This window comes from Mus caroli, unplaced genomic scaffold, assembly GCF_978045245.1.
Source record: "Mus caroli unplaced genomic scaffold, Mus_caroli_1 scaffold_7, whole genome shotgun sequence".
Classification (NCBI taxonomy): Eukaryota; Metazoa; Chordata; class Mammalia; order Rodentia; family Muridae; genus Mus; species Mus caroli.
In genome coordinates, this window is record NW_028227262.1 from 35,240,463 (window position 1) to 35,516,593 (window position 276,131).

Below are 276,131 nucleotides of genomic sequence, written 5' to 3' on the forward strand. Positions count from 1 at the left end.
AAGAAGTAGACCTAGGGCTGGCAAGCTGCTTCTGCAGGTAAATAAGATCTGAGTTTGATCCCCAGGATACACACGGCAGAAGGAGAAAACTGACTCCACAGACATGATGTGGTATGCCACAGGCCACACAAATACACATACACACACACACAATAACAACAGCAACAATAATAATAATAGAAGAGAAGGAGGGGGAGGAGAAAGAAGAAAAAAGAAAGAAAGAAGTAGATCTTCGAAAATGTGTCAGAATATATTGTAAAATGATGAGGAGAAAGGCAAGTTACAAGAGCAATTAAGAAAGCGTGGGCTCATTTTTATTTAATATGCTCTGGGAAAAGCCTGGAAGATATGCCAGGCTGTAAGTATGATCTACCTATGCCTGTATGAATCCAGAGAAAGTGAGCTCCCAGACCCCGCAGGTATGCAAATAAGGCGAGCTATAGCTAGAAGGGACACTGCAGAACCCCACAGGGCTCTGACACCATCTGGGCTGTGCTGCTTGTGAGAAAGGGGCGGTGAGGAGCAGCGAACAGAGTCCGTTCCCAAAGGAAAGGGTTACGTATCCCGCGCTCCTGTGGGCGGGCTTGACGAGGAGATCGGCAGAGCCGGGCTCTGCTGGCCAAGCCTGAGCATCTCCGAGGATGCGCCTCCGGGAGCCGCTGCAGGGACGCGCGCAAGGTGAACGCATGGCTGCGGATGCAGCACGCAGGTGAGGAGCTGGCCGAAGGAAGGGGAGATGGCGGGACCCAAGAAGGCAAGGAGCAAGGCTTACAGCCCCCTTCGCGGGCATGGGCCTGCACGGTGCCAAACCCCACCCGGGACACTGCGGGAAGGCATGGAGCCAGGGAGAGAGAAGCTGGAGAAGGAGGAAGAGAGGTAACCCGAGATGGACCAGCTTATGCAGGCTGTCCTGTGGAGGCCCTCACCCTGCTTCCCCTCCCCCCTCCTCTCTCACCTAGTCTCTGCGGCTGATTAATCTCATCTCCCCTCAGAACTGTCCCAGCCATGGGAACCCTAATGCTAGGCAAACTCCTGCCTGGACTGCGGGTGCCCACATTTCTTGCATCGGGGGTGGTAGGCAGATGGCATGTTATTCACTGAAGGCCCAGCTCAGCCATCTCCTCCTCTGCAAAGCCTACAGAGCTGTACGGGCTTCAGTATCTCTAGTATGTGTTCTCAGCTGGCTGTGCGACCTTGGACAAGTTGCTCAACCTCTCTGACTCTTGGTTGCCCACTCTCCTTTCCTGTGTGATGGGTACTTGCACCTGCTGTATGGGAAGGTTTAGAACAGAGGCCTAACTAAGCAAAGAGCTCAATACAGGGTATTATTACAACCTATATCCATACCAGGGGCCCCAAGTCCTTCCTTCGCACACCTCATCCCCAGCCTCAGAACTGAGGACTTTATGGGTCCCCAGACCCCAGCCTGGCCTATGAGCAGAACCTGGGGCTTAGTAGATGTTAGAGAGAGGGCTTACCAAGACTTAAAGGCTGTCTGATTAACGCTGTGACTGGACCCAAGAGGTCTTTGAATCCCCTGAAACTTCCCACAACCTCTGATGAGCCTAGGGGTACTGGGGTTACCTCTTACTTCACCTAGTGTTTAAGCCACCAAAGGTGGCTGTGTCCAGGAGGAAAAGGACACAGCACCTGCCCCTAACACAGCTGGACACTGCTGACCCCTCCTACCTCCCTGGCCTACTTAAGGATGGACTTAGGAATAGGGACCTTGTGGGAATATCCACCTGGGCCCGGATTGTACAGGGGCTGGAGGTGTAAAGGAAAAAGACAGGAGCCCCCGGCCAGCGGCAGACAGGAGATGATGTACAAGGGGGCTTTGCTCCGGATAGGGAGAGCCGGGAACAGAAGGCGTCCCTGGAGAGGAGTGTCTAGGCTAATATGAACTACCCTCCAGTTGTCCCTGGACATGATGCCGACCTCTTCCCCTTTAAAAAAAATCACTGCTTCTCAGACCGCCTCCCCATTGGAGCTCTCCAATCCACGTGATGGTTCACAGGAGCCCTTGCTGACTAGCCCCTGCCTGCTGACCACCAGCCACCCCAAAAGATGTTCTGAACTCACTGAGTTCACGCCTGCTCCTGAGTCTTTGTATATGCTATTGCCTCTGCCAAAGGCTTTCCCCTCAGAGCGTCAAATGCTTGGCTCTCTTACCATTCTGCCTTTGCTTAAGTGTCTCCTCAGAGAGGCTCTCCTGGCATCCCTGTGGAGACTCTCCTCTGTTATCATCTAACCACATTGTATTTTCTTCAAAACTAAACTTTATAAGTTTAGGGAGTCTCACTTCATAGTTCTCAGGCTGGCCTGCAACTTGCTAGGTAGATCAGTCTGACTTTGAACTCACAGAGATCCTCCTGACTCTGCTAAGGATCTGAACTTTAACATTTTTTAAAAATTATATGTATCGTGTGTGTGTGTGTGTGTGTGTGTGTGTGTGTGTCTGTGTGTATACAGGCATGCCTATGTGGAGATCAGAAAACAACCCAAGGGAATCAGTTTTCTCTTTCCACCATGTGGGTCCTGATCAAGGATTGAACGCTGAGGTCAACAGGCTTGACAGCAAGCCCCTTTATCCACTGAGCCATCTCACTGGCCCTTAGGTTAAAATCATTTATTGTCCATCTTACTTAGAATGGTCTCTCCACAGTGGGGAGGGGGCAGTCTTCTCAATCTTGTTCACCGCTATATCCCAAGGTCTGTTCAATTTATGTGTTGAACTAGAGAAGGGGTTATGAGGGAAGAAAGCTTTCCAGACAAAGGCTAAGGAGATAGAGCCCTGCTATCAAGTTCCTCCTGTGGGTCTGACCTTCCTGTGTCTCATTAGTTATGCGTCATATGAATCCCCTTGAGGTAGACACTCTTGTTAGCTTCATTTTAGAGATAAAAGTTAAAACCACGATGCTGAGAAGCAAAGTAACTCACCCAGGAGACAAGATGCCAGGAATCTAACTCAGGGCCCTCCTCAAATGCAGCGGTGTGTTCCTCTTTCGCTTTTATGAGAGCTGGATGTTGATAAATCTAATTTGAGGGCAGGCAAGAAGGCTTAGCAGCTAAAGAGGTTTGCCACAAAGCCCGATGGCCTGAGTTTGATCCCTGGGAACCACGTGGAAGGAGAGAACTGACTCCCACAGGTTGTCCTGCCCTCCAAGCACTTGCTGTGGCAGATATCCCCCCTCCCCCTTAATTAAACACCTAAATGTGATTTTAAAAACGTAAAATCTGTTTTCAGGGACTGGAGAGATGGCTTAGCCAGAGCAAGATGGCTTAGAGATGGCTTAGCCAGCCAGAGCAAGTAGCACTTCCTGCTCTTGCAGAGCATCCAGCACTGGGGTTAGGTGTCTCCCAGATGCCTGTAACTCAGCCACTGGGCAATCCAACACTCTCCCCTGGCAATGGTAGGCACTGCACTTAACATATACAACTACTCCTGTCATATGTGTGTGCGCGTGTGTGTGTGTGCACACACACACACGCGCACACACACACACATATATATATATATATATATATATATACACACACACACATATGTGCATAGGTACATATATATGTATATCATATATAAAATATACTTAGTATATACAACTAAAAGGCTGGGTCTGGTAGCACACACACCTTTAATCACAGCACTCAGAAGGCAGAGACAAGTAGATCTCTGTTAGTTCTGGGCCATCTTGGTCTACATAGTTCAGGTCAGCCATGGCTATATAGACCCTGTCTCAAAAAATAAAATCTTGGGACTGGAGAGATAGCCTAGTGGTTACAAGCACTGGCTGCCCTTCCAGAGGACCCAGATTCAATTCCCAGCACCTACATGGCAACTGACAAATGTCTGTAACTCCAGTTCCAGGGGATCCTATACCCTCACACCAATCTGTACATATAAGATAAGCTAAATAAGTTATTTAATAAATAAAATTGTCAGGTATAGAAGGCATTCCATCCCGAGGGAACAGAACCTGCTGTCAGGACAGAGGCTGACTTCAGCTGGCCTGGCCGCAGTCTCGGAAAGCCAGGAATAGAATTTGCATTCTATCCCAAGAGCAGTGGGGAGTCAGAAAGTTTTGAAAGCAAAGGAAGTGATGTGAGCAGAGACCCAGTTTTTTAAAACTTTAAAAGACCGGGCTGACACTGTTGTTTGATGCTTCTCTTCTTTCCCACCAGCCCCTGGAGGAAGTCATGGGACCCTTCAACCCTCACGCCATCTCCCTCTGGTTTATCTTTCCTTTCTCCGCTTTTGTAGACGGATCCAGTGAAGCCTAGAAGTCAAGGGCTCTACACTCAGGCATTGAATTAGACCATGGCCCCCAGCCCACAGGCCTGCACATCTCCTCTTCTGCTGTTGCTGCTTCCATGCTTGGGGGCTGGCCCTGCCTTGGGCAGAGGCCTTCCCAGGCCCCTGGAGAACTCAGAACCTCACATGATCCCATCAGAGTCACAGACCTTTGACCTCTTCTGGGAGAAGCTGAGAAATGAGAGTTCCTGGCACAGTGGTGACCCCCAGGCCCGTGCTGAGGGGCCCAAGAGGCCCGCAGACCCTTACCTAGGACCAGCCCTGCATGGGCCCAAGGCAGCCCCTGGGGTCCAAGGTGAAAGACTACTAAGAGCTGATGACCTCCAGCTGGCCCGAGCACTCACCTCCCAAGGCTGGACAGGACCTCCTGACTCACAGGAGCTTCTGGAGCCTGAGGCACCTGAACCCCACCCTGTGCGAGCACCCCATCTCACTCGCATCACTACAACTCCCAGCTCTCTTCTCTCGGCAGCTACACTTGCCACTGCCTCCCAGAAGCCTGGAGGTCCAGCAGGCCAGCAGCCAGCTAGGAACGAGGAGCTAATGGTCAAAGCCGAGACCCATATCACACAGGCTTCCCCCTGGGACTTCCAGGGCTCTTCCCACACTCCGGTACCCGAGACAGATGCTGTGAGGACGCTGGTGTTGGGGAAGCAGGGGGGACATGAACAGGGCTTCCAGGAGGCTATCCAGGGTCCCTTACTCACCCAGCAGGATCCCGTAGTCCCTGGGGTCAGCTCAACACCCCCAGTTAAAGTGGAATCCACCCCAGAGCCTGGAGCCCAGCTTGACCTGGTATTGGTCAGAAGCCTTCCTCTTCCTGAGGGGCTGCCAGCTGAACCCCCCAAAAAAGCTGGAGCTGGGGATACCTGGGAAGTCAGCTCTCTGGGACCCCAACCTGAACAGACCGATCTCCTTGGAGGACAAGATTCCCCAGTACCCCAGCCTATACCACCTTCAGCCTCAGACACTTCTGATGGGCACCTAAGACCAGGTAGGTATCAGCATGAGGGGGCTGAGTGGGGTTGTAAGGACCACTGGTCCAAGGCAGATAGATATAATTCTGAATGTCATTTTCCCCCTTTGGACAAATTGGAGTGATGGTGCCTTCCTCCTGAGGGGCAGGATTTGGGGGAGTATGGGAAGGTCAGACAAGGTAGTGACTATTGCCATTTCAGCAGTATCCTCGCTCAATGGAGCCGACCCCATCTCCCCACAACGCGTGAGAGGAGCGATGGAGGCCCCAGGAACCCCCAAGTCCTTCATCCCTGACCTTCCAAATTCTGCTCAAGCTGCAAATGGAACAGAGAGCCCAGTGAGGGCCCTGCAGCCAGGTGAGGCCACGGCTAGGGGTGAGGGGAGAGAAACCTAGAACCTATGCTTAGTGATGGGGCAGGGGCCAGGGCTAAATAGAGAAAAGCGCCCGCTGAAAGGAATAGGCTAGGACCTCCGAGTCGCCGAACAAAGCAAACCAATGTTCCCTGGAAACTCCAGGACAAGACATCGGCTCTTTTGAGCTCGAATGTTCTTCTGTGCAACGTAGACCCGTCTTGTACAGTCATACCCCATCCCACCCGGAACCCCAGCACCCTGGATGCTGAGACAAGAGGATCACAAGTTTGAGGCCTCCCTGAACTACATACATACTGAGTTCAAGGCTGGGTGTGAGCAGCTCATTAAGACCCTGTTACAAAATCAAAAATACAAAGGGCTGGAGACGCAGCTTAGTGGTAGAGTTATTGCCTGGCATATGAAAGATATGGAAGACCCTGGGTTCAATCCCCGGTACCATCAGTACTACCACCAAAAAGAAAGAGGAAGGAAGGAAATTTACATCTGTCTTATCTTTGATGGGAACCAAGATAGACATGTGCCCTCACCATGACCCAGTGACTGTGGCAGGTGCTATTATCTCCATTTGATAGACAACCTTGGAAAATTAATTTACCAACTATACTTTTGAATATGGAAAATCAAAAGCACTTTTGTGTTTGTTTGGGGTTCTGTTGTGTTGTTTCTTGTTTGTTTGAGATGGGGGTCTTAGGTAGCCTAGACTGATGTTGAACTCATTATGGTTGCTGGAGATGGCTTTGAAGTCCTGATCCTCCTGCCCTGCCTCCTATTATAAGCATGTACCTCCACCCCTCCCCCACTCTCAACAGCACTTCCCGAGGGACCCTTTTAATGTTGTTATTATTTCAGATGAAGCCGAGGAATGGCCGGGTCGCCCACAAAGCCACCCTCCAGCACCCCCTGTCCAGGCCCCCTCGACATCTCGGCGTGGTCTCGTTAGAGTCACCACACAGAGAGCTCTGGGCCAACCACTCCCTCCGGAGCCCTCAGCCAGCTCCATGGTCCCCATCCCAGCTTCTAGCCCCCCAGCCAATGCCACCGCACCTCCCCTGCGTTGGGGACCCCTTCGGCGGGTGCTGAGTTTCTCCTGGGAGCTTCATGTGTATGGGGTGGGAGTGCTTTTCCTGCTTCCAGCATTATTGGCATTGGTCACACTGGCAGCCGCCCTAGCGGGACCCCGATTAGCACTAGTGGCTGCCGCGCTGGTATTGGTGGCTTCAGGGCTGCGATCTGCCTACATGCTCACGGATCCTTATGGCTCTCAGGCGCGACTGGGAGTACGTGCAGGTCTGGTGCTATACAACTTGCCCTTCCCCTTGCTACTCACTGCACTGGCAGCACTCACCCTGCTGGGCTTGGGTGCTGGTCTGCCACAGCCTCTGCAGAAGCCGCTGCTGCTGGGAATCGTGGCACCGGTGCATGGCACATGTTTGCTGGCTACAGACCTGTTCTCCACCAGCCCTGTGCTCAACCTTCTAACACAAGGCTTATCTTGCGCCTGGGGCGCGTCAGTGGCTCTGGGCACACTCTGCCTGTGCCGTCGCCGCTTGCTGGAAGGCCCTCGGGGCTGGGATGCCAGTCCAGGCCCCCGGCTGTTGGCTGTGGCAGGCTCACTGGGGCTGTTGGCCAGTGGTCTGCAGTTGGCGGCCTCTCTCTGGCTGTACCCAGGGCCTGGCCGGGAGGGTCGCTTCTCCTGGGCTTGGTGGGGCGTGCACTTCTGGCTGCGCCTGCTGGAATTGACCTGGGCACTGGCCCTGGCTCTAGCTGCCCTGGCTGCCACTCGTCCCAGGCCGCCCACGGAGCACGCTTGCTGGGCTAAGCTGCTGCGTCTGGCGTGCCCCGCGCCTACAGGGAAGAGCGAAGTTCCCGAGAGACCCAATAACTGCTATGCGGGGCCCAGTGGCCTGGGCACAGGCGGCCTGGACATCAGCAAAAGTCTCATCCGCAACGCTGCTGGGGAAGCTGGGCTTCCTGCCACGCCTGGTTCTGGACCCTGGGGTTCGGCTGCATCGCTGGGTCGCGGTCGTCCAGGTGGCCAGAGGATGTCCCGCGGCAGTGTAGGGCCCGCACCGTCGCTGAGCGAGCTGGATCTGCGGCCACCATCACCTATCAATTTGAGCCGCAGCATCGACGCTGCGCTCTTCCGGGAGCACTTGGTTCGAGACAGTGTGTTCCACCGCTGTGGTCTCCGTGGCTTGGCCTCCTCGCCGACAGGGGGCGCCCTGCGGCCTCGCCGCGGCAGCCAGCCCGACGCCGAGCTCGACGGCGCGGGCACATCATTGCTCCGAGGCCGCTGCCGCTCGCTCACCGAAGTGTGCTTGCGCACATCGCTCCCGCAGCACGTGATGGAGCCGCCCGTCGGCGCCGCGGCCGCGGGGACTTCGGGCAGCTCCCTGGACAGCTTCTCCAAAGGCTCGCTGAAGATCAGCTGGAACCCGTGGCGTCACGGACTGTCATCCGTGGACAGCCTGCCCCTAGATGAACTGCCCAGCACCGTGCAGCTGCTGCCACCACCTACCCCAGCCCCTGCTCCTGCCCGGGCGGGGGAGCCTCAGGGCGATGGCCAGTCGCGTTGCAAGTCCAGCGAGTCTCACAGCGCCTCCAGTGACACTATAGAGCTCTAAGCAGCTACGGAGAGAACCTGTACCCTCTCCTCAATGTCCACAAGAAGTGGCTGAGCCAAGACAGTTGAGCATTTGAAAAATTGGCCCTCCCGGGCCTCCACTAGACTGAAGCTCCCGGGTACAGCCGGGCTTGAATTTACCCAACTCGTTTTGATTTTTTTTTTAATATCTCTATTTTTTTCAGCAGATATTTTGCACAGAGGCCGTGAGTTACACGGAACACAGGGTGGACGTGCATGAATTTGATCATGGGGGCCAGGGGCCAGGTATCCCAGACCCTCTCAGTGTGGAGAGATGCACCTCACTTGTCCAGACTGACTGTCCTCTTTGTGCCAAAGAAATAAAAACCCTTCCGATTGGGCTCATGCCTCGCTCTGGTCAAGCCAGGGCTCTCCTCACAGCAGAGACCTCTGGCATTAGTAGGAACAGCCACCCCTATCTCACTAAAAACCCGTCTGTTGTGGAATCCCCACCTCCTGTAAACCCCATATTAGGCCTAATCGGAAAGCATACTGCCCACTTCCGGAAATGAGAACAGCTGGGGTTCAACCCAGGAAGACCCACTCCTAAGCTGGTTCCTCTGTCATCTTTCCCCTCCCTCCATTTCTTCCTGGTTTTTATTTAAAAACATTGTTTTTGTAGATTTATTTTATGTGTATGAATGATTTGCCTGCATGTCTATGTGCACCATGTGTGTGTTTGGTACCCAAGGTCAGAGTATGAATCCAGTCCCTTATGACTGGAGGCTGGATGGCTGTGAGGCACTGCATTGGTGCAGGGGAATTGAACCTGGAGTCTCTCTGCAAGGGCAGCAACTGCTCCTAACAGCCTCCCTGTCTCTCCAGCCCCTTCCCAGTACTTCTCTAACATGGCAGTCCATGATTCCCCAGGCCTGTAGAGAACTTTAGTGACAGTGGTGGGTTGTTAAGACTGAAACTTTTCCCATTTCCAAGACCGTCCTTTATTTCCTGAGATGAATAAATAAGTCGATGGCTAGGGTGTGGGCGGCGAATACACAGCAGGAGCTGGCAGCATGCACCTGGCAAGGGGCCTATGGGGGCCCACCCCTGAGGGGACGCCTCTCATCCTGGGCAGGGGCCAAAGCCCACCTGCAACCTCCCTGGGGAGAAACTGTCTTGGGATTCACACACGGTGAGGCCTGCCAGTGTCCTAGGCTAGGATCTCGTGGCATCTCTTTTTCAACCCCCTGGGGCCACTGTGGTCCTGGGCTGCTCAGTAAGGCAGGTAAAAGGGTGTTTACCCCAGTCTCAAAGAGAAACTATGCTGTCCCAGGTGTCCAGTGGGAGAGAGAAATAACCTCTAGGTGCAGCCTGGGTGGGAGGAAATCCTGTGAGTGGCGGCAGGGATTATCTACCCTTGATGAAGCCCTCCAGCACACGGTCACTCCGCTCTGACAACCAGTACCCAGTCATGGCTGCCACAGCTCCAATGAAGATGGCAGTGAACACCAAGTCACCCTTGGCAGCAAGCGTGGCCAGCGCACAGATGATTACGCCAAAGAACATCTGCTGCAGAACCACCATTTCATCTTCCGTCATTTCGGCAAAGAAGCCCGCCGACTCTGCAGAGGAGGTGCGCCTGTCACTGCCTCCTTCCTGGCAGTTCCGGGAGCTGCCCACACCTCCCAAACGCCTGATCACGTGGCCGGGCCCGCCTAGCTCACCAAGCACAAGCATCATTCGCTACTGAGAAAGCCTTGCAGGAGCTACCTCACTAAGCTCGAAGGAAGCTGGGAGGTGAAGGGACTGCTCAAAGCTTTGAAGGGTCCTAGGGAACATCAGAAAACTTGGATAGGTGGAGTTTGCTGCCAAATCTAATTCTCTTTCTACGAGGAGGTAAGACCACCAAAAGCCAACCTTGAGAATGCACAGGGACTGGGTCTTAGGGCAGCCTCTCCGCACCCCACCCCCACCCACGTAGCAGTGGGGTGGGGCCGGAGGAGGAGCTTGTCTGTGCTCCCTCTGGAGCAGTCCAGCCTCCCACTCTGCTTACCTGGGACCTGCTCCTTCACGCAGATGCCGTCCTCCTGTCTGTAGCCCTCAGCACAGACACAGCGGTACCCTCCCTCCGTGTTTTCACACTGCTCATTCTCTCCTGGACACACCACGGTCTCACACTCATCCACATCTGGGGGTGGGTGTGGGGGAGGGGAACAGGTCAGGGTGCTGACTGCCATGGCTCCCCGCACAGCTCCCCACGGTCTCAGTGTGCATCCTTCCTTCCCTTACCTCACCCATACTCCAGCCCCTTTTGGCAGAAGACTCACCTAGGCACTTGGAGCCCACCTGCTGGTAGCCACGGCTGCACTTTTTGCAGCGCCCTGGCCCTGCTCCCATACAGCCCAGGCAGGCCTTTGCACAGTCTGAAGAAGAGAGGGCAGAAGTGAGGGGTGCCCCCCCCGCCCCAATCTCAGGCTCTGGAGCCTGAATAGGCAGAAGTTCGGAGGGAAAGGCCCGAAGCACCACCTCCTGTCCCCCTCTTCCATTCCAGCCTCTCCCTTGGGCAGCCGACACTGACCTCGGCACTCGTAGGATCCTTCTGTGTTCACACAGAACTGGTCAGCTCCACAGGTGGCTTGCTCTGTACCACACTCATCGATGTCTGTGGAGAGGGCAAAGGTTGGGAGTGTCCCTTTGCAGGACTAGCAGAGGAATTACAGCAGGACTGAGTCAGACACTCAAGCCCTGCAGCTAGGTGCAGCCCTCTGCCGGGGATGGAGATGTTACTTAAAAACAGTCAGCCCTGCTGGACGGTGGTGGCGCACACCTTTAATCCCAGCACTCGGGAGGCAGAGGCAGGTGGATTTCTGAGTTCGAGGCCAGCCTGGTCTACAGAGTGAGTTCCAGGACAGCCAGGGCTATAGAGAGAAACCCTGTCTCAAGAAACCAACCAAACAAACAAACCAGTCAGCCCCTTCTCACTTCCTGAGTGCTGAGACCTGAAGCAGGAGGTGGCTGTGACTCAGCATCAGCCATCCAAGGGGACCACCATAGGCAGAGGGGACCTGGGTCCCTGAGGGACTGACAAGACAGCTTCACTGCTAAGCTGGACCACTCACATCAGAAGAAAAGGGGTGTGTGGTTTTTGTTTGTTTGTTTGTTTGTTTGAAACAGTGTTTCACTTTGCAACCTTGGCTATCCTAGAACTCACTCTGTAGCCCAGGCTAGCCTCAAACTCCCCTGAGATCCCCCTGCCTCAGCCTCCCAAGTGCTGGGATTAAATATATGTGCTACCACCTGCTAGGTGTGTGTATATTAAAAACAATTTTTTAAAAAATTTATGAGACAGGGTCTCATTCAGTCCAGGTTGTCCTGAAACTACTGTCCCCGAGGGTGACCTTGTTTCCTCATCTTCCTGTCGCCACCACCCCAGAGCTAAATCCTAGGCAGGCATTACCATGCCTGGCTTTAAATTCCTGTCATTCTTTTTATTTATTTATTTATTTATTTATTTTTTTTTTTTTGGTTTGGTTTTTCAAGACAAGGTTTCTCTGTATGTATAACCCTGGCTGGAACTCACTCTGTAGACCAGGCTGGCCTCGAGCTCAGAAATCTGCCTGCCTCTGCCTCCCGAGTGCTGGGATTAAAGGCTTGTGCCACCACGCCCGGCCCTGTCATTCTTTAAGAAAAAAAAAAAAGATTTACTTCTCATTTGCATGCATGTGTGTGTATGAGTGTGCGCACACTCATGCCACAGCACACACGTAGAAATCAGGGGACAACTTTGCTGCAGTTGGTTTTCTCCTTTCAGCATGTGTGTCTCAGGGACTGAACTACGGGCTTCAGCCTTGGCAGCAAGCGCCTTTAACTGCCGGGTCGTCTCACTATTAGACTTTAAATCCCACTCTAGATGTTTGTTGCTGTTGCTTTGTTTTTGTAAGATTTGTTTTTGCTCCACATGGTGGCGTTCCCCTTTAATCCCAGCACGTGGGTGGCAGAGGCAGCTTGATCCCTGACTTCAAGGCCAGCCAGGCCTACAGAGCAAGTTCCAGAACAGCTGGGGCTACATAGAGAAACCAAAACAAAAGATCTGCAAAGAAGCACCTCTTCTGAGGTCCTCGTGGTCCATCAGTGCCCTGCACCGAGCTGGCTGTGGACACGACTCTTCACAGCGTGCAGGTCTTTCTGCTTTATAAACACCTAGCTTGCTGCCTGCCAGGCTGAGGGTCCCATGTGAAGGAGCCTGTACTGGTGTAGGCAGGCATATGTGTACATAGGGAATAAAACCTGCCCTCCCGCCATGGTCCCCCCCTTACCTACACACTTGAGGTGATGCAGGGCCCAGCCTTTCTTGCACTGCAGACAGTGGGATTCCTCAGGTCCCGTGCAGCGGGCACAAGGACCAAAACACGCTGGGTAAAAAGCAGACAGGGTGAAGATGGGCAGGCAGGTATCCCGGCTCTTCCCGCCCCACACCACAGCTTCTGGCTACCTACCCGAACATACCAGATGGCTGCTGTTGCGCTCTGCCTCAAAGTAGCCAAGGCCACACTGGCCACAGGCCTCGCCCCCATAGCCGGCTTGGCAGTCACAGCGCCCGCTGCCCCCTCGAGTCCCTTCCCCTTCACACTGCCCGTAGCCACCGCAGGGCCTCTCTGTGCCCCCAGGACATGCTGTGGGCAGACATCAGTTGGGTGAGATCTTATACACAACTTTGTCATCCAAGAGACTATTTTCTATGTTGGTTCTAAATATTTCTAAAAAGAAAAAGTAACTTTATTATTCACACAGAAGCTATATGTAATAGCCTATTGTAAAACAATTGGGTAAACTTTATTCTTATTTGCCTCCTTTTTCTTTTTTTTTCTCTTTTGAGAGAGGGTCTCATACTCAGTTATATTTCATGCACGCACAAAGACATTTGTGCTTGAGACACAATCTTCAGGAAGTCCAGAGAATTTATCTGAATAGACTGAAAATCCTCTAGCCTCAGCCTCCTAAACACTAGCATTACAGGCCTGTACCTCCACATCTTTTCTAAAGACTAAATCCGTCATTCCAGCAACTAACCCTTTACCTTGTTCACAGGAGCAATAGCTCTAATGCAGGCTAGGAGCTTGGCATGGTGGCACGTGGCAATTCCAACACCCAGAATGCTGATTGAGAATGATTACAAGTTCAAAGCCTGAGCATAAATTAATTAGACTGGACTGTACCAAGTTCAGCTCTTGACTAGTTATTGTGGAAGTGGACAGACAGGGATAATGGGGGCTTTGGGGCATGTGCCTGCCCCTTCCCAGTCTGACCAGACATATGAATGAAGGAGGCAGAGGTGAGGGCATCATTTATTTAATAACAACTTCAGCCACACTGCACCTGGCTCAGGCTAGCCCTGTAGGGCAGGCCAGAGCAGGGGTCTGGAGATCTTTTTTTTTTTTTTTTTTTTTTTTTTGGTTTTTCGAGACAGGGTTTCTCTGTATAGCTCTGGCTGTCCTGGAACTCACTTTGTAGACCAGGCTGGCCTCGAACTCAGAAATCCACCTGCCTCTGCCTCCCGAGTGCTGGGATTAAAGGCGTGTGCCACCACGCCCGGCGGTCTGGAGATCTTAAGGGAGCAAGCTGAACTCACCCAGTGTGGCCTAGCTTCCCGGCCTCCGCCAGCCCCTCCCACTCCCAAAGAGGATCAAGAAAGACTCACGCAGGCAGGAGGGCCCAAAGGTGCCAGAGGGGCAGCAGAGCTTCAGGGAATCGGAACAGAGCCACTGGAAGAGGTCAGGGGCTTCCTGCTGCCTGTGAGAAAGAAGCAGAAAGGCTGAAAGGCGAGGGTGCAGTGGGAGTGGCTGCCTGCTCCTGCCCTCCCTGAAACTGGAATTCAGCTCAACTTGGGCATGTGTCCCAGGAACCCCTTGACCAAGGAAGGCCCTTTGGGCAGAGGAGTAAAGAGGCTCAGCGTGAGGGCCTGGTACCCAGGGGCAACTCCTCAGATCTGGATTGGGAAGGCTCCAAACCAAGCTGCCATGCAACTGCTTCTTGGCCAAGTCAAAGCCACATCACCGGGGCATATCTGTAACCCCCTCCCACACCTCACCTGTGAAACCACCAGTTTTCCACCAGCTCCTCGCTCAGCTCGAGCAGACGATGGCACTCAAAGTCTGACCTGCTGCACACGCCCTCCAGCACCTCCACCAGGCGGGTCTCACTGAGTACACAGGACAGGGTGATAAGAACGTGGTCTGCCCACCGGCTCCTCAGGTGGCTCTCCACCCCCTGACCTCCATACGGGACACTACCAAGGAAGGGCCATGGAGCATTAGTGACAGCCAGTCTACTGGCTCTGGGAATCAGACAGACCTAGGTCCGAGGTGAGGCTATCTGTGTGATTTGGGCACGTCATGAAGCCTTGTTTTTGTTTCTCACCTCTGGCCCCTCGGTTGTAATCAGGTTCTCACTACAAGGATGGCCTAGAACTCTCCTACTGCTATATCCCACTGTGCACCACCATGTCAGGCACACTTCTGTGCTTTCCTTCTGTCGAGTAGAAACAGTTAACACTTCTGCAGGTGAATCCTGAATTCTCAGTTCCTGCATCTGACCTGGGCTAGCAGGGATGGTCGCGCTGGGAAGACAGGACTGAAATCACACCACGGGGCTGGAAGGGGTAGCTCAGAGGTCGAAAGAGGACCCCCACACCCCCTGCAAATATATGATCTTTCAAGTGCTGGCAGGGATGTAGAAAAACCAGATTCCCGACTGCACTGCATGCGAGATGGTGCAATCAGCTCTAAGGAGCCACCATGACTCAGCAATTCCTCTCCTGGGCACAGATGCCAAACAAATGGGAAACAGGTGTTCAACCCTTGCACACAAATGCTCACAGTCGCAAAGTTCATATCAAGCAAAGGGCAGACAACAACTCAACTGTACATTAACCAACAAAAGAAAAAGTAGCAGGCCCATTCAAAGGTAAATTATTCAGTCATAAAAGGAATGAAGTACTGCCCGGCACATACCGCACAATGGGGATGAGCTGTGGGAAACATTACGCTAAGTGAAGGAAGCCAAACATAAAAGGCTGCGTGCCACAGAATGTCAAAGCAATCAGATAAGTAAGCCACACAGGTTTCTGCTTGATGAGAGCATATTAGAGTTGCCAGGAGCTTGTGGGAAGGAATGATGCAGAGGAGCTGCTTAATGCGAATAAGATTTCTTTCTGGGTGATGAGTATGTTTTAAAGCCAAAAGTGATGGCATATATCTGTAATCCCAGCATTCCAGAGGCTGAGGCAGGAGGATCACTGAGTTAGAAGCCAGTACTATGTAGCTATGTACAACTTTAACCTCCTGCTTCTGCCTCTGCCTCCCAAGTACTAGAATCGCAGGTGTGCACCATGGAGCCTGGTTGCATTAGGTGCTGGGGAAGGAGCCCAGGGTACTGTGCACGTGAGAGAAACCCTCTAGCAACTCAGCTACATTCCCAGCCTGTTACATTCTCTTATGTGTATTTTACAATTTAAGAAATTAATATATAAACAAGATGTGGTTGCTCACACCTGTGATCTCATCACTTGAGAAGTATTGGCAAGAAGATTAGGAGTTCAAGGTCAGTGCATATGAGATCATATCTCAAAACCAGAATTTTGCCGGGCATGGTGCCGCACGTCTTTAATCCCAGTACTTGGGAGGTAGAGGCAGGTGGATCTCTGAGCTCCAGGCCAGCCTGGTCTACAGAGTGAGTTCCAGGACAGCCAGGGATACACAGAGAAACCCTGTCTTGAAAATAAATAAATGGGAAGAGACTTGTGAGCATATATATGCACGTGCACCTGCACACACACACACACACACACATACACACACATGTATACACACACAAATATATAACATAAAAATTAGTTTAATTATACTACAATCTCAAAAAAATGAAAGAATTAAAAATATTAAAAATAAACATGTCGTAACATATCACATATTTAAAATGGTCTGACACAGTGGAATACTAGAGGAGCTAATTTAGCAAAATAAACCAAGAAAGAGGAGAAAGGAAAGAAGAAATTGGGGATCACTAAGATGGCTCAAGAGATCCAGGCATTCACACCAAGACTGAGCCTGAGAACCTGAGTTCGATCCCTAGGATTCAAGCAGGAGGAATCTAGAGGGCCTCTTCAGTCCCTGTCTCTAGGCCTAACTGTCCCTTGAGCTCTGGAATAAGATGGAAGCTATCTGGGTGTCCAGGGCACATCTCACCCCACCATGTTCAGAGGCCTGGCCTGACCCCACCCCTGCTCCTGGCCTCCTCTGCAGTCAGAAAACACCTGCAGCTGAGCAGTGGGGGCACACGCCTATAATCCCAGCACTTGGGAGGCAGAGGCAGGTAGATTTCTGAGTTCAAGGACAGTCTGGTCTATATAGTGAGTTCCAGGACAGCCAGGGCTACACAGAGAAACCCTGTCTCGAAAAAACAAAAACAAAAAAACAAAAAACAAAAAACAAAAAAACAAAAAAAAAAAAAAGAAAAGAAAAGAAAACACCTGCACACCTCACCCAATCAATAGTACTCTCTCTCGTGCTCCATAAGGAATCTATCATGTCAACTGATGATCTCCAAAGGATGCTCAGATTTCAACTAGCTCTGTGTGCACCACTGCATGTCTTACTAGTCCATGCTGCCTTTATACCCAGACTAAAGAAGCCCCTCTCCCCCACTCCCTAGCTGCTCTCCCCACTCCCTCCAAGCTCCCCTGGCTTCCTGTACTTTGTGAGTGTGAGTGATCTCTTCACTTAAGACCTGGAGAGATGGCTCAGCAATTATTCAGTTCCCACCACGGACATAGTGGCTCCCAATTCCTCTAACTCCAGTTCCAGGAAATCCAGTGTCCTCTCTGGCCTCCCATTCAGGACATCTAAACTCCTCTCTAGAACCTCTGCTCACTCTGCTCCAGCCACCTTTGGGAGAAACAGAAGGTCAGCCCCGCTACTGTTCAAACGGACCATCCTGAACACATCCCACCCACCTGTGGTTTACCCATATTCTTGTTTTTCACCTGACAGGCCGAGTGTACTGTTTGTGTCTACTCTACTAAAAAGCAAGTTTCACGAAGATGGGGCTTGGTTTCCTTATCTGCTGTACTGTAAATGTTCAGGATCTGGGGAGCGAAAAGCTTCCGCAGAGAATCTATTCAACATCATCAACAGAAACCCAGAGTTGGGGTATATACCCTGACCCCACCTTCTTACCTGTCTTTGTATTTGGACAACTTCTCTTCCTCCCAGGCCGTGTTTCCACCCCCAAAGTTGTCCCGGATGGTTCTCTCCAGGCCCTGCATGTGGAAGAAATTAGGAATATCTAAGTACAGAGCTGGACACATTCATTTGGATTTTTTATTAGTTTGGTTTTTGTTTTGTTGTTGTTTCTGAAACAAGGTTTCTCTGCATAGTCCTGGCTGTCCTGGAACTTGGTCTGTAGACCAGGATGGCCTGGAACTCAGAGATCCACCTGCCTCTGCCTCCCCAGTGCTGGGACTAAAGGAATGTGCCGGCACACCCGGCCTAACATTCTAACATTTCATTATTTTATGTTATTGACCAGGAAACTGAGGCACTGTGACACACCTTACCCAAATGCCATAGTTAAAGCCAGCAACCCACACTGGGACTAGACACCATGCAGATTTGCAGAGAGAGCTCCCTGCTCTCCAATAATGGGCCCCTCCCTCGTGGCTATTAGTGCACCCACCTTGTTGAAGTTGTCCACCAGTGCCCGGCAGGTATGACACGGATGGGGCTCAGCTCGGGGAGAAGGATGGGGAGGAGGAGAGGGTTGGAGCCAGACAGGTCCTGGGAGGCTCAGAAACAGGCTCAAGCACCAGAGCAGAGATGGGACCAGGCCCCTTGGGGGCAGTGGAGCCATCTTTTCCCAGGCTGGGGACGTGCAGATAGAGGGCAGGGGGAGGGTCCACTGGAGAAGCCAGGCTGTAGGGAGGAAAGCCAGGCGCTTTGGGGCTCAGAGCCCCAGACCTACGTAATTACAAAACGAGGATAAATTGGGGTACTGGAAGCAGAGGCGCTGGAAGGGGTAAAAGAGCCTAATCTACAATTCCAGCAGAGAAATTATTTCTCCGTTACCGTAGGGGGAGGTGGCCGGGATCGCGGGCAAAAGAATAAGCGTCAGCCCATTGTTTTAGGGTCTCAGTGAGTTATTAGGGGCCAGAATTAGAGAGAGGGTTGGATCCCAAAATATTCCGAGAGAAAGGCGGATGGGCGGTCCTGGAGGAGGAGCCCGGATCCGGATATGAAGAGAAGGGGTCAAGTTCAGAGCCTCTTTGGGAGATGGAGGCACAGCCTGAAACAGGACTGGGAGGATCCAAACCCTGCTAGACCTTAGAGGAGGGAGAAAAAAAAAGTCCCCGCCCCCGCCCCGGGCGCTGTAGGCAGAGTCGCCTCAATGCCGCTGCCTCCGTAAAAAGTACACCCTTCTTCAACGCCGCAGTCCGGAGGGCGGGGCCTTCTCCCAGCCAATGATGGAAAGCCATGTGCCATGGCGTCAACCTACACTAGCCAACCAGAAGCGGCTCCGGGCTGCACCTGTCCGGGCTTTAAAGGGCAGCAGGGTTAAAGGCTCTGTTAGCGGATCCTCGGAACAGATACACGAATGCTACTTGGTTAGGAATACTGCATCGGCTTTTATTCTAGTGTAGGGCAGGGTCCCAGGTGCCATTCCTCGCAGCAGCCTGGGGCTTCCGAGCTAGAAGTACAGCTGTCCAGGGCGGACCGCAGCGCCTGGGCCACTCGTTCCACCCGGTCCGCGGGTTGCCCCGGGGACGTGGAGCAGCCTCCCTGCAGTGCATCCAGGAAGGCCGGCAGCTGCGAGGGCAGGGAGAAGAGCGGGGCGACGCGGAACGGGGAGGGCACAGAGTCTGGGTGCAGCAGGCCGTCGAAGTAGACACCGACGTAGCGGCCGGTCGCCCGGCCTTGCAGGAAATCGGGTAGCACGCAGCTGAGCCAGGCGGCGAGGGCGTCATGCGGCCCCGGCTCCACTGTCTGGAGCTGCAGCCACTGCTGACACTGCGCCACGGCCGCGGGCGAGAAGAGAAGGATTACCACGCCATCCTCCTGCAGGATCCGGCGCCGCTGCTGGTGGAACCAGGCTAGGGCTCCGTGCGCGCTCAGCTCGCGGCGGCTCCACAGGTCCACGGCCACGCGCAGTGGCATCTGGCTCAACGCGGACGCCAGTGCTCCCACCAGACGCTCGTAGCCCGCTCCGTCGGCGGAGTGGAGGAGCAAGGCCGTGCGGGCGCCACGGGCCGCTACAGGGATAGTGGAGCCTGTGAGGGTGAGCCCAGACCTGCCTTCCCTCCACCCAATTGAGCCCAGCGCCACTGTTTGAGGCTGTCCTTGGGAAACCGGGACAGGAAAGCACTCACCTTTCCTGCGGTTCTTTTTTAGAAGGAGGAAGAAGAAAAGCGCCGCAGCCAAGAGTAGGCAGGCCAGCCATACTAGGACCCAGCGCCTGTGGATGTCTGGAATAGACAGGGGAAAATAATGGGCTAGTTAGAAACCTTTATCTTTCACTCCACCTTATCGGAGGAGAAAAAAAATAGTCTATATACATGAAGTGATCTGCCTGAGTCAAAGTCACATGTGTCAGAGCCCACGCACTGAAAAAGCTCCATGTGTCTTTGTGACCTCCCTCCGTTTCCATGCCTGTAAATATGGATAACAGCATCAAGTGCATTCAGATGGCAGCTGATATTGCCCCTGAAGCCTAGGGTTACAGGCCCTTAATTTTGCTGCCTTGCATGATTGCAATAGCCCCTATCTTTCCGCTTACAGTCCATTCACTCTATGGGGAACCACCAAGATCTGTTTAAAAATAGGTTTATTCTAGCCCTTGAGGGAGCTGGTGTTGCTGGGGACATAAAATCCTACACCCTATTGGGCCTCCCATCTTCTTCCCAAGACCCTCTAACCACACTGACAGCTTTGGAAACTCTCAAAAATGTACTTCACCGTCTTAAAACTGCAGCTTGACTCCTTTCAACTAGCACAGGCTTCCCGGTGTGTCTAGGACCTTTCCCCTGAAGTCTTCATCCCACCTAAACCAGGTCCTGGCTGCGCTCGTTCACTGCACTGAACCCGTAACTATTACTGTAAGATTGCACTTGCAAACATTCAACAGCTCATACTGGCTCTGTCCTTTTAGATTTCTGTTGCTGTGGGCAGGCTATGTCTTTTTAGTGACTCTGGGATCCCTAAAAGTGTGTGTTTATCCCTGTCCCTCCTCCATCCCCACCCTTGAGGGGCACACATGCCATAGAGCTTGTGTGAAGGTCAGAGGACAACTCAAGAGAGTCCATTCATGTCGGTCCCAGGGAACTCAGGGTTTTTTTTTTTTTTTTTCAGATTTGGTGGCAAATGTCTTTACCAGCTGAGCCATCTTTCTCCCTCTCTGTCGTTTTTGACTGGTTAAAAGGAATGCTGCTGTGACTTATTTGAGCCTGGCAGAGCATCACATGTCGCCTCAGCACTGTGGTCCCTGTCAGAGTCAGCTGCTGGCACACAGGAAGAACAGTTCCCCTCGTACTCACACTTGTCCATGGGGCAGGCCCATAGCGATCCCAGGTTGTCATCGGTCCACAGCTGTAAGACACAACCACAGTCCCCGGCTTGGTGTTCAACAGCTAATCATTTCTGGCCAGCTTATTCACATTCCTAGCCTCAGCGACGCATACTTCCTTGCCCAGAGCAGGCTCCAGCGGATACCTCTGCTTTTGCTCATACTGTGCCCAAGCTGACCTCTGTGCCAAATGGGGCCTTGCCAGATTCTTCCTCAAAGCTCTTTCTAGAACCTAGCACTGACTGGGGGTGTGTATCTTTTAACTGGGCTCTAGTCAGAGTGAGCACCTGTGGGACAGGCATGATATCGCCTACCCTTTACCTACCCGGGCTAGACAGAGAGCAAGCAGACACACGCAGGCACCAGGGCAAGTTCTGTCACCAACTCACCTGTATACACTGGTGTGACTGGAAGTCTTGCAGCAACTGCTCTCCCAGGTGAGCAGCTCTCTGCCAAGGCAAAGGAGGGGGAGGGGCTGTCACCCGGGGCAGCATGTAAGGTGCTGCAGTAGAGCAGGGCTGTTTGTCAAGAGGAGCTATGAGACTTACAAAGCCACTGAGAAGGAATGTGTGTGCATACACACAAGCAAGGGCACGCGCATATGTCGCCCCCCCCCCCCTGCCCCCCCGCACTGTATTCCCAGAGAGCAGTACTGGCCCTGGCAGAGAATGACAGAGTAAAGTAAGGTGGGATACAGTGACTGAGAAGAGAAGTAAGAATATGAGGCCGTGCATGAGATGTGGCTGGAAGCATCTAGCGACGGTTCCTTCGTCCTCACCGTGGAGGCCATGCTGGGCAGTGGTGTACAGCCACTGGGTTCCAAGGCACAGACTGATGTGTTGTTGAGGCCGGTTTTCATCTCCACTAACAGCATATCATCCTTGAAGGGCCCCAAGGAGTCTGGGAGGAGGGAGAGGCCACTCTAGTAAGACCCACTTGGGCTTTGCCTTCCTCCCATCCCCTGACCTTTACCCCCAGAAGGCAGCTCCTCCACGGTGTCCCCCATGGCAGTGGCCCTGCCCCACTCACCAGCCCACAAGCAGGCTTGCAGCTGAACCTTCTCCCAGGTGCTCACCTGCTTAGAAGGAGCCAGAGTTAGGAGCGCTAGGAAAAGCAAGAGCCAGGGTCAGGAAGTCCAAGAGGGAGGGTGCAGGCGAGAGGAAGAGCATCAGGCCGGCTCTGCACTCTGGACCTGAGGTTAGGCAGAGCTGAGTTCAGGCTGCAGGATTAGGAGTCACCCATTTCTCAGACCAGGCTTTGGGGGGATGCTTGTGCTGACTGAATTTACAACCTTAAGCTCTGTCTGCACTTAAAACATCTCCACATCTGACACCTCAAACAGGAGACTCTCTCCCTCACCTGGTCACCCACTGAGGATCACAGCCTCCATTCCTTCGCCTCTTCCCATAGCATGTGATTGCACGTTAACATGCGTCCTTAAAGCACACTGTTTGCTTTCCTTGATGAGAAATAGGTTCTGTGAGGACAGGGACATTTGCCAGCTTTGTTCACGGACAGCTCAATCTCAAAGTGACTGGCACATAGTCGATACTCAATATTTGTCTCGAAACAGTATCATGCTGTAGCCTAGGCTGGCCTGGTACTCACTGAATAGCTCAGACCAGGTGGCCTCAAACCCAGGGGAGCCCACATAGCCTCCTGCCTCAGTCTGCCAAGTGCTAGGAATGTAGGCATGAACCTCTATGCCCAGTTAAATCTTGAATGAATGCTTTTGTTTTTGAATTTTAAAATGTTCTAATTTTCATTATTCATGTGTCCATGTATGGTGAGTGTGTTTGGGTGCACAGTGCCCAGGAACATGTGTGGGGGCTGTAGCTTGGGGAGGAGAACCAGTGCAGAACCACCCACAGCCCAATGCTGTCATTACTGTTCTGACCTGGACACAGAGGTTGGGGTGGCCTGTCACCAACTGGAAATTTTGTGGCTTCTGTGGAAAGCAGGGAATGAGTGAGGTGAAGGGAGACGCTGGTGTCCCACACACTCTCTGCAACCTTTGACCTCACTTACATTCACAGTAGCGTTCTTCTGGGGCACTGGTGGCACAAGTGGTTGGCAGAGACTCTGGTCTGGTGCCTGCCAGCACAGTGTTACCTTGCCCGGCAGACAGCAAGGCGCATCTAACTGCCATACCCCTGGGGACAGTATCCGCAGCCTGGCTATGTGCCAGAGGTTCCTGTGTGCACCGGGATCTGCAGCAGAAGGCCAGGGTCACTAGTCATCCACCTTCCCATACCCCCTGCCTTAGGAGACTAGCTCACCTTCCCGGAAGGGGCAGAATTCGACCCTCTCAGAGTCTGGCTCCATTGACCACACCTGGGAAAAGAAAAGAGAGGGCCTATTAAGTGACTTTGACAGGGCCAACCATCCATGATTGCACATCAGACCCTCTGCTGGGTACTAGGAGGTGTTCACTGAGGCAGGTTTCATAACCGCTCACCAGGCTTCTTACTCTTACAGAGTTCTGGAGAAGGGAATATAGATTTTCTCTGTAAACACTGAAATGTACATCTTCTCTCAACTTCTTGGGGGGTTGTTTTTTGTTGTTGTTTTTGTTTTGTTTGTTTGTTTTTTGAGACAGAGGCTCACTATATAGCCCTGTCGGGTTGGAACTCCCAGAGATTCACCTCCTGAATGCTGGGATTAAAAGCATGCACCGGGCAGTGGTGGTGCATGCCTTTAATCCCAGGCAGAGGCAGGCGGATTTCTGAGTTCGAGGCAGAAACCCTGTTTTGAAAAAAAAAAGAAAAAAAGAAAGAAAGAAAAAGCATGCACCATGACACCTGGATTTTCACTCAACTGTCAATGAGTGCCTACTATGTGTATTATGAGTGCCTACAATGTGTGTTAGCAGTATGGGATACACAAGGAGCCTTAGATTATTAATTTTGTTTCATTTCACAAACATTTTGTAAATATCTACTATGTATCAAATACTGTGCTGGATTTTTTTTTTAGAGTACCTACTATGTGCTTAGACCTATGCCATGAGAAAATATATTAATTTGTTCATCAAATGTTTGAGAGTAGTGGGACATGGGACATGGTGATACAGAGAGTTGAATCTCAGCAAACAGTTCCTGAACATGTGCCATGCGTCTCACCACTGTTTGGCACTGGGGATTTGTTCATTCATCTGTGCAGTCAACAATTCACACCCACTGTATGCCAGGCTCTGTCCAGGGCTCTGGCTGAGCACCACTGTATGCCAGGCTCTGTCCAGGGCTCTGGCTGAGCACCACTGTATACCAAGCTCTGTCCAGGGCTCTGGCTGAGCACCACTATATACCAGGCTCTGTCCAGGGCTCTGGCTGAGCACCACTGTATACCAGGCTCTGTCCAGGGCTCTGGCTGAGCACCAGTGTATGCCAGGCTCTGTCAACGTTTGCTTTCCTTCAAAGAAGTCACAGGCTCAGTAAGGATGAAGTATGTAAATGTTAGTCAGTTACTCACTTCCAAGTGTTCATGGAGCATCTTATATACACAAAAAGAAATTAAACAGAAGCCAAAGGTTAGAGGTAGTGGCACATGGAGAAGAAAAGCCAGAAAGACGGGGGATTCATAACAAGGAAAGGCCAGGGTACTGGAGAAGCTTTGGTCACTAGGAAGATTGATTACATGGAAGAGGTGGTGGGAACCAGCTGAGCACAGGCGGGGTGGGCGGGGCCTGGAGAGCAGCTGGGCTGGGTATCACAATCCTCTCATAGAGGGGGGCTTAGGAGAAAGTCCACTGGGAAAGACTCAGTGCGGGGAAGACAGGAAGGCACTGGGAAGGGAGGGAGGAGGTGGAGGTTACCGACAGCCCAAAGGAGGGATTAGACAGGCCCAAAAGGAACTGAAAATGGAGAGAAGAGACAGGAAGAGACAGGATGAGGGGTTCAAATGCCAGAGGTCAAGTGATCGGGACTCGATGACTAATTTAATGTGCAATCAGAGGGAGTGGCTGCTGTCAACATATTAAATCTAGATGTGGCACCCTTCTTTACAATAGCCCTATAATGGTACAGTTTATCCAGACTACAGATAAGGAGCAGGCTCAGAGGGCAGTGTCTTGTCCAAGGTCATCCAGCTAGAACATGGCAAGAAGGATGAAGCTCCTCTAAGTATATAGCATGTGCCCTACCCTCCCCAGGAACACAACGAGGGAATAGAGGAGCAGGGAAAAGCTGCACGGAAGAAAGGACATCTGGGTGGGCCACAAGCCACTGGGAACAGTCCAGTGGATGGAGCACCAGGAACAGGGTTCCGGACATATAACAAGCAGAAGGCATAGGACAGCAAGAGCAATGAGACAGCCACCCGAAGGGGCTGTGCGCTCTATCTCAGAGTATGGAGGACAGTGGCCCCAGAGGATTGGAGGCCATCCCTCCGTGCCTCCCTAGCCCATCTCCCATGTACAGTTGAATTCTGCTCTTACCTGAATGCAGAGGCAGGGAACCAGGTCTGTGTGGTTTAAAGTAATGTTCTGAGGTCCAGTCTGTGGGATGAGTAGACAGAAGTGGGTTAAGAGAAGCTAAGAAAGAGGAAGTGGGGAGGCCCAAAGTCCAAGGACAGACAGACCCTCCCCACTGCTAAGGTCCTCTGCTCTGGGTGTGTCCCCTTTGACAGTTTGCCTACATCCTTAGCATGGGCATCAGCACAGGGATAACATGGACCTAGAGGAGAAGCCTCACCAGGTTTTTGTACCACAAGGATTTGAGAGCATCCGGGACTGGACGCAGGTACAGTAAGAAGCTAAACTCCTGCTCCTCAGAGACGTCCAGTGTCAGAAGGACATTGTCACCATCTGTAGACACATTGAGCCAGGGCAGGACTAGTGGGAAAAGCAGAGAGAGATGGAGAAGTTCAGACTTCCTTCACCCCCTCTGCACAGCTAAGTCTGGGCCATACTCACCAACTGCCCCGTTAGAGATTCCATCAAACCCCTGGAAGGGTTTGGACTAGGAAGCCCTTGGAGGACAGACTGTATCTCCATCTCAGACTGGACCCATAGAGGCTCCAGCTTGCTTCTTGGGGACAGCTCCTCTTTTGCAGCCAGTAGAATCCTGCTACCTCCTTAATGCAATCTCTGTCCCTAGACTCTGCTTATGCCCCCACATAGTAATCCCAGTATAAGCTAGTCTTTACAACAGCTTCCACGACCTTAACCAGGCTAGCTTCTGAGATCTCTCAAACCTAATATGTTAGTACCTCTATCTTGAATACTTTGCTGCAAACACATGAGATGCCTTCACATTCCTTAAGCACACTTTGCCTTGCTCCTGCCCTATGGCCTTTGCACAGGCTATTCTCTTCCTATGTGACTCTGTCTCTCAAATACAGGGTTCTTTCTTCATATCCTTCATCACAGTGAGGCTGTCTCACTACTGGAGCTCCCATCCTTCCCATCCCTCTCTCTTGAATTTTCTCCATAACTCGTCACCATCTAATATACTGTATATTCTACAGGAATATACTGTATATATCCCAGGAGTTTACTGGATCTTCCCTCAACCCTTTTCTAATCCCAATTCCCATTTCCTTAAAGACGGGAAGTTTTATCAGGTTTGCTTATCAATTTACTTCTAGTCTATAACTATGTCTGGTACGAGTAATCACTCAGTCAATCGTTGTTGAATAAGGAAGGCAATCACCACTGAGTGACAAGAGGAGATAGATGCCTGGTGTGTGTTTTCAAAGCTCTGGTGTCTAGTGATTTGTATGGAGTGCCAAAGAGGAATGCCAAAAAAAGAAAATGGAGTTGAAGAGAAGAAAGGGGACTATTTAATAGTTTAAAACCTGTCGCACACCTTCACCTTGTGCTAGCTGTAGAAGTCATTAAACACTAACCCAACGGAGCCAGATGTGGCGAAGCCCACCTGCAACCCTGGCTGCTTGGGAGGCTGAGGCAGGAAGATTGCAAGTTCAAGCCCAGCATGGACAACATAGCAAGAGCCTGTCAAAACCAAAACAGCAAAACAAGGCAAAAACAACCTAACTACACAATCACTCCACTGAACTAGACATTAAAACCAGAGCACTTTGCCCGACACGACGGTGCACATTCAATCCCAGCCCTTGGAAGGCGGAGAGAGGGAGGTGGGTCTGTGTGAGTATGAGACCAGCCTGGTCTTTATAGTGCCAGAGCTGCGCAGTGAGACCCTGTCTCAAAAAAAAAATCATTGTACTTATAACTTTTTAAGATATATGCTATATATGCATGAGAAATTTTCTTTAAAAGAAAATACAAAACAAAAGTAACATCAGATCTCTTCTTTTTTTGGCCCCTGTTTCAGGTTTAATAGTTTATCTGGCCTATCAGGAAAGGCACCAGAATCTTAACAGTGCTTTGGGCCACTAGATGTTCCTGGCATTGATGAGCGTTTGTAATCTTTCTAGTGCCTGGCATACACAGATGAAGCAATACTGCAGTTCATGTGGAATGAGCAAATGAATGAATGAATGAATGAATGAATGAATGAATGATAGAACATGTCCTGTGACTTTTGGAACCTGGCGTCTCTGAGGCTGATGTCAACCCCAAGCATCCAATTGTGTAAACTCCAGATCCTGCTCCTCCCCCCACCCAGCCCACTGTCCCTGGCCCCTACCCCAGCAGCTCTGGATGCTGTCCCGGACTTCAAGACCCCTGCAGTCTGGGGAGAGATCACAGAAAAACCTCCAGTGGGGATGGGGTCCAAGGCAAAAAGGGAAGCAGTGCAAACCATGGGGAGATCCTGAGAGGGGCTGCCTGTCCCCTGAAGACCACCCACGCTTACACAGGGCACAGAGCACCTATCCCAAGGGCTAGAAGCACACGAAATTGACTGAGGAGGGTGTCAGCTCAGAACCCTGCTTGAAAATGATGGGACCAGAAAGAGGGGGAGTGAACAAAGGGACTACAGACTGGGGAACCAGGACTTTGGGGTGACTCACCAGGCAGCTGCTGTGTGAGATCGAGCTCTTTCTGGTACCTGGGCTTCGTGTAGGACCAGATTTGTACCTCAGCCCCGAGACTAGCTTCGAAACAGTCAAATACCGCAGAACCCTATGAGGAGAGGGTGGTGGGTGGCTGGAGGTGAAGGGCTCAGAATGCAGGCCAAGATCTTGGGCTCATGTGAGTAGGCCACTCTGCCTACCTGCTGGCCCCATTTCCAGCCAACGACTGCACCTATACTATCTAGCTTGAAATCTATCACTATAGTTTCTTTCTTTTGAATAGGTTCCCAGTTCTAAAGCACGTATCTCCTACAGCTGTATTGGCAGGCCTGGGATTAACCAGGCTATCTGAGTTGCTGCCTACACCTGCTGTCATAGACCACTTGATCAGAGGGAAGCTGATTAGATACTCCAACGCAAGCGTGGAGCAGCCCCCGCAGGCACACATCAGTGGTGCTCATGGCTGCTCTGTGACATAAACTAGGCAGGTGACATAAACTAGACATGCCTGTGTGTGTGTGTGTGTGTGTGTGTGTGTGTGTTTTCTGGGTGTCAAACCTAAGGCCTGAAGCATGTTAGCCAAGAACTCTACCACTGTGCTACATTCCCAGGTCTTTGTTCTTATTTTATAGTCATTAAAAGTTTCAAAGGACATTTCATGAAGGAAGTTATAAATAGCAAGTAAGCACGTGTGGTGGTTTGTATATGCTCGGCCCATGGAGTGGCACTACTAGGTGTGGCCCTGTTGGAGGAGGTGTGGCCTCATTGGAGTGGCTGTCACCAAGCCTGGCAGCCTGAGTTCAATCACAAGGACCCTCATGATAAAAAGGGCAAAACTGACTCTGTAACTTGTCCTCTGCCCTCTATATGAACCCCCAGTACACACACACACACACACAATAAATAAATAAATAAATAAATAAATGTGATTTAGAAGTATAAATACTGCTGCCACACACATGCACACACAAATTTCCAGGTATAATCCATGACATATATGGCAGAATGGCTAAAATTTTAAATTTTAAATGCCAAGTGTTGGCAGTACCCGGAAGCCTCATGTGCCGCCTGTGCGAAGATGAAATAAGATTGTCCCAGAGGACTGCTTAGTCCCAGTCACACATGAGCCAGGAGTGTCCTTACCCTCATTTTATAGACAGAAAAACCACCACAAAAAAAAAAAAAAAAAAAAAAAAAAAAAAAAAAAAAGCCAAGAGGCCTCACTGCTCAGATCAGACCCAAGACTTAAGGAAACAGTGCACGCGATGGTGAAGGGAATCTGGGATTCTGGAGGTGGCTCTTCTCCTCAGGAGGAGCCCTTCACATACCACGGACTGACCAGGCTGCACCAGGTCAGCGGGCACCTGGACCTCCAGCAGGGCACAGCGGGCGATGGGGTAGGCCTGGAAGGAGAGCACCAGCTGGGCCTGGAGAGAGGCTGAGAGCAACAAGCAGGGGTCAGCCAGGCCACGGGCCACGGGAAAGACCCTGACTAGAAGCAGTAGTTGGGCCAGCTGGCTCCTCACCGTTCCTAGACTCCTGGAGTTCGGAATCAGAGTTTCCTGCTTCTTCAGGCTCTGCCCAGCGCCCTGCAAGAAGCAGAGGAGAGAGCAAAGCCCAAGTCGGCCATCTGCTCTGGGCTGGTTCGGGCTTAGATTCCCTTGCAGAGATGCCATGGCACATAAGCAGAGGCCTGGGGGGAGAGCAGGCTGGCCTGGAGGTACCTGGACCAGTATCTTAGACATTGCAGATGTCCCCGGAGTCTGCAATCCTCATGCCTTCCCCAGGCATGTGTGCACTCAGTCACGGGTGGGCTTCCTCACTTACCATGCACGGCCAAGTGGACAACCACACGGACACAGAGGGCGCAATCTGTCTTCTGTGGACACCTCAGTACCAGCTCCGTCTGCAGGTGGGTAGGCACTAGCACAGGGCCTGGGGCAGACTGGAGGCTTCCAGGCAGGCAGAGCACGTCACCATCTGGGTGTGAAGGGGTGGGGTGGGAGCTGGAGCTGGTTTGGTTTGTGATACCTGCAGAGGGCAGGGGAGCTTCCAGGCTGAGCGCCAGCAGTTGCTTTCCCTTCAGCTCTCCTGGAAGTCATTCTTTTCAAGTAGCAGTACTTACCCCAGAGGTGGCAGGAGAGGCCCTGGGAAGGAAGAAAAAGTCAATTCAATTCAAGCATCTTTCCTTGCTTGACAGCCCCCTAGCCCTTGCCTATCGCCTTCCTAAGCGCTCCCTGTTCTAAGCCCTTCCCTGAAGACAAGACTAATTCTTGTCCCCTTTCCATCTTCTCTTCCCCCATCAGCACCAGACAGACCAGACAGGGCAGTTCTGATAGAGGCAGTGACAGGAGCCAGACTCGGGCTGTGATGAGGCAGAGACTGAATTCTAACTCTGAGCCTTTCCCAGCCTCCCATAGTCCCAGACTCACTAGAGAGCAGCGTGCAGTGTCCTGAGGCTCCATCAGTCTCTCCAGAGAGACGACCACAGGGTTTCGGCCCAGTGCCAAGGACAGCAGGAACCAGGACACAGGCATCTTCCAGGTGCCGGACAGCACCCAGGCCTGAGGCCCCGTCCTGCCCCCCCAAGGGGGGGCAGACCCCTCGCCCCTGCTGACAATCAGCCCCGTGTCCCTGGGAGAGAGCAAGGGCTAGAATTCCTCTCCAGCCATGCTTTCCCACTCCAGTGAGCCTGGACTCCAGGCCCAGTTTCAGCTGGAGTGCTTTCGATTTGCCTCCCAGCAGGCAGTGGCTGTTCCCGCCCCGCCCTGTCCCGTCCCTCCCACCAACTCCAGGCTTAGGAGCCAGCAGCTTTGGACCTGGGTGGTGGCCTCTCCTCCTCCTTCTTGGCTGGTACCTGGCTGGGAGGAGCCCTGGGAAGGCAGCACAGCTGGACTCACTACTGTGTAAAGGAACTCTTACCCCGGATCTCACCAAAAAACAAAGATTCTGATCGATCTGGTCAGAAAGACCCCAGGCTTGTGGCATGCAGGGTGTTTCCACTTCCTGTATGACCCTCGGAGCCTAAGGTCCACTGGGTCCCCTCTTACTATGCTCAGGTTCTTCCCTGGGTCTCAGTGACAGTGACCCTCGTGAAACAGGAGCTCTGAAGACAACGGGCTGCTGTCAAAGGGCACCAGAAAGTGAGCTCCCCACTGCCTGGCCCAGGTTCAGGGGAGACAGAGGGGCAGTGAGGCCCGGGAGACCCCGCACTGGGCAGAGTTCTGTCGAGCTGTGGCTGGCACTGGAGGAGTGCGATGGCCATGCTGCCTAGCTGAGAGCTGCCGGCCTTTGCTCTTGGAAGAATCGTAGTGAGGAGAGGAGCCAGGAGGCACTGGCTCCCCCTTGCCTTTCGCAGGTAATGCTTGTGGGAATGGGACCACAGTAGGAATGAAAGGACTTGGGCTGGTGAGCTGTTCTAGAACAAGCTTAGGGCAGGCTTCCTGACAGGCCCAGGCACACAAGAGCAGCACACTGTTCCTTAATGTGTCTACTACGTTTGCTTTTATTCATCTCTCTTACCAATTGGGTGATGTAGGCTTCTAATCCTAGCACTCCAGAGACAGAGGCAGGTAGATAACCCTCTTCGTTCCAGGCCATCAAGGGCTACACAGTGGGGGTCAGTCTCAAACAAACAAACAAACAAACAAACAAACAAATCAAACTACCTCTGGATGAGGCCTCCCTCTGGGGAAGGTGAGGGACTCCTGGCTGACCAGGGTTTCTCTCAACTCTGCCGAGCAGAGCCCCCCTTCAAGAGCTTGACACATAGGCCCTGCTTTCCAATCCTGGCCTAGCCCTCCAGCCTGAACTGGAGTGCTCGATGCAGATGGTTGTCTTTTTTTTTTTTTTTTTTTTGCAGTTTTGAAAAGAAATGGAAAAATCGTCCCTCCTTCTCAGAAAGGGCTGAGGACCTATTAGGAAAGCCCAAGTTCCTCTCAGGGACTCTAAGAGGGAGCAAATGTGAGGGAGGTTGGTCAAGTGTGGGACTTAGGGTGAGTCTTACGGTTTGGGGAACAAGAAGCACCCCCAAAGAGTACATGTGTGAGGCCTCATTCTGGAGTTCCTGCTGTTGCTACACAGGCTGAGGCTACAGACAACTGAAACCACAGGGACTATTGATTGAGCCTTGGTAGTCATCTTTGGCGGCCTCGAGTTCCAGCAGGTGACACAGTTCCAGACGGTTTTTCAAGCACTGCTTAGCCCCAAGGTGACTCCAGCTGGAGGCTAGGGTGGCAGGCTGAGCATCCAGCGCTCTCAGCAGGCGCGGCAGGTCACGAAGCAGGCGGTAGCGTGGCAGAGCGCGCAGCGGCCGGGGGATGTCACCTTTGGCGCAGAGGCGACTGAAGTAGGCGAGCAGCAGAGGACGTGGAGCAGCGCACAACAGGGTTCGAAGGGACGCAGCCTGCGGGTCACCGCTGCAGGCGGTGCTGGGACCCGCACAGTTCCACAGGAGCAGCACCGTGCCCTGCTCCCGCGCCACGCGCTCCCGCGCTGCCCAAAGCCACGGCAGTGGTCCAATGCGTGCTACGTGCGTCCCTTCCCAGAGATCCACGATCACGTCGCGTCCACCTCCCAGCGCCGTCCGCAGCAGTTCGGCCAAAGCTCCCACCAGGCGTCGCTGTGCCTCTGAGTCTGCTGCATGTAGGAGTAAAACTGGCCTTGTTCGACCGGAGCCTAGGGACCGGAGCAACAGCTGAGTAAGGTAAGGGGCGTCTTGGGGGAGGAGGGGGAGTAGCGAGGACAGCCAGCGTAGCCCTCCCCTTGGGGACTCTGGCCTACACTCTAGGGTGCCCTGCATGCACAATGTGTCCTTTATGAGGATTTATTGCAATGAGTCAGTTCCCCAAACTGCTGAGGAAACTGTGAAGGTTTTAACGCACAGCAGGCTGGAGAGTAAACAGCCCTGTCGTCCCCAACACCGCCTTTTGCAGCAGGGTGGGTGGTGGTACACAGACAAACTGCACCCACAGCCCTTTGCCCTGCCTTAACCATTCCTTCCCACTAGGGGGCCTAAGAGTAGCATAGCAGCCTGTGCTTTGGCCCTCTCTCAGTCAAAAAGTGCTGGGACCATCTGAATCTCCCACGACCAAAGGTGATTTTACCTGGCAGTAGGCGCCGGCCGAGGAGGACCAGAACTACACCCAGTAGAGCGGTGAGAGCCAGCAGTGCCAGGATCAAGAGCCCGAGGTGTCTATGGGAGACTGAATCAAGCAGGTAAAGGCGAGCCATCTCTCGAGTGCCCGTGCTCACCCCCCTCCTCTCACTCAAGAACTCACCATCAGGACACAAGACGTGCTTCCAGGCAAACTGGACATCTGACCTCCACACCTGAGGACACAGGGCCCCCACTCATGTGAGCTAGCGTACCCCCTCCTCCCAGGGAAGGGGTCCCCGCTGGCTTGGGAATTCCTGCAGCTCAGTTTTGTGTCTAGTACAAATGCCAGTGAGACCACAGGTGCTCCCACAGCTGGAGAGCTCAGAGCAGCTGAAATAGCCAGCCACCAATGAGCGCTGGGCCTTGTCACCACACCTCACTGTGGACATGCAATACCCAGTTTCCTCTTTTTTTTTTTTTTTTTTAAATGGGAAGGCAAACTATAAGTGTTTTGTTTGTTTGTTTTGTTTTTAAGATAGCATATAACTAGTGATGCCTAATTCCAGTTTAAAATACTTGGGCAAACCAAACACTTTAATGGACTCTGTGCTAGGGGGTCTGTGAGGAGTAAGGGTAGGATTTCTTACCAGGATGCAATTCTCCTGCCTCAGGAAGGGGATGATGAGGTCTAGCGTCACTGGGACTGAGCCCTGGGTCTGTGGGGACAAAGAATAGAATGATTGTCCCCATACATGCAAATCTGATAGCGTCTCACCTACTCACCTAGCCTATCTATTAGAGGGCCCAGTGACACTTCCAGACAACTTCCCCAGCCACCCCAACTACCGCTGACTTTCCTCAGATAGTAGCTGCTTCGGCTGAGTTCACACACACACACACACACACACAGAATGCCATCATGAGGATGGAGGGAGACACAGCCATTGTCTGTGTCCTGTGTGCATCTTCACCCACTACACAGCTGAAGAGGCGCCTTGTTCACTGCGAAGGATAAGCTGCGGAGGCTGCAGGCTGGGCGGAGGCTTGACTATAGCTTTTCTAGTTCTGGGTGTGTGTGTGGACTTGGATGCAGACTCTTTATTTGCAGATGGGAGGCGGGGGCCAATAATCTTTAGTGGGTTACTGGGAGCATCAGATGGCAATATGTATATGGATACTTTAATAAACTGATATATAATTGTTGTGTATATAATTATAACCTACATAGATAGATACACACACACACACACACACGCATATATATTAAGCTGAGATATATGTATGTACTTATATACATGGGTAAATGGAGGCCAAAGCCTGTTCTGTATGTTTTTCTTATACCTCCTAGTGCATAATGCAGGGTGAGCAGAGTAGGTGCCTGGGAAATGTGTATTGAACTGGAGAGAACCGATTGCTGTTTGTTCACAGATGAGATGTGGCTCCACTCTGTTTTCCATAAGTTAGTTACAAGACTGACCAGCCAACCCCACCCTTCAGGAGCACCACCTGCCTCTACTCTGCACCCCTTACATGCTTGACTCCAGTCTCAAGTTGGTAGATACTCAGATCACACGTGTTTGCTACTCTCTGTCTGTTTGGGAGTCCACAGAGCTCAAAGCAATAGCCTAGCTGCAAGGGAGCCTTTGAGAGAGAACTGTATGTAGAGAGCACTGCGTGCTTGGTCAGCTTATCACTGTGGGTTTGTGAGTGAATTTGATTGTGGTTTTTAAATCAGATACACAGAACAAAGTCATCTAGTTAACCTATTCTTTTTTTTTTTTTTTTTAAGTTTTTCGAGTCAACCTATTCTTAGCCCACACAATGGAACGGCACCAGTGCAGTACTGTACAGTGAGTCCTTCAGCTTCTAGAGGTCTCTAGAGAGTTGGTGAACTTCTATACTAGTGCGTGGGAGAGGCATGAGACCTGGGGAGGAGAGCTGGGGTGAGGGGTAGCATCAATATACAAATGTGGGGCTGAGGAAATGACTTGGTAGGTGCATTGTCTATGCAAACATGAACACTTGAATTTAAACCCTAAGTATCCAGAGTTTTTTTGTTTGTTTGTTTTGTTTTTGTTTTTGTTTTCTTAAAAAGAGCTCGGTGGTGGTGGTGGTGGTGGTGGTGGTGGTGGTGGTGGTGGTGGTGGTGATTGTGCACACCTTTAATCCCAGCACTTGGGAGGCAGAGGCAGGCAGATCTCTGAGTCTACAGACTGATTTCCAGGACACCCAGGGCTACATAGAGAAACCCTGCCCGGAGGTGCAGGGAAGCCAAGCACGGCCATATATCCATGCAACCTCAGCACTGGGGGGTCAGAGACAGGTGAATCCCAGGACTTCACTGGACTGCCAACGTAGCTGAAAACAGCAAGCTCCAAGTTCAGTGAGAGATCTGGTCTCAAAGGAATAAGGTAGAGAGATGAATAGAAGACCTCTGGTCTCTGTGTTTACACCCACAGGTTTGCACACCTACACATGCGTATGCGTACACCACACACACAATGCAGCAGTGGCGTCAGTGGGCTGGAGAGTAGGTGAAGAAGGGACACTGCTCTCTCTGTAAACTGAGGCACTGAAAGGCTTGGGAACTCCCTCCTGAAGGGTCCCACAGATTGACAGAGGGCATCCAAGGTTGATCAAGAAAATAATCTATGACAGACGCCGGAATGGGGGCTTTGTGGCTCCACCCACACAGGCAGGGTCTGCCTCACTGAAGTAACAGGGAGGCTAGGGATATGCATTGGTCAAGAGGACCTGGTGGGAAGCAAAGTGGGAAGCAAAGCTAGGCCCTACCTGGCTGATGCTGTACACAGGAGGCATGGGGGTATCCAGCCCCAAACCTGGGTTACTCCAGGCAGCACTGAAGGTGGCGTATGTCCTTGAAGAAAAGTGAAGCGTCAGCTGCTGGGCCTGGGTATCCATGCTCACAGTCCAGGATGGGAGAGAGCCTGTTTGTGAGAGGTGATCAGAGCTGGGTAGTTCTGGACCTGGAGGTCACAGGTGAGTGGGGATGAGATGTGGGAGGGGGGATTTCCTACTGACTCACCACTCTGGTGGGGACATTCAACGTGGCTGCTGTTTTCAAATGAGAACTGAGAAAACACAGGCATAGCAGGTCAGCAGGGTTCATCCCACCCCTTCTCCCATGGCCAGCCCCCTGCCCATGGTTGTACCTTAAAGCAGAGCTCGGGGTGCAAGTCCACATTCTCCAGGATATACCACTGTTGGGGAGAGGGGCGTTAGTCAGGGAGAAGGTCCCTGGGCCCTGCCCCTGCCCATCTCAGTCCTGGAGGGAGGTGGCTGCCCTTACTCCTTCTGACTCCTGTGCTGTGGCGTTGGGAAGGGTTTCGCAGGATGTGAGTGGGTCCTGCCTCCGGCAGAGGGAGGCCTCCAGTTTCAGTGGGCAGCGGAGTGTCAGAGCCATGACCATCTGATTGTGCTGGCTGTAGTCAGTGAAGCGTATTGACTTCCAGAAGTCCGAGCCATCTGGGAGGTGGCAGGTCCAAGGATGAGGCCATAGCCCAGCTGTAGCTCCATCTCCCCACCCCCACTCCAGGGCATCAGGAGAAAATACCAAAGTTCCAGCACAAGTCCTGCGCACAGGTGCTCAGCAGGTAAGCATGCCTCCACTCTCCCTACCCACCTTTATACCCAGCCTTCTTGCCTTTCCCTTTCCATTCTAGGTCTCCACACTGTACTCAAAACATCCCATACTCAAAATCTGTGCGGGCTCCTCCCAGAAGCTAAATGCCTTCTTCCCTGACTCTTCTTTCTGAATCCTGTCCATTTCCTGAGCTCAGCTCAGGTGAGGGCACCTCTGAGACCCTCTCTGCTCACAACAGTGTCTCAAGCTCCTCCTTCCCCAAGCCGATGTCCTGCAGACAGCCCTTTGAAGATAACCCTGCCTGAGGACTAGGCTTTGTTACCTGTATCTGAGTGTTTTTCTCTTAAGGTCGGTGCTGTGCACACAGCACTCTAGAAAATACCAGCCACTTTGCTGAGAAATAGTTCCTTCAAGCCTCATCAACAGTTTGGGATTTTACTGATGAAGGAAAGGGGGGAATCTGGGGATAATCTATGGCAGAGCTGGGAAGTGAGCCTAGGTCTCTAGGTGGTCCTCTCACTCACCACTCCCTGGGTGACTCTCCTCCATTCACAATGCTCAGCACATAGGGAGCTCATGTGCAGGTTGATGGCTAGACACTGCTCCCCCCAGAGAGATGTGCTCATGCCATCTGCGCTCTCTCTGAGAGAGGGGGGGGGCGAGGGAGGGAGGGAGGAAGGAGAACCCTCATCCTGCATCAGGATTAATACAACACTCACAAGCTTCAGGCCAGCTCTGGAAGGGACACTTTTTGCGCCTCACAGTGTCCTCTTGCAGGTAGGAGGCCTGGGAAGACAAAGCATAGAGAGCATCAAGGAAATGGCTTTCCCAACATCATTAGTTCTGGCTCTAGCTCACTATGGGGAAGTACCCTGAGCCTTAGGACACTAATCAACCAGGGAGCTCTGTGGAGCAGAGGAAACAGCAGCGAATACGGCAGTCTCCTCTGGACTCCCAAGAGAACTATTCCCAGCAACAGAGAACTCCTGTGGGTCACATCTCTCAATTTTAGGCTTTGCTGACACCCATTCTGGGTTTTCTCACTGTACCCAGTGCCCTGTGTCATTCCTCATTCTGGACTCCCTGAGAGTCCATGTGCTGTCGTCTCTGGCAGTTTCTTGCCTCCCTGGGTCTCTATCCTTCTTTCAGGACTCCTCTTCCCCCAGTGATGTCCAAAACATCTTTATCTTAAGACTTATAAGGAAAGATAGAGGACTACAATGGAGGGCTAGAGGGGGCATGGCTTTGAGAGGAACATCCAGGCAGGTCTGAGGTGGAACTGCCTAGGACCCTCCCACCTCTGAGCGTCTGTGGCTCACAGCCAAGCCTGCACCAGTTCCTAAGCAGCCATGGTCCCGTTGGAGTTTCTCTTTGGTGCCGTAGGGCTTACTGTCTTTCCATCCATCCCTGGTCCTTTATAAATTAATTTACTGGAGATGTGACTATGCAAAGAGCCATGGTTAGCCCAAATTCCCTTATTCTCACCTCTATGCACATGCAGGGCAGAAGGAATTCATAAGGCAGGTCTACAGTGTGGCCTCCAGACACAATTTTCTGTTGATAAAACCACAAGAGAAGAGAAAAAGAGACACCTAAGACAAAGCATGGATATTGTAGACCAAGTAGGAGGAAGCTAAGACCTCAGACAATATACCTTATTTTCCCACTATATAAAACTTACTTCTTTTTCTCATAGGATCTTGGTTCTATACTCTGGCCATTTGCTTGGGATATTTTATGAGGAGTGGGGCTAGGGATGGGAATATACTATTCTTGAGTTCCAGTTATATGGCATGTAGGGCGTTAGAAGCATCAACTCTACTAAAGGCTAGCATCACCATGGAGTTAGAAGGTATAGCCAATGTAGACAAGAAGAGACGGAAGGACTCTAGGATATGGAGACAGGAAGAGACCAAAGGACTCTAGGATATGGCTTCAGTCTTTGCACATGAGGCCCAGCTATGCACAGCAGCATCTGTGATGATTGGAGGTTGTAGTGGGCTGCTAGGACCTGGCCTGAGGGATTGGGGGGGTCAGGGGATATAATTTTCTGAGGGCTACACAAAAGGTACGAGAGAAGAGTACCAAGATGCATGTGACCATTTTGTCAAATTACCAGGGGAACAACCTCTTGAGGAAGTAACAAAGCTTTTGTTGTTGTTTTTCTTAAGGCAGGGGCTCATGTGCCCCAAAGCTGACCTCAGACTCATTGTATCTCCAAGAATAGCCTTGAACTCCTGATTCTCCTACTTCTACCTCCCACCCCATCTGTACAATGCCAGAGGCCATGCACGGAAGGCAAGCACTCTACCAACTGGGCAGCCCTAGCAGAGGTCTCTAAGGATTCTCTCCCTGGGAATATATACCATACTTACTTCTTTCTGGTCTCCCCTCTCAAGTAACATAGCCTACAACTTTTCTGTCTAGTCAAATTAAAGTCTTAATACTATATACCTCATGTTATAAGATTTGAGCAATTACTCTCTCTGTCTGGGCCTTAGTTCCCGCCCCCCTCCCCCCATTTGCTCAGGAATTGTAAGATATGTCTCTTTGCTGAGGAATTGTGCCATCTGTCAAGGCACTACATACCTGGGTATCAAAAGGACTACTCATGTCTTCACATTCCAGTGCCCACTGATAACAAAGGCGCACACTGGCCTTGGGGCCTGGAGGAATAGTCACCCGAACAGCCTGTACCTCAGGCAGCAAATCAAAGGAGAATTCAGGTCCTAGGGAGAAGGAAGACTCGGTGACCCTGGCTCAGGTAAGGATGAAACCATCTCCGGTCACCCATCATGCCTACCTCCACACTTTTGTGACCCTGCTTCAGGGAGATGTTCTGTTCCTTCTGCAGCTGAAGGCTGGGCCCTTTTGGGGCCTCTGTGGGAGATGGCTGGGGAGGGGATGGAAATGCGATGGCTTTCCTCAGACAGGGAAGGGCTGCCTAGCAGCTTCCTCTGCAAGCAGAGAACAAACTGGTGTTAAGCCAGGAGCCAGGAACTTGAACTTGAGAGGCCACAGGCCAATTGCTCAAGTTCTTTTGGCCTCAGTTTCCCTTGCTGTGTAATGTTTACATTTTCAAACTCCCTTTTGTCGCTGGAGAAAAAGTAAAGGGCAAAAAAGAAAGGGTTTGGAACCATAGGGTAGAGCCATACATTGCAGGGTACCTGGAAGGATGCTGGTGTCCTGTGCCTCCAATAGTCTTCAAATTTAGGAGGACTTTTCGATTTCCTTACCAAGAGAGGGAACCAGCCCCACTGAAGGCCTGTAGGAGGGAAACAAACTTCTTATCTGGGTATTCATGGCCTCTGTCTTTCCTGAGACTTGATCCAATATTGGGTAGAAATTTATTATAAATCAAGGAAAGAAATGATATTGAGCTTCTTGGTGGCAAAAATTATGATTCGGTGAAAAAGTATTGAGGCTCAGAGAACACAGAAGAAAAAGTAGAAAGACTGTAAGAGGCAGAAGAAGAGGAGGAGTCCTCTCGAGTCTTCTAGACACACTATGAAGGTTGTGTTCTCTCGCTGCAGGGCGATCACCTGCACAAGACCTGTGCAAGGTCAAGCCAGCAAGATCAGCCAATACCCAGTAGGCAGCCCCGCTGATTGGACTCAGTGAATTATGAAACAACAGAGCAAGGTGTGGTTTTATACTTGTATCGGGAGGCAGAGACAGGCAGAGCCCTTGACTTTGAGGCCAGCCTGGTGTACTTGGCAAGTTCCAAGGGAGTCAGGACTACACAGTGAGGCTCTGTCTCAAAACATGGAGGGATACATGTGATACTTGCTGTTCTTAGAAGATCCAGAATTGGTTCCTAGCACCCACGTGGTGGCTCACAACCATCTATAACTCCAATGCTCCCATGGGCACTACATGGATGTAATATATACATACACACACACACACACACATACAGGGAAACATTACTACACAAACATAAATGTTTTTTTAAAGATATGAATATGGGACAGGGATGTTTTGGGAGTTATTCAGGGGAAGTGGGAGAGGGGAACTGTAGGTGGGTTTGATCAAGATAGAGTGTATGCATTATGAGATTTTAAAATAATAAATAAAAGATATTTTTTTCTTTATACAATTTTAGGTTTATTTTATTTTACACATATGGATGTTTTGCCTGCACACATGTATGTGCACCATGTGCATGCCTAGTGTCTACTGAAATCAGAAGACACTGGACTCTCTGGAACCGTAGAGTTAGAGGTAAGCCACCATGTGGGTGCTGGGAATCAAGTCTAGACCCTCTGGGAGAGCACAAGTGTTTATAACAATTGAGCCATCTCTCCAGCCTCAATGAGACACTTTAAATAAAACAATTTAAAAATTCTTAAGTAGAAAAAAAAAAGACACACACACTTCCCACAAAGGTAGGTATTCACTGTAGCATGACTTTGTTTTGTTTTTGTTTTTGTTTTTGTTTTTGTTTTCAAGACAGGGTTTCTCTATGTAGCTTTAGCTGTCCTAGAACTTACTCTATAGACCAGGTTAACTTTGAACTTAGAGATCCTCCTGCCTCTCTGCCTCCTGAGTGCTGGCCTGTGCCACCAGTGTCTGGCTGTAGCTGTAGCATGATTTCTGTCTTTTTTTTTTTTTTTTTTTTTGAGACAGGGTTTCTCAGTGTAACCAGCCTTGGCTGTCCTGGACTCACTTTGTAGACCAGGCTAGCCTCAAACTAATGCAGTTTCGCTTACCTCTTTCTCCTGAGTGCTGGGATTAAGGGCATGGAAGCATCATCTCTAATGATAAAAATTTTCAACTAACGTTTTGTGACTTTATGTTTAGTTATGTGCATGTGTGTGCGCCTGTGTATAGGTGTGTGCGAATGAGCGAATGAGCGCAGGTGCTGGAAGGTCAGAAACATCAGGTTCCCTGGGGGCGGAGTTTCGAGCTGCCTGATGTGGATGCTGGGAATTGAACTCTTTTCTGCAAGAGCACTGAGTGCTCTTAATCACTGAGCCATCTCCCTACCCCCTTATAACTGCTGTTTGTTCAGTGTGTACCAAGTGAGGCAATGAAACAGCAGGGTAAACTGATCCCACTTTACAGATGCCAAGTAACAACAGCAGGTCCATAGAACACACACTTTTAGAGATAGATGCCCTTTGTGGAGATGGCACCTCCACAATGATACAGTTGTCTCACAAGTATTTGTTGTGATGTGCTATTTTAGGATGCTCTAAGTCCCTGTTGAGGTTAACAAGACAAAAACCTGTTCCAATATGACAACAGACACTGTGTCAGCCCAGGTACTTACCCTTCAACTGTCCCTAATCCATACCTCCACTGGGAATGGCTCAAAGCTGCTTTTCCTACCTGAAGATCGAGACACCAGACACAAACCAGAAACCAGACACAAACAGCAAGACCAGTGCCAAGGCTTTGTGGCTAGGACAGTAGGGCAGGGGGTTTGAGCAGAACTTCCTGTGTCAGAGAAAGGAAAGTCAGCACAGAGACACATGGCTGTAAGCCCATTGCTTAGGAGGCTGAGACAGGAGGATTAAAGGATGGAAGCTTTGGTTTTACATAGTGAGACCCTGTCTCAAAACAAAAACAAAAAGAGAAACAGTCGGGTCTAAGGAGGTCCCTCTTACCTCCTTCCAACTGAATTTAGGGCTGAGCTTTGATAAATCTTTTGAGTATGATCTTGAGAAAGTTATGACCCAGGTGCCAGACAGCTCATCCATCAAGAGTCTTAAGTAACGCAATACATCTGGGAAAGCTTGGTAGAGTTGAATGTATCATAAAGTATAAAAGAGTATTGTTCCTGATAGAGTGAGAGGCCAGTGATAGGAAGAGCCACTTGGGTGGATGCCTGGAGATTTGCCATGTTTCTCATTTTATCCTCCCCATTGGCAGGAAGCAACACGGCCCTCATCTTCTAGTCATTTCTCCTCCACTCCGGTGCTCAGAAGCCAAGGTCAGATGGAGGAGTGAAGAACTCTGCCTAAGGATTTATAGAATCTGAGGAATCTAGACTAGTCCTGCACTTTCTTATTGATAGCAGACTCCCTGGGCTGGGAACCAAAACTGCCAAGGATGGCTCACTGGGTCCTGGACCACCGGGGAGCCCAGGGAAGAGGAGCAGGACAGGAAATAAGACTTACCAGCAAAACGCTTATCCTGAAGATACAGGGCCCAGAAGGGGAAAGAAAGGAGAGAGGCGTCATTAGAAGGGAGTCGCGTAAGGTGCATTCTCCCTGCACTCTGCATCCAGTCATCTGGGTCTGAGGCCCTCAGCTCAGTCCATCCATCCAGCTGTTCTTCTCTCAGTCCCACCCTGCCAAGGACCTCTGCTCACCAGAACCTTAGCCATCCCTTCAAGACCACATAGAGGACACACTGAGGCTGCCACTAAGAACCCAGGATTTCAGAGGTAGGAAAGGGCAGGCAGGAGAAAGAGGGGTTCTAGTCTGTGCCAAGCAAGTGCCCCTTCACTTGGCAGCAGGACCTTACCACACGGTAGGCCAGGAGACAGTGGCTGGTCCAACTCCGCAGGCAGGGGCAGGCAACCCGAGCAGACACAGCGAGGCTGATGAGCAGTAGCGGGAGAGACAGGAGCACGGCTGCCAGTCTGGGGCTCCCCATGAGCTTCTGTAGGAACCGGGCGCAGAGAGCATGTCTTTCCTGTCTGCAAGAGGGCAGCAGGGCCTGGCCCTGGAGCTGTGAGAAGCACACAGTACCAGCAGGCGCTCTCACCTAACCCTGCCCTAGATCCACCCTGCCCCGAAGCTCCTCCTTGATCCTAACCAGCAGGCTTGGTCACATTCCTTCTCCTGAGCCAGGGCAAGGAGGAACACTTGCTTGCTCTGTAGAAAACCTTACTGCCCTGGAGTAAGCCTTACAGGAGGCTCTTGGTGTGGCAGAGAGTTAACAGGAAAGGGACCTACACCTTGTTGTGGAGGTGCACCCATTTCTTAACCCCTCCTGCACCTCAAATACTGCAGATCTGACACACACACATTACATTAGTATACTCTGCCACAGACAGTTCCACATCCTTCTCTTTGAGTAATGAACAGCTACTCTCCATTTGTCTACGCTGAATGCTGAATGCTGACGATAAAGAAGTGGTTGGGCATCATTTGCTGAAGTAAAAAATGAGTAAACATTATAAAACACAAATAAGCCTCCTGCGTCCCCGACACGCACTTGGGCTCCCCACCCGGCTGACTTCCCACTGGGTCCAGCCTTCTCTCTGTGCCCACTAGCCCTTTCCAGCTGTCAAAGTGCTCTCCATCTTTGAGGACCAACTAAATGATATGGCTTGCTCAGGAAGCCCCAGAACTGACAGCTGAGCTCTGGAGCAGAGGGAGCAGCCCCACGCACTGACCTGGTTTCCTGTGGTTTCCGGTGCAGGAAAAAGGCTGACAGGGCTCCAGGCTTTGTGGGGACCCTCCCCATCCCCATCATCTTACAGCTTCCTCTTACCATGGAGCACTTGAGCTGCAGCAGCCCTCTCCTTCCTTGGCAACGCCCGAGGGAAGGAAAGTTCAGGGCATGTCCATGGGGGTCTCTCTCTCTCTCTCTCTTTCTCTACCCCCCGCCCCAAACACACTCAGGACAGGATTTCTCTGTGTAGCCCTGGCTGTTCTGGAACTCACTCTATAGACCAGGCTGGCCTTGAACTCAGAAATCCACCTTTGCCTCCCAAGTGCGGTGTTGGGTCTAAAGGCACACACCACCATTGCCCTCCTTGTCTCTGTTTTAAAATTAAAATTAAAAAAAAAAAACTAGGTGTGTGTGTGTGTGTGTGTGTGTGTGTGTGTGTTATGGTGGGCATTTAGGTGGGCAGGTGTGCTTGTCCATGCAGGCTCATGCAGAGGCCAGAGGCTGACACCAGAGGCAGTCCTAAATCTACTGGCTCATATCTGCAGCCTCCAATTTACCTATTACCCTGAAAGTCTCCTCTTGCTTTTGCATTCATGAAATGAATTGGTCCCTGCTTGGTGTCTGACTTGTTTTGAGACAGGACCTGTCACTGAACCTGGCTCTTTGCTTGCAGTTGCAACGAGGCTGGTGGACTAGCAAGCTCCTGGGACCCACTTGTCTTCTCTACTCAGTGCTGGAGCTACAGCTATATTCTGCCATGGCCCGGCATTGTGGGTGCTGCGAATCAGAACTCAGGTCTTCATGCTTATGCAGCAAACACTTTACACACTGAACCTTCTCACCAGTCCTATGATTATTATTATCATGACAGTGTTTCATATGCCCTAGGTTGGCCTCAAATTCTCTATGTAGCCCAAAGATACCCTTGCCTGCCAGATCCTTCTACCTCACTCCCCAAATGCTGAGATTCCTGGCATGAACCCCTGTGTCCAGTTTCTTCAGTGCTGCAGACTGAATCCAGGATTTCATGCTGGACTCTCCCAGCGAAGCTTCCTCCCAGCTCCAACATCGTGTCTCTGAGACACAGACTGGGCTACTCTTCAGGAGCATATCCAAGGCCTTCTTTTGGCAATCCTAAATCTATTGGCTCTTATCTGCAGTCTCCAATCTACCTGCTACCCTAAAAGTCTCCTCTAGCTTTGCATGCATTAAAATGTAAAGCTGGTGGGAGGGTAGCAAAATGAGAAGGCACAGAAAGATAAGATGGCAGCGTCTTAACCTGAGCTGGGTCCCTGGGAATCACACGGTAGAAGAGAACCAACTCCTGTGAGCTGTCCTCTGACCGCCTCACACATGCCACGACATGCAGACAGATAAATATAATTTTTAAAATTGCATTTACTAGGGGCTGCAGCACGTGCTTCAGCTGGTAGAATGCGTGGCTAGCATGCACTGGAGTCCTTGGTTTGTTCTTTAGGGAGGTGAAGTTCAAGGTCATTCTCAGCTACAGAGAGCAAAATAGACCAAAAAGGTGGAGGGGCGGGGGTAATGACTAGCAGAGGTTTTAATTAAAATTTTTAATTTAAAAGATTACATATATGTGTGTGTGTATATGAACATTTTATCTGAGTGTACTTATGGGCTGTGTGTGTGTGTGTGTGTGTGTGTGTGTGTGTTGCCTGTGCCTGTAGAGGTCAGAAGAGGGTGTCAGATCCATTGGAATTGGACTTATGGATTGTTGTGAGTCATCATGTAGATGCTGGAACAGAACCTGAGTTGCCTGCAAGAGCAAGTGAGCAAGTGCCCTTATCCACAGGTCCAGCTCTCCAGAGAGTGGCTCTGGCCTGTAATCCCAGGTACTTGAGAAGCTGAGGCAAAGGGATCACATAGTGAATGCTTGCCTGATCCAGAGTGAGTCCAAGACCAGTCTGTGCAACTTAATGTCTTATCTCAAAGTGTGTATGTGTGTGTATGTGTGTGTGTGTATGTGTGTGTATGTGTGTGTGTGTATGTGTGTGTGTGTATGTGTGAGTGTGAGACAATTAAATAAAAAGAGGCTATGGGGGGCCGGGGGGGCACATGCTTTTAGTCCCAGCACTTGAGAGGCAAAAGCAGACAGATCTCTAAGTTTAAGGCCAGCCTGGTCTACAGAGTGAGTTTCAGGACAGACAGGGGTACACAAAGAAATCCCATCTCAACAAACAAACAAACAAATAAAGAGGCCAGGAGTTTAAGAGCAGAGGGGGGGTGTAGTGGAGGAGTTGGAGAATGGAAAGCAGGGGAGGATACTACAATGACAATTTCAAAAAATTATTTTGTACTTGTTTTTGTTTTTCAAGACAGGGTCTTCCTATGCCGGCTGGCTTTACTGGAACTCACTATAGATCAGGCTGGCTTTAGACTCACAGAAGAAATCTACCTGCTTCTGCCTCCTGCGTGCTGGGATTAAAAGTATGAGCCATTACTCCCAACTATAAAATAGTATTTTTAAGAGGAAGTAAAAAGAGGGCTGGGTATAACTGCAGTGGCAAAGCACTTGCGCAGTGTATGCAAGGCCCTGGGTTTAATGCTTGCGCTTAAATAAGAGGAGAGATTCTCACATGTTCTTCCCCAGTGCCTAGCAACGACTGTCAGGAAGCAGGTGCACTACAGCTAAGTGAACATCAATTATGTTACATTTCATCTAAGTAGCTTATCTGCTTCCAGTTCACCAAGAAACAGCAGTCTCTGGTCCCTCTAAACACCTGTGAGGCTGGTAAGTGAGAATAATTTGTTTAATTTCATAAGGAGAGAAATAAGGAAGCAGAAGGGAAAGTGATTTGGTCAAGGTCAAAGTCTGTAGCCCAGGAAGCTGCACTTGTGCGGGGCCCTCCCAACCGGCTGTCAGCCTGCAGTCTCTTAGCCTCACCGTACAGGGTCTGCTGACAGAGAGGCCTTATGCAGAGTCAACCTCTGCAGCCAAGCCGGCTAGACAGCAGAAAAGGTGATCTTGCAAACTAAGTGTAGTGCCCAAAGCTTTCCTCCAATTCTACCTCTCGTAAGTTCCTGTACACTTTTTTTTTTTTTAACTTTTAAGGTTCTTTATTTAAAAAAAAAATTATTTTATTTCATGTGCATTGGTGTTTTGTTTGCATGTGTGGCTCTTAACCGCTGAGCCATCTCTCCAGCCACGCCATGAGGGTCCTTTTTTTTTTTTTTTTCTTTTTTGGTTTTTCGAGACAGGGTTTCTCTGTGTAGCTCCGGCTGTCCTGGAATTCACTCTGTAGACCAGAGCTGGCCTCGAACTCAGACATTCACCTGCCTCTTCCTTCCAAGTGCTGGGATTAAAGGCGTGTGCCACCACCGCCCGGCCACCTTCCTATGTCTTGCCTAAGCTGATAGGCCAACAGCATTTTTATTGCCAGGTGAAACATCCATACAGTGCACAGAAGATTCCCTCTACAGCATAACCAGCTATGGTGAGACTAGGTGCAACCCTCACATCGAGCCTGGGTGAGGCAGCCCAGCAGGAAGAAAAGGGTCCCAAGAGCAGGTAAGAGTCAGAGACATCCTCTACTCCCATGTTAGGAGTCATGTAAGAACACCAAGCTACACACCCATAAGGTATATGCAGAGGACCTAGCTAAGACCCACACAGAGCCCAAGGTTGTCACTTCAGTTTCCATGAACCCCTATGAGCCCTGCATAGTTGATTATGTGGGCCATATTCTTATGATGTCCTTGACCCCTCTGGCTCCCACGATCCTTCCTCCCGCTCTTCTGTGGGGTTCCCCTGGCTCCACCTGGTGTTTGGCTATGGGTCTCTACATCTGCACCCATCAGTTGCTGGGTGACACTTCTCTGATGACACTTGGGCTGAACATGGATTGATGAGTGTAGCAGAATATCATTAGGAATTGTGTCACTGACTTTTTTTTCCAGTCATGTTTGGTTCTATCCTGGATCTCTGGGCTGTCCAGCCTCTGGTTCATAGCCTTCCAGACAGTGTCAGGTGTGGACTTCCTCTCATGGCATAGGTCTCAAGTCAGACCAGTTATTGGACCAACTTGTTCTGTGCCACTATTACCCCAGCAGACCTGGCAGGCAGGACAGATTGTAGTTCGAAGGTTTTGTGGCTGGGTTGATGTCCCAGTCCCACTACTGAAAAAGCCTTGCCTGGTTATAGAATATGGTCAGTTCAAGATGATATTGCCAAGCTTCCATTACAGGAGTCCATGCTAGGGTCACTCTTGTAGATTTCAGAGAGTTTCCACTGTGCCAGGCTCCACATCACCCCCAAATTGTCCCCCAGTTCCAGTCATCTTTCCCAGTATTCTCTCCCTCCATCCCTACCCGCTGCCTGATTCCTCTTTTCCCATCCCCACTCACCTCTAGTACACTGGCAAAATATATTCTATTTCCCCTCCTCAGGGAGATCCATGTACCAACCCCCTTGAGCCTTCCTTGTTACTTAGCCCTCTTGTCTGTGGACTGTAGGTGTATATAGGTTAGCCTATACTTTACAGCTAATACCCATTTATAAGTAAGTCCATACAATGTTTGTCTTCCTGGCCTGGGTTACCTCACTCAGGACAGTCTTTTGTAGTTCCATCTATTTCTTTGAAAATTCCATGAAGTCATTGTTTTTAACAGCTCAGTAACACTCCATTGTGCAAATTTACCATATTTTCTTTATCCATTCTTTGGTTGAAGGACATCTAGGTTGTTTCCAGTTTCTGGTTATTATTAATAAAGCTTTAAGAACATAGTTCAGCAACTGTCCTTGTAGAAGAATAGAGCGTCCTTTGGGTTTACGTCCAGGAGTCTAACCTGACTTTCAAGATAAAAATATTTGGTTAGTTGATTCCTGATAGTGTCTAAAGTGTGCTAGGAGAAGCAGAAAGAGGTGGAGACAATAAAGAAATATAGACGAAAGAGAAGGGAAGAGAGAGGGAGGGAGTAAGAAGTAAAGGTCAAGAAGAGAAGTCCATAAAGAAGGAATTAGGGAGGCCAGGAGTGGTGACATATGCCTTTCATCCCAGCACTCCAGAGGCAGAAGCAGGTAGATCTCTGTGAGTGTGAGATTAAGGCCAGTCTGGTCTACATAGTCACAGGGCAGCTAGGGCTACATAGTGAGACACCATCAAATCAATCAATTAGTAAATAAGTAGCAAAAAGTGGCAAAAGGAAGTCTGAAGTTATTGTTTTGCTGGTTTACATATTTGGTGTGGCCGGAGCCTAGTCCAAAGTGGGAAGGGATGAGATCAATTCCTACTGAGCTATCTGGGTTTGGATCACGCCCCTTGCTCCTTTACCTTGTGTTACTAGCATCACAACCCTTGCAGTCAGGCCAACGACCAGTTTTAGAAAGGGAACACTCAGGAAGAGTACTCAGTCAAAAACATACACAGCAAAGAAATGGAGAGGCAAAACACACCATGTCTCCTGTTTCTCCTGGCAGAACACATTACAGGAATCCAGAGGGCTTCTGATCTCATCTTGCACAAAGTTCCAGATGTAGCAATGTGGTAAAGTTGGTGGAATAAATATGTAAGGAGAGAGATTAGAAAGTGGAGTGTGGTGGCATAAGCTTGCAATCCCAGGATTTGGGAGATGGAGGCAGGAGGATCAAGAGCTTGAGTTGTCCTTGGCTACACAGTGAGTTTGAGACCATCCTGGGTTTTCACAAGACCATGGGAAGGGAGGAGAGGAGGGCAAGCAGCCAGACCAGGAAAGAACAAAGAAACTGAAAGGAATCTTATCACGGTGAGTGATGGGTGGGCATAGTTCTAGGAGAGGAGATTGGCAACTGTCAACAGGGAGAGTTAGAATTGAGGTAGCTGGAATAGGAGGCAACAGGGTGAAGGCGGCAGAGATGTCAGCATAAAAGCCCTGTGTTCTTAGGAGTCTAAAGCAGCTGGCCAAGACTTCATGCTCAAATGGTCTTTATTTGGGAACCAAGCCAGGGGTTCAGGAAGTTTTGGCAAGCCCTGAAGCATGCATGCTTGGTGAGAGTATACTATTGGGGGTGGAGGACATCTGGCGGCCATTTTTCTTGTTAGTCTTTCCTATGCATAGACTTGGATAGGACATGAGTAGCAGCAACAGGATCTTCCTGAAATGGCCATTTCCTAAGGTCTGCTGGCTCTGGCCCCGCTGTCGGGGCACCAGCCAGGATAATGTGAACCAAGAATGTGAAGTATCCCTTATGTTCTTTTAGAAGGGATCAACTTCCAGCATTCTGAGAAATCATTCTTAGCTGGACATGGTGATAAACACCTACACGGTATTTCAAAGACAGAGGCAGGAGGACTCTATACAGAGATCCTGTCAGAAAGAAGGAGGGGAAGGGAGAGGAGAGAAGTGAAGAAGGAAAGAGAAATCACTCCTAAAACAGGTGGACACTCCCAATTTGAGAGGCAGGCGCAGCACTGTTGATCCAGGAAAGGCATCTTGATATGTAAATCTCTGTGTTCTGGGTAATTCATTCACATTTCTTTCAGCCTCACAGCTGCGGGAAAGTCCACAATGCCCATGCATCTCATCAAAAACAGGTTCAGCTAGGGGTGGGAACACCTATAATCCCAGCACCACAGAAGCCAGAGATTGCTTCGTTTAAGGACAATCTGGGCTACGGTGTGTCAAACGAAGGGTAGACTGTAAGAATGTGGCTCAGTTGATAGAGCACCTACCTAATAAGTATGAAGCCCTACTTGATTCCTAGGATGGCAATAAAATGTAATAAAACCAACAAAGATAGTAAAATCTCTGGCTAGGATCTCAGCCTACTAATCATTCCTGGCAGCACACAAGCCTTTCTTGGTTCTGGACCATCATCGCTCAAGAGTCTCTCCAACTCCTTCACTCTCCTGTCTTGCTTGTACAGATCAGGCGACCACCACTTTTGACACGCATATGGTGTTACTGAGTCCAGAAAAAGCCTTCACAAGGTCTGCAGGGAAGCTGCAGTGGTTAAGAGCCCTGGCTGCTCTTCTACAAGATTTGGGTTTAGTTCCCAGCACCTGCATGGTGGTTCTCTAATGCCAGCCTCGGGAGATCTGATGCCTTCTTCTGGCTTTTTCAGGGACCAAGTACCCAAGTGGTAAACAAACATACATGCTGGCAAAACACCTATGTATAGAAAAATAAATTTTAAAAATTTAAAAACTTTTTAGAATACCTTCAAACTTCGCCTATTAGAACTTTAGAGCAACCTGTGTGACAGGTGGCTGGTCCTAGCCCTGTGGTTGATACTTTAACTCACACTTTAACCAATCTTGTTTTTTAAGATAGGTTTCGATTATGTAGCTCAGGCAAACTAAACTCACAGTATTTCTCCTGTCTCAGCCTTCCAAAGGTTAGAATAACAGACATGTGTCACTACACCCAGATGAATTTTCTAATCGAAACAGCTCCTTTTGACTACATCAACAGGAGGCCTCATTTGTGAACACCATAACCATGAAGCAGGAAAAAAACTGATAGAAAAAGGCTAGAAAAACATAATTCCAGGCACCAAACTAACATAAACTGAGGTTTCCATGACAGCTACTTTTACATTTTGACAAGTTTCATAATGAATTTTCAAGATACTCAAAGGCTGTGTATAAAACACCATTTTAATGACCAAATATAGTTTTTAGCTCCTTGACTAGGAATTTGCACCCCAGTTTTAGCAAATGTTTGCATCTCAGTCATTTGAGAATTAGCAGTGTGTACCTCGGCTGAACTCATGGCAAACTCCCTTGTCCATGGCCTTCCAAGTGCTTCTTCCTGCTTCCGTCCAGCTGTGTTCTCTGGGACATACACACTTTGGTCCATAAAAGGACAAGTTAATTTGTTCAGTAAGCTCAGAGTGGACACTAATGTGCAGAGTACTGAGCAAGGGAATGGAAGACATTCAAACAAGTAATATAAGCCAGTTGTGATACCTATGCCTGTAATCCTAGCACTTAGGAATAGTTCAAGGCCATTCTGGGCTATGTTAGTCCTTGTCTAATAGAGGAGGGAAGAGAAAACAGCCAGACAAACGAAGTTGTTATTTGAACTGAGGAATGGGAAGACTGCAGAATTTCCATCTAAATGGTATCTTAAAGACGAATAAAGGAGCCGGGCGTGGTGGCGCACGCCTTTAATCCCAGCACTCGGGAGGCAGAGGCAGGCGGATTTCTGAGTTCGAGGCCAGCCTGGTCTACAAAGTGAGTGCCAGGACAGCCAGGGCTACACAGAGAAACCTTGTCTCGAAAAAAACAAAAAAAAAAAAACAAAAAAAAAGATGAATAAAGGAGTATAAGAGTAGAGGAGGTTCTTTTTTTTACTTCTTGGTGCTTGGGAATCAAACTTAGGGCCCGAGTGCATGCTAGACAAGCACTGTACTGCTGAGAAGCCTCACCTCCAGAAACCTTGGGAAAACGTGAAGGCAACAAGGACTTAAAGCTTGAGGGGTGGATAATGATCCAGAGCCGTGCGCCTGTCAACACTGGACTTAGGAACAGCAGTAGGCTTGAGGCAGAAGTTATCTTTGAAATTATCTGTACGACCCAAGCATGGTGGCACATGCCTATAGTCACAACACCTGAGAGGCAGAGGCAGGCGGACCTCTGAGTTCCAGGTCAGCCAGGGCTACGAAGAAACCTTCTTGAGGGCTGGAGAGATGGCTCAGTGGTTAAGAGCACTGACTGCTTTTTCAGAGGTCCTGAGTTCAATTCCCAGCAACCACATGGTGGCTCACAACCATCTGTAATGGGATCTGATGCCCTCTTCTGGTGTGTCTGAAGACAGCTACAGTGTGTTCATATAAATAAAATAAAGAAAAAAAACGAAACCACCTTGAACCACCGCCCCCTCCCCCACATACAAAAGATCCATCTAGAGAAGGCTCTGCAGACTATACACCCAACACATTTCCAGAACAAAAGAATTACAACTGTAGAGGTCAGATCTCTGCAGACACAGATGTATCATCCAGGCCTAACAAAGTCCAAGTGCAAAGGGACAGCCCTACTTACTGTTATACTTCTAGGTGTGGCTGTTAACTTTATCTCAGTTGTGAATCTCTCACACAATTAGGTGTTGTGTTCAATGCACAATCCCCCCAAGACTGGAATCTCCTTGCCAGCCTGAGGCATTTGTGGAAGTGGAGGAAGCTTCAAGTGGGGCTGATGGAAGCTCTATCGCTGGTGGTCTGCAGTGGGACCTCGTCTTTTTTTCATTTTCTGGCTTCCACAGGGTGAGCAGTTTCTTTCGCACATGCCCCTAACAAGCAGGCCTACGAACCATGGCCAGAAAGCCGACAAAGAACCCAAATTCCTTTCTTCTTACTCATGTTATCTGTCAGTTAGTGGGAACTAATATAGTCCCTACAAGCAGATTCTTTTTTTTTTTGGTTTTTCAAGACAGGGCTTCTCTGTGTAGTCCTGGCTGTCCTGGAACTCACTTTGTAGACCAGGCTGGCCTCGAACTCAGAAATCCACCTGCCTCTGCCTCCCGAGTGCTGGGATTAAAGGAGTGTGCCACCACCACCACCACCCAGCTACAAGCAGATTCTTAAAAATCATTTTGGATACTACTATACAGCTTTAGACACAGAAAGGATTAACCTTTTAATCGCTGTAATAGGCAGGCAAAGGCAGGAGTTTGTGAGTTTGAGTTCAATCTCTTCTACATAGTGGTTCCAGGACAGCCAGAGCTAAATTGCCTTATTTTCTGTGTATGAGTGTTCTGCCTGCAAGTTTGTTTTCATACTTCATGCCCATTAAGTATCTCCAGAGGCAGGAAGAGAGCATCAAATACCCTGGGACAGTAGTTAAGAAATGATTTTGAGCCACCATGTGGGTGCCGAGAACCGAACCTGGGTCCTCTGTAAGAGCAGCCAGTGTTCTTAACTCCTGAAGCACACCTCTGGTGCCCCTCACCCCAGGGTAGTTCTTACCTAAAAGCTAGAGGGCTGCAGCTGACTTAGATCCTCAACCTGGCTCTTCTCCACAGGCAGTTCCATAAACTCTGAAAAACAATCAAATCTCCAACACGAGGCACAGGACAGTCTTAATTTTATTTATTGAGGTTCTTTTTATTTAAAATGGTTTGCAGGAAACAGAACAGCCCATAGGGGAGCAACTTCCCAAATGTTGCTTGCCCATGACCCACAGACTGAAGTATGCTTTCATGTACTGAGTCATTCCAGATTTCTTCTAGTACTGGTGGTGAAGAGGTGATGAATGGGAGGAGGGAGTACGACCAAGAGAAGGCAAGGATAAGGCTCAGTCTGGAAAATCCAAACTCTAAAGGGCCTCAAGTTCAACCAGGTAAAGTGTTTCACAGCCATTGGTCACCCAGCTGCAGTTAGTCAAGCATAAATTAAATACAACAGCTTTGCCACCTCAGCAGATGGTAACAGAACTCTAGGCCAAAATCTGAGCCTAGTGTGCACTAGGTGCCATCATTCCAGATGTCACAGTCTATGGAGAGTCTGGACAGCTCCCTTCATGCTGCTCAATGGGAGACCTAGGTTTTCCCCCTCAGAGCAGTTCATCAAGCAGGCTTCATTTCCGCTTCTTCTCCTGTGTGCTGGTGAACCAAGAGTCTAAGAGTTTCTTACTGTAGTACAGTTGCCAAGCATGTACTTGGACTGCCAGTACCAACACCAGGTACATGACGGAGACAGCAGAAAAACCAAACAGGAAGCGATAGGCCTTGCCATGGCGGTAGAGTTGCTGTGCCGCAGGGAACATCTCCATGCTGCCATAAATGAGGGGAGCGATGGAGAAGAGCCCCATGCTGATCATGGAGAGCACCAGGTAGCTAATGTTGTTCCGAGGGAATGAGAGCAGGCCCAAGACAGAGGGCACAATGCTCAACAAATACGGATATTCCCACTGATAGGGCATGGCCACCTGATCATGTGACAAGAGCCTCAGGTGTCCTACGCTCATCTTGGCCACCAACAGCAGCCATATGACGAGATGCACGTAGATCAGCTTCTTGATTTCGTACTTGAGGGTCACACTGTAAGACAGAGCAAAGGGAGAAGCAACTTTCATTCCAAGTGCTCTGACCACCAACCGTATTTCAGGCATGTGTACAGGACACATGGATACAGTGTGAGTGGTACAGCCTCTTACAGAGGCTGGGTACAAGGGATAGAGAAGAAAGTAATTAGAAAATGAAGTGTAAAGCTCAAGTAAATACACAGAAGCCTAAGCTATCCTAGGGAGTAATCAATGTAGCATAAGGTGGAATGCCAGGGAAGGCTGTCTGTGTAGAAGAGACAGCATTCAGCCTGGGTTCATGATGAGTGGAGGGAGCATTCTATGCATAGGCAAAACCATGCAGGCACCAAACACAGGGGTTTATGTATTTGTGTTTCAAGAAATCAAGTGGCAAGACACAGGAGAGGCAGTGACAGATAACCGCAAAGACAAGGCGAGGACACTTCAGACTGAAGAGCAGCAGCGGCACCTGGGAGGCTGAGGCAGAAGATTCCAAATTGGAGGTTGGCCTGGACCACATAGCAAGACATCATCTCACAAAGCCATGACAAGAATTCTGGGCTGTGGTTAAAATGATAGCTCTGCGTCACAGAAACAAAGGCCAGGAGGCCTTGTAGCAACAAGGAACACGGCTCATATTTCCCCAGCTACAGCAGTCACGTGGAGGAAGCATGTCTTAGTCTAAATTCCCTAGGTCTCAATCGTATCCTTTTCATCAAGAGCAAGGTTTCACCTCTAGGTGTGCAAGAAAACAAGACCCTGGGTTACAAGGTCTCCAGTAAGGAGGGGCCAAGGGTCCTAAGAGCTTGTCATCCTCCTGCACAGAGGTAAAGCACCAGCTGAAAAACGCAGTGGACTTAAGGAGGCAATAATTCACCTTAGGAAATGTGGGAGGCAAGGAGAAAAGAAATCACTCTGGCACTTAAGCTCCTTCAAGGCAGGATCCAGTTTCTCTCTCTCTCTCTCTCTCTCTCTCTCTCTCTCTCTCTCTCTCTCTTTCTTTCTTTCTTTTTTTCGAGACAGGGTTTCTCTGTGTAGCCCTGGCTGTCCTGGAACTCACTCTGTAGACCAGGCTGGCCTCAAACTCAGAAATTCGCCCGCCTCTGCCTCCCAAGTGCTGGGATTAAATGCAAGCGCCACCATGCCCGGCTTGGCTTTTTCTTTTAAAAAAGGTATCTTATGTGTATGTGTGCACCACATCCACACCTCTGCTGGGAGGCCAGAAGGAGGCATCAGAAGCCTTGGACCTGGAGTTACAGATGGTTGTGAGCCTTCTGATGGGAGTGCTAGGAACTGAATTTAGGTCCTCTGACAGAACAGCAAGTACTCTTACAGCTGAGCCATTGCAGGGAGGGGGGGGTCTCTTCGCCCCCCCCACACACCCTCCCCCCCCAGTAGAGTTAATAATCTTCATGAGGTAACAACTCAGTATCTGGTGATTCAGGAGTCTGACCCCAAGTAGTTTTTTTAGACATATTTAGGCACAGCATGATTTGGAGAAAATTTTCCTGGCGATGACTATCGAGGCCTGTGTAAAGATGAACAACAAACGGCTTTAGAACTAATAGAATATGGCCCACTGGTCAGCACAACCAGGATGCGTGTGCCTGCGAGAGGCGGAGGGCTGAGGAAGGTGTGCCCTGGGGACTTCATGCTGTTACGCAGCATCTCTCTGCGAGTCCTCAGTCATCATGTCACCCCTAATCTATGGGTTGTATGAAAACTCTAAGGGGGTTTCCAGCCCCTCACGGGGCAGTGTCCTTAGCAGGGCACAAATAGCGAATGATCTTTTTCAAGCAGGCACTTTAATTTGCTGCTGGAGCGAATTAATGATCCATCCATCACTCTCAGAAAGGACTTAGAGATGGAGACTGTGAGTAACGTCCACCACCCTTAGAAAGAATGTGGATTGTTAGTAAAGTTAGGTTAAAATGTTTTAGTTAGTGGCTTTGATCTAGAAAATCTTGGGTTACAATTTAGAAAGGTACACTTTTAAATATTGAGCAAGGGTTGTTTTTTAAGGTCAGAGAACAAGAACAATGACAGCCCAGCCAGCTCTGGCTGACCTGCCTCTCTTGCTAATGCTGGTTGGTGATCAAGATGATTAATTTCTTGTACCCATTTTTGCCCTCAGCTTCCTGATAGGATTTAATAAGAAAATTTGTTAATGAGTAGATCTGCACCCTGAGGATTTAAAGTAGAAATGACTGATTGTTTCTTATATAAAACTGTAGATTTATGATTCTTTTAAGATTTTTATAAGACTATTTTTTTAAGATAAATAATAAAATAATTGACTCTTTCTTTGTAATTACAAACTGCAGCCTGCCAGGAAGAGAAACTGGCTGAGACAATTGCTTGCTCACACTTGGTTAATCTATAACAGGTTGCTTAGTTACGAATGCATGTGGGTTCTTGGGAATAATTTGGTTTTTTTTTTTTTCACCCATAATATGTAAAACACTTGATCGTGCGAGGGTATTGGGAAACTTCATTGTAATCATTCACTTAAGGAAAAATAGAATGTAACCACATCCTGATTCTTGTACGGCTTCAAAGATTTGACTGGGATACATACGCTGTGGATGGAAGGGCTGTTCGAGCTTTGCTTCGTCTACCAAATGTATGTGTGTGTATGTATATATGTGAAGTTGTTGGAGCTTGTTGGAGATTGCGTCATCTACCAAGTATGTGTGCCTGCATTACATCACTGCCAACCCCACATCCCCACCTTGGATCACTGAACACAACTGTCAGAGCTGGCCTTCAACAGATAAACATCCAGACAGCCCCAAGTTTAGCAGCCACCACATTTCTATGCTGTGCCTTTACACAAACGACTTGCTAATTCCTCACCAAAACCTAAAAATTTTTCTCCCTCTGAAAATGTGAAAACTGAGACTCCAATTGGAAATAACCCGAGTTGGGGCTGGAGAGTAGGCTCAGTGATTAAGAGCACTCGCTGCTGTGGAGGCGGGTCTGGATCATGTTCCAGGACTCTGGCTTTCCAAAATCACTCTGACCTACGGTTAGAGACAAGGCTTGCCATCCTTCTGGGCTTGGTTCTCAGCAACAACCACGGGTGGACTCAAAACGCCATGTGTAACTCCAGCTCCAACGCCCTCTACTGGATTCTGTGAGCAGTTGCTCTCACGTGCACACACACACACACACACACACACACACACACGAAATTAAAAATGAAAATCTTTTAAAATGTTAAGGAGTTTTCAGGCCAAGTGCATCCCTGAAAACCCAGAAGCACTCAAGAGGTTAAAGAGAAGGCTCTGAGTTCGAGGTCAGCCTGGACTCTACAGTGGGATCTAGATTTGACAAAGAAAAGTGGCAGTGGCGTTCCCAAGGTCACCCAGGGGGGGCCAGCACCAAACCACGAGCCTGTGCAGGCTGGATCCCCCTCAAAGCATAAGGCGGACCGAGGCGGGCCACGGGGTTTCCCCGGCCTGGAAACAGAGCAGAGGTCGCTAGAGCAGGGGACCTGGCGGGTGCACGACAACTGGCTGGGGGGCGACAGCGTGAAGACCACTGGCGTCGCTTCTTCCCAGGACCTGCAGACTCCGCCGGGAAAGGCCTCGGTACGCCTGGCTCACCTCGTACCTCATCTGGTAGTGCATGGCGACGCGCTCCCGGTGCTGAAAGTCGCTGCCGTCGGTGCCGGCCGCTCGCGGGCCTGCCCGAGACGCCATCGTGCAGAACCAAGGCCCCTAACGCCGACCCTCTGCTCACCCACCCAGCCAAGCACCCTGCGAACCCCTTCCCTGCCGCTTTGGCCCGGCTTTCACTACACGGCGTGGAGCTCCGGGAGAACTTCCGGCCTCTCTATCCCGGGAGGACTGACTCTGTGGTTCCTTCTTCGCGCATGCGTTCCTGGCCTTTCTGAGGTTCCTTGCCTATCCCAGAGTAGAGCGATTGCGGAATTAACAGTCCCTAGAAACGGCTCACTGGCCTGCCCAGAGATGCCATCGTGCAGAACCGAACCCCAGGCCGCGGATGCCGACCAGCCAAGCCTCCAGCAAACCCCTTTTAACTTCATTTAAAGCATTTTAAATAATTACTTGTGTATGGGTGTTTTGTCTGTCTGTGAACCACGTGTGGTTTTTGTGCCTGCAGAGGCTGGAAGAGGATAGATTTGCTAGCTATACTGTGAGCGCTGGGATTTGAACCTAGCTCTATTGTGCTCTTAACGGCTGACCCAGACCTTAAATTGTAATTCTTGAGACAGGGCTTCATGTGCCTCATGCTGGTCTCGAACTCTTGACGATCTTTTTTGCTTCAATCTCCCAAGGCGTGATTATAGTCTTAAGCCATACCTAACTAGACTTGACATCTTTGCCCAGTGGCTTGTTGCACATTTATATTTCCTTGGGGCTGGGTCCAGAGCAAAGACGTTATACAACGAAAAGTATAGGGTGGTCAATGCTGAGAGGCGTCACTCAGAGGCTGAGGCAGTAAAGAGGCATCTCTCCCTCCCTGCGATGCTCTCCACAGTCTGAGACCCTGCGTCCTGAGGGCTAACTGGAACAAAGATGGCGGTGAACATTTGTAATCTCCTCAACGTGAAAGGTGGAGGCAGGAACAGGAGGAGTTCATGGAGGCCAGCTTGGACTGTGTTGAACGTTTGTTAATAAATTAATTAAATAATTAATAAATAACTGGAGAGTTATTAACAATGGTTAAGAGTACCTACTGTTTTTGCAAAGGACCCAGAATGTTTGTTTTATTGAGACAAAGTCTCACTATGTCCTGGAATTTGCTATGTGGGTAGCCTTGAACTCACAGAGTGTTCTCCTTGCCCGATTTGTGTTATACAGCAAATGCATGCCGGGTGCCAGGGGAAGTCAGGAGAGGCCGTCAAACCCCCAAATGCCTTGGAACTGGAACGCTTGTTGTGAGCTACCATGCAGGCTCTGGAAATCCAACTCAGTTCCTTTTCAAGAACAATCCCTCTTAGCCACTGATCCATCTCACCACCCCTTTGGGGTTTGGCTCCCAACACCCACAGCTCACAACTGACTGAAACCCCAGTTCCAGAGTCTCTAGCACCCTCTTCTGGCCTAGGTGGGCACTGCATACATACTGTATACAGACTGTATACAGACCTACACGCAGGTCAAATACCCATACACACACAAAATCACACAAGATTTTTTTTTTTTTTTTTTGGTTTTTCGAGACAGGGTTTCTCTGTGTAGCCCTGGCTGTCCTGGAACTCACTTTGTAGACCAGGCTAGCCTCGAACTCAGAAATCCGCCTGCCTCTGCCTCCCGAGTGCTGGGATTAAAGGCGTGCGCCACCACGCCCGGCTCAAGATTTTTTTTTTTTTAAATTGATTTTTTTTTTAAGGCAAACAAATGGCTGTACTGGGCATAGGAGTGTATGCCTGTGAGCACGGCACTTGGGAAGTTGAAGCATGAGTTTGAGGTCAGCCTAGGCAATACAGTAAGATCTCTTCTACCTACCTACCTACCATCTGAACATATCTAGTTGTTGTATGGAGACTGGGCTGGAGAGGAGAAAGGTGAAGTCTACTTCAGTAGCAGAAGCAAGAAATAACCCAGTGGCTTTAGAGCTGAACTTGGAAGATCTTAGAGTTGGAATATGGCTGAGGGACCCTGCCAGAGCCGAGGCTGCCAGCAATGTCCTCAGGGTAATTCAGAGAGCTGTGGGGCCTGCCAGCCTGAGCCTGCTCACCTTCAGAGTCTGTGTAGCACCCCAGAAGGACTCACCTCACAAAAATTACATGAAGCTCTATGATCTTTCAGCTTGCTCAGCTCCTGGGGTGGTCTCAATGTAAGGAGGAGCCAAGGATGCAACGTAAAGGAACTATCTCACAGCTCTAACATCATTTGTTTTTTTTGTTTTTTGTTTTTTTTTTTGGTTTTTCGAGACAGGGTTTCTCTGTATAGCTCTGGCTGTCCTGGAACTCACTTTGTAGACCAGGCTGGCCTCGAACTCAGAAATCCGCCTGCCTCTGCCTCCCGAGTGCTGGGATTAAAGGCGTGCGCCACCACGCCCGGCTTAACATCATTTGTGAGCCGTATACAAGTTGATGTCAGGAAACATACTCCCAAACTGAACCCCAGTGGGGATTAGACAACTACGACTATCTCCAAAATGCCTCCTGGATTCCCCCCAGGACTCAGTGTTACTGGTTTGGTTGTTTGATGCATAGTTGTAGAACACTTGTGGAAGGAAGGATTTCAGGAGCCAGGAAATGTGAAGAATTTGTCTGGAAATAGATAGAAAACTCCATGTTCTGCCCATTTTAATCAGTTACAGATAAACATTGGAAACTCCAGATGGCAAATCAATATTTCTATAGACAAAGGGCAGAGTCAGAATTGGATATGGTAAGTTAGCTTTCTTCTTCAGAAAAAAACGACACTAAGCCTTTTTGGACCATGACATAGTACAAGCCAAATACTCTGCAATCCTTCCATGAAAATAATATACAGGCCTTAGAACTCCTCTTTCTTATATCATTATTTAGGTACATAATTCAAATCTGGATTCAAACAAAAATAAAATAAGATAATAAAATAAAATATTGCTGAAAAGCTACAAGAAGAAATACAACATGGAGTTTCTTACTACTTTTCCCATTTTTCCAACATTTATTAATTCAAAACTAAAAGAAAATTTCTTAAAAACAATTATCAGGGGCTAGGCAAGCTGTCTCAGCCGTTAAGAGCCTTAGCTGTTCTTGCAGCCAAACCAAACACCATTCCCATCCTGGTGGTCATTACCATCGATAACTCTGGTTCCAGTGGAGTCGATGCCCTCTTCTGGCCTCCTTCTCTGACATCAGGCATGCATCTCATGCACAGACATACATCCAGGGCTAGCCTGGTCTACATAGAGAATTCTAGTATAGCCAGAGCTACATAGTGAGACCCCCGTCTCAACAAAATAAAGCAACCTGGACCCTCTGCAAGAACAGCAGGTGCTCTAAAACACTGAGACATCTCTCCAGCCCTGTGTTTTGAGGGGGGAAGGTCCCATACGTGGTTTAAACATGCAGTTCTATTTCTGTGATATTATCATTTCATATGTTCAGTGACAATTTGTACTTCTTCAGTCTGTGTTTCTATTCATTCTTCATATTTCTATTGTGTTGTTTGTTTTCTGAACATACATAGCTTGGGGAAGAGGGAGAGAGAAGAAAGGAAGGTTGGGGAGAGTTAGGGTCACTTGATGCTCTCCAAGTTGGCCTCACGTTCTGGTTTGATTCTCTTTAGCCTCTTAAATATTGGAACTAAGGCATGCTCCACTGGACCTGGCTTCTTGGATTTTTTATTTTGCTCATAGTATCACAAAGCTGGCATAAAGAGCATACATGTGGGGGGTGTGGGAGGGGTGTGGGGGTGTACATGTGTGTGGGTGTCTGTGGAAGCCCAAGAAGAGGTTGGAGCTGGACTTATAGATGGTCATAAGTTGCCTTAAGTTGGTGATGAGAACCCTACTCCAGTTCTCTGGAAGAGCAGCAATTGCTGACCCATCTCTCTGCCCCAATAAAGAATAGTTGAATGTATCAAGCTTTTAAAATATGATTTATTATTTTATGAATGTTTTGCTTGTATATATCCACATGTGCACCCTGTGGATGCCTGGCGCCCTAAGAGGACAGAAGAGGGTGTCAGATCCAGTAGAACTGGAATTACAGACAGTTGTGAACCACTATATGGGTGCTGGAGCCAAACCTCCTAGGTCCTCTGTAAAGCTCTACTCTATCTGTGAGCTATCTCCCAGCCCCTGTCAAGTCTTCTTCTTCTTCTTCTTCTTCTTCTTCTTCTTCTTCTTCTTCTTCTTCTTCTTCTTCTTCTTCTTCTTCTTCTTCTTCTTCTTCTTCTTCTTCTTCTTCTTCTTCTTCTTCCTCCTCCTCCTCCTTCTTCCTTCCTTCCTTCCCTTCTTCTTCTTCTTCTTCTTCTTCTTCTTCTTCTTCTTCTTCTTCTTCTTCTTCTTCTTCTTCTTCTTCTTCTTCTTCTTCTTCTTCTCTCTCTCTCTCTCTCTCTCTCTCTCTCTCTCTCTCTCTTTCCTTTTTGTAGAGCTACAGGGTCTCTATATATAACCCTGGAACTCACTCTGTAGATGAGGCTAGGCCTGAGCTCCTGGAGACCTGCCTACCTCTGCCTTCCAGGCGCTGGGATTAACGGTCCTTTTCAAGCTTATATTGCATGTCTGCACCTTCAGCTGAGTCACAGCCCCGGTGCGTCTCTACTGGGAAGTGTCTTGAGAGATCTTCCCATGGTGCGCCTGGTGCTTTCCCTCCCCTCTGTAAGTTCCAAAGGCAGGGACCAGAGCTGAGACCCGTGTCCCTGTGTCTCAGCGTGCCTGATGGTGTGTAAACTTTCAAGAAGTATTTACGAAGAGCTTAATGTCAGTGAGACCCAAAGGGTCTTTACCCAAAAGCACTTGGATGAATCCCCTCAGGCTGGTGGTCCATCGTAGGAAGTTTGGTTTTCTGCTTTTTTTCTTTAAACCCCTGTGCCTCCTGTGATAAACAGTGCGCCAGTTCCTTGAGTCAGCCTCTGGCCTATCTGTCAAGAGACACCGAGTACACATGGAATGTTTAATAAATGTTTGGGGCGTGAATGTGGAAGGGAGGGGCCTGACCCTTTGCCTAGAACTTCCTTGCGGAACTGTTTCACTTGGACTTTCTCCTGGCTCTGCTGTCTGTCTGAGGGTTGAGCTATTCGTGTTCCAATCTCAAATCTATTGCACCACATCTTTTCCTTTTTCCTTTTTTTTTTTTTTTTTTTTTTTTTGTGAGACAAGGTCTCATGTAACCCAGGCTAGCTCAGAGCTCACTTTCTGTATAGATGAGATGATCCTCCTGCCTCTACCATCTCCCAAGTGAGAGAATAACAGGCCTACATGGCTTTCTTTGGGCTCTGATGGTATCATTTCCCCCACCCCACCCCACCCCAGGACAGTCGATGTCTGCTCACCTGTTGGAGTACAGCTCCTCTTACCTCTCTGGGTCCATAAGCCATTCTGTCCTCCCAACATTTGTTGTCCTACCATGTTGGATTTGTTGTTGTTTGTTTGTGGGGTTTCTTAATTTTTATCTTTTATACTAATTTATTTAATATGTGTGACATATACACACGGGGCTTGTGGGAGAGTCAGAAGGTGACTCAAGGGAGTAAGTTCTTTCCATTATGTAGGTCCCAATGATTGAATTCATCGAATTTTTAAGTACCCACAGAGCCATTTTGATGGCCCTCATGCTGTTTTGAAAGTCAAGGTCTGTGATGGTTTGAATATGTTTGGTCCAGGGAGTGGCACTATTGACAGAAGTGTGTGGCCTTATTGACAGAAGTGTGTCACTGTGGGTATAGCCTTTAAGATACTCATCTTAGCTGCCTGGAAGCCAGTCTTCTTCTATAAGCCTTCAGATGAAGATGTAGAACTCTCAGCTCCTCCTGCACCATGCCTACCTGGACACTGCCATGTTTTTGCTTTGTTGATAATGAACTGAACCTCTGAATCTGTAAGCGAGTCCCAATTAAATGTTGTCCTTATAAGAGTTGTCTAGGTCATGGTGTCTGTTCATAGTCTTGTGTATAGTGTGAAACTGGGTCCTCTACAGAGGTGTCCAGTGCTCTTGACCACTGAGACAGCTCTTCAACCCCTGTAATAATGTGAACATTTTTGTAGAGGTTTTGAGGTAGACATGTGTGTGTGTGTGTGTGTGTTGACTAAAAAAAAAAAAAAAGTAAAACCCTAACTAAGACAAGGTTTTATTCTATAATCCATGCTGCCCTGAAACTCATCTGTAGCTCGGGAGGATCTTTAAAGCAGTCAGCTTGCCTTTGCCTCCCAAGTGCTGGGATCCCAGGTCTGAGCCACCACACCAACTATATTGTTTTGATTTTTTGTTTTCTTCCCAGGACTTGCTTATTAGGAAACAAAGAAAGAAACAACATGAAACAACAAATAAATAAACAAAACTTTTTTTTTTTTCTTTGAGGTAAGACCTTTCACTGTGTGGCCCAGGCTGGCCTTAGACTGATGATGTTTATGCGTCAGCCTCTGGAGGCTCAGGGTGAGAGAGAGGGGTGTACATCACCACTCCCGGCTCCCATTGCTCCTTCCTGCATTTGCTTCTGTTTCCAGCCCAGCTCCTCCAGGCATGGGCTAAGGCCGTCTTGCTTTCTGATGTATTGTTAGTCCCTAGCGTGGCACACACTGAAAGTGCTCGATGAAGGAATGTCGCCTCTTCCACAAATTGGCTTAGCTCTAAATAATGCATCTCGTGAGAGCCAGTGAGTCCCCACCGGACAGGTGACTACAGGACAGAGAAAGGCTGTGCAGCTGTCTTTGTGTTGCCGCCTTAAGGTTTGAAACAGCTTCCCGATCAGCTGTGCCTACGGATGTGTTAGGCATTTATAAAGTACTCGTCTTAGCCAGTTTGGTGGCACACACCTTTAGTCCCAGCTCTCTGATGTATATAGTGTTTTACACCATATGCATGCGGTGTCCACGGAGGCCTGACGAGGTGACAGGTCCCTGGAACTAGAGTTACAAACAATTGTGAGTCACCATATGGGTGTTGGTAATAGAAACTGGGTCCTTTATGGAGGTATCCAGTGCTCTTAACCACTGAGACAGCTCTCCAACCCCTGGAATTACGTTTTTGTAGAAGTTTTGATGTAGACATGTGTGTGTGTGTGTTGACTCAATGGGTCATCTTGCTGGCCTAAATTTTATTTTTCTTATTGGTAGTATCTGTAACGAATGATTATAGATTTTATACTCTTTTTTTTTTTTGAGACTTTATAGCTCAGACTTCTCTTGAATTAGAGATTATCTTTCTGTCTCTGTCTCTTGAGTCCTATATTTCACTATACCCAACTTTTGTGATTTCCCACGCCCTTTTTCATGCCAGGTTGCCATTCTGTATCCCAGGCTGGTCTACAAACTTCTATAGCCCAGGCTAGCTTCATCTATAGCAGTCTTCCTGTCTTGGCTTCCCAAGTGCCGGGATTGTGGACATTACAGGCATGAGCTACCTCTCTTAACAAGATATTTTTATTTTGATATTACACATTTCACCTTGTCATAATCTCTGACTTTATTTATTACATATAGCATATTATCAACAACAATCACTTTTATCCACTGAGCACCTAAGTTACAAATGTTTTTTTTTTCTTTTTTTTTTTTCTTTTTTTTTTTTTTTGAGACAGGGTTTCTCTGTATAGCCCTGGCTGTTCTGGAACTCACTCTGTAGACCGGGCTGGCTTCAAACTCAGAAATCCGCCTGCCTCTGCCTCCCAAGTGCTGGGATTAAAGGCGTGCGCCACCACGCCCGGCACCAATGTTTTTTATTATGTGTGTTTTGGGTTGTGAGACAGGGCCAACTCTATAGCATGAGAGAGTTTTCAATGCATGGCCCTTCTCAAGCCTCAGCCTACCAAGTATCATGATGACAGTTCTGAGCCGCCATACCTGACTTCAACATGAACGTTACTCCTGACACAGAGGAGAGAACCCAGGGCTCACAGAAGGCAGCTCGTGTGAGCACAGACAGCCTGTGTGGGGGTGGAACTCAGACCATAAGCCACATCCATTGCTTCTGTGCCCTCTTGCCTAGTGCCATGGGCAGTACCTCTTCTAAAGCTTTCGAAAGATGCCTTCTTCCCCGTTTCAGGGCCTTCTGGAAGTCAGTCTGACTTGAAATCCCTAGGGGAGAGTTTCGAACTCATTCCCCATGCTCTTTTCCCCAGCTGGGGCTGGGGGCTAGGGGAGTGGCTTCACAGGAGACAGAAATAAAATGGAGGGAAGCCTGGGCTGTGCCTGGCCACGCGGTATTGCCAGGAGGCTGGGAGGTGAGGGGGAGATGAGGAGCTGGGGTATGTGGCTACTAGAGAGCAGGTGGTGGGGGATTGCCATGGCGGGTATATAAGGGACATGGTTGGAACAAGTATGCTTGGGTAGTGTTGGGTTGGGGTGAGGTGACTCTATAGGGGTGACCCAAGGAGAACCCACGTTATCAGAAGCGAAGAGTACTTTGACTGCTTTGGCGTGGCTGAGGTTGCCGTTCTGTCCCCTGCCCACTCCTGGGTTCATCTTTGCTCCTTGTGCTAAGGGCTGAAAACAGAAACAGCAAGGACACAGGAGCTTCAGAGACATGGACAGGGGGTGGGCAGGACGGAGGGTCCTTCTGACAGTCATCGGGGAAGGTTTTCCTGAGGCGGCAGTCGGGAACCTGGGACTTCTAGGTGGCCTATGTGGAGCCCTGAGTGTGACACAAGCTGTACCACAGGTAAAGAGACTGGCTGTTCAGGGGCTTGCAGCCCCAGCAGGCAAGAACCAGAGAAGAGCGCTACAGGGAGGAAAACAGGCATGCGAGCCCAGTACCACCCAACCAGAGCTGGGATGCCCAGACCTGTACCTTGAGTTACAAACCATAGTAGTTACCTACATTAGTTAAGGCTCGATAGAAGTGCAGAGTCAGCTCTTTGTCACATCAGTCATGGTGCCAAGGGCTCAGTGTGGGTAGCAGCTTTGGTACTGGAGAGCACAAACCTAGATGGTGTTCAGTAGAAAAGTTCTCGTGGCCAGCGCTAAACCTCAGAAGGGCTCTATTGCTCAAGGGCCCCTGGGGCCAAGCAGGCTCCACCGTCTGGCTGCCTGTGAAGTTTCTGGACTATAGGTGACTTTCAGGTCCCTCACAGCACCAGGAGGTGTGACTCACCTCCTGCCAACATGAAGTGGACTCTGTCCCCTGAGACAGGGACAAATCAGTGAGGGCCTCTTCAGCCCTGACTTCAGCTTCTCCACACAGTGTGACCAGAGCTTGGGTCGGAGAAACAATGGAGTGAGTGAGGCTGAGGCTGGGGAGCAGCTGGGGAGTGGGTGGGGGTGGTGGACGTTGGCTCAGTCGTAGTTACTGTGGACTCGGGGGAAATGGGTGGTCAGATGAGAGACTAGGGCAGAGGGTTGCTGCGTGGGGGCTGGGACGCATTGGGTCAAAGAAAGAAAGAGAAGGACCCCTCCCTTCCCGCTAACCAGATAAGCTTCTGCCTCTGTTCCAGGCCCAACACAATCCAACTGACAAGGATGGACTACGCCATGAAGTCTCTCAGCCTCCTGTACCCCAAGTCGCTGTCCAGGTGAGGAGAGCCAGGAATAGAAAGGAAGGGAGAACCTGAGGAGCCATCAGTTAGAACTTCTCAAACTTTTAATGGGTATAAAAGCCGTTTAGGGGCTGGCTGTGGCTGGGGAGGGGTACAGGGGGAGGGGTGCGGTTATGCTTTTAAACCCCAGCACTCAGGAGGCAGAGGCAGGAAGATCTTTGTGAGTTCAAGGTCAGCTTGATCTCCAGTTCCAGGTTAGCCAGGGCTACCCTGTCTCAGAGAAACAAAGTCATGTGGGTGTGTAGTGGAAACACAGATACGGGCAGGCATGGTGGCTGGCATATAATTTGAATCCTGGCACTTGGGGAGCAAAGGCAAGTGGGTCTTGGTGAATCTGAGGACAGTGTAGTATGCATAGAAAGTTCCAGGTCAACTAGAGCTACATAGTGAGATTCTATCTCAAAAACAGACAAGCAAGCAGAGAATCCATTAAAACAAAACAAGCCAAGAAAAAAAAAAAATCTTACCATAAGCCCTGACAGATCTGATTCAGATCTGAGCTGCCTACAGTGGTGTCCAAGCCTGCAGTCTGGACAAGTGCCAGGTTACACTCTTCTCGAGTGCCACCATTGTGGTTCCTGTCACATCTGGAGTAGAGAGGGTCAGGCTCTGCACTGGGTGCCTTCATTGCTGATCTCCCAGGAGCCTCATGCCTACACTGGGGAGTGGGGTCTAATATCTCAAGTCAATCGATGGGGAAACTGGCAGGCTGAGCATTCTGTCACCTGTCGCCTAGCAATTCTGTAGCAAAGACAAACTTTGAACTTGAACCCAGAAAATCCCAGACTCACATCCTCTCTGCTCCTTTCTTTCTACCCCATGGATCCAAGCGTCTAAAAACACTCTATAGGCTGCCTCCCCCATTTCACCCAACTTTACAGCGAGGTGAACAAGGCCACAGAGCAGAGTAGCCCAGAGGGGAATGTGGCTAGTCCAAGAACCAGATAACCCTGACAGTTTGGGGACTTGTTGGACATAGAAACCCTTGGGCTCTACTCACAGCCACAGAAGTGAGTCTGATTTAAGTAAGATTTCTGCTGATTTTCCTGCCCATCCAAATTGGAGGCACACCCTCAGATGGGCTTTGAGAAAGCCACCCAGTGGGGCCATGATTGGCTGGAGGGAAGGGTCAGATGTGAGCTCAGTAGGCAGGGGTGGGCAGCAGGCAGGTCATCTGAAGTTCAAACTGATGTCCCCAGGCATGTGGCAGTGAGCACGGCAGTGGTGACCCAACAGCTGGTGTCTAAGCCCAGCCGGGAGACCCCGAGGGCAAGGCCCTGTCGTGTTAGCACCGCAGATCGGAAGGTTCGCAAAGGCATCATGGCTCATAGCTTGGAGGACCTCCTGAACAAGGTAAGGAGTCTGCCTGTACTCTGCATCGGCTCTCCTCAGGCCTTGGCTGAGAGTTGACGCTGCCAACTGCTTCAGTCTTCCAGGCTTGTGTGTGCGTGCATGAGCATGCGCGTGTGTTGTTTTCTTAAGAAAGCTTCCTTTCACTGGGCAGTGGTGACGCACAGCCTTTAATCCTAGCACTTGGGAGGCAGAGGCAGGCGAATTTCTGAATTCAAGGCCAGCCTGGTCTACAGAGTGAGTTGCAGGACAGCCGGGGCTACACAGAGAAACCCTGTCTCGGAAAAAAAAAAAAAAAGGTTCCTTTCTGGTGTCAGTGCTGGAGGGTTGGCATTATGTGCCTGGAGACCAGTGTGTGTGACAGAGAGGTGACATGGTCAAGTGACAGAGGGAGGGCAGTACTTTGCTGTCTTACACACTAACTGGCTGGGTGGTATTTTCTTCATGAAAAGGCTCTCAGTTCTTTTTCCTATTACACTTGGAAAATGAGCCAGGTATGGTGTGCCATGCCTGAGAGCCCAGGACTTGACACACACACACACACACACACACACACACCATCCCTTTCAACTCACACACAGTAAAACTACACAAACATAAAAACAACCTTCCAGACGTGTCAGGAGTTGAGGAAACAGGATTTCAGGATTTCAGGATTTCAGTGCTTCCGGTCTGCATCGCCTACCCACCCCCACACTACTTTCCCTGCATCTGTCTGTCTCTCCCAAGCTGGAACTTCCAGGAAAGCCTTTCTTTGGAAAATTAGTACTCCCTGATTACTGGAAGCCCAGGGCTGCCAGCTGCGGTACTAGGAGAAGCATGCAGTCCGGAGAGCAGGGCCCTGTTCCCATCACGCCTCTCCCTGCCCCTTCCCCCTTCTAATTTTGCTTCTATCTGTTGTGTCGACCCATTAGTATCAGCTGCATGGGGCTGGAACCCTTACATCTGCAGGTCCAGGTGCCCCACACAAGCCAAACGTTTGAAGTAGGTTTTCAGTTAGAATCAATTTAGCATGCAGAGAGCTGGGAGGTTTCTAAAGCATTCATGCAAATTAACTCTGCTCTTCCTAGGAACTGATTTTTTTTTTTTTTTTTGTCCCCTATGAGACATGTAGCTGAACCTGCCTTGAATCAAAAGGACTGGCTTACTCTTGGCTCCAGGGACCACTTCCATCATTAGGGTCTTCTTATCATATCCCCTTCCAACACCTTACATCCATACCCCCCACCCCAGACACTGGGTCATGGCTAAGGCTGGGGGTTTTCCTTGTCAGTGGGTACTTTAAGAAAGGCTTAGAGTTGTACAATTTGAGACCTCCTAGTTAGGGTTCCATTGCCAGGGGACACAGGGAGCTGTGGAGGACTCTGTAACATAGACAGGTCATAAGGGACTCTTACTGCCGGGGCTTGGAGGATGTCAGCCCCCTGGACTTTGATTCCGTGTTTGGCAGCACAAAGGTGTGGACAGAGTGGAGGGGAGAGCATTGGAGATGTGGTTACCAAGTAACCATGTCATTCCAAAGGTCTCACAAGTCTGCTCCTGGGAGGAGCAGAGTTAGTTAGCATGGATGAGATAGGAACCTCACCTGGCCTGTTGAGTCAGCAATGCTCTCTGCATGCTACTGGAGGAGGAGTTTAAATTTTACTTTTTAATGATTAGCCATTTGTTTTGTGTGTGTGTGTGCGTGTGTGTGTATGTGTGTGCATGTGCGTGCACACACATGCATGTCACAGGACACAGATAGACATCGGAGCATGAGAGTTGGTTTTCTCTTTCCATCATGTGGGGCTGGGATTGAATTCAGGCCAGCAAGCTTGGCTCTAAGCACCTTTACCTGCTGAGCCATCTCACTGGCACTTACATTCCTTTTGCTTACTTAAGTTAGTTTCTTGGTTTGCCTCTAGGCAGTTAGGCAGGGCTTCAGTCTTTAGCTTAGACTTCCTTGGAACTCACTATGTAGCCCAGGCTAGCCTGGAACTTCCACTACTCTACCTTGCATCAGGTTCCCAAGATTACAAAGGCCTGAGTCACCAGTCCCATCTAGAGGACGTTTTTATTGTTGTTTGTTTGTTTGAGATAGGATTCCATGAAGTTGAACTCAACCTCACTATGTAGTTGACATGTGACTTTTATTTATTTATTTATTTATTTATTTATTTATTTATTTATATTTTATTATATGTAAGTACACTGTAGTGTGTCTTTAGACACTCCAGAAGAGAGCATCAGATTTTGTTATGGATGGTTGTGAGCCACCATGTGATGGCTGGGATTTGAACTCAGGACCTTTGGAAGAGCAGTCGGCGCTCTTAATCACTGAGCTAGCTCACCAGCACCGACATGTGACTTTTCATCCTGCTGCCTTCTACCTCCTGAGTGCTGGGGTGATCGCCTGTGCTACTGCCTAGTTGCCTGGTTTGTGGGATGCTGGGATGCTGGGGTGCTGGGGTGTTGGGGTGCTAGGGTGCTGGGTGAAGTCACCCAGGGCTTTGTTCATGTTGAGCAGGCACTCCACACAGAGAGAGAGAGAGAGAGAGAGAGAGAGAGGCAGAGAGAACGAGCTGTGGAGGATTTTTAAAAAAACGAATATGAAGCAAAGCAAACTAATAAAATCTGTAAGAAGCATACAAAACATTTGCTGGATCATTAGAAAACAAATAGCCAACCTGCTGCCATGACATCTGGATCCTTCCCTTGTCTATACAAGAGGGTATTCCCCTGCATGCTCATCGGCCCTCAAAATGAGGAAGCACTGTGACACCAGGAAAGCTCATCCCGAGACCCTGCTGCAGCATCACCGATAGTTCCCCAAATATAAAGTCTGGACAGGGTTATCTTTACAATCACTAGTGTATGTATGTCTATGGTTAAGCCTGAGTACGGCATGCCAGTACCTCGGGACACATGTGGCGGTCAGAGGGCAACTTTTGGGAGTCAGTTCTTTCCTTCCACTGTGGGCTTCAGGTATTGAACCCAAATGTTAACATTTGCGTTGCCAGCATCCTTCCCCGCTGAGCCATCTCGCTAGCTTTTACAGATGGCAGGACAGTTATTTTACTTCCTGTCTCTCGGTTTTGAACGGCCTGTTTCCCCAGCTCAGGATCTATAGCTTTGGCAGGAACAAGATTACAAGTAAGTTGTTGGGGTAGAACAATAGCTTAGTGGTTAAAAGCCAGGGGCTGCTCTTTCAGAGGACACAGGTTCAATTCCCACCCCGGCCATGGTCTGGTTTCAGGGGACCTGACGCCCTCATCTGGCCTCCAAGGTCACCCCATGCATGTGAAACACAGACACACATGCGGGCAAACCACTAATGCAGATAAAATAAATCTTTAAGAAATACTTTTTAAGTTGATGCCTGAGGATGTAGCTTAGTAGGGAGAATACTTTTCCTAAAGAAAACCTCAGCCCAAGTCCTCATCCCACAAATAAACACAGAACGAAAGAAGACAAAAAAGAGAATTATGCTCACAGGCATATATACCAGGTTTTGTATTTGTCCTGTTTCATTTCACTGGATTGTTGGAATAGGGTGGTACAGTTGGGCCTCTCTGTGTAAGGTTATTTTCCTCAGTCTGTTAACTGTTTTTTAACTTTAATTTTTTTTTGCTACTTTTTTAGAATGAACTGTTTTTTAAAATGTACTCAATATCAAGCAAATACAGAAGTCGATCGCATACTTTAAATTTACTACTTTATTTATACCAAAGAGATCTAGACGTTCCTATTTTAATGGGATATAATGACAGGAACAGATTGTTTATTAGTATTCAGATTCTCCCAAACCCAGTCAGAGTTCAACTCAACACTGAATTGGAAACTTTTTCTCTCTTTATTTCTCTTTCTTCCTTTCTTCCTTCCTCTCTTTCTTTCTTTCTTTCTTTCTTTCTTTCTTTCTTTCTTTCTTTCTTTCTTTCTCTCTTTCTCTTTCTTCTCTCTCTCTCTCCCTCCCTCCCTCCCTTCCTTCCTTCCTTCCTTCCTTCCTTTCTTCCTTCCTTCCTTTCTTCCCCACTCCCATGCCCCTTGTTTTCTAGAGACAGGGTGGTCTTGCTATGCAGTAGTGGCTGGCATTCATACTTATGTACAGACCAGCTAGCCTTGAGCTAGCTGAAATTCCCCTGTCTCTGCCTTTTGAGTATTAAGATTATGGGTGTATACCATCCTTCATACTTTGCCAAACTGAATTCTTTTAAATAGTGCAGTTTGGGGCCAGCCATGTCAGTATTCAGTGGTTAAGAGCATGCACTGCCCATGTAAGGGAGCCCGGTTCAGTTCCCAGCACCCACATTGGGTAGCTCACAGTCACCTGTAACTCTAGCTTCAGGCCATGTGACATGGATGCGCAAACCCACCCGCATACATACGTATACACATAATTAAAAATAAAAATTTTAAATGCTGGCCAGGTATGGTGGCTCACAGCCTTTAATCCCAAACACTCGGGAGATAGAGGCAGGTGGATCTCTGTGAGTTCCAGGTCAGCCTGGTCCACAGAGCAAGTTTCAGGCCAGCCATGGCTACGTGGTCTTAAAAACAAAACAAAGGAAATGAACAACAACATTAAAGTACTGTTTAACTGGCCTGGTGGTATAGGCCTGCAATCCAAGTTACCTGAGAGGCTGAGGCAGGAAGAGAGAAGCAGACAGCAGCCCCTGCCTGTGCTACATGGTGAGGTCCAGGCCAACCTAAGGGCCTTAGTAAGACCCAGCTCCCTTGGTCTTTCTCTGGCAGCTGGGTGCATTGGCGGAAGTCTTTGCCTCTCAGCACTGCTGCTCCATAGGCACGGCAGACCGTCACTAACCTTTTTCCAGGTCCAGGACATCTTGAAGCTTAAAGACAAGCCCTTCTCCCTGGTGCTAGAGGAAGATGGCACAATCGTGGAGACAGAAGAATACTTCCAAGCCCTGGCAAAAGATACCGTGTTCATGGTCCTGCTGAAGGGGCAGAAGTGGAAGCCCCCATCAGAACAGGTGACGGCCTCCCGGGGCAGGGGTGAATGCGGAGAGCTCGGGAGGGGTTCCGGAGGCGAGCTTACACAGGCTTGTCTTGCAGCGCAAGAAGAGAGCCCAGCTAGCCCTTTCCCAGAAGCCAACTAAGAAGATCGATGTGGCCCGGGTAACCTTCGACCTGTACAAGATGAACCCTCAGGACTTTATTGGCTGCCTGAACGTGAAGGCAACCCTCTATGACACATACTCGCTTTCCTATGATCTGCACTGCTACAAGGCCAAACGCATCGTGAAGTGAGTGGGTTTGGACAGACAGGGTCCGGTTGGGAGAAACACTAAGACAAGAGGCCTGACCTGTCTGCCCAAAGCAAAACTCTCTCAGGGGCTGGGTGGACACTAGGGCTAACAAAGAATGACAGCCTGTCTGTGCAGGGATCTAAGTGGCTTGATGTGCATTAGGGTATGGGGGAGTGAGGAGGGGGAGTAGTCTTAAGGCTTCTTTCTAGTTTAGCAAAGTACATTTTTTCACCCCCAAAAGTAAACTTTGCATAGTAGCTGACTGAGGAACTCTCCTGAGTGTGCTGAGGGTAGAGCCCAGGGCCTCGAGAGTACTCAGCACACACTGATATCCTGATCTGTTTCCACAACTAATCATTGTTAAAAGTGAAAACCTAACTACAATCCCAGTACTTTGGAGGTAGAGGATCAGGAGTTCAAGGGACGCCTGGATCAGATAGGACCTTGTCTCAAAGCCAAACCAAACCAAACCAAGCCAAAACAAACCAAAACACCACAAAACAACACCAGTGGAGAGATGGCTCAGCCATTAAGAGTTTCCAGCACTCATGTCAGCCCTGCTCAAAACTGCTCATAACCACGTTTCTGCAGCTCCAAGGGATCTGTCGCCCTCTTCTGGCACCTATGGGTACTGCACACAGATGCACACAAAATAAAAGGCACTGTCAAACTGTGGTCAGCTGAGTGACTTAGTGGTATTAATGTGATTGTTTAAAAAAAAAGTGCTAAGGACCAAGTGGTGTAATGCACGACTTTAATCCTTGCATTCAGGAGGCAGAGTCAGGTGAATATCTGTGAGTTCTAGAGTAGCCTGGTCTACATATCAAATTCCAGATCAGCTAAGGATACACAATGAGACCTCATCTCAAAAAGAAAAGAAAAGAAGAGAAAAGAAAGAAGGAAGGAGATAGAGAGAGAGAGGAAAGAAAAAGAGAAAAGAAAGAAAAGGAAAAAGAAAAAGGGAAAGAAAAAGAAAAAATGTGCTAAAATATGCACATCCTACACTTTTCTGTTGTGGCCACTTTAAGTGTCTCACCCAGCAGCGTGATGTAACTGAGCATTTGTGCAAGCCTTGTCTTCCTCTCCAGAACCTTGGTGCCAGGCAGCAGAAGCTGTACACAGTAAACAGTTGTTCTCAGTCCTCTCCAGAGACCTTGCTAACCTTTATTCGACTTTCTGTTCCTCTGTTGATCTAGCCTAGATACCTCATAGATACAGGGCCAAACAGTGTTGGTCTTTTCATGACTGACTTTTCCCACAACAATTCTGTTTTCAAGGTTCACTGGTTTGTAGAATATGCCAGATTTTCATTCCTTTCTTTTTTTTTTTTTTCCTTTTTTTTTTTTAATATTTTTATTACATATTTTCCTCAATTACATTTCCAATACTATCCCAAGAGTCCCCCATAGCGCCCCCCACTTCCCTACCCACCCATTCCCATTCTTTTGGCCCTGGCATTCCCCTATATTGGGGCATATAAAGTTTGCAAGTCCAATGGGCCTCTCTTTCCATTGATGGCCGACTAGGCCATCTTTCGATACATATGCAGCTAGAGACAAGAGCTCTGGGGTTCTGGTTAGTACATCATGTTGTTCCAACAATAGGGTTGCAGATCCCTTTAGCTCCTTGGGTACTTTCTCTAGCTTCTCCATTGGGAGCCCTGTGATACATCCAATAGCTGACTGTGAACATCCACTCCTGTGTTTGCTAGGCCCCGGCATCGTCTCACAAGAGACAGCTATATTTGGGTCCTTTCAGCAAGATCTTGCTAGTGTATGCAATGGTGTCAGCGTTTAGAAGCTGATTATGGGACGGATCCCTGGATACCGCAGTCTCTAAATGGTCCATCCTTTCATCACAGCTATGAACTTTGTCTCTGTAACTCCTTCCCTGGGTGTTTTGTTCCCAATTCTAAGAAGGTGCACAGTGTCCACACTTTGGTCTTCATTCTTCTTGAGTTTCATGCGTTTATCAAATTGTATCTTATATCTTGGGTATCCAAAGTTTTGGGCTAATATCCACTTATCAATGAATACATATTGTGTGAGTTCTTTTGTGATTGTGTTACTTCACTCAAGATGATGCCCTCCAGGTCCATCCATTTGGCTAGGAATTTCATAAATTCATTCTTTTTAATAGCTGAGTAGTACTCCATTGTGTAAATGTACCATAATTTCTGTATCCATTCCTCTGTTGAGGGACATATGGGTTCTTTCCAGCTTCTGGCTATTATAAATGGGGCTGCTATGAACATAGTGGAGCATGTGTCCTTTTTACCGGTTGGGACATCTTCTGGATATATGCCCAGGAGAGGTATTGCTGGATCCTCCGGTAGTACTATGTCCAATTTTCTGAGGAACCGCCAGACTGATTTCCAGAGTGGTTGTACAAGCTTGCAATCCCACCAACAATGGAGGAGTGTTCCTCTTTCTCCACATCCTCGCCAGCATCTGCTGTCACCTGAATTTTTGATCTTAGCCATTCTGACTGGTGTGAGGTGGAATCTCAGGGTTGTTTTGATTTGCATTTCCCTGATGATTAAGGATGTTGAACATTTTTTCAGGTGCTTCTCTGCCATTCGGTATTCCTCAGGTGAGAATTCTTTGTTCAGTTCTGAGCCCCATTTTTTAATGGGGTTATTTGACTTTCTGGAGTCCACCTTCTTGAGTTCTTTATATATATTGGATATTAGTCCCTTATCTGATTTAGGATAGGTGAAGATCCTTTCCCAATCTGTTGGTGGTTTTTTTTGTCTTATTGATGGTGTCTTTAGCCTTGCAGAAGCTTTGTAGTTTCATGAGGTCCCACTTGTCAATTCTCGATCTTACAGCACAAGCCATTACTGTTCTATTCAGGAATTTTTCCCCTGTGCCCATATCTTCAAGGCTTTTCCCCACTTTCTCCTCTATAAGTTTCAGTGTCTCTGGTTTTATGTGAAGTTCCTTGATCCACTTAGACTTGACCTTAGTACAAGGAGATAGGAATGGATCGATTCGCATTCTTCTACATGTTAACAACCAGTTGTGCCAGCACCATTTGTTGAAAATGCTGTCTTTCTTCCACTGGATGTTTTTAGCTCCCTTGTCGAAGATCAAGTGACCATAGGTGTGTGGGTTCATTTCTGGGTCTTCAATTCTATTCCATTGGTCTATTTGTCTGTCACTATACCAGTACCATGCAGTTTTTATCACAATTGCTCTGTAGTAGAGCTTTAGGTCCGGCATGGTGATTCCACCAGAGGTTCTTTTATCCTTGAGAAGAGTTTTTGCTATCCTAGGTTTTTTGTTATTCCAGATGAATTTGCAGATTGCACTTTCTAATTCGTTGAAGAATTGATTTGGAATTTTGATGGGGATTGCATTGAATCTGTAGATTGCTTTTGGCAAGATAGCCATTTTTACAATGTTGATCCTGCCAATCCATGAGCATGGGAGATCTTTCCATCTTCTGAGATCTTCTATAATATCTTTCTTCAGAGACTTGAAGTTTTTATTATACAGATCTTTCACTTCCTTAGTTAGAGTCACGCCAAGATATTTTATATTATTTGTGACTATTGAGAAGGGTGTTGTTTCCCTAATTTCTTTCTCAGCCTGTTTATTCTTTGTGTAGAGAAAGGCCATTGATTTGTTTGAGTTAATTTTATATCCAGCTACTTCACCGAAGCTGTTTATCAGGCTTAGGAGTTCTCTGGTGGAATTTTTAGGGTCACTTATATATACTATCATATCATCTGCAAAAAGTGATATTTTGACTTCATCTTTTCCAATTTGTATCCCTTTGATCTCCTTTTGTTGTCGAATTGCTCTGGCTAGGACTTCAAGTACAATGTTGAATAGGTATGGAGAAAGTGGACAGCCTTGTCTAGTCCCTGATTTTAGAGGGATTGCTTCAAGCTTCTCACCATTTACTTTGATGTTGGCTACTGGTTTGCTGTAGATTGCTTTTATCATGTTTAGGTATGGGCCTTGAATTCCTGATCTTTCCAAGACTTTTATCATGAATGGGTGTTGGATCTTGTCAAATGCTTTTTCCGCATCTAAGGAGATGACCATGTGGTTTTTGTCTTTGAGTTTGTTTATATACTGGATTACGTTGATGGATTTCCGTATATTGAACCATCCCTGCATCCCTGGGATGAAACCTACTTGGTCAGGATGGATGATTGTTTTGATGTGTTCTTGGATTCGGTTAGCAAGAACTTTATTGAGGATTTTTGCATCAATATTCATAAGGGATATTGGTCTGAAGTTTTCTCTCTTTGTTGGGTCTTTTTGTGGTTTAGGTATCAGAGTAATTGTGGCTTCATAGAATGAGTTGGGTAGTGTACCTTCTGTTTCTATTTTGTGGAATAGTTTGTGAAGAACTGGGATTAGATCTTCTTTGAAGGTCTGATAGAACTCTGCACTAAACCCATCTGGTCCTGGGCTTTTTTTAGTTGGGAGACTATTAATGACTGCTTCTATTTCTTTGGGGGATATAGGGCTGTTTAGATCATTAACCTGATCTTGATTCAACTTTGGTACCTGGTAACTGTCTAGGAACTTCTCCATTTCATCCAGGTTCTCCAGTTTTGTTGAGTATAGCCTTTGGTAGAAGGATCTGATGGTGTTTTGGATGTCTTCAGGATCTGTTGTTATGTCTCCTTTTTCATTTCTGATTTTGTTAATTAGGATGCTTTCCCTGTGCCCTCTGGTGAGTCTGGCTAAGGGTTTATCTATCTTGTTGATTTTCTCAAAGAACCAGCTCCTTGATTGGTTGATTCTTTGAATAGTTTTTCTTGTTTCCACTTGGTTGATTTCACCCCTGAGTTTGATTATTTCCTGCCGTCTACTCCTCTTGGGTGAATTTGCTTCCTTTTGTTCTAGTGCTTTTAGGTGTGTTGTCAAGCTGCTAATGTGTGCTCTCTCTAGTTTCCTTTTGGAGGCACTCAGAGCTATGAGTTTTCCTCTTAAAAATGCTTTCATTGCGTCCCATAAGTTTGGGTATGTTGTGGCTTCATTTTCATTGAACTCTAAAAAGTCCTTAATTTCTTTCTTTATTCCTTCCTTGACCAAGGTATCATTGAGAAGAGTGTTGTTCAGTTTCCACGTGAAGGTTGGCTTTCTATTATTTATTTTTTTATTGAAGATCAGCCTTAGTCCATGGTGATCTGATAGGATGCATGGGACAATTTCAATATTTTTATATCTGTTGAGGCCTGTTTTGTGACCAATTATGTGGTCAATTTTGGAGAAGGTACCATGAGGTGCTGAGAAGAAGGTATATCCTTTTGTTTTAGGATAGAATGTTCTGTAGATATCTGCCAGATCCATTTGATTCATAATTTCTCTTAGTTTCACTGTGTCCCTGTTTAGTTTCTGTTTCCATGATCTGTCCATTGGTGAAAGTGGTGTGTTGAAGTCTCCCACTATTATTGTATGAGGTGCAATGTGTGCTTTGAGCTTTACTAAAGTTTCTTTAATGAATGTGGCTGCCTTTGTATTTGGAGCATAGATATTCAGGATTGATAGTTCCTCTTGGAGGATTTTACCTTTGATGAGTATGAAGTGTCCCTCCCTGTCTTTTTTAATGACTTTGGGTTGGAAGTCAATCTTATCAGATATTAGAATGGCTACTCCAGCTTGTTTCTTCATGCCATTTGCTTGGAAAATTGTTTTCCAGCCTTTCATTCTGAGGTAGTGTCTATCCTTTTCTCTGAGATGAGTTTCCTGTAAGCAGCAAAATGTTGGGTCTTGTTTGTGTAGCCAGTTTGTTAGTCTATGTCTTTTTATCGGGGAGTTGAGTCCATTGATATTAAGAGATATTAAGGAAAAGTAATTGTTGTTTCCTGTTATTTTTGATGTTAAAGTTGGCATTTTGTTCTTGTGGCTGTCTTCTTTTAGGTTTGTTGAGGGATTACCTTCCTGTTGTTTCTAGGGCGTGGTTCCTGTCCTTGTATTGGTTTTTTTCTGTTATTATCCTTTGAAGGGCTGGATTCGTGGAGAGATAATGTGTAAATTTGGTTTTGTCGTGGAATACTTTGGTTTCTCCATCTATGTTAATTGAGAGTTTGGCTGGGTATAGTAGCCTGGGCTGGAATTTGTGTTCTTTTAGTGTCTGTATAACATCCGTCCAGGATCTTCTGGCTTTCATAGTCTCTGGTGAAAAGTCTGGTGTAATTCTGATAGGCTTGCCTTTATATGTTACTTGGCCTTTTTCTCTTACTGCTTTTAGTATTCTATCTTTATTTAGAGCATTTGTTGCTCTGATTATTATGTGTCGGGAGGTATTTCTTTTCTGGTCCAGTCTATTTGGAGTTCTGTAGGCTTCTTGTATGTTCATGGGCATCTCTTTCTTTAGATTTGGGAAGTTTTCTTCTATAATTTTGTTGAAGATGTTTGCTGGTCCTTTGAGTTGAAAATCTTCATTCTCATCCACTCCTATTATCCGTAGGTTTGGTCTTCTCATTGTGTCCTGTATTTCTTGGATGTTTTGAGTTAGGATCTTTTTGCATTTTACATTTTCCTTGATTGTTGTGCCGATGTTCTCTATGGAATCTTCTGCACCTGAGATTCTCTCTTCCATCTCTTGTATTCTGTTGCTGATGCTCGTATCTATGGTTCCAGATTTCTTTCCTAGGGTTTCTATCTCCAGTGTTGCCTCGTTTTGGGTTTTCTTTATTGTGTCTACTTCCCTTTTTAGGTCTAGTATGGTTTTGTTCATTTCCATCATCTGTTTGGATGTGTTTTCCTGTTTTTCTGTAAGGACTTCTACCTGTTTGATTATGTTATCCTGTTTTTCTTTAAGGATTTGTAACTCTTTAGCAGTGTTCTCCTGCAATTCTTTAAGGGATTTTTGTGCTTCTTTAAGGGATTTTTGTGCTTCCTCTTTATTGTCTTCTGCCTTTTTAGCAGTGTTCTCCTGCATTTCTTTAATTGTGTTATTAAAGTCCTTCTTGAAGTCCTCTATCATCATCAGGAGATATGCTTTTAAATCCGTGTCTAGCTTTTCCGGTGTGTTGGGGTGCCCTGGACTGGGTGAAGTGGGGGTGCTGGGTTCTGATGATGGTGAGTGGTCTTGGTTTCTGTTAGTAAGATTATTACGTTTACCTTTCGCCATCTGGTAATCTCTGGGGTTAGTTGTTATCGTTGTCACTATTTAAAGATTGGAGCAGAAGCTGTGTTCCACTCACCAGCAGTCTCTAAATCCTGCGGCGGGGGTCGTGGGTAGCTGACGGTACCCCGGTGCTGGTCCAGCCGGAAGAGGCCTGTGGTCCTACTCAGGCCGTTTTTCTGCTTCCCTAACTAATGCAGTCTCTGGTCCCGCGTGCAATTGGATTGGAGCAGAAGCTGTGTTCCACTCTCCAGAAGTCTTAAGATCCTGTGGTGGGTGTTGTGGGTAGCTGGTGAGTGTCAGCCGACCCTGCGCCCCAGCTGCCCCGGTGCTTTTCTGACCAGAAGAGGGTTGTGGCCCTATGTAGGCTGGATTTCTCTCTCCCCAACCAGAGCAGTCTCAGGTCCCGCGTGATTGGACTGGAGCAGAAGCTGTGTTCCACTCACCAGTAGTCCCAAAATCCTGCGCTGGGGGTCGTGGGTAGCTGGCGGGTGTCAGGCAACCCTGCGCTCCCGCTACCCTGGCGCTGATCCGGCCGGATGAGGCCTGTGGCCCTACTCAGGCCGGTTTCTGCTTCCCTAACTAATGCAGTCTCAGGTCCCGCGCAATTGGATTGGAGCAGAAGCTGTGTTCCACTCACCAGCAGTCCCAAAATCCTGCGGCGGGGGTCGTGGGTAGCTGGCGGGTGTCAGGCAACCCTGCTCTCCCGCTACCCCGGCGCTGATCCAGCCGGATGAGGCCTGTGGTCCTAGGCAGGCCGGTTTCTGCTTCCCTAACTAATGCAGTCTCAGGTCCCGCGCAATTGGATTGGAGCAGAAGCTGTGCTCCACTCACCAGAAGTCTTAAGATCCTGTGGAGGGTGTTGTGGGTAGCTGGCGAGGGTCAGCAGACCCTGCGCCCCAGCTGCCCCGGTGCCTTTCTGACCGGAAGAGGGTTGTGGCCCTATGTAGGCCGGATTTCTCTCTCCCCAACCAGAGCAGTCTCAGGTCCCGCGTGATTGGACTGGAGCAGAAGCTGTGTTCCACTCACCAGTAGTCCCAAAATCCTGCGGTGGGGGTCGTGGGTAGCTGGCGGGTGTCAGGCAACCCTGCGCTCCGCTACCCCGGCGCTGATCCAGCCGGATGAGGCCTGAGGCCCTACTCAGGCCGGTTTCTGCTTCCCTAACTAATGCAGTCTCAGGTCCCGCGCAATTGGATTGGAGCAGAAGCTGTGTTCCACTCACCAGCACTCCCAAAATCCTGCGGCGGGGGTCGTGGGTAGCTGGCGGGTGTCAGGCAACCCTGCGCTCCCGCTACCCCGGTGCTGATCCTGCTGGATGAGGCCTGTGGCCCTACTCAGGCCGGTTTCTGCTTCCCTAACTAATGCAGTCTCAGGTCCCGCGCAATTGGATTGGAGCAGAAGCTGTGTTCCACTCACCAGCAGTCCCAAAATCCTGCGGCGGGGGTCGTGGGTAGCTGGCGGGTGTCAGGCAACCCTGCTCTCCGCTACCCCGGCGCTGATCCAGCCGGATGAGGCCTGTGGTCCTAGGCAGGCCGGTTTCTGCTTCATTTTCATTCCTTTCAAAGCCTGGTTGGCTATATGCAAAGCCTCGGTTCTCTAGGTTGAGAAATAACCTTGGAGACGCCGAATTAAAGCACATGTAAAGTCAGACCTTGGGGCACAGGCCTATAACACCAGCAACTCAGTGAGACAAGAGGATTGCAAGCTAGAGGCTTGCCCAGGCTATAGAGTCAGTTCAAGGCTAACCTAGGCAACTTAGTAAGATGTTGTCTCAGAATAAGATAGTAAGAAGAAAGCAGAGGCTACAGTTCAATGGTAGATTAGCTGGTTTTGCTTGAGTAAAGCCTTGAGTTCCATCTCCAGCACGAGAGAGAAAGAGAGAGAGAGAGAGAGAGAGAGAGAGAGAGACAGAGAGAGAGAGAGAAGAGAGAGAGAGAGAGAGAGAGACAAAAACAAATTATCACAAGAAAATAAAAAGCCTGGTGTGGTGGTACTCGCCTTGGGTTCAAGGCCAGGCTAGTCTACAGAGGGATAGCCTGGGCTACACTGATAAACCCTGTCTCAAAAAAGAAGAGAAAAGATAAAGAAAAGGCTTTGGTTTTAGAACTTGCATTAAGCACAGAGAAAAGCAGGGGTCCTGAAAAGCTGGCCCCTGAGAAGGAGCAGGGCTGTGTGTGGGAGGACTGCTGTAGCCTGGCCCCGGTTTCTGTCTGTACTAGGAAGTGTTTCTGTCATCCCACTGCCATGATGCTTAGATCTTCCTAAAGGGGAAAGCAAACTTAAGCCCTGTATGGTAGGGAATGTCTGTAAACCTAGCACTTGGGAGGCCCGAGGCAGAAAGATGATTGACTCTAAGGCTAACTATATTTCCAAATTTTATCTTTAAAAAAAAATTGCCAAATCAAAAAACAAACCCAAACCAAAAAAATTAGGCTTATGTGACGGTGCATAGTTGTAACAGCATTCAGGAGACTGGGGCAGGAGGATTACTGTGAGTTCAAAGCCAGTCTGGGCTACATAATGAGTTTGTAGCTAGCCTGTGCTACAGTGTGAGACTGTATCTCAAAAAGGAAAAAGATAAAGAAAGAGGAAAGAAGGAAGGAAGGAAGGAAGCTAACTCGAAGCCACTTGCTTCAAGCCAGCATCAAAAGACAGAGAAAACCTTTGGGGAGAGAGTGGGAGTGTTCTCTCTGCCTGGTCTGAACTCCTTGCTGTCTCCTAGGGAGATGCTCCGCTGGACCCTCTTCAGCATGCAGGCCACGGGTCACATGCTGCTTGGCACCTCCAGCTACATGCAGCAGTTCCTGGATGCCACCGAGGAAGAACAGCCTGCCAAGGCCAAGCCCTCCTCCCTCCTCCCAGCCTGTCTGAAGATGCTGCAATGAAGACCTGAGTCCTCAGAGGCCTTCCTCAGGCCATGGATGTGACTGGGGACCCTGCCCTCGGCTAGCAGCACCTACGAGCCTGGCAACTGGACAGCTTCTCACCCGCCTGCGCCTCCCTCACAGCACAGCACCAAGGAAATTGCAGGAAGGGCTGGAGCTCTGGGGTGGGCTGGTCACAGGAGGACTTCCTAGCCTGGCCCAGTTCCTTCCTTTCTGTCTCAGGTAGCTTAGAGGACCAACACTTAGCCTTGGCAGGCACAAAGTCTGCCCCTGTGTCCCCTTGTTCCATCTTCCGTGCCACTCCCTCTCTGGTGCTCCCCCCCACCCCCCGCCCAGTCCTGGCTGCCCACACTCATCATGCAGTTGACACTGGTATGGTGGCCCCCATCATACCTTGGCCCCAATCAAGACAACGAAGCGAGCAGCATGCCACAGCACCAGCTATGTCTATGGCCATGGTGCCAGAGTGGTTAGCACTCTGTAGTAGAAGAAAAGGAGGCGGGGGGCCTCCGGGCTCTCTCACCTGGGACTCTGATCACTCCCTCCTAGTCCCCAGCTGCACATGATCATGAGGTATTCGAGAGAGTGTTAGAGGTGGAGGTTAACTAAAGCCGCATGCCAGGGATGCAGATTTGGGAGGGGGGTCTCACCTGTGCCAGGGAGGGACCTTTAGGGAATGCAGATGATTCTGAGTCACCCAGGCCCCTCCTGTAAGTTACCTAAAAGCTCATAGATTCACCAAGCTGGACTTGGGTGGAACCGCAGCTTAGCTCTCATTGCCTGAATGGACACAGTTCCTGTCTCCTGGGAAAGGCATGCAACTGCCTCTCTTGTTCTCATCTTTCCACTAATGAGTGAATGGTATTAGAGTCTGCAGTAAACTATTTATGCTGATACCTCATCGCTGCCTGTGTTCTTTGGAACATTTGCCAAGATGTATAGGAGACAGCGTTTACAGGAGATAGCATTTATCATTATTGGTGTGTGTGCATGCGGGTATGTGCATGCCTCCGTGTGTGTGTGTGTGTGTGTGTGTGTGTGTGTGTGTGTGTGTGTTTGTGCACGCATGCACAGTGGCATGCCAGTACCACGGTGTAGGTATGGAGGTCAGAGGACAACTTTGTTCCACTGTGCATTCCAGGAATTGAACTCAGGTTGGCAGACTTGCACAGCTTTTACGTGCCGAGCTGTACCAGTGGCCTGTTTGTTCTTTTAGATGCAGTCTCACATAGCTCAGACTGGCTTCACATTTGTTCTGCAGTGAAGGACCTTGAACTTCTGATCCTCTTGCTTCCATCTCCTAAGTGCTAGCGTTACAGGTGTGAACTATCACAGCCAACTCGTATGGCACTGTGGGTTGCAGGCAGGGCCGTCAGCATGCCAGGATGTAGCTCCACTAGCTGGGCTACATCCTCACTCCCAGTCCTTTTTAATATAGAAGGTCTGACATTGTGAGACAAGATTCAATCAATCAATCAATCAATCAATCAATCAATGGCTAAGAATAAGAATCTGTAGTTGGAGCCGGGTGTGGTGGCGCACGCCTTTAATCCCAGTACTTGGGAGGCAGAGGCAGGCAGATTTCTGAGTTCGAGGCCAGCCTGGTCTACAGAGTGAGTTCCAGGACAGCCAGGGCTATACAGAGAAACCCTGTCTCGAAAAACCAAAAAAAAAAAAAAAAAAAAAAAGAATCTGTAGTTGGTTTTTGAAGGCTGCCACTGCCACATTTGCCATTTGGGCAGACCATGGAATCCATGTGTGTGTCCCTTTCTAAATGAAATTTGCCTGTCGGGTGGATCAAACCACTTCTTTGATTCCTGTTGTATCTTGGGACATTTCACACATTCCGTCTGGAAGGTCCTGCTCCATCTACAGGGTGATTTGTCACTGCCTCTGCCCGATGGTACAGAGCTCCTGTTCATGCTCAGCAAACTTCAGGGAAAGTCTCTAACCTAGCACGGTGACCCCAGCACTGCAGAAACCAATGAGTAAGGGGGATCTGGGGTGGGGCGGTCAGGTCCCCTCAGTGCAAATCTTTATTATTTAGTGACAGATAACTCATTTAAGCAGCAGAAACTAGGCCTGTAGGAAGCCCTGCTTCAGCCTGCTCTCAGATCCAAAGCTTCCGTAATCTCACAGTCTTCCCTGTAAAGCTCATTTGGATTTGGAAAACACTAAGACAAAGGCCAAGTTACTCAGGCTTGTCTGGAAAACCACTACTGGCAACTGTCCCAGGCCTGGAGCCGCATGAAAAGAGAAAAACACACACGGCCAGGCCAGGTCAACTTTCTCTGGCCCCTCCCACAGTGTAGCAGTGGCCAGAGGCTGGCTCAGCAGCAGTCTGACTCTAGGGATGGGCCTTCTGGAGGCCCAGTTGGCACTGGTTTCCCATTGCTGGGGCAGCTGCCTGTCCTCACCTGCTGCAAAGTTGTAACTGAGCCAGAGAGAGCTGATGGGAGCTGGTGTTTGTCCCAGGCCCAAGGTCAGCAGTTAATTGTGTCTGCCTCCTGGCTCTGAGCCCTCTCAGCCTCTCAGTTTGAATTCTCCTTCTCTCCCAGGAGCTGCAGAAAGGGAACAAGAGAGGGCAGTCTGCCATGGGACAGGGAGAGAGACCTCCAAAGAGCAAAGGAGCTATAGCCTCCAGACCAGCCACTGGTCCAAGTGGGGACACTTTCCTGGGGCTAGACACCATTGACAGGAAGGTCTGCTTAGCTGAGTGGGCCATGAACCATCCTCTCTCCTGCTCCTTCTATTCATACACACACACACATACATACACACACACACAAATAAATATAATACAAATGTTAAAAACACACAAGGCAACCCAAATATTTTTTTGTATTTTATATGTATTGGTGTACCCATGCCATGCACATGTGCAAAGGTCAAAGGGCAGCTTTTGGGAGTTGCTTCTCTCCTCCGACCAGGTGAATTCTGGGGATCAAAGTCAGGTTGTCAGATTTGGAAGCAATCATCTTTACTGGCTGAGCCATCTCACTGGATTATATGTATGTATACACTTATGCCAGTGAGTGTGTATATATATATATATATATATATATATACACACACACACACACACACACACACACACACACACACACACCACATAGCCCAGGCTAGCCTCAGATTTTTTTTTTTAAAGATTTATTTATTATATGTAAGTACACTGTAGCTGTCTTCAGACACTCCAGAAGAGGGCGCCAGATCTCGTTACGGATGGTTGTTAGCCACCATGTGGTTGCTGGGATTTGAACTCTGGACCTTTGGAAGAGCAGTCGGGTGCTCTTACCCACTGAGCCATCTCACCAGCCCTAGCCTCAGATTTTATGTAGCTAAAGATGACTGTGAACTCCTGATCCTCTACATTCACCTCCACCACCCCCGTGCTGGGATTTTTTGCCTAGTCTGACCTTAGTCCTTGCTCAGGCTGCTTCTGAGATGCACAGGAGACCTCCCAGAAGTCCTCTGGAACACCAATGAGCCTATGACAGAGCAGTTACACACTCCACATAACGCCAGACAGGAGAGCCACTGTATTTCTGTGGTGTAATCCCAGTGTGTAATCTACAGGAACAGGCAGGAGGATTGATGCGCGGTTGAGGGCAGCCTGGTCTACATAGCATGTTCCAGGTCAGTTGGGGCTATGTAAAATGACTCTGTCTCAAAAAACAAAAACAAAAAGAAAGAACCAAAACTTTTAAGATTTCATACAGGGGACTGGAGAGATGGCTCAGTGGTTCAACTCACTGGTTGTTCTGCCAGAGAACTGGGTTCCATTCTCAGCATGCTCTCAGAGGCTCACAACTACCTGTAACTCCAGTTCCAGGCGATCTCACACCCTCATCGGGCTCACACATGGAGTGCCTGCATCCAGGCATACAAAACATTCATCAACAGAAAATGAAAAATTAAAAAAAAAAGATTAATATTACATGGTCTGGCTACAGAGATTATCAGGTAAAGGTGCTTGCTGCCAAGCCTCATGACCTAGGTTTGGTTCCCAGAACCATGTAATAAGGAGGTCACTGACTATTGAGAGAACCCTCTGGGCTGGCAAGATGGCTCAGCGGTTAAGAGCACTGACTGTTCTTCTAGAGGTCCTGAGTTCAAATCCCAGCAATCACGTGGTGGATCACAACCACCCGTAATGAGATCTGACTCCCTCTTCTGGTGTGTTTGAAGACAGCTACGGCTTATTTACATATAATAATAAATAAATCTTTGGGCCGGAGTGAGTGGAATTGACTGGAGGAAGTGGGGCCGACAGGAGTTATAAAAATAAATAAATCTAAGAAATAAAGGAAGGAAGGAGGAAAGAAAGAAACAAAGAGAGAAAGAAGGTTGTTCTTTAACTCATGGGGTGGTGGTGGTGGTGTATATGCCTTTGATCCTAGCAGTTGTAAGATGGAGGCAAGCAGGGATCTCTGAGTTCAAGGTCAGCCTGGTCTACAGCGCAAGTTCCAGGACTGCCAGAGCTAAACAGAGAAACCCTGTCTTGAGAAAAAAAATGTCTGGTGACTGCCACAAGTGTGTGTGTGTGTGTGTACATATTGTATATATACACACACACACACTCACCATAAATAAAATATTAAACAGTTCCAAAGAAAAATAATTGCTCATCTTCTCTTCTTTGTCTTCAGTTACCTTTTCCATTGTGGTAACAAGACGTCTGATAGAGAAAGGTGCGGAGCAATGGCTCCATGGTTAAGAGCATTAGCTGCTTTTGCAGGGCACTGAGCTTCCAAGCAACCATGGCGAGTTCACAACTTCCTGTATCTCCAGTTCCAGGAGATGCACTTTATGCCGGAGGCACCCTTAGACCTACATAAATAAAGATGCTGGGTGTGGTGGCTCACACCTTTAATCCTAGCTCTCTCTGGGGAGGCAGGGGCAGGCAGCTCTCTGTGAGTTCCAGGCCAGCCAGGGCTACACAGTAAGATCCTGTTGCAATGAATAGAGACTTTGATCTAGTTGGTGAGGAGGTTGTAGCAGAGTAACTCAAGAGGATTGCAGACAGGAAGTTGACGGAGGCAAAACAGGAAAGAGCCAACAAAAGACATACTCTCCAGGCAGAACCACTTACAACAAACTACCTACTTCACCTTCCACAATTCCATGGCCTCCCAAGAGCCCACCCAAATTCTGAATAGCTCACCCATTCCTTAGGTCAGAGTTCTTAGAATGCAATTGTCCTGGGAGCCTCCTCAAACACACCCAGACATGCACTGTGCTAGTACCATAGCTATTCTTATCCCAATCGAGATATGCTCGTGGTATGGCATCCGACTCCACCAGCAGAAGCCAGAGGCTTAGACTCAATTCTAAGTTAGATGAAATGAACTTATTCTTCCTGCTAGCAGAAGGATGGTAGCCCTAGAGCCCAACAGCATGCGAGGGGAGGGGGGTTAGGGTGGGTTTTTTGGGTTTTTTTGGTTTTTGGTTTGTTTTTTGTTTTTGTTTTCTTTCGAGACAGGGTTTCTCTGTATCATCCTGGCTGTCCTGGAACTCACTTTGTAGACCAGGCTGGCCTGGATCTCAGAAATCCGCCTGCCTCTGCCTCCGGAGTGCTGGGATTAAAGGCGTGCACTACCACGCCTGGCTAGGGGTTTTAAGGTAGACGTCAGAAAGGTGTGCAAAACAACTGCCCATGGAATCCACAGCTGGGCAGGAGAAGGTTTCACTTTCCGCAGCTGTTCCTTACTTTCCTGCTACATAGTAATAAAAACCACGGCATCCCTTTCCCATAGTGAGAAGCAGGCTTTACAGACACAAAGACACCTCCCCCGCAGGCCACCAGGATCTCCCAGGCATTCCAGAGCAACAGGTCCGAGGCCCTTAGCAGATGCCTGGCTCCATATTATGTTTCTTCAGTCATCACAGGGGATGCGTGTGAATGGCCGCTCAGGTCTGAGAGCTTGGAAGACTGGGATAGTGAGCTCAGTTCATTTCTGGAACACCACAGTGCCACCAGTCAGGGCTGGCTGCACGTCCTCTCAGTCATTCTGCCTTCCACCTACGTCTGTTTTCCATTGCTATAACAAAACACTTGAACCCAGTCTGCAGCTCGGTCATAGCGTGCTTGCCTAGCAAGTGTGGGGAGATCCGTCAGCCGCACTGAAGGAAGGATAACGGAAAGTTGTCAATATGCTTATCTCTGTGGGGTGGGGGACGTGACCTGGTTGTTGAGGACACTTGCTGCTGAGTTCCATTCTCAATGCCCATGGCAAGCTCACAACTGCCCATAGCACCAGCTCCGGAGGATCCAATGTCCTTTTTCAGCCTTTTGGGGCACCTGTATACATGTGGCTTACACTTATACAGACAGACACTTACATGTCAATAAAAAGAAAACACACACATGCAGAGTTTGTCTGGGTCACAGCTCAAGAGGCTGCAGAGTCCAAGAACATGAAGCCAGCATGTACTTAGCATGTGTAGGGCCCTTTCTGGTGCACCCTAACATGGAGGAAGCAGACCCACGTTGAGGGAGAGGGTCTCTTTTCTCTCCTCTCCTCCCTAGAAAGCTAAGCCATCATGGGGAGCAACCCCTTCACATTCTTGTCTAACACTAATCATGTTGGTCTCCAAATGCCATTAATATGAATTTGGAGGTTAACTTTCTCACAGCTGAACTTGGGAGGTCACACCTGGGGTGAGAGCTGTGCAGGAGGCAGCCTCCCCCTCTAAATGAGGGGAGGGAAGGAACATAGCACCCCTCTGATTCCCCCACCAGAATCAACAGGCTAGTACTGGAGTCCTTTCAGCAAGGCTTTCAGGCCTGGAAGCTTGGTGACAGATCCTCTTGCTCTTGCCTCAGTGGTGGGATTAAAGGTGTGTGCCACTATACCCCACTGCTTTTTTAAAAAGTGACACTTTTGCCAGGCATGGTGGCTTACGCCTTTGATCCCAGCACTTGGGAGGCAGAGGCAGGCGGATTTCTGAGTTCAAGGCCAGCCTGGTCTACAGAGTGAGTTCCAGGACAGCCAGGGCTACACAGAGAAACCCTGTCTCGAAAAACAAAACAAACAAACAAAAAGAGACTTTCTTTTTATTTTCAGTCATTATTTCTATTTCAGTTTTTATTATGTGCATAAAATTGTTACTATTTTTTTTTTTTTTGAGACAGGGTTATGTAGACTGATACTGGAATTAAAGGTCTGGTCTGTATTTTATTGCTAATTATGTACATAAGTCTGTGTGTTTGGACAGGTGTTATAGGAGGTTGTGAGTCCAAGGCTGTGGGGTGATGAAAACAACAGGCAATCTTGTTGTTTGTTTTTGTTTTGTTTTTCAAGACAGGGCTTCTCTGTATAGCTCTGGCTGTCCTGGAACTCATTTTGTAGACCAGGCTGGCCTCGAACTCAGAAATCCGCCTGCCTCTGCATCCCGAGTGCTGGAATTAAAGGTGTGCACCACCAGGCCGGGCAACAACAGGCAATCTTAACCAATCTCCAGTTTGTTTCATTTTACGCCCATGTATTTTGCTTTTGAGACATACTGGCCAGGATGGTACAGCTTCTGTTTCTTTTTCTTTTCTTTCCTTTTTAGACTGGGTTTTCTTTGTGTAGTCCAGGCTTGTCTCAAACTCAGCTAACTACTTGCCTCGAACTCAGCTAACTACTTGCCTCTGTTCCAGGCATGTGCCATCACACCCAGCCTACCTTGATTTTCTTTTCATAGAGGGGCCTTGCGCATCTCCCAGGCTGGTCTCCAACCCAGTATCTGTGATCTTGGTCTATGTGACCTACATACACGGTGCTGGGAATTGAACCCAGGACCTTGTGCATCCTCTCTACCACCTGAGCCACAGCTTTGGGACCTTTTATGTCACAGGCTGTTACTATTTCAGGCAGGTCTACTAACAGAAAGGCTGCATACCGTTCTTCACCTTTCTTCTCCCTCGCTTTTACAAGGGAGGTTTTCAGATTAAGGTTCCCCAAAATTGAAACGACAGTCTTCTCAACCCTTTTTATTCTAAGGCACGTCCTCTACTTCGAGTAAATAACCCGCCTTATGCCTCAGTTTTTCCAAAAGCCAGAACCCTAAATGGCACTTTTTCTTCTACAGGGGAGGCAAAGCCCGGATCCTCGCTCGTTTGAGCGCCCTCTGCCTTGATTGACAGCCTGCCTGACCAATCTACGCACGGAGGATGTACGGGAGGTGGGGTTGAACTGTCCGTGGACACGCGTGCGTACTGTGTTTGGTCCCCGGCAATGGGATCCCTGAGAGTTTTGCGTTATGTCTCTGTGATCTGGCGGCCGGAGCTGGGGTCTTGCGCACGGCAGAGGGATGCCGGCTTCGGCACCGAGGCCCGGTGATTATAACACTCCACTTCCGTGTATGGGGAGACACTAGATCAAGGGGAGGGCAGGCACGAAATTCAGATCAGGACTTGGTTCTAAGCCCGACTGTGTTGTGAGACCCGGCACTAGATCCTTGGAGCTTTGAGCCTTGGTGCCTCTTTGGTAAAGTCTGGGGGGTAAGTGGACTCCCAACTGTCTGCTGAGCCCGGGAGTTCTAAGAATAGGCTGGACTAGGCAGGGTGAGCAAGGGAGGGAGGTACAGGCTTCTACCATGTTTCTCAGGCGTCCGTCTCAACCTCACCGCTCCAGCAAGCGCAAGGACCTAGTTGAGGACCAGCCCTTCCCAGGGCTGCTGAGGACGGAGAACCTCGGCCTGGAGGAACTGGCTCATGTCCTGAGGGCAGCTGTGGTGGATCAGAAAGGTGAGGGGAGCCTGCTGCTCCTGTGCCTCCCCTGTTGCTGCAGGAGCCGGGCCAGCAGTCACATTCCTCCTAGCCTCACCATCACGAGGAGAGGTGTATACCTCACTCCTCCCTGTGTTCCGAGAGCAGCTGTAACAGAAGTTAACTATCAGAAAAAGCTTTGGGGTTAGCTATAGCTGGCCTCTGTAAGCGGCATGCCTCTTGGTTTCGTAAAAGAGGGCTAGATGTCTGCTCTTGCAAAGAGGACCAGCAGTCAGCACCCACATGATGCTTTACGACTATATGTTCATGTAGCAGTGAGGGGGCTTCATAGTTCTGGGATAAATATGACCTCTGCCTTGCGAGATCCAGCGTCCTAATGTGAGAATTACTGAGCAATCACTGCTGGCGTGGTAACCACACTTGTAATTCCAGAACTTGGGAGGCAGAGGCAAGGAGAATCAGGAGTTCAGGACCAGACTTAGCTGTGTAGTGAATTTGAGGCTGACTTGGTGTTTGAGCCCCCCCTCCACCTGCAACAGTCAAGGACTGTAGGAGGGGCACACATTATACTGAGGTATGTTGGAGCCAATGGGAATGGAAGCCTGGAACTGCAGGTATGAAGGCTCCGAGGTACAGGGATTAGGAAGTGAGATTTAAAGTGGGGTTGGGATTGTATAACCCCCACCCCCACCCCGGAGGCTGCATGCATACATGCTTCCCTGCTTTTGCTGACATCCATGAACTGTTTCAGGACCTCTGGTGACACTGAACAAGCCACAGGGTCTGCCTGTGACAGGTATGGGCATGGGCAGGGAGGAGGGAAAGACTGGGATAGAGATGGTTGGATGGCACGCTGGCAGCTTGTCCTCTTCCCTCCCAGGGAGACCAGGAGAGCTGACGCTGCTGTCTGTGCTGCCACAGCTAAGCCAGGCCCTGGGGCTCAAACACCAGGAGCTCCAGGTTGTGCGAGCACCTGGGAAGTAAGTGATAGTGTGGGGTGTATGTTACACCCACTGTAAGTAAAAGTCTATTTTATTCAAATGCCTGATACATGGTAGGCCCTTGGACATTGGTGCTAACTCTTAGGGCATTCGGCTCTCTCTTGAGGGCCAGAGAAAAGGCCTTATGACTTGTTTCTCAGGTCTGGATTCTAGTCCTGGTGTTACTGTCCAGCCTTTAGCTGGTGTTCCTTTAGTTAGGGGGTGGGGTTACCCTTATTGTGTATAGAGTGTTTAGCCTGCATGTATGTCTATGCACCACAGTGTGTATCTGGTGCCCTCAGAGGCCAGAAGGTGGCATCTGATCAAGAATTGGAATCGCAGATAGTTGTGAGCCACCATTCGGGTGCTCAATGCTGGTCCATCTAGAGCTCGTTTTCAAGACCAAGAGGCTTTATGTGATTTGTCCCCTTCTTCCAGGGAGGCCTCCGGACTTGTGCTTCTCTCCAGCTGTCCCCAGACAGCAAGCCACCTGCAGACGTTCTTTATCCACTCAAGGAGAGCCCAGAGACCCACAGCCACCTACTGGTGAGAGGTGCAGGGTCACTCCCAGGACAGAGGGAAGGTCCCACCAGGCTGCTCTGAGACCTCCTTTCCCTTTCTTAGTGCTGTCACTGATGGCATCCCTGAGCCTTCAGAGGGGACAGTCCGCATGCCTCTGAAGATGGAACAGATGGATGGCGTTGATCTTGTAAGTCAGAGGCCACCAGGGAAGTGGTGTCCCTTCGGTTTTTGCCTTACAGGAGTCCAGGTTGTGCACCTGGGGTGGCTAGGTCCGCTGTCTCCTAACAGGCAAATGGCTGATGCCATTGTGGAGGCCCTCTCCTAAGTCAACTGGCAGCAGGGGGGGGGGGGGGGCTCAACAGAGTCCTAGGGATGTGTTAAGTCATTCTTGACTGGTACCCTAGGCAGTCCCAGTGATGTCCCCATCTCGAAAGGACATCCAGGAAGGTGTCAAAAGGACCCTCAGCCGTTTCCATGTGATGGCCACAGGCCGTGGCTGTGCCCTGGTCCAGCTGCAGCCACTGACAGGTGGGTCTGGACAGTGCTCTGCTGGGGGTATGAGGAAGACAGTGCTTGACAACAGTCAGGGAGCATGTGGTGGACCCCAGGGGTGTGTGAGTGGGCTCAGCGGGAGGCAGCAGTTTTAGGTGCACACCCACAGTCTGGCACTCGGCACACATCCTTATTGCTTCAGTTGCGTAGGGTTGGACCCTCAGGCTGGGCAGGTTGCCATCTGCCATTGCTCTTACCTTCTCATGATCCTCTCTGGAGACCGAGGTCATCTCACAGATCCTTACTTCTAGGGATGGGGGCAGTACTGCACAGCCAGGACGAGCAACTGCCTCCTACCCACCCCCACCCCCCACCCTTTCAGTCTTTCCCAATCAGCTGCAGGTACACATGGCTCTACAGCTCTGCCCAATTCTTGGAGACCACACCTATGCTGCTCGTGTGGGCACCATTCTGGGCCAGCGCTTTCTGTGGCCAGCAGAGACCACCAAGCCCCAGAGACAGGTAGGTCCCCTGGCCCATATGCCTGCTCTCTGTGGGTTTGGGGGAAACTGTGTCTCCCAGATATCATGCACATTCAGACTAGGAGGCAGCTGGCTTGGTCTCTGGGGCCACCTGTGTCCCTGCGGTTGCTGCGTGGCTCAGGCCTCTTGTCCATGAGCTGGAAGTGGTGGAAGCTGACATCACAGGTCCTCACGTTCCACCATCCTTTCGAGCGTTTGTGCATCATTTCTTCCTCGTGTTGAGTCCAGTGAATGGGAGTGCAGCAGAAGCAGGCCTGGCTCTAGGCAGCCACTTGGGACCAAGACTATTGCTTTCTGGCCAGAAGGGGAGACTGGAGGTTTGTATGAGTTGGGGCTTTGAGGACCAGGTCTGTGTACCACTTCTCACATCCCATTGGCCAGAGGCTTAATCACATGGCTTCACTAAACACAAAAGAAGCTGAAGGAAACTCTGTCTGTAGAAAAAAACATTACTGCAGTTACAGACCAGGGAGGTCCTGCCGGAATGCTCCCTCTGGCTAGAACTTAGATGGCTGCTGTCTTTCCCATCCCAGGTCCTGGATGAAGCTCTGCTCAGACACCTCCACTTGAGTCCTTCCCAAGTAGCCCAGATGCCTTTGCACCTGCACCTTTACCGCCTCCTCCTCCCAGGCACCGGATCCAGGGACCCCCCTAGTGAACTTCTGGCACCCCTGCCCCCTTACTTCTCTCGGACCCTGCAGCGCCTTCGGCTCTCTCAACAGTAGACTGTGCCTGACCCCAGATGGAAAATAGGAAGAATAAGGAGAGTGGAGTTGGTGCTGACCACAGACAAGGCCCCTGGGCTCCTTGGTCTGACACACTAAGATCAAATCGCAGAGAGGCCACGTGATTGCTGTGTGGCTCTGGGCAGGTGACTTCTCTCTGGACTTAATAAAAGTTCTACCTCCTGGTCTGGTTTACCAGAAATGAGAAAGCAGATGTTTACCAAGGACTGTGTTCTCTGCTCAAGATAACGGTGGCCAGGTCAGGAGGTGGCATCTGCTGTTCTCCTGGCCAGGAGGAGGTTTGCTTGGTTTTGAGACCAGGTCTGACCAGGTATCCCTGGCTGGGCTCGAGCTCAGAGATTTGCCTGCCTCTGCCTCCCGAGTCCTGGGATGACAGGCACACACCACTGTACAGGCGTGAGCTCTTCTTACTTTGAAGGACATAGCTCACTGAACTTCAACACCCTTCTCCACTCACCACGTTCACAGGCTACAGGTAGACACTGCTGTGGAGGACCAGCCAACCCTCCACAGGTAGGAAATGCCATGGTTCACTTGGGTTTGTTTCTTGGTCTTCCAGTTTTAGGTGGCTTGACTACCCCCCTCACGGAGGGACGAAACAGACCACCCTCTAGAGAAGGGTTAAGGTTTAGGGAAAGTCCATTTCTTGTCCTAATGGTCTAAGCCATTCTACCAGCCCAACTTGTCCTTGGGAGGAAGGTATCCTTGATGACTGGCCTTCCCCACACTACTATTTGCAAACCATGTCTCCTTGCTCAGACTCGGTCTCCTCTACTGTATAGTGCAGGCTCTCTCCCCTCAAATCCCCCACACACACCCTAAGACTTCCTGAAGAGAAGGCTAATACCCATCACTAGGGGATTGTGGGCCTTTGATAGAGGCTCTACCGATCAGCTCTTGTCTGAGCCTTGCCTCAATTATCCAAGCCAAGCCCAGAGAACTTTACTTGCTTTTTTTTTTAATTTGATGCTGGATCCAGAATAGGCCAGTGAAGATCAGAACAGTGGTTTCTCTAGCCTCGCAGCCCCTATGCGCCTCAGGTTTTGGGACGCCAAAGTAAGAGTGAAGGGATTGGGGAGACTCAGCCTCTTCTTGGGGTATGCCTCAGCCCTGGGTGTGCTGCCGAGTCTGGCCTTGAACTTGCCTTTGCCCTTGACTTTCCTGTGGGTGCTAGGAAGAAGTCCAGCTTCAAAGGGCAGAGGCCACGAGGCACTTCCAAAGTGGGGGCCTCGAAGGTGCTGGGGAATAGCAGCCTCGGCGTAAAGGAGGGGAGGAAGAGAGAGATGATCAGGTCTCTGTCTTGGAACAGGATTCTGTGGAAGATAAGCCCTTCCCTGGTGCGCTGCTTGGTCTGGGTGCTGCCCTCTGCCTGTGCCCTTCTTCCCCGATCCCACCACTCAGCACTACCCGCCAGGTTGTGCAGCACAGCTCGAAGCCCACCTTTCCTGGCTTCAGCATGCTGGGTGCCAGCTTGAGATCAGGGTGAGGTGGGAAAGACATCAGAACCTTGGCGGTAGGAAGAGTCATCAAGGCCTTGCCTGTGGTTGACAGAGCCTTAGAGCCCACCAGCTGGTCATGTTGGAGTCTGAGGACCCGGCCCTGGGGTCGGTGCACACGGGGAGAAGGCAGCCAGGCCTTGGCATGGAGGCTAGGGAAGTGGAAAGGGGCTGTGGGAGAAGAGAAGCGTTGAGGGCCAGGTTGGGCCCCAGCCTGACCAGCTGTCCCACGGGGTATGTGCAGAGGTGGGGGAGTGGGAGGTGTGGGCAGACAGAGCCCCTCCCAGCTCCTCCAGAGGCAGTGGGAAGAACACAGGGTTGGGGGTCCAACAGACCTGGGTCTGCATCCCAGCTCTGCCCCTTCTGAGCTGTGCAACCTCGGGCAACGTCCTTAAACTTCCTGCTACCTCGGCTGGAAAATGGGGACAATAGCACTAGGGTGTTGTGAGGGCTAAGGGGGCGCAGGAAGGGCATGGTGGCAGTGCCTTTCTCCAGAGAAGAGTGAGGGTAAAGCTGGCTAAGGCAGCAGCAGAGGTCTGGACTCCCGGGACGCGCACTCCAGGACCAAGCCCTGGCATCTTGTGGTCTAACTGCCTGGCAGGGTGACTACTTTGGAATACTCATTTGGTTGTATATTTAAAAACACTTGGTGAGCAGACTGATGCTTGCTATCACTCACGGTCTTCTGACAAGAGGGTAAGTCCAGACACTTGGGAGGAGCTTGGAGAGCAGGTAGCAAAGGCCTTGTGGGAGGGGCTTGGAGAGCAGGTAGCAATGGCCTTGTGGGAGGGGCTTGGAGAGCAGGTAGCAATGGCCTTGTGGGAGGGGCTTGGAGAGCAGGTAGCAATGGCCTTGGGAGGACGCGGGTATTCGGGGAATGTGGTATTAGGTCAGGCCTCAGGCTGTGACCTATTGAAACTGTGGCCCACCCTGATGTTTGGGGGCTCCCACTTCTGGAGGGTGAGGCAGACAGGGGCCGTGGCACTTTTTGCCTTGCCTTTCTTCCCCTTTCCGGAGACAGAGGCGACGGCCGCAGGTTCCGGCTTCTCGGTGTGCTCCAGGCTCTCGGCCCTAGCATTTTTCCTAGAAGCTGACCTGTGGGTAGGGGAGCCTGAGTCCTTGCTTTCCCCAGAGCCTTGCTGGGTCAGCAGATGAGGGAGTGATGAGCGGACCCCTGTCCGCCGATGACCCACGGGCACGGGCTTCTTGATGGTAGAGCCCTCCACTAGGAGCCGGATACCCACGTACTGGGGCACCTCCACAGCAGGCTGTGGACAGGAGAGAACAAGGCTGGAAATCAGGGCCCAAGGCACAGATAGATGGAACCAGTTTCTGGGGTGTCTGGCTAAGGGGCGCATCAGAGAAGCAGGAATCTCCTCCTATCTTGCAGAGATTTAGAGGACCTACGGTCACAGAGCCCTAGGGAGCCAGCACAGCCATGCAGACAAGCAAGGCAGCCTCTGCCCTGTGTTAGACTGCGAGTGGTTTCATGCTGTGGGCAGCCAGAGATGGACAGAGCTGAGCCATGACTTCCTATGTGGAGATGAAATTTCCATTGTGAATACCAAGAAGAGGGAGGCATAGAACCTCGCTGTCCTTAGTGAGGCCTCTAAGGTCAGAGTAGCTTTCTAAGGATAGGGAAAGTTATAGGCCATACATAGTGAACCGCCAGGCATGGGTGCTGAGACCTGAACTTGGGTCCTCTTTAAGAGCAGTTAAAACTGCTGAGCCATCTCTCTAACCCAACTTACTTTCTTTATAACTTACCCTGTCTATGGCAGTGTTTCTCAACCTTCCTAATACTGTGACCCTTTAACACAGTTCCTGGTGGCGTGGTGACACCCAACCATCAATTTATGTCATTGCTATTTTATAATGGTAATTTTGCTAGTTATGAACCATAACTATCTGACATTCAGGTTGGTCTTAGGAGACCCCTGTAAAAGGATCATTTGACTCCCAAAGGGGTTGCAACCACTGGTCCCTGGCATATGTTGTTAGCATCAGAAAATGGACCGATAGACAAAGTAATTAGTAATTTGGGGGCAGGGGACAGTGTTGAGGTAGATAAAGGTACTTGCTGGATTCAATCCCCAAGACCCATGAAGTAGAAGGAGAGGGAGAACCGACTCTCACAGGTTGTCCTCTGACCTCCAGACCTCCACTTGTGTGTTGTGGCATGTGCAAACACACACATATACAAACTCAAGCACACTAAGTAATACAATAATAATAATAATAATAAAAGGATGACAGCCACCTTAGCCCAAGGTCAAATTTGACATCAGGAATTAGGAGAAAGTCTGCCAGTTGTGCCTTGTGACAGTCCAATGAGGTGTCTAGCATCACCATCACTTAAGTGGGAGAAGGGGGTCTTGGGGGTTTGCCAAAAATGTCTACCCTGAACCTCATCAAGTTGTTAACCTATTTTCTACTTTATAGGAGAGTCAGAAAACAGACTGAGCTGAACAGCACAAGGAGACAATCAGATAAGACAGAATGTGGGACAGAGCTACTGGCTGGCCAGCCTGGCCTCCAAAGGTAGGATGCCAAGGAGGAAACAGTGTAGCTGTCCTAGATCAAAGGCGATCAGAGAGACAAAGCTACTAGTGTGCCCACCCTAGGTGCATACTGGCCTCAGAAAACGATCAGTAATAAAAGATGTCTGTGGATAAAGGACATCGGAAAAAGGCTGGGCTCAATCTTCCCAGGCATCCAGCCATGCAGGTTTTTGTTTATTCTGAAACAAGGGTTCATGTAGCTCAGGTTGGCCTCAAGCTCACTATATAGCCAAGGATGACCTTAAACTCCTGATCCTCCTGCTGCAGACTCCTAAGTGCTGGGGTTTCAGGTATGTGTTTGATGCCTTGTGAGAATTCCGATCAATTTTGAATGGCAAGGACTGCATCTTTCCCTTTCCTCTGCCCTCTTCCACAATGGCGCTGTTTGTTTGTTACGGGGTCTCACTATAAAGTCCCAGCTGAACTGACATTGGCTATGTAAGCCAGCCTGGCTGTGAACTTGTGTATTACAGGTGTATATGTACACCTGCTTATATTTTCTCCTTTATGGTTTTTAAAAGTGGAGCTATTACCCAAAAACTACAACATGCCTAGCATACAGGACCCTGAATTCCATCCCTAACACCTAGAGATAATGTCCTTAACAGAAACTACACCCTCTTGTCAGCACGTTATTCTAAGACTGTGGTTCTCAGCCTTTCTAACGCTTGAATACAGATCCTCATATTGTGATGACCCCTCCCCCAACCACAAAATTATTTTCATTGCTACTCCATAATTGTAATTTTTCTCCAGTTTGAATTGTAATGTGTACTGGCTAGTTTTATGTCAACTTGACACAGCTGGAGTTATCACAGAGAAAGGAGCTTCAGTCGAGGAAATGCCTCCATGAGATCCAACTGTAAGGCATTTTCTCAATTAGTGGTCAAGGGGGAAAGGCCCCTTGTGGGTGGGACCATCCCTGGGCTGGTAGTCTTGATTTTATAAGAGAGCAGGCTGAGCAAGCCAGGGCAGGCAAGCCAGTAAAGAACATCCCTCCATGGCCTCTGCATCAGCTCCTGCTTCCTGACCTGCTTGAGTTCCAGTCCTGACGTCCTTTGGTGATGAACAGCAATGTGGAAGTGTAAGCTGAATAAACCCTTTCCTCCCCAACTTGCTTCTTGGTCATCATGTTTGTGCAGGAATAGAAACCCAGACTAAGACATAATGTAAATATCTGATATACAGGATGGTCTTAGGTGGCACTTGTAAAAAGGTCATTTGACTCTCCAAGGGGTCCGCAGAGCAGTCCACGGGTTTGGACTCAGTCATGTGGTCAGGACCCTGCTTTCCTGTAGCAGACCTAGGCCTTCATGCATCCTAGCTGGAAGACTCCTACTTAAAAATTGCTCTCAGAGTTCAGAAACTCTTAAAAAGGTTCTTTTAAAGTTGCATTTGTATGATTGTTGTTTTGAAATAGGGTCTCACTCGAAAGCCCAGGCTAGCCTGGAATTCACTGTGTAACCCAAACTTCCCTTGAACTCAAAATGACCCCTTTTGCTGCCTCCTGAATACTAGGAGGGAGAAGGCGGAGTCCTACAAGTCTAGCTGTGATGGCTAATCTGCATCATCGTCTAGGACGGGAAAGCCTGGGGTATTTACAAAGCATGCCCAGGAGGTGTCTCTAGAGCCCCCAGAGGGCTTTGGCCTATTGACTGACTCCTCATTGGTGGATTTAGAACTCTGATAAACTGCTGGGAGACTGCAGCACTGGGGAGGATGGGGCTTGGTTAGATAGTTTATTTCCAAGCTGGGTGTCATGACTCTTACCTATAATCTTAGTACTTGGGAAGCTTGAAGCAGGAGAAAATGCCATGAGTTTTAGGTTAGCCTGGGCAACAGTGTAAGTTCCTGGCCAGCCTAGGCTATCCAGAGTAAGTCCCTGTCTCAAAAAACAAACAAACAAACAAACAACCCAAAAACCAACAAAACAATGTTTTTGGCTGATTAAAAAAAAAATCGGGGGCTGGTGAGATGGCTCAGGGGTTGAGAGCACCGACTGCTCTTCCGAAGGTCCTGAGTTCAAATCCCAGCAACCACATGGTAGCTCACAACCATCCGTAACAAGATCTGACTCCTTCTTCTGGAGTGTCTGAAGACAGCTACAGTGTACTCACATATAATAAAATAAAATAAATAAATCTAAAAAAAAAAAAATCCTGAGCCGGGCGTGGTGGCGCACGCCTTTAATCCCAGCACTTGGGAGGCAGAGGCAGGCAGATTTCTGAGTTCGAGGCCAGCCTGGTCTACAGCGTGAGTTCCAGGACAGCCAGGGCTACACAGAGAAACCCTGTCTTGAAAAACCAAAAAAAAAAAAAAAAAAAAAAAAATCCTATACTTATTATAAATAAGCAAGATCAAATCTGTTTTTGGAAAAAGAGGACTACTATAATAATTATTCTAACAATAACAACAGACACGAGTAACGGACTCTTGACAGGCCTTGCAGTTGATGGGGTTCCCTTCAGCCTTACTGGGCAGGCACAGTAGGAGTTAAAGCTGTCCTTCGTGTCTTCTGTCTAGGTTCCCTAGCAAAGCCCCAAGGCAGATCAAACCACTCTGTTCTCACAGCACACTAAGGAGGAGCCAGTTGCAGTCTTACTATACAGGAAATGAGGCTACCTAGAGGCTTGGAATTGCAATCAGAGGCTGAGGAGGTCCCAGAGCCTCTGAAAATATCTATGAATATGAACTCAGCACTAATGACCCTCAGCCGACTGTAACCTCCAGTTCACAGATGAGTCAGACCAGAGGGAAGTGTCTGTTTTAAGACGCCTGTGGGGGTCAGGACAGGAACCCGGGTCTTGAGCTATGTCTCACACCAGATCCCAGGACCATGAGGCTGCTTGTGGGAAGTGCTGGAGCATCTTACCTGCTTATAGATGAGCTCAAAGGCTCCCGTATCACAGCTGCGGTCCAGGCGCCGGTCGATGACCACACGCAGGGTATCTGCCTGCACACCGGCACAGAGGCGGGCGGTGACAGCCGTGGAAGGTGCCATGGTGGGGCTGGCATTGATTTCAATCAACCAGGGCTGGAAGTCTTCCCCAAACACAAAGTCTGCCCCATAGAGCTCAAAGCTGGCCTTCCGGCACTGCACGTTGTCTTGGGAGGTCTGCAGGGCGTGGATCACAGCAGCCTTCATGCCTGGCACGATGACGCTGGACCAGGCCTTTGGGGCATCTACCTCCTGCAAGTGGGCCTGAAACCTCTGGCTGGACCACATGTTATCTGGGGGCAGCATCGGGTGCCGGTGACAGGAAGCCTCCAAGTGTCGCTGGATGGAGTTGTTACACAGGTGCACAGAGCTAGAACAGGACAGAGAGTCTGACTCAGGCCTGGAGCCCTGCACCAACTTCAGGGCTTCAGACAAAGTCCTGGGTTGGCCATTTTAGTGAGCTTAACTGATCGGGACCTCTGCTGTAAGATCAATAGTGTGTCCTGCCCAACTCCCACCGCATTTGCCTAAGGCCAGGACTAGTCATCTCAGAACACTCAGGTGTTGCAGACGGGCCTTGTGCTTTGAGCCTGCTCCCAGTTCTCTCTCTGTGTGTGGCAGGCAATAAGATCAGGAGAGAATGACCCTGAATCATGAAAGGGTGGTCAAACCCCAGCTTCACCAGTGACTAGCTGGGAGATCCCAGGCAAACCATTTAACCTGTTCTACCTCACGTCTCTAAAATGACCATAATCCAGCACTTCATTGTGTTTTAGAGATGACTGTGATACGACCAAGCAAAAACACTAATGGCATGTGAAGCGCTTAATTATAAACAGCTACGTTGTACTGCTGTTCTGGTCTCCAGATGTGGAAACAGGCTGGCCCTCTTCTTTGAGATGGTTTCACATAGCCCAGGCCAGATTCGAATTCACCAGGTAGCTGAGGATGACAGTCTACCCTGCCTCCACCTCCAAGTGCTAGCATCACAGGTAGCCACTAATGTACCTGGCTTGATTTTGGCTGTCTTGGTCTCCCAAGTTCTGGGATTACAGTGTATGTACCTGGCTTGTTTCATCTTGAGAGTGGGTTCTCACTATATAGCCCAGTCTGTCCTTAAACTCAAGATCCTCCTGACTCAGCTTCCCAAGGGCTGGGATCACAGACCTGGACCACTGTGCCCTGCTAGAAACAGAGGCTTAAGTAGTTTTTCACTTCTCCAGAGGCACTCAGCCTGATGCTGCAAGGATGAAATTTGAACCCAGATTTCTTCTTATCCCACAAACAAACCACAAGCTGCCTTTCCTCTCTCAAGTCCATCTTAGTCTGCCTTTAACCTAGAGCTCTATTTTCTTTGTAACATGGATCACCTTCTACCCCAGTGGTTCTCAACCTCTGGGTTGTGACACCTTTTCACAGGGGTCACCTAAGACCATCAGAAAACACAGATATTTATATTATAATTCGTAACAGTAGCAAAATTAGTAGCAACAAAAAAGAAATTATAGCCGGTGTGGTGGTGCACGCCTTTAATCCCAGCACTCGGGAGGCAGAGGCAGGCCGATTTCTGAGTTCGAGGCCAGCCTGGTCTACAAAGTGAGTGCCAGGACAGCCAAGGCTATACAGAGAAACCCTGTCTCAAAAAAAAAACAAAAAAACAAAACAACAACAACAACAAAAAAAAAAAAAAACAAAAAAAGAAAAAAAAAAAAGAAATTATAGTTAGGGGTCACCACAACGTGAGGAACTATATTAAACAGTGGAAGCATGAGGAAGGTCGGGAACGACCCCTCTAGCCTGTTAGTTACTCAGACGCATTGCTAAGATGTAAGCCCTTGAGATCTGGGATCTTGTTTTGTTTATTCCTATATCCCAAGGGCACCCTACAAGCTCCTACAGGGTGGAAGGATGGTGTGATGGTGTGATGTGTGTGTGTGTGTGTGTGTGTGTGTGTGTGTGTGTAAAGCCTGTTCATTGCCTGCAGAGTCTGTGGTCTGAAATCTAGCCTGGATCTAAGAGTTCACTGTTCTGTTCATCTGCTGACCTCCACACTCAACTGGATCGTCAGGGGAGGTGGAGGGTGGACTCACTTGTCCAGGTTCTTCAGGGAGAAGGGCTGTGTGGAGAAGCGAATGTAGCTGTCTCGGTAGAACCACACGGTGAGTGGGTTCCAGTCAGTCACCAGGAACCACTGTCTCAGGTCAAACTTGGTGCCGAAGATAAGCAGGGGCCGCTCAATGTACTTCTGCACGATCCACTTGCCATCCTTCATGAGCATGGGATTGCAGTCCACCAGCTTCAGCATCTCATCCAGGCGGTTCATGCACATAATCCCTGGGGGGAACCAGGCAGTCAGGGACCAAGAGCTCAGGCTGTGGTCAGAAGTGCCAAAGGACCACGGGTGTCCCTCATCCACACAGAATCCAGCTGAACCTTAAGGCTTCCCCTGCCCCAAGTCAGAACCATCTTCCCTCTAGCAAAGCAAAGAATTTAAATAATTTTCTAATTAATCGTTTAATAAACTCTGTTTTGCTATCTACAGGTAAAAATGTAACTGGGGGTTGGGGGCTGGAGAGATGGCATTAAGAGCGCGTGCTGTTCTTGCATAGGAACCCAGCATTCATGTGGCATAACTCCAATTCTGGGGGCTCTGGTGCCCTCTCCTGGTCTCCACGGGCAGCGAGCACACACACCGTGCACATAAATACAAGCAGGCAAAGCACATACACATAGAATTAAAAAATAAAGAGCAAGATGGCTCAGTGAGTGAAGGCACTTGTCACCAAGACTGATCACCTGACTTCAGTTCCTAGAACCCGCACAGTATAAGTTGTCCTCTGACATTCTTGCGCACACACAATGTAGAAACATCTAGATAGTGCTGACTGGGTCGTCCATTCCTTTCCTGTGGTAATTAGGAGACCAGGGAACAGGAAGGCACCCAGGGTGGAGCTGGCTGCCGTGGCAGACCCTCTGGAGCTTTCTGGGTTCCACACCTGTCTGTGTTTGCTCTCGTGGGCTCCTACCGAGCTCGGCAGGTGTCACCTCACCTGTTACTGGTTACCTGTGCAATCAACTCTGGATACAGCTTTCACACAGCCAAGGGCACATGTGTCCTCTTTCCTTCTTTATGCTTTCCTCATTTCCCTTCTCTCTACTTCTTCCTGAGACAAGGTCTCACTATGTAGCTCTGGCTATCTTAGAACTCAGTATATAAATCAGGCTGGCCCTGCCTCCCTCCCTCTCTCCTCCTCTCCCTCCTTGCCTCTCTGCCTCTGCCTCCCCAGTGCTGGGATTAAAGGCTTGTGCCACCACACCCAGCTTGCTTCCCCACTCCTTTTACTTATTTTGTGGCAGGGTCTTATGTAGTCCAGGCTGGCCTTATGCTTATTGTGTAGCCAAGGCTAGCCTTGAATGATGCTTTTGCCTCCTCTTGGGATTATAATCAAGTGCCGGGGCACAGATCCACTTTCCCTTTTCCTTAGGTTTCTGTCTCATGTGTAGGAGTGTTTTCCATATGTCTGTTTTGTGGATCTCCTGGAAGTGGAGCTACACCGTGTTTGCTCGCTTTAAGACAGTTCACTCACATGCAGAGTTTTCAATGGAGAATATCATTACAAGTTTCCTGTCTATTTCTCGGGAGGCCCTCTTCAGTCTTTAAAAAGGTGGGGCTGATGCTGGCCTCCCCTGTGCATGCAGTGGATGCACTGATGTGATTGAATAAAGGCAAGGACCAGAGAACATCGGAACATCACCGGAAGTGAGAGGCAGAGCAGTCATGTTGGTGGGGTGGCCACCTGATCCAGCACTGTGCTGAACAGTAGGCCTGAGCCGCTTTTAGACTTTAGCTGACAGGAACGCCCGGGTGCCATCCCCATTTCACAACTGAGATAACTGAGATTCAGAGAGGCAAACTGACTGTTCAAGGTCACACAAGCATACTATTAATAGAGCTGAGATTCAAACCCGTAGTGGGACAGATTAGCCTCCTTGGCTTCTAGTGGTAGATAAAGGTACTGAGACTGGAAGAAGAGGTTGTTCCCCCACCTCGGCCTCGGGACTTGGCTCCGGGCTTCACAATCCAGATGTTCCGATCCCCCTCCATGTCTAACTGGGGTACCACGTTCTGAAGCTGCTGTAGGATGTCTTCACAGCGCTGGACTTGGACCTCCAGGTATCTGAGCTCTGCCCCTTCACTGTGTGGAGACAGTGGAACTTGGGGAGGGTGGGGCCTGGGGCCAGATGAGAGGATAGGAAACTAGGAGACACAGTCCCACCCGACTCCAGTTGTGCTCTAACCTGCCTTGCTCATGCCTGCCCCTGAGACACCTAACCTATCCAGACCACACCCAGCCCCAATTCTCCATGCCTCCTTCATTCCTAAAGAGGACGGGCAGCACTCACTGAGCCCAGCACCCAGGGGAAGACTTCTCACTGTTCTGGTTCATCCTCTCAGTAGCCTTCTAGGGAATTATTAACTAGCCTTTCTTGGGGAAATGCCAACTGAAGCTGTGGGCATTAAGGGACCTTCCCAAGGCTACACATCAGGTGGAATGACTCAGCCAGGGTGCAAATGCCTGACTGCTTCACCCTAAGGTGCTTTCAGAGGCCAGCCCTCCTAATCTGGACTTAAGGCTGGCCGAAGGTCAGTCCCTTCTTAGCCTAAGTCTGCTCAGGCCTCACCAGGATTTCTCTCCCACCACACACCCTCCCACACCACACATCCATTTGTCCAGTTACTGCCTGCCCTTGCCTACTGGCCTTTCTACTGTGTGGAGCCAGGGCTTGAGACCAAGGCCAGCTAGGCTGAGCACACATGTCCTCTGGACTGCAAACTGAGCCAGCAGGGCCAGCTTCTGTGGGGTTTGCCCTCTGCTGTATCTCCCTCTCCCACACCACCTTGCCACTCAGCAGGTGCTCACCAAGTCTGTCGACTGAATGGTTTGGCTGTGTAAGCTGGGAAGAATTTGACATACAGGGGTTCACAGGAAAGGGGGGGCCCTGTTCCCTACAGGATGGAGAGTGTCCTCAGCTATAATCCATACACTGTCCCAGATGGCTGCCTCCCCTGGGTGCTAACCTCACTTTCCCACCTTGACCTCCACCCTAGCTTTCTTTTTATAAGAAACATCAAGAACAAAGTGACCAGATAAAGGGGCTCAGAGGGCTCTGGGGGGCATCCCTACAGACAAAGGGGTGCAGAGGGCTCCAGGGGACACTCCCTACAGACAAAGAGGCTCAGAGAGCCCTGGGGGACAGTCCCTAGCTCCTGATGAGCCTTCCTACAGTAAACCTGCACAGAGGCTCTGGGAAAGTGTCACTTAGGAGTGACAAGAGTCCAGGGAATTTGAAAATCTCCATTCAGTGTGATTTTATATTTAGGGGGAACAAAACCATTTTTGATGAAAGTTACCTTCATAAAAGGTTGGTAAGGAATGGTCTTGTTTTTTATTTTTATTACTTTAAATTGTGTGTGTTTGTGTGTGTGTGTGCACGCCTGCAGACTCCAGAGGCAGTAGGCCTCTTGGAACTGGAGTTACACATGACTGTGAGCTGCCTGCGTGGGGGCTGGGAAACAAATGCAGGTCTCTGAAAAAACAGTTCGTGCTCCCAAGTGCCAGAAAAAAACAGTTCCTCCCTCCAGTTCAGTGGGGTTTGTACTTTTGGTTGGTTTTAGTTTTTCCAGACAGGGTTTCTCTGTGTAGCTCTGGTTGTCCCCAAACACACTCTGTAGACCAGGGTGGCCTCAAATTCAGAGATCCGCCTGCCTCTGCCTTCTGAGTGCTGGGACTAAACTGCCAAGCTTCACATGGGCTTGTTTCAAAACAGCAGAGAGAGCTGGAGAGATGACTCAGTGGTTAAGAGCACTGATTGTTCTTCCAGAGGTCCTGAGTTCAAATCCTAGCAACCACATGGTGGCTCACAACCAACTGTGATGGGATCTGATGCCCTCCTCTCTGGTGTCTCTGAAGAGAGCAATGGTGCACTCATATACATAAGATAAATAAATAAACCTTTTTAAAAAATGGATGAGAAAGTCCTAATGTGTTGCTAAAGGAGTCACTTGCCTGAGTACACCTGTGGGAACTTTTGGGGGAAGGGTTTGTGTGAGATAAGAGCTTGCTATTAGCCCAAGCTGGTCTTGAACTTGCAGTGATCTCCCTGCCTCAGTCGCCTGAATGCCAGCCACCCTGTTTGCTCTGATTTGCTTTCTGAGGGTTTTATGTGATTCTGACTTTTGGGAGATTCTCAAGAGCCTCTACACTGGAAATAAAAATGATCCTTGATAACTCTTAGTTTAAGAAAGCCGAGCCCAGCCAAGCAGTAGTAGCACATGCCTTTAATCCCAGCACTTGGGAAGCAGAGTTCATAGCCAGCGTGGTCTACAGAGCGAGTTCCAGAACAGGCAGAGCTACAGGGTGAGACCTGTTCTCAAAAAATAGCTCTTGTTCTCTTACTTCCCTCTTGCTTCTCTCTTGCCCTCTTGGACTCTTCCCTTCCCCCCTCCCTTCCCATTCCCTTCCCCTCTCCCTCCTCGTGTTCATAGCCGGCTTCTACTTCTCTACTCTCTTCCTCTCTCTGCCTTTCTCTGCCTCTTCTACCCTCTTAACTCCCCTCCCCATGCCCTGAATAAACTCTCTTCTATACGAGAGAGAGAGAGAGAGAGAGAGAGAGAGAGAGAGAGAGGCCCGACAACCTGAGTTCACTCGTGTTAACACAGGAGAGAAACAACCTCACAAGGTCGGCCTCTGATCCCCATAGCACACCTTCACTCTCATGCACACCAATTAAAAGAAAAGAAAGCTTACCTTGGGACTGGGGTAGAGCTCACTTAGTAAAGCACTTGCCTAAACCTGGGGCCCTGACTTCTACCCCATCACTGTGAAAATGATAAGTGGCTTTATGCCTCCTGGCACTAAGGGGAAAGTTTAAGGTAACCTAGGTAACCTAAGGTAACCTAGGTAACCCTGTCATCTTCTGCTATTTAAAAAGATCCTAGTTGTTTGCTGCAGCTGTGGGTCTCCTGAGTCCATCATTTATCCAAAGACCCTTCAACGTGTTTCACTCCGTTAACACCGCCCGACTTGAGACCCTTAGTGCTTCCACCTGGCTGGCTGCAGGCCTCCCACCCGAGGGCCGTGACCCTCCTAGAGCATTGGTTCTGGAGCCTGGCACACTGATAGGCACACCAAGTGCTTGCCACATTCTCTGGCTGCCAGATCCTGCCCCCGCCTCCTGCCTTCTGCTACTCAAAGCGCCTTTGCCCAAAGCGAGCTCCAAAACGTCACCCTTGTTCTCCCCAGCCCTCTCATTCACACTGAAAGATTCTGAATCCTGCATCAAGGAAACTTGTTAAATTCGAGTTTAATCCAATGTCTTCCAAATGTGATTGAGCACAATCCTCCCCCCCCCCCCCGCCCCCACGTCTTGTGATGTGTACTTCCTTCCTATGGGAATTAGCATCCTGTGTCAGGCAGTGGTAAATGGTCTCAGGATCAAATCTAAATGTCTAAATGTCTACGGTTCCTATTCTGAGTGGACAGCACAAGCCTCAGATGACCTCACAATACAAGCTATTGAAAAAGTCTGTCTGGGGGGTTGGTGAGATGGCTCAGTGGTTAAGAGTGCCGACTGCTCTTCCAAAGGTCCCGAGTTCAAATCCCAGTAACCACATGGTGGTTCACAACCATTCGTAACGAAATCTGATGCCCTCTTCTGGAGTGTCTGAAGACAGCTACAGTGTACTTACATAAATAAATAAATGAATCTTTAAAAAAAAAAAAGAAAAGAAAAGAAAAAGTCTGTCTGGGAAGTTCAGGGATGTTTCTGGAGTCATGGAGCTCGGGGGATGTAAAGAAAAGAACTGGAATTTAGATCTACTGACAACCCAAGCTTGCGCCTACGCTGAGGTGGAAGTGGACTGTTCTCTCTGATAGAGTCAGTGAGAGCCTCTGAGGGTCTTGAGTAGAATCATCCAGGATAGAAAAGGGGGCGGGGTGGGAGGGCTTGGGCTACATTAGATCTTCCTCCAAAGGTCTGACTGTAACCCTGGCCCATGCTGCAGAGCCCTGCCCTGTAGGAAACTTACTGAACTATTTGGTAGTAGCGCTGAAGGAACTGGGACCAATCATCGGGGCTGAGGTAGAGCGGGGAGTTGGGGTCCTTGTCAATGTCTTTGTGGGCTATGCTGCTAAGGTGCTCCTGGCATGCACTCAGAGCCTCATCGACAAAGTCTGAGGACACGGTCACTGGCTTCTTTTCCTGTTTCTTGGGCTGTGTATCTTCTGTAGGGATAGAAGGACCAGTAAGCAACCCATTTCAAAGCAGGAAATGTGACACACGCCATTCATTGCCCTTTGCTGACCTGAAGCCTATCACTTACCTGAGGCCCAGAGGGAACTCGATCCCCAGCCACCCTGGGACATGCCCCACAGTCACCTGAACCTGATCTAAATTCCCCTGCAACCCTACCATCTCATCCTCGCCCTCCACTGTGCCTGTACCTCGCACACCGCTGAGGCGTCGGTGCAAACGGCGCCATCTCACACTCTGCGGAGGCGATGGTGCGAACGGCGCCAAGGGTTTGAGAGTCACCTACCCTGGCGCCCACTGTGGCTCTATATCCCTGGGCTCCCTGACACATCTTGGCCCTACAGTGTGCGTGTAAGCCTTGACCTAGGTGAATCCAGGTACACGTGAAGCCAGATCTGACATAGCGACCTACACCCCGCTGGGTACCTGAAATCCATCCCCTCTCTCAGAATCCTAGCGGATATCTACAGCCCACAAGCCCCAAAGTGCTCATGTACATGTGCAACGGATCATGCAGCTGGAAAAGATGCACCAACCCTAGCTCAGAGGACCCAGTGCCAGCTCATGACCTTGGCTCTGCCTTTTTGCCTATTTAAAAACTGACATGTGACCAAGCCCTCAACTGCCCAACTATAGCCTGACCCATACTGTGAGCTCAGCACACAGAAGTTCAAGTGCATGGTCTCTGGCCCCAGAGGGTCCCCTGTGGCCCAGGTGCTGGCACATATCAGTCTTTGGTACCTAATCTACCTGGGTCAAATGACAGCAATCAAGTGCATGTGGGTCAAGGACTTTTTTCCTTCCAGTAAAGCTGCCCATTCCTTCCCAGAGTCCCTTGGCCATGGAGCCCCACTACTCCAGAGGGGGAGGGGAAACATACAGGTTGGACCAGCATGTAGAGGATTCCTATGCCCCCTCCCCTCCCAGGTGTCCCCTCTGTACAGGCACAGGGGTTCTTGGGGGACATCTGTACATTGCTGTGTTCCTGTGCGTCCTCCCCAGAGATCATGAAATGATTCTCACAGGCAGGGATGGGGCCGTGAGGTCTCAGCCTGCCTCTCTAAAGTGCTCAATCAGACCTATTAAAGGGCTGAGCCATTAACAAATGACAGCTGTGGGGTAAGTTCAAGGGTAGTTTCAGGATGATAGGTGGTAGACAGAGGATGGACAAGCAGACAGGAAGACGGGTTAGATGGACCTGAGTGAGGGCAGGAAGAAGGTGGGAGTGGACAGACAGATATAATATGGTAGGCAACTGAAGGGCAGGCAGGGGTTAGCCTGACCCATACTAAGAGAATGAACTGACGGTGGCTGAGTACACAGGGGGCTGGGTGAACAGGGTGAATGATGTTCACAGATGAGAAGAGGGGCAGAAAGGCTGAAGGCAAAGGCTGCAGTCTGGCCATAAACATGTAGATGAGGGATTGAGAGGATGGCTGGGCACATACCTGTGGGAATGGAGGGAACCAGATCACTCACCTGGGGCCTCTTCCTCTCTTGCCTGGATGGAGATGGACTGTGACTTCTCTTCCAACTTCACCACCAGCTTGAGGACGTTGCGGGCAGCTGTCAGCCAGAAGTCCTCTGCTCCCAGGCAGGGATACCCTGCTCAGCCCCCAGGCTCCAGGCCTCTCCTGGTTCTGGAACCTCACCATGGCTTGCCCCATTTGGATCCAGAACCTCATCTACCCGTCTCACTCTAGCATCTGACTCCTATCCTGTCTATTAACCATCAGACCCACAATGTGACCAGCCTGTCTTTAGCAGTGGCCTGGACCAGTTTCATTTCTTTTTTTCTTTTTAAATTTGATTTAATTTGACAGGGTCTTGCAGTTTCAAGCTGCTTTGGAACTCACTAAGCTGATCTCAAAGCTGATTTGTGGCCTCTGCTTTTCCCCCCTGTGGGGATTACAGGTGTCACTACCACACATGGCCCTCTTTGTCCATTTCTGATACTTATTATAACCTGAGAATCAGACCATGGCCTAAATTCCATCTCAGGTTTGGGACATAATTTAAAAGCTGTCATCTGATCTGGATCCAAATTCTGAACTCAGAACCCATGTTGAAGCAGGAACTTACTTTGCCTTAGAGACCCATTGCCTTTTGTAGAACCTGGTCCAGCCAGCAACTTATCTAGACTCCAGACAGAACCAACCCACCCACCTCTAGAACCTGCTACAGGGTACAAGCCTGGCTCCCTAGGCTTCTCTGAATGCCAAGGTTGGCTTATGAATGGAAGACCCATTGGTAGGAGGAAAGGGCTGGGGTTGCAGAGGGCACAAGGGGAGGCTTGCTCTTTTCCCCTGTGGAACATGAGGGAGCCAGGCCTGGGATTGGAGTCCCCTTACCTATGAAGGCTTTCTTGTCATCCTCTGCCCCCAATCGGTAGCATCGCGGGAAGAAAGAGTCAGCATCGGCCTCATCAAACCACGGCAGATTCCGGAGGTTGAGACAAAGGCCCACCTATGGAGACAGCTGCTGAAGCACCAGGGGAGACCCACAGAGTGTCCAGACACTCAGGAAAATGGAAGAACCCACTTGCTAGGCCTGACTTGGTTTCCATTGCCAGGTTTGCCCAGCTGGGATGGCCCCTGGTCCCTCTACCCACCCTTTCCCATCCAGGCTACCCAGGAAGCCTTTATAGTTCAGTGGCTCTCAACCTTCCTAACACGTCAACCTTTTATATACAGTTGATGTCGTGGTGGACCCCTAACATAAAAATCATTTTCATTGCCACTTCATAACTGTAATTTTGCTACTGTTATGAGTCGGAATGTGAAGACCTAAGGCACAGGATGCTACTCCAAGGTTGAGAACTGTTGACACAGGAGATGCTGATGATTGCTTTCCTCCTTAGCACAACCTTAGACATCAGGCTGTGCTGGAACTCTCACATGAGGAAGTGGAGGCTTGGAGAGGTGGAACTGCTAACTAAGAAACCCCGGGAAGACTCAATAAAGCCAGCAGACAGACGTGCTCTGTCCAGAAAGCCAGGGCCCCTTTGTTCCTGACAGATTCCATGGGAAATGGGCACACAGTCATGGCAACATGTGTCAGATGGAGTTTGAGAACTAGACATGAACCTAAGAACATCTGCGTTCTCTCTCAAGAGTCTTCTCTGACTGACAAGTCCAGCAGGAGCTGGGGCTTCCCCTGGACTCCCTGGGATGCCTACCTTTGTTGTGAAGGAGCCTGCACGGGCATAATGGTTTATCATCTGATCCTTGGAAAGGAAGCGACAATCCAGCACGTCCCGCCGAGTGGTCCAGATGAGGTAGGGGGTCTCATTTCGAACCATGCGGGACTGGAGAGAAGGGGAGGAGATGGAGACAGGGAGGCTAGGGGAGGGGGAAGCTTCTCCCTGCCCTGCTGCACAGAAAGGAGAGGAGGTGTCCACGGTGTCCTCTGGACAATGCCATCCCTGAATACGTCATGAGAAGTCATGTGCTCCAGAGCATATGTGGGGTGAGCAGATGAACGCTGGGACCTTGCGATGGCTGGCTGTAACCTGGAACTAGGAGTTAAACTTTCTATGCCAAGTTTCTTTGGTCAGGGTATTTTATTACAGAAACAGAAAGGAAATGATTGCAGCCCATCTTTCCAGCCTCCACTTGGCTTGGGATCCCAAGGCAGTGAGTAAGCTGCACACCACAATGCCTTGTTCTGAGACCATCAGTGATTTTTCCCAATGGAAGGACAGTGACTCTGACCAATGAGCACACAGTATGGACAAAGGTTCTCCACAGACCCAACCTTTCCATCCTTCCTACAATTCTCAGACACAGTTTGATTATTAGCCAGGATCTGTTCTTTATTTTTAGAGACAGGCTCTTGCTATGTAGTCCATGGAAGCCTCTAACTCATGATTTTCCCGCTTTAGCCTTCCAAGTGCTAGACTACAGTATACCACTCTGCGCCATCATCTCTTTGTGTCAAGAAAGGCTGTGTCATATGGGGTGTGATGGCACACACCTATGATCCTGCCACTTGGGAGGCAGAGGAAGATGTGGCTCTGAGTTCCAGGCTGGCCTGGTTGACAGAGTGAGTTCTAGGACAACCAGGGCTACACAGAGAAACCCTGTCTTTAAATAATAAATAAATAAATAGATCAATAGATAAATTGACAGGGAAAGGCTGTGTGCTGGCAATTTGTGTTGTGTCTTGGTGAGCTGAGGTCTGTGGGTATTTGTGGGGTCTGTCACTCCTGGGTTTCACTGCTGTCACCTGTGGGATGTATTAACCCCACCTTAGAGGAATGAAGGATCTGACTCAGAAGACACTTAGAACAAGATTCAAAATGGGTGTGGTGGTGCTTGCCTGTAACTAGAGCAGTCGGGAGGCTGAAGAAGGACGACCTCGAGTTCAAGGTCAGCCTGAACTCCGAAGTACAGAGGGACCCTGCACTTTTCTGTTTGTTTGTTTGTTTGTTTGTTTGTTTGTTTTTGTTTGTTTTTCCAGACAGGGTTTCTCTGTGTAGCCCTGGCTGTCCTGGAACTCACTCTGTAGACCAGGCTGGCCTCGAACTCAGAAATCCGCCTGCCTCTGCCTCCCAAGTGCTGGGATTAAAGGCGTGCCCCACCACCGCCCTGATGCCTTTTTTTTTTTTTTTAACAAAGATTATTTATTCATTTGTTTTTTAGACAAGCTTTCTCTGTGTAGGTAGTCCTGATCATCCTGGAACTCACTCTGTGAACCAGGCTGGACTTTGCCTCTCAAGTGCTGTGATTAAAGATGTACACCACCAACACCTGCCTGGGACCTTGCGATGGCTGCCTGTAACCTGGAACTAGGAGTTAAACTTTCTATGCCAAGTTTCTTTGGTCAAGGTATTTTATTACAGAAACAGAGAGGAAATAACTGCAGCCAGCTCGCTAGCTCAGCACATAATGGTGCTTGTGACCACGACCTAATGCCTAGACTCATGCCCGGCAGCCATGATGGAAGGCGAGAATCAATCCTCTGCCCTCCACATGTGGCTGCGGCATGGGCAGGCCCATACTCACATATACACATATCACACAGAGAGAAATGGGGGCGGGGGTGGCTAAGAGAAAAAAAAAAAAGAAATAGCAAGAAAGAGGCCAGCCTGGCCTCAAACTTAGAAATCTAACTGCCTCTGCCTCCCAAGTGCTGGGATTAAAGGTGTGCACCACCACCACCACCACCACCACCACCACCTCAGCCCAGCTTAGAAATAGCAATTTCCTTTAGTTCACTTAGTCTGGGTGGGGTCAAGCTTAGAGCTCAAGTGACCTCTCTTCACCATCCATACCTTCTAGCTCACCAGCATCTCTTAAGTGGTTATGTGGTTATTTCCATGTATAGGAATAGGAATGAGTGTGTGTGTGTGTGTGTGTGTGTGTGTGTGTGTGTGTGTGTGTGTGTATGCATGTGCAGGCCTGAATACAACCTTGGATTCCCCATCCATCTTGGCTTTTTTCTTTGGTTTGGATTGGTTTTTAAGAGGGTATTTGTTTTTATTTCAGGCATGCGTCTTGCCTGCAAGTATGTCTGTGTATCAAATTCACGCAGTACCAGGGAAGGCCAGGAGAGGGTGTCGGATTCCTTGGAGCTGGAGTTATAGACAGTTGTGAGCCATCATGTGGGTGCTGAGAACCGAATCTCTGGAAGAACAGCCAGTACTCTTGACCCATCTTGTTTTTGCAAAGGGTCTCTCACTGGGCTGGAGCTTATGCAGGGGACTCTGTGGGCTGGCCAGCGAGCTGTAGGGGTCTGCCAGTGTCTGCCTCCCCAGCACTGAAACTGCAAGCTCTACACCACCACACCGGGCATGTTACATGGGTTCTGGAGCTTGAACTCAGGCCTGCCCTTTATTGAAGGATGTATGTCACCTCTGCTTGTCTGTGGCTTTTAAAGCCACTTCTCACAGCCTTCATTTGCCAAGGGCAAAGGATAGAGATAAGCAGAGTAGTCTGTGCTTGGTGGGGAACACCGTCAGTGCCGCCTTAAGGATGAGTTCATCCTATCTGAGCCCCAGAGCTAGCCAACCATTAGAGAAGCAGTCTGTTTTCTCAAGACTGGAAGCTGGGGTCCAGAGACGGAAGGGCACCCAACTAGATGTTCTTTCTCTGAATAGAAGCTTCCCGCCAGCCCCCCACCCCCGTCTTCTACTTACTGACCCCCAGAGTCCTCACCATCAAAGCATGTATCCCATCTAGGTCATCAAATTCCAGGAAACCATCCAAGTCCAACAGCTGCGACTCCCGAAACATCTCATTCTCTTCCTCATCCTCTGTGGATGTGAAGGATGACTGGTGGAGGAACTGTGTCTATGCCCCACAGCCCTTTAAGGTCTCAACCCTGGACCAGTGGGAAGCAAAGGAGAGGGACTAAGAAAGGACAGCTCGTGGACAAGAAGGGACCTACTCACCATCCTCCGTGGCATCGCTATCACCCAGCATGGAGCTATCGAGATCTTTCTGGGGTGCTGGCAGGGCTGTGCCTGGGGGATGCACCATCTTCTTCTCTACCCAGCCCCTCTGGCGCAAGAGACACCGGATCACTGGGTATCGGCCATGAATCATAAAGATCTTCTTCTGCTGTAAGGTGAGAGGCAGTAACTTGCTTCAGCATCAGACATATTGGGAGGCAATGGTGAACCAGACAGGATGTCTGCCTTCAGGGAATTTTGGTATCCCAGTAGGAGGCAGCTTATAAACAAAGAGAAAAAGAAACACACATAGCTTATAGTTCCTGAGCACCTGTTACGTGGGAAGCAGTTACATGCACCACTAGGAACAGTTTGCATTTTAATTACATGCTGGGGGCACACAGAGGCTAAACATTTTCTCCAAGATCACACCCTAGTCAAGGGACAGAGCAGAGATGTCTTCCTTTCTGTTTTGGTGCTGGGGACTGAGTCCAGGGCTTTGTACATGTTAAGCATACATTCTAATACTGCTACTCCAAGCCTCCAGAGGAATACATGGTCAAGGCAAACTGGGAGCGAGCCATGAACGCAGAGCCGAGCAAACGGCAGTTCAGGCAGAGTGAGGTGGCATGTGCCAAGGTCCCAAGGCTAGCAGAAAGTCAAAAGGAACTGAGAGGCCAAGGAGAATAAGTCTGGAAAATAAGAGCTCCCAAGATTACAGGGAGTGTGACTGGACTGTGGAGGGCCCCAGGGAACCGAACATTTGGCCTTACATCTTATGTAAGAGGAAAGAGACAGCAGGATAAGGGAGGAAGTAAGTAGAGACTTGGGAAGTTTGCACGCAACTGCACAGAGAATCCATGCAGGAGGCGGGCAGCCACAGGGGCTCAGAAGGCTGCCATGGTCTGAAGGACTGCAGGAGTCAGAATGAAGGGGGAACCATGAACAGTGGGGAGGAGGTGCTAGGCCTGAGACTAATTTTGGAGATGTGGATGTTGGATAAGTCTGCTGATGGATGGAAGAGACTGGAAGAATGGATTTCTGGTTGCATGCTGTCTGGGTGGAGACATCCAACAGACGGCTGGCTGGATCTCCAGGGTTGGAGAACAGAGGGGGTTGGAGGCAAGAAAAGGGTGGTACAGGGCATGGTGTGACCTTGGACTTCCAAGCTCAAGGAGAGAGGCCTGTAGAGAGGGACCCAGGGAATCATGAACATCTGGGAAATCTTCAGAGACAGAGACCAAGGAGCAAGCAAGGGAAACCAGTGTGGAGCCAGCCAGCCAGCTAGCCATTCAGCCAGGGGTGGGATGTGGGGCCCATTTGTAACACAAGGTAATAAATGCTCCGATAGGAGAAAGCAGTTTAATGGTTTCAAGGACTTCTTGGCTGGACACCAGGGTAGAAGATGATAGTAATTTCCCAGTGGGAATGGGATAGAAGGCAGGGACCGGGGCTGAGGGAGATAGGGAGAAGGAGGTTGGGGTCACTTACAGAACCATACAAATGCAGAGGGGTGTGTGGGTGTGGGAGTTTGTCTTTTATGGATTTATTTTTTAAGGATATGACAAACTAGTAAGTGTAGCCGCCGCCGCCACCACCACCACCACCACCACCACCACTCCATCCCCTCCAACCTTGATGGCTCTCTCTACGTGAATTTTGGCGTTTCTGAGTCGGCCCATGTGGTTAGGTCCCTTGGCGAGTCCTCGCCAGAGGAGTAGGGAATCTGCAGAGAGATGCAGAGCAGGAACACAAAGCTAGAGGCTTGGCCCAGGGACTTCTTTGACTTCAGGTGCCCGCCCTTCCTTATCCCCACCCTATATCCAGACGCCCAACCTCCAATGCATTGCAGATTCCCCATCCCTTCCACCCTCGCGGCCTCTGCCTGCAGCTGATAGGGTGTCAGGGGTTGTGGGCCGCTCTGCGCCTCACCATCAGGCGGCGGTAGGGCATCAGGAAGGGGCTCATCCGGGGTCGGGGGGACCAGGGTGCGGACGGTTTCGGGGTTCACAGTGCCCAGAGCACCGGGCATGGACGACTCGCGAGCGCTGCTTAGGTGGCGCGCAGGCAATGAGCTGTAATCCCGACGGCTGTCGCCACAGCTCGACCCCTCGGGTTTGGCGGAGGCGGGACCAGGCCATTGTAGCCTCTCAGACCGCCGAGACTCGGAGTTGCGCGGCCAGGGCCAGCGGGACGAGAAATTGGTGCGGAGCTCAGGTGGCTGCGACCTCCGGAGCCAGCTACACTCGGAGCTGCCCTCCTGGCGGTACCAGGCGGCCCCGGGCCCCAGCTGCCCCGCGCTCAGGAGAAGCGCCGAGCTGAGACCCTGCATGCGCTTTTAGCCAGCTCGCAGTGCCCCACAGTGCGCCTCAGCCCTGGCGCCCTCTCGGGCCCCGCCCTCTTGTTTCCCGTCTCCTAGGAGACCGTTGCCCAGGTACAATCAGACTCTGTGGAGGCCTAGATAGCTGCGCGGTGGCCTTAGGGAAGTCGAATAAGGTTTTTTTCCGTAGTGATCTTGGCTCTGGACCTTACTTGCTACATACTCTTGGTGTGCCAGGCACTGAGGATGGAAGAACCAAGCACTCGGGCAAACCATCAGAGCTCCTTATCTGTGCTTTGGCTCACACACTGAGGCTCCGGGGTAAGGGCTGTCAAGTGGACCCCGATCTCACAGAGCTTACAGAGTGTGGAGAAAGCCAGCAAAAGAAATAAAAAGCCGGGCGGTGGTGGCGCACGCCTTTACCCAGCACTTGGGAGGTAGAGGCAGGTGGATTTCTGAGTTTGAGGCCAGCCTGGTCTACAAAGTGAGTTCCAGGACAGCCAAGGCTATATACAGGGAAACCCTGTCTCGGGGGGGTGGGGGGGGGAAGCAAGCAAAAAAAAAAAAAAAAAAAGCAAGCAAGCAAAGCAAAGAAAAGCGCAGGGGAAAAGCAGTGAGCTGAAACTGGGAAAGGTCTTCCTGAAGGTAAGGTAGTTAGGCCTTCAGTTAAGCTGAAGGCAGAAATGCAAAGGCGATAGGAACCACCAAGGAAAGAGATGGAAGCACATTCTAGCAGTGAATGTCTATAGAGTCTCAGCAACTGCCCCGTAGTGGTGAAGGCTCTTTTTCTTTTTAGTTTTTCAAAACAAGATCTCTCTGTAGTCTCTTCTGTCCAGGAACTCAGTCTGTAGACTAGGCTGTCCTAGAACTCAGAGATTTGCCTGCCTCTACTGGGATTAAAGGTGTGTGCCACCATGCCAAGTAGAGGCTGGGAACCTTTCTTGGAGAAATTAAAGGCAGCTGGTGAGGCTTGGACCTGGTAAGGGTGGCGGAGCAGCCTTGCAGGCCTGGCTGCAGATGGCAGTAAGGTCTTTGGGGATAAATAATAAAGCCAAGGTTGTGTATAGGAATGACAAAGATAAGGGTCAGAGCACATTCCGCCTCTTCCACTAACTGGAAAAAAGTAAAAATAAATCACTTTTACCAACTGAAGAAATGGAAAGACGCAGAAGTTATGCTTCACTCTGGCCAAGTCTGTAAGTGACCAAGGCACCGTGACCAAGGCACTCACAGAAAATGTAAACGTCAGGACTCCAAGTCAGTACAAAACTTGTCTCAACACAGCCAAGCCCAGTACAGAGTTCTGATTCCAACACCTTTGAGACAGGGTCTCATTTACCCGAGGCAGACTTTCAACTAGCCTGCGCCCATGCCTGTGTTGGGATAGAATTCATGGCAGTCTAGCAACTGAGCTACATGTCCAGCCACTTGGGCTTGCTGTGTGTTTTGGGGGTTAGGGGGCTCAGAAGCATCAAATGGAGTTTTTTTTTTTTTTTTTCTTTTTGGTTTTTCGAGACAGGGTTTTCTCTGTGTAGCCCTGGCTGTCCTGGAACTCACTTTGTAGACCAGGCTGGCCTCGAACTCAGAAATCCACCTGCCTCTGCCTCCCGAGTGCTGGGATTAAAGGCGTGCGCCACCACGCCCGGCTCAAATGGAGTTTTAGAGGTCAATTCTACCAGTGTCTATTCAAGCAGTCCAAGAAGCCAGCTGTCAGCAAAAAAAAAAAAAAAAAAAAAAACCAGAAGGTAGATCAACTACTTCACCTAGCCCCTGTGTGACAGGGATAATGGCAGAGTTCACAGGTATCAGGACACAGCGAGAGAAAGGACTGCTTACTTGAGGACAGAGAAAGGACACTGCTTACTTGTCAGTGTCTTTGGGGTGAAGGTGGTCCCCCTACCCTGACCTGTCCAGCCAAACCCAACCACAGATATTGGCTAGTTAATGGAATTTCCCAGAATTGGTTGGTTGGCAGCAATCTGGTCTGTTCTCAGCGTGCAAACCTGGTTTTAGGGACTTTGGACCTTGGGAGATAATCCATGACAAAGGAGGATTTTAGCTGGCTCACCAGAATAAGGATGTCTTTTGAGGGTTGAGTGACCAGCTGCCATTTCCTCCTGATCTCCCACCTTCACCAGGAGTGCCTCTAACTGTAACTACAAAACTAGAATAAAGAAAGCCAGGTACCGCAAAGGACCAAACTAATTCAATAAGGCAGGTCACAGAGGTAGTGTCATAAAGGCATGGTAACCAGTCAAGCAGTCCCCACCCCTCCTTCCTTTACTTGATCTTTTCAAAAGACCCTTCTGGGGGCCGGTGATATAGCCTGGTGGTAGGTTTGCACAGTATGCTCAAGAGCCTGGGTTCAATCCCAACACAGGGAAACCTCCCCAAACCCCAGCAAATATTCTGTTGCCTATCCAAAAAGCACCCTTCCTCTCTCACATACACCCCTCTTTGAGACAGTGTACTTCCAGCACGGCCTAGAACTCCTCCTGTCTCCAATTTCCAAGAGCTAGAATTACAAGTGTGAGCCACCATACCTGGTTCAAGGCCAAATATTTTCTAAGCTTTCCCTGACAACCTCTCCTGTAAGCCCCACCCCCCTCTTCCAACCAGGATCACCACTCTCGTTGGCCTGTCTGCAGAAAGACCTCATTTTTCCTGGAACTGAGTTTTGTCAAGGTAGGACTGGATGTCAGTACAGATGGCCAGCACACACAAGTTAAACAGAAGGTAGAGAGATCAACTACTTCACCTAGCCCCTGTGTGACAGGGATAATGGCAGAGTTCACAGGTATCAGGACACAGCGAGAGAAAGGACTGCTTACTTGAGGAGTGAGCACCATCTGACAGAAGTTCCCAGCATGTTCAATACCGAGTTACCCCCCAACACCAGCTGAGGCACCAGTCAGACTAACAAGGTTAGGTAGCGTGGGAAATGACTGCTGTTCCAGCACAGGCAGAAGCCTTCTTGCTCACAGAATGGGAAATCTGGAGCAAGTGATTTGGGGGCTGTGGAACCAGTTTTCTTATCCACAAAGTAGGATCATGGTTCCTGGGGTCCCCCGCAAGCTAGAATGGAAGCAGGCTGTGGAAGGCCCGCATCTCTGTCCGGGCAGAAACCGCCTTCAGAATGATGGTGCTTGGCTGCAGGGAAGTGCTCCGAGTTGGGGCCCTTGGCCGGGATTGATGACAAAATTGTCTGGTGAGCTGCTCCAGACCCAAATGCCAGCCACAAGGCTCCAAGGCATCAAAACACGCACCCTTTCACACATCCACACAGAGCACAGACCTCATGCAGCCCCGAAGGGGCAGAAAGAGACTTTAATTAGGGGGGAGGGGAGTTCATCAGAATCCGAGACAGTGAGCATGGGAGCAGAGGAGCCCAAGCAGGCAGGACTCACCTCTGCACCTGCAGCACAGGCACTGCACCCAGACGGGCAAACCTTGGGCCTCTCAGCTGGAAGGGTGTCGGATGGACACCAGGTGGCCCCTACGGCCAGAAGTTTGCCTGGCTTCTGGGCCCCCGCTCCTAGGCCTGCCTGGCAATCATAGATTCAGCCCTTGTTCCCAACCAGTGCAGTGGGCATCTTCAGGCAGGATTCAGGAGGCTAGTAGAGGGTCCATACCAGCCTCTCTACTAGGCCCAAGGAGGCTTGTAAGACAGCAAGGAAAAAAAAAAATTCCCTCTCTCCCCACCGGGGGTGGCTCGGGAAAAATAGTCGCCTTCTGGCTCCAGGCCCGCCCAGACCACAGCGACCAATAAGGTACAATCACTGGGGCCAGTCACAGCCACTGGAGCTGGAGGTTGGTTTTTTGTTTGTTTAAAAAAAAAAAAAAAAAAAAAAAAGACAAAAAGGTTACAGTCTTCTACAAGCACAGAGTTTAGGTTTCAAGACGTTTAAAAAAAAAGTCTGTCCCGGTCCAGGGGACTGAGCATCAGAAACTAGCCAGAGCAGACACATGTGGCTATGGGGCAGGCTCACTGCTGCCTTTCTGCACAGCTAGCAAGCACACCACACCCACCTCCCACATCCAATGCCCACCCAACCCAGCTTCTGGCTGCTGCTGTTGCACCGCTACTCCGGGGAGTGACTCCAGGACACCTTCGCAGACGCAGAGACACAGGGGAGGCCGAGGGGAAGGCTGCGAGATCCAGCTAGATGTTTTAAAACTGTCAAAGAGAATGACAGGCAATGAGTGTGGGGTTATTACATCCTGGCGAGCTGCTGCTGTTCAAGTCTCGGAGAGCCTGATCAGCCTTCTGGCACTTTATGAACACACCCTTTCTTTGTGAACCAAACCCAGGTCCTCCAAAAGAGCAACAGTGCCCTTAACCACCAAATCATTTCCTACCACCCCATGAGCTCTTAACCGGGCCAGACTTTAGCAGTGATCTGAAGACACTAGCCTGAAACACAAAATTAGACAGAGCAGAAAAAAGTAAGTGCTGAGGGCTTCCCTGTAGCTTGCCTAGCAACTGAAGCTGCTTTAGATAAGGCCCATATGTGAGAGGCTACAGGGCTCAGGGAGTCAAGGAGAGAGGGGCAAGGCTTTAGGTTACCTTTAGGTTAAACTTTGGGTAACGGTCAAACCAGAACAGGCCTTAGAAGAGCTTTCCGATCCCCGTGGCAGTACACACAATCTTAGCACTCAGGAAAGTGGAGGCACACATATCAGGAGCTCAAGGCCATCCTCAGCCAAAGTGAATTCAGGGGCAGCCTAGGCTACCTGTTTCCCCTGCCATCCTCCCAGGAAAAGATGGGGAAGGAAAGAGACAGGAAGAAAATGCCTTTTGCCTTCAGGTAGCCCCATGGTGCCAAGAACAATCCTGGACACTATAAACCAGGGACTGCTCAATGACTGAGCATAGCCCAAGACTGGGCCACATGATGTTCAAAGCTATGAATTAGTTGCTAACTTTGAAGACAACAGATGCCACTATGAAATCCAAATGTGGGGGTTCATGTGAACAATTTGTTTTGACCTGGCTATATAAGCCTGCAATCCCAGCTACAGAGGTTCAGGCGAGATGACTGCAAATTCGAGGACTCCTGGGACTACACAGTGAGATTTTAACGCAAAATATAAATAAAAAGCAAGCTGGGGACAGAGACCAGCTGTAGGGCTTGGGCAGAACAAGCAAAGCCCTCAGCTCAATTCAACTCCAAAAGCAGAAGAAAAAGCAGGACAATGATGCAGTAACAGGCTGCAGCTGTCTGATGGCAGCCCTTTTCAGAGGAAGTGCACTCATGAGGTGCTGAGCCTCCTCGGCCACACGCACCACCTGCTGAGAGACTGCAGTGCCACCAGATGCTATGACCACATTGTAGATGCTTAAACCAGAAATCCTGCTTTGCATTCCCCTTCTTCCAGTTACTAGTTGGACATTGGCAACTTCACTTCCAGAGCCTAAGACAATAAATACTAAGTTCTAGGGGCTGGAGAAACGGCTTAGTAAGCAGTGCTCCCTCTGGAGGACCAGAGGGTCAGTTCCCAGCATGAATATCAGCTCCTATAGCTCCAGCTTCAGGGGGCTGGATATCCTGTTCTGTATCTGTGGTCGGTCAGTCTGTCTCTCTGTCTGTCTGTCTCTCCTCACACACACGAATTTTAAGTGATTGAGTAATTTAAGCCAAATACTAAACTGGGACAAGCACTATCTCCCCTTGGTCATATGAACCTTGAGGCCTTTATGAACTGTGCTGAAACTGGCATTTCCATACCTGGAAGTTTATGTAGCAATCACTCTGTGATATTTATTCATTCATTCATTTATTTATTTAAAAACCAAAGGTAACAAGAGCCTTTATTCCCTTAGCCAATCTTGCTTTTTAACAATCAGAAAGCCAGTTATAGTGGCTCAGACATGTAGTCCTAGCACTTCAGAGGCCGAGGCAAGAAGGGTGCAGTGAGCTTGAGGCCAGCCTGTGCTGTAGAATGGAATGCTATCTCAAAGAAAAATAAATGCAGAAATAAACAATCAGAACTAGCTGATAAACATTCAAAAACAACATTCTTATTAAAAGTAAAAAAATTAAAATTAAAATTAAAGCCCATTAAAACTAAAGGGTGCACACTCCTTTAGTCCAGCACTCGGGAGACAGAGGCAGGCAGATCTTTGAGTTCAAGGCCAACCTTGCCTACAGAGTGAGTTCCAGGAAAGCCAGGGCTGCAGAGAAACCCTGGGTCGAAAAAAACAAAACCAAACAAAGGAAAAACCAACCCCTTCCAAAACAAAAACAAAACAAAAACTCTGTATTTTCTAGAGCTTGCATTTAAATTAAAGATGACAATTTTATTCTTTTAAAAAAAAATCTATTGCTACTGCATCTTTGAATGTTAGAAAGCCCTCAACATAGACAGGCTCTATGTTTTCTAAAAATATTTTAGAATGTTTATTCATGCAGTTGAGAAAGTATTTATTTTCCTATCAGTGTATTTAGCACTCTGTGGTCGTAATGCTTAGCTTCCTGAAAGGCCTGTATTAGCAGCACTCTTGTGCCACAGCAGAGCAACCAGGCTTCGCTGAGCGGTTCAGTGAGGGCCCTGGAGCCAGGGAGCCAGGCCCACACTTGGTCTGATTTATGAGTATAAACAACACTGCCTTGTGTGCTGGCCACCCACAGGATAATTAGACCCCAGGGGAAGTGGGGGTCATTCCCACTTCTAGGCTTCTGCGCTCCCCTGGGCTGGGTCTGTATGCACAAGTAGGAATAAACACTAACTCTACCATGGAGGATCAGCCAGCCCTGAGCGGGATACATCAACAAACCGGAGATTGTTAGGAAGGCAGCGGCATGTCCTGAATCTCTAGACAAAACGATGCTACCAGCTCCACAGTATAAACAATCTGTCCTCTTCTGAGCACTGCAGGTCTTTCAGTCAGTTAGATGGCCACAAGCCACAAGGAATGGGAAACACACTGAGAAACCACAGGAGTGAGCCTGGAAACAGACACTGAAGAAAAATATCTAAGACTGTTTGAGAAGTGGGCTGTCCTTTGGTCTCAGAAGATTCACAAGGCACTTTATCTTCCTCACTTGGGGGTTTGAACTAGGACAGATAGAGACTATATAGAACTAGAATTTCCACCAGTGACTTGCCTCCCAGACTTGGAGAAATAGAAAGAAAATGCCTTCTGGTTCTCAAGGGTGAAGTCTCTGGCCTTGTGCTTCAAAGTGCCTGGCTGTGCTCGGGGTCTGAGGAGACTCAGGACTATCTTGGCAGTGCCACCACATTCCAGAACCCATAGCTTCTTCCACGATGGCGTCACGAGGGGAGGGGGGCTCTACTCACATTCTTGAGGAACTCCTCAGCTACGATACGAGCCCGGGCATTGACCGAGAGCTTCATCTCACTGATCTCCTTGTCGATCTCCTCCATGAAGTGGATTACAAAGTCCACCAGCTTGTGTTTGTACATCTGCTCCGTGTGGAAGTTGGTGATGAGAAAGCTGATGTCATATCCCTAGGGAGGGAAGCCATCAGGGAAGAGAAAGATAAGACAAAATTAGCCCCGCAGGGACACCTGCTTGTCACATCTTTTCCCCACTCACAGGCTTCCAACTGGCTTCTACCATTTTCTCCTAAGCTACATATTAACCCCGAGTCAGCAATCCACTGAGTGTGGTGTTGGAGTTGGGGGAGGAGGTAGGGCATGGGTAAGTGTGCACCTGCTGGACACAAGCAACTGAACCCAGTTCAAAATCGTGTGTCAGAGGGCTGGCGAGATGGCTCAGCGGGTAGGAGCACTGACTACTCTTCCAAAGGTCCTGAGTTCAATTCCCAGCAACCACATGGTGGCTCACAACCACCCGTACTGAGATCTAACACCCTCTTCTGGTGCGTCTGAAGACAGTAATAGTATACTTATTTATAATAAATAAACCTTTAAAAAAAAGAAAGGAAGAAAAACAAAATTGTGTGTCAGGCTAGATGTCCCCGCGACACAAACAGCCCTGCATTTGGAATGAGCCAAGGGACTAAAGGGAGCATAAATCTTAAAGACTCCAATTCAATAGTAAAAACCACAGGAGAGCTGGCCTGGAGAAGGATGGGACTGGGATGTCTGCTTCAGGAGGATGTGTGAGGAAGAGTGAGGACAGGGAGCAGGGTGAAGAGCACCTAAGGCTAACACTCTGGGTGTGCTGGGTGATGGTCTCTGTTGCTCTAACATGGTGGCTGCCAGGTCACCAGGGAGACTTGGCAGGAAGCTTATGTAGCTGTCACTACCTTTACTTACAAAGGCAGACAACAAGCAAGTCACTGTTTACTGTGGCACTGAGCGGCTGGACTTCAGTTGGTAGGAAAGCTTTTGTCTTGCTTTTTTGGTTGTCTCCCCCACCCACACCACCCCATGTCAATGTGCCCAGACTGGCCTCTAACTCCCGAGTCTTCTGCCTTAGCTTGCACTGAGAGTGCAAGCATGCCCACCACACCACGTCAGGAAGGATTCTGAAATCACTGTTTTGTCTGTGACTGGGCCCAAGGTTTGAGGAGGTGGGTCTACAGCGCCACCTTCTCCTGGGAGACATCCCTGCTACCCGGTCCAGGCTGACTCAGCCCAGGCAGTGAAACCCTAAGCTAGAGAAGCAGCAGCCCACGGGCTGCAATCCTACAGACTCAGGGTGTAGCACAGTAACTTGCCCAGCAGTGCGAGGCCTGGGGTTCCACCCCCAGTACTACAAAAATCGAACACTCTGGGTTCACCCACAAACAGAACCCTGGGAATTACAAAGAACCAGAAGCACGGGTCTCACCTCCACAGGTTTCCTTCGAAGGATAAAGAAGTTCTCTGCTCGCATCATCATGAAGCGCATGAATTTATGGCATAAAATCTTCTCAATTTCATCAGCCTGGTGACAGCAAAAAGAGAAAGACAGTTCTGAAAGTCAACACGAGCGTCCAAACCACCCTGAGCCTGGGTGTTCTGGCTCCATTGCCTCCCCAAGTTAGCAGTAGTTGCTGAAAAGTTTGGTAGGAACAAAGGCTACTGATCTTTGAATTACAATATCTGCTGATGTCGAAAGGAAGACCTCCCCAGTCTACCTTAGCCAGTATTACTGAGATCTCACAAGGCCTTTCAACAGCTCCAATGGAGTCCACACCTGTTTTCCACATTTCCTGAACACCCTCAGGTCACTAGTGGCCTTTCTTAGCACTAGTGGTACACAGGATCAAGAGTATCTGCTTCAACATTACTAAAATCCAACAACCCCCAAAATCAACTCTTCCAATTACGTCTGCATCTGGGTTCAGACACCGCCCTGCTTACTCGCCTTCCTTTTTTAACCCTGAGCTCTCTTAGGCAAGAAGTCACTAACTTGAGTTTTGTAACATTGTTTTGTTTTGACTGCAATTTTGAGAGTTGTTAGCAGGGAAGGGGGAAAATGATACTCTTTTCCCATTTAGGATAGTTTCTTTCCAAAGTGGAAAAAGGATAAAGCTCTAATTTAAAACAAACTTTAAATAACCATTCAAGTGCTACAGAGACAAAAAGGCCCTGGACCTATATGGTAGACCTGTGGGGAACACTGCTTGAGGAAACTCGAAGAAACGGAAATTTTTTCTTTCTTCTTTCTTTCTTTCTTTCTTTCTTTCTTTCTTTCTTTCTTTTTTTTTGTTTTTGTTTTTTTGAGACAGGGTTTCTCTGTGTAGCCCTGGCTGTCCTGGAACTCACTCTGTAGACCAGGCTGGCCTCGAACTCAGAGATCCGCCTGCCTCTGCCTCCCAAGTGCTAGGAAATGGAAATTCTATCTTATACATTTATGAGTTATAACTGAACAGAAAGCTCAGAATGAAACTCAAATATTTATAGTCGCCTGATTTCCAACAAAAGCACCAAGGTCACACAATGGCAACAATTTCTCCAACAAATTGTTCTGACAACGGAACATTCCAATGTGAAAGAATGATGATAGACCCTAAGTTAACACCATATAGAAAAACTAACTCAAGATGGACAGAAGACCTATAAGTAGGTCCTCCAACTAGAAAACTACTAGAGAAAATACACAAAGCATGCCGGGTGTGGTGGTGCACACCTTTAATCCCAGCACGTGGGAGGCAGAGGCAGGCGGATTTCTGAGTTCGAGGCCAGCCTGGTCTACAGAGTGAGCTCCAGGACAGCCAGGGCTACACATAGAAACCCTGTCTCAAAAAAAAAAAAAAAAAAAAAAAAAAAAAAAGAAAATACACAAAGCAAATGCAATGACATTTGTCTGGGCGATTATTATTAGGCAGATCTTTAAGTCTGACAGTTGTTAGCATTTTCTTTCCTGACTCTGGGTGTATCATCCCACACACTGCTGGCTTACACAGCTGTTTCTGAAAGAAAAGCTAGAATTGGATGGTCTGGTTTCTTTCTTTCTTTCTTTCTTTCTTTCTTTCTTTCTTTCTTTCTTTCTTTTTTTTTTTTTTTTGAGAATTTTGTATGTGCATATATGTTGTACCTTCTATTTTTAAATGAAGTGGCAACTTCAGAAACTGACTATCAAACCAGTGCTGGAACTACCTTAAGAGCACACAGCCATCACCTGTTAGAAACCTTCTCTGCTCCAACAACACCTAACTGACCCCCATGGCTTTGCCAGGCCTATGATAAAGGCTGTTGGCATTTTTTCTACTGACCCACTTTTTTGTTTTGTTTTTTAGATAGGGACTCACCAAGTAACCCAGGCTGGTCTTGGGCTATCCCTCCTCAGTCTCAGCCTTCCAAGGGCTAGGATTATAGGTATGTGCCACCTTGCTTGGCTCTGTTTGCTAGGGCCCATAATCCCAAGGGAATTCCTGGAAGCGGGCTCTGAATCTAGCTCTCTGACCATTCATTCCAATGGGATCCCTGGTGACTCACCTGCTTCACAGCAATGCTGACCCGGACAGAGTTGATGGAGCCTTCAATGAGAACCTTTTCCTTCTCATTCCTGCTGATGGTGACAGGCTGTAATAGCAGTTCTTTGCTACTCCTAAAACCAGAGGCAGAGAATCAAGCTGGTGCCACTGACTCTGTGTAGTTCTAAAGGTACCTGTGCTCTATGAACTGTCACTGTTTGAGAATGCCCATCGGGGCTGGAGAGATGGCTCAGCGGTTAGAGCACCGACTGCTCTGCCAAAGGTCCTGAGTTCAAATCCCAGCAACCACATGGTGGCTCACAACCATCTGTAATGAGATTTGACTCCCTCTTCTGGTGTGTCTGAAGACAGCTACAGTGTACTTAGATATAATAATAAATCTTTAAAAAATAAAATGTCCAGTGAAAACCATGTATATCAAGTACTAGCATGCAGCATGCCACGTCTCTCAAATGGCAGCAGTCCATCCTAACGTTACAATTGTTTGAGTCATATAAATTACCTTGGAGTTGGAGATACGGTTCAGTTGTGAAGTGTGTGCCTAGCCTGCCCCAAGGGCCTGGGTTTACTACCTCTATCATCTAATGTGGGAGCGCGGCTTATCGCAACTATGTATGTCCCAGATTTACCCCCGCTACTTGGTTTCTTGAGAGAGGATCCACTGTGTAGCTGAGGCTAGCCCTGTCCCTGTGATTCTTTTGCCTCAGCCTCCCATGTGCTGGGATTAGCAGTGTTCTATCATCTCCTTGCCAGGTGAAATTTCAAAGAGGAAGAATACTTATTTATGAAATAAAAACCAGTCAAGAGAAGACTGCTTTCAAAATATGGAGTGTAAAAAGGTCTAAGTTGTCAGACAGTATTAAAGATCAAAAGTAAAAAAAAAAAAAAGTCTCAATCCTTACATTAATAAAGTTTAGTGGCATCATCTCTGGGACCTAAATCCTGTGACCTCTTCTGGAGCTGCCAGTGGCTCAGTCACGCTATTGGAGACACGTCCCCAGAGCTCTGCTCTAAAGGTCACACTCTGGGGTAGGTCTCCCATAGGTTCTGAATGGGAGCCCTATGCCCCTGCTTTGGAATTAACCAAATCAGGAGGAACTATTCATCTGGCAACAAGACCAATGTCACTCAAGGTAGCCTGACAGTGCAAAAGCATAGATCCCTGGCCCCCTTGGGCAGGGTTTATTCTTGGGGGCTGTTCTTCTCGGCCCCACTCTGACCTCGTTCCCTACCTGACTTCGACCTCTGGCTTGTTGTGTCGTTCCACGACCTGGGAGGAGAAGTTCTCCAGGCAGAGAGCAGCCTGCAGCGTGGCCCGCACGGCACTAAGGTAAGGGCGGAGAGTGGCAGTCTGCAGGAATAAACCCAAGATACAGGAAGGGTCAGAATCTGCCTCACCCAAGCAAAGCCAGTCCCCTCACTGCAGCTCCTACACAACAGGCAGTACTGAAGGCTTCCTGCAGGGCTGTCACACAGAACAGACTACATCCAGTCTTCAAGATGCAGTCCACTCAAAATCTTGAGTGGTTCCCAGCAGCAGATAATCCAGTTTGGCATCTCACAAAGTTTGAAGAAAAAGTTGACTGTCATAACCTGAGAACAGGAATACTACAGATATAAGTGGACACAGGCAAGACATGCTGCAATATCCTGGCATGCACAACAGAATTACACAGCATCACTAGTGCCAGAGCTAGGTAAGGCTGATGATCTAGAAGGATCACTGACAAGTGTATCAATCCATGTTCTGAACTTGCTGGGAATTCAGAAGTGATCTCACTTCTACCCTCAAACAGCTTAACTGGGTGAGGATCACAAGGGCTAACAGAGGGCAACATATAAAACTAGCTAGTCTTAAAAATAATCTAGACTGTCTAACGAAACTGGTTTTGACCAGATACAGGATCAGGACAGTTCTACAATGAGAAAAAGTAAAACCTGTCCATTCTCAGCCGAGTGGACAAGGTCAGCTACAATGACCAGCTACATTATCTGGGTCAAGGCTTCTCTCCCCCCAGGGCTTATCACATGCTGAAGCATCCATCACCTGCAGCCTTTCCTCCCCCTTACTTAGGTCAGCCTCTCAGAGCTGAGCTCAGCTCAGTGGAGAAGGGCCCTTCCTTCCTCAAAGTGGCCTTTTTGACTTCCCCCTCAATGCATTTCTTACAGTTTATGGTATGTTCACTTTACATATAATTCCCAACAGAATGTTAGGAATACATTTTTCCTTCACCAGTTTGTAATTCTCGTGGTCTACAGACATCAACTTTTATTCAGTTGTGCAGGTTGTATCTAGCCCAGCACCTCCTATACATCATGTCAAACCAATTTTCTGTAGAGTAAATGAACAAATGAACTAACTTAAGCAGGGCCAGATTTACACAAGAGCATTAAGACTTTCCAAACTGGTAACAAGTGCAAGGTTTCTGTGTGTGCAAACTGCTTTAAATTGCACAGATCAGGCTGCAATGGCAGGCTGGGATAAAACCCTAGACAGTCTAGAATGCTTTCCACTGAGTTTTTCTCTCAATGTAGCAGGAAGCATTGGGACTTTCTGAGAAGGAAGTTACAGGGGCTACCGCTGCACAGAGGCTCTCTGGAGGACGGGATGGAGAAGGAAGTGAGACTTGTGGCAGAGAAGAGGCACAGGCTGCGTGGGGCAGTGGAGACAAGCACAGGATCACAGGGACAGACAAACATCAGACAGAGGGGATAAAGGCTAAAAAACTGTGGTCATGTAGTTCAGCAGTGGGTTCTAGCTCCATACCACAGCATTCTACTTATGTCAACCAAGAAGAGGCAAAACCCGGAAAGGCAAAATTAGTTGTGTGCGGTGGCAAGTACCGTTGGGAAAGTGATAGAATGTTCTTTTCTCTACCTCGATTGCGGCTACCTGATTATTTTGTCAAGGTTCATTGAAAGAAAACCAAATTTTAGATGACCAGCCCTGTGACAGTTACCCTTTAGTGGCTTGAAGAAATTGTACAATAAACTTGAATGCTTAAAAACGCAAAGTCAAAACTCAGTCAGCAGGAAATGGCTTTCACGCTAAGGAATGAAACCAGTTAGGACTAACACTGGAGCAAGCTTTAAAAAGTGACTTTTGAAAAAGAGGGTCTAATTTCAAAGTCTCTTCCCTGAGAGCATTCACGGGCGTGCAACAAGCAGTCCAGCCTTTAGAACTCAGGTCGTCAAGGGCTGACCAGAGAAAGTAGTGGGAAGCCTGGGACCTTTCAGAGAACAACTGCACGGAGCACCCACAGATTCCAAACCGGAGCATGGAAGGGGAGGACCAGCGGCCATCAGCATTTACACACGTTAAGGTCAACACGGTTCTGCACATCCAGGAAGGAGTCTGAACGCAGGCAAGCAACACAGAACCTTCATTGGGAGCTGGAAGGCAAGGCTTCCAGGAAGCGCCAAGAAGTAAGAAGGTGAAGTGGACACTTGCCTCGAGGTCCCGTGAGACCGCGAAGGCAGGCAGGGACAGGGGGGTGTACTTAGCCAACCTCTACCGTGGACTGAGAGGAGGCCCCGCTCAGCGGTCCTACCTCAGCTGCAAGCCACCACCACGGGCTTCGCAGCCCCGTCTCCTGCCTCCCCCGAACGTCGGGGAGAGGTCATTCTAGCCCGGGATTCCCAACCTGGAAGCTTCCGGGCCTGCTTTTGCTCAGAGAGCCTCTCGGCTCGCCCCTTCCTCCTCGCCTCGGCCCTCGCCCCACCCTTTGCCTCTCCATCCTCCCCGTGCCCCCTCATCCCAGGGCAACCTCCGGCCGCAAGCCCTAGCGGCAAGCAGCATCTCCCCTAGACCCACAGCCTCTGCAGGCAAAACACAGGGAGGCCCCCAACCCCTGGTCTCTCACCATCGCGGGCGCTGTCTGGGCCGGAAAGCGGAAGTACGGAAGTGCCCGGCCCCGCGACGCCTGCCCTTTCGAGAGAGGCGCAGCCGCAGTCTCCGACAGCACTTCCGGGCTGGACCATCTCGGGCAGGACCGGGGAGGGAGAGCCGAGAGATGTTCAGATCTCCGGGGCGATTTCACACTGGCACCTCTGAGACTTGTAGAAGATCTGCTGTGAGAACGTAGCGGTCGAGTCCCCTTGGATCTCTACACATATTCCGCCAGCGCCTTTAGTGCTTGTCGCTTTGGTTGTAGCCTCCCCCCGTGTGACAATAGTACAGCCCGACCTCAGGTTGGGCACCAAATTAGGACAGCCCGAACCGGAGAAGCCCGACGTTTCTTCCGGTGGTGCTCCCCTATCCTCTCCGGGCTCCTCCCATTTGCAACCGTAGGGTTCGACCGGGTAGCCAGTCCCTTGAGATTTGGGCTCTGAGCCCCACCCCAGCCCCGGGCTGCTTCCTAGCCCGGGACTCCTCAGGCCTAGCATTCCACCTCCCGGAGATTCGTAGGTGGCCTTAGACCCCCACCCCCAAGCCCGACAGGCCACCTTGGGCTGGTCGTCCCCGCCCTCGCGTCAACTGCAGGGGGCCCGCCCATAGCCAGTTCCGGAGCAGTTGCTCCGATCGCCCTGAACTCCCCGCCCCCTCCTGCGGCCCAGGGCCTGTAGGAGGCCGCAGAGAGGAGGTAGGAAAGGCGGGGGTTGTGTTAGGGGCTCCCTAGAGGACGAGGACCCTGGAGGCGGGATCTTGGGGCGACACACAGGTGGAGCCAGCCATTAAGCAGTCCCACTTCTGTGCCAGGCACTGAACTGGGCACTTGACGAGCATCACCTCTTAATCCTCAGAACATTCCAGGGAGGTAGGTAATTCTCGATGCCCCCATTTTACAGATTTATACTTTTTAATGGGGAAATAGACTGAGGCATCATCTTTTGTCCTGGAAAAAAAGAAAAAAAAAAAAACAACAACAACAAAAAACAAAAACGGAGATTCAGGTTAAATAACATGTTTAGAAACGCACATAAGAAAATGGGCTGGAACTTAGTTCTGTTCACCTGACCAGCCTGTGTTCCAAACTAGCCAGGGACACAGAGAAGGTGCAGAGGTGGAATGGAGTGAGACAAGAGAAGGCAGGGAGAACCCTGTCAAATAGAATGCTAGAAACGACCCAACGTAGGGAAACAGGACATAGGAAGACAGGGCACACTAGTATCTCCTCTTCCTTAATGCTGCAGATTCCAGACTTCTGCGGTTCAAATTGCAACTAGGAGGCCGGCCTAATCATGCAGGTTTGTACACCTAGTGACTTGGGAGGCTAAAGCAGGTGGATCATAAGTTCAAGGCCTGGAATTCATGAAAAGGGGGGGGGGGTGCTGGATGTAACTAACATAATTCAGTTTGGAGAATTTGTGCCTAGAATGAACAAGCGCTGTATAAATCAGGTGTGGTACATGCCTAAAATTCCATCTTTTGGGAGGTGGAAACAAAACCTTGGCTACATAGCTAGTTTGAGACCAACCTGGGTGCATATCTTTATCCCAGCACTCTGTCGAGTAGAGGCAGGTGCTTTCTGGGGTGGGGGTTGGGAGGGGAAGCTATGAGTCCATCCTGATCTATGTAGCAAATGAGTATCAGGCCACTCAAGGCTACATAATGAGATTTTTTGTCTCCCCCACCCCAAAATGGGGGTGAGGTGGGGTCTGGAGATGTGTGAGACCCTTCAGTGCTACCAAAACAAAAAAGGACAATAAATTGCAGTTAGGAGTCTAGGCATGTGTGTATACTCTTGTGGAGTCTTTTTCCTTTCTTTATCAAAAGAAAGAAACCAGGTGGTGGTGGCACACGCCTTTAATCCCAGTAAAGACAGGTGGAGCTCTGAGTTGAAGACCAGCCTGGTCTATAGAGTGAGTTCCAGACCAGCCAGAGTTGTTACACAGAGAACTTCTGTCTCATGAATGAATGAATGTATGAATGAGTGAAAAGCATGGCAAAAGGCAGCCGCCCTTTTAAGGTTATGTGCATAATTCAGTAAAGTCAACCTAGCTTGGGGTACAGTCAGGGCTCTGTTGGGTCTCTCTCCCCATGCTACTTTGTCTCCTATCCAATGGCCTTCTCCCCTCTAATTTTACAGGGTCCCACCTCCTGGGCCATGAGCGAGCTGAAGGACTGTCCGCTGCAGTTTCATGACTTCAAGTCTGTGGACCACCTGAAGGTCTGTCCCCGCTACACGGCAGTGCTGGCCCGCTCCGAGGACGATGGCATTGGCATTGAGGAGCTGGACACCCTGCAGCTGGAGCTTGAGACTCTGCTGTCCTCTGCAAGCCGGAGACTGCGTGTGCTGGAAGCCGAAACCCAGGTGATTATCCATGGGGGGCTTCTACTAGAGACACTGTGTCAAATTACTGGATGGATCGTTAGGTTCCCTCTCTGCTGAGGCCCAGGGATGGATGGGAAGAGAGGCCCACATGGGAATCATGACAGAATAGTTAGCTCTCAGTGCAGGTTACCATTAGCCAAGGATGCTATCTGACTGTACCTCAGAAGGTGGACACCGCCCACGTGTGGCCCCTGAAGTTGCCTGGGAAGTTTCTGAGATGCACTGTGATACAGTCAGTTGCATAGACAGGACTCCCGGGTGCCTTGGAGTTTGACATATAGGTTAGCTGGGAGACTTGTTCACAACCACCAAAAAACCCAGCAACAGCAGATTTCCCCAGGACTACCATGCCAAACCGTTTGTGACTAGCTTGGGTGGCAGCAGAAGTGAATCAGAATGTAGACCTCCGGTTAAATTCATGTGAGAAAATCACAGAGAAGAACAGGCATTTTGAAATATGAGTAGTTTGCTTAATAACCTCAAATTATAGATCTCAGTTATCCATGGCGGGGAAAGAAGTACCCTGTCTCTTCTCTCCGTCTCAGGGGTTGTCTTTGTGTGTTTCAGATCCTTACTGACTGGCAGGATAAGAAAGGGGACCGACGATTCCTGAAGCTAGGTCGAGACCACGAGCTCGGTGCTCCCCCCAAACATGGAAAGCCCAAGAAGCAGAAACTGGAAGGGAAGACAGGACATGGGCCAGGCCCTGGCCCAGGACGACCCAAATCCAAAAACGTCCAGCCCAAGATCCAGGAATATGAATTTACTGATGACCCAATCGACGTGCCTCGGATCCCCAAGAACGATGCTCCCAACAGGTTCTGGGCCTGAGCACGTAGCAGGGAGCTAGAGGGGCCCAGAGACTTGTGGTGGAGGCTTGGAAGGCCTGGGGCTAAGGCTGAAGGAGCATCTCACCCACTCCGGGTCTGCTTCTGCCTGTAGGTTCTGGGCCTCTGTGGAGCCCTATTGTGCCGACATCACCAGTGAGGAGGTACGGACACTAGAGGAGCTCCTGAAGCCCCCAGAAGATGAAGCTGAGCATTATAAGGTAGAGACCTGAGCCGCAGTCAGTACGACAGGGCTCAGAGGCGCCTGAGGGTCCTAGGCAGCAAAGCCTGCATCACCTACTTTCTTCCCAGCCTTCTGCCTGCTCCATGCCCCCTGCAGACAGTGAGGCTCAGCTTTCTCTGTCCTCGAGCCTCTGAACACTCTCCTTGCTTTTACACTTGGGCGATACTTACTTTCTTTCTTTCTTTTTTTTTTTTTGGGTTTTTTTTTTTTGAGACAGGGTTTCTCTGTGTAGCCCTGGCTGTCCTGGAACTCACTCTGTAGACCAGGCTGGCCTCGAACTCAGAAATTCGCCTGCCTCTGCCTCCCAAGTGCTAGGATTAAAGGTGTGCGCCACCACCAGCCGGCTTAATACTTACTTTTTTTAACTATAAAAGTTAAATTCTGCTGGGCGGTGGTGGCGCACGCCTTTAATCCCAGCAAGCACTCAGGAAGCAGAGGCAGGCGAATTTCTGAGTTCAAGGACAGCCAGGGCTACACAGAGAAACCCTGTCTCGAAAAACCAAAAAAAAAAAAAGTTAAGTTCCTGTTTTCTAAGACGCTGGAACTTGCTATGGTACCCAGGCTGACCTTGAACCCCTGGACTCAACCATTGTCCTCTCTCAGCCCTTCAGGTCCCCAGGTGTCTGGGACCACAAACATACCTGGCTTAAAAGTTTTTTTTTTGGTTTTGGTTTTGGGGGATTTTTTTTTTCCTGCCTCTGCCTTCCGAGTGCTGGGATTAAAGGCGTGCGCCACCACGCCCTGCCGGTTTGGGGGATTTTGTTTGTGGTTGTTTTTTGGGGTTTTTTTTTTTTGTTTTGGTTTTTGAGACTAGATTTCATTTATCCCAGGCTAGCCTTGAACTTTGTTAGCTAACAAATTACCCTGAATTTATGATCTTTTTCTTCTGACTCCCTAGTGCTGGGATTACAGGTAGGTACCACCATGCCCAGTTGATGCAGTCCTGGTACAGAAGCCAGGGCTCTCTGCATTCCCAGCAAGCTCTCTACTGGCTGAGATCTGACCCCAGCAAGTTAGCTTTATTGACCTTAAAAATAAAATATGCTCCATAAAAGAAAGTAGACAAACTTGTGAGGCGGGGACTCTACCACAGGACACCTGCTATGGCAGGTGCACGTATGACACCTGCTATGGCAGGTGCACGTATGACACAGACCTACTTCTGGGGCTCCCCTGACTCCTGTTTGCCACAGGATGGAGTCCAAGTGTTTCAGTGCTGGGTGACACCCCAGTTCTCTCCAGTTGTCCTTGGCCACATCTCTCTTTCCTGCTGCATTTATCAGCTACACCAGACATGTCCCCTCCTCCTGGCCTCACACCAGGGTTTACACACAAGCTCTTCTCAGCCTGGCAGACTCCCTCACTCCTCAAGGCCCCACAGATGCCTCTGCAGACTCTCCAGCAGAAAGGGGCAGCTGGGCCCAGGGGCTCACTCACCCCCCCGTTGCACTCGGGAGGCTGAGGCAAGTTTGAGGCCAGCATGGGTTTACAAGTTCGAGGTCCTTTCTCCAAGGAGAGTAAAGGACATGGTCTCACTTGGTGCTTTCATGGTCCCCGGGCTGCTTTAAATGCACTAGCCTGAATCTGAAAATCATTTATCTGCAGCCAGAGATGTAGTTAGTCATATTGCTCAGTGGTAGAGCAACTTCTTAGCATGGACAAGGCCCCAGGTTCGGTCCTGACCAAAAGTACTGCTACCACCTATAATCTCACAGAGTCGGCTTGTCCTATATAAAAGAAGTGAATAAAAGGCAGTCCATTCTGACAGCAGTAAGTTTATAGAACACAAGAAAATAATTTCTTCTTATCCCTGCTTTGGGCCCAAAGCCTCTTTAGAGGAATTACCACAGACACAGTATTTTATACCTTGTATCTTTTTGTTGTCAGTAGTGGTGGTTGTGGGGTTTTGGTTGGTTGGTTTGTCTGCCTCCCGAGTACTGGCACTAAAGGTGTGCCATCCTGCCTGGCTTATATTTTATATCTTGCTAATGCATATCAGCTTCTAGGTGTATTTTGATTTTTGGTTCTTGTTTGTTTATTTGAGAAAAGATAGGGTCTCAGCCCAGGCTCAGACTCCTGATCAGCCTATGTCAGCCTCCAGAATGCTGACGTGTGTGTGCCACGCCCAGCTGTGTTGAGTCTTTCTATACCTGTTTCCCTTACTGGAGTGTGAGTGGAGAGATTGGATCTTGTTGGCCTTTTGTGGCACCAGCCTTGGCCTTCGGCAACAAATCCGTGAGGAAAGAAAGAGAATGAATGGATGTTTCCTGACCGAGTCCCACACCAGGAGATCCTCTAACACTCCAGTCTCAGATGGGCAGTGTTTACCTCTCAGAGCTGAGTGACCTCTTTGCTGCAGATTCCCCCTCTAGGGAAACACTACTCCCAGCGGTGGGCCCAGGAGGATTTGCTAGAGGAACAGAAGGACGGTGCTCGGGCAGCAGCTGTGGCTGACAAGAAGAAAGGCCTCATAGGACCACTGACGGAACTGGACACAAAAGGTAAGCCTCAGCCTCCTCACAGCCCAGGCCTGGATCTGAGGCCCCAGAGCTTCAGGCCTCTAGCTCTTGTTCTCCCTGTCCAGATGTGGATGCCCTGCTGAAGAAGTCTGAGGCCCAGCATGAACAGCCAGAAGACGGGTGTCCCTTTGGTGCCCTGACACAGCGCCTGCTGCAGGCCCTAGTAGAGGTGAGCAGGCCATCTGACTGGGAACCACAAGCTAGGCATGGTGGCATCTGCTTGTAACCCCAGTGGCACTTGGGAGACAGAGGCAGAAGGCTCTTAGCTCAGGTTCAACCTGGTTACATGTGACTGTCTAAGAAAACCAAAAAACATTTACACACGGGCTCAAGCGAGCATGCGCACGCCTGCATACACACACACACACACACATGAGCACTCGTGTGCTGGCATTTTATTGCTATTTTGCTTTTTGAGATAGAGTCACGCTATGGACTAGAACTTTTAGTCCTCATGCCTCAATGCCCCCGTGCCGGGTTAACAGATGTAAGTCTCCACACCAGGCTTCCACAGACGCCTGTGCTGAGCAGTGGGTAAGGGGACTCCATGCCTCCTCTGACTGGACGGACGCCTGGGCTGGTGAGGAACTTGAGGTTCAGAAAAGTTAACTTTTTCTTAAGACCACAGCGAATCAGTGAGGGTAGGATTCAAGCCTCGCTTGGGGTTTCCATCTTAACGCCCAGGCCTGAGCTTAGAAACATCATTTACATCCTCTAGCCTCGGTTTCCTCTTTCGGCTCTAACACTATAATAGTTCTTCTCTCAGAGAACAGCCTGGGGTAGACTGAGGCCAGGGGAAGTCTGGCTTAGCCCCGCAGAGACTCCATCTTATGTGGCTTTTCCTCCTGACCAAGGTCACTCTGGGTGTTGTGACTGCACCAGGCCCGCAGAAGCTGAGTAAGGAGCATGGGAAGGAAGCCCATGGATGTGACTGTGGCTCTTCCCTGTGGACAGCACTCCCCCTTGGAGAATTTGTCCCACAAGTGCCTCTGACTGCAGAGGTGCCTGGGAAATGTAGTGTAGCTCAGCTGTTGCGGGGAAGGCACAGTGTTGGGATATCTCCCAGGCCGCACCGTGCTCCCATAGTGCCAGGTGCTCCCACAGTGTCGGGTGCCTGTGGAGGCTTCCCAGCCTGAGCTAGTCTATCACTGTTTCTGTGTCTCCCTCTTTTTATATAGATATGCCTATCCCCCCAAAAATGGAATTCCTAGAACCCAAAAAGCAATGATCAAAGCTTTGGAGAAATCTTTTTGACATGGGTGGGATGAAAGAGATGGCAGACGCTGCTCTCTAGCCTGTGAAGACTATCTGTGCCTGTCAGAGAGGAGCAGAGAAGTAGGACTAACTTCCTCCTAACTTCTCTCTGCTCTTCAGGAAAATATTATTTCCCCTATGGAGGACTCTCCTATTCCTGACATGTCTGGGAAAGAGTCAGGAGCAGATGGAGCGAGCACCTCCCCGCGCAATCAGAACAAGCCTTTCAGGTGAGTGCTATCCCAGCTGGGCTCTAGGCTTGTCTGTCGGCTTCACGTTGTCTCTTCGTGGGGAGACATGTCTTTGTTAGCAGAAACGCTGAGGACCCTTTGGCCAAGCACAGAGATCTCCTGTGGGAGTGCTGGCCTCATTTCTGGACACAAGCTTTGTCCAGACCTGATCACCCTAGCTCTGCTCCTACTGGAGCTGAGCTGAGTGCCCACCTAAAGGGATCGCTGGCTAAGAGCCAAGACTACATGTACAATAATTTGGAACTGTTAATCATTACAAAAAATATGTGCCATGAAACAGTGAAAACAGCAGAGTGCCAAATGGAAAAGGAGTAATCCTATGTGTATTCAAAATATACTTATGAGTTACATAAAATTGGGGAGTAGATAAGATTACAACTCACAGTTTGCAACATATCACAAGGCCTGGAGCACATGTGGCTATAGTGGTTTCACTAGGTGAAAGGAAGTGCCTGGGTCCTCTGAGGGGGGCCAGCTGGCCCTCCGAGCTCAGGTCCGGCTTTATCTACAGTGTGCCACATACCAAGTCCCTGGAGAGCCGCATCAAGGAGGAGCTGATTGCCCAGGGCCTCCTGGAGTCTGAGGACCGACCCGCAGAGGACTCAGAGGACGAGGTCCTTGCTGAGCTGCGCAAACGGCAAGCTGAGCTGAAGGCACTCAGTGCACACAACCGTACCAAGAAGCACGACCTGCTGAGGTGAGTGAGCGCCACTCCACGCCACCGAGCAGTCCTGTACCCTAGGTTGTGTCTCAGATGGATCCTAAAGTTCAGGGGTGAGGCTCTAGCACCCACAATGGACAGATGGATGAATTTGATTCCAGTTTTAGATTTATTTCATTTTAATCATGTGTGTGCTTTTGTGTGTGCGAGTACAGGTATCTATAGTGGCAGGATACCCTGGAGCTGGAGTTACGTGTTTGCTGCTGGCCAGCGTGGGGGCTGGGAACTGAACACCAGTCCTCTGCGAGAGTAATACACTAACCACTGAGCCATCTCCAACCCTGACTAAGCCCATTAAGTATAGTTTGGTAACATTCACAGTGTTGGGTCACATGGCACATTTTGTCTGATTTTGTCTCTTTGTGTGTGCTTTGTTTTTCTTTATGGTATTATTTCATCGAAGAGAGCTCACTGGGGGAATGCTTGCCACCAAAGCTGACCTCTTGAGGTCAGTTTTCCACTCCCACCTAAGAGTGGGCCACCGCACAGCACATCTCTAACCCCAGCTTGGATGGGCACGAGCAAGTGGATCCCCAGAGCTTGCTGGCTGGACAGCCTAGCTGACTAGGCCTGCCTAAGATTCCAGTGAGAGATCTGTCTCAAAAAAGAAGGCAGGGGCCAGCAAGATTGCTCAGTGGGTGAAGGTCCTCACCACCAAGCCTGAGCACCTGAGTATGGTCCTTAGAATCCAGATGTTAGAGAAAGGGGACCAGCTCCTGCATGTTGTCTCTGGCCTCCACATGCACACCATAGCATGTCTGACTCCCAATAGACAGACTGACAGACAGATTATAGTAGAAATAAATAAGGTGAAGCATGATAGAGACATCTAGTGTCAACCTCTACCCTTCATATGCATCTACACACATGTACAGGTACACATAAAACATACACAAAACACATCACAGAGAAAATTGGAAATGATAAATACCAGGATGCTTGCCGCTCCGACAGATGAATTGCTAATGTTGTTGGCCACCTGTGCGTTTGATTGGCTAAGTCACCCACACTTACTTGTGTTTTAGAGAACAGTCACACTTTATTTTATATCACCTCGCATTCAGCTCTCCCTGTACTGATGACAAGGTATAGGTGACGTGTGAAGGACGGTGGCAGGAGCTGCCCTTCTGTTAGAGCTCAAGCAGGGCTTCTCGCCCCTCACAGGCAGACGCCCCCACAGAGCCTCCACTGCAGAGTTCAGTCACTTGAGCAGCGCTTACGGTCTCTGTGATGTGCCAGTAGGGCTAGGAAGGGGGAGGAGAAACAGACTTTGTGCTCTCGTAGGTGGCTAAAGGAGGCACACCATTTAAAGGAGAGGCAGCTGGTGGGCTTTGAGGGCATCTGAGAATAAAGAAAGCAGTGTGTGTTTAGTGCCCTCTGTGTGCCAGAGTCTCCCGCACCTTCTTTCATTTGAAAGACAAGTCAGACAGTGGTTGGTGGTCTCTCTATTTACCAGATGAGGGATGAAAGGCAGTGAAGTGGAGCCTTGTTGAAAGTCACATCCAATAGAGAGCTGAGCTGAGATTTGAGGCAAGGCTAGTCCAAGGGAATTCATATTCCTTTTCAAGGGCAAGCAGAAAGCCACAGATGTGAAGGGCAGGAAAGTTAGGGACAAACTGAAAGAGCAATGTGGTGCAGCTATAGAAATGAGGAGTGAGGCGAGGAATGGCTTGGGGCTCTCCAAAGGCTGCAGCTCAGCCATGGGCCCTGCTGCAGTGCTGGGAGCGGGTCACTCTAGGCCCAAGCAGCCAGGAGAACTCGATTTCCTGGATACCTTGAGCTCCACCGCCAGTGAAACTAAGTCAGATCCATGCCCAGCAGGCAGATCACCTTTGAAGATAGACCTTTTCAAAGCCATTTGAAGTTCACTGTGCACATCTGTAATTCTAAGAGCTAATGCAGGGCGCGGGGGCTGGAGGTCCAATTGAAGCTGGTTTTTCCAGATCTTTTGTTCACCCATGCTCAACTTGAGCCTCAGTCTCATGGAAATACTATATCTTCCTTTGCAAGATTGTTGTGAGAATTAGCTATATGTACATGTGTATGCGTTGTTTAAGGGGTTTTTGTTGTTGTTGCTGTTGTTTTATGTGTGTAGATGTTTTGCCTGCAAGTGTGTCTGTACTCCATGTGAGTGCCTGGTACCTCCAGAGGACATTGAATCCTCTGGAACCAGAACTAGAGAGAGAGTTGTTAGCCAGCATGTGAGTACTGGGAACCAAGCCTGGGTCTTACAGATGAGCTTAACTGACAGCTGAGTTCTCTCCCAGCTCCTGGGTTTTCTGTTTGGTTGTTGGGCTTGGGGTTTTTTTTTGTTTGTTTGTTTTGTTTGTTTGTTATTGTTGTTTTGGTTTTGTTTTTTGTTTTCTGGGTTTTTTTGTTTTTTTTTTTTTTGTCTTTTGAGACAGTATTTCTCTGTGTAGCCCTGACTGTCCTGGTCTGTAGACCAGGCTGGCCTGAAAATCAGAGATCTGCTTCCCTTAGCCTCCAGAGTGATGGGATTAAAGGTGTATGTCACCACATGCCTGGCTTCTAGGTTTTATTTTTTAAGCTAGGGTCAGGTTCACACCTACAATCTTAGCAATTGAGAGGTAGAGGCAAGAGAAGCCTCTTGCCTCTAGGGGCAAGGTTTGGGTCCAGAGGAGGCTTTGGAGTAATTTCCAGGTCAGCCTGGGCTACAGTTTGAAACTTTCTCAAAAAAAAAAAAAAACATTTTTTTAGAGTAGTTTTAGTGAACTACTAAAATTGAAAGGAACAAATTGATAGGAAGGTAGAGCTATCCCTGTGCTCCCACGCGCTGCCCCTGCTATAAGCAGCATTAACATTTCAGAGCACTTAAATAATGCCTTGCAGTCAGTGTGGCTCTGCATCTATATGCACATTGGTCATTATTCAAACAGGCCAAGAAGTGCCAGCCCCCACTGGGATTATTAGGAGGCTCAGTTTGGAAAAAAGGAAGGGACAAACCCTGGAGATGGCTTTAACCATGACATACGGTCCCCATAGGCTGGCAAAGGAGGAGGTGAGCCGGCAGGAGCTAAGGCAGCGGGTCCGCATGGCCGACAACGAGGTCATGGATGCCTTCCGGAAGATCATGGCTGCCCGGCAGAAGAAGCGTACCCCTACAAAGAAGGAAAAGGACCAGGCCTGGAAGACCCTGAAGGAGCGGGAAAGCATCCTGAAGCTCCTAGACGGGTAGCCTGACCTGCTGCTGGCCATCCCCCTGGCCTGGCAGAAGTCCACGATGTCCTTTGAAGCCTTGGCCAGAGGCTGCCTATCAAATGACAACAGTCTCAGGGCTGAAACACTCTCAGGCCACTCAGTTGAGCTTTGTGCAGCCAGTATGCAAGGCCCTACTGCGCTTGCCTGGACCTAGCATCCGCCTGATGCCCCAGATGAGCGGGCTTGTTCCTCATCCCCTTCCCCCCTTACCGTCTCCACACCTCTCCCTCAGGGACTTCTTCCTTGAGGTTTTGTAAAGTACAAACTTAAGAATAAAGTGACTGCTGTGTTTCATTTTTTAAAAAAAAAGTTATAAAAAACCACCTGCAAGTTTAGTATCTATTATTTGTGGGGTAGAAAGAACAGGCAGGTGGAAGGGTTTAGTGGGGCATGCTTGGGGTCTCTGCTGTGACAAAACAAAAAAAAATTGCTCTTTGGGGTCTGGAATGGTTGTATGAATTGACATTCTTAGCCCTTAGGAAGTAGACACAAGGTCAGGAGTTCAAGGATAGCCTCAGCTACTTCACATGTTCAAAGACAGTCTGAGTGAGTTGCTTGAGACCTTGTCTCAAAAACTGGACAACAATTGGAGTTGAGCATGATGGTGCAGCCTGTAATGCCAGCACTGTGGGGGTGGACATAGCAAAATTGAGTCCAAGGTCATCCTGGGCTGGACATCAAGCCTGAGTGTTAGCATGGGCCACATTAGGCCCTGTCTCTGATACAACAAGGGAAGGGGAGGAGAAGCAGAAGGGAAGGACAAAGAGCAAATAGAGGAGGCATTCCCAGAGACCTGCTTTCCCGCCACGCAGAGAATCACTGCGAAGGACCCCAACTCAGACGCAGTGCGGGAGCTGGAGAAGCAGGCACCCCCAAAGCCTTCTGACCTCCCTGACACAGACTGCTTAGTTACATCAGCCTGGAGAGGCTTCAGTTAGCCTAAGCAAGGTTGTTTTGGAGTTTTGTCATTTGTAAATAAAAAAGGTCTGACTAATCTGTATATTTGGACAAATAGAAAAATGGAGGAAGGGCCTGAGGGAGTGACATCAGGCTCTCTGCCTGCTTCTAGATGCAGGGACAAGTAATGACTCATTGTCCCCAGACTGTTCATATCTTCTCAGGAAAAAAAAAAGAAAGAAAGAAACACCCACACATGAAGTAAAGACAGCAATTCTAACAATAATGATGAAATTAAGTACTGCTGGGATTACAGGCCTGAGCCATGGTGATACCTGACATACTCCAACCATGCAGCCCCCAAAGTTCTACCCACAGTGATGGCAGAACCCAGCAGGATCTGGGCAGATAACAAGTGTAGCATGGACTACCACCATTGTATCATAGCCAGGATGGATTAAGGCATTAGCTAGGCTCCAGCTGCTGTCCTAACCTTGTCTGTGCATACAGTAGGGGACCAGCATCCCATCCTTCCCAGACGAGGAAGCAGAGGCTTAGTTTATACACCTTGCTTGGTTTCAGTGGTTGAGCCAGGACACAAACCCAGCCATGTGACTTGGAGGCAGCCCTTTGTTCTATAATTAAGTATGGGACTCCCTGTCCCAGTAACAGCCTGTGTGAATAGCACCTCTTTCCCTCAGGCAGAGCCCAGTTTGTGCAGCCAAACATGGCAGCCTCGCTTACAACCCTCTTACTCTGACCACTCGCCTCCAGAGCCATTAGGTCTATCCAGAAGTTCGGAAGGTGGCATGGGTGGAGAGTTCCAGGAACAGAGTCTTGTGAAGGAGGTGAGATCCAAGGCCCCCAAACTGGGTAGAAGCGTGAGAGGAGGAAGGCAGACACTGTGCAAGCAGCATGCTTCAGAACCAACAGGACCTGGATCCTTCACTTTCAAGGAGCAGTTGTGAGAGTTTATTATGTCTCGTCAAAGACGCCCAGGAGGGGGCTGGGCCCTCCACCACAGACCCTGATCCTTGTAAGTACTTCTGTGCAGGATTACAGAGGACAGCAAGGCTCACGGAGATGTGATACCTTGCTGAGGGTCTGCAGCCTTGGTACAGGCAGCTACTACAGTTCCCAATACCACTACCCAGACAGTTCTTTTCTTGTTGCTTCATTTTTCTTATTATTTTGTACTTAGAATTTTAAATCACATGTAAATATGTGTCGGTGCACATGAGTTTAGTTCCCTCAGAGGCCAGAGGAGGGCATCAGAGCCTCTAGAGATAAAGTTATAAGGGGTTGTGAGTGGTCTGACATGGATGCTGGAAACTGAACTCTGTGCTCCCTGGAAGAACAGCGAGTGCTCTTGACTGCTGAGACATCTCTCCAGCCCAGTTTGGTTTTCTTTTAAGGCAGAGTTTCATGGATCCCACTCATGGGATGAACCCACTCATGGGATGAACATGAGAGCATCTGATCCTCTGGCCTCTTACAAATGTTGGGATGTCAGGCATGTGCCACCAGCCCGAGTTTATGCTCTGTGGGGGTGGGGGAGTCCAGGTTTTTGTGCATTGTAGGCAAGCACTCTACTGAGCTACATCTCCGGCCTTACCTCTGACCAGTCCTGACAGCTATGTCCCGTGTCACTGGGGTCAAATCAGGCCTCCTTTGTGGGATCTGGAGGAAAATGGGTTTCCTAGGAAGAGGAGGGATAAGTTCTAGCCATTGACCAATTTTGACTTAAAGCTATTCAACAGGGGCTGGAGAGATGGCTCAGTAGTTAAGAGCACTGGCTGCTCTTCCAGAGGTCCTCAGTTCAATTCCCAGCAACCACATGGTGACTCACAATTATCTGTAATGGGATCCGATGCCCTCTTCTGGTGTGACTCATATTCATATAGTAAATAAGTAAATAAATATTTAATATATATATATGTATATGTATATATATAGTTTAAAAATATATAAACAACAACAAAAAGGCTATTCAACACTTAGATTAATTGGGCAAAAGTATATTGCATCTTGCTTGGCCCTAGAAGGGGTACACCTGCCACCAAAGTGTGTTTTCCCATTGTCCCAGATGCCTCTGTGAGAGCAGAGGGACAAGGCTGTGCAACAGTGGGTCCCAGGCAGCCAGCTCCTGAAAGAATGCCTGCAGAGGCTGCAGTGGGACTTCCATCAGCTCCATGGAGACAGAGGCAGGCACAAATGGCCTGTGGTATGATGCACTGTCCGTCCAGGTACCACTGAGGCCATCTCCTGGCTCTGCTTCCTCAGTCACACTTCTGCATCCTTCCTCCACAGCTGCTTCCAGAAGTACAAGTGACTAAGGCTCCTGTGACAGGAAGATGATGGACACACAGTGGAAAGGCAGGTGGGAAAAGGAGATGCAGGGGAGTGTGAGCAAGCTGCCTGAGCCCTGGGGCAGAGTGTGACTCAACTGCAGCTCAGAGGGCCAACAGGGGCTTCGGGGACAAGGCAGGGAGTTGCTGGGAAGAAGATGACATTCCAGACAAAGGAACAACAGGATGCAGAGGTGTGAGCAGCTGGCCTGTTTAGAGAGAAGTGAGAACTTCAGCTTAACTGGAGCCCTGGGTGTGTGGAGGGCAGGGGAAGGTAGACGAAAGCTGCAAAGTAGGTTAGCAGCAGTCTGGGAGAGACTGGAACCAGTGCAGCCTATAGTCTCCAGGCTGACGGTTTTCTTTTTTTTTCTTGTTTGTTTGTTTGTTTGTTTTTGAGGCAGGGTTTCTCTGTGTAGCCCTGGCTGTCCTGGAACTCACTCTGTAGACCAGGCTGGCCTCGAACTCAGAAATTCACCTGCCTCTGCCTCCCTAGTGCTAGGATTAAAGGCGTGCGCCACCACTGCCCGGCCAGGCTGATGGTTTTTAAAGAAATCCTTAGGGACTGGTAAGATGGCTCAGTGGTTAAGAGCACTGGAGGGGGGCGCTGGAGAGATGGCTCAGCGGTTGAGAGTTGAGATTCCCTGTTCTGGTGTGTCTGAAGATAGCTACAGTGTACTCACATATAACAATAAATAAATCTTAAAAAAAAAAAAAAAAAAGAGCACAGGAAGCTCTTCCAGAGGACCTGGGTTCAATTTGTAGCAAGGACACTCACAATGGGCTGTAACTCCAGTTCTTGGGATTCCAAGCCCTCTTCTGGTCTGTGTGGGTTCTTGCATGCATGTGGTGCATAGACATATATACAAGTCAAACAGCCATATGGAACAGCCATATACAGAAAATAAAAATAAAAGGGAAAACCCGTGGGGAAGGCCCCTGAGGTGGCCGTCATGGCCATGGTAGGAGACACAGACAGAGATGCTGGCCCAAATGGGCTACTGCTTGTGTGGGATGGATGGCTCCAGCAGAGACAAGTTGCTTCCTGCAGGGTCCCTGTGTATTGTTCAAAACACAATCAGAAAAGTGTCTGCAGCCGGATGGCCCACATCTTCATGCCACAAAGTCATGCTGAACCATTCATAGGGCTCTGCCCACCTTCTGAGACATGGGATGTACAGTTGAATCCTTCTCACTGATGATCAAGGGCAACACAGCACACCCCATGGCTGCAACACCTGCCAGGCAAGGGGCCCTGCTACAAGGTGGTGGTTAAGCAGCTATGGAGTAAGGTTGCACTTCTTGGAGGACTTCAAAGGTTACCCCACAATGTACCAAACACATAGCCCTGCAGGTGAGCGTGGCTCTGGGGACAACATTCAGTGCTTTGTGTACCACCTACACAACCAAGTGGCTGCATCTTCCCTACCATGAAAGCTATGATCCTGAGGGCCCACACAACCCCCGGAAAAACAGGTGAGGGGCACTATAGTACCCCAGATGACAACAAAATGGAGGGAGCCAAGGGGCAGCCTAGCACAAGCCGAGCTTTCCCAACTCAACATCGGTCTATAAAACATGTTGACAAAAGGTCGCTCTCTGTGACACAAATTTTACAGATAGTCTAATCTGATGCTGCTTAATGGTGCTTGCTAGCTAAGGAGCTCCTGGGTTGAGGTCCCCTAAATAGGAGTCACAGAGATTTGCTTTCCTCTAACCTGAAGAACGCATCTTCTGGGACTGAAGAACGGGCTGCACTCTTGTCTCAGAAGCTGCACGGATACCTCCCACACATGGAACCTAAAAAGCAGTGATCAGGAAAGCTGGTCTGGGATGGCTCAGTGTACAAACATCTTCAGGGAAAGAATGCTGCACCTAGACTGCATACTCCATCATCTTTGCCATTTCCAAACCACACACACACACACACACACACACACACACTTGTGTGTGGGCCCTGGATGTGTGTGCCTCAGCATCACCTGGGAACCTGAGAAAAAAACTCTCCAGCAAAGACCCACAGACCCACAGAACCATAACAGACCCACAGACCCACAGACCCACAGACCTGGAAACTCTGAGGCTGGGGCACAATTATCTCAGTTTTTATTCTGTTTAGTTTTGAGATAATGACTCTGCCTCTGTTTTTAAATGCCCTACAAGGCAGGTGAAGTGGTGAAGGTCTGTAGTCCCAGCCACTAAGAAGGCTGAGACATGAGAATCACTTGAACTAGGAAGTTTGGAACAGCTTGTGCAATATAAGGTAGACTTATCTATAAAATCAGACAGACAGACAGACAGAAAAACAAACAGATAGATAGGGATGGATAGATGAATGGATGGATGGACAGACACATAGAATGGGCATGGTAGTTCACATCTGTAAACCCATTTCTGGGGAAGCTGAGGCAGGAGGACAGCTACAAGTTCAAGGCCAGCCTTGGGTAGATAGTGGGTTCCATGTCAGTTTGAGCTACAGAGTGAAATCCTCTCTCAAAAACTGGTAAGGGGATGGGGGGGCTGGAGAGATGGCTCAGTGGTTAAGAGCACTGACTGCTCTTCCAGAGGTCCTGAGTTCAATTCCCAGCAACCACATGGTGGCTCACAACCATCTGTAATGGGGATCCGATGCCTTCTTCTGGTGTGTCTGAAGACAGCGACAGTGTACTCACATATATAAAATAAATAAATCTTTAAAAAAAAGCCCTGGTAAAAGGCCTAACACACAAGCACAAGAACCTGAGTTCAGAGTTCTGTGAACCCATAGAGAAAGCCCGTGTTGCTGCCACTGCAGCCTAGGTGGAGGGGTGGAAAGGCAGGCAGATCCCTGAGGTTTTTTGGTCAGCCAGGCTAGCTGCGCCGAGGCTTCAGGCTCAGTGGACACAGGTCTCAGGAGTTAAGAACTCGCTTAATGATGAGAATCAAAGTTCAGTTTTCAGCACTTAAGCCAGGCGACTCACAAAGGCCTGCAACTCCAGCCCCAAGACACTCCATGACCTCTTCTGGTTCCTATGGACACCTGCATACTCACAGAGACGCAGACAGACAGACAGACACGAACACACGAATAAAACGTGATGGCAGAGGAATTCTAATTTTTAATTAAAAAAAAAAAAAGCCAGGTGTGGTGGCACATACCTTTAATCCCAGCACTTAGGAGGCAGAGGCAGGCAGATTTCTGAGTTCGAGGCCAGCCTGGTCTACAAAGTGAGTTCCAGGAAAGCCAGGGATACACAGAGAAACCCTGTCTCGAAAAACCAAAAAAAAAAAAAAAAAAAAAAAAAGTCACTTATTTGTGTTTTCCAATACAGGGCTTCTCTCTGTAGCCCTGGCTGTCCTGGAACTAGCTTTGTAGATCAGGCTACCCTCAAACTCAAATCTGCCTGCCTCTGCCTCTGGAATCAAAGGTATGGTATGGTGCACCACAACTGCCTGGCAGCAGAGGGATACTAGCACAAGAGGACCTGGGATGTAAGTGAGTGGTAGACACTTACAGTAGGTTCAACTCTTATTTTTTTTTAAGATTTATTTATTTATTTATTAAATGTAAGTGCACTGTAGCTGTCTTTAGACACACCAGAAGAGGGTGTCAGATCTCATTATGGATGGTTGTGAACCACACCATGTGGTTGCTGGAATTTGAACTCAGGACCTTTGGAAGAGCAGTCAGTGCTCTTAACCGCTGAGCCATCTCTCCAGCCCCTAGGTTCAACTCTTGGCACCCCACTTCACTCCCCCCAAAAAGGGAAAAGAAAAGTAAAGTGATAGAGACCTTCTAAAATCTGTCCTCTAATCTCTTCCCCCTCTGTGCCTTTCCCACCCCCACCCCCACCATGCAAGGAAGCCCTGATACTCAGCTGGCCTAAAGAGTGCAACTTCCCTTGCAGATCGGTGTGATCACGTGAGTAAGTTTTAGCCATCGAGCTGTGGGTTAAAGGTGGGAGAGATGTGTAATGAGACAGTGACTCCTAAGCTCTGTGCTCTCTGTGAGGTGATGAGATGTAGTGGAAGCTGCCTTGAAACAGTCACAGTGGAGCCACACGATGACCTGGTAGGCTGCATACCTGCCTGGGGATGCTTTTGGCTAGATGTCACACACTCTGTTTTATTTAACTCACAATTACTCTGAATGTCTTTTAAAGAAAGCAAACCTAGCCAGGCGTGGTGGCACACGCCTTTAATCCCAGCACCTGGGAGGCAGAGGCAGGCGGATTTCTGAGTTCGAGGCCAGCCTGGTCTACAGAGTGAGTTCCAGGACAGCCAGGGCTGCAGAGAGAAACCCTGTCTCGAAAAACAAACAAAACAAAACAACAACAACAACAAAAAAAGCTAAGAGTTTCAGGGCTACACAGAGAGACCCTGTCTCGAAAAACCAAAAAAAAAACCAAAAAAAAAAAACCATAAAATGCAAACCTAAAGGTGATCCCATTAGGTTTAATGGGGCTGCTCTAATCATCTTAGAAGTCAACACAAGCATGAAAATGAAATTGACTCAGAATATTTGGCAGAAGAGGAAAAGACAGCTTCCAGTTGGTTATAAAACTCAAAACCTAGGATCATTTATTGTATAGATACTGGAAACAAGGTTTGAAATGTTCTCTGCACCTCTGACAGATCATGAGTGAGAGATTCATTCATTCATTCATTCTCTCTCTCTCTCTCTCTCTCTCTCTCTCTCTCCACACACACACACACACACACACACAGAGAGAGAGAGAGAGAGAGAGAGAGAGAGAGAGAGAGAGAGAGAGAGAGAGAGACTCATTATGTAGCTGTGTCTGGCCTGAGATTCTCTATGTAGACCAGGCTAGCCTCAAACTCACAGAAATATGCCCACCTCTGCTTCTCAGTGCTGGGATTAAAGAATCTTTTTAAAAGGCAGGGGAGGTGGGGAGGCTGTGGATGTGGCTCCATTTCTACAGTGCTTGCCTATCATCAGCCTTGGGTTCAGTTCCCATCACCAACAAATGGGATGTAGTGCAGTCTGTAGTCCCAGCATTGGATTTGGTATGTAGAGTCAGCAGGGAAAACCCTCGGCTACATATTGAATTTGAGGGAACCTTTGGTTCTCAGCAGGAGCAGTAAGTTCTCTTAATCACTGGTCCATCTCTCCAGCTCCTCTCATTGTATTCTTTGCTAAAGCTCAGGGCATATCATTAAAATATAACTCTGGGAAGATTTTTCAATGAATAGCCCATTAGGAGCGACATACTTTGCACAAACAAGTTCATTTGCCTGCTGTCACAAACCTAGGTAGGGGGCAGTAAAATGGCTCAGTGAGTAAAGAAGCCACCAAATCTGACAGCCTGAGTTTAATCCCTGGACCCATATGGTAGCAGAGAAGAACTGAATCTTTCAGTTGATCTCCGTACAAGTGTGTTGTAAATGTGCACACAAGTAAAAGAATTATGAGGCTGGTGAGATGGCTCAGTGGGTAAGAGCACCCGACTGCTCTTCCGAAGGTCCAGAGTTCAAATCCCAGCAACCACATGGTGGCTCACAACCATCCGAAACGAGATCTGGCGCCCTCTTCTGGAGTGTCTGAAGACAGCTACAGTGTACTTACGTATAATAAATAAATAAATCTTAAAAAAAAAAAAAGAATTACGTTAAAATTTATTTTGCTGCTTCATCTTTGCCATATTCCAGCTTCCTCTGCTACAAGTGTTGTGTTTATAAAAAGCTAAAGAGAGGAAGGAATATATTCCATGGAGGTGTGGTGAGGTGTGTGAAAAGGGGTGCCTCTGGAGGCTCTTGCTGAGGCACCCCTTTCCCCCAAGGGACCAGCCACATGACAGTATAGTATATAATAGAGTTTATTATGGGAGGGGAGTTAAGAAGGTAGTAGAGGCAGAGAAAGGCAGAGAGAGAGAGAGAGAGAGAGAGAGAGAGAGAGAAGAAGAAGAAGGAGGAGGAGGAGGAGGAGGAGGAGGAGGAGGAGGAGGAGGAGGAGGAGGAGGAGGAGGAGAAGGAGAAGGAGAAGGAGAAGGAGAAGGAGAAGGAGAAGGAGAAGGAGAAGGAGAAGGAGAAGGAGAAGAAGAAGAAGAAGAAGAAGAAGAAGAAGAAGAAGAAGAAGAAGAAGAAGAAGAGGAGAAGGAGGAATAGAGAGGCTGGCCATGAGCACTGTGGAGAGAGAGGGGGGAAGGGAAAAGCAAGGGAGTAAGAGAGAAACAAGAGAGCAAGAGAGAGAGGAGGGGGCCAGCAGGTCTTTTATAGTGAGTGGTTCAGGCATACTTGGCTGTTGCCAGGTAGCTGTAGGGCAGAGCTTAGACTGAATGCAAACAAGTGTCTGGCATTATTAAAGGATCCAACTTGAAATCTGTAAAATATCATAATAAGGAAGAAATAATCTAGTGGCCACAGTTGGTCCTGGAAAAGACAACTGTGGTGGTTTGTATAGGAATGGCTCCCATAGACTCATGTGTTTGAGTGTTTGGCCTATGGGGAGTGGCACTATTAGAAGGTACGGCCTTAGCTGGGCGTTGGTGGTGCATGCCTTTAATCCCAGCAGAGGCAGGCAGATTTCTGAGTTCGAGGCCAGAACTGAGGTCTACAGAGTGAGTTCCAGGACAGCCAGGGCTACACAGAGAAACCCTGTCTTGAAAAAACAAAAAACAAACAAACAAAAAGAAGATGTGGCCTTGCCGGAGGAAATGAGTCACTGTGGTGGGGGACTTTGAGGTCTCCCAAGTTCAAGCTCTGCCCAATGTGGAACAGTCTCCTCTTGCTGCCAGTGGATTAAGCTGTAGAACTCTTGCTCCTCCAGCACCATGTCTGCCTGTAAGCTGCTGTGCTTCCCACCATGATGATAATGGACTAAAACTACAAGCCAGCCTCAAGTCAATGTGTTCCTTTGTAAGAATTGCCTCAGTCACAGTGTCTCTTCACAACAATAAGACTTTAACTGAGATAACAACGGACACATAATTCTCTTTAGAAACAAAGCTTATTGAGAGAAAGAACCTTGAGGTGGTGTGAATAAGAATGGTCCCCATAGGCTCATATATCTAAATCACAGAGAGCAACATGGCACTATTTGAGGGTTAGAGAATTTGGAGGTGTGGCCTTGTTGGAGGAAGTCACTCGGATTGGGCTTTTAGGTTTCAAAAGCCATGCCAAGCCCAGTCTCTTTCTTTGCCTGTGCATCAGGGTATATCAAGTCTGCCTGCAGACTACCATGCTCCTACCATGATGATAATGGACTAAACCTCTGAAACTCTAAGAAAGCCCCCGATTAAATGTTTTCCTCTATCATAATTGCCTTGGTCTTGGTGTCTCTTCTTAGCAACAGAATAGTGACATAGGGAGGTTATGATTAAACCCCAGGGTGGTAAAGAGAGAACATTAGGAAGAAAACAATATAATACATTCAAAACCATACATTTGGAGTCCTAAATCTATGATGAAGATGCTTTTGGACCCAGAGGAAGGCACTGTGATGATCAATGATAGCAATGCCATTCTTTGAGAGACTCAATCCAGTAGCCAAGTCCATGATTGAGATTAGCAGGACATGCTGGTTGGTGGTGACACATGCATTTAACCCCAGCATTTGGAGGCAAAGGAAGGTGAATCTTTGATTCCAGGCCAGCCTGCTCTACAAAGCAAGTTCCAGGACAATCAGGGAAACTCTGTCTGAGAGAGAGAGAGAGAGAGAGAGAGAGAGAGAGAGAGAGAGAGAGAGAGAGAGAGAGAGAAATGAGCAGGACTTAGGATGAAGAGGTTGCAGATGAGAGCATATCAGCAATCCTTCTTGCAGGAGAAATGATGGTATGGGTATGACCCTGAGCATCATCAATAGCTCTATTACTAGAAAAGGCATCCACTGCTGTCCTCTTTGGTGAGCAACATTTCCCTGGATGCTGTCAAGACTGTGCACATTGCAGAGAATGGCCAAAAGGGAACTGACATCAAGAAGTGTATACAAGGGCCAGAGAGATGGCTCAATAGTTTAGAGCACTGACTGCTCTTCCAGAGGTCCTGAGTTCAATTCCCAGCAACCACATGGTGGCTCACAACCATCTGTAATGGGATCCAGTGCCCTCTTCTGGTGTGTCTAAAGAGAGAGACCATGTGTTCACACAAAATAAAGAAATACATCTTTAAAAAAAACAGAAGTGTAAGCAAGGGTGGAAAAGCTATTATCATGGAAGCATTATTGAAGGACCCTTACTGGAGTCATGATTAACAGGGATGTGACCCATTTGTGAGAGCACCACTCTAAGAACCCTCGAATTGAGCTACTGGATTCTTCCTCTGAGTATGAGAAAGGAGGAAGCCAGCCGGACACTGATTACACAGGAAGAGGACTCCACCCAAATCCTGCAGATGAAGACAAGTGCATCCAGCAGTTGTTTGAGGATACAAGCCAGCTGAAGCCTGAGATGGCCCTCACAGAAAAGGGCATCTCAGATTTAGCTCAGCACTACCTCATGCAGGCCAACGTCACAGCCATTCCTAGAGTCAGTAATGATATTGCTAGAGCCTGTGGGGCATGAATAGTTAGGTGACCAGAGGAATGGAGGGATGGTGTTGTTACAGAGGCAGGCCTAGCCAATCGAGAAGATTGGAGATGGGTGCATCACATTCATCCCTGAGCGCAGAGACCCAGAGGCCTGCACCACTCTTCTTAGAGGAGCCGGCGAGGAAATACTTTTGGAGGAAGAATGCTACCTTGCAGGATGCCATGCAAGTGTGTCACGGGACTCTCCCGGATCCTCAGCGGGTACTGCTGGTGGAGCCTCAGAGATGGCTGTGCCCATGCCTTGACAGAAAAATCCAAGGCCATGACTGGTATGGAACAATGGCCATATAGAGCTGTGACCCAGGCTTCAGTTGTCATCTCTTGTACCTCGATCCAGGACCGTGGGGCCAGTGCCATTCGTCTACTTAACCTCCCTGCAGGCCAAGCACACAGGAGAGTTGTGAGGCCTGGATGTGAATCAAGGTGAGACTGGTTCTTTGGTAGACATGAAAGAGCTGGGTATGTGTTGTAGCCTTTTTTTTTTTTTTTTTTTTTTTAAACCAAATCTGGGGTTTTTACCCAGCCTTAATGATTTAGTTCCCAGATAAAAGAAACACAACTTTTATTACTTAAAATAAGCATTAAATAGCACAAGAGCTGGGCTATCCACCCTCCATGCCATTAGAATCTACTTTTCTACCGAGTCATTACTCACTATGCTTCAGCTGGGCTGCTCATAACTCCAGCTGGCCAGCCCTCAGGGCCATCATTTCATGGCCACTTCTCCTCCATTCACCTCCCTCTCTCTGCTGCCAGCCTGAGAATCCTAAACCATACCTATATCTCTTCTGCCCAGCTATTGACTCTCGGTATCTTTATTCACCAATCAGAAATAACTTGGTGGCAAAGTCACATAGGGTCACATGTGGACTCTCTTCTCTGGGGTAACCAAGTCTCGAGGAGCCAGTATTACCATTAGAATACAAGCAGCATCAGGCCAACCCACCCCCATCTATGGGAGCTGTTGGCTGTGAAGCTACAAACGTACAAAACAGCAGTGCAGCCTGCACCTCAGCTTCTGCAGAATGATGACACGGTCTCTGGTCTCAGGAAGAAGGATGATGACCAGAGCCATCGAAGCCATGCTCCAGATGCTGGCCAGGAGTGAGTGGTGAGCATGGTGACTTCCACATACAGAACCAGCAGGCTCCTGTTTCCTGAGCCAGAGTTCTAAGAACTTACATCTTTGTTTGGAACGGAGTGGGTTGAGGGGCAGCCTCAAGTGTGTTCCATGTCAGTTTGCACAGAAACATTGACATGCATTTCTTCTCTCTTGTAAGCTTACCATTTAGTTTGCTTCCAAAGATTAAATCTAAGTCATTTGAAAACAGAAAGAAAGAAAGAAAGAAAGAAAGAAAGAAAGAAAGAAAGAAAGAAAGGAAGAAAGGAAGAAAGGAAGAAAGAAAGGAAGAAAGAAAAGAAAAGAAAAGAAAGAAAAGAAAGGAAAGGAAAGGAAGAAAGGAAGAAAGAAAGAAAGAAAGAAAGAAAGAGAGAAAGAAAGAAAGAAAAGGAAGAAAGAAAGAAAGAAAGAAAGAAAGAAAGAAAGAAAGAAAGAAAGAAAGAAAGAGGGCTGGTGAGATGGCTCAGTGGGTAAGAGCACCCGACTGCTCTTCCGAAGGTCCAGAGTTCAAATCCCAGCAACTACATGGTGGCTCACAACCATCCGTAACGAGATCTGGCACCCTCTTCTGGTGTGTCTGAAGACAGCTACAGTGTACTTACATATAATAAATAAATAAATCTTAAAAAAAAAAAGAAAGAAAGGAAGGAAGGAAGGAAGGAAGGAAGGAAGAAAGAAAGGAAAGCAGAGGCTTCCCTCTCAAACACGTGCAGGGGCTGCAGAGGTGGCTCCAAAGTTAAGAGCGCTTGCTGTTCTTGCAGAGGACCCAGGCTTGGTTCCCAGCATTTAGATCAGGAAGCTCACAACTCCTGTAACTCCAGTTCTAGGAGACCCAACCCTCTCTTCTGACATCTGTGGGTCCCTGCTAACACGTGGGGGGAGTACATACACTCCTTCCTGAACATACGCATACAACTAATCAATAAATGTAAACAGATAAGCCTGGAAAGAACGTCATGAAGAGTGGGAGTGAAGTGGGAGGAGCCACCGTAAGACAGCAGTGACCACGTTCCAGCAAGTAAAGGCTCTCTTTTGTCTGATACGAGGAACTTGGGGTTCAGAAAGAGGAAGGGCCAGATCAGATAGACGGCAGTGTGTCAGTTTTGTAACCTGGGTCCAAACTGAAGGGCCCATTGCATATACCCATCTCGGGTTCTCTTGCATGAGTCCGTGATATAATCAGCTATGAGGCTGGAGGGTCAGAAGGAAGGTACAAGGAGAGGGTTATGCTGGCCTGGACTGCTGAGGTCTGACAAGTCTGGAAGTCTGATGGGACTTTGGTTCCCTTGGACAGGCTGTTCCTGATACACTGAGAGAAGAGGAGTGGACACCACAAAGGCAGTGGGGAACCCCTAAATATGGAGCATAACTAAAACACAGGACTCCAGAAAAGGAGAAATACTTTGAAAGTTGGCTGTCTTAGAAAAGCTGCTGTCTAGGAAAGAAAATTTCTCCCTTCTGCCGCCTTCTCTTCTGGGGGTTGGGCATTTTGAGGCAGGCTCTCACTGTGTAGTCCAAGCCACTAGGAATGCCCTATGCAGCTGAGGCTGACCTTGAACTTGAGGTGAACTTCCTGTCTCTGCCTCCAAGTATTGAGATTATAGACATAAACTACTATGTCCAGCTGTTTATAAAAATTATACAAAAATCTAAATAATTTCAAGTGTGGTATCTTATACAATAATAATCTCAAGTGAAGGGCTACCCTGTGCTAAACAGTGAGTTCTAGACATTGCAAAATAGACTGGGCTACAGAGTTTTTTAAAAGCCTGTTTCAAAAATCAAAAAGAAGAAAGTGTGTGTAGGGGTGTGTGTGTGTGTGTGTGTAGGGGTGTATGTGTGTGTGTGTGTAGGGGTGTGTGTGTGTGTAGGTGTGTGTGTGTAGGGGTGTGTGTGTGTGTAGGGGTGTGTGTGTAGGGGTGTGTGTGTGTGTGTAATCAATGGGTAAAAGTGCTTGTTATGCAAGCCTGATGACCTGAGTTTGACCCCCAGATTCCATGAAAGCCTCCACACTCAGGCTACACACCTTCAACCACACCCACATACCACAATTGATGATGATGATGATGATGATGATGATAGAAAGGAAAACTAGACTGGTACACTATACAACTATCATCTTGTGACATAGTTGTTTTAAGATAAGGTCTATGTAGGCTGGCCTCAAATTCCTGAGCCCAGGTATAGAGAGATGGCCGGCAGTTAAGAGAAGGTGCTGCTCTCACAGTGAGTGGATCAAACTCAGTTCCCAGTGCCCATGTGCAGGTTCACTACTGTCAGTTACTATAGCTCCAGCCCCAGGGGCACCTGAGACTTCTGGCCTCCACAGTCGCCTACACTCACGTACACAGATGCATACATATATACACAATTTTAAAGTAATAAAGAAAATCTTTCTTAAAAACAACCCCTCTGACGCACCTGCCTTAGCCTCCTGTGTAATGAGACCATAGCATGGTAGTACCACACCCAGTTCGGCATAATTTTGGGGGGAGGGGCAATCAGCACTGAGTTTTAAATCTAGGGCCTCATAGAGGCCAGGCAAGCACTCTACTGAGCTACAGTCCCAGACGTCTTTGTATTTTGAGTCAGGATCTTACCAAGTTGCCTCAGTGGCCCGGAGTTTACTTGGTAACCCAATCTGTGATTTTTTTTCCATCCTCAGTTTCCCCAAATAGCTGTGATTATAAACCTGTGCCACCAGACATGGCTTAGCATAGAGAGATTTTTTAAAAGTTGTTATAAAGTTAGTGTTACTCAATAAAAAAGACTGGGGAATACATACATGTGAATGAAACTAAGCCAGAGAATTTTTTAAAACTATCATTAACGTTTGTGGTATTCTTTTCTACTCTACTGTGAATAAATTTGTGGTTTACACATTACTTTGAAGTTACCATACAACATACCTGCTTAACTCCTAAGGACATAGTCCTTCTATAAATATCTCATATTCCCATCCATTACAAGCTGTGGAATATTCCACCCAGCAATTATATCTAATAATTTTTGCCATAAAAATATTTCTTGGGGGTGAAGGACGCATGGCTTAGTTAGCAAAGTGATTGCTGCATAAGCGTGAGGACCTGTTTTGCGTCCCTAGTACTTACGCAAAGAGCTAGGCTTGGGAGTGTGTGAGGCTGCTGAAGCTTGCTGGCCAGCCAGTCTAGCCACTTGGGGAGCTCGGGCTTCAGTGAGCTAGCATGTCTCAAAAACTAGAGATCGATAGAGAAGATACCTGAGGTCAATCTGTGGCCCCTACGCATACACACACACACACACACACACACACACGATAAATGCCATGAAAGTTCATATGTAAGAGGCAATAAATGACCTTCCCTTTTGGTGTATTCTCTTCTTACTAATGAGACAGAAAATGGCCTAGGCTTACTCTATGCCCTTCAATGATCTATTAGGTTCTTGGTATGAATTTTATGTGTTGTTTATATAATAAAAAGATTAAACCATTGCCATCATTGTCCTTGTCCTCCTCCTCTTCCTCCTCCTCCTTTCTTTTTGAGACTAGGTCTTATTTTGTAGCCCAGGCTACAACTTGTGGCAACTCTCCCATGTTAGCCTCCCAAATGCTAGGATTACAGGCGTGAGTCACTATGTCTGACTAAGTACCTCTCCAGTCTGAAGTATGTTTTTGACTGTTTACCATGGTTTAGAGAAGGGCAAATTATACTTTCTTTCCTTCATGAAACAATTTTTTTTTTTTTTGGTTTTTTGAGACAGGGTTTCTCTGTGTAGCCCTGGCTGTCCTGGAACTCACTCTGTAGACCAGGCTGGTGTCAAACTCAGAAATCTGCCTGCCTCTGCATCCCAAGTGCTGGGATTAAAGGTGTGCGTCACCACTGCCTGGCTGAAAGAAATTTTTTATTTTTACAAATCACCTTGTTCATCTTTGTGTGTGTGTGTGTGTGTATGCATGTGTGTGTGTGTGTGTGTGTGTGTGTGTGTGTGTGTGTGTAGAGCTCCTTATGCTGCTTTGTTCCTCTGACAACATGCTGGAGGTCAAAGGTAGCTACATCATTCAGTTACTCAGGGAGATTCAGGGACTCGAGAGTTCCCTTCCAGGTAGAGAATCTTATTCTGGAAAAGAGATCAACGTGGGAAGAGAAATCAAGACAGGAGAGGAGAGAAGGCATGAACTCAGCATCTCCGGTCCTTAGAGCTTCCTTTGTTTTGTGCTAGCTATGTTGCCTAAAGGTTTAAGGCTGTGACTGTAACACTAAGGAGGTATAAGCAGACAGTCAGGAGTTCAAGGTCATCCTCAGACTACATAGCAAGTTTGAGGTCAACCTGGGCTACATGAAACCCTGTGTCAACAAAATAAATAGTGGGGCTGGAGCCATGGCTCAGTGGCTAAGAGCACTTGCTACTCTTGCAGAGGACTTGGGTTTAGGTCCTAGCACCCATCCAAAGGCTAACTACAGTTCCAAGGTAACATGATGCCTTCACACACAGGGTACACTTAGATACAGGTGAAACACACTTATACACACAAAATAAAAATAAATCTAAGGGGCTGGAGAGATGGCTCAGTGGTTAAGAGCACTGACTGCTCTTCCAGAGGTCCTGAGTTCAATTCCCAGCAACCACATGGTGGCTCACAACCATCTGTAATAGGGTCCGATGCACTCTTCTGCTGTGTGTCTGAAGTCAGCTACAGTATTCTCACATTATATTTTATAAATTTATAAATAAATAAATAAACAAACAAATAAATCTATGCCGGGCATGGTGGCACACGCCTTTAATCGCAGCACTCGGGAGGCAGAAGCAGGTGGATTTCTGAGTTCAAGGCTAGCCTGGTCTACAAAGTGAGTTCCAGGACAGCCAGGGCTACACAGAGAAACCCTGTCTCGAAAAAACAAAAACAAACAAACAAAAATCTATAAACTAAGTAAAAGAACAAAGGTTAGAAAAAATGAGGGCTGGCAAGATGGATTAAGAGTTAAAGGCACCCGGTATCAAACTTGACCTTTAATCCCTGGAAAAACCGGAAATGGTAAAAGGAGAGAATCAACTCCTGAAGTTGTTCTCTGGTCTCAGCATGTATAGGCATAGACACACAGACACACTCTCTCTCTCTCACTCACACTCACAGACACACTTACACTCACACACACTCTCTCTCACACACACTCACACACACACTCTCTCTCACACACACACACACACACACACACACACACACTCACACACTCTCATACACACACACACTTTCTAAAAGTGAGAATACCTAAATGCCCCTAGAAAAGCTTTAAAAGCAGGCAAAGAGTAAGAACATAAAAGGTGTGCAAGTAGAGATTGGCCAGGTGGCTCAGTGGTTAAGAGCACTTGCTGCTCTTGCAGAGAATCCAGGTTTGGTTTTCAGTACCCACGCAGTGGCTCACAATCACTTGTAATTCCTGTTTCAGATGATCAGATACACTCTTCCAGCTTTCAAGGGCTCCTGGGTGAGCACGGTTCACATACAAAACGGCAGGGTCACACACATAAGTAGAAAAGTAAAGAAATCTTTTTAAAAAGTTGTACTAGTCTTCAGAAGGACACTATCACCCAGTGGTGTTGTCATAGAGATAAACACAAAACTGTCCTGACACAACTCCCTGGCTCAATAGTATGTTGAATGGGTGGTGAGGAGACTAGAGGTGTGGTCCTAGGTCAGAAGTGGGTTAGGAATCTGAGATACTGAGATGTGAGGGAAGAAAACACCTCTTAGTCTCTGACCCTGCTCAAATCGCGCCTGTCCTTTGAGCCCTGGTTTATATGAAATCTTTTTCTCATGTTTCACTTTGTTTTGTTTGTGTACTTGTGTGTGTGAGTGTGCAAGTCTATGGCAGCCAGAGGAGGATGTCAAATGTCTTGACCCATCACTCCCCACCTTACTCCCTTGTACAGCATCCCTCTCTGAACCTTGGGGCTAGGCTGGTGGCATGCTCCTCCTCAGTTCTGGGGTTACAGAGGCACACAGCCCCCTCCAGCTTCTTACATGGGCTCTGAGTATTTGAGCTCAGGTCTTGTCCTTGAGCCGCTCACCCACTGAACCATCCCCACATCCTCCTGTTTTGTCTTTTCTTCCTCCCTACCCTTGAAGGAGAACCTCACCACCAGCTTGCTTAGAACATTTTGATAATGCACCTATCTCTGCCTCTGCAGTGCTAAGATTGTGTCAGACACCACACCAGCTTGTTTTGAACTAGTGTTCTAAGTACTTGCACACCCATTGCACAGAACTCTCAAGAAAATTTAGAGTCGGTCGTTAATAAGTCCATATCTCAGGGTAGAAACTGAGGCTCAGAAAGGTAGAGCATGATAAGGGTAGTTGACGTCAAAACCTTTCTAGCAATCTTAGCTCAGTCTTCTGAGGCCTGACCACTCCAGGACAAAGGAGGGCCAAACTGGGAGAAACAGAGGTTGAATTCAGGAGGTAGAGCTGCCCTAGACAGGCCAGGTTGCATCCTTTGCCTGGCTCCAGGGCAGACCTACCTCGAATTCCTGTCAGTTGATTCCCCTTCTAGTCTGAGCTTAATTTATTCCCAAAGAGCCTTGCATAAACCAAGTCGGGTCAGGTCCCTTGGCCCCAAGCCTACAGCCCCAGGAAGAGATATGCTCCACCCTCCCCACCCTGGCTCCCAGCCATGGGTCACATGGTACTTTGGTCCTCTTTGGCCTGCTTCCTTAAGGATCCAGATTTAACTCCATCTCCCCCTTTCTACTTCTCTTCCCTAGTCTCTTTGAGCAGTACCTGAAAGTGTGTAGGATGGAAGCCTTAGCTCTGTTTCACTGGCATAGGTCCTCAGTTTATCTGCCTATTAAATGGGACCTTACAGCTTTTCATCAGCCCCTTTCTAGTCTTCAGCTCCTTTTAAATGGAAGGTGAGGAGAGAAGGGGAAGGAGACTAAGAACTCTAAGGCAGGTCCCAGAACTATTTTGAAAACAATGCCAGGTTCAGACTGGCCAGCCTCTGGCATCTCATAAATATTGGTTCAAAAATCATCTGCTTCTAACTAAGTGCTGATTTCAAGACCATCTGTGGACCTCACTTGTCTCCTGCTGACGACCAAAGGGCACACAATCATGCTATAGGGCCTGTAACAGAACAACTGGGCCCCCTTCTCCAGTCCGAGAGTGCTCGTCCCTAGTCCCCAGGTCCTCTGCTGCAGGCTCCTCCTCCATTGACATCAGAGCCGCAGGCGGGCCGAGGGAGCCGAGCCCCAGCCGAGCGCCAGCGACTGAACAGGCAAACTGACCAGACACAGACGCGGCTGCGGCGGGAGCTCCGCACCAGCCACCTCGGCCCTCCCTCGCAGCCAGCCCCGAGGCGGGGCAGCCGCAGGTACAATTGAGGGCTGCCCCCGCTCTGTGCAGCGGGGCGCTCCAGCCACAAGATACTGAAGCCCAAGGGTGGGAGGGGCGCCTGGCCCCTGGACGGACAGACGGAACAGGGCTGGGCCTTTCTCTCCCATCTCCTGTCCCAGGCCCTTTAGGTGCTACGTGACCTCCATGGATATTGCCTGGATATCAGAAAAGGGTGGGGAAGGGTCTGCGTGTGCGTGGTGTATGTCCAAGCGCTAGGCCTGACTGTGGAAGGGCGTGGGCATTTGGAAGTGCAGATCCGGGAGGGCACGTGAGGGGTTCCCTGGAGCAGGAACGTGCTTCAGTTGTGTAAAGGTATCTGGGAACTCATTTCTGTTGTTGCATATGGTGTTCAAGGATACACACACACTGCTGTCTGGCTTGCACGGTAGAGTTCAGGGGAGGTTTGGTCTTGCTCCGAGGGGGTTTAGTTAGGCAGATTGTTAAAGCTTGGTTTGCTGTGTAGGGCACTGGGCTGAGGAGTTGGAGGGCATAGACAGGACTAAGTTGCTATGTCTGGTATGTGGGAACGGATGCCACCTTGTTCATGTGTGCATGGAATCAGTCCTGTAGTGTAGGGTCTGGGAGAGGGATGTTTTGGATGAACAGGTAGGTGTGAGTGGTGTATATGAACATGTGTGTTGATGCTGGGTATATGTGCACAATCAGGTGACATGGTGTACAATGTGATGGATCTAGCAGGATGGTGTCATGTACGTGCTGATGTGGAGTGTCTGCTGCAGGGTGTGGAACTGTGAGGGTCATTAGTGCTGGCATCCATGTGGGTTTAACTTTACGTGGATTTACCATTGCCTCTTTCATCAGAAAACTTGGGATAGCTGGCCAATGCTCTGGGAACAAGATCCCACTCAAGGAGTGGAGTCTCAATTCTGGTCAGGGTGCCTTCTCTTCATTCTTCCCAAAGGAAGCAGGAGGTTGCTTTCCCAGAGCTCTAGGGCATGAGGGGCTCTGTTCTGGCTTCAAACTCAGTTGATTCTGAGATGTTGACTTTTCTGAATGATTCCCCCAGTCTAGTCTTCTACTGGACCAACACGTGACAGCCTTTGTCCTTAGCAAGCTTAGCTGGGACTCTCTTGGGCAACTCTGGACTCATTCTATCCATCTCCAACCTCAGTTTCCGAGATTTCTCACATGATACATGAGGAGAGAACCCACCCTTTCTTGTAAGATGACACAGAGCTGTCTAGGGAAAGGTCCAAGATAGGTCCCCTCCAGGAGGGGACAGACAGGTAAAATCAGTTTTCAGGCTGCTGGGACACAGACAGGGAGTCAGGAGGGCTAGGTCTGGGGAGTTCCAGCTGTGGCTGATGTTGCCTTGGTAACAGTGAGAAGGAGCTATTTAAAAACGTGGCTGAGATATTGCTGGAAGCCCAGGCTGCCGGAAACCTGATTTCCGAGTGGCTAGGGTGGCGAGGAGGAGGAGGAGGAGGAGGAGGAGGAGGAGGAGGAGGAGGGAGGAGGAGGAGGAGGAGGAGGAGACCCTAGTCCTTCCCAGAATGAGACCAAGGCAGCACTGCTTCTGGGCACAGGGGTCCTCTAGGGTGCCATCTATGCTGCTCTGGGGTCTCATATGCTATCTTCCTTGAGGGGAAGGCTTCCTTGGGTGTTAGGATTGAGAAAAAGACTGGGGCAAAACAGAGAATGAAGAATTAAAGGAATGCATGAATACTGAGAATTTCGCTACTATAAATGATTTTTTTCTAGGCATAAGAAGTTGCAAACATGCTGAATGAACATATGATGGGGGGAGGGAGGCTGAATGCCTGTTGCCAATGAACAGATCCAGGAATGAATGAACTCATGCTGGCTGCTCATGGGACATGCAGTAGATTCTCAGACAGGATAGGCCCTCTGAATCTCTCTCTCCATTTCCTTCCTAGGAGCCCTGGCTGTGGCTGGGGGGCAGTGGGCCATGCCAGGGGCAGTGGAAGGCCCCAGGTGGAAGCAGGCGGAAGACATTAGGGATATTTATGACTTCAGAGATGTTCTGGGCACGTGAGTCTCAGGATGGGGTGGTGGTGGGGTGACAGGATTGGGAAGGGCTTCGCTCCTGAGCCCGATGGCTGGAGGGGCTAAGCCTGGGGTGCTGCTTCCTCTGGTCAGCTGGTGAGCACTTACTTCCCTTTTCCTACAGACCTGGGCTTGTGGCAGCTTTGCATGGTGCAGACTAGTCCAGCCTTTTGGTTTTGGCTAACTGTGGGTAGGATGGGGCCTTTCTTGTCCAGTCATGGGGTCCTTATGAAGAGAAGGAAGTCCAAGAGAATAGAAGAACTATTTATCTAGATTACTGCCAAGAGCTGGCTATTCTGGCCTGGGTTTGGAAACTGAGGCTGGGCATGGTTGCTCTTCATGATGGAAACCCAAATATAACTCAAACCTGTTTTTTTCCTTTTATAAGTTGGTGCTAGAGACACGGACAAACACTCAATGATAGGTGAATGTGTATTATTCTCTTATTGAGGTTGTAGAGGCCAGAGTGGTCTCTTCTGCCTGGGTAACACTCCTCGAAGGACATGAGACCTTGGCTAAAAGATAAGATGGGTAAGCTTGTGCTTGTCAGAAAGGAGGAAGGTAATTCAAGGCAGGTGGAACAGTGCATGTAAAGGCTCAGAAGCCACTGCAGAAAGAGGCCGTCTTCTGGAATTCACAGTTAGGGCTGGGTTCAAGCAGTAAGAAATGGAAAGGGGCAGCGAATGCAAGGCCTTGAGAAGAGCAAGAGGTCATTTCACGGCACAAAGGAAGACATTTAAGACTGACCATCGCAGCCGGGCGTGGTGGCGCACGCCTTTAATCCCAGCACTCGGGAGGCAGAGGCAGGCGGATTTCTGAGTTCGAGGCCAGCCTGGTCTACAAAGTGAGTTCCAGGACAGCCAGGACTATACAGAGAAACCCTGTCTCAAAAAAACCAAAAAAAAAAAAAAAAAAAAAAAAAAAAAAAAGACTGACCATCGGTGCTGGAGATGGCTCATCAGTTAAGAGCATTAGCTGGTCTTGCAGAGGACTAGGTTCAGTTCTCAGCACCGATGGTGGCTCACAACCACCTGTAACTCCAAATCCAAGGGTATGTATGTGGTTTGAACACACATGTAGGCAAAACACTTGTACACATAAAGTAACTAAAGCTGAAAAAAAGAAAAAGTAAAAAGGACTAGCCATCATGTGTGGGCAAACTGGAGAGCCAAAAATGGCAACCATGGTAATGGTGTAATTCTGTGAGGTTCTAAAGGGCATTACATTACCTACAACTCAAACTGAATCCATCAACCACACACATAATCAAGTATTTCAGGGGCAGAGTTCAGGCCCAGCTGGCTTGCATGTTACCAGCCTGGCTTCCTCTGGTTGGCTTCAGTTTGGAGCAGGCTCTCCCTAGGTACTGACAAAGATGACTGCCATCCACTCCAGGTTTACATCCTACCAGCTTATTCACTCATTCACAGTGCCAGGAAACTGTCATGTAAGTGACCAGCTACTGAGGTACTGAGGCAGGGGACAGACAACCCTGGCTGGCCATGTCTGGGTTATGTGAAGGACATAGGTGGTCATGGCTACGAGGAATGGAGGAGGGCAAGGAACTGGGGTTCTAGCTCCTCATCTTGCAAACCTCTGACTCACAGGGGTGCCTTCTCAGAAGTGATCCTGGCAGAGGACAAGAGGACTCAGAAACTGGTGGCCATCAAATGCATTGCCAAGAAAGCCCTCGAGGGCAAAGAAGGCAGCATGGAGAATGAGATTGCCGTCTTACACAAGTATGTGGCACCAACCCCTCCTCATTCCTCTAGATTACTGTAGAAATGGTTTGAAGTCTCGGCTGCACCGGACAAGAACTTGGCAGGGAGTGACTGGCCTAGAGCTAACCTCCCAGAGGAGACTGAGGTGCAGGGCTTCTTTACAGAGGATGAATCTGTTCATGGAGCCTCAAGGCTAACCCACCCATACTGGTGCTCACCTAAGCTCCTCCCCATACAGTGAAGCAGACGTATTTGCTGAGCCCCTGACTAAATTAGCAGCCAACCGACAGGAAACCTGTTCATGCTGTAAATCTTACAGCAAGCATTTGCTCCCAGTGCCTCCCACTTCCTAACTGTTTAGACAGAGAGGAGATGGTCATTTCCTTTCCCTAATTTGGGTGCATGGGATAATGAGGCCAGTGAGGGCAAGAGACTTGCCCAAAGTTACACAGAAAGCCTATGGGGGAGCCATGCCTTCCTTAGCCCCACGATCAATCACCACAGGTTCATTTGTTGAGTACTGACCTGATGCAAGCTCTCAAGTAGCGTGTAGCAGAGGCAGCGTACCGGGGCCCAGGTCTGTTTGACAACAGAAGCCAGTGCTTGCTTGCTAGTCTTTTCTTACCTTCTAGCACCAGCTTCCCCCCAGTGGGCTCCAGAACCTTGGTGTCCTGCCCTGGATGCAGGTGCCAGGGGATAGGTGCACCACCCTAAGCTCATCTCTCCTTTTAGGATCAAGCACCCCAACATTGTAGCCTTGGATGACATCTACGAGAGTGGGGGCCACCTCTACCTCATCATGCAGCTGTGAGTGGCCTGTCTGCCCACCCTCATCCCTCTCCCTGCTGCCCCACACTCTTGGCCACTCTCCGGTCCTTTGCTGCAGGGTTTCAGGTGGAGAGCTGTTTGACCGAATTGTGGAGAAAGGATTCTACACAGAACGGGATGCCAGCCGCCTCATCTTCCAGGTGCTGGATGCTGTCAAGTACCTGCATGACCTGGGCATTGTGCACCGGGATCTCAAGGTAGGATCTGAGGGGCCTAGTGAACTATATGCACCAGGGGAGGAGCTCTGTCTGTCCTGCTTTGTTTGTCTTTGGGCACCTCTCAGCCCCTCACTAAAGCCCCAGCTTTTCATTTGCAAAATGAACTACTTGTGACCCCCCACCCCCTGCTCCTCTTATTCCATCTTAGACAGGGACACAGGTAGGCTGGGCTGGCATCTTACCTTAACAACTTAGGTCTCTTTTCCTTATAAGGAAACATCTCTTTGTAGAGAACAAACAGGGCAGCAAAGCTTCAGAGAAATGCATAGGGGCTTACGCTGAAAATACTTCAGTCCAAGCCAGCTGTGGTGTTACACAGAGGCAGAGGCAGGCAGATCCCTGAGTTCAAGGCCAACATGGTTTACAGAGTGAATTACAAGACACACAGAGCCACACACATACCTTATCTCAAAAAATCAAAACCAAAATAAGTAGAACCTGGTTTGAAGACTATTCTTGTCATGCCCTAACTGACTCTTGGGCCAATCACTGCCTCCAGAGGCATTGGTTTCCTCCTTGGTAAAGTGGGCTTATTCAAACTAGACAGGCTGCATATGTGGTAGGGTTGAAATCAGCCAAGTACTTATCCAAGATCCAGCACAGAAGGTATTAAAGTAAAATTTGTTTTATAATACTGGGATTCCTGTAAGGTTTCTAAGTTCCATGAAAATCCTTCCTACAATCCCTTGGCTTTGTGTTTTCTAGAACTTACAGCCTTCTAGCTTCTAATGGATTTAATGAGCTAGCCACCATGGATTTTGGAGAAGCATATAGCACTGCTGGCCTCTGGCTACCTCTGACTACCCCTTCTCCTCTTTCCCACCCTCCAAGCCAGAGAACCTGCTGTACTACAGTCTGGATGAAGACTCCAAAATCATGATCTCTGACTTTGGCCTTTCCAAGATGGAGGACCCAGGCAGTGTGCTCTCCACAGCCTGTGGGACTCCAGGATATGTGGGTGAGGAGGGCCCTGGGTTGGGGATGGGGATGAGGAAAGAGCCAGGAGCTGTAGGGTAGACATAGGTCATCACCATGTGCTTTCTCTCCACAGCCCCTGAGGTCCTGGCCCAGAAGCCCTACAGCAAGGCTGTGGATTGCTGGTCCATAGGAGTCATTGCCTATATACTGTAAGTGGGGACACAGTCAAGGTGGCCTGTGACTAGTTATCTTCCCTGCTTTGCCCACTCCTTCTCTACATCTACCAGATAAATACTAACAGGCAGGGGTCTGGAGAGATGGTGCAGGCATGAAAAGCAACTGCTGCTTTTCCAGAGGACCCAGGTTCAATTCCCAGTATGCACATGGTAGCTCACAACCATCTGCAACTCTAGTTCCAGAGGATCTAATGCCTTCTTTTGGTCTCTATGGGTACTCATGTGCACACACATGGTACACAGACTTACATGCAGGCAAAATATCTCTATACATAAAAACAAACAAACAAAGTCTAACAGGCTTCAATCAGGAGATACCATGTGTCCAGTGCTGTGGGAGCACTGAGGAGTTAGCAGAAAATGAAACAATCCAAGTGCCTGCCCTTAAGAGCTGACATGTAGAAAGAATCAGTGAGTAAATAAATCTAATAGTGTCACCTGGTCAAAGTCACTGTGAAGATAAAATCAAGCAGGAGTAGGGAGATGCGGATAGATGTCACTTCAGATAGTCAAAGGCCTTTTGTGATGGTAAAATCTGAGTGGCTTTTGAGTGAGCAAATGATCCGGTTTAGGTGTTGGGAGAATGTCAAACATGAAGATCCTATGACAGCATGTTCAAAGGACAGAAAGCCAGTACCGCCAGATGGAAGTGAGCAAGACAGAGGACTTCCCGTGGGTCCCGTCTGACTCTTGGCGCTGCCCCAAAATGCTCTCCAAGCCAACGAGTATTCTTAAAGCGGACATGAATTCTCTCTCTCTCTGCCTAGGCTCTGTGGCTACCCACCCTTTTATGATGAAAATGATGCCAAACTCTTTGAACAGATTTTGAAGGCAGAGTATGAGTTTGACTCTCCTTATTGGGACGACATCTCTGACTCTGGTAACTGGGTCTTTGTCTTCTTCATGTAGCCCCTGCCTCAGGTCTTCATCTGCTCCAGGAGTCTCCTCACTGTCCTGCCTCTGTCCTGTTTTATTCCCAGACTAGAAGCAGATGTCATATGTCTTATCTTGGGTTCCCTCTGCTTGGCCCCTAATCTCAGAGCTCTGTAGGCATTCAGTCTTCCAATATAATATTTACAAAATTACCTCCCCTGGAGCTAACTCTCTGAGGCTTAAACAGCATTAATATTTCTATCTTCCATCTTGTGTCCCAGCCAGGGACCAGCTTGTGATGGCTGTAGTAGTTTACACACTAGTGTGAGCATACTGAATGGATTCTTCTGTAATTATGTTCTCAAAAAAGGAGGGAGCTAGAAGGCTGGAGTGTGTGGAGTGGGGCACAGGCAGACAGGCTTCTTGTTACATCTTGTCAGCTGCTATGTGAGGGGATGAGCACTGTCTTGGTGCCCACAGGAATGGTCACGCTGTATCTTTGCTTTTCTCTTGGGGCTCCAGCCAAAGATTTCATACGACATTTGATGGAGAAAGACCCAGAGAAGAGGTTTACCTGTGAGCAGGCCTTGCAGCACCCATGGTGAGAGCTCCCACTCTAAATTGTGTTAGGGTGGGACCTGGGGGTCCCAGGCCTGCCCCAATCCTCACAGGCAACTCTGCATATACCCCATCCTAGGATTGCAGGAGATACAGCTCTGGATAAGAATATCCACCAGTCAGTGAGCGAGCAGATCAAGAAGAACTTTGCCAAGAGCAAGTGGAAGGTACAGTGCTCAGTACCAGCTGCATACAGGACCTGCCCAGGAGGTTTTCCAAAGAACCTCTCTGTTCACTCAGCAAAGGCTTCCTGATCCCCAAAATCCAGAGGTGGCTCCTGGGCTCCATCTCCAGAGAAATATGATGTAGCCCATGGGACCCAAGGGTCAGAAAGGTGGCCACAGACCTATAGTTGACTAGTAATTAACCAGGTGTACAGAATATGCCTGAGGTAGAGGGAACAGAGTACAGAGAGGCCAGGATAAGAGAATGTGGCCCGCTGGACTAGAGGGGTTGAAGGAACCGAGGGAACTGAGTACTGAGCGGCCAGGCTGGGGAAGCTGGTAGAGGCTGCTGGGCCATTGAGGTCCTTGACTGCTATAGTGGGACACCCACCTAATGCAGAGGATGACTCCAGAAAGACTGAATACAGGAAAGGGCTTTCAGGATGCAGTGAAGGCAAGGAAGGACTCCTGAGAGGCCCAGCAGGATGTGTCATAGATGCAGTGTATGCTGGGGCTTGACTCACAAGCAGCAAGAGGAACACAGGAGTGGGTGAAAGCAGGAGGGAGACTCAGAAGAAACAAAGATGGGAGGCATACTGAGGGAGTGAGATGTCAAAGGCTGCCCCAACCTTCTGGTTAGGGACAAAGTGGACAGTGGTACCATAACTGTGATAATGATCCTGGCATAGGGGGTGACTGTAGCTTTGGACATGGTCATAAGCAGCACATAGGATATCTGGGTGAATATAAAACGATAGAAACAGGTAAGTTACATAACCTTTCTGCACCTCGGTTTCCTTCACTGAAATTAATGCTATTCCAGCACTTGGGGAGGGTGAGGCAGGATCAGGAACTACATGAAATCTTGTCTCAAAAAAAGTGTGGGTGAGATGCTGAGAACATAGCTCAGTTGGCAGAGTGCTTGCCTAGTGTGCATGAAACCCTAGTTTGGCTCACTAGCAGCATACAACACTGGACACAGTGGTGGTACAGCCTACAATCCCAGGCCTCAGGAGATATGAGGTAGAATGGAGGATAGCCAGGCTACACGAGAACCCATGTTAAAAGAAACTAATGATATTAACAATGCTTGCCAAAGCCAGGTGTAGTGACACACACCTTTAATCCCAGCACTTGGGAGTCAGAGGACAGCCAGTGCTACATAGTGAGACCCTGTCGCAAACAAAAACAGTGCTTGTCGTTCCTGGTAGGTAGCACACATATGCCTGTAGTCTCAGCACCCTGAGGCTGAGGCACAATACGTAGTAAAACTGTCTAAAAAGGGAAACAACATCACAGTGCTGCCTCAGAAGATGGTATGAGGATTTAATGAATGAATAACCAGGCAACACGCTCAGAGCTGTGCAGACACGTAAATGTTGGTTCCATGAATTATAGTTTTGGGTCCCTTTGTATGCATTTTATATATGTGCTGTATGTATAACTGAACATCGTTCAGTAACACCTTACAGAGTCAGGGAGCCTCTTGTTGCCGACCCTAAGCCCTTTAGGTGTCGTTTCAGTGTCCCTCCCCTCTTTCCACAGCAAGCTTTCAATGCCACTGCTGTGGTTCGACACATGAGGAAGCTGCAGCTGGGAACCAGTCAGGAGGGGCAGGGGCAGACTGGCAGCCACGGGGAGCTGCTGACACCAACAGCTGGTGGTAAGAACCAGGGTCTCGTGGAAGGACATAGGTGGTCCATGAGGAAGAACAAGGCTGGAGCTGGAGCCTGCTCTACAGCCACCCTTACCCTTTCCCTCTACACAGGGCCAGCAGCTGGCTGCTGCTGCCGAGACTGCTGTGTGGAACCAGGCTCGGAACTGCCCCCTGCACCACCCCCAAGCTCTAGGGCCATGGATTGAACATCAAGGAAGTCAGGGTTTCTTTCGTGAGAGGGGTTGGAGGCAGCCTGCTTCCTCCTCACTCCAGATCTGGGGAGTTTCTGACCCCACACCTCTTCACCCCTCCCCTCTCACTCTTCACTGCGTTTTCCATACAAATGTTTCTATTTTATTGTTCCTTCTTGTAATAAAGGGAAGATAAAACAAGACAGTCGGTTTGCTCAAATAGCTTCTTTTTTCTATTGTAAAAACTGACTTTGATTTGGGGTTCTGGCCTCTGAGGTGGGAGTGTTAAGTCTTTCTGACTTGAGACTTAGGGGTGGGAGGTGGGGGCGAGAGACAAGGGAAAGAAATGGAGAACAAAGGAAAAAAGACCTTTTGCCCCTGAGCCCTACCTAGCCCTCTGGCCTCTTAGATCCCTTTCTGCGCTTTGCTGGTGGCTCCTGAGACAGGCTTGGTTGGCGAAGGTCAGCACTGAACAGCACCTATGGGAGGGGCATAAGGAGTCTATGGGAAACAGGGCATGCTGAGGTCAGGGCTGGGGTCAATGGAGAATACTTGGGTGGGGGTGGTGGGAGTTATGAGAACAGGTAGCTGAAGAGACCAGGGGTCAGGCAGGGTGAAGGAAAGTCCTTTGGGGTCTGGACTAGGTATACTTACTGCTTGGGCCCAGCCAGCATAAGGTCCCCACAGATTCCGGAAAAAGTCTCCTAAATCAGAAGTGAGGAAACTACATTAGTTGAGCCACACACGTGCCCTCCATGCACAGAGATGGGAACTGGGGGAGAGATGGTTAAGAATGACAGATTCTCCAACTTCAGCCCAACGCCCCAGCATCACTCTCCTCACCCAGTTCTTTGTTGGCCAAAGGGCTCGGGCCCTTAGCCTGGGATGTCTTAGGATGCCAGCCGTAGTCACGATGGGCAATCTGCCATACATGGACATCCACGGGCACAGCCTGGGGTTTGTCAAGGGCCATTAAGCAGATGCAGTCAGCCACCTTTGACAAAGAGAGAACTGTTGTGGAGGAATGGCCGGATTTGGACAGCATCCAAAGCTATCCGCTTCCTCCTTCTTCTAAGGTAGCACTATTCTGCACTCTCAGTCAGTGTGCAGTAATTACCCATTACTTCTAAAAATAGCTCCAAGAAGACTTGTTCCTGAGTGAACATCTGTGTGGGCCGTACACTCATACAACCTGGGGAGAAGGTACGACCACACTCACCTCAGATAAGGAAAGTGGCGCTCTGAAGTGTCTTGGACAAAAATCACGCAGTGGAAACTAGGCAATCTCAAATGTAATGCCAGCCCCTTAAAAATTCTTTAAGTCAATGGAGCTGGGAAGATGACTCAGCAATTAAAACAAGACTACTGCCTGCTCTTCCAGAAGACCTGGGTTCAATTCTCAACACCTGCCTGATGACTTTCAACCGTCTGTAACAACAGAGTATGCACATGCCATGTGCTTACAGGTTCCCATGGAGACTAGAAGAGGGCATAAGATCCCGTGGAACTGGAGTTAGATTAGAGGTAGTTGTTGTAAGCCACCTGACAAGGAAGTGCTAGGAATTAAACTCAGGTCCTCTGAAAGAGCAGCGAGTGATCTTAACCTCTGCATCATCTAGCCAGCTCCTGAAAATTCATTTTAAGACACAGAGGAGAGGCCAGCCTGGTCTACAGAGTGAGTTCCAGGACAGTCCAGCCAGGGCTACACAGAGAAACACTGTCTCAAAAAACCAAAAACAACAACAAAAACAAAAGAAAAAAAGACATAGAGGAGTATAAAAAATAAAGATAAATTATAAATTCTAATAGTCTGATAGATCTATTGACATCAACAAAACATTCTGTAAGCACATGTAATGAAAAGAGAAGAGAAAGAAGAGAAAAGAAGAAAAGGTAAAATAGAAACATCTTTCCATCTGTCTCCCCAAAGGTAACCAGTATTAACTTTCCGCCTCTTTCCTTCCTGTGCTTTCTCCAGAAGCCAGGTCTCCCTGGGGTCTCAGCTGTGCCTTGTTTCTACCTCTTGTACTCTCAATGTGGGTAAAAAGGGCACGTCCTACCTCTCTGGACCCTCACCTTGGCGCCCACCCCGGGCAGGGTGCAGAGGGCCTTGTGGGCCTCTTCATAAGGGGCCACTCGAAGTTGCTGCAGCCAAGCTGGCCCACCTTGCTCTTCGAGGATGGCTTTGGCGCTGGCATGTACATAGCGGGCACGGTACCCCAGGCCCAACTTCCTGAGGTGAGTCTCTACTTCTGGACCTGTGGGAGTGTAGAGGGAAGAGCAGATATCCCCAGTCAGTTGCTGTCCTCAGGTTTGTGTGTAAGATGCTCCACCCCAGTGCTTTCCTAGGCACCTCTTCCCTATTTACTGTCCTCTAGGAGTCAGTGGACAGTTGGATGTGAAAGAAACAGGTAAGGCCTGAGTTCTGCCCCCATAAATGTCCTCTTAGCACCTCCTATTAGCTGGGCTCTGAAGCAGGTGCTAGGGACCCTTGCTCTGGGGGAATGCTCATTTGAGCACTTTGGCTTTATTCAAGAAGTGCTCTCACCCAGGGCCTACAAAGCTGCAAGAGCTTGGGTGATGGCCTAGCAGGTAATCAGCACAAACCTGGTTACCTGAGTTCAATTCTCAGAACCCATGTAAAATGCCAGATGTAGAGGTTCACATCTGTAAGGGCAGCACTCGTAAGGTGAGATGGAGGCACACACACTGACTGGCAAAGTACATTATGCCTGCTTTTCTTAAGGATCTCAATAATGGCACTGTACTCATTTTACAGATGGACACAGTAAGGGCACTGAAGGGGCTACGTGGGCTGGGCACAGGGTTCAGGAGTTAAGAAAACTTGTTGCCCTTACAGAAGACCAGGTTTCAGTTTGGCATCCATATGCTGCCTCACAACCATCTGTAACTCCAGTTGTACGGGATCTGACATCCTCTATTGACTTCTGTGGCTACCAGGCATGTGCATGTTATGTACATAAATACATTCAGGCAAAGCACGCATACAGAGAGAATTAAAAAAAAAAATCCAAACAACACTAAATCCAAATGTAACTGAGGAAAACACCTGACACTGATCTCGGACTTCCATAAATGCATGCATGTGTGCACTTGAACACATTTATGAACATACACCCATACACTACCTACCTACTCACCTACTGTGGTGGTTTAAAAGTGCTTGGTCCAGGGGATGGCACTTTTAGAGGGTGTGGCCTTGCTGGAGTAGGTGTGGCCTTGTTAGAGGAAGTGTGTCACTTCCTCTGTGTTCCTCTGTTAGAGGGGGTAGGCTTTGAGATCCTCCCTCTAGCTGCCTGAGGATGCTGAGTCTTCTCCTGACTGCCTTTGAATCAAGATGTAGAGCTCTTAGCTCCTTTCTCCAGCACTGTGCGGGCCTGGAAGCTGCCATGCTTCATGCCATGATAATACTGGACTGAATGTCTGAACCTGTAAGCCAGCCCTAATCAAATATTGTCTCTTATAAGAGTTGCCTTGGTCTTGGTGCCTCTTCTCAGCAATGGGAACCCTAACTAAGATGCCCATCAACTCTACCCCTCCAACACAAAGAATGGGCGTGGTGGAGATAGGACCTTTCACCCAGGTAGAGGATAGCACCTGAGTTCTTAAACTCATTTCTTTCCTTTTTTTCTTTTAAAAGATTTATTTATTATATGTAAGTACCCTGTAGCTGTCTTCAGACACTCCAAAAGAGGGCGTCAGATCTCATTACAGATGGTTGCTCTCTCCAGCCCCGCTCGCTCTGCCCTGTTAACTCCGGCCCAAGGATTTATTTATTTATTACATGTAAGTACACTGTAGCTGTCTTCAGATACTCCAGAAGAGGGTATCAGATCTTGTTACAGATGGTGATGAGCTACCATGTGGTTGCTGGGATTTGAACTCAGGACCTTCAGGAGAGCAGTCAGTACTCTTAATCACTGAGCCATCTTCAGCCCAACTCATTCCTTTTCAATGCCTCACAATCAACTTATCCCCCCTGCCCCAAACCCTTCTAAATATATTCTAATATTCCCATTCTATTAACAAGTCAAGCCAAGCTTAGAGAGGAAAATGCATTCCTTGACAACTTATGATTATTAAGCCAAAAGCAGATACTCAAAAACCACCCCGACTGAGAATGAACCGAAGTTCTCCTTACGATTTAGTCCCTAAGCATGTCTCCTAGCTTGGTCCTAATATCTGCTAACCAATATACTTTCCTCACAGAGCGAGTGGACTCACTAAAGTGACAGCAGCTTACAATTTCTACCTATTTCCTGTTCCAAAGACTGCTGGGTGCAAGATGTGTCTCCCTTTATTCTGTCCTCAGAATAAAGGATTCTGACAGGATATGTAACATCATTTTCCATTTCACAGACTCAAAACAGAAGCGAACATGTTAGTGTCAGAACCAGGATTCAGTCAGATCTAGGCAGTCTGTCTCAGATTATCTGCCTGTAAGTCTAAACTCCTGAACACTGTGTATAGACATTCCTCTAGCGAGGTACTGCATATACTGGCAAACAGCCATCAAGTGAGGTGCTGCTGTTTCAGAGATCAAGTCTGAGGACAAGTTATATCTGGGACTGAGCAGACTACTTCGCCCAGGACTTCTGGGTGGAGACAGTGTTTGGCACAGTGGGAAGCTCTGAGATGGGAGCTCATAGCTCGGGTAGAACTGAACAGATTGATCTTTCTGTCCAAATGCTGAAGGGGACAGATGCACCTACTCACCAGCCAGGGCATAGAGGTTTGGGAAGCCATGATAAGTGACACCATCAAGCTGAATGAGTCGAGGTCCAAAGGCCTGGCAGAGCCGTTCCACCATGCCAGTGATGCGAGCAATGTTGTTGTTGGAGGAACAGATGAAAGAGAAAAGGCACTCAGTGGGGTCTTGTCTCAGCAGTCTCACACCTAGAAAGCAGAAAGGTCGGAGCCTGGGGACACACCTCGCATCCCTCCACATCAGACACTACACCGTGAGGCTCCAGGGGGACCTGGAAGAATAAGGGACTGCTCGGGTCGAGAAATCACTAGGCTTCTGCCTTGTGGCATCCTGAGGGATCTGGGTGACCATCCCATTCCAATGAGAAAAAAAGCCACAACGCAAGCACCACATGAATAGGGCTTCATTTTGTGTCCTTTTCTTTCTTCACCAACGAGTAAAAGTGATTCAGTATAAAATGACAGAATGACGTCACCTGCTCCAGGACACACAGTCAGGATTAGGCCCCATATCTTTATCACTTTCCTGTGGATGATGATGATCATCATTATAATATTAACAATGTGCTAAGTAGAAGCACTTTAATAAGTAAATCTTAATTATTTGCTATTATCATGTGTGTGTGGCATAGAATGAACTTTTGGGAGTTGGTCCTCTCCTTCCAGTATGGATTGGGGCATTAAATTGCATGACAAGTGCTTTTATCTGATGAACCATTCTGGTGGCCCTGTATCTGCATGTTACGGAAGGCAAACAGAGTCACAGCAGAGTCACAGAGATATAACTTAACAAAAGCCACCGTTCCTGCCCCCTTGTACTCACCTTGAAATTTCTGGGCCACACTTTGGAAGTGGGAGTCTACAGAAGCCCAGTGGCTATATAGCTGTGCCAGACTGACATCTAGCTGAAAGTACTTGTGTAGGGCTTCCAGTTCCTCTAGGGTGGGCCTGCCGACCTGGCTGTCGTCTCCTCGGTACACAGTGCAATAGAGCTGGTCCTCGGTCTGCGTCAGTGTCCATACTTGATCTGCCAGCACGCCACTCCAGTGAGCAGGGCTCTGCTCCTTCCACCTGGGCACCCCAGCAGACAGCCCTAGCATTGTTACCCATCTTGAACTCGTTAAGGTCCTTCCTGTCTTACAAATGTCCCACCTGTAAACTGACTAATTAGTTATAAATAAAAGTGGTATGTTTTCTTTCTTTTTCTCTTTCTTTCTTTCTTCTCTCTCTCGCTCGCTCTTTCTTTCTTCCTTTTTTTCTCGAGACAGGGTTTCTCTGTGTAGCCCTGGCTGTCCTGGAACTCACTCTGTAGGCCAGGCTGGCCTGTAACTCAGAAATCTGCCTGCCTCTGCCTGCCAAGTGCTGGGATTAAAGGCATGCGCCACCACTGCCCAGCTAGTTTTCATCTTTGTTTGTTTGTTTGTTTGAGACAGGGTTTCTCTGTATAGCCCTGGCTGTCCTGGAACTAACTCACTTTGTAGACCAGGCTGGCCTCGAACTCAGAAATCCGCCTGCCTCTGCCTCCCGAGTGCTGGGATTAAAAGCGTGTGCCACCACGCCCGGCGTAGTTTTCATCTTAAAAATAAAAAACAAGCAGTACTGGGGATTGAACCAAGAGCCAAGTGCGTGAAAAGCAAGCACTCCTATTACTAAGTGCATCCCTCAGGTTCCTCCACTGATTTTTATTGCATGGTCCTCATAATCCTGCACACTCATCACCTCTACTTCCTAAAGAAGGTTAACAGGCAAACCACTGGTGCTTAGACTCCAAAATGTACTTTCATCTATTGCTCCCAAAATTCTCTGCATCCCGAGTGGGCAGCACTGAGAAGTCAGTATCCTAGGGAACAGTCCTCCCAAGTGCAGTCACTCACCGGAAGGACTGTCCAGAAGCTAAAACCAAGTCCAGACGCAGCTCAGAGCGTGGACACGGGATAGAGGCCCAGAGGGCCGGGCTGGAGCTTAGAGTGCGATGCCTCATGCTGCTGGGCAGCCAGGAACGGAATAACATTCGGCTAGCAGCCCCAGCCCATTACCGCACCGTCCAATCAGAACTCGAGTTTCCCACGTCCTAAAGCCTCGCACACATGTGACCATACACACCGGGAGTGTAGCACCTTGGGTCCTAGCTTTTGGATCTGGTGTAATTTTAATTTGACTCCCTGTTGAATTTGAGTCTCCCTCTCCTCGTAGGAAAGCCTCCTGCACGCTGCCAAATCCTTAAACTCCCCTTTCCGCTCTCCCGTGGGGCACGCCCCGCCTCTTCCTCCGGACGTGGCCCCGCCCCCAGGACCTCCGGGCGCGCGCCTCCTCCTACGCTGCCCTCGAGGTTCGGAAAGGCGCGCCAGTGTGGTTCTTCCGGGTCCCAGTTTACTCCCAACGGAAGTAGATCTTTGTTCCCGCTTATTTGACCCTAGAGGTAACCAATCCGAGAAGAAAGTGCGAGGCACCAATGAGAACTCGAGAGTGGCGGAGTGGGCGGGCCTGTGAGGTGCCGGAGCGGTTGGCCTGCTGGCCTCGCTGCTTGGCGATTGGCTGCCCGAGGCCCGGCTCTGCCATTTCAGGGCTCTCGGTGTAATCTCAGGGCCTGCCTGCAACTTCTGGGGCTGGCCCGCACTGGAGCCACATCCTTGCAGGGCGTAGTGGTACACACCGGTCGTCTCAGAACTCGGTAGGCAGAGGCGGGAGGCACGTTCGAGGCTTAAGTAGGCTGGGCTACATGGCGAGACTCTGTCTCAAGAAATAAACCGAAAGAATCTCATCCTCCCCTGCTCAAGCCTTTCTCCACCGAGCCTCTTCTGAGGCAGTGATTTTTCAGCGCTGTCCCCTCCACGTCTTGTCAGGAGGCCCCGAATGCGCCATCTCGGGCTTCCCAGGCTTCAGAGGCCAGTCTCGGGTTTGCTTGCCCTGGCTACAGCCTGCGGCGCTGCTACCCGCTCCAGTCCGAGCTTGGAGAGATGGGCTTTCTTTGGAGTTCACTGCGTCCAAATGCCAGTGTGTGCCTCCAGGCAGCCTAACGGACCAACACAATCAGCACCAGCCACCTTGTTCCAAAAATGACTATATCATAATTTTTTTTCAAAGACAAAAAAGAATGCTTAGGCTAAGAAATATGAACTTCAGCCAGGCAGTTATGGCGCATGACTTTAATCCTAGCACTTGAGAGGCAGAGGCAGGCAGATTTCTGAGTTTGAGGCCAGCCTGGTCTACAGAGTGAGTTCCAGGACAGCCAGGGAAACACAGAGAAACACGGTCTCCAAAAACAAACAAACAAAAAAAGTAAGAAACATGAACTTCGGACACTAGTTTGACACACTAGGATATTTTCCATCAAGCAGAGAAATTTTCGGGTTGTGCCTAAATTATTGGACTACAGATTCACGGGCAAGGCCGATGCTGATTAGTTTCTGTCTACGGAAAGGCACAGCACACCTGCTAGAACACTATTAACCAACATCAAACAAATTGGGTCTTTTGTCTCAGTTACATTAAGCAGTAGCTGTAAGGCTCTCAGCATCCATGTTTTACTGTGATTACCTCATCTAAAGGCATGTCACCTTACAGGTGCCTGGCACTTAGAAGGCATTCTCTTCCAACAAGACTTTAAATTAGGAAAAAATGCCAAGGTTGCATGTGTATTAACAGCCTGGTACACACCTACTTTGTTTTCAACTGAAGTGTCTGAAGCCCTTCAGCTAAAGTCCTAACAAAGGACTTGAAGCAACTGAATCACAAAAGATGGCAGTAGTGGACTCATCTGGTCTTAGGTGCTAGCTGGAAAGACACCTTTCCAGACAAACAGACCTGGGTTTAAGTCCTAGCTCTCCAACTTCTTAGTTGTAGGAACTTTGGCGAGTTAATTTTTCTAAACCTCAGCATCTGAGGTAAACAACCTGTTATTAACACACCCAATAATTGCTGTAAAGATTACACAAAGTGTATCTAAAGGTACTTAGTATGGTCCTGTCACTGTGGAGACAGCTGTGTATTATTAGCCATCCAGAGTTATTGCAGGGATTAGATACAATTTATGTATTTCTAGGTACTTAGGGCAGTGCCTGACAGTACATAGGACATGTGAGCTCTTACTTAGCTTTGCTATTGAAACTTTTCAAAAACAGGTTCTTGTTATGTTATTCTGCCTCCCCTTTGAACTCATGGCAATTCTCCTGCTTCAGCACCTCAGGTCCTGGGATTACAAGACCGTACTACTCTATCTAGCTTGCTGATATGACTGCCATGCATAGTCATCAGCAACCCTTTGGGCACAAAGTACATTCCAAGTACGAGGCACAAAGCTCTCAGAATCCCTCTGTCCTAGTAGAAGGCAAGAAGAAAGAATTCTAAATAGACTTTATTTTCTAAGAATCAATATATTTTCTTCCTCTGAAATAAATACAAACCAGTTTGAAAGGTAGGGGGAATTCTATGGGAAAAGGAAAGGAAGTAGAGACAAGCTCCATTCTTTTCTTTTTTTTTTTTTTTTTCTTTTTCTTTTTTTTTAGTACCAAATGACTCTGGCGCGACCCGGAAACGCAGTTACAAATGAGAATAATTTAAATTCTCCAATAATTACAGTATTTACAACAGCAGGGGAGGGGTCACCTAGTGCCCCTCTTCCAGGCTAGACAGACATCAATCCCACTGCTAGGCTGGGAAGATGCTGATTGACCTTACCACCTGCAAGGGCCTCAGGCCTCTAGGCAGTTATGAATTCCCCTGGCATGAGCAGGTAAGGGTGGTAGGGCCTGTTTTTACAGTATTCTTACTGTGGCCCACCACCCTGCCCTACAATGCCATGAGTTCTTGAACTCGTTAGACCTGTGAGACCTCTCCTCTCCTTGCACTGAGTGGCCATGGGCCCTTGGAGTGTTTTGTACAGTCCAGCTGCACTCAGGGCAGGAGGGACCTCCCCTACCCAACTTCCCCTGAGACTGGCCCCAAGACCAGGAATTAGTCAGTGCAGAGGGCGGCATCACTCCAGGACAATGAGCAAAGGGAAGGAGAGCCATCACAGAGCACCACTGGGCTCTGACAGTATCAGTCACTATCGCTGGTCTCGCTGCTCTGCTCACCCTGCACCTTGCTTCGGTGCTGCAGAGCCCTGTGGTAAGCAATCTGCACTGACTTGCGGATGTTGGACTTGCGGCCCTCCAGCATCTTCTCTTTGTCTAGATCCTGGTTCACACCCAGAGGAACGAGCTTAGTCCGGGGCAGCCACTGCCTGTCAGAGAAGGTAAGAAGATGAGATGAGGCATGATTTCAGGTAGAAGAGTGCCACCCTTTTGAACCCCGTGCTGTTAGGAATGCCGACTCCCAGCATCCCTGCTATCAAGGGACTTGTGTATTGTATTGAGAAGAACAGCCCAGGCAGCAGTTAGATCAGGGGGAGTAAATGAATCAGGAGATGCTTGAGGCAATAACATTGATTCTACAAGGATTTACTAAAAGACTTGCTTAGGAAATACTGAGTTACATGAAGTAAAAGTTAGCTGAAGGAATTCTGCCTCCAATATGACTAAAAAGTAAGTAGTACACTAACCAGGTGTGTTAGAAACCGTAGGAAAGAAAATTTTGTACCAAAATGGCAGTCTAGGGTTGCTGAGAAAATGTTTTTGCTAATGTTTGTTCACCAAGATTGATATCCAGTTAATCTAGATTCCCAAAACAAAAGGAGGCAACACTGACTTAAAACCAGCCACCAGGTCCATCTCCATATCATAGAACATGCCTCTAAGGTTGCAGTGCAAGTGACAACTATTATTAATGGCATCCTGGTCTGCCATCAAGTAAATTACTTATAAGGAAAAGCATAATTCTATCAAGTGACCAAGACGATCCTAGGTAACAACTATTCAAAAAACAACAACACTGGTGTACTTAATTAATTCTGGCAATTTCTTTGCTGTATAAATCTCCCTTTCATCCGCCCAAGTGGTCAGACTTGCAGTCTCCTGTCTCTTTTAAATTGTTTAAAGTGCAACCTGGATCTGGCGGAGATTTAAGGATGATGGTGTACATGAGATGTATAAGCCTAAGGCACACACACATGTGCGCGCACACGCCGGTCTATGAGCTGGTAAACTGTGTGTCTGAGGCTGGTTCCCTTTTGTGCCGCACCAGTTGCATGCTGTTATTAGAGACTTTCCTTTATTAAATTCTTAAGTGGGATGAGTTCTCACTGGGAAGGCATATTAATTCTACAGCATAACCACGGCATCTTTTGGGTGCAAAAATCCTGTCCCAGCTGCTTTAGGGAGACTACAAATTATCATCTGCAGGCATTTATCACGATTTTGACAGGAGGGATTTAAAGTTTAAATGTTTATTTTTGGTTTTCCTCACCTTGTTACTATAGAGGAAAAAAATGGAAAAAATAAGTCTAGAAGCCATCAATGTGGGCAGAGAGCCACCCTAAATCTGTCAGTCACTGATGGTCCTTTGGTTTCTAGTTACAGCTGTTTGCCAGCTACTGCCTACTCAGTGCATCAGACTAAGGACCACACCCTTTTCTTAGAGCTATTCTAAGTGTGTCGTTCCCCCTGCTCCACCATGTACACTTTGTAATAAACTAATCATTTGTAGTGTCTCTTGGCAGTCTGCTGCCACATTACAGATGGCTGTATATATCTGTGGCTTTAAGTCACACCAAATGCATCCATCTTTCCTTACCAGGTTCGTTTGTTGTCAAAGAAGAGAACGAGGTAGAGATGCTCTCGGGCTTCCTGTGTCATTTGTTCCCCAAGTTTTAGAACCTCCAGTGGTGGTACAGGGATAGGAACCCCATGGTGGAACATACCTTCTCGGGGCATCTTTGGATCAATGATCTGAGGATATAATACAAGCTCAGTTATGTATAGGTCACTTCCTCCCTGAAGCTAGCCAGCCCTATCTAAGAACTCAAAGAATGTTACTGGGGTTACAGTATTGACCCATATTATTTCAGAACCTAGGGTGCAAAAGGAGATAGAGAGAGGTGGGAAACTGACTGGGATCTCTCTGAGGTACTGAAATACATGTGCCTACCAGTCTACCTGCTAAGGAGCCCTGTACTCCATAGCTTGGCAGGGAGAGGGCAAGGCTACACTTATCAATCCCAGTCCTAGGGCTGCAAAGCCAGGGCTAAGCACAAGAGAAACCATAGGCCTACCAGAGCTGGGTATGATGGATAGCCTCGGCATTTGGCCCACACAAGGTCCAGAGCATCCAACGGGGAGTCCTCATCCTCTGACAGCCAGCCAGCTCCTCGACCCAGACTCTTTCTTACCACTTCACAGGAACGGGAGAGAGGGGGCGGATCAGCAGCTGGGGGGCTGGCAAGGCCTTGAAACTGGGTCCCCAGCACCCCTGACTTTGGGTGAGGGTACTTACTGCTGTGGCCCACGCCGCGGCCAGTGCCCACGGAGTAGGCCTCATTCTCAGTGCCTGAGGTATCTTCACTACTGTCTTCTGGGAATGTGCCCCGAGAGAAAGAGGGCTTGCCCCTGCCTTGTTTTGAGGGAGTTGTGCTGTGGAAAGACAATTGGAATGCAATCCACAGGGGGAAATGGGGAATGGCATGGCAGGGCTCCTCTCCTTGTTAAGTCCCCAAACCTAGACTTTTGAAAAGCTGAGACTCTATGAAGGTTGCAAAGCACATACCCTTAGACATTAGGCTCGGATTCAGATTAATGTAGAATTTTGTCACTGAGCGGAAACCATGCCTGCCTACAAACAATACCAACCAGAACTGTCAGATGCGCCTTAATTTTTTACTGTTTTAAAGCACTTGAAATTGATCCTAGGGCCTCACAAGCTAGACAAGTGCTCCACCAAGAAGCTCTAGCTCCAGTCCTTGAGATGGCTGGCCTGGATGGAGCTTATTCCATAGCCCAGGCTGACCTTTGGCTTGCAGCAATTCTACTTCAATCTTCCAAGTGCTGGGATTATATGATTTACCATATCCAGCTGATACTCTGATTTTTAAAGAGAACATAGAGTCTGAGAATTTTATGTGAATTCAGTTTTTGCCTTTTTTTTTTTTTTTGGTTTTGGAGACAGGGTTTTCTCTGTGTAGCCCTGGTTGTCCTGGAACTCACTTTGTAGACCATGATGGCCTCTGGCCTCGAACTCAGAAATCCACCTGCCTCTGCCTCCTGAGTGCTGGGATTAAAGGCGTGTGCCACCATGCCTGGCTAGTTTTGCTTTTTAAGTAAATGTAATTCTGTCCTTTTGGGGTTTTGTCTTTTGGGTTTTTTAAAAAGATTTTATTTTATCTGTATGAGTATTTTGCTTGCATGTATGTCTGTGTACCATGTATCAGTGCCTGTGGAAACCAGCAAAGGGCATCCAATCCCCCTGGAACTAGAACTATACTATGTGGGTGCTGGGAATTAGACCAGGGTCCTCTGGAAGAGTAGCCCCTGTATTCAGTTTTTAAAAACAACTTAGTGGCCAAAATAGCTACAAGGCACCAGTTTGCATTGCTCCAAAACATCAACTTAACCTATGACAGCATCTTCTGTTCTGTTAGGATGACTAATCTATTTATTTTACAGGGACACTTGGGTATGAACTCCTTCCTTTGGACTGAAATGGCTGCAACCCAACTTCCAGTGGGAAAACCTGTAAAGGCATCCTGCAGCCTGCCTCCCATCTGTAGGGATGGTACCTGGTCCGGTCTGAGGCTGCACTGCTGCTGCTGCTGCTGCTGGACTCAGAGTCTGAGCTGCTTCGGGGAAGGTTGCAGTCATTACGGTACACCAAGAAACTCTTCTTCACTGGCTGGTTCCCACTGCTGAAGCCATTGGCTGGTAAGTCTTAGAGGGAAGAGGAGGAGGGAAGGAACCAACTGGTCAGGAAGATGTAGATTAGAGCCAGCATGGGGGTAAGATGAAATCAAGAGTTTGGGTTCTCTTTCTGGGCTGAAAATGTCCTTCAGCTTTGGCCAGGAGATAGCTCTGGGCAGTTTTACCACAGCTGGCCAAAGCTCTTTCCTGACCCTCACCTCACCTTCCTTTGGCCTAAAAACATAAAGGCTTAAAGGGCAGGAAGTTCCCAAGACAGAAGAGAAGAGAAAAGGTCAAGAGATGGTGGGGAGGGGCATGGCTGTGAACCTGGCTGGGTAGTATCTCTGGGCCTCAGTTTTTACAAATGAAAGATGAGGAGGTGAAATTAAGACTCCTCAGCTGTCTATTATAGGGAAACAAAGGGAGAGCTTGAAATAAGCTGGGAAGAATGGCAGCTCTGCTCACTCTCAGGGGAGAGGGGGAACTGGGGGCTGGGTGATGATGAGGCTCACCCATTGGGGGATCTTCTGTGGACTTATCACTGTCGCTGTCTGAGCTTGAACTGGGCCGGGGGCTCCTACCCCGCTTGCGCTGACGTAGGGAGCCCATGATGGGGAGCTGAGGGGGCCCCACAGGACTGCCTCCGTGGCTGGGGGTCATCTGGCTCTCCCGGTTTTTGGGGGGCCGGCCCGGCCTCTTGGGCGGTCCAGCTGTCTTCGGGTTCTTTTTGGAGAACAGAACTGAGGTTCTCCTGCCCACCTCATGTGCGGGGGTTGAGGACATGTTGGGACCCAGGCCTGGAGCAGAGAAAGAGAGAAGGAGAGTTGGTGAGGGGCCTGACATGAGAAGGAAGGGTAGATGTTCAGGGTCACACCCTGGAAATATAGCTTGAGATGATTTTGGGGCCTGGGATTTAGAACAACTCATACCAATAGCCAGAGAGGTAGCTAAGAAGCCCCTGACTGGGTAATGAAGAAGAAAGTACAGCTAGCCATGCAGGGCCTCTGCTTCGGGGACACCAGGGTTGAGTACATGCTACAGAGGTAAAATCTGGCTTGCTTTGGGGTCCACCTTGCTATAGGGTTCAGACCTTTGCTTGTTTCCTGGCTGCTGCTCTCTTCTGCGGCACTGTCGGTCTGTCCATCTTTGTCACAGGCTGCTGGGTGGGGTGTCAGATTGCCCCGACCTGAGGGGCCATGACGCTCAGGCCCATCCCGGCCAGTCTCCCGCTGGTGAGCAAGCTTCCGCCGCAATGCTGTCATCTCCTTCTTGATCATTTTTGCACGCCGAGAGCGGCCCACACTCTGCTTGCTGGCATTGACTTCATCCAGCCTCTCCAGCAACAACTTCAGCTGTTCTTCTACTGGCAGGTGTTTCTGGTTCTCCAGCAGGACCAGCCGTTCTTCCTCTACTGCTAGGGAGAGTTGGGGGGGGGGGGGGAAGAAAAGTCAGGCTCAAAGCAGCCCGTTGGGCCCCTTGAACCTGGGCAGGCAAGAGGAAACCCACTCTTCCCATTGGCTTCTCCTAGAACAGCTGTTAAAACAGCAGCACTAGTATGTAGAATAGTGGCCCAGCCATCCACTCACTCAGTCTGGCTTTTGGGAGAGCATTCCTGGGGAGAGCTTGCTGTTGCTCAGCCCAGCTGCTTTCTGCCTATACTGCCTGCTCCCAGGGACTTTAGGAAAGCTGTCCATCTCTACAGCATTGCCCTCAATACATGCGGATGACTTATCACCCACCATCTTCAGTGTGGTGTGAGACCTCATCTCCAGTCAGGTTGTGAGGGATATGCATGCCCGTCTCAAAGTCAATGCCCATTTTTTCTGCCTGTCGCCGGGCTTGACGGAGCACAGCACCACCCTGCTCACGGAGTCGCACTGCTGCCCTGTAGAAGATGGTGTCCTTGGCATTATACTTTAGGCAGTTGCTGACAATGAGGTTGAAGTCCTCCTCAAAATCATCAAAGTTCAAGTAGCGGTAAGCCTCCAAGTTCTGCTTCATGGTGAAAAAGTCCATGGGCTTTTTGATGTGGTCTAGGTAGTCGGGTACCTGGGAGAGCAGGGTAAGTGTCTAAGTGGAGATCTGTTCTCATTCTCCCAAACCCTACTCTTAACAGCCCCCCTAAAATGCATCTAGCAACCACCTCCCACCATAGTTAAGAGGCAGGCATGTAGTACAAGGGGAAATTCTAGTTCTGGCTTTACTAGTCACAAGCTGTGTGACCTTGGTAAGTCTCTTAACTTTCCTCGGCCTTATTTTCCTCTCCTGGAAATAGTAATAAAAATGCAGGCAAATATATTTATTGGCCACTGGCAGCTTTAATGAGAAAAAAGTCATGAGAATTCTCTAAAAATTATACCATCTTGTATACTGTTGTTCTTGGTTGTCATAAGGTTTGTGGTAAGGCCTCCAATGTCTTATTTCAGAAAGAAGGGTCAACCTAGGGCTTCAGAGTTGGTTCTTTAAATTCTTAGTCTTCTAAAGTTTCTATTCTAGGGATGCACACCCTGAAAGCATCTTCCTGCCCTGTGATCTGGCAGACTCTGGGGAAGGAGTGCAGATGGGCTTCCATTCTGAGTTCTTGGGGTGGGGTAAGGATAGACAAGAGTCGAGGTGACACATGTAGCTCAGTTCATTCTGCCCCAGAGCCACCGAACGAACCCTTTACACTTAGGTCCCAACCTAGTCCTGGGGTCAGACCTGCATCAGGGAGGGGTCCAACTGGGAGAGGAAGAAAAAGAAGTTGGAGTGAGGGGAAGGGATTCTTACTTCGTCCAATTCGGTTACCTCAGACAGAGGGACCGGCTCGCTGAAGATGTTGCCTGTGTCCTTCTCTTGGAGCTGCTCCAAGGTTTTTCGGAGGAGGATGAGGAAAGGGGTCAGCTGCATCTCCATGGCAATCTGCTGGATCTTGATCTGACACACAAAAAGGCTGGATCAGCCAGGTCCTGGCCAGTCCCTCAGCAGAGGTCAAAGGAGATGATCCTTGCTGGCTTAGGAACATGCTTTTCTCATTCAGACCCCATGAAAGAAAGCTGTCCTTATCTACTTTGGTCCCCGATCCTTTAACTCCTGGCCTGAGCTGCCTGGGTCACAGAAGTTTGGATTTTGTGCAATCTCCTTTAACATTTGGCTTCCCACAGGCCTAAAAGCACATACTGCTGGAACTCATAATGCCAGTATGGGCCTTCATGCTCTTGGCCATACACTTTCCCTTCTCCAGAGACATGTTCTACTTTGAGAACCAGGGCTGGCCCTGGAGCACTCACCGTCTCCCTTTTTAGTTTCTCTCGCTTGCGGATCAACTCCACCAGCAGCCGAGCTCGCTCCAGGTCATGCCGCAGTCTCTGCCAGGACTTGAGCTGTTCTTTGAGGGCCCAGTTTTTATCATCAGACTCTCTCTGTAGAGGTAAAAGGGGCATCAGAAGATGGTAAGAAAGCCAGAGGAGAGTCCAGAAGAGGAGTACCCAGGAAACCTAGGCCAAGGAGGAAACCCAGTAATTTACCAAAGCACCACTATCCACGTGTTACCAGGGGCTAGAACTTAGAAAATGCTTGGTATGTTTGTTGAATTAATGAACCCACAGGAATAATGCCTTTCTACCAAGCTGATAATATACAGATTTCATGTTGAGCCTGCATTGGGATGGAGATGTTAATTTAACTTAGAAAAACTGTAAGCTCTTCGATGCTGGAGGATATTGCTACACATTTTAGTCCTTGCCCTTTTGGTACTAGTTTCCACAGCCCACAGGATTCGGACACGGTACCCCAACTTGTTCACAGTTCCTCTGAGACTGAAGGTGTGTTTGCAGGCGCCTGAGTAGTGGGACCCCATTCCGTGATTGTCGTTTCAGAGTCCAGTAGCTGTGCAGCCTCTGCATGAACTGGCTCTTCCTCTGGATGGTCAGGCGGTTGGTGATCTTACTGAGCCTGGGAACAAAGTAAAACCCTGTTAGGTCCTGACTGCCAGGAAGAGCTCCTCAATTAGGATGAGTGGGGGCATTGATGCTCATCAAAAAGGTCTGGAAAGTCAGGCATGGTAGCTCACACCGTGATCCCAGAAACTGAGAGGTGAGGATAAAAGGATCCAGAAGCTCAAGGTCACATCTGACTATATATGGAGTTCAATCCCAGCCTACAGGAGATTCTGTCGCAAAAAGGAATAGTTTGGAACTCTGGGTTTAAGGCACAATTAAAAGTGCCTTGAGTGGCACAACATAGCAGAGAGGAAACCGAGCTTAGCACTAAGCAGAACAGGATCAGTCTGTCTTTAAGTCTGCTTAGTCACTGCAGCGTGGGCATGGCTAGCTAGACTCTCATCTCTCAGACTGTGCAGAAGACAAAGTTGTTGGCCTTTTCCCTAAGATCAAGTGAAGATAAAGTACAAGTACAGCAGAAACCCATGGTGAAGTTAACTAGACAACACAAGGCAGCTAAAAACAACTGACATCACAGTCTGACTTGAACAGCACTCTACAGGGCACAACAGTCCACAGCTTGGGAAGATGGTCCTTAGGAACACAGCAGACACTGTAGCACTTCTGGTGCATAACCAAGTTGCACTGTTTTATTTTCTGTGCTGGGGACTGAACCTAGGTCCCTATGCATGCTAAAACATATCGGACCATTGATTCTCCTTTCATGGGAAGGTCACTTTTCCTATGGCTGTTTCATCTTAACTGCACCGTCAAAAAGGGTAGTTTAAACATATGCTCTGTCTGCCAGATAACGGTTCAGTATTTCTGGCCCCTAGTGCAAAAGTCAGATTGTCTTACTTAAGATCACCTCCTTTAAATTTACTTACTTTTTAACTCCCATGCATCTCCTGATAGGAAGGCAAGCAGTCCATTCTACTCAGGCCCCAGTCCTTCTGAGTGTGTCTCCCTCCCCTCCCTGCCCACTGTTGCCTGTGTACCTGTGTGGCGGGATGCAGGGCACGGACACCACAGGTGCTGCTGCCCTCTTCTCTGCCAAGATCTTCCGAGCTTTCTTCATCTTAATCCGGGACTTGGCCTTGGCCTTCTTGACCTTCTCTGAGCTCCAGCTTTTACCCTCATCTTCTTCCTCATCCTCTTCTTCCTCACCCTCACTGTGGGATAGGGCAGGCAGGCGACGAGCAGAACCTGGGGGTGTGTGGATGTCACAGTAGGCTGTCTTGCGGACGCTAAAGGAGGTACCATTGGCACCTGTCTCCCGCACAGGTTCCATCTTCATGTAAAGGCCAGCTTGTTGGGCACATGTCACATGGAAGGCTGTGTAGCAATTGGCCTTATGGCACTGGATGCAGGCTCCAGAGCCCCGCTGTTTACAAATGTAGCAGGTGAGCTTCCACCGAGCTGGTGGGATGTGCTCAATGCTGTCAATAGGTTCTAGGAAGACTGTGTTGGCAAAGCAAACCTCAGGGATCCACAAGGCACACACCACGTGGGCCCAGCGGCCATCATCTGTCTGCTTGAAGGCACCACCCTTATTGGGGCACAGAGCACAATCCACTGCACGAGAAGGTGACTGCAGGCAACGGCGGCACAGCCACTGGCCTTCAGGGATATAGGGGACACCGTAGCACTCCTGGTGCACAGCCAAGTTACACATGTCACAGAAGAGGATGACATTGCTGTTCTGGCACTCGCCATCATTGCAGATACAGCACACGGCATCTTCATCCACTAGTGCATTGGGGTCACCTTTATTGTGACTCTCAAAGTACGACTCCTTCTCCAAACGGTCCATTAAGTACTCAAAGATCTCTTGTGGGATGGGACTTACACCTTCAGTCTTCCGCCGCTCATTCATGATATCCAGCCAGATATAGTCCTCTTCATCCATGTCATACTCCACCTCCTCATCCAGCTCCTCTGCAGATTTCTCGATGTACCTGCAGTGCACACAGGCAGCTTGGCATCACATGCTGATATTTTTCCTTCAGACAAAGCATTGTTCTTGCCTCCAAGCACTAGTCCTCTGCCCATGTATACATGTATCTCTCTAGCCTTACCTTAACCCCACATTTATAGTATTAGAATCATTCCTGTCTTGCAGAAAAGGAGACCTAAATGTGGGAGAAGTTAACTTCCTCAGAAAGTGCCCAAGAACCTGGTCATGAACACAGACAGGCCCACGTCTCTAGTACTCATGTTGTGGCTATCACATGATGCGGTCTTCCCTGAAGTATAGAGGCTCAGCCAGACCCCTAAATGGGGCAATGCTGGAGCAGGGAGGTCTCCCTGTGAAAGTATGGGGGGGATTGTACTGTCAGAGGAAGGCAATTCCTTGGACATCATTGGCAAATGAATACAGGCCTTTAGCAAAGATGACAAGTACCAAAGACACATGGATGTTCTCTCAGACGATGCTAGCAGTCTCTCAAATTCTATATATCCTGTTTGTTCTCTGAATAGCCTTGAAAGATAATAGCTACAACTGACTGAGCATTCATTATGGGCAAGGCACTAGGCCAAAGTACAGCTATTCTGGTAATAGCTAACAGATTAGTGTCCTTATCTTTATTATCATTTATTTATCCACAGTGACAGAAGACTGAGGCTGTGATTTTAGATGAATTGAAGCTTTGAGATATAGGTCATATCACCAGGGAGCGACAGAGTGTCACCCATTCACTGCCTCTAGCCTTTTTCACGTCCACTTTGGAATTCTTTGAGCAGAGGGCTGCTCCAGGTGGTATGACACAGCAGGCATGCACACTGCCCTGTCTTAAGTTCACTAGACTCTGGCATTGTCTATTACATAGTACAAGACAAGAATAGGACTTTGGCTTTGCAGAAACCTGGTTTTAAATTTTGTCTCAGCCATTCTGCCACCTTCAGAACAGCACTGCTCTGCCCTGTACCTTGTATTAACTGATAACACAAGGGCTATATTCAGTAAATGATAACTTTAAATAGCATTACAAGAGAAATGGCTCCAGCCAAGGAGCTGGAGTTATACTCACTTGGTAGAGTGCTTGCCTAGCATACACAAAGTCCTGGTTCAATCCCCACAAAGCCCCGGTTCAATCCCTGGCACTCTATAATACCAGGTGTGATAGCATACCTGTAAATCCTAGCACTCGAGAAGTAGAGACAGAAGAATCAAGAGTTCAAGGCTACTACCCTGTGAGTTGGAAGCCAGTCTAAGATACATGAGACCTTGTATTTAGGAGGACATGGGAGGCTAAGTCAAGTGACATACACCATGTTCTAGGAAAACATTAATTCTCTCTCGCTACATGGATCTCTGAGCATGCCAGGTGCATAGAAACTCTGAGGCCATATTGCCTGGTCTCTGTATAACAGTAAATGACTTTAAGCTCTTAAGCTCCCTGAGCCCTGGTTCCTTATCTATAGAGAAATAATGGTAATATGCCTGCCATAGTTGTTGTGAGCATGAAATGAGTTAATAAAGGGAGACACTTAGAATAGTGCTTCACATGGAGCAAATATTCAATAAATGTCAATTTTATTAGCTTTGTATAACCCTAACCCACCTTGTCTTGAATTATAGCTGTTTGTTCCTAACTTGTTCTCTAACAGAGGCAGGGATCGTATCTGATTCACTATATAGAAATAGGTCTTCAGTGCTGTTCAATTGAAAGGCATTTTGAGGGTGGCAGGGAGGAAAGAGTAAAATGTACGTAGGGGCAGTTTCTTCCTTAGTTCTTTCCTTGTCTTCTAGCAACTGTGCTCCCAGAATAAGGGTATGATCAGAGCTGGAGTGAACTAGCTGGACAGTTCTAGGGCTTATACTAGTTCTCTTAAACGTCAGGTCTTGCCTATTTCTCTGCCATGACACACCAACTGTCATGTGATAGTACATAACGCACTCCCACGGGCTCCCAGATTATAGCCTCTGGCACAGATAGGTGGGCTGTATGTCATGTACAATTCTTGACACACCAGCTGACACACCACCCTCTCCCTCCCCCTCAAGAAGTGGACTGGATTTGAGCAAGAGAAAATTATATTATTAGAGTGATGATGACCTCAGACCATCTCAGGTTTTTACAAAAGTAAATCATTTCAAAACATGGGGAATTTGCTAATTATAATAACAACATAGCTCCTAACTGACTGCAACCAGCAAAAAACTGCTCATCTGGAGAAAAGATCTGATCCCAGGAAGAAAGTGACTATGTGTAGAGAGAAAGAAAAGGAGCTATGCAAGTTGGGGTGGACTGCCTGTGAGAGCAGGTTATGCCAAGAGCCACTGGAGGAGAGAAAGGCCCAAAGAGGGGCCTGTGCTTGGGATAAAGAGAGCATGGTAAATTCTAAGAGAAAAGAGAAGAGTGAAAAACCAGAAAGGGGGACTGGATGTAAGGAGAAAAAATAAGGAATACTTGCTAAAACTTGGACAAAGGAGAAGTCCAATTTTCTCTTGGAGAAGTCCTTTGTCCAAGTTTTAGCAAGTATTCCTTATTTTTTTTCTCCTTACATCAGATCTTCTCAGGTTTTTACAAAAGTAAATCATTCATTCACATACATATGTATATGAATATTGTATTTAGGGGGACATGAGACGCTACATCAAATGACATATACCATGATCTAGCAAAACGTTAATTCCTCTCTCTCTACATGGAAAATGTATCTCTGAGCAGGCCAGGTGCATAGAAACTCTGAGGTCATACTGCCTGGTCTTTGTATAACAGTAAATTACTTTAAGCATTTAAGCTCCCTGGGCCCTGGTTCCTTATCTATAGAGAAGTAATATGCGCTCTCGCGCTTGCTCGCTCTCGCTTGCTTGCTCTCTCTCTCGCTCTCTCTCTCTCTCTCTCTCTCTATATATATATATATATATATATATAAACACTGTAACATCAAATGGATTGTGTATTTGGCAAAAGCCACTTTTCACATAAGAGCCTTTACAAATAAACACAAATGAACAAACTGTTCTCTTGGCTTTAGCTGCCAGGGGGGGTGGGGGTTACAATTGGTATTGATAACATCCTGTGGCTGAGATTTCTACACACAGTCTTACCACCCTACATCTTTTTTTCTCATGTTAAAGAAATTTGCTTTATTATGTCTGTGGCTTTAGGGCCAGCAAAACAAGTTCAGTAAAGTAAAGATGCTTGTGAGTAAACCTAATGGCCTATCCTGGGATCTGGGATATGCATTGTAAAAGTGAGAACATTTTTTTTGTCCCACAGGTAGTTCTCTAGCCTCCACAGGCGCTGTAGTACCATGTGCAGACAAACAAATAAATGTAAAAAAGATTTTTTTAACATTAGGAATGTTTGGAACTTCAAAAGGAGCCACTATGGTTAGCTCTTAGAATGAATGGAATATAAAGAGAAAATCACACACACACACACAAATAAATAACTAAGCAAGCGAGCGCTAGAGAGGTAAGAGGTAGTATGGCAACAATGAACTCCTGCTCACAAAGCTGTTAAAGGACAGGTGACAGTAACAAAACAGTGGGAGATTACATCAGATTTATGATTCCTCTTTGGGGCCTTATGAAGCCGATGTCTTCTGCCCTAGGGAGGAGCACTGCAGCTGCTCTGTGGATGAGGGCTTTAGAAGCAGGATGTTGGGTGCAGGAAACACTGCAGTTTGAAGCCTGGTGGACATGGGTCTCAACCTCAGTTCAGAGATTCCTACATGTGACTTTTGACAGGCCTGGCAAATGGGAACAAGGACTGCTTTGAGCGAGTTCTAAAAATAAAGATGTGGCTATAGCTAGATGTATAACATTCAGGAGAAGAGGTAGGTAGCTCTCTTGCCCGCTCAAGGCCAACCTGGGAAAACTGTCAGACTGTCTCAAAAACAGAAACAAATCAAAACACATACACACACAAAAACAATTCTTAAAAAAATGTTACAAAGGGAGCAGGAAGGGAGAGAACCCAGGACCTGGCATATGCCAGTAGGGCTAAAGGACAGTTCACACTGCCTTGGCAGACTAGTGCTCCTTTGCCGGCTGTCTCCTATCAGACTGTCATCTCCCTTGGTTTTGATTGGTTTTCTAGAGGTAGGAGATGGTGGTGGTCTTACCGGTAGTAGGAAGTGGGCCGGGGTGGTGCGTCAGGGGTATCTTGCTCTAGCTCACGATACACCACCTCAGGCAATTTGGGAGCAGCACTGGCAGGAGCGCTGTGATGGTGGTGGTTAGAGTCCTTTCGTTTCTCCTTGTTCTTATGCTTGCCTGACTTAGGTGTAGCCGCAGGTGTCTCAGTGTTTTCCTTGTTGCTGCCATTCTCAGGGGCCTCCTCAGGGGCCTCCTCATCCTCTGACACCACATCCAAGTTGTCAAAGATGCTGATTCGGTGGACACGGCCATGAAGGTCCACTTCTACCATGCGCTGGGCCTGAGCATAGCTCATCACCTCTCGGCCTGGTGACTGTGAGACTTCAGAGGGGCTGGGTGACTGCTTGTTGGCTGGTCGTGACTGGCGCCCTTTCTTTTTGTGCTTGCGCAGTGGGGTCTGCTGTGGGGGTGGTGGGCTGTCGTGGTCATAGTGGTACAGGTGGTACTCGATACCACTGTAACTCTTGTAAACCTTGCGGCAAGTCTCCACAGGGCACTCATATGGTGGCTTAGTTGCTCGCAAGTTGTGGCAGAAGGTCTTCACATCAAAGTCCACCCCCATGCTGTCACATCTAGAATACACAGATCAATTAGCACAGGCCTGACAGTTTCCAGCTCCCACACCATACAGTAGATTCTCTCCAGCCTTCCTTTTCACAAGGTCACCATGTCCTGGCCAGTCTCTCTCTCTCTTTTTTTTTTTTTTTGGTTTTTCGAGACAGGGTTTCTCTGTATAGCCTTGGTTGTCCTGGCACTCACTTTGTAGACCAGGCTGGCCTCGAACTCAGAAATCCGCCTGCCTCTGCCTCCCGAGTGCTGGGATTAAAGGCGTGTGCCACCACGCCCGGCCTGGCCAGTCTCTTTAGAGCATCTCTAGGTGCCAGCTTCTTTACAAAGGTCCTAGTCTGGGCCCTTAAGACCTATTGCTGCCTATGTCTCAATTCCTTTGGCTTAGTCTCACATAAAGTGACAAGAGTGATCTTTCTACTAAGTAGCAATGATCATACCAATGACATTACTAAGAGCCTCCAGCTGCTCTCCAGCTTCTATTCAGACCATCTAATATAACATCAAGAAATTCCTTTTGCTCTCTGTCCCTAGTCTTCCTTTCTAGAGTCTTTTCAGTAGTTATGGTTGTCTACACACTGCAGCATATAATTCCCTTCATGTTATAATCTCTCAAGGTTCAAAGGGCTCTCAATTAGGAATGTTGAATTGTGGGCTCCTACAAATTCTTCAAAACCTAGTTCAAATGACATGTTTATTATGACTTTTTTCACTCTCTCAAGGAAAAGCTGTTCCCGTGGCATTTTATTCTCACCTCCAGTGTGACATTTTCTGGTTTTCTCCCATTCTACTAGGAGATCTTCAGTAAATACCAGACCTATTTACTTCTAAATCCCCAGTTCCTAGCATGCATTGGACTCCCAAGCCTGGGCAAATACTATGAAACCTGTTGAATAGCTGAATGAGAAGACCACCAGATTAGGAGTTGAGGAAGATCAGATTAAGCATTAAAAGTTGCTTATTGTATGCCTGAGTGAGTGGCCAATGACTGAGTCCTAGCTTCCAACAGAAACCACTGAACTACATCATCAGTGCATTGCTGAAGTCTTAAGGGGGAACCTCACCCTGGAACTGGGTGGGGAGATATAGGGAGAGACCTTGTGAAATGGTCATTTCTGCAGGGCAAACGGCACAGGCTACACTTGGTTTCCTCATTTACTGATTCATGCAACATTAACTCAGGGCATACTGAATGCCAGGACACAAACATGATCACAAAAATCTAGGTATTATGTTCCAAGGTTCCCAAAGGCTAACCCTCCCCCACCTCAGTTTCTGGGTGAGTAGAGACAGCAGATGGCACCAAACCCCAGGGAGCCCAGCTTAGCCTGGTACCGCTCCAATTTCTCTCAGGACTAGTTTGAACTAGTGCCTAGGACCACCAATGCAGGGCCTGCCTAACCTCCCTGACAAACACTAACTCTCAGCCTTTCCTTCCTTCTCCTGAGGCTCAACTACGAGAATGGGCAGCTCTCGTCCATCTATCGACAGCGAGTCAGCCAAGTTACACATTCAATTCCAGCTCACTTCTATTTCCTACCTGCTGCTGTGCCTTTAAACACAAAACCAATTATAGGTACAAACAAGCTCAACACTTTCCAAGCCGGGTCCCTGGTGAACGCTGCCGTTCTGGCTTTGCTGCCCTGGTTCCCGAACTAGCACAGTGCCCCAAGGGACCTGGCGTCAGAGGCACGAAGGTGTCCAGAACTTAGCTCTGAAAGCCCTGGGGCCCTTGGGTATGGCGGAAGCACCTACTCCCGGGAACTCCGGGAGCAGAAGGAAGTAAGGGGAAGGGGTGGGACAAGGCCCGCGGGGCTAGAGCCCAATCTCCCGGATGCTGCGCCGCTTCCCTTTTGTCAAAGTGTAACAAGTCAAACAAGGTTTCCCTTCTGCCTCTGGCCCAGGCAGCCTCAAAGGGAACACTGCTGCTGCGGACGCTCCCCACGAACGAATGGCACGTCAATTCTCCCTGCTCCAGGGGCTCAGGAGGAGCCTAAGGCGCCTCGCCAGGGCTGCCCCTTCTCCACTGGCACTACCTCCCGGCCCCGGCCCGTACTCACCGGCCACCTCCAGTCTGGGCTCATCGCCGGGGGCGCCCGCCGGGGCTCCAACCCCGTGTGGGAGGCCGGCGACCAGAGACGGGCCGAGAAGGGGAAACCCGAACTCTCGGACGCGAAGCTGGCCGCCCCGGCTCCTGCCCCGCACTCTCTGGCCCGGCTCCCCCGGCTTCCCGCGCTGACCCCTGCCACTCCTGGTCCTGCCGGTGCCCCAGCGTCGCAATTCCGCAAGCACCTTCACGTTTCCCGAGCTTTTGGATCTTCTGGCCTGGGAACCCAGTGCCGCCGGGACAATGGGGGGGCTCCTGGAGGCGGCACAGGGACAGCAGCGGCGAGACCGTGGCGGCAAAGGCTGTGGCAGCGGCGGCAGCAGCAGCGACGGCGACGGCGTCCGCCAGGGTAAACGTGGTCCCGTGGTGCTGTGTAGACGCACTTTCGCCACGGTTCCTCGCCGGTCTACTGAGGAGTTTGAGACCAGCCTGTGGGCCTGAAAAAGATCTGTGGACACCTTACAGGGCTCAGCGAGCGCCTCCATGTTCTAAGTGGAGTTTCTGGCGACCGAAAGCTCAGTTTTGGGGAGTCTGAGTCCTCGGGCCGTTTGTGGCGAATCTGCGACTACGGACAGGCAGCGCGAGGCTGGGCGTGAGGAGCCCGCCCTTCTCCCCTCCCCCTCTGCCGCCGCCTGCTCCCTCCCTCCTGCTGGCGCGACTGCTGCGGTAGGGACCTGGCCTTGGTCTCCGAGGAAGGCGACTGGGAGGAACAGGGCGGGAGCTCCGGGTGGGGCGGAGTTGAGGGCAGGGCCTAGAGCCGGACGAACGCAAGGGAGCCGCAGAGGCCCGCAGATATGGTCAGGGGCGGGGCGACGTGGGAGGACTAGGCCGGCGCGGGAGGGGCTTGTGTTTAGGGGGCGGAGCCGCCGGAAAGCGGTGCCCTGATGCGACGACCGCAGCCGGAAGAGTGGGCCCGAAGGGCCCAAATAACAAAGGGCGGAGCTTTGAGTAAGCATGGAAGGTGGAGCTAAACTAGGGATGAAGCTACAGCTGGGAAAGCGCACCATAGTGCTGCAGGGTAGGGCGGGACTTAGGAACATAAGGGGCGGGGCTTTCGCTGAAATGTGAGACTGAAGGGCGACGAGGCGTGGCCCTACTGAGGGAACTGAGTTTGGGGAGGTTCCAGTGCTTCCCTGTAAAACTGTAAGACTCAGATTGGCAGCGCTGTACTACGAGGCTACCGGTAGCTGATTGGAAGACGGTATCAAAACACACAGCCCATTGAATATGACTGACACCTCAAGTGTGAACGTGGGAAAGCTGCTGAATTATTCTTTGGGTTCTTCAATTGTAAACCTGGAGCTCGAAAATTCTGTCAGTTCGTGGGGGCGTTCAGAGAATTTGGATGTCAGGGATCATCATTGTCAAGCAGTGCTTGTAGTTTTGTCACTGAAGAGATGATAAAGTCTTTCAAGATGCTAGAGTCATTGAAAACGTGTTTTATTTTCATGCGGACTTGGTATTCAGCTCCCTAAAGTGCACGTTTTCTTACGACACGTTTCCCCCGAGAAATGCCAATAAAACCAGCACTCCAAGAAGTTGTTTCCTGGTTAAAAGGTGGGGTCTGGCGTAAAATCGGTGATTTCTATAAAGAAATGGCTTATTGCAGCGGAGTTTCTCATTATTAAATGGGGATAATATATAGTCCCTCTGTCCCGGGGTTATGGTAAGGATTAAGAGAAATGAAGTCGGGGGCTGGAGAGATGGCTCAGAGGTTAAGAGCACTGACTGTTCTTCCAAAGGTCCTGAGTTCAATTCCCAGCAACCACATGGTGGCTCACAATCATCCATAATGATATCTGATGTCCTCTTCTGGAGTGTCTGAAGACAGTTACAGTGTTATGTAAATAAACTCTTAAAAAAAAAAAGAGAAATGAAGTCTGTAAATTGCCTAATACATTGTCTGTTGTATAAGATTCGCATGCACAAAGAAAATACAAGCTATTATACTCATCCAGAAAATTCAGAATAAACCAGTAATCGCAGCACTCAAGAGGATTGAGTTAGGATTGCTCAAACTGCCTGTGAGTTCCAGGTCAGGCTGAGCGACACAGCAAGACCCTATCTAAACAAAACAACCAAAATAAATTAATCAAAGAAGTTATACAGATTTTTTTCATTATTGAAAGCTTTGCACATACAAGGACAGGAATCTATCACAACAGCCATTTCTTTTTTATTAAAAAATAAAACTTTTTTTAAGGACAAAGTCCAGATAAATTGCTTACACTGGCCTTGAACTTGTGATTACAGGCTTGTACCACTAGGACCTCACAGTTGTCTTAAAGCTAGCTCTTTTGGGGTAAAGAACCTTTTAGAAAATCTCATGAAAGCTATGGGTCTGTCCTGAGGAAAAAAGTGTTCAAGTATGTATAACAAGTTTTCTTAAAGATTTATTTATTTTATGTATGTGAGTACACTGTAGCTGTACAGATGAGTACACAGTAGCTATACACATGAACCTTCATGTGGTTGTTGGAAATTGAATTTTAGGACCTCTGCTCGCTCTGGTCAACCCTGCTTGCTCAGACTTTGCTTGCTCCGGCCCAAAAATGTATTTATTATTATATATAAGTACACTGTAGCTGTCTTCAGACACACCAGAAGAGGGTATCAAATCTCATTAATGGTGGTTGTGAACCACAGTGTGGTTGCTGGGATTTGAACTCAGGACCTTTGGAAGGGCAGTCAGTTCTCTTAGCCACTGAGTCATCTCACCAGCCCACAAGTTTTCTTACAATATTTGAATTTTTATATAGAAGTGACTGGGTGAGTGCATTAGGATGGATGTTAACCTCACTGAAGTTATCCTTACTCCCTCACTCTTGATGTGACCCCAGGCTCTGGGTCCCTCAGGCTCCCTCTCCAACACTCATGAGGCAGAGACTGAGTAAGATAAGCTTTATTATTGTCATTGGCGGTAGGTGGTGATCATGCCAAGCCTGTCTAAAGTCAGGGGGTAAAAAGCTTGTCAGCCAGCACTGATCAACCTAGATGGCCCTCCTGGTGAGGTTCAGAACTCCAGGTGCCTTTAGCTTCCAGCAGTGGGTAGACAGGTAAGCAGACTGCTAAGCATTGGATATGTGAAGTCCTCAGGGCTGTTGTGGGGCTGAGGTTGGGTTGGGGCTCGCAGCGGGAGGAGGTCGAGGCTGGATGTCCCTGGTGCGCATATAGGACAGCAGCTGCTCAGGAATCTCAGCTAGAACATCCTTGGCCAGTCGTGCCATGCTCAGCACCTGGTTCCCCGATCGGTCAACATAATCTCGGAATGGGACAAACTGGGACAGACAGGAAAGAGAGGTGAGCTGCGGCCAAGGGAGTGGAGTAGGTAGCACTCAAGTTTCATCTTTGATCCCTAACATCTCTTTCCAACTATCATTATTCTTCTCCCTTAATATTGAACTGCTCTCCACTTCTGTTTTTTCTACCGACTCCCTACCCCTGCCCCCACTTTCTATTCACTCTCAACTCATTCTAATTGAGCTTCATACAGTCACTGAAATTACCTCTCTAATGTCATCAATAGCTATATAAGGCTAAATCAGTGTAGTGGGCAGTACTTTTCAGCCTTTATCTTGCTGAGAGTCTCTTTAGCTTCACTGTACTTGAATGGCATCCTTCTGAATACATTCAATTCTTTGTGTGGGTGTTGGACACTGAACGCAGGATCTTGTATATGCAAGACAAGCTGCCTACCACTGAACCACATCCCTAGCCCAAATCCCACTCCTGACACCACACTCTTCCCTCTCCTTTTCTAGAAGCTTCCCTTCATGTCAACTCCACTCCTCTGGGTTTTCCTGAACTGCCCCCCTTTCACCCCGTCTCTCTATGAAGCCCTGGCTATCATGGAACTCATCATGTAGACCAGGCTGGCCTTCAGGGAGATCCATCTGCCTTCTACTCTTGAGTGCTGGGAAGGAGAGAGTTGAATTTGGGAGAGAGAGAGAGGGAGCCGTTGGGATTGAGAGGGAAGAGCAGTTTGCCAGGGAAAGGAGGTTAATAAAGGGAGGGCAGGGAAAAGCAGGAGGAAAAGCACTCTCCAGAGCCCCGTGTTTGCCTCTGTCCTTGAGTCTCATTCTGTTGTGATCCCCCTGTTTCAGCCTCCTAACAGCTTGAGCTGTAGCCACTGTTCCTAACCCTGGCCCAGAACTGCCTATTTAGTTGCTAAAACTACGTTTTCCTTCAGTTATCACAGATCCCCCAAGCCCAGCTTTACCTATGGAATACCAAGTCTTGCAGACCTATCTGTGCCTCTAGCTTCGCCTTACCCAGTCAATGGGACCTTTCTCACTAGAAAATTGAGAGTCGTCCTTATCAGTGTATCAACAAGTCATCAAATCCTGTAGAGGGATCTAAAGTGTCTTCTTTTGTTTGTTCCTCTTCTGAGAAAATCTTATTACATAGCCTAGGCTGGCCTGGGACTCTCAGCCCTCCTGCCTTAGCCTCCAAGTGCAAGAATTACAGGCACACACACACATACATATATACACATACACACATATATATACACATATGCATGCACACTTGCACACACTTCTATGCACAGCTCTTAAACAATTTTTCCCTTGTTTAGACAGGGTTTCATAAAGGCCTCACACTGGCCATGAATTCAAAGGTATTTCTTGTTGTTATTCTATGTGTTTATAGTGCATGTGTGAATGCAGGCATAAGTGTTCCCTGGTGCACTTAAGGAGGGTAGAGTGGGCTCTCACTTACCATGGGACCCCAGGAATCTAACTCACATCATCAGGTTTGTTCAGCAAAGTACATTTAACACACACACACACACCCATCTCACTGGCCTGACCTGGAACTTATTATCATTTTGCCTCCACCTCCTAAGTGCTGGGATTTCAGGCGCATTAGTTTACACAGTGGTGGAGATCAAACCCAGGACCTCATGCATGACTAGACAAACACTCTATCAACTGAACTGCCTCCCTGCCTTTAAACAGCTTTTGAGTTGGCTGCTTCTGAACATGACCACTGTTTTGTGTTCACATACCCCAGTCACTTTTGCTGCTTACTAATGGATTTCTGGGCATTTCCCTGGCCCTGCCACTGCACCTACAGTGCAGCAGCCAGAGAAGTCCATTTACAGTGTAGTTTGATCTGGGCATTTTGGCACTCAGGAGGCTGAAGCAGTAGAATTACCATGAATTCTAGACTAGCCAGGGCTACTAGTTCCCTAAATAGTGGGGTTCTGTCTGAAACAAAACAATAAATACATGGAGGGATACATAAGTAAGAACACATTCTGATTGTCAAACCTAAGATATTTATGGCACACAATCCTGCCAGCCTGGTCTGAGCCTCTGGCAGGTCTTACACGACATGCTCCTTCTCTGCCTGTGAAGTTGATACCTTCTTCAGGTTTCAACTCAGTGTCAACAGCACAGCCTCATAGAAGCCTCCCCTCACTACGATTGGCTGTTGACAGCTGCATTTGCTAGTTGGGCTGTCTTGTAATACTGGTCATCTCCAGTAGAGGGCAGAGACCTGCTCCTCCTACATCATACAACCTTTCAGGACAGCTGCAACCCACTTGACCCCTCAAAAGAACTGTTCAAAGCCAGTGTGGTGATGCAGTATTGAACTCCAGCACCCTGGAGGCTGAGGAAGGAGGATCAGGAGTCCCAGGCCATTCTGTGCTACCTAACACTATTTTATCTAACAAGGTTTTTGTTTTTGTTTTTTTAAAGGGAACTTGTTCTATGAATTTTTGAGGGGGGAAAGGTAGTGACTAGAAAGGAGCAAGGAGAATGGCTCCTAGGAAGCCCTTTTTCTTTCTGCTTTCACCACTCCCAGGGCTACCTGAACGATGTCCCGCTCTGCATAGCGTCCCCTGGAGGATACGCGTACATCATCACCATCCAGTTCTTCCATTGCTGCAGAGAAGACAGGCAGGCATCATTGGCTGTGTCTCTCCAACTCTAGCTCGTCCTGCCCCTTCCTCATTAGAACCCATCAGGGTCCTCACAAGGAGATCTGACACTCACATTCCACAGTGGTGTGAAATTGCTCTTATTATCATTACTAGCTTTCCTTCCTGCAAGTTCCATACTCCTAAGAAAGCAGGGGAAAGTTGACTCCAGCAGCCAGGGTTATGGAGACAAAACATCTGTGACTTCACTAAGGTGCCAGTCTGTTTTGTCTGTGAGGAGGGTCCACGGGGCTGGATCCTTCCTGTTTGCTCCAGTTCCCAGTCCCAGTCATGGACATACCCTACCCTACTCACCCTCAAACATGGCAGGTCCAACCCCAACGATAATTATAGACATGGGCAGTGAGGAGGCCTGTGGGAGAGGAATGGCTGGAGTAAGCGGCTGTGACAGGACAGTGCCTGTGGTGTCTGTGGGGATCACATGCTCCAGTGAGCCCAGATACACTGCCAGGATCAGTTGCAGACTATCTCTATGCACAGCAGGTGCCTTCTGGTGAAACATAAAGCCATTATCTTGTTTGTTGGAGACAAAAGTCTCCCTCTGTAGCCCAAGCTGACCTTGAATATTTCTAGTATCATTTTTAAAAGGTTTTCCTGCCAGACGTGGCAACATACATCTGTAATCCTAGTACTCATGAGGTTGAGGCAGGGGGATCACCACAAATCCCAGACCAACACTGGTTAAAGAGTGAGTTCTAGGCCAGTCTGAGCTCCAGTGTAAGTCCATCTGGAAAAACAACCGAACCATGGAAACCTTAATGACAGCAAAATACCCATCCTAGGCATGGCATATCCTTCCCATACGTCCAGGACTCAGGAGGCAGAGGCAGGAGGATTAAAGTGAGCTCAAGAGCAGCCTGGTCTATATAGCTAGTCTCAGGCCAACAAACTAACAAACAGAAATAGCCAGTCCTGGTGGCTCACATCCATAGACCCAGCACTTGGGAAGCTGAGGCAGAAAGATTGCCTCTATTCAGGCCAGTCTGGGCCATATAGGCATCCAGTACACAGTGAGGCTCTGTTACAAAACAAAACAAAAATAAAATTAAAAGCAAATTAAAAAATAACCCCTCCCTCCCCTGATAAAGGACAGGCATGCGTCCTGCTGAATATAAAAGACCAGTGTTTCCTAAGCTCAGGTTTCCATAGTGCATTCATCTGCCACCATGCTGGGACCTAGAGAATCAAAAGCCAGTGTTGTTGGTGCCCCAGCCAATAGGCATCTCTGAAACTGGCAGATGAAATTGTTAGGATACACATGGAATAACCATCAGAGCCCCTTCACTGCAAGGACAATGACCCCTCCCTGACAAGCCTTCCTCCTCAAACTCACACTGACGATGGCCTCTTTGGTCTGTGTCATGTCGGAGATGACGCCGTCAGTGATAATGAGCAGAACGTAGTACTGGGAACCATCCGAGATTTTGGCTGCAGCCCTACATGAAAGACCAAGGTCTGTATGTAGTGGCCAGCCAGAGAATACACAGTCAGTTTCAGCCCCTGCTCTACAGCCACCATATAAACAGAGGGGAAAACTTGGGGCTTCTGGACCCCACACTCCTTGGCAGACTTGACTGCTGCCCTTATGTGCGTCTGTCCATTCTATGTGTAATTTTAGATAAGGTCTCTCCTGTAACTGAAAAGTGGTCAGACACTGGCTACTCCTGCCTGCTCCCACCTGCCCAGCGTGGGAGCACAGCAATGTTGCCCCACGTCAGTCTGCAGAGCTCCCTCTCCTCGCTTCCTCAATCTCTGAATCCAGGAGTTTTCCCTCAGAAAAGGACTTCAGACATCCCTCAGTCCCCCCAACCCCACCTGCCAACTTCAGTTATACATCCTGAGTGGACCGGAAATGACTGATCTGTGTTGTCCAATAGCTTGTCCTTAGTCACATGTGAATGAATATAAAGATTTAAATCAAACCCTGTCTCAAAAAAAAAAAAAAAAAAAAAAGAAAAAGAAAAGAAAAGAAAAAGATTTAAATCAACTAAGGTAAAACGAATGAGACATTGCATTCGCTGGTCACTCTAGTTACCTTTAACAGCTCTCTCCCTGTATGAGACTGGGGAATATCATACTGGAGAGCGTAGAGGCGGGCCACTTCTCTCATTGCAGGACATTTTGTTAGACAGTGCTGGCAGCTACACTTGGTCTCAGAAGGCTGAGACAGCATGGTGACAGTGTAGAGTCAGGTCTGCATGGTGTGCTGAGGTCCAGAGTAGGTATAGGTAAGGAAACCTGGGTCTGCTCTGCCCCACCCTCTCAGAGGCCCCACCCAGAGCTATCTTTTGTCACGTGCTCATTTCATATATAGTCACTGTCACCTTCCATGTGTGGGCACGGAGCAGGAAGCAGGTAGAATTTGCTTGCAATACACTTTTTTTTTTTCAATTTTAGATATTGTTTGAGACAGGGTCTCACCATGTAGCCCCAGTTGGCCTTAAACTCAATTTGTAGACCAGGCTATCCTTGAACTCACAAAGATCCTGCCTCTAAAGGCTCAGACCATCACATACATACATACATGCATGCACACCCACCTTGCTATGTACTTAATAAATTCTCTCATTCCAAGTGGAAAGCCTGGCTTCTTTAGATCATTCTCTGAACTCTGCAGAACAGTAACCTGGGCTGACCCACAACTACTGTATAACACAAGCTGGCATCTAAACTCTAGCCAATCCTACTGCCTTGGCCTCTTGGTTGCTGGGATGTACAGCACCTAACCCAGCTTATCCTATTTTTAAAGTGAGGCCACTGAAGTTCAGAAACACTAAGCAGCAGTCCCCAAGGGCAAAGAAACCGGGGCCTATCAGCATCCACCCTGGCCTGCTCCTGCATAACCCTCCACGCCGGATCTGTTCCTGCTATGTCTAGCCACCCAGCATCTCCCAGACCTGTCACTCAGAGCCTCTGTGCTTTCAGTGTGCACTCACCGCTGCCAGGCCTACTATCCCTCTCCTGATAAAGACCAGCTCACCCTGCAGACCAAGCTAAGCAGCACCTATCATTTAGGATGCAGCCCCATCCACTGAGATTCTCATACCCCGAGGGTTCCAAGGATAAATTGTCTTACGTGTGGATGAAACCAGGGCATGAAGTACACACAAGGTTCCTTCTTAACATAATTAGAGCAAACACAGACACGATGGGAGAAGACTAGAAAGTTTGCATGTGTTTGTAAGATGAAACACTAGACTTCAAAGTCCCTCTCAGTCTGACTGCTTTCAGCTGTGCCCTCCATCTCCCCCTGCCCCCATCCCCAGGGAATGCAGTGTCTTACTTTTGCCACCAGGCAACTTGCTAGAAATTTCTGGGGAGCTTTGGCCTACAGAAGTGATGATTTATTTATATTTCTGTCTCCTGCACCAAGGCGGGAGCTCCGGAGGGCAAGGACTAAATTCGATTCATCTGTGAGTCCCCAGTGCCCCAGCAGAGAACTGAGCACACAGCAGCTGCCCTTTGAGTTGTGATAATGATAATAATAGGAACAGTACTAACTACAGTTGCAGCACTTAGCAGGGGCAAGCACTCTTGTGAGCGCTTGACATACGCTAAGGAGTCCTTGTAACAACCCTGCAGTGTAAATGTTGTTAGTATCCTCAGTCTCATTTTACAGTGCAGTTAAGAGAATTGGCCAAAGCCACAAAGCCAGTGCATGACAATGTCTGACCAATGTACTGGGGCTAATGGCTCAGTAGGTAGCTTGCCTAGCACACATAGGCTGGGAGGTTGATCCCCAACACCACAGAAATTAGGGAGAGTGGTGCACACTGGGAAATTGGGAAGCAGAGGCAGGGGGATCAGAAGCTCTACATTATCCTCAGCTACAATGTCAGCCTAGAGTACTTGAGACGCTGGTGGGGTGGGGGTAGGGTGGGCGTGGCCCTGATGTACTACTGATCTACTTCGCTCCAGAATCTACACTTCTGACAGAATTGTCCTTAGCTGAATGTTCACTGCATAAGTGTAGCTGCTCAAGATGTCTAAGAAGTCTGCTACATAACAACAGCAAAAGATGGTCAAACTCCAGAATTAGTGACAAAAAACGTGTGATGCAACATGGTCCATCTTTTCATTTTCCTTTTTTGTTTTTTTGAGATAAGGTCTCACTATGCTGTCCTAGCTAGTCTGGAATTCACTGTGTGGATCAGGCTGACTTCAAACTCAGAGATCTTTCTGCCTCTGCATCCCGATTGCTGGAATTAAAGATGTGGACACTATGCCCTCCTTTTATTTAAAACTTTCATTTTTCTGTCTTTAACATTTTCTAAGCCAGGTAGTGATGGAGCATGCCTTTAATCCCAGCACTTGGGAGGCAGAGGCAGGCAGATTTCTGAGTTCGAGGCCAGCCTGGTCTACAGAGTGAGTTCCAGGACAGCCAGGGCTACACAGAGAAACCCTGTCTTGAAAAAAACAAAAACAAAACTATAGCAATGTTATGTTAGCTTTTATGATTAAAGTAGCTGTTATCCTCATTATGCATCAGAGAGTAAATCAACCTGCAATAGGGAAGAGAAAGTCTATGGACCTAAAATCTCTCACGAAGCCTTTAACATGTGTTTAGTATTTGGGTTTTTTGTTTTGTTTTTGTTTTTGTTTGGTTTGGTTTTTTGGTTTTTGGTTTTTCGAGACAGGGTTTCTCTGTGTAGCCCTGGCTGTCCTGGAACTCACTTTGTAGACCAGGCTGGCCTTGAACTCAGAAATCTGCCTGCCTCTGCCTCCCAAGTGCTGGGATTAAAGGCATGCACCACCACACCTGGCTTTGTTTTGCTTTTTTAATTTTTGTATTAATCATTCCATTCATTTATATCTCGTTTATTTGTTTTCTTTTGTTTTTAGATGGGGTATCCTGTAGCCCAGATTGTCCTTGAATTCATTCTGTAGCTTCGGATGAACTTCCGCCTCTACTTCCCAAGCTCTAGCATTACAGATGTGGGTCAACATCCCTGATTTATGGGGTGCTGAGACTTGAACTCAGGGCCTTCTGCAGGATAGGAAACCGTAAACTTTATCTTTCCCCGATTCTTTTACTCCACGACTTCTGAGACACTTTGTTTTATCTAGATCTCTTTTAGTCAGCATGTAATGATTTATTTCTTTTGTTTTTGAGACAGGATGTCAATATGTAGCCCAGGATGGCCTTGACTTTGAGAATATTCTGCCTCAGCGCATAAGTGTGGGAGATGTATATATATATACATATATATATATATATATATATATATATATATATATTTCTTTTTTTATTCAATCAGAGAAACTTCCTTCTTCCTTCCCTCCACTCTGTGTGTGTGTGTGTGAGATGTGTGTCCAGGTCACATATTTGTATATGTGCATTCAGAAGCCAGAAGTTGATATTAGGTGTCTTACCCAGTCAGTCTTTACCTTATTTTTTGAAACATGTTCTTTCTCTGAACCTGGACCTGACTGATTTGACCAGACTGTCAGGCCAGCAATACCAGGAAAATGCTTTCCACCATCTCCCAAGATGTAAGGATCCAGTGTATACTGCTACGCCCAGATTTGTATGTGGGTCCTGGGGCTATGAACTCAGGTCCTCTTGTTTGGGCACTTCATGGCTTGCAGCATCTCCTAGCCCACTCTTTTTCTTCTGTAATCTTCAGGGCTTTTCCCATTCCTTTGTTATATGCTTGCTTTATTCTCTAGTTTTATTTTTTATCTATTTTTATTTTGTTTTTTTTTGTTTGGTTTGGTTTGGTTTTTTCGAGACAGGGTTTCTCAGTATAGCCCTGGCTGTCCTGGAACTCACTTTGTAGACCAGGCTGGCCTCGAACTCAGAAATCCACCTGCCTCTGCCTACCGAGTGCTGGGATTAAAGGCATGTGCCACCACCCCCAGCTTTATCTATTTTTAATACCCTTTGTTTTCTTAATAGTTGGTATATAACCTGGCTTTTCTTTGCATATATTTATTTATTTTAAAGTTTTGCATAATTTTAAGCCTGTCACCTCTGTGTACTTTCTATGGACCAGATACGATGCTCTTCCCTCTTACATTATCTGCTTTTTTCTACCCAACCTCACAATAACTCCAAGTATAAACTAATATTACTGAGTATGGTGCTGTGTGCTTGCCAAGGCAGCTTGGAAGGCTGAAGCAGGCTGATCATTTAGCTATACAGGGGGCTAAAGGTCAGCCTTGGATCCGTAGTGAGAGATTGTTTCAAAAACAAAAGAAAGGGAGGCTGGGCATGGTGGATCCCAGCACTCAGGAGGCAGAGAAAGGCGGATCTCTCTGAGTTTGAGGCCAGACTGGCCTATAACCGGGACTGCCAGAGTTACACAGAGAAACCCTGTCTGGGGGGTGGAGAGATGACTCAGCAGTTAAGAGCACTGGCTGCTCTTCCGGAGGTCCTGAGTTCAATTCCCAGTCAACCATGTGATGACTCACAACCATCTGACACACTCTTCTGGTGTACGTCTGAAGATAGCTATAGTGTACTCATATAAGTAAATCTTTTAAAAAAGAAAAAGAAAGAGAAACAAAAGGAGGAAGAGAAGCTCCTACTGATGTCCATTATTTAACCACTTCACGGGCTCTATTAAAGAGGCTAAGCCAACATGGGCTGTGGTGGCACATGACTTTATCCCAGCACTGGGGTGGATCAGCCTGGTCTGTCTACTAAATTCTAGGACAGCCAGGACCAAGAGAGACCCTGTCTAAAAACCAAAACCAAAACCATAAAACCAAAAATAGCAACAACAACACAAGAGGGTCAGTGGCGGTTTGAGTAAGAATGTCCCCCCCAGGGGCTCATATATTTCAATGCTAAATTATCAGGGAGTGGTACTGTTGGAGAAGGGTTTGAAGGACTAGGAGGTGTGGCCTTACTGGAGGAAGTGTGCCACTGGAGATTGGCTTCAAGGTTTCAAAACTCCCTCTTTCCCCCCCTCTGTCTCTGTCTATGGATCAGGATGTAGAATTCTCAGCTACTTCTCAACACCAGGTCCACTTGTGTGCTGCCATGTTCCCATCTTGCTGATAATGGACCTAACCTCTGAAACTGTAAGCCAGACCCTCTTCCTTTTTGTTTGTTTGTTTGTTTGTTTGTTTGTTTGAGACAGGGTTTAGAACTAGCTCCATAGCAGGCCTTGACTCTCAGAGATTCTCCTGCTGCTGCTCCTGAGTACTGGGATTAAAGGCACCCACCTTCCTGCCTGGCTAAATTCTTTCTTTCTTCCTTTCTCTCTCTCTCTCTTTCTTTCTTTTTTCTTTTTTTTTTTTTTTGTTTTTCGAGACAGGGTTTCTCTGTGTAGCCATGGCTGACTTGGAACTCACTCTGTAGACCAGGCTGGCCTCGAACTCAGAAATCCGCCTACCTCTGCCTCCCAAGTGCTGGGACTAAAGGCGTGCACCACCACTGCCTGGCTAAATACTTTCTCTTGTGTTTCCTTGGTCATGGTGTCTCTTCCCAGCAGAACAGTGACAAAGACAGAAGGTAAATTAGTGTCACGTTCATGCAATACCAGTACTTAGGCAGGAGAATCAGGAGTTCAAGGACAGGCCTTGCCAACATAGCAAGTTCCAGGCCAACCTGGCCTATATGAGATCCTTTTTCAGAAAAATAAATAAATAAGGAAACAAACAAACGATACAAAGCAAGTTGCTTAAGCCTCACACACATGCCTACTGTGAAACCTGGTACTTTTACCATTGCCCTCAGACTCTTCCTCTCTTAGGCAAAGTCAAGGCCATCAAGGCCACTTTGTGGCCTGGAGTGTGACTCCCAGGTTGTTTCCTGACACTTTCTCTAAGCACAGGCAGGCAGAGGACCGTCTTCGTACCGCATCCTGGATAACCCTTCCCCTTCTCCCCAAAGCCCCGGTTCACTCAAAGTAGGCCTGCTTGTGTCTCGGTCCTATCATATATATGCCCCTGACCCTCAACTGGGTCCCTTACCTGGCCACCTGGTTGATGACAGGTGCAAAGTAAGTGGGCCCATAGAGCTGCACTGTGCGCAGACTCTGGAAGTAACTCTCTAGCACGCCCTCAATGCCTGCACAGTTGGGGTCTTCATCATTATTGTTCTGGAAAAAAGAAAAAAGGTTCAGCTAAGCCCAGCCCACACGGAGAACATCTCTGATCCTAGTTCTCTACCCCCCCCAACCCCTTCATGCTCCCCTCCAAGCCACAGCACCTCCCTGTCCTGGCACTGTCACACAGCCCTTCCTTGGTCTTTGCCCTTCACACAATAGTGACAGAAGTAATCCATCAACTGAGGGGCATGGAGTGCATGCCCTGGCCCATACTGTACCAGGGGGAACTGGTGGGAGATCCGCCCCTCTGGGGGCAGCTTGGCCCCAAAACCATAGGCCGGGAAGAGCTTGTCACTGTCGTAGTCCTGGATGATCTCTCCCACTGCCTTGAGGGCCATGGCATAAGCGCTGAGTTGGTAGGGACTCATGTAGTGCAGTGATGTAGGCTGCAGGGGATTCCCTGTAGAGAAACAGGAGCTGTGACGTCACTCTCACCTACTTATCTTCTCTGCATCTACCCAGTCATCCATCTACTCATGTCTCCATGAACTCCATCATTCTGTGCCTGCATCATCCTTCCATTCACATATCCTTCTTGAAACTCTCCCTTGCTCCCCCCACCCCATGTCTTTTACGTTGTATTACATGGTCTCTCATTTACCACACATCCTCCAACCCACCTGCCAGCCAGTAAATTGAGTTTTCAATCTGTTTGTTCATGTCTATCCACTGACTTCTGTATTCTCTGGTTCATCTATGCATCCTGTTTACTTATGTCTCTTCCTTCCTGTCTTTATACTAGTCTCCTCCTTCAGCCATCCCTGGCCATTCCTTCCTCTTGCATGAGTCTCCTAGCAGAGGGACCTGTTACCCCTCAACTTGAAACAGCTGTCTGCCTGTCTGCCTGTCTGTCTGTGCCCTCATGCACATACCTCATGCCCATCAGTGCACTCATGCCCAGTTCTCCCCATGATATATATTCATTGATTTGCCCATTGATTAATCATTCACCACCTATTAATTTATCTTTGTATAAACCTACCTGCCAATCCATTTGTCCTCTCCTGATAACCCCATTCTCTCCCACCCATCCACTTTCTCTCTGGCCAGTTGAACTATCTAACCCTTCACCCTTCTCTGACCTGGGTACCCATCATGTCCTGCACCTTCTGTCCACCTTTGCACCCAGTATTTCACAAGTGCCATCCTGGCGTGGCTTTATACACGTGTGGGCTTCTTGGGGAGTTACTTCTTATCTCTAGGCTAATCACTAAAGAATCCTTAGACTCTGCCCATTCCCAACCCCTCCCCCATGTCTCACCATTGGAAGCAGTGAAGTCAATAGCTACCGTGAAGTTCAGCTGTGTCCTAGTGGAAGAGTAGGAGGCTTGATTAATGAGGGACCAAAGCCTATGAAATCAATATTTCCAAAACATGGACACATGTCAAACTGCAGATTGTGATCCAGACAATCTGGGTAGAACCAACCAAGTGCCAAGTCCTGCTGCTGCTGCGGGTCCACTTTGGAAGCAGAATTAAATGCGTAGTCTTATGAGTAGGGTATTGTATGTCGCTTAACGTAACACTACAGTCCTAAAATAGTAACTAACATATGTTTTACATAAGAGAAAACTGAAATTCCGAGTAGGTAAGTTCACTGTCTGCGTCTGTCTGTGGTCACCGCCACAAACACAATGTCTCCTAGGGTCAGCCTGGCAGTGCTGCTCTCTTGTTTACCCATGAGGCATATCCTGTGTGTGAGTGCATGGACACAGTAGACAATGAATGCACTGAGCCACACCCCCAGCTTCTAGGCCACCGTTGGAGACTACTGATGTGGCTTCTATCTTCCAAAGGGACTGGCAGCCCCGTGAAGAGCGCAAAGAACATTCTGCACTTCTACAACACTTGATACACCATTTGCTATTGCCTGGCAGTTTATCTCCATGAACTCACTGGGCGCTGACCATTCACAAGCAGCAAAACTCACTGCTGGTTAGGCTGGTGACTCACCCTCCCTTGATGTAATCCACAAAAGTGAATTCTGAGTCCACAGAGAAGGAAAGGAGCGTCACCTGTGGTACACAAGAGGCAGCTCTGCCGCTTCTGTAAGCAGAGCTGAGGTAGCAGAAGAGAGGGAGCCTAGTACAACTTTGGAGAGAACTGCATTATGGGATATGCGTATTTCCCACTCATGCCCAGCTTCTCCCACCCTGCCCAGTTTCTGAAAGAACACAGGTGCATCCTGGAACTTCCGAAAGCATTTTACACTGGAGATGTAACTTAGGGCAGTTTTAACATTCCCGAAAAAGTGGAACAGTTGGAAAATTTCCTGGGTCAGAAAGAACAAAAACAAAGAAGTTCAGTGGTGTCGCCTGATCTCAGTGTTACTGTCCCAAGTCACTGTGCCCACTCACTGCCTTGTTCTACCTCCAGTAGTTGTCATGTGTGTCATGAGATAGAGACAGAAGGGTCTGGGAGGTCAGAGGCCAGATGTACTCACGGTCCCCGAGTTGGTATATTTCTTCTTCTTGCATTTCTTCCGAGGGTTAAGTACCTAAGAGGACGATGGTCACAATGACGGTTACCAGCTACCTAGGACAGAGAGCCTGGCAAAGTGGAAGGGCATGCCCTCACCTCGTACACTGTGAACTGATTCTGGGCCTTGCTCAGCTCCCGGTAGCTGGTTGTGAACTCGCCAATGAAGTCATGGCTGCAATGAGGCCATGGGTGGGTGAGCCTCAGCTGCTGGTACAGAGCCAGAGCCAAATCCTAGAGCTTTTTTTTTTTTTTTTTTTTTTTTTTAAATTGCCTAAGCTTCTAACTTGGTTGTGGCTAGATGGGGAAGGAAAAGGTGAAGGATGGTGTACTAGGGAGCTATCTAAGCAGACTGCTGCGTGTTTGCCATCACCCTCTGGCTCGCAGAGCTGCTCTGAGGTTCCTAATGAATGTACCACATGGTCTGGGAACTGCTCCAGCAAGCACAGGAGAAAGAAGAACGTCGGCTCACCTACCTTCCATCTCTGTCCCAGTCATATACGTCGATCTTCACTGTTCTGAAATGCACATATAAAGGCAAACATGGGCTGTGTGTACATACCAAGCCCATGGGATGCCCCAGCCGCTTACCATACTCCAGCCAGCTGTCCTTCCGTCAGTTGCTCATTTTCAGCCTTCCACCCATTCATTCACCTCACACACATACTAGACCACTCACCTCTGCATGTGAGCGCATGTACCCATGCGCTCGCGCGTACACACACACACACACACACACACACACACTTGCCATTTGAATCTCACTTTATTCCAGACAGTGTTCTTAGAATTTTCAGAATGCCTCATTTAATGCATTCTGTATAAGTGTTATCCACTGTAAGTACTATTGTTCCTATTTTTGGATAAGAAAGTTGATATATACCCTTCCCCTTCTCCCGTCACCCCCTTGAAATCTAAGCAACTTGGCTAAGATTTCATAGCTGGTAAGTGGCAGCTGATATTTAAACCCAGATATCCTATTTCCAAAGACCTTAACCTAGGCTCCCTTCCTTTTTTCCTCCCTTTTTTTTTTTTTTTTTTTTTTTTGGAAATTCCTTTATCCCTTCAACAATTTTGCTATATATCCCAGGCTAGCCCCAAACTCAAGGTTCTTTTGCTTCAGCCTCCTGAGTCCTGAGATTACAAACACGTGTCACCATGCCTGGATCCAGTACAGTACCCACTATCTCATATATCTGTTGAGTTCAGTCCATCAAACTGTGTTTAGCCATCCATTTATTCATATAGATGCCAAATCAATTACCTATTCATCTTTCTCTTTATTCGCCCGTCAAACTATACAGCCCATCATTCACCAACTCTAACACATATGCATGACATAAGCACCCATCTGTCTGTTCAGCTGCTCAGTTAAATACCCAGCCATATTAACTTCTGTCCATTCATTTGTATACCATCCATCCGGGTGCTCTCCAGCCCTTCCAGCCCAGCCAGCCGCTATCTCTATACCATCTACTCAGTAGTTCCTTTGGGTCAGCCATCTACTTTACACACATCAATTAACTGATTCATCTACTAGTCATCTATTCATCCATCTAGGACTCATCTCTCTGGCCATCAGTCCACCTGTCACTCTACATGTCTCATTCTAACCTACTTGATTTTCATTCATGTGTCTGCGTCTCTCAAGTTATTCATCAACTCTTACATACTCATTTAACACCTCTCCATAGCTGTTATCCATCCTCTCTCCATCTGCTGGCATACCTACCAGTCTAGCTTTCTATTCATTGTCTATGCTTTATCATCTCCCCCCTCCCCACCTACCACCCCCTTTATCCATCCATCCATCCATCCATCCACAGTTTATCGACCCATCTGACCATCTATCCTCTTATCTGCTCACTTGTTGTTCACCTGCTCTTTGGTATACTATTCTCTCATTCTGGGGCTCAGGAACCTCATCGTGTTTTTAGAGGGAGCCTCACTCATGTCCTGATCCCTGATTGGCTATGAGGCAGACCTGTCATAGTCTCCGTTGCACAGTGCCCGCACAGGGATGCTGAAGGGCTGCCATACTGGGTTCAGTGTATTTTTCACAACCTCTGTCTTGTGGCAGATGGTGAACCTGGAGGGAGGCAGGAAACTGGAGAATGCCTTGGAATGGCATTGAGACCACTACTTGTGGAGATTGCCAAGATTCCCCACTCATTAAACTTGGGCTACATTTTTAGCCTCGACACTGAATGGGAGTGACTCACGTGCCATCTTCATTGCTCCTGTAGAACACAAGGAAAGGGTCTGACTTCCCAAAGAAGTCCTTTTTGTCCAGCTTGTTTGCACACAGCTGCATGGTGGCAATGTCCTAGGGATGGATAGAGTGGGGCTGTTGGGACCCAAATAGCCCAGAGCCTTCCAAAGTGTGCAGGGAGGGAGTCTGGGGAATAAAGGAGTTTGCATCCTAGCATGTGGCCCGCACTGACCCTGCAGTTGCTCAGCTCCTCAGCGGTCAGCAGTATGGTCCCACACTTCTTGCCTGGCACACCCCTAGAAGCAGAAAGGGCCTCTTAGAGAGAGGAGGAGGGTGAACAGCAGAGCCAGCGTGATCAATCTGGCCTTATAGGCCAGGGCATTCACTTTGCCAATTGCTGACAATCCCCTAAGTGCACCCCACTTCTATTTGGAGAGGCTCTTGGTGAGAAAAGGCCTGCTTTGAGTTGGTGGTATCTAAAGTCTGTAGGAAGGGACTAGGCTAGCCTAGGGGGCAGCACATGACAGCAGGGTGACAAAGGCAGGTAGACCCCAGGGTAGAGTTGATTGTTCTCTGGCTGCTTGACCCCAGCACTCCTCCTTTAGCATCTTATCTCTCCCTGTGAAATGGAAATGGCTAGAGGTCGTGAGGGGATCTGAGCATGCGCCTGCCTGAAGACAAGTGCTTCGTGAGCCTTGTCCATAGGAAAGGTGCATTCTTCACACAGTCCTGGCTGTCTACACTGGGAGGGGGCAGCTGGTACTCTGAGAACGCACGCACGCATGCACGCACGCACGCACGCACGCACGCACGCAGGGCAGACTCTGCCCTCAGGGAGCTTCTGGAGGAGTGGCCTGTTAGAAGCTGCGGACAAGTGCAGTGTGATGGACAGTTCTGAATGAGAGCAGTTTCTGTTTAGACCAAGAGGCAAAAAGTATGCTTTGCCTTTTGAAGATGAGAAGAAAGAAGACACACACACACACACACACACACACACACACACACACGTTCTCGCCTACAATGTGCAAGTATAGAAATCTAGCATTCAGGAAGCTAAAGTAGGGGGCTCAAAATGTTGAGGCCAGCCTGGACTACCTTGTCAGACTCTACCTCAACAAACACAACATAGCTGGGTGTGTGGCCCATACCTACAATACCAGCACATGTGAAGTTGAGGCAGGAGAATAGCTGTAAGCTTGATGCCAGCATGGGATACACAGTGAGTTTAGGACAGCCTAGGCTACATAGCAAGACCATGCCCCAATTTCTGTGAGTTCAAGGCTAGCCCAGTCTACAGAGGAAGCTCCAGGACAGCCAAGACTACACAGAGAAACTTTACTCAAAAAACAAAACAAAACAAAACAAAACAAAAAACAAAAAACAAACCAAACAAATGAACAAAGAGACCAAAATGCAAGCAGTGGTAACCCCATCTCCACTCTCCCCACTCCCCAAACAGCAAAGGACTTAAGATGAAAAACACAAAGGACATTTTCTTCTCTCCTGCCCCCAAAAGGGACATTTTCCTGTGCTCAAAGGGTATAGCCAGAGACCCCACCCCTGATTTGCCTTGAGTCCCTAAGCATTAAGGGATTTCGTTGATAGAGGCCTGTAACTCATGAATCTTAAAGGTACCCCAAGTGTCCAGGGGGACTGAGTCCAGGAGCTGGCAACATGGGTTAAAGGATGAAGGGGTAAAGACACTCGCTACCCAGCCAGAAAACTGGAATCTGATTCCCAGGACAGACCCGGAGGAGGGCGGGGCTGAGCTCCCACACATTAATCCTCTGACCTCTGGATGTCACGCCCCCTTACAAATACAAAAGGACAGTCGCAAGTTCAAGTCCTAGCTAACTTGCTATGTGACTTTCCCCATCTTTAAAGGGAGAGGGCTTACCTAGGCATGACAGACACATAGTACTCAGGCCAGCAGGAGGATCATCTTGGTCTACAAAGTAGGTTTCAAGCCAGCCAGGACGACATAAAAACCTTATCTCATTAAAAAAAATAATAAAACAGTGGTGATGTGGTGATATGGTGATCCATGACTGCAGTCTTAGCGCTTGGGAGGCTGAGGCAGGAGGATAGCAGATCAAAGCCAGCCACCTCAACATAGAGAGTGCAAGGTTAGCCTGGGCTGTAGGAGAAGCAAACAAACAAATCAAAATAAAAAGAACTGTTTTAGTTGGGTGTGCTGGTGAGTCTGAGGTTAAGGCCAGCCTAGCTTATAGAGTGAGGGAGAGCTAGAACAGAATAAGCTCAGAGAAATTTTATCCCAAACAACAACAACAAAATTGGTTTTGTTTGTTTGTTGTTTAGTTCCTTCAAATTCTGACCCTGCAAGCTTTAACAAGAGGGTGTAGAGGTGGACGGGTCATTGTCCAACAGTGAACCATCCTGCCTTGTGCCTAGTGCCTTACATTCTCTCCACATTTTCTGTGCCCTCTTCTGTCAGGGAGAAATGCAGTCTCGTGTCTAAGCACCACTCTGACTTTAATATGCTAATTTGCAGAACTGCAGCCCTGTCTAAACCCAACTCTGTAACCCTTACTACACTCTCACAGTAGACCACAGCCACACAACCCAGCTAACCAGTCTCCATTTCAACACCTATGGCTCAAACCTCAGATCTTTACCACCGCCCATTAACCTCACTGAGCACCCAAGGCCTTTCTCTCCCCAGTTCTGCTACACAGAAGATCCATTCCTCTCTCCTCAAAGCATCAGGCTCCTCCCATCCTCGCTCGCTTAGCCAGTGACCTGGTTTCCCACTTGCTGACAAAACTGAAGCAACCAGAAGAGAGAGTCCACCCACCGCCATGCCACCCTGCCTGCCACCAGCATCTTCACCCACATGGCTGTCTTCCTACAGCTACTATAAATGAACTATCACGTGCCTCTTTACCCCTCTGCCAGCTACTACCCGCTCTGTCTTGTCTGCACAGGGACAGCACACCAGCTATGCTCACCCCTTCTTTTACTTTGAGATTCTTTGTAGCTAACGGTTGCCTAGAACTCACTATGTAGCCAGGGATGGCTTCAAACTCACAGCAGTGCTCCTGTTCTTAAGAGCTAGAATTATAGGCATGGGCTACCACACCTGCATGGCTTCCCCTGCCAGTTATCCCCCCAATCTCTAAGTGCCTAGTCACATCAAGTTATAAATGAGATATACTTTTTCTCCTGTAAGAAAACTACAAACTGACATATGGCTACAAAGATGCCACAGTGAAACCCATTATTCTGTATGCTCATTTAAAAACATATTTTAATAACTATAAATCTATTCTTCTTTTCTCTTGAAAGGTTCTTATGATGTAGCCTTGGCAGACCTTGAACTCCAAAACCTGCCCTATCCTTCCTAGCACTGGACTTACAGGTCCAGCATCATTTTCCACTTATTTGTTTCTGTGTATACGTGGATAACTTGTAGAATTTTTTTTTCTCTGTTTATCATGTAGGTCATCAGGTTAGTGTGGTGGAAGGTGCTTTTATCCATTGAACTATATTACCAGCCCTGTAAACCTATTCCTGACCCCAGGTCTGTGACACGCATGTCTCCCTTTTCCCCTTTGCAGCAAAAACTCTGAAATTTCTCTGGCCCCTTCTTATGTTCCTTTTCTACCCACTCTTAAACTTCTCCAGCCTTCACTTCCTTTTGTCGGTAGAGATAATTTCTAATTTCTTGTTTTATCTGACCTGTAGCAGCATTAGATATGTTTGGTTCCCAATCCTCTGCTTCCTCCTCTTCCTTCTTTTTATGGTGTTGGGATCAAACCCAGGGCCACATGTATACTACGGATACAGTCTAACCACTGAACTATACTACAGGGCCTTTCTTTAAAAAAAAAGAAAAGAAAAGAAAGAAAGAAAAAGGAAGACATTTGCGTTCCTTTCATTGTAAGGGTGGGGATATTAAATCCACATTCCATGTTTTATCCAGAAGCTGCTATTATGAAGCTAGGCATGATGGCACATGCTTGTAATCCCAGCACTTGGCAGGTGGAGGAAGGAGGTTTGGGAGTTCAAGGCCAGTCTTGGCTGCATATGGAACTCAAGAATAGCTTGAGACCATGTCTCCAAAACAAAAAAGCCACCAAACAAGTAAGGCATGGCTGCTATGGCTGATACAGAGTCTTTAGTGTTGCAAGATTCATGTGGTACCTGTGACACTCCTACACCTATGCAGCAGGCTATCCTCAGTTGAAAACTAAAAGGTAGTAGCAACTAGAAACTACTATGCATGCTTAACCTCAGCCTGATCAAAGTGACATGGGATGCCCTGTCACAGAACAGAGACTGCACAGAGGCAAAGTCTCATGGCCTGTTTGTGTGTGTCTGCTAGCTCTTGTATATATTTGGTATCTAATAGAACACATGCATTCATGCTGAATCTGCCCTTCAAATTGGAAGTCTGTCTGTCTGTTTGTCTCTCCCCACCCTCCCCAGCCCCTGGTTGATCTGCAGCTATATTTCCTTGGTTGGTCTCCAATTTAAGGCAATCTGCCTGCCTTAGCCTCCTGAGTGCTGCGATTACAGGGGTGGGCCACCATGTATGGATTGCAGTATACTCATTTTAACAACAACAAGAAGAACCACCACCACCACCACCACCACCACCACCACCACCACCCAAATGACTTCAGTTGGTGGCACAATTTCATCTTTCCTGCTGCTTAGGATAAAGGCCCTGGCCTCCTTTCCAGTTGTCCCCTTTCTTTCCCATCTGTATTTAATGGTTTTGGGATCTCTTGGCTTCCCCTTTAGAATACATCCAGAATCTGACCAGTTCCCCATCCCTCAATGCTTCCTCCCTGGATTATAATGCCAGCTTTCTTATTGGCCAGTTTCCTGATTGGCCAGCTTTTTGATAGGCTATGTGCTTCTGTCTTCGTCAGCCCAGGATTTATTCTTTTTGTAGTTTAATTGAGCCAGGGTTTATTCTTAATTCAGTGGTCAGCACAGTCAGACTATGGCACTCAGAACCTTACATAGACTCCATCTCAGAGTGAAAGCTACAAGGCCCTGTCTGGGAACTTCCTCATCTCCTGCCTCCTGTCCTTCCCTCTCTAGGCTCCACCCCGCTGGCTGGTTTATTATGGTGTAGGTTCATTAAGGCAGTTTCCTCTATGTCCCCAAGATTTACTCTTCACCTTCAGGCACTGCTCCAGGGTTACTCATCTTCCAGTTGACCACTGGATTGAGTATGGTACCTCTCTCCCATCTGCTTTTTTTACTTTGATTCCTCTCTCCACATGTCATTTACTATTGCTCCTGGTTTGCACTGATTTCCACCTCCTTTCTCCAGCTAGCTTGGCTCAGGTTTATAATTCTAGCCCATTAAACAGTAGGTGACAGAGGTCCGGTACCCAGAGGTAGAACTGGGGGGGGGGGGAGGGGTCCTCAACCAGGACAAGGCACCGGAGTGTGGCTAATGCACGGCTATGGCACTGTCTAGTGAGTGGGCATGGTGGCGAGACCTGAGGATCTGATCTGATTTCAAGAAGCTTCCCAGTAGAGTGGGGCTTGGGAGAAGGCTTTAAAGATTGGACCAGACTTGGGAAAAGATGAAGAGAAAACATGTCTAGCCTGAGATTGATTTGAGCAGAGATAAGACTTTCTAGAAGAGAAAAGTGAGGTAGGGAAGAAAGCTCCAGCTAAAGCAATCTCTGCAGCCCCTACAGACATCCTGGCTAGGAGGGGGGAACTCAGAGAGACCCCTCCCTCCCCTGGACCCTTTCCCATTCAGCTCACGTAAGAGGTCGCTCCACACGGCTGCCCTGGCCTCCAATCACCTCTCCCAGGGCCAGGAATGCTTGTCCCAGGAAATCCTGTGCCAAGACAGGGAGTCAGCGAGTCCAGGAGGGGCAAGGAGTCCCAAGCCTACCCTGGTGAAGCTGCTGCTTTTGACCAAGATAACTCCGAAGTGTAAATGACAGCCCCATGTGTTTTCTGTTTCTTGAGTATCTCCCAACAAAATTCTTTCCGGTGCAGTCCACTGCAGCCTCACCTTCTGCAGGTCCCGGGAGGTAGGCAGGGAAGGAAGAAAGGAAGCAAATAAGGCCAGAGCAGAGAGGGGAAGGAATTGGGGTGGGGGCTGGTAGGCCAGAGGGGCCAGGATCTAAGAAGGGCTGGTGGGTGTGTGAGGGGTGGGGAGGGAGGAGGTGTTTAGGGAAGTCCTTTGACAGGTTAGCCTCTATGTGCCCAAGCAACCTGCCAGCGACGGCTGGCTTACCGGTTTGGAGATATTGGCTTTAGAGTCGACGTTGTACCTGGGAAGAGAGTGGAACCAGTGTGGGGTGGGACTGGGTGGGAGAAAGTCTGGAAGAGGTTAGATTTAGTCTTGGTTAAGATTGTAGGTAGAAGCCGGGCGTGGTGGCGCACGCCTTTAATCCCAGCACTCGGGAGGCAGAGGCAGGCGGATTTCTGAGTTCGAGGCCAGCCTGGTCTACAAAGTGAGTGCCAGGACAGCCAGGGCTACACAGAGAAACCCTGTCTCGAAAAACCAAAAAAAAAAAAAAAAAAAAAAAAAAGATTGTAGGTAGAGAGAGGGGCGGTGGACACCAACTCAACTTGGGTGTGGTTTGGGACATGTGTGCCAGGGGAGAGGGTCATGCGTAAGGTGAAGCCCAGGAGGAGGCTTGATGGGGATGGAGTAGCATGGGAGGGCGCCCGAGGCCAAGGTGGAGCTAAATTAGAAGGCAGGGTTGTGGGCAGGGCCTGGTTTGGGGAGGGAACTGGATGGATTCTGCATAAGGAGGCGCCAACTTGGGTGTGGGGGGCGGGGTTAAGAACAGTGAAGCCTTAGGAGAAGGACCTGGGCTAGGGGGAGGAGCCAGGTAGCAAGGTGAAGTGGGGGCGAGACCAGGCAGAATTCTGGCTGATCCAGGTTGGGGGGTGGGGTGGGTATAGGGCAAGACAGGATTCTAGGAGGAGCCTCACACATCGAAGCGGAGATTTTGCTTTTCCTCAAAGAAATAGTCGAGAACGAATTTGCGCACGAAGTCTGGATTCAGTGTGTTGTCAATCACCTCCGTTCGTCCGAACTGGGCGGCAGGGAGGGGTGGGGGGACGGAGCATGAACGCAAGGCGTGCAGTCGGGCTAGAGGTTCCCGGGAGCGGCCCTGAGCTGGGCTGGGGCTCGGGGACTCACCTCCCGCCACTCCTGGCTGGCCCGGCTCTGCGTGTGAAGCACCACCACTGCGGGTGAGGGCAGGGGAGGGGAGCTCGTCAGGTCGGCCCGCACCCCTCACCGCCCCACCCGCTCCTACACCCCTGGTTCCTCCTCCAGGCCCTGGAGCTGCTTACTGGGGTCCGACTTGGAGAATGTATCCAGGTCTAGCAGATTCCTAGAGAAAAGCATCAAACAGATGGACAGAGGGCTAGCTCATTCTGGCGCTCACCACCTTGACACAGTCCTGAACTGACTGGGCACCTGGAGGAGATGTGGGGTGCAAATTGTATTCCCTCCTTATTACTATTCCCAGTGACTGTTGGGGTCCACACTGTCAACATTCAGGACAACATCAGACATCTCTGACAATTGGCTCTATATGTGCCCGCACTGTCTCCAAGGGGCCAGGACTACGACTCGCCCCAGAACTTTGGTCCCTTGTGGCCCAGCTCTTTAGCGATTCCCATAGCCCACCTTTTGAGCCGGTAGGCTTGGGTGGGGCTGCCCAGGGAGACCCCCTCTTTCATCCTGCCAGTGACTCCAGCCTTCAGCCTCAGTTCTCTGTTGCTCGCTCCTGGTTGTCCCCTTTGTGGTCTAGCCCCCTGCCCACACTGAACCCGCAGCTGCGGTAGGCTGGGGAATTGCCAGTACTTAAACCCTCCCCAGCGCGGCCCGCTCACCGGCACGACACAGTAATTTCAATCTTGGTGGCCGGGACGCTACGCTCCGAGGCTCCGCTGAGAGACATGACTGGTCCAGTGGCCAAAGCAGCGTAGGGGCTGCAAGACCCCGGGTGCCGAAGCTAGGGGCGGTGGCGAGGCCGGCCCATGTGCGGAGGCAGCGGCTTTCTCCAGCCTTGTGTGCGCTCCGCTGCTCGCGCCCTGACAGTGGCCACCAGCAGCAGCGGCTCCAGATGGCAGCACAGCCCCGCCCGGCCCTGCAGGCGGCCCCCGCCCCATTGGAGCAGCCTGGAGCTAGTCGGGGAAACTCACTCAAATCCCAACTCTGACGCACACATCCTCTGGAAACACCAGAGTGATGAAAACCTTAGAACTATCCATGGTCCTGAAACATTGGGCTGGCAGGTGGGAGTTGGTAGATTCTGAGCAGCGCTCATCTTTCCCGACCCATCTTGATCTCTGGATATGAAGCTACATTTTCCCCTTAATATTTGTGTGGCCTTGAACAAGTTACTCAATATTAGTGGTTATGGCCCTAGTGGCAGCTACTGGCATGCTTTAAGACAGGCTTAGTGACCTCCGGGTATTCACATTGATGGCCTGTCAGGTCAGGGCTCTGGGGAACAGTTCATTGGCACAGTACCTGGTCTACTATATGCAAAGGCCTAGGGCCCATCCTCAGTACAGGGTGAGAGAGGAGGATCAATGAATGGTGAAGAGCTCTGAATGAACCAGCCCCCTCCCTGTGCTGTGTCCACTGCTGCCTTCACAGCCCAGAAGCCTGCCCCTCTATTGGCTCAGGTCTCCTATCCCAGAGCACTGTTGCTTCAGGGTATACTGAAGATGAAAGCCGCCGGGCGTGGTGGTACACGCCTTAAATCCCAGCACTTGGGAGGCAGAGGCAGGCGGATTTCTGAGATCGAGGCCAGCCTGGTCTACAGAGTGAGTTCCAGGACAGCCAGGGCTATACAGGGAAACCCCGTCTCGAAGAAAAAAAAAAAAAAGCCAGTGAGGATATCTAGAACTTGCATAGAACAGGTAGCTGTGGTCGAGCCCACTCAGCTGCTGACCTGTCCTTCCAACCCAGTCTCATGGGTTTATATGCCACTCCTCGTGGCTTATGCCGACTGATGGGGGCCGAGAATTTGACTTAGTGGTAGAGCACTTATTTGCTCATAAACACAAGGCCTGGGTTTCTTTCCCCAGCACAGAAGGAACAGATAAATCCTACTTCGTAACTCCCCCCAAAACTCAAACCCTTCATTCAGCAGGAGGCCAGGCAGTGAAGATTCTGAGCAGCTCAATGACGGTCCCAACTGGATGAAATGCTAGTGAAAGGCCATTCAAAAAACTTGCTTTTATTTTGTGATTAGTGTGAAATTGCCTCATTTTCAGTGCAGGTGACTCTCCTTCCCAGGAAACAAAAATTTCAGAATGGAGTTTTGCTGACATAATCTCTAATGAGGCCCTGGGAACCCCCCCTGTACCCTCCAACACAATTCTGAGAGTTGACAGTAATCCAAACACCAGAGTCAGTGGAAGGCAGTGAGTGATGAGAGTGGTCACCAGTCAGGAGGTTGGGAGGTAGAAAGTCCCATCCTCAGGCCTGCTCAGGTTTGGGGCTGCCATGTGTGCAACAGAGAAGGGGGATGGGAAATTTCCTCTGCTCTCCAAGGGCCCCTTTTGCCAGGCATGGCTTGATTCCACAGGGCTCAGCTGAGACAGGGGCAGGAAATGGCTGTGGGCTGTCAGCTTCACAAGGCGCTGGTGCTTGTGCCCCGGAGCCCAACACCACGGGCAAACTGTTCTAGCAGGCCCCCGATGGCACCAGAGGGACTGGGGGCTGCTGCTCGAAGTCCCACTGTGCTGCTGTATGCAGCCAAGAAGGCAGACCGCACCTCCTGCAGCCTTGTCTCCCGGTCACTCAGAGCTGTAAGTCTGTAGGGAAGGAAGAGAGATGATATATTACCATAGGACAGGATCCAATATCATTCCAAGTGGCCTATCCTTGAATTTTCAACTGCATAAAGTCAGCATCTAGCATGTGGTCCAGACTCCAAATATATGGATGGCCTCCCTCTCCCCTTCCACATGAACTTTCAGCTCTCCTCTTCCACACAGAACTTTATGGGGGCACCGACTCTTCCTGCTTTCTGCTGGATGACCAGCCATTCTGGGGGTGATGGGGAGGGTGGTATTTGCTCCAATACCTGTTGGTTCCCATACCCTCTAAGAACAAGCTGAGGCACAAGCCTGTGGTCTGCTAGCAAGGAGGCACTCTCCCACCCTGACCCTCAAGATATGGCAACAGGTCTCAGCTGCTAACAGGCAGTGACTAGGACTGAACACCCTACCCTCTAGGAGGGGATTCAGCCATTCGAAACCTGGCTGCCCCGAAGAGGCCAAGATGTCCCAGTGGAAAGCCCTGGGCTCTAGCTGAACCTTCAGCCAGTCCTGCCTCCTCCCAGGTAAACAGCTGGAAAGGTACTGCTCCAATTCTTCTCCCTTCCCTATTAGAGCACTGATCATGGCATTGAGAAAGCCTCAATTACATCTGGAATTACAGGTCAAATAGGGAAATAAGCACACACGGCTCAGGCTTATCCATGTGTGAATTCCACACAGGGCTGTCTGATGCCCTAGAGGGTCTGTAACAGAAGAGGCTTGAGGTTATCATCTGGCACCCATCCTCTGGACTCAAGGTCAGGTATGCACAGACATTCTGCTAAGATGGTTGGCTGGAGAACCCTTTTCAAGGGCCACAGACCCAGAAGAGTCTCCACAGCCATCCACAAAGACTAACAAGGACACTAACTCATCCCAATTTCATCCCCAAAAGTCAACCTTGGAGAATCGGTCTCCAGATTCTGTAGAGGCAACTGCAATGTGCCCCCTTCCTAATAAGCCCAGGTCCTGGGGAAACAGATGGAAGTCTGGGAATAGAGGACAGTCTCGAGGCCAAGAGGAAGAGGAGGAGGAGAGAAAAGTCCCGAGGGAAATAGGCTGGTGGGTGTTGTTTGAGAGGCAGAGGAAGCAGCATGCTCTGGGCAAAGCAAAGACAGACTGATCCTACAGCAGCACAAGGAAAAGGAGGCGATGCCTATCCCTGCAACCCTGAGCTCTCTGCTGGCACTGTGGGAGACATGTGCATGTCTCTGTATCCATACAGCACAAGGGATAGCCAAGGGTCTGTGTATTCACATGGCCTCCCACCTTCAGGAATCAGACAGGACAAAGACCAATCTGCTTAGTGACAAGAAATGGAACCAAGACAGGGTACTGATGTCCACAGTACAAAAAGCAGGCAGTGTAGCTGGGATAGCAATTCTCTCTCTCTGTTGGCTCTTAACAGGCTTGGGAAAGTCAAGGCTAAGAGTTCAAGACCTAGCCTGGGAACAAAGAAGCTAGGATTTATATTGCTTCCTTCTAAGTCCAAGGGGGTCTTCACAAGGCACAGAGAGATCACATAATCTTCTGTCCTTTTGAGAAGCTCCCAGATCTGGGGAGCTGGCTGGGAAACTCAGAGACCACCTCAGACTTCATTTGCATGGCGATTTGTTGGATGATCTGGGGCTGCTGCCTGCTTCTGAGGTGAGGGATGCTGACAAGCAGGGCAGGAGTGGCCCATGCTGTCTCCAGAGAGGATTCTTTCACCACTCTGGCAGAACACTTCTTAAAAAGATCTAAGGACTTTCTATCCTCCAAAAATGGGATGGAGATGTGGCTTGCTTGGTTGAGTGCTTGCTCAGCATGGATGGAGTTCCATCCTCAGGACCACACAAGTCAGGCTTGGGGGCCCTGCACATAATCTCTGCATATAGAAGGTAAAGGCAAGCTGATCAGAAGTTCAAGGTGACCTCTGGCAACTACTAAACCAATCCAGCCAGGCTAGAGATTCTGTCTCAAAAACAAACTCCAAAACCAAAAACCTAAGATCTAGCTTTGTGTCTTGGGGCCTGGCTGCCAGGGAGGCTGGGCTAAGCAAGGAATATGGAAGTCCTATATATAGTGACCTCCCGGTTGTAGGGCTAGGACCTGGGGGTATTCAAGTGCCCCAGTGTCTGTCAAGCCCCTGCATGACTTCAGGAAGGCCCTCATCTTTCCCGATTTCCAAAGTAACTTGCCTCCAATCTGAAGTGGAAGAGTCAGGGTAGAAGGAACTCTTGGTTCTGCTTGGATGGCAGATGCAGGCTAACCCAGTGCCACTCTGCCCTGGCCTCTAACATACACCTACTTTCCCACCCCACTGTTCTGGTTTCAAAGGATTCTTCTGCCAGGCAAAGCCTTGCACATAAATAGAATCCTCTATAGTTACAGTCCAGCTAGCTCTCCCTCCGGGTACACCTGACACATCTGTGGCTGGGCTTTTGGATGCTGAGAAGAGTGAACATGAAGCCTGATGCACTTCCTGAGCAGCCACAGGCCTCCTTCGCTGCAGACAAATGGGGGAGGGGCAGAGACCCCAACCTCTTCCCTCAGGTCAGCCTCACCCTCACTGCTGACCAGCATTCCTGATTGGCAGGGGGAGTATCCTGCCTTCTCAAGCAAGACACTTACAGACAACTGTTAGGGAGCTCATCCTGGAAGCTGAAAGGGAGAGAGGAGTCTGTGTGCAGGACAGGCCGTTCCTGAATACTGCCACAGCCCGATACCAGCTGCCAGCTGCCAAAGTCTGTGGAGAGAGAGGATCCGGGCAGGGGATGGTCCACTGATCTGGGGCAGAGAGAAGAGAGGGGAGATGATGTAGTCAGTCATATGCCTGACAGGAGTACCTGAGGGAGGGTGGGCAACACAATGGCCTTATGCTACGACTGTTCTGATAGAGCAGCTGAAAGCCAATTTTCTCCAAAAGAGCCAACAAAACTGGGTAAGGAGTGACTGAGAAAGAAGACTATGAGGTGTGCTGGGCTGTGAGGAGTGCTTTGTGCAGATACAGAAGCCAAAGACCAAGAGCAAAGCAGGGCAACAAGAGGTTCCCAGACTCAAAGCCTGTGGCAGCCGTGCCTTTCCTGGAGGCTGCTGCAGGAAAGCAGCACCTCAGCAGCAGCAGCTGTCAGAAGATTAGGCTGGAGCTGGGCCCAAGGGCAGTCATCCACTCTGTGACATGCATCTGTGCTGCGTGGAACCCAGGGCCATTGAGAGCTTATCAGAGGGGAGGACAAGCCTTTTGGAGACTGTGGAGGGTGGTGACCTAGATGGAAGAGTGAGCAGACAGAGCCTGAGGTCCCCTTCTTCTGCAGCTCCTTCCAGGAGCCAGCGTTTGTATTCAAGAGTTCCACAGAGAAAATTCATGGCTATGCCCGGAGGGGAGGATGAATCAAACCAGGCTGCAAATTGACAGCTTCATCAGGCCTCTTCTGACAAGAGGGAGGTTTGGAGTTGGGGAGGGAGCTGTGCTGCTACCTCCTCCCAACTCAGGCTAAGCTTTTTCCTCTGTCCTGGACAGCAGCTGACCTGTGGGCGTCTGGGAGGCTGCAAGTCAGTCTCTGGCATCAAGCCCAGAACTCACTACATAGCCCAGGCTGGCCTCCCAATTTGAACAGTCCTCCCGTCTTAGCCTCTCAAGTGCTAGGACTGACCTTTTAACTGTTTAACTCAAGAATAGCAAAATGGGGCTGGCGAGATGGCTCAGCGGTTAAGAGCACGGACTGCTCTTCCAAAGGTCCCGAGTTCAAATCCCAGCAACCACATGGTGGCTCACAACCATCTCTAATGAGATCTGACTCCTTCTTCTGGAGTGTCTGAAGACAGCTACAGTACTTACATATAATAAAATAAATCTTTAAAAAAGAAAAAAGAAAAGCAAAACGGCTCCCACAAGGATCTAGAAATAGGGCTAGAGTATAAACAATGGCAGGTCAGGAAGCAGGGGCAAAATACTGTACCTTATTTATCTGCTGGCATCAGTGGATCCTGAGATGGTAACACTTCCACCCTCCCTCACATTAGTCAAAAAAAAATTTTTTTTTTTTTTTTTAATTTTACACACATTGGTGTTTTGACTGCATGTATGTCTGTGTAAGGTATCAGTTCTCCTGAAACTGGCTTTACAGACAGCTGTGAACTGTCTGTCATGTAGGTGCTGGGAATTGAATCCAGATCCTCTGGAAGATCAGCCAGTGCTCTTAATCACTGAGCCATTTCTCCAGTCCCCGATTAGCCAATCTCACTGTCAAGCACCCGTGACCTAAGTACAGCTCTGCTGATCTGTTTGAAAGAGGCCTGCAACAAACTATGTAGTCCAAGTTCACTTGGAATTTGTAGCAATCCTCCTGGCTGCAGCTTCCCCCCATACCAAGACACAGAGTTTCATTTTTATGTCACATTTATGTATGTTTATGTAGTCCACGCATACCACAGTGGATGTCAGAAGACAACTTGTAGAAGTTGCTTCTCTCCCTCTACGTGTGCATCCTTGGGACTCAACTTAAATCATGAGGCTGGGTGCGCCATCTCATAGGCCTTATGAGGTTTTCTTAACTCAGGTTTGTCTACATACAGGTTTGTCCTGAACTAGAAGCACATTGAGAGAAGGGAAAACGAATGGCTTTCCACACTAAAAGCTGCTGTGAACTGGAATGCCTGCAACACTGGGCCTTGCCACATTTATCACTGTGGTGACCCTCAGCCAAATGTGATGTCTTTAGAGATGAGAAACAGGACATGGTCTACCTGATAAGACGCCACGAGGGTGCATGAAGCCAGGTTTTTGAGTTTCTAGATAACTATATACCTCAGAGCTGTTACTCAGAGCCAGCCTCCTAAGAGAAGCCTGTCCTGGGTGTTCTAGCTATGCTGGGCCTTTAGCCAGTACAAACCTCCAGGGGCACAGCCTGGCTCCTCAGTTTCTACAGCCTATCTGATGGGTAGACTCTTTCCCCATTTTTAGCAGCTTATGGGGAAACAACTTCTAAGACTCAAAGATTAGAGAGTGGAGCACCTGAGCAGAGGGCGCTGGAAAGATGAGACATTCCTGGACAAGGAATGCAATGAAGTTTCTCAAACCCCAAACCTGGAAGCTTGCCCAGGGAATCACAGCCAGGGAGTGTGTTACTGTCTAGTTACCCTTAAGCACTCTGGTCCCCTGGGGTAATCAATTCCTTTTGCCTTCCAGAGGCAATATCAGGTAAGAGCACAGCAAGAGGGTATCCCTCTTACAGGATAGAGAACAGCTTTTAGTGAGCAGCCACTCGAGAGACACTGAGAATTTTCAAGAATGAACACATGTGAAATTCTTACCCGAGGTAAAGTCAAAGAATAGGTTATGTAAAATAGCCATTCAGCTCTTGCATTTGACAGACACTTAATACTTGGATTACAGCAGACTAAATGGACAGCTAGAGGCAAAGGTACATGTCTTTGTGGAGGGGCCTGTGCCTGTGTACAAGGGAGGAAGACCTGTACTGTAGTAAGCTCAGTATCTAGGTTCCCTCATCAGCTTTAGTAAGGCTCAGCCCAGTGTCCTGGGCTCCTTCACAAGTGTCAACAAAGCCTGCAAAGAACAACATCTAAATTTTTGCCTCCTGCTCAAGTACCAGAAAGAACATGGCCAAGCATCCCTTAAACTGGAGCTTTGTCTTAGACTGGGGGCCTGGACGACTTAAGCCTCTGCATAGGATGGTGGCTTCTTGGCAACACTTTAATTTTGTAGCTGGCTCCAGGCAAGGCCCAAGTCTCCCTACCTCCTGGCAGACACCTAGCTAAGGGCAGTTACAGCTGTTCAAAAACATGAATCCAAAGAGTACTGGCTGAATCCAGGCAAGAATAAAGTCCTGGCCTTTTACCAGCTGTCCGATGACCTGTCATGTCTGGCAGATAAATGATTGATAAGAACAGTTCCTAAGACAGAACAAAACAGCTACAGTTTCTGACCATTTGTGGAAAGAACAAATATCATGCCAGGTATGATAGATACCTTACTTCATTACTCCCATTTTATTCTAATTTACAGGGCTCAGGGGTCCCTGTTCCTGTTTAAGAACGGGTGAAAGAAAACCAAGCTCACAGGGAACTGAATTTCCACCCCAAGTTGCACAGCTGGGAAGGCTAAAGCTGTGATTAAAATCAGGTCTGGCTCAAGCCCATTCTAGCCAATTTTCCTTAAAAACAAAACTAAAAGACGAAAGGGGCTTGGAGCTGGAGAGATGACTCAGTGGTTAAGAGCACTGACTGCTCTTCTAGGTCCTGAGTTCAATTCCCAGCAACGACACGGTAGCTTACAACCATCTGTAATGGGACCTGATGCCCTCTTCTGGTGTGTCTAAAGACAGCAACAGTGTATTCATTTACATAAAATAAATAACTCTTAAAAAAGAGACAGGAGCCAGGCGGTGGTGGAGAGCGCCTTTAATCCCAGCACTTGGGAGGCAGAGGCAGGCGATTTCTGAGTTCGAGGCTAGCCTGGTCTACAGAGTGAGTTCCAGGACAGCCAGGGCTACACAGAGAAACCCTGTCTTGAAAAACCAAAAAACCAAACCAAACCAAAACAAAAAACCCCCAAAAACAAAAAAACCAAAAAAAAAAAAAAAAAGACAGGAGCTCACCTTGTAGCTCTGGCTAGCCTACTCACTATGTAGACTAGGCTGATTTCAGACAGGTCTACTGCCTCAGCTTCCCTAGTGCTGGGATTAAAGTTGTGTGCCACCGCTGCTGGCTGATTTTCCTTCTTAATATGAGTAAGGCTAGCTCATGAAGAGGCCTTTTAAGTGTGACTGGAAGAAAAGGCCTTCTGTGTGAGAAAGGAAAGCAAGGGGAGTCTCAGGAGCTGCCAGCAGCACCTGTGGGAAGATGGAGAAAGCTGGCCAGAGGAGCATTGAAAGGAAACCACAGGTAAATAGGTTTAGGACCTGGATAAGACTATACCTTAAGTACCTCTTCCACTAGGCTCTTTTGTTTCCCTGCTTTCTGAAAGTATCTCAACTAATCATGCTGTCATACAATGTCTGAAAGTAGCTTCCTGTCTGAAGAATCTGTTTACAGATTAGAAAGCCATTCACCAGGTGGCAAATGATGTGAAGGGAACATCTGAGCCAGGTCCTAGACCTTGAGGGGTGGGTGGGGGATCCTATATGTTACCGGATCCAGACTCATCCTCTTGAGACCAATCATAAAGGCAGCCTGGGATGCATCTCAAGGATGGCTCCATGGCCTCTGCCCAAGAACCTGGGAGGGGACTCTCACTAAAAACTGGCCTTTCACTTTTTACATTTGAGCATGTCAGCCCAGCAAGGGCTCATACATTCTTACATTAGCTCCTGGAGAAGTCTTGGGGCTCAGTCTTCTGTCCAAGGTCTCAAGCTGGGACTGCCTTAGGTATGTTAGCATCCATGTTAGGTCTGGAGCAGGAGAGCACTGTGTGGTGCAGAGAGCAGCCAGTCTTCTGTGCTACATAAAGTCAGCCTGGGACAGAGCTGACTGCTTTATAATGAGCAGGTGGCAGTGCCTGGGGAAGCAGCTAACTGGGCAGCAGAGGTTAGTTCCTGTGTTGCTACTTAGCTATTCAACCAGGCTGTTGGTGTCTCTCAGCCAAGTTCATCTGCTCTTCAGGCAGCTTGGCATCAAGCTGGGCTCAGTGGTGGTACAATCTTCCTTGGTCATGGACCGTACTGTGCCACAACCCCCACCCTTACTCCTAAAGAGACAAGAGCAAAGACTTAGGCCATGCCGAAGTGGAGCAGGGTGACTTCCTCATTAATGCTGAAGTAGGCATGTATAATCAGAGCCCTGTGGCTGATTATACAATGGCAGTGAAAAGCCAAAAATGCACTGTCTTCCCAATGAGAAATGTGGATTATAGCCTGGTAAGGATCAACACTCCACAGAACATCCCTCCCCACTTCACGAGCAGAGCCTCAGATTCCTCTCATGGGGACCCACTTTAAGGAAGACACGTTAAGAGAATGTGGAGCACACGAGACCTAGCACACTCGCATCCGAAGTGACTGTGGCAGTCAGATAGCTTTCTTAAAGGGGTGTGTTCACACAGAACTGCCTGGAGCATTGAAGACTTGATTGGCTACTGTTACCTAAGAGGCAGAGTAGCTAATGACAGGATCCCTCAGGCACTTTAAGAAAAAAGAGACTAAATTAATTTTAATGTTAATGGAAATACATAATTAGAATGCTCCAAATCAGAATAGTGTAGTCTTTAAACCTCTGGCAGCAGATATCCAATTCAGAACTGCGTTGCCTGGCTAGCTGGTATAGCTCTGGGCAGATGCTCACAGAAGACGCAGCTCACAACACATGCCCCACACTGTCTGTCCAGCCTCCATTTAAGTCTATATTATCTTTGGCCTGGCCTTGGGGTTGGAGGTGGATCTTCCAATATTACTCACCCTCTCAGAGAAAGGGCACTTGTGGCCATTCTGGATGTAGGAATACTGACAGGTCAACATAGGAGTTGTCAACAGTTGGGGCAAGGCCTAGGTGGCAAGTAGAACCTTCCCAGATACTCAGTGGCACTACATAAGCAGAAAAGGAGGCAGGGACCATAAGCAAGAACCTCAGCTCAGACACCAAGAGTTTTAGAAGTGCTACTACAACTCAGAGTAGCCCTAAGGACAGCCAAGTGCAGACGAGGAGTCACAGCAACAGGCATATATGCCAGCCCCATGTGTAGGATGTGAGCAGGCACAGGCAATGTGGGTTATCTGCCTGGCCCTGGCTCTATTTATTCATAGATGCCAAGTCTCCAATGGGCTATCATCTTGGTTTAACAAATACCTCAGGGTTTGCAGATGGCACTGAGATGAAGCGCTCACCTGTAGGTAGGGCACTCAGGACACATGGGCCACCTCTGGTCAGAGCAGCCGGCATCAAGCTTGCCCACCACTCATCTGCTCTGCCTCCCTAAGGAAGATGCTTTGGCGCCTCTTACTCCACTGCCTCCTATTGTCCAGGGTGTGAAGGGGACCAGAAGCTTTAACAGGCCTGCCACCAAGCAGGACACAGACAAAAAGCTACATGGACACATGGCAAAGCTGGGATCAAGTCTAAGTGGGATTCCAGAGTTCATGTCCATTTTGCTAATCCTTTAGAACATACAGTGTTCTGTTCTCTTCAGAAGGGCTATGAATTCTCTATAATTTAGGCAGGAAAGCAATCAACACACTCAGTCATTCTTTGGAATATGAGATGGGAAAAAGTAGGACCATCAGCTGGGAAATGCTTTTTCCCAAGTGCCAGCCCACTCCCTACCCCAATTCACTGGCCCTGGTGCACAGTCAATTTTAATTTTACCCAGGAGGCAGCATGCTGGCCTCACCGTGGCACACCTGTCCTGGCTCAGTTGATTTTCAATATATATTGAGTTGCTGTGTTTTCCACAGCCACACATCTTGTTGATTCCTTCTCTGTTGTAGCTTTTCCATCAGTGTGGACATGGCATGTGAGATATAAATGAACCCAGAGTATTCTGACCCATCTTGATATATCTACAATGGGTAGTCCAGAGGTCTGAGATCTTCCATAGGGGGACACATGGTGGCAGTCCTGACCATCATTACATTTGTGTACCCATATAATCCATAGCATAGCATTCCAGGAAACAATTACAAATGTTTGTACAAACCGGTGAAGGATCTGTGCTCCAACAGTAATCAATCCTTCAAAGAGTGGGCCTCCTAAGCATCCACTTCCTTCAGCTCCTAACTAGCTACTCATATCAAAGCACATACCAAGGAAACCCAGCTAGCATAAATGTGAGATACTCCACTTCCAACCTCGACAATGGAGGAAGGCCAGCCACATCCTCCAGCAGGCTTCTCCCCCCTGAGGCTCCTCACCTGGGCTTGGGGACCTCAAGAGGACTGCTGCCCATCCTGAAAAAGTTGTCAGAATGGTTTGAGGATGAAGAGCTAGAAGACTTGGCTTCAGTGAGCCCATGGTGTGAAGGTAGGCGCTCCTCAGAGGGCTGTGGCCGGCTCCAGAGCATACTCTGTGGGGAGGATGAGTGACTCTTCCTCCTGTGGCAGAAAAGCAAGGCTGTCACAGCTGGACCCGTAGAGTCACTTTGTCTATGGGGAAAATGTCATACACAGTAGGCACAAATACTTGGCCCTCTCCCAGGCTAAAGGCCATAGGCATCAAGGGCTGGGACTTTAACTGAGAAGCTAAGACAGCCAAATGCACTGGCTCATTAGCCTCAGATCATTCGAGAACATTGTTCTTAGCAGCACACTAACTGCTCCATTCCATCACTCACAAGTGCTACACAAACTCTGCCATGTCTCAGGAGGAAGACAAAGGCCCCAGATCCTACCACATCTAAATGGGAGGACCCTCAAAGCAGGTCCCTTACCATCATATACCCACCTTTTGTTTTAAGATGGCCCCACATGTCCTGGCACATTGGACAGGTGCTCTTCCCTCCCCCATTTCATTGCTGCTACTTGGTCCCACTGGGAGCACCAGCCCTTTATGCTCCTGGGCTACCATGCAGTGCCCCTCACCAACCAGATGGCTGGGCTCTGAGGCCCAGTACTGACAGCAGGGGATGAAGCTATGTTCTCAAGGCTTCTGTCAGAGCCCTCTTTGTTCCTGGGGCTACAGCCTGGCTCCCTAGGGCTGGTGGCCTTGGGCCACAGCTGTGAGTTTACTCTATCTCAGCCTGGCCCCTCACCAAGCTGCCTGAGTTGGTGCTCCTGCCGGGGCAAGTTCCACAGTCTCATAGCTGAAGCTCCCCACAGCTCCCGGTGAGTGCTCCAAGACCAGGGAGAAGTCGCTGCCTAGGCTGGTTGTGCTGCCTCGATCTTTGTGTCCTGAAAGCAGCAGAAAGTCAGCATGCTACCTTCCCCACAGCCAGTCCACTACCCATCGCCCACCTTTCAACACTATATGGCTAGACAAATAAGGTTCTAGCACAGTTCCCCATGTGGTCTATACTCAGCTATGGTGAAGAAATAAAGCCTGTTAGGGACAGGACTCACTCAACATGCAGATATCTTCCACAGTGAAGCCTGCATCCCGAGTTGGCAAACTCTTCCTCCTAGAATGACAACCCCAAGCGGGACATTTCAGCTGTAGCTGGAGTTTTCTCTGTTCTCTCCTGACTTTGCCCAGTCTGAACAACAGTTCCAAATCCTGGCATCTCATGGAATGGGCCCTACCAACAGAGTCTGCCAACTAACAGGCTCACTTCCAGGATCTACCAGTTTGGCTTTGCCAGCCACATGTGCCAGACTGAAGTCAACACAGCCTGCTTTTCCTTACCATCTTGGCCATTTGGGACACAACTATGACCCAACAAGTGTAAATTTTGGTAAAGAAGACAAGATCCAAGTTCTCACTGGAGTTCCAGAGCAACTGCCAGATATACGAGACTGCTCTCCAGGCTGGAAGCAGATTTCTGCTCCACTGTGCAGATGATCAGGCTGGTTGTGAACTCTAAGATCTGCCTGCCAAATTCTGGGACTAACAGTGTGCACCATGATGCCCAACTGAGTATGATTCAGTTGTTATAGGGTCATATTGTGAATTTTTTCTTTTTCTATGGTACCAAAGCTTGAACTCAGGGCCTGGAGCATGGTAGGCAGGCCCTCTACTTCTGAGCTGCATCCCACTCACAGATGGCCTACTACAGGGCTCAACAACGAGGAGCGGCAAGTCCTCCCGTCCACAGGCTTGTTTCTTCCTATAGCAGCATTACCAGCTCTTCCCCCATGAGAGACTACTCCTTCCCTGCTCACTTAGGTCCTCAGCACGGACACTCGGCTCTAGTAACAGGGCTGGGATAACGGCAGTGCTCCACACTGTGGAGGAGTGCCTCTGTAGTCCTTTGCCTCCCTCCACTTACCTCTGGGTCTTCAGGCAGAACTCTTCGGAGGTGATATGCTTCAAAAAATTGAAGCAAAAGAAGAAAATCTGAAGGAGAAAAAGAGCACCGTGAGAAGTTAGCCTTGGCCAGTGGGAACACAGATAGAAGAACATGCAGAAGAGCGCCGCTGGCTCTCTGGTTAATGCCTCTTTTGGGGAGTGACCTTCTTTGCGAACCCTGCTAGATCTGATTTATGACTGATGTGGGTGATACAGAGGGCTCAGCAGGGTTTTAGGCAGGTGCCCATAAGCTGGGGGTAGGGAAGATATAATGTGCATCTTTTCTGAGAACACAAAGGTCCAAGGTAAAGCCTTCAAATCTTCAACACGCACATTCTCAGCTTTTACAGTGAAAATAACAGCAGTTCCCACTTCCATCTTAAAGCCCAGGGAGAGCTACTGACAGGGGAGACAGCTGGGAGGGAGAGTATCTTGGGCAAGGGGATTAGTGGATAAGGCAGGACAGAAGAGGAAAGGCATTCCATAGGGAGGGGTGCACCAGATACAGGATCAGAGCTGGGGTAGGGCAGCCATGCTCTGGCTGAGCCTATGCTCTGGAACTGTGAGGCCCAGGTCTTCACTATGAAGTGGATACAGGCAGGAGACTGACTGGCAGCAAACCCATTCCCACGAGCAAATCCCAGCCAGTGCCCTAGTCCAGTGGTCTCTAGAAACATACAAGAGGCTTTGGTTTATTTAACCTGCACAACACAACGGGCTATATATCAACCAGTGATCCCAAAAGGTGCAACCCATGAGACTCAGGAACACACCCATACATTCCCACAGGACCCTGTAAGATTCCATAAGAAAAAGAAAAAAAAAAAAAAGGCAGAGGGTTGCTCAGATCTGGTCAGTAGGAAATGCTGCATTACATAAAACGACGACACAGGTGTCTCATCAGACTCCAGAGCTTTTTAATGTGCTAATGTATCCTGGGAACCTCAAAGACAGAAGACAGGGTAAAGAGGCACTTAGCAGCTGTTTTTAGCTTGCTATATTACAGAGGTGTCTGCAGTCTGGAGAGGTAGAAAGACCTATGCATACACTGAGGGACTTGAAGGGTGGGAACTCAGAGCCCAGTCTTCGAAGTCTCATTTTTGCCCTTACTCTCTGAAGGGAGCATCTGGCTTGCTCTGGTGGGCGGGGGAGGGAGATGGAGTAGAGGACAGAATGTCCTAAAGCACCAGCAAAATCTCCAAAGAGGCTACAAAGAGGCCTTCCGCCCAGATTTCAATGCCAAAGGCTCTGCCTCTGGCAGAGTTCATGGGGCCTCTGAGGAGCAGGCTTATGAGCTCTGCAGACTCGTAAGTGCTCAGACAGATTTGGAAGGGAGATGAGCAGCTGGGTAGAAGCAACAAAAGAAAGCTGGAGATAAGACGCCCAAGAAGGAAGCAAGCTCAGAAGCAGGAGGGAGAGAAGGATGCTTCTGGACACTAGGGGTGGGTGGAGACAGAACCAATACTGTCATGATATGCATCTGTATAGCTCAGTGAGACACCAGGAGACTCAAAGTGAAGCTCGCTGCTCAAGGTCACCTAGGCAGTGAGCAGGACAAGTGGAGACACACTCAAGCCAAACTTAAGATCTGATGCTGGGGGAACTACAAGCAGGTAAAGAAGATAGAGGAGGCCGGGCATGGTGGCGCACGCCTTTAGTCCCAGCACTCGGGAGGCAGAGGCAGGCGGATTTCTGAGTTCGAGGCCAGCCTGGTCTACAAAGTGAGCTCCAGGACAGCCAGAGCTACACAGAGAAACCCTGTCTCGAAAAACCAAAAAAAAAAAAAAAAAAAAAGAAGAAGATAGAGGAGGCAAGACAGAAATGGCAAGAGGAATCTGACTACACTGAAAAGAAAGGGCAAGGAGGACCTGGAGGCAGCCTACAAGTGGGCAGAATCCTGGGTGTGCAGACACCGTGGAGAAGGGAAGAGACTCCGAGTGGCAGGATGGAGGACAGAAGCACTCCATATTTCAGCTTTGAGCATGGAGCCATGGAAAGCAACTTGAACACTGGCTCCAGAGCCAAGTGCAGAAGGAAGATGAGGAGCCTGAAATGGTCACAGCCGCTGTGGCCAGAACTTCCTCTGTGGTACAAAGGGAGCCCGAGGCCCACACACGGTCTGTGCTCTTGCTTTTCCCACACACTGCCTGAGGGAAGAGGATGCTAAGCTCATCCAAGCATCCTGGGTGGAGAAACTGCCTTCCCAGCATGGCAACCAGAATGAATGCCTTGTGTGTTAGGTGTAGTCCTTACTTACCTCCTCCCCTTTGCTGAGCCGATCTACCAACATGTGTCTGAAAAAGAAGAGTGAGAAGGTCAAAGCACAACCCAGGGCTGAGGAGACGTGTGACCCACAGACAGATCAAGTCTTTGGCACCAATGCATCACCGGAAGCCTGCTAACATCTTTGATCCTTTCCAAAGAGAGCCAACTTCTTTTTCTCCAGCTGTTTTCTTATCTTTGTTCCTCATAAGAAAAGCTAATACACCATGCACACACAGCTCAAAAGCCGGTGTTCCTTGAAGACTTACCCAAAGAGGAACCAATCATAGGCCACAGTCAGGTAGAGGATTTCAGCAGGCTTCAGGGATGTGTGAATTAGCCCATCCTGGGAGAGACGAAGGGTGGCAAGATCAGAAAGCTGCGCTCCTAGTGCAGGCCTCCTTGCTTCAGGAGCAAACCACAACATAGACTGGATGACAGGATCACCCTTATCCTACCCCAGCCCCCAACCAAGAACAGTGTTAAACATGACACCTGCCGAGTGTGCTCTCACGACAAAGCCCCTCTGCACCTTGGAGACAAATGGAGACCTAATAGGGGTCTCTGCATATTCCCCACTCCAGCTCATTCATACTCACAGCCCACAAGGAAAGGCGCAGAAGAGAGATGAAGAGGGGGGTCCGGTCCCAGCCTGAGATACAGTGTACCAGCAGCCCGCTGTCATCTATTGTGGAACAGGAGCACCAAGTGAGAGAACCAGATAGGGTTCTGCTGAAAACCCCAGGCCTCCAGCCTGGTGCAGGCCAGCTTAGCGTCCCTCTTCCCCAGGTTCCTGTCCAAAGTTATTTTATTCCCCAATCTCATCCTAGAAATGAGTGGATGGGAACATCTGTCTTGGCTTCTAGCATCTTAGCTGAAGTTCTCTTTTTAATTGTATTATAACCATGTGTGTGCACATAAGAGTGCACAGGTCAGAGAACTGCATATGGGACTTTGCTCTCCTCTCTCACCATGGTCCCGGGCATAGTACCCAATTCATTGAGCTTGTGCAGCAAATGTGATTTTAAGCTCTTGGCATACTCCAGGTAGAAGCCAGCCCAAAAAGTCTCTTTGGGGGGTTCACGGAGAGGATTCCCCTTACCAGCCAGCACTTCACAGGCTTGAGACACCAGGAGAGACTTACCATCTCTGTTCATGATGAAAAGCAGCAGTTTCAGGTAGTTCTGTGTTTGTTGCACCAGGTCCCAACTCTGTTGGGCAAAACAGAAAAGGGATCGAGAAATAAATATGACCAGGAATGGACATTTTAAATACTACCAAAAACAAACCACTGTCTGTGCATGGTGACATTTGCCCGTAACCTCAGCACTCACTTAGGAGGCAAGAGGAACACGAGTTTGAGGCCAGTTTTGGCTACATACTGAGTATCAAAACAAACACGATTGCCAGCTAGGGTGTGGGTCAGTGGTAGAGCACATGCTTTGCACTGAAGAGATGCAGGGTTCTGTTCTAGCACCAAAAATCTAACAGGAATGCTGCCAGGGTATGATGGTATGCCTTGAAATTCCAGCACTTAGAAGGCCAGGAAGGAGGATCAGTAAAATTCAAGACCAACCTCAGCTCCGCCAGCCGAGTATGAGACCCTATCTCAAACTGACAAAGGGTGCCAAGCATGATTTTCTGGGCAGCAGTTCTACGTAGTGCTTGATCTTCAGCTCCAGGCCTAAACCCTAAATATTCCCGAGACTCCTTCAGTTCCAGGAGATCTCCTTGCATCCATCTCCCCATCCCCTCCCTCACACGGTGCTCTGGGAGTGAGGAAGAAAGTCTTGGTGCACGCCTTTAATCTCAGCACTTGGGAGGCAGAGGCAGGCGGATTTCTGAGTTCAAGGCCAGGTTGGTCTACAAAGTGAGTTCCAGGACAGCCAGGGCTACACAGAGAAACCCTGTCTCAAAAAAAAAAAAATTCTTCAGCAGGTGTTCTCAAGCGACCACATGCCAGTGGCTCCTCAGTTCCGGGGCGGGGCTCCAGGGTGGATATTGTTTCCAAACAGTCATGTAAGAGACATTCCTTGATCTGCACCACACATGGAAACCAACACAAATACCAACCTTCTCAATCACCCTCTCACTTGCCCTTACTGCTGCTCCTGCATGCTCTCTCTCTCGTCATCAGTGTTTAACTGTGTGTGTGTGAGAGACACACACACACACAGACATACAGACCCCCCCCCCCCCCGGGGGTTGAAGAGCACTGGTCAAGAGCACTGGCTGCTCTTACAGAGGATCAGGGTTCAATTTCCTGCACCCAAATCTATCTAACTGCAGTTCTGAGGCAGCTCAGGGGAAGCTGATACCTTCTGGCCTCCTTGCATACTTGTGGCATTGCACAGAAATTGTGCACAGACATGCATGCAGGCAAAACGCCCAATACACATTAACAATTTAATTGCTGTAATACTACATTACATGTGATACTCCTCTATGGCTTGTGTGTGAAGGTCAGAGAACTTTTGGGGATCAGTTCTCCCCTTCTATCTCTGCATGGGTTCAGGGATCAAACTCAGGTCGTCAGGCTTGGCAACAACCATCTTTATCCACTGAGTCATTTGCTGTCTCTGCTGCCTCCTTTTTCTTTTTTAGTCTTCCTATATTAGCCTAGGTTAGTCTGAAACCCGTGTTCTTTCTGCTTCTGCCTCCTTAGTGGTGGGCACGTACATACGTACCACCATGCCTAGCACTACACCGTCTTCTGATGAATAATGCACACAGTGTATTTTTTTTTTTTAATAAGAGGCTCACTGGGTGGGAGTCAGGAAATACATGCACGCTGCCAAGAATCTGTTCACGCTACATGAGAGCAGCCCACTCTCAATCTCAATTCCATGGAGGGGTCTGACCCAGTTCTGCAGAGCTGTTTTCCCTTGCTAGGGACAGCCTCTGCTCTCTTAGGACACAACTGCCTATCAGCGTTCGGGGCTGTGCAGAGAGGGTGGTGCATGCCAACGAGAGAGCACTTCCCTGGGGGAAGGGAACACGGCACCTGTAATTGCAATGGTTTTCCCAGGAATTTAAAGCAGACTCATTTACCTGACCCTCCCACGCCCCCAGAGAGTTCTGACCCACTTTCAGCAGCTCCCGAGACCTGCTGCAGCATTGTGCTAATAAAGCTATTACCAGCAGGTGCATGAGGGTCTCTTTACACATCTGGCTCAACATGTAAGACACACTACTGCCAAGAGATTTCCTCTGAGCTGGGATTCTGTAGAGTGAGGACAGAAGCCATATAGCAGGAAGTCTCAGGTTAGGCTTGCTGTGAAGACAGCAGCAAGGGGAGGGCAGGGACCAAGGCAGAGGGCTCTGCAGAGTGACAAGCAATGCAGATCTAAAGGAGACTTGGATGAGGAAGAGAAAGCACCCAGAGCTGGGTCCAGCTATCTGTGGGGAGGTCCACACTGGGGAGACCCAAAGCCACACAAGATGGGCTGAGGGATGGATCTGGTACCACCAGACTTTAAGGTTTATAAGGGAGATGAACAACAGTTAAGATCACCCAGTGACATATAGCACTAGAGAATTTGGGACCCCAAAGCTAACATGCGGAGAGGACAGAGTGCACTTCTGGCTGAAGGTGACATGAGGAGACTCAGAGACCAACTGGCTTGACTGCTTGACTTAACATGTCAAGGACGCGTCCCTTTGACATGCCATCCTGCCACCATCACATGCCTGGAATCCCATCTGTGTCCATCTTCTGAAACCAGGTAGCCAGCAGCCTGCTCTCACTGACAGGAAGGCACTCCAGCATGCCTGCTCAGAGAACACTTACACTCTGGGATCCTGACACCTGGAAGAGGGCTAAGTCTCACTTCTAGGGAAAGTCCGCTCAAGGCCAGAGAGCCCAACTGCAGCACTCCCACTACTCAGCAGAGCCCTTCCTCCCTCCCTCCCCAGAGGAGATGGTCTTAGCAGCACACACAAGCCCCTCCTGTGACCCCAGGGGAGTAGTTCATCAAATCTAACTGGCACCTGCATAAGGAAAACAAACAACTCCAGAGAAAACAGAAAGGGCAGCTTAGGGTAGAGGCCATCTGAGAGCTCTGCACACAACAAACTGAGGAGCTTGCAGGCTCCCTTTGGTCATTGAATCTGTGAAGCCAGAGACCAGGGTGCAGGACGCCATAAGCCTACTCTTCAGATGCCAATCAATAGGACCAGATGCCTTTTCTCTCTCATAGTCCTCTTACAGAAACACTCGTGCAGGGGACACCGACATCTCCCTCCTGCAGGCACTTACTCAGTCGCCTGAGCATCTGAGCCATGATAGGATAAATCCATGGAGATAGGAGAGATGGCGTGGTGGGTAAAGGCACTTGTCACCAAGCCTGATGGCCTGAGTTCAATGACCTGGAACTGGGATGGGTGGGTTTTGAGCCAGGGTCTTCTAAGTTGCTCAGCTGGCCTCAAACCTGCAATGATCCTTCCGAGTTAAGGGATGGCAGGCATGTCCCCAACACCTAACTGTCTGTGTGGGGCGTGAGGAGATACACCAGCCATGGGCCCTCTGTCCTCATGGAGCTTATTACAGAGCCGACTCTAAACCTGGGACTCCTGCTCAGTGGAAAATTCCACCATAGATCCACCCAGGAGGTTAATGGGAAGGTAGATCCAGGCATCCAATCATCAGGGATGCAGAGAGGAGGCAATCAGGAAAGTCTTCCTGTAGCAGACACAGAGCCAAATTCTGAAGGGCAAGGTGTCAGCCAGACAGGAGGAAGCTGACAAGAGGGCAGCCAGGCAACAGAACAGGACTTGGGGAAGGTGGCAGAAGAGCAACTCGTCCTGCCCGAGGCAAGTGGCAAGCAGCAAGGGAGACTCCCAGCAGCTGTCAGCTTGTGACAGTTAAACAGTGTGAGAGCCAGCTCCATCTTTACGGTTTCTGCAGTCAAATGAGGTCAGGCAGCCCTGCACTTCTAACAGAACACATTAAAAAGGGAAATGAAAAGCTGCTAAACCCAGATGTGGAAAAACAGACTTCGTGAGGTCCCCTGGAAATAGATCCCTCTGGTGGACGAAAATCACTGAGCTATGTTCAGAAGACTAACTCTCTAGGTCAAAAGCAAGTAAGGAGTTCTGTATGTGATGGTGTACACCTTTAAGATCTCTGCATTCAAGGCTGGCCTGATGGTCTACACAGAGAGTTCCAGGACAACTAGGGCTATTCAGTGAGATATTGTCTGGGGGAAAAAAACCACATGCAATAGACAAGCAGTTCCTCTTTGGGCTGGGGGATGTCAGACCACCACTGAATTTGCACAAGGATCTCAAAGGATAGGAAATAGAGTCCTCTTAATACTGCCTGCATGATCAGGCCCTCACCTGATACTGGCTCCAGTCAATGTTCAGAGATTGAGTCAGGAAGTTGGGGATGTTCAATGGGGCATCGACGTAGTCCTAAGGACAGAATGACACTGAGATGTAACTGAGTGGCAGATGTACTTGTGGCAACAACAGGTCCTAGCTCTGGAGCTCGAAAGGCCAGCCCTCCACAGCGCTTGCCTTCTGGGTCGGATGCTTGGGGTACTCTGGAATAGCTTAAAAAGCAAAGTGAGGGGGAGGGGACTTTCGAGATAGCATTTGAAATGTAAATGAAGAAAATATCTAATAAAAAATTGAAAAAAAAAAAAAAAAAAAAAGCAAAGCAAAGTGACCAGGTCATTATGGCTGAAGGAAGTTTATCTGTCAGAAGCTCAAGTATTTGAGGCTGCAAGAAGCAAGAGCAAGCCACTGGAGGCTCCCTGCGCATGACCTGAAGAAACAGCGCTGCTTCCAGGCAGCCATGAAAACTGGGGAGAGGAAAGGTTGTGCTGCGAGACACTTGCACCATGCCAGCAGCTGAGGAAGACATAGACTAGTGCAGGCAATAACAAAGAAAGAGCAGCATCCTCCCTGGGAGACACTAGCTCTCTGTGGTCTCCTGTTACAAAGAAACATAGTTGGTTACTGTTACTCATACCTGCTTCCAGTTAAATATGAGCCCTTCAGCCATGTAATCCCGATCTTTATATTCCTTGAAGAATTCACAACCTGGAAAAGAAGGCAATGTTACAGCATTTCCTGTCCTGGTAAAAAAAAAAAAAAGTTCCTGAGACAGCGGAGGTGCAAAGAACTCACCCAGTCTTCTTTTTTTTTTTTTTTGTTTTTTCAAGACAGGGTTTCTCTGTATAGCTCTGGCTGTCCTGGAACTCACTTTGTAGACCAGGCTGGCCTCGAACTCAGAAATCCGCCTGCCTCTGCCTCCCGAGTGCTGGGATTAAAGGCGTGCGCCACCACGCCCGGCTTCACCCAGTCTTCTAAACTGGTGGCCTTGGGCAGGCTGAGGTTGACCGGAAGGGTGTGACCAGCAGCCAGAGCAAGCTCCTGGCATCACTTTATTTCTAGCTATACAAGGTCCCAACTGTCCCCAACACTGCCCCCCTGGTCACTAGTGATGCCTCTCTCACTGCAGGTCCCTTTTTATCCTATGAGCCCAGTCACAGCAGTAGTCCACTGTCTTGCAGAAGTTGAGGCATCATCTTTGAAAATGTGTGCAGCAATCCTGAATTCTACAGCTTTCAGAGAGAGCTGCACACGCTTCCTCCAGAGACATGTGCTCCGTTGACATCACTGTCACCTGTGCAGCAGGAAAAGTACTTTCTCCATTATTCAAACTCCCAAGAAACTCTACCAGGAGAGGCCTTGGCAACACAGGGACGAACTGGGCAGAAGCGCGGCTTTGGAAGTAAATCCCACTTCAAAGTTCAGTTTTTCCCTACACCTGTGACTAGGATTAAGGTGATGAACATCACAGAGCTCCAGTTTTCCCACTTGTGGGATGGCTGCTTTAGACTGAACTGCAATATAGTACATGTAAGACAGTAGGCAGTTGCAGTAGTACCTGCTCAGGCCCCTGCAACATCCAACCGGCCATGCCTAACTGACATCACCAGAATCTTGTGCCAACCTCTTGGCTTAGTCAACTAGCTTTTTGTTTTTGTTTTTGGATTTTTGGTTTTTCGAGAAAGGGTTTGTCTATGTAGTTCTGGCTGTCTTGGAACTCGCTCTGTAGACCAGGCTGGCCTCGAACTCAGAAATCCGCCTGCCTCTGCCTCCCAAGTGCTGTGATTAAAGGCGTGCACCAACACGCCCGGCTTGCTTTTGTTTTTGTTAAGATTTATTTTATATATGTAAGTACATTGTAGTTCTCCTTGGACACACCAGAGGAGGGCATTTGGATCCCAGTACAGATGGTTGTGAGCCACCAGTGGTTGCTGGGAATTAAATTCAGAACCTCTGGAAGAAGAGCCAGTGCTCTTAACCACTCTTAACCATCTCTTCAGCCCTAGCTTTCTGTTTTCTAGAGACAGGGTCTATGTAGCCCAGGCTAACTTGGAACTGGCTATGCAGACCATGCTGGCCTTGAACTCACCGAGATCCATACCTGCCTCTGCCTCCATGGCACCACCATGCCAGACTTAGTCAATTCTTGCTCTGCAAGCAGCACCCAGCTGCTTTGGTTACAGATGAGGCTTGCCCCTGGGCACAGCCTCCCTTTGTCAGATGAACACACCCACTTTGCATCAAGTCACAGGGCTAAGGCAGACACTCGGGAAACAACTTCCTAGAGTGACTTCTGAGCTCCTCAGCTAATGCATGTGCTGACTCCAGCAGGCACATGGCTTTGGCTACACCGGGTCCAGTGAGATCCTAGAAGGTAACAAATTCTTAATTCTGTGAGAGGTCAGAGGCCGAGTGCCCAGGGATTTCTGGGCTTGCCTCAGGGCAAAAGAAGGCCTCTGAGGGGAGGAAGGTGGGGTTCTAGCCCAAGTGCTCAACTTGGCTCTCATTTAACATACTAATACCCCAGGCTCAAAACGGTCTAAGAAGTTCAGGAAATAATCTTTAGCCATAACACTTCAGCTTATTTTAGGGTGCCTTACTAGGAGAAAGAACAGCTGTAACTATCAGATGCTTTGTGGCTTATGAGCCTGGGCTAAGAGGAGACCTCAATTATCTCTAAGGCCACTATGAAATTCTCTGCTTTTCTAAACCCTGACTGCTAGGTCAACTCCACAGGCCCTAGGCTGAATTACGACAAAGCCTATGATGCAAACACTGTTTAAGAGACAGACAAAATTAAAACGGACATTGTGGGAGGCAGCTGCTGATCCATTATTATAGATATAAACAAGCATATGGATGTTTGCTCCTCAGGGAGCACATCTTACTTATCACACGGAGTAGCCTCTACCATAGAGCCACTGATGGCTCTAGCACAGAATGCAAGGGCATCAAGTGAAGACAGGGTGCTTCTGAAGTAAGAAACCTTTGCCTCAGTGTGCATCCGGCATTGTCAAGCCCAGTGGTATCCTTATAATCTACATCAGCCCAAAGTTGCTCTTAGGCAAGAGAAAGTTTCAAGAGCCTTCCCACAAACTCCTCGTAAGAACCATAATTTACAGAGCCGAATAGGGCTGGGTCTCTCACTTTATTCTAAAACAGGTGCCATTATTCCCATGGTATAAAGGAGGGAAATGATTCTCAGAAGGTTGAGGGGCTTATTCCAGAAAGGGGAGGGAGTTATACCCAGTCCCACAGGGCACCAAACACACAGCTGGCAGAAAAGAGTGTTACAAGACTGCATGGTAGACACTGTGAGGACCATCAAGACCACCCTGTGTTTGCTGCAAACACTCACAAGAACTAGCTGAATCTACAGAGTTCTGTGAGAGGCTACAGCATCCTGCTCTGGGCTGTGTCTCTAATACTAGGATTGACAGCCCCAGCCCAGACTGAAGGAGGTGGTCAGTGCTGAGAAGTAAAGACTCCGAGGAGGAAGGCGTTCCTTGCTGGGATCCACCATGGCTGGCACTCGTGTTTAGTAAGCAGGCAGGGGTAGCAGGGAACCAGAGTGCCACACAGTTCCAGTTTCCAGAGTGAGAAAACAGCCTGGCCACAGAGAGAGGCAAAGTGGCTCTGTAGTATCAAAGTGCCCTGCAATGTAGGGAGGTTACTGTATAATTACTGATGACAGAGCACTGGTTTTCTGCCCCACAACCAGCACTGTCTGGGGCAATATCCCCAAATAGCTCTGGATGTACATGAGAAGGCACACACCACATGGGCCAGAGCAGCATGAATGATGGCTGACAGAGCACAGACATGTCATATCCTCACACGTGCAAAGGTCATATGGCCATGCAAGACTCAGTCTTTATGAGAAAGCCAAGTTAAACTTTTCCAAGTACCGGCTGCTACCTGAAGGGACCTGAAGTTCAGAGGAGAAGTAATGATTTTTAAGGTTGTGGCTCCTGAGTGCCAAGATCAGGTCCCTTCCCTGACCACCACTACTCCTTAGAAAAAACGACTAAAAAAAAAACCATGACTTCTGTGTTCTGGGGCCCAGACGTTCATGCTACTTGATACAGCGCCTCCCAGAACGCTCCCAGGATACACACGTATACAAAGTTTGACCCTGGTCTCCTACCTGGATATGGAATAGAGAGGAGAGTGAAGTTTGCATAGCGCTGGGCTTTGTCCACCTTCTCAGAGGAGGTTACACTACAAAACAGGAACACGTGTTATGGTATCCCAACCCCCCCACACACATACTTTCCCAAATGAGTGTTACAATTCTTAAAATGAACTTTTGACCAAAAAGCTGTCTTTCAGACTTAGGAATGACACCCTCAGCAGCAAACAATTAGGGGCTCTTCCCTGTCCCCATCTGAACAGCTCAAATAAGAGAGGTCTTTTTTCACTCTAACAAAACAGCAGGCCTCAACCAGTACCCAAGGGTTGGAGGATAACCTTCCATATCATCAGCTCCATGGAAGCATGAGGCACATCCACTCTTGGTCCTGAGGGTGGGACAGAGCCGGACAGTAGGAAGGACTCCTCTCCCTCCAAAGGCCACTCCTAAACATGGGAACATGGAGCTGAGAGTATTGCAACCTGTCAGCCCAGGATTTGGGAGGCTAAGCTAGGAGGATCCTCACAAATTCAGGGCCAGTGCGGGCTACATAATGAGTTCAAGGCTATATTTAAAGACCATATCTCAAAAAACAAAAACAAACAAAAAACCCCTAAACTCCTAAAACAACAAAAAGAGCAAAACACAGAAAAGTAAAAGTTAACAAAAAGAATAAAAATCAAAAACTCCCACAAAAAAAAAAAAAAAAAAAGGGGGGGGGGCTCAGAGGCTGGCTTAGTTGGTCAAGTACTTGCTACACCAGCATGGGGATTGGAGTTCAGATCCCCAGCACCTATGTGAAAAGCTGGAAGTGGCTGTACACCTGAAATCACAGCGGTGTGAAAGCAGAGACAGGAGGAGCTCCTGGCTTTCTAGCCAATCAGGCGGCTGACTTGGTGAGCTCCAGGGTTACTGAAAGACTCAGGTGCAGAATGACTGGAGAGGACATCTGATATCAGTCTTTGGCCTCAGTGTACATATCACCAGCACATATGTGTGTATGAAGGGACATCAGAACCTACTGCACAAGGCTGTTTCGAAATGCAGTAAGAGGCTGCACAGACGGCCCTCACACAAGCCCACCAGTGCCAGGATGGCCAGGCACTGTGGCCAGCCCTGCACAAAGCCTGAGACTTCTTCTTGCCAGATGCCCTGTACTCACTTCATGCCAAACTTCACCTTCTTGTTCTCCACCATCAGGTCACAGATGTACTTGACTGATAGGTATTGAAGCAGCTTGATATCATAGCCTCTCACCTTATCAAAAAGGTGCGTATCACCACTTCTGAAATAAATAGCCAGAGAAAGAGGTTGAGACCAGGTAGACTCAGAGAAGCACGGGGTAGAGAGCTATTTTAGGAAGTATGGATGAAAACCTGTGTTCGATTCCTGTGGGAAAGAGCTTTCTGCACTGCTTGACATTAAGCCAGAAGAGTCAAGATAATCTCCAGTTCTAAAAGGCATCGAGCTGGTGGCCGAGACTCTTGAAACTTCCATTAGAGTTCATCTCCACCTCCCTCTTTTCCTTCCATTTAGGACCATTTTTAGTCATATGCCTTATGGATATAACAGATTGAAAATTCCCAAATGATAAAGACCTTTTAGGGTGATTTGACCAACTGATTGTGAAATACTTGGTGAATTCCTTCTACTTACCAGGCCGGAGGAGGAAGAGGAGGAAGAGGAGGAGGAGAAGTAGAGGAAAACACTCAAATTCTCAGGCTGCTTTCTGTCCAGCCATCCACGCATGACAGCAGTACAAGGGTTAATAGTCACTGCAATGTGTTTTAATGCCTGCTGCTTGGCCACTGCTGGCAGTCAGTTGCCTAAGATCTATGTGTTGTGGATGACCTGCCCGAGGCAGAAGTCACCTGACCTTGGGGGAAGCTACACATTCTTGAGCGTAAGCCAGAGCTACGACTTTCAAAGCCAATGGCAGAACCCAGGCATAGCAAAGTACCTGAGCCAGTTTGAGCAGCAGATCAATACTAGGGTGCCATGTGTATCTCAAGAGATGCTGGATGCCACCTAAAGACTTTCCATGCGGCACCAACCACACAAATGAGGTTTGTAGTTTTGTTCATTAAAAACTATTTGAAGGGGGCAGAGTGTGAACCGGCCCACTTTTTCCCTTTAAAGGAGTTCAGTGCTGCATGTCTATAGTTCTAGACTTGGGAAACAGTGACAGGACGAGGACCTTGGCTACATAGGAAGTGCAGTCAGACTTGACTACATGAGACCTTGTCTCAAAAAGCCAAAAAATAGAGTCGGGCATTGTGGTTTTTGAGACCATCTCAAATGCTGTTTCCCCTGTAAACACACACACACACACCACACACCCAAGAAGGAACAAAAGAAAGGTGCATGTGACTCAAAATTCAATTGTGGGATATAGTTGTTACATGAGGAGTTTAACCCAACTCTGTAATTAGAGCCAGGCATGCTGAGTGACACCCGGCAGGTTCATACTTGGCAGACTATCTGCATCTTGCCATTGTGTAAGGCTCTAAACAAAGACAGACATCTAGGGCCAACCTTAGACCAGCAGTACAGAAACCCTAAGGTCATCATGTGCTGTGATCCTGGTTCATGAAGACTCCTCATGTTAATGAAGCTGCCGGGTGGACTTCAAAGGTGCTATTTTGGAGATATGGAGTTGAAAGATGGGGGCAAAGAGCTAATGCACTTATCCAGACCAGAGATGAATACCCATTGCCAGAGAGCATGGCTGCCACCAACCAGCCAACCATCCCTGACCCATGCTCCTACCCACAGTGACCCACACTGACCGAAGAACAAAGTCCTCTTCTGTGACATCTTCTGTATTTGCCCAGGTATCATCTGCTCCCCCTGTCAGAGAAACCAGTCTGTCAGCACTGCAGCTGGGGGCATCCTTGCTCGGCCAACCTGTACTTCCCCAGGTTCAGCCCTCCCTCATGTCTCCATTAGGGTCACACGCCCACCTGTGTGTGGCAATCCGCTTTGTCTCGGAAGTGAATCCCTAGTTTCTGCTCTGGAGTGTGCTGGCCTCTACCCTGCTTTATCACACCTCCCCCTCACACTACAGTGGCTGAGGCAGGACTAGTCCCTCTGACCAGGTTTTCCATTCTTAGACCCATAAAAGGCTGTTCAATATTCACCTGAGAATAAATAGTTGTATCCAGAGCGTCCATACAGCTCTCCCCATCCAGCCAGTGTGGCCGACCTGCAAATATGCTGGGAGACAAACAGCAACGTCAGGATCGGGTGACTTCTCAAGCGTGCAGAGCTTAAGGAATGCCTGGTGCTTCTTACCAACATAGAGACCACCCCAGTCAGTCTCAAGCCTGCTTAGAACTTATCTGTCTACAGACTCTACCAAAGGGGTCACCCTAAATTCAAGGCAGCAGTGTTACATCAGTGATGAGATAAGGCTTGGAGGATGCCCATGTATGCAGGTACCAGGCTCAGCACTGTCAGGTGACTCCTCCTTCAACTCACATGGCCGTGAGGCAAGCATGGCAGGCAATAGAGAAGACAGCTACTTCACAAATGAAGAAAGGAGAAACTGGCTCAGGGAGGTTAAGGGATGTAAATAGTTACAGAAAGTGGGGCTGGTTGGGAATTGGCCCAAGCTCACATACCTCCAAGGGCTTGTTACCTATTATTTGAAACTTTTTAGCATAGAGGGCAACTTTTATACTGAATGAAACAAGAGAGAAATACTTGGGATTTTGTTTTTTGTTTTTTTTTCCGAGACAGGGTTTCTCTGTATATTCCTGGCTGTCCTGGAGCTCACAAATCTGCCTGCCTTTGCCTCTCAACTGCTGGGATTAAAGGCATGCACCACCACTGCTCGGTTGGGATCTTAATTTTTAAAAAGATTATTGAAGCAGTCATGATATGTGGCTGTAATTTCAACAGGGGCATCAGAAGTTCAAGACCAGCCACAGTTACATAGCGGGTCTGTATGAGGCCAGCCGGGGTTCCATGAGACTCTCTCTCATATACACACACACACACACAAACAAACACACACACACACACACACACACACACACCTACTTCTCTACGAGGTCAAAGTTTATGGACTACATAACAAGTTCTAAGACAAAAAGCAACCAAACAAAAAAACACAAACCCCAAAACCAAAAGATAAATAAAACCCATAATTATCAAGGAAAAATAGTAGCTATTACTTGGCTGCCTTTTTTCTTTCTTTAAACAGGGTCTGTAGGAGATGGAAGCCTGCCAGGACAGTGCTCTACAACTAAACCAAACCCCCACCTTCCTTATTATTTTCATTTTTCCTCATGGCAGGGATCACTTTGAGAGCTGGAATTCTTCAAGCTAGGCAACAGTATCTTTAAAAAGACTGTCCGTGTACACCTGCATGATGTGTATGTTTGTGGGTCAGTGTGTAGCAAGACAAGTTTGCTTCATTCTCTCTGCCCACCTTTATGTGAATTCTGAGTTCAAACTCAGGTAGCCAGTCTTGTACAGTGGCCTCCTTCCTGTACCCAGTGAGACATTTGCTGGTCTATAAACTTTCATAACTCAATTTAAATAGTTTGTTGAAATCCAGTAGTCTGTCGGGGGAATGGGAAATGTCTAGTGACATGGAAACAAGTCAATCTAGTTTGACCACAGGCTGGGAGATCTATACCACTGCACTAAAACAAACGGAAGATGTAAGGTGACAGACCAGTTGAAGTTCATTTCTGAGTTGGTCCTGCAATCTGCAGTATTAAGTGGGTTTCTGGGCTAGAGAGATGGCTCAGCAGTTAAGAGCACTGTCTGCTCTTCTATAGGTCCTGAGTTCAATCCCCAGCAACCACACAGTGACTCACAACCACCTTTAATGGGATCTGGTGCCCTCTTCTGGCACAAAAGTATACATGCAAACAGAGCACTCAATACATTAAATAATCGTTAAAAAATAAATAGGTTTCTGAAATACAAAAGACCGTCTCCTGTAGGGTCCTCATCGTCCTACAAGGTAACAGAGGTAAAGATGGCTCTACATGAAATGGGTGGAGGGAACCACTAGGCCAACTGTCTAGCTCTTGTTGGATGTTAGAGCAGGCAAAATATAAGCAGCTGGGTATCACCTAGAACTAGCTAGGGGTTCTTGGAAATGTGGCCTGTTTGCACATCTGCTCTCCTGAGTTTGAGCTCCAGACAGCACCTTAGTCCCCAGAACCCTGTCAGGGACCACTACTGCTCCAGGGTGGCTGCTTCCCAAAGAGCATACTCAGAATCTGTCTAGAAGCCCATGGAGAAGGGCTAGCTGAACTTCCTGTGGTCTAAGCACAACACACTATGGTGGGGGCTACCTAACCTTTCTGGGTCTAAAAGCATCCATAAATCAGCAGAAACTGTCAACTGTTGGTGTGGCAGCACAGGCTTCCTGGAGGATGGTATTAAGATCAATCAGAGCTACAAAGTAAGATCCTGTCTCAAAGCCATGAGCGTGATGATGGGCGTGGTGATGCACGCCTTTAATCCCAGCACTTGGGAGGCAGAGGCAGGCGGATTTCTGAGTTCGAGGCTAGCCTGGTCTACAAAGTGAGTTCCAAGACAGCCAGGGCTACACAGACAAACCCTGTCTCAAAAAAAAAAAAAAAAAAAAAAATCCTGTTTCAAAATAAAATAAAATTAGTTGGTAAAGTATGTGTTGTGCAAGTATGAGAACTTTTTGGGTCCCCAGCACCCTCATAAGAAGCCAGGTGTGGCTGTGCACGTCTGCATACACTCCTAGGGCTACGAGGCAGAAACCACACATAGAGCTGACTGGCTAGGAGCAGCACAGAATGTTCTAATCTGCAAATTGTCTCAGAAAGAAGGGAAAGGGGACTGAGAAATGCTACCCAACACATGCACACACATTAAATAAATGCCAAGCTTGGGGCTCAGGCCTGCAGTCCTCCCAGCACTTAGGCCGAGGTAAGAGGACTGCTTCTACTTTCCTTCCTCCTTGCTGCAGAGACCTGGTGAGCAGAGGGAATCTGCTAGGTTTCACAATCCATTGCTAGAGGAGGTCTGGAAAGTCTCATCTGTTAAAGAGCTCCAACCTCCACACTCCTAAGCCATGCGGCTTAAAACGACCCTCAAGTGGGAGTGAATTCTGATGGAAGCTTTAGAAATATCCCAGACTCCGGGGTCGGGGAGGCAGAGAAGAAGGCTATGAGTTTAAGGACAGCCTGGGCTACTGAGCAAAACCCTATTTTTCAAAAATAATCAGGAGTCACTTTGTATTCCCAAATGACAAAGCTCCACTCAGGTCTTTGCTTCAGCTCAGAGCTGAAATTATGTCGGTGACCCCAACACGGACGAATTTACAAGTCTCTATCAGAGGTCAGGACAAAAGTATTTCTCATTTCTCTGTATAAGACACAAGGGTGACTCTGAACTCCTTGACCCTTCTGCCTCTACTTGTGCACTGCCATGCCAGACTCAAATCAGAGTCTTCTTGCTGTGTAACCTGGTCAGGTTATTTAACCACTCTGAACCAAAATATAGTAAGACAAGGAAAGAGAGATCACGTTATAGAGCTGCAAGGGTTGGGACTTTTGTCTGCTTTACAGGAATGACAGGAATGTCATACTCAAAGTCCTGAGACAAAGTACACATTCAATAAGTACACGGCTAATCACATGACAGAGAAGGGACAAACAGCAGAATATTACCTGATTTAATATACTCTGCAAAATAAGCTGAGGCCATGTACAGGCAGTAAGAGCCAGGTTGTGATCTAGGCAATCTAGCTCTATAGCACGGGGCAGGAGGTCCTGGTATTACACCCCTTCCTATCTGAAACCTTCCTTCAGTTAGAAATGGTCCATTTCTCTGGCCTGTTTCCCACACTGTGAGATTCCAACAACCAACTACCCTGCCTTATGCTATTAGAACAAAAAAGGCTCTACCAGGAGACAGCAAATGATACTGTGTGTGGACCTTACCTTGCCTTTGAACAGGATCACTGGGCAGACAAACCGACCTCTGCACCTGGCCATCTTGCTTCGGTGAATGAGGTCTTGCAGCTTGTTCACCTGTACAGTGCTCTGAAACCTAACAAGCAGAAGGATGAGGTCAGCCAGGCAGCAACACAAGCGTGTCTGTTCACAAAAATGCAAAGGAGAGCCGGGCGTGGTGGCGCACGCCTTTAATCCCAGCACTCGGGAGGCAGAGGCAGGCGGATCTCTGAGTTCGAGGCCAGCCTGGTCTACAGAGTGAGTTCCAGGACAGCCAGGGCTATACAGAGAAACCCTGTCTCGAAAAAACAAAAAACAAAACAAAACAAAAAAAAAATGCAAAGGAGGCCCACACATGTATAGGACTCTCTAGAATTCTGTTTTTTGAGTTAGAGCTGAAGCAGGCCTTGAATTCAGATGTAACTCAGGCTAGCCTTAAACTCTGTAGCCTAAGCTAGTCTTGAATTTGTAGCAAACCTCTTAGCTCAGCTTCCCAAGTGCTAAGGTCACATATATGCTCCATCATTCCAAGTTTTACTCACTGAAAATTTAGCAAAGGCCATTATTTCTAAATTTCAGATCACTGATATATCGAGTTTTTTCAGGAAAAAGAAAAAAACCTGTTAATTCTAAGTATCAAGATACAAGTTACCCTGATTTCAGAGCCTTCCCAATGAAAAAAATGAAAGCCAAATAAAATGAACTGGGTGTGGTGGTGCATGTTTGTAATCTTAGCCCATGCAAAAGGCTGAGACAGGAGGATTACTATAAACTCAAAGCAAGCCTGGGTGACATAGTGAGTTCAGGCCAGCCTGAGTCACATGAGATTTTGTCTCAAAACAAGGACCACATAGAAAATCCCCAATCAAACCCAAATAAATGAAAAAATCCAAAAGGAAATAAGAGTCAGGAAGCTATACCAGCACCAAACAACATTTCCCCCAAAACAAACAGCACCGGAGTGTGTGTAGTGCATGTACAAGAGGATCCCACTAGCCAGCCAAGCTACCTGGTGAGTGAGGGAGGGCCAGGCTTAGTGAGACACCCTGCCTCAAAAGATAAGGTGGTACATGAACTGCAACGGCCTCTGCCTCCACAGACACATGCACAGGGAAGCATTCACATCCATACACCACACACAAAGACAAACAAGAGGCAGGGAAGTCAGAGCGGTACAGTGCGTCCTCAGAAGGAAAGCAAGTGTTCTCCTTAGGGAACTGAGCTTTGAGCCAGCCTTACAGAAAGCTCAGTCCCCTTCCACAGCCTGACCCTTCAAATGATCCTGTTACCACACAGCTCCTCAGGGCACATGCACCTTAACCCTGTTTCAGGAGAGGTAGGTTAGCAACACTCATGGATCTGTGGCTCCTTTGTAAGGGAAGCTGGATGGTAATGCAGATGATACAAGTACAGCCTTAGGCTGGTGGTATACACCTATTCTCTCTGCATTCAGGAAGCAAGGACAGGAGGATGGCCACAAGTTCAAAGCCAGGCTGATCTACATAGTGAGTTTCAGGTCATTGAAGACCGCACTTTAAAAAAACAAAAGCAGCCAGGTGTGGTGGCATATCCATTTAGTCCCAGCACTCAGGAAGCAGAGACAGGCAGGTCTCTTGAGTTAAGGGCAAGTCTGGTCTACAGAGTGAGTCCCAAGACAGCCAGAGTCACACAGAGAAACTCCATCATAGGTGCTGTGAGCTCATGAATGCAATAGCTCCAGATTTTTGAAAACTCCTCTACTTCAATTTCAGATGCTTCCACTTGACAGTCACTACAACCTCAAGCCATGATTTAGAGACAGAAGCCTTTATATTTTCCTTCAAATTGACAGTAAAAGAGCTGGGCACAGTGTTACAGCCCAGTAACTCTAGCACTTGGGAGGCGCAGGGAGCGAGCGGCTCAGGAGCCTAGACTGTGTGAGATCCTACTTCAGACAGACAGCTGTGGGTTGTTTTGGTTGTTGCCGGGATGTGTCTGTGTGTGTGCTGTGTTTTGCCTTAGATTTCTGTTTTCAACCAGCCTCCCTACCTAGGTCACGTTGGCCTCTAACTTGCTGTGTCTTCCAGCCTGGCCTCAAGCTTGCGATCTCCCTGCTTCCTTCTGAGAGCTGGGACTACAGGCATGTACCACCATGGCCAGTTTGTTTTTAAGACTGCTATGCTGGGTTTTTGTTTTCAGGGGATGGGGGTTTTAGACAGGGAAGTCCTGGCTGAGGATTACTATTGGCAGTGAATGGCGGAAGAATAGTCAAGTGTTTTAAGGGTAGTGGCTCCCGGCAGGCTGACCACACCCCCACAGATGGTCCTATCCCCATGTGAATAGCCTGGACTCAGTGGTAATTAAAAAGAAAAACAATTTAAAAAAGACAAAGAGGTTGGGAGGTGGGATAGGGTCACAGACTAGTGGTCTGGAAGATGGGGGACGGGAGGGGCAGGACAATTAACATGCACTATACACACACAGAGGAAATTTTCTAACGTTAAAATATACTTTACAAAAGCATATGCCAGACCTAGGAGCACCTACATGAGATCTCAGTTACTTTGGTGGGAGGAGCAAAGCTGGAAAATCACAAATCCAAGTTCTGTCTGAGATATGGGGTGAGGTCATGGTCAGCCTCCAAAATTTAGCAAAACTCAGTTTCAAAATGACATGAGCTAGTGAGATGGTTCAACAGGTACGAGTATGTCTCCAAGTAAAAGTTAGTTTAATAATCATGAGAAAGAAGAAGTTGGGGTTAGGAGGGAACTCCTCCTATGGAGCCCTTCTCCGGAAGCTTTTCTCAGACCCATTTTTGCTCTGCAAAAACCCAAAAGAACCAAAGAGGTTTAAGAGGACAACTTGCCCTCCACCCCCATGGTATATTTCTCCAGGAGGTCAGATTTAAGATATAATTTTTGATGGAATGTTATTTCTTAGGAGGAAGAAAAGGAAAGCTTTATGGGGCCAGGGTCCCCATGTCAATTACCCACAGCCAGGATGGCACTGGCTCACCGGCAAATCCTGCAGCCAAGAAGCCGGATGCCACTGCTCGTCCTGTCTTAGTTTCTCTATGAAGTACAGAGGCACCTAGTCCAAAACCAGTGCAACGCTCACCTCTAGAACCATGAAGCAGAGTGGAGAGCACGGCTCCCAGTACCCAGCTTCCCAAGTACCTCATCACCATTCCCATTTCTCAGCCATGTCAGCACTGTCTGTCCACTGGCCTCTCAACAAGTTCACAGTAGTTCCCTCTGGACCCGATCCCAGAACATGGGAAGGCAGAAAAATCAAGAGTTCAAGCCTTAACTGCACCATGTTTACAGCTACCTTGGGCTATGAGACGCTATCTCAAAAACAAAAAGGGGGGGGGGGTGTGACTGCTTAGTGATTACAAGCACTCACTGCCCAACCTTGATAGCCCAAGTTTGGATTCTAGAACCTGTAACAAGCTGGGCAGGATCTCATGGGCCCCTGTACCCCAGAACTGTTGGAGGGCAGAGCAGGAGAGCTGATGAGGTTTGCTGCCTGGCAGCCTACCCAGAAAGAGCTCTCATTCAGCGAGAGACCTTTCTTCAAAGAAATAATAAGGTGGAGAGCTAGGTGAATATGCAGTGTTCTCTGGCCTTCATGCATGGGCACAGGTCTGTGTACCACCGTCAACCTTCACCTATACCACATACACATACTACATTTGGTAGATTTAGGTCATAAAAACAGAACTAGGCATAGTAATGCACTTTTGTAACCCTAGGACTTAAGAGGTGGACACAAGAAGGTCAGGAATTCAAAGTCATCTTGATGCTATCTGAGGCCAGTTGGGCTCTGTGTTTTCCTGTCTCAAAAACCAAAAGCAAAACAAAACCTTTGCATCAGATTCTCCTAAGCTGCATTCAGCAAGTTCTCCTAAAAGCTAGCACAGAGGGCTGAAGCAAGAGTCCTAGGCCAGCTGGTGCTACATAGTATGAGACCCTGTCTCATAGAAATCCCTCCACCACATAGCAACAGAGAAAGGACCAGGACAGGTACTAACCTCTGAACTTAGGGCTCCGAACTGATTTTGTGTTGTCGCTATTGAGACAGTCTCACTATGTCCTCCAGACTGTCCTCAGGCTCAAAATCCTGCCTCAGCCTCCCACAGACTGGGATTATGCCTGGATTCTGAGTTCTTTTAGTGTAAGACCATTTATTTTCTATTACACTAGATCATGGCTTATCTGCCTGGCCACTACTTAAAGAACCAGTTCCGTTTCTGCTTTCTCACTAGTTCCTGTTTTTAATCTTTCACTAGACAGTGAATTGTGTGGCCTATGACCATACATGAATGAACACTGTATGCTTACATATTTGTATCTACAACCCAGTACTGAGATTTCCTTTGCTACTTATTTGCCATTGGGGACTGAACCCAGAGCCTGTCCCTGAGGTAAATCTCTAGCCCCTCCTTTGGTATTATTTAATTGAATTATTTAATTGGTTTTTGGTCTTCATGAACATCATCTGCTCACAAAACTTTTTTTTTTTTTTTTTTAATTTTTTGAGACAGGGTTTCTCTGTGTAGCCCTGGCTGTCCTGGAACTCACTCTGTAGACCAGGCTGGCCTCGAACTCAGAAATCCGCCTGCCTCTGCCTCCCAAGTGCTGGGATTAAAGGTGTGCACCACCACCGCCCAGTTCACAAAACTATTTTTAAAGCATGGTTTGATAATGACCACCATCTTATTACTCTGGAGGCTGAGGCAGGAAGACTGGGTGTACGCAGGGAGCAGCCAGCCTACATTAGGAATGCTATACAGGTTTAAGAAAGCTTGCCAGAATTGATGTGGCAACAGTATTTTCTGTTTTTGTTGGTGGTGGTGTTTTCTTTTGTTTTTAATTATTGGGTGTTTGTTCCTTTAGTCTTAGCTGTCCTGGAACTCACTTTGTAGAGCAGGTTGGCCTTGAACTCAAGAGATCTATCTGCCTTTGCCTCTCTAGTGCTGGGATTAAAGGCGTATACTACCACTGCCACCACCACCATCACCAACCATCTACCAGGGTTATTTATTTTTTTAAAGCCCTTTAAAAAGATGTTATTTGTTGAGGGAGGGAGGAGGAACGTGAACATGGAGGCGTACGTCATGGGGCGAGGTGGTCCAGGGACAACTTTGAGGACAGGGCTCTCTCCTAATACCTTGTTGTTAAGGAAGGGTCTCTCGTGATTTTGGTCACAATGCTGAATAACCGAGTTTCTGGTGAGTTCTGTCTTTGTTCCGATCTTGCTATAGGAGCTCTGGGATCACACATGTTGAGTGAGTGCTCACTTACATCTGACTTTTACATGGTTTCAGGGGGTCAGGACTGTAAGAGAAGTGCTACTCACCTGCTCAGACATCTCACTGGCCCTGGATTTTTGAGAGGGTGGGGTGGGGGAGACCATTTCACACTATGGCCCAGGCTGGCCTGGAACTCAGCAATCCTGACTGGCTCAGCCTCCAGAGTGAATCAGTAACCTCAGCTATACTGTCCCCTAGCTAGGGTTCTTGTAGACTGCCAATGCTGAGTTACGCCCACCAAGCCTGGGCCTGGGGATTCTTGGGGTCCACCACAGAGGCAGCTCAGCAAACACTCAGAGCAAACCCTCTGGCCCTCCTGGACAGAACTGGGGAGATTTCTTCGCTAGACCAAGCCCTTTCTGAATCGAGTTACAGCCTGTCTAACTCACTCTATTCATGTCATAGTAATTTATGCATGCAGTCATATTTCTTCCTATCCAATTATACCCAAATTCTTTTCCTTTCAACAAATACTCATTGCCAATTAATGTCACTTCAATATAATGACCATGCAAGAAGTGAAAACTACAAACTCTAAAGCAGGGCATGCTGACATGTCTCTGTGATTCTAGCTATGTAAGGCAAGAGGAGTCTAAGGTCAGACTGAAAACCTTAGCCAAGATCCCATATCAAAAAGAAAAAAAGGGGGAACCTAGTGGCAGTGGTGCTGCCTTTAATTCCAGCACTCAGGCGGCAGAGGCAGTTGGATCTATTAGTTTAAGGCCAACCTGGTCTACAGAGCGAATTCTAGGAATAGTCAGGGCTATAATGGAAAAACCCTAAGTTCTGTTCCTAGCATCCATACTAGGAAGTGCACCACCAGCTGGAACTCCAGCTCCAGCAGGATGGGATGTCTCTGGCCTTCATTGGTACCTGGTCTTAGGTACCTATACACAAACACACACACTTTAAGAAACTGTTCAAGGCCCCGAGATATAAACGCACACGTTAACAGAACTCTTCAAGGGTAGCATACTATTCTTTTCCTAGAAAGTGAGACCCTTATGGACAAGGTGGCAGTAAAGAAAAGGCAGACCAGTGGACAGAGGGGAATCATTCTGCTAACTGCCTCTTGGGTAAAGGGAAACTGCTCTCTGGGCTTCAACTTTTTCTCTGTAGAATAGGGGCGATACTATATTTTTCATAGGTGACATGCAGGACATAAGTGTGTGAAATCCTTACTCAAGACAATCAGAGAGGAATCAATCACTCCCCTTCCCCGTCAACACAGGATCTCATAGTCCAGGCTTGTTATCAGACTTACCTTGTAGCTAAGAATGACGCAGTCAATTCTCCCCTGGGATTACAAGCATGTACTACAACGGCCTGTTTATATAGAGCTAAGAATCTAACCCAGGCGCTTCATGTATGCTAAAAACAAGTACTCAGTTATCAGCCACCAGAAATTCTTCTCTTTACTGCTAGAATGAATAAGCACTGAACATGTTCCTTTCAGGACAAGCAACCAACCATAACTGAGAGCTAAGTAGAGAATGCTGAATCTTGGCCCCACCTCTGAGGTAGCAAATCAGATTCTGCAGTAACAAGATCTCTTGGTGGTTCACTCACATGAACACTATCAGAGGGCAGAGGTTAAGTGCCACACGGCACTCACAAGAGTAAAAAGGGGGAAAGAGGTTGGGCAAGACATGGTGGATACTTCTAACTCTACCTCTTGGGTGATGTAAGCAGAAGGTTCATGAATTTAAGGTCAGGCTTGGTTGCATAGGTGACAATGTTGGTAGCAGGTGACTGAGAGACGGCTACAGACTAACTAGCTTACAGGACTATAAAAGGCTAAGTTGGAAGGGAAGTTAGAGAACAACTAAGAAAGGTGCTGTAACTGGTATCTTCACAGAAGAGTAATATACTGAATTTTCAAGAGATGGCCCTCTTCTAGATATCCCTTCACACATAAGAAAATAAAGGCTAGCCGGGCGTGGTGGCACACTCCTTTAATTCTAGCACTCGGGAGGCAGAGGCAGGTGGATTTCTGAGTTCGAGGCCAGCCTGGTCTACAGAGTGAGTTCCAGGACAGCCAGGGCTATACAGAGAAACCCTGTTTCAGAAAAACCAAAAAAAAAAAAAAAAAAAAAAAAAAAACAAGAAAATAAAGGCTTCAGTCTTTAACTCCTCTGACCATGCTGTTCATCTGCTTGTAAACCATCTCTCCCCACATCTGGCTATAGAATATAAGGCATCTAAGGGAGTCTGAGAATGCAGACTGGAAACTGCTTTAGAAGGTTCAAGAGGGGGTACTGGAGTCCACAGCCTTCATTTGTGCAGATGTGACTGGAGAAAAGCACTATACCCACACATCCTAGGAGGCCACACTCCTTGGCAATGATCAGTGCTCCACTGAGTTGAGCCCAGTGGCTCACACCTGTAATGGGAGGCTGAGGCCGAGTTGATAAAGGCCAGTCAGGACTACAACGTGAAACCTTGTCTCAAAGCAAACAAAAAACTAAACATGAGGAAAAAAGGAAAGGGAAAGAAAGGTGTGTGTGAAAAAGGAAGGAAGGAGAAATAAGTAAAAGGCAGGCTAAGGAAAAAAAAAAGCCTATTCAAAAGTTATCCGAGAACTTTGGGGAAACACTGTTACACAGGCTCTCTATCCTGAAGTCATCTCAAACACACCACCAGGGAGGACCAGCCATCCTCTAGGTTTGCCTACAGCAGCACTTCTCAGCTCCCTCCACACACATGAATTGCTTAGGCATCTTGGTATGCCATGATTTTGACCCATGACTCTAAAGCCCAAGAGTCCACACTTCCCCCAATGTCTTGGGAGACAATGGCTTTGCTTTGACAGCAGGAGCTTTCCCATCACCCTCATTTACAGGGCAAAGATTATATAGCAGCTCCTGGAACATCCTTTAGACAGCAAGCAGGGAACTTAAGGGAAGAACTAGGAGCAGCCATGGAGCCTCAGTGTTGTGAATAATTATCCATGCCAAAGAACCATGACCCTTTGCTACCTGATGAGATAGTCCCTATCAGGTGTTCCAAGTCTGCTCTGCTGTACACTGTTTCTCGACCCAGAGCCTGGGACAGACAACCTCGGTGTACACGGTAGCTCTTATTTTTAATTCTTACACATCAGGCTCGCATTAGCACAATTTATCATAAGGAACTGCACAAGCCACCCTTCTAGAATTTTAATTAGTTCTTGCAAGCCTTAATTATGAGGAGACCGGGAATTATCAAAGAAAAACTAAGGACAAAGAATGAAAAACTTGCCTAGTGTTAGTTACAGAGTTAGAAAATGGACAAGTAGTAGGATGCTAACTCAAGCAGTGTGACTGTAGGCCCAGGTTCTTAAGAGACACGCATGGGAAACACCCCTAAGCCTGTCCTGAAAGCTGGGCATGGTGGCACAAACCTGTAACCCCAGCACTTAGGCAGTGGAGGCAGGAGGATCAGAAATTAAAGATCATTCCTATGGCTACAAAGTGAGTGCATGGCCAACTCAGGCTACATGAGGGTACAACCTCAATAAAATACAGTCTGTCTTGATATGTCATCATTCCTTCCAACTACACCTACTAAAGACAAACAAAAGATGGCCCTGAAGTTGTTCAGAGAGGTGAAAGTATGTCTGCTGTCTTAGGTCAGTGAGGTCAAACAGAGGGGTGAAAGCTGCAGGGCTGGGACTCTCCACTTCTCATCTGAAGCTGTACTACTTGGCCAATCAAACTCAAACCTTAAGTCAGTAAATATGCCAGGAACTAACCCCACCTGAGCAAAGTGAGCATGCCCTGCCCAGTCTCCTGACCGTGGGGATGAGCCTCTGAGGTCCACCCGACATGCACACTACAGTCACAGGATGCTCACGTGTCTTTCTCTTTCTCAGAACTCTCATACTCCAGGAATACGATGTGGCGGGGGTAGTGGCCGCAGATATCACCATTCACATTTGGAATCACGCTGAAACAGTAGTCACGGCCAAATAGCTCCAGACATCTCTTCTCAATGCGTTCAACCTGCATAGAGAAGGAGACTTGAGCCTGAAGAGAATTCTCGGGTCCTGAGGGCGTGAGCTTAAGTGGCCCATGATCCAAAGAGGCCCCTGGGAGTGAGTGACAAGCACTTCTGTGATCATCATTCAAGGCTGGGAAGAAACATGATGCTGGACCGTGGGCTCTATATTAACTCATGTGTGGCATACTTCAGGTGGTACCTAAGCCCGTCAGCCACAGAAGACTGTGGAGTCACAGCGAGGCTGGGCACATAGTGAGACCTTGTCCCAAAAAAACAAAGCAACAGTAACTGTTGCTTTAGGTTACTACTATAGCATTAACACATTATGTTCTTTTAACACCAAAAAAATCTTTTTTTTTCTGTTCTACAGCCCCAGAAACTCCAGTTGAAGCTCCAGTCAGCTGGGCACAATGGTGCACATCTACAATCTTAGTACATGGGATGTTGAGGCAGGAGGATGTTGAGTTCAGTGTGTGTGTGTGCACGTGTGTGTGCATGTATGTGTGTGTTTGTGTGTGTGAATGTATATGTGTGTGTGTATATATATATGAATTACTATCTCAAGATCATGTCTCAACAACACCAACAAAAATAAAGAAGCTCTAGTCAGCGAAATCAGTAAAAGCTGCAGACAGTTGTCTCTTTACATACCATCTGCTTATAAAACTGAAGGCAAGGCTCCCTTCTAAAATTAATCCTTTTGTTCACAGTTCAGTGAAAAGCCTACTGGAAGAAAAGCTTACCGCCTGTAACACATCAAGAACTTTTCGAGAGATCATGAAGTCTGGAGCAGTATTAAGAGCAGTTGTGGTGAGAGAGTAAGGTTTAACTTGTAAAACCCTAATTTTCACAGACATTCAGAGGGCAGTGAGATACATCAAAATCACACACCTCCTATAACCACTCAAAAGATTGCCCTCGAAGTCAACTGTGATGGCTCACACGTGTATGTAGTACTTGGGAGGCTAAGGCAGGAGGATTATCAGTTACAAGCCATCCTGGGATAATGACTATGAAACCAAGCCAGGGCCACAGACTAAAGACCACACCTCAACACACACAAGACTGGTGATGTGGCTCAGCTGGTAGAATGCCGATCTGGCGTGCATAAAAACCTGTGTCCAATGTCCAGCACCACATAAACCAAGCATGAGGGTAAACACCTGTAACCCCGTCACCTAGGAAGTGGAGACAGGAGGATCAGGAGTGCATGGCTGGCCTTGGTTGGGATAACGAATTTAAGGCTTTTCTGAACATACAGTACAAATTCTCGGGTCCGCCTCCCCAGACATTGTGCTTTAAGAGAATGTAAGACCAGAAATTTTTGTGTTTAACAAGAGCTCCAAATGATGCCAATTATAATCTGAAAGGTACTTGGTTGTCTGGTCCGATAATACCACATTAGTGATCTTTCTTAGGTTACCTCAGAGATTAATAGACGATGTCTCAGCCCCTAGGTAACCTCTGAGGCCAAACCAGTTTTATGGCCCAGCACAGAGACCAACGCCAATGTGTAATGCCACACTGGGAAAGAGAAAGGGCAGGGTCTACCAGTGGTGAGGTCAGTATGCCTCTACCAGATCAGAAGCTCTCTTTTCAGGCCTGGTGACTACGGCAGAGGGAAATTCCCGGGGTGGGGGGGACAACGGACAGAGACTTCTGATAAAAGGAACAGAAAGGGAGTGTGGGTTCTCTTCTTGCTCTACAGGAAAGGAAAGGGAAGGGCCTAAGTCATGCTGGTACCTTATAAGGAGGTGACACACTCCGCTGTTCTCTGGGCTCCATAATGTCACACTACTCCAGACTCCTACTCTGATCTCTGGTCCAGAGGAGTCTCTTCCCCATTTTTACTTAGATTTTAGGGGTTTTGTTTTTTGTTTTGAGCCTGTTGGTAACCCCTCCTAGGCTCACGAAGGGTAGCGTTCCTATTGTCTAACCTTTGCACCTGGCCCACAACTCCGACCCTTGACCTCCAAACCCCTGTTAAAGCAACCTCCCCCCACCACCACCAAAACCCACAAGGAGCCTCGGTCCTCCTCTTTGGTGTAAAGCCGGATCCTTACTCTCTGAGACCATATCCTGGATAAGTTCCTCTCCCGTGCCTTCCCAAGGAGGTCTCCTTCCAGCTCTCCTCCCATCCCGAACCACAGTCTTCCCTCGGTAACTCAAGCCAGGGTCCAGTTCAGGTCGTTGCACCTTTGGGGCTCACCTTAGAGCCGCTCTTCCCGCCGCTGTCCTTGGCACGGTACTGAGTCCGGGAGAACTCCTCCAGCAGCTCCCAGAGCCCGGGCTCCTGAGGCGGCGGGCTGCCCGACGAGGCGGTGGAACCCGCCGAGGCGGCGGCGGCGGCCCGAGCACCCGCCATGCACAGCCTCGAGTCCCCTCAGGGCGCCTTCCCCCAGCCCATGGCACCTGAAGCTCGGACTCGGCTCTAAAACCTTCTGAACCGACTCAGCCGCCGCCTTCTTCTTCCACTTCCGGCCCCGCCCCACCTCTCCGGATGTTTACTCCCGCCGCGGCCAATCAGAGCCCAGGGTTCGTGCCCGGCCCACAGGTCCCCGGCCCACCCCTGACGCGGAGGGATCCAAATGGCCTCAAGGCGGGGGCCACGCTCCGCCCAAGGGGTTTCCCCGGGGGAAGCCGGGCTAAACTACCGCGGCTGCGGGCGGGGGGACGGCGGGAACCATTGGCGACAAGAGAGGAAGGAACCACTGGAGGCCTGAGTTAGTGCTGGCAGCCAGAAGATCTGCAAGAATCAAAACAGCGTTTCAAACAGCACTTCTCCACTGCTCTTATGGACGTCCCTGCCAATATAGCGTGGTCCATCATCCTATTTATTTTAAAAGATTTTCTAGCTGCTGTCAGTAGGCAGACGCCAGAGGATGAAGCCTGAGAATCAGGCGTTTGAGACTAGCCCAGACCACACCTTAATTTTTAAAAAAATCTTTTAAAAAGTGTAGATAATAATGTTCCTTCATTTTCCTATCAGCTGCTTTCATCATAAATCAACACATGCCAATCTCCTGCTCAGTTCTTCCCTGTCTAGGGAATTATTTGTGTATTGAGCTGGTGTTTGCTGTTTGCTGTAGGTAATTATTTGTGGTATAGCCAAGGCTGGCCTTGAACTCCTGACTCACCTGCCTCCACTTTCCGGGTGCTGAGAATCTCAAATATCAGTCCCAAATTCCTAGAATTGTTAGTCTCAGAAGATGTGTGTACTGTCTACCCCCAAGTATTGATGTTTGGAGAGAAGGCATTAAGGCCTCCTCCAGTATTGTATATCTGAGGGAGAATTGCTCATTTGGCCATCAGTCAGACAGTTGATTAAGCTATAACTTATGCTGAAAGAAAACTCTCAAAATGAAATTGATGCTGTGAAAACATAGTAAGTTAACATAGTGTCTAAAAGTACTCGTTTTCTTAGATTTGTAAAGAAATTTAAGGAAAACACAAACCACAACCCCTGCTGATTGTCAGTCACTCTTCATGCTCAAATAGGTCCTGTCCTGAGTTCTAATACTGGAAATTAGTTTTCCCTTTTGGGCACGATGGTCAAATAGAATCAAAATATGCATTTTTTTTTAAAAATTATTTAGTCCCGTTTTCTAAACTGTGATGATTATTCTTGCTTCCCAACTTGGGGAAAGGACTCTTCAGTTGAGTAATTGCCTCCACCTGGTTGACCTCTGAGCTTGTCTGTGGGGCCTTTTCTTGATTGCTAATTGATGCAGAGGGAGGTATCCACTTTGGAGAGGTGGTCCTGGGTTGTAGAATAAAGCAGGCTGAGAGAGTCACAGGGATCAAGCTGGTAAGCAGTGTTTATTTATCCATGACCTCTGCTTCACTTTCTGCCTCCAGGTTCCTGTCCTGCCTGATGGTCCTCAATGATGATGGATTGTGATGTGACAGTGTGAGCCCAATAAACCTCTTCTCAGCTTGCTTTTGTTTTTATCTTAGCAACAAAAGTAGAACAAACATAATGTTTTTAAGATTTTTCTAGTCAATCGCAATGGCCTACACCTGTGAGTGAAGCCTTCAGAAAGCTGAGGCAAAAGACAAAGGAGCCATCAAGACCAGCTGTGGTATGACTCTCAAAAAAATCTGTTGCTATGAGTTATTTTGTAGATATTTTTGGTAAATACACACACATTGTCACACCGGCCCTACTAGTGATATCTTATTGGGCTTTAAAAAAAAATGCAGCCGGGCGTGGTGGCGGACGCCTCTAATCACAGCACTTGGGAGGCAGAGGCAGGCAGATTTCTGAGTTTGAGACCAGCCTGGTCTACAGAGTGAATTCCAGAACAGCCAGGGCTACACAGAGAAACCCTGTCTCAAAACAAAAACAAAAACACAAAAACAAACAAACAAACAAAAAGAACAAAAAAAAAAGCAACCATCCTTCCTCCCACCCTTCTTCCATTTCACAGGGTCTTATGTAGCCCAGGCTGGCCCCAAGGTCCCTGTGTAGCTGAGGATCACCTTATACTTCTCTGCCTCTTCCCCTTGAGGAGATACAAGCTTGTAGTAACATGTCTAGTTTAGCAGTGCTAGAGACCTTTGTGAATCAAACCTAAGGCTTGAGTAGATGGGCAAACACTGCATCAACTGAACTCTACAGAGCTCCTCTTTTAATTTTGGTAACAGAATCTCACTATATTACCCAGACTGGCAATAGACTCTGTGGCTCCAAGAATCTTCCTACCCCAGGCTCTACATAAAAACTGAATCTGACCAAAAAGCAAGCTTCTTTATCTTTCAAGCTGAAATATAGAATACATACGTGTGAATACAGCCGCTTTAATTGTGACTGTTGACAAAGTATAAAATCCTCATTCAGAGGTGATCCTCTGGTTATATCACCCCAGAAAGCACCCTTGTCCTCTGCCGGTTGCTCTCATTCAGTGCCACCCCCAGACGGCCACCAACTTGCTTTCTGTCACTAGACATTCCTATAAATGGAATCAGACAACGTGTCCTCTCCTGCATCTGGCTTCTTGGGCAGAGTTAATTTTGGTTTGAATTTGCATATCCCTGATTAATGAAGCCGATCACCTTTTCCATATTTATTGCTGATTTGAATATTCTCTCTTGGGTGCTTGTAAACATCTTTTACCCATTTTTCTTTCCTCCTCCTTCCCCCCT

At 48.6% G+C, this 276,131-nt stretch overlaps 15 protein-coding genes, 2 long non-coding RNA genes and 2 pseudogenes across 58 annotated transcripts; 9 read left to right on the plus strand and 10 right to left on the minus strand.

Moving 5' to 3' along the window:
• The first annotated feature begins 523 nt into the window (after positions 1-523).
• On the plus strand, positions 524-8,897 carry Prrt3 (proline rich transmembrane protein 3). Of its 6 annotated transcripts, XM_085840158.1 has the most exons (5): positions 716-876; positions 3,248-3,413; positions 4,183-5,306; positions 5,491-5,646; positions 6,515-8,897. In XM_085840158.1, the coding sequence occupies exons 3-5, from the start codon at positions 4,319-4,321 to the stop codon at positions 8,287-8,289; spliced, it is 2,919 nt and encodes a 972-aa protein (XP_085696284.1). In that variant the 5' UTR covers positions 716-876; positions 3,248-3,413; positions 4,183-4,318; the 3' UTR covers positions 8,290-8,897. The 6 variants fall into 6 exon arrangements, with proteins under 6 accessions (XP_021021401.1, XP_029334033.1, XP_029334030.1 ...); XM_021165742.3 differs by lacking the exons at positions 716-876; positions 3,248-3,413 and adding an exon at positions 524-709 and having other exon boundaries at positions 4,262-5,306; XM_029478173.2 differs by lacking the exons at positions 716-876; positions 3,248-3,413 and adding an exon at positions 524-709 and having other exon boundaries at positions 4,262-5,306; positions 5,494-5,646.
• A 329-nt stretch (positions 8,898-9,226) lies between these two features.
• Creld1 (CRELD disulfide isomerase 1) lies at positions 9,227-18,722 on the minus strand. 2 transcript variants are annotated; one of them, XM_085840159.1, is made up of 11 exons: positions 18,371-18,722; positions 17,982-18,262; positions 17,483-17,565; positions 14,338-14,448; positions 13,948-14,039; positions 12,746-12,922; positions 12,566-12,661; positions 10,828-10,911; positions 10,577-10,672; positions 10,303-10,437; positions 9,227-9,871 (listed from the first exon to the last, which is right to left on the minus strand). In XM_085840159.1, exons 2-11 carry the CDS (start codon positions 18,153-18,155, stop codon positions 9,657-9,659), a joined length of 1,263 nt encoding a protein of 420 aa, XP_085696285.1. In that variant the 5' UTR covers positions 18,156-18,262; positions 18,371-18,722; the 3' UTR covers positions 9,227-9,656. The 2 variants fall into 2 exon arrangements, with proteins under 2 accessions (XP_085696285.1, XP_021020315.1); XM_021164656.3 differs by having other exon boundaries at positions 17,982-18,722.
• A 185-nt stretch (positions 18,723-18,907) lies between these two features.
• Positions 18,908-30,550, minus strand: Il17rc (interleukin 17 receptor C). Of its 13 annotated transcripts, none has more exons than XM_021165543.3 (18): positions 30,230-30,550; positions 29,923-29,944; positions 29,625-29,777; positions 29,324-29,386; positions 29,126-29,235; positions 27,795-27,906; positions 27,470-27,514; positions 25,553-25,692; positions 25,297-25,356; positions 23,141-23,195; positions 22,890-23,071; positions 22,759-22,809; positions 21,891-21,936; positions 21,640-21,761; positions 21,251-21,310; positions 20,833-20,884; positions 19,669-19,764; positions 18,908-19,551 (listed from the first exon to the last, which is right to left on the minus strand). In XM_021165543.3, the coding sequence occupies exons 1-18, from the start codon at positions 30,332-30,334 to the stop codon at positions 18,929-18,931; spliced, it is 2,097 nt and encodes a 698-aa protein (XP_021021202.1). In that variant the 5' UTR covers positions 30,335-30,550; the 3' UTR covers positions 18,908-18,928. The 13 variants fall into 13 exon arrangements, with proteins under 13 accessions (XP_021021202.1, XP_085696293.1, XP_021021204.1 ...); XM_085840167.1 differs by having other exon boundaries at positions 29,625-29,828; XM_021165545.3 differs by lacking the exon at positions 27,470-27,514.
• Positions 30,551-31,630: 1,080 nt separating this feature from the next.
• Il17re (interleukin 17 receptor E) lies at positions 31,631-43,111 on the minus strand. Of its 2 annotated transcripts, XM_021165598.3 has the most exons (15): positions 42,974-43,111; positions 42,625-42,640; positions 39,667-39,764; positions 39,303-39,456; positions 39,089-39,228; positions 37,985-38,053; positions 37,219-37,285; positions 36,206-36,381; positions 36,069-36,116; positions 35,942-35,987; positions 35,689-35,843; positions 33,543-33,611; positions 33,077-33,128; positions 32,903-33,001; positions 31,631-32,474 (listed from the first exon to the last, which is right to left on the minus strand). In XM_021165598.3, exons 1-15 carry the CDS (start codon positions 43,103-43,105, stop codon positions 31,888-31,890), a joined length of 1,908 nt encoding a protein of 635 aa, XP_021021257.1. In that variant the 5' UTR covers positions 43,106-43,111; the 3' UTR covers positions 31,631-31,887. The 2 variants fall into 2 exon arrangements, with proteins under 2 accessions (XP_021021257.1, XP_029334441.1); XM_029478581.2 differs by lacking the exon at positions 32,903-33,001 and having other exon boundaries at positions 31,631-32,513.
• On the plus strand, positions 32,405-45,367 carry LOC115031312 (uncharacterized). Its single transcript, XR_003836935.2, has 8 exons — positions 32,405-32,502; positions 32,910-33,014; positions 34,685-34,745; positions 35,750-36,509; positions 39,128-39,263; positions 40,033-40,141; positions 40,605-40,723; positions 44,523-45,367. It is a non-coding gene; the product is annotated as an uncharacterized LOC115031312 (long non-coding RNA).
• An 8,492-nt stretch (positions 45,368-53,859) lies between these two features.
• Jagn1 (jagunal vesicle mediated transporter 1) lies at positions 53,860-58,693 on the minus strand. Of its 2 annotated transcripts, none has more exons than XM_021165091.3 (2): positions 58,432-58,669; positions 53,860-54,832 (listed from the first exon to the last, which is right to left on the minus strand). In XM_021165091.3, exons 1-2 carry the CDS (start codon positions 58,518-58,520, stop codon positions 54,370-54,372), a joined length of 552 nt encoding a protein of 183 aa, XP_021020750.1. In that variant the 5' UTR covers positions 58,521-58,669; the 3' UTR covers positions 53,860-54,369. The 2 variants fall into 2 exon arrangements, with proteins under 2 accessions (XP_021020750.1, XP_021020752.1); XM_021165093.3 differs by having other exon boundaries at positions 54,456-54,832; positions 58,425-58,693.
• Positions 58,694-60,325: 1,632 nt separating this feature from the next.
• LOC147003857 (MICOS complex subunit Mic26 pseudogene) lies at positions 60,326-61,077 on the plus strand (annotated as a pseudogene).
• A 5,572-nt stretch (positions 61,078-66,649) lies between these two features.
• On the plus strand, positions 66,650-85,456 carry Cidec (cell death inducing DFFA like effector c). Of its 2 annotated transcripts, none has more exons than XM_085840170.1 (6): positions 66,650-66,668; positions 67,878-67,955; positions 69,179-69,332; positions 74,141-74,299; positions 74,382-74,572; positions 84,393-85,456. In XM_085840170.1, the coding sequence occupies exons 2-6, from the start codon at positions 67,903-67,905 to the stop codon at positions 84,553-84,555; spliced, it is 720 nt and encodes a 239-aa protein (XP_085696296.1). In that variant the 5' UTR covers positions 66,650-66,668; positions 67,878-67,902; the 3' UTR covers positions 84,556-85,456. The 2 variants fall into 2 exon arrangements, with proteins under 2 accessions (XP_085696296.1, XP_021020671.1); XM_021165012.2 differs by lacking the exon at positions 66,650-66,668 and adding an exon at positions 67,556-67,660.
• Positions 85,457-92,715: 7,259 nt separating this feature from the next.
• Rpusd3 (RNA pseudouridine synthase D3) lies at positions 92,716-96,744 on the plus strand. Of its 2 annotated transcripts, XM_021164887.3 has the most exons (9): positions 92,716-92,878; positions 93,150-93,289; positions 94,023-94,067; positions 94,152-94,251; positions 94,690-94,797; positions 94,876-94,960; positions 95,178-95,301; positions 95,648-95,787; positions 96,341-96,744. In XM_021164887.3, exons 1-9 carry the CDS (start codon positions 92,778-92,780, stop codon positions 96,530-96,532), a joined length of 1,035 nt encoding a protein of 344 aa, XP_021020546.1. In that variant the 5' UTR covers positions 92,716-92,777; the 3' UTR covers positions 96,533-96,744. The 2 variants fall into 2 exon arrangements, with proteins under 2 accessions (XP_021020546.1, XP_085696303.1); XM_085840177.1 differs by lacking the exon at positions 94,023-94,067.
• A 966-nt stretch (positions 96,745-97,710) lies between these two features.
• Ttll3 (tubulin tyrosine ligase like 3) lies at positions 97,711-123,630 on the minus strand. Of its 7 annotated transcripts, none has more exons than XM_085840175.1 (14): positions 122,644-123,630; positions 119,890-119,981; positions 118,256-118,424; positions 118,020-118,117; positions 115,040-115,168; positions 114,213-114,327; positions 113,341-113,445; positions 111,638-111,833; positions 107,596-107,744; positions 105,639-105,882; positions 103,483-103,918; positions 99,047-99,317; positions 98,385-98,461; positions 97,832-98,220 (listed from the first exon to the last, which is right to left on the minus strand). In XM_085840175.1, the coding sequence occupies exons 1-14, from the start codon at positions 122,684-122,686 to the stop codon at positions 98,080-98,082; spliced, it is 2,265 nt and encodes a 754-aa protein (XP_085696301.1). In that variant the 5' UTR covers positions 122,687-123,630; the 3' UTR covers positions 97,832-98,079. The 7 variants fall into 7 exon arrangements, with proteins under 7 accessions (XP_085696300.1, XP_085696298.1, XP_021020110.1 ...); XM_085840173.1 differs by lacking the exon at positions 122,644-123,630 and adding an exon at positions 120,188-120,671; XM_085840174.1 differs by lacking the exon at positions 98,385-98,461 and having other exon boundaries at positions 97,711-98,220.
• Positions 123,631-123,871: 241 nt separating this feature from the next.
• On the minus strand, positions 123,872-135,559 carry Arpc4 (actin related protein 2/3 complex subunit 4). Of its 2 annotated transcripts, XM_021164452.3 has the most exons (6): positions 135,295-135,558; positions 132,664-132,782; positions 131,433-131,544; positions 129,340-129,435; positions 127,878-128,048; positions 123,872-124,752 (listed from the first exon to the last, which is right to left on the minus strand). In XM_021164452.3, exons 1-6 carry the CDS (start codon positions 135,295-135,297, stop codon positions 124,747-124,749), a joined length of 507 nt encoding a protein of 168 aa, XP_021020111.1. In that variant the 5' UTR covers positions 135,298-135,558; the 3' UTR covers positions 123,872-124,746. The 2 variants fall into 2 exon arrangements, with proteins under 2 accessions (XP_021020111.1, XP_085696304.1); XM_085840178.1 differs by lacking the exon at positions 123,872-124,752 and having other exon boundaries at positions 127,836-128,048; positions 135,295-135,559.
• A 91-nt stretch (positions 135,560-135,650) lies between these two features.
• Positions 135,651-147,064, plus strand: Tada3 (transcriptional adaptor 3). Of its 3 annotated transcripts, none has more exons than XM_021165536.3 (10): positions 135,651-136,188; positions 136,565-136,618; positions 137,461-137,685; positions 138,274-138,524; positions 138,649-138,754; positions 141,137-141,278; positions 141,362-141,465; positions 142,671-142,780; positions 143,313-143,498; positions 146,526-147,064. In XM_021165536.3, the coding sequence occupies exons 2-10, from the start codon at positions 136,613-136,615 to the stop codon at positions 146,716-146,718; spliced, it is 1,323 nt and encodes a 440-aa protein (XP_021021195.1). In that variant the 5' UTR covers positions 135,651-136,188; positions 136,565-136,612; the 3' UTR covers positions 146,719-147,064. The 3 variants fall into 3 exon arrangements, with proteins under 3 accessions (XP_021021195.1, XP_021021197.1, XP_021021198.1); XM_021165538.3 differs by having other exon boundaries at positions 135,651-136,014; XM_021165539.3 differs by lacking the exon at positions 136,565-136,618.
• A 10,697-nt stretch (positions 147,065-157,761) lies between these two features.
• On the plus strand, positions 157,762-159,615 carry LOC147003858 (T-complex protein 1 subunit gamma pseudogene; annotated as a pseudogene).
• A 7,211-nt stretch (positions 159,616-166,826) lies between these two features.
• On the plus strand, positions 166,827-176,659 carry Camk1 (calcium/calmodulin dependent protein kinase I). The gene is made up of 12 exons (XM_021164662.3): positions 166,827-166,979; positions 168,901-169,015; positions 170,638-170,769; positions 171,484-171,558; positions 171,638-171,776; positions 172,629-172,755; positions 172,849-172,924; positions 173,719-173,831; positions 174,347-174,425; positions 174,522-174,609; positions 176,152-176,269; positions 176,375-176,659. Exons 2-12 carry the CDS (start codon positions 168,933-168,935, stop codon positions 176,467-176,469), a joined length of 1,125 nt encoding a protein of 374 aa, XP_021020321.1. The 5' UTR covers positions 166,827-166,979; positions 168,901-168,932; the 3' UTR covers positions 176,470-176,659.
• Positions 176,660-176,664: 5 nt separating this feature from the next.
• Positions 176,665-183,446, minus strand: Ogg1 (8-oxoguanine DNA glycosylase). Of its 2 annotated transcripts, XM_021164663.2 has the most exons (7): positions 183,057-183,446; positions 182,006-182,253; positions 181,192-181,371; positions 178,531-178,712; positions 177,298-177,448; positions 177,109-177,158; positions 176,665-176,933 (listed from the first exon to the last, which is right to left on the minus strand). In XM_021164663.2, exons 1-7 carry the CDS (start codon positions 183,191-183,193, stop codon positions 176,844-176,846), a joined length of 1,038 nt encoding a protein of 345 aa, XP_021020322.1. In that variant the 5' UTR covers positions 183,194-183,446; the 3' UTR covers positions 176,665-176,843. The 2 variants fall into 2 exon arrangements, with proteins under 2 accessions (XP_021020322.1, XP_085696305.1); XM_085840179.1 differs by lacking the exon at positions 183,057-183,446 and having other exon boundaries at positions 182,139-182,252.
• A 145-nt stretch (positions 183,447-183,591) lies between these two features.
• On the plus strand, positions 183,592-201,468 carry LOC115031293 (uncharacterized). Its single transcript, XR_003836889.2, has 3 exons — positions 183,592-183,853; positions 189,720-189,974; positions 201,347-201,468. It is a non-coding gene; the product is annotated as an uncharacterized LOC115031293 (long non-coding RNA).
• Brpf1 (bromodomain and PHD finger containing 1) lies at positions 185,645-203,086 on the minus strand. Of its 8 annotated transcripts, none has more exons than XM_029478279.2 (14): positions 202,613-203,085; positions 199,952-200,557; positions 194,869-195,828; positions 193,721-193,883; positions 193,220-193,351; positions 192,720-192,866; positions 191,690-191,999; positions 191,041-191,364; positions 190,463-190,747; positions 189,833-189,980; positions 188,554-188,690; positions 188,333-188,451; positions 187,855-188,009; positions 185,645-186,406 (listed from the first exon to the last, which is right to left on the minus strand). In XM_029478279.2, the coding sequence occupies exons 2-14, from the start codon at positions 200,545-200,547 to the stop codon at positions 186,223-186,225; spliced, it is 3,660 nt and encodes a 1,219-aa protein (XP_029334139.1). In that variant the 5' UTR covers positions 200,548-200,557; positions 202,613-203,085; the 3' UTR covers positions 185,645-186,222. The 8 variants fall into 8 exon arrangements, with proteins under 8 accessions (XP_029334139.1, XP_021020164.1, XP_029334140.1 ...); XM_021164505.3 differs by having other exon boundaries at positions 192,738-192,866; positions 202,613-203,084; XM_029478280.2 differs by having other exon boundaries at positions 191,041-191,361; positions 202,613-203,082.
• A 2,478-nt stretch (positions 203,087-205,564) lies between these two features.
• On the minus strand, positions 205,565-229,399 carry Cpne9 (copine family member 9). Its single transcript, XM_021164512.2, has 21 exons — positions 229,211-229,399; positions 228,665-228,705; positions 228,510-228,556; positions 228,299-228,402; positions 227,592-227,628; positions 227,367-227,369; positions 227,111-227,187; positions 221,589-221,652; positions 221,367-221,470; positions 221,129-221,233; positions 219,621-219,662; positions 219,244-219,319; positions 219,110-219,163; positions 218,620-218,681; positions 217,928-217,974; positions 216,885-217,066; positions 216,530-216,657; positions 209,940-210,042; positions 208,901-208,958; positions 208,477-208,550; positions 205,565-205,937 (listed from the first exon to the last, which is right to left on the minus strand). The coding sequence occupies exons 1-21, from the start codon at positions 229,276-229,278 to the stop codon at positions 205,752-205,754; spliced, it is 1,662 nt and encodes a 553-aa protein (XP_021020171.1). The 5' UTR covers positions 229,279-229,399; the 3' UTR covers positions 205,565-205,751.
• A 1,149-nt stretch (positions 229,400-230,548) lies between these two features.
• Mtmr14 (myotubularin related protein 14) lies at positions 230,549-273,463 on the minus strand. Of its 3 annotated transcripts, XM_021164508.3 has the most exons (19): positions 273,196-273,463; positions 270,840-270,988; positions 261,701-261,809; positions 257,900-257,975; positions 257,549-257,609; positions 255,922-256,044; positions 254,775-254,848; positions 251,265-251,335; positions 250,628-250,702; positions 246,432-246,498; positions 245,887-245,972; positions 245,557-245,633; positions 245,283-245,319; positions 243,006-243,073; positions 242,140-242,198; positions 241,833-241,971; positions 240,997-241,176; positions 233,768-233,923; positions 230,549-231,148 (listed from the first exon to the last, which is right to left on the minus strand). In XM_021164508.3, exons 1-19 carry the CDS (start codon positions 273,349-273,351, stop codon positions 230,965-230,967), a joined length of 1,947 nt encoding a protein of 648 aa, XP_021020167.1. In that variant the 5' UTR covers positions 273,352-273,463; the 3' UTR covers positions 230,549-230,964. The 3 variants fall into 3 exon arrangements, with proteins under 3 accessions (XP_021020167.1, XP_021020168.1, XP_029334141.1); XM_021164509.3 differs by lacking the exon at positions 233,768-233,923; XM_029478281.2 differs by lacking the exon at positions 270,840-270,988 and having other exon boundaries at positions 273,196-273,435.
• Between the last annotated feature and the right edge of the window lie 2,668 nt (positions 273,464-276,131).

Excerpts from the sequence above, each read along its gene's own strand:
- Prrt3 (XM_021165742.3), top strand. The coding sequence starts at position 4,319 with ATGGCCCCCAGCCCACAGGCCTGCACATCTCCTCTTCTGCTGTTGCTG. Across the intron at positions 5,307-5,490 it reads TGATGGGCACCTAAGACCAG|CAGTATCCTCGCTCAATGGA; the intron begins GTAGGTATCAGC and ends TTGCCATTTCAG. Across the intron at positions 5,647-6,514 it reads AGTGAGGGCCCTGCAGCCAG|ATGAAGCCGAGGAATGGCCG; the intron begins GTGAGGCCACGG and ends TTATTATTTCAG.
- Creld1 (XM_085840159.1), bottom strand. The coding sequence starts at position 18,155 with ATGGCTCCACTGCCCCCAAGGGGCCTGGTCCCATCTCTGCTCTGGTGC. Across the intron at positions 17,566-17,981 it reads TGGTGGACAACTTCAACAAG|GGCCTGGAGAGAACCATCCG; the intron begins GTGGGTGCACTA and ends TTCCACATGCAG. Across the intron at positions 10,673-10,827 it reads AGGATCCTACGAGTGCCGAG|ACTGTGCAAAGGCCTGCCTG; the intron begins GTCAGTGTCGGC and ends TCTCTTCTTCAG.
- Il17rc (XM_085840160.1), bottom strand. The coding sequence starts at position 30,334 with ATGCCTGTGTCCTGGTTCCTGCTGTCCTTGGCACTGGGCCGAAACCCT. Across the intron at positions 27,515-27,794 it reads TCTCACACAGCAGCTGCCTG|ACTGCAGGGGTCTTGAAGTC; the intron begins GTGAGTCACCCC and ends ATCTCTCCCCAG. Across the intron at positions 21,937-22,758 it reads ACCCCAACCTCTGTGTCCAG|GTGAGCACCTGGGAGAAGGT; the intron begins GTCAGAACAGTA and ends CCTTCTAAGCAG.
- Il17re (XM_021165598.3), bottom strand. The coding sequence starts at position 43,105 with ATGGGGAGCCCCAGACTGGCAGCCGTGCTCCTGTCTCTCCCGCTACTG. Across the intron at positions 39,229-39,302 it reads AGGGTCACAAAAGTGTGGAG|GACCTGAATTCTCCTTTGAT; the intron begins GTAGGCATGATG and ends CCTTCTCCCTAG. Across the intron at positions 33,612-35,688 it reads CTGTGTACAGCATCAGCCAG|ACCCAGGGCTCAGTCCCAGT; the intron begins GTAGGGCCTAGC and ends TTGTCCCCACAG.
- Jagn1 (XM_021165091.3), bottom strand. The coding sequence starts at position 58,520 with ATGGCGTCTCGGGCAGGCCCGCGAGCGGCCGGCACCGACGGCAGCGAC. Across the intron at positions 54,833-58,431 it reads GCCATGCACTACCAGATGAG|TGTGACCCTCAAGTACGAAA; the intron begins GTACGAGGTGAG and ends TCTGTCTTACAG.
- Cidec (XM_021165012.2), top strand. Across the intron at positions 67,956-69,178 it reads TACCCCAAGTCGCTGTCCAG|GCATGTGGCAGTGAGCACGG; the intron begins GTGAGGAGAGCC and ends TGATGTCCCCAG. Across the intron at positions 69,333-74,140 it reads TGGAGGACCTCCTGAACAAG|GTCCAGGACATCTTGAAGCT; the intron begins GTAAGGAGTCTG and ends ACCTTTTTCCAG.
- Rpusd3 (XM_021164887.3), top strand. The coding sequence starts at position 92,778 with ATGGGATCCCTGAGAGTTTTGCGTTATGTCTCTGTGATCTGGCGGCCG. Across the intron at positions 94,068-94,151 it reads ACAGGGTCTGCCTGTGACAG|GGAGACCAGGAGAGCTGACG; the intron begins GTATGGGCATGG and ends CTTCCCTCCCAG. Across the intron at positions 94,961-95,177 it reads AGATGGATGGCGTTGATCTT|GCAGTCCCAGTGATGTCCCC; the intron begins GTAAGTCAGAGG and ends CTGGTACCCTAG.
- Ttll3 (XM_021164451.3), bottom strand. The coding sequence starts at position 120,587 with ATGCAGGGTCTCAGCTCGGCGCTTCTCCTGAGCGCGGGGCAGCTGGGG. Across the intron at positions 103,919-105,638 it reads TCCCTGAAGAACCTGGACAA|CTCTGTGCACCTGTGTAACA; the intron begins GTGAGTCCACCC and ends GTCCTGTTCTAG. Across the intron at positions 99,318-103,482 it reads TTGAGCTCATCTATAAGCAG|CCTGCTGTGGAGGTGCCCCA; the intron begins GTAAGATGCTCC and ends TCCTGTCCACAG.
- Arpc4 (XM_085840178.1), bottom strand. Across the intron at positions 131,545-132,663 it reads AAGCCAGAGGTCGAAGTCAG|GAGTAGCAAAGAACTGCTAT; the intron begins GTAGGGAACGAG and ends CTCTGGTTTTAG. Across the intron at positions 128,049-129,339 it reads TTCGAAGGAAACCTGTGGAG|GGATATGACATCAGCTTTCT; the intron begins GTGAGACCCGTG and ends TTCCCTCCCTAG.
- Tada3 (XM_021165536.3), top strand. Across the intron at positions 138,525-138,648 it reads AAGAACGATGCTCCCAACAG|GTTCTGGGCCTCTGTGGAGC; the intron begins GTTCTGGGCCTG and ends TTCTGCCTGTAG. Across the intron at positions 138,755-141,136 it reads ATGAAGCTGAGCATTATAAG|ATTCCCCCTCTAGGGAAACA; the intron begins GTAGAGACCTGA and ends TCTTTGCTGCAG.
- Camk1 (XM_021164662.3), top strand. The coding sequence starts at position 168,933 with ATGCCAGGGGCAGTGGAAGGCCCCAGGTGGAAGCAGGCGGAAGACATT. Across the intron at positions 170,770-171,483 it reads GAGATTGCCGTCTTACACAA|GATCAAGCACCCCAACATTG; the intron begins GTATGTGGCACC and ends CTCTCCTTTTAG. Across the intron at positions 173,832-174,346 it reads GGACGACATCTCTGACTCTG|CCAAAGATTTCATACGACAT; the intron begins GTAACTGGGTCT and ends TTGGGGCTCCAG.
- Ogg1 (XM_021164663.2), bottom strand. The coding sequence starts at position 183,193 with ATGTTATTCCGTTCCTGGCTGCCCAGCAGCATGAGGCATCGCACTCTA. Across the intron at positions 182,254-183,056 it reads GCTTCTGGACAGTCCTTCCG|GTGGAAGGAGCAGAGCCCTG; the intron begins GTGAGTGACTGC and ends TGGGGTGCCCAG. Across the intron at positions 177,449-178,530 it reads TGCCCGGGGTGGGCGCCAAG|GTGGCTGACTGCATCTGCTT; the intron begins GTGAGGGTCCAG and ends TCTTTGTCAAAG.
- Brpf1 (XM_029478277.2), bottom strand. The coding sequence starts at position 200,547 with ATGGGGGTGGACTTTGATGTGAAGACCTTCTGCCACAACTTGCGAGCA. Across the intron at positions 190,748-191,040 it reads CAGCCAGGAAACAAGCAAAG|GCCTGGGTCCCAACATGTCC; the intron begins GTCTGAACCCTA and ends TCTCTGCTCCAG. Across the intron at positions 188,691-189,832 it reads GCAGCCTCAGACCGGACCAG|CACAACTCCCTCAAAACAAG; the intron begins GTACCATCCCTA and ends GTCTTTCCACAG.
- Cpne9 (XM_021164512.2), bottom strand. The coding sequence starts at position 229,278 with ATGTCTCTCAGCGGAGCCTCGGAGCGTAGCGTCCCGGCCACCAAGATT. Across the intron at positions 228,403-228,509 it reads CCAGCCAGGAGTGGCGGGAG|TTCGGACGAACGGAGGTGAT; the intron begins GTGAGTCCCCGA and ends CCTGCCGCCCAG. Across the intron at positions 208,551-208,900 it reads TGGACCTGCCATGTTTGAGG|CAATGGAAGAACTGGATGGT; the intron begins GTGAGTAGGGTA and ends TCTTCTCTGCAG.
- Mtmr14 (XM_021164508.3), bottom strand. The coding sequence starts at position 273,351 with ATGGCGGGTGCTCGGGCCGCCGCCGCCGCCTCGGCGGGTTCCACCGCC. Across the intron at positions 251,336-254,774 it reads CCTCTCTATTCCATATCCAG|GTTGTGAATTCTTCAAGGAA; the intron begins GTAGGAGACCAG and ends CTTCTTTTCCAG. Across the intron at positions 245,320-245,556 it reads TATGATTGGTTCCTCTTTGG|ACACATGTTGGTAGATCGGC; the intron begins GTAAGTCTTCAA and ends CTTCTTTTTCAG.